General features: G+C 46.2%; 2 protein-coding genes, 1 long non-coding RNA gene and 1 other non-coding gene across 8 annotated transcripts; all 4 read right to left on the bottom strand.

The window, feature by feature from the left end:
* Positions 1-14,648: 14,648 nt before the first annotated feature.
* On the bottom strand, positions 14,649-30,300 carry LOC128352220 (uncharacterized). The gene is made up of 3 exons (XR_008320264.1): positions 30,256-30,300; positions 15,798-15,844; positions 14,649-14,945 (listed from the first exon to the last, which is right to left on the bottom strand). It is a non-coding gene; the product is annotated as an uncharacterized LOC128352220 (long non-coding RNA).
* Positions 30,301-51,729: 21,429 nt separating this feature from the next.
* Positions 51,730-188,836, bottom strand: UVRAG (UV radiation resistance associated). 5 transcript variants are annotated; one of them, XR_008319106.1, is made up of 16 exons: positions 188,523-188,835; positions 162,059-162,176; positions 152,330-152,364; positions 147,094-147,255; positions 144,529-144,603; positions 141,774-141,859; positions 109,528-109,633; positions 102,244-102,370; positions 101,244-101,328; positions 100,286-100,373; positions 99,292-99,352; positions 93,261-93,426; positions 75,762-75,840; positions 60,236-60,327; positions 56,654-56,798; positions 53,703-53,838 (listed from the first exon to the last, which is right to left on the bottom strand). XR_008319106.1 is itself a non-coding variant. In XM_053307435.1 (15 exons), the coding sequence occupies exons 1-15, from the start codon at positions 188,607-188,609 to the stop codon at positions 53,148-53,150; spliced, it is 2,058 nt and encodes a 685-aa protein (XP_053163410.1). In that variant the 5' UTR covers positions 188,610-188,830; the 3' UTR covers positions 51,730-53,147. The 5 variants fall into 5 exon arrangements, 3 of the variants coding, with proteins under 3 accessions (XP_053163410.1, XP_053163411.1, XP_053163412.1); XR_008319105.1 differs by lacking the exon at positions 56,654-56,798 and adding an exon at positions 59,636-60,079 and having other exon boundaries at positions 53,707-53,838; positions 188,523-188,836; XM_053307435.1 differs by lacking the exon at positions 56,654-56,798 and having other exon boundaries at positions 51,730-53,838; positions 188,523-188,830.
* Positions 188,837-201,947: 13,111 nt separating this feature from the next.
* DGAT2 (diacylglycerol O-acyltransferase 2) lies at positions 201,948-259,289 on the bottom strand. The gene is made up of 8 exons (XM_053307438.1): positions 258,990-259,289; positions 228,782-228,901; positions 223,630-223,737; positions 221,841-221,911; positions 208,163-208,367; positions 205,465-205,639; positions 204,670-204,872; positions 201,948-202,192 (listed from the first exon to the last, which is right to left on the bottom strand). Exons 1-8 carry the CDS (start codon positions 259,027-259,029, stop codon positions 202,038-202,040), a joined length of 1,077 nt encoding a protein of 358 aa, XP_053163413.1. The 5' UTR covers positions 259,030-259,289; the 3' UTR covers positions 201,948-202,037.
* On the bottom strand, positions 243,548-243,619 carry TRNAP-UGG (transfer RNA proline (anticodon UGG)). Its single transcript has one exon. It is a non-coding gene; the product is annotated as a tRNA-Pro (tRNA).
* Positions 259,290-288,358: the final 29,069 nt, after the last annotated feature.

Genomic DNA, 288,358 nt, shown 5'->3' with positions numbered 1-288,358 from the left:
GAGACAGGCGCCTAGAGCGCCTGTCTCATGGGGGTATCCCCCAATGTACCGTGTTTGTTGCGTGGTGCATTGTGGGATACCCGGAGTCTGGGACAATGAGCCTTGAACGATCCGAACTGCAGCATAGCAACGCAGATCATCGGGGGGGGGGGGGGGGATGGTAACTGAAGCACAGCCTTCCCCTGTTGCCTGGTCATGTGAATGTCCTCATAGAGTAGACACCAGCAACAGCCGGTGGAAGGGATGCTGTGCTGCAGTTGAATACAACCAGCTGCTCTCCTCTTGCTAAACGGAGGAGAATCGCCACTTTGAAAGGTGCCTCCTTAACCAGTTAGCATGGATTTGTACTGCTGTATGCAGATTATCCTAGTATATCGTGTGCAGTAGGTAATAGGCTCCTCCCTCTGGGCTACGGCTTTGCATCTGGCTCCACCTCCTCACCCAGTCACTATTTTGCCCCTACTGTGGTTGGTGGATCTTGGCATTCAAGTTAAAAACAAATTTGATCGCTGAAGTCTGCCCTCCCTGATATTCAACTAACCTTCTTGGGGAAACTATTGAAGAGATATATTCAGGTTAAAAGCGAGCGTTTAACTCTAGGCCACTTAATTTTACCCTTCACCAAAGCTGTTGTTGATTGTTCTGCCTCCTAAACCCATTCAAGCTAGTACCGCTTATTAATAGTAAGAACTGAAGCTTGACATCAAGAGTGAAAGGAAGCCAGTGCAGAAATATAACTCTACAAAAAGAAGGGAGAGATTATAACAGCCAGGGAAGAATGAATTTAACAGACCTTCTGAATCAACATTGGACATCTTACACACTGGACAGGGAAGCAAGAATGAAAAGTAGCCTTTGGTAAACAAGAAACGAGGCCGGATCATAGACTGCGTGGAAGCAGTTATGTTTTATGTCTAGCCATTTTCCGTCAGTCTTTGACATTCCCAAACACTGGAACGGTGCATGTGAAAAAGGAGTTGAAATTTTTAACATTCCTGGTGCTGCCATAACATTGCAGAGTTCAGGATTCTGAATGGAGCAACGAATGGAATCTCTCTCCCCTCACCACACACACACACGATACTTTCAAATATCAAACTATTTACGCGGATGAAAAATGGGCACCCAAATCTATTCTATCAACACTTCAAAGCACAAAGTCAACTCTAAATAACTGCCCTTGTTGGAGCGATAATCCTCTGTGGTTGTGTAACAACAGTGAGAGGACCCCAGCCTCACCATGCAAGCACCCTGCAGCCCTTTTCAGAGGCACTGGTGTTTTCTTCCCTCGCTCCTCCCCCTGACACACACACACACACACACACACACACTGACTGTAATGAAACAGTCTGTTAACCCCGAGTTGTTATTTTTAGGGGTGGGGGGAATTCAGGATTGTTATGCTTTGTGACCTAGAGTTAGCAAGACACAGGCCCGACGCTCCCACTGCAACCATAAAGCGTTGATTTTGGCGCGGGTTTCAGTTGACGGGGAAGCGATTCCTCACAAATATTATGATGGGGTTGTCATGTCGCAGCCCATGTGGAGAGATATATGGAGCAGCCCTCAAACTGCACTGCCAGGCCCGGCTCAGCAAGACGTCTCCCTCGTTCTCTCTCCGTGGCCCAAGACAATCGATTCTGCACATGCCGGAGGGCTCCCAGAAGTCCTTGCAAAGGGGCACCTGGGGACCTTTTGAGAGGCTGGATGCATGACTGTGTGTCAACCACAAACAGGGCTTCATCCCCAGGCATGGAACGACCCATTCATTCTTTAGCTAAATCGGGGAGTGGGGCGGTTAAAGGAATGCCACTGGATTCGGTCTGAAGCTGCTAGATCGCCGTCACTTTGGGCAGATTCCAGAGGGTTAGCAGCTGTGTTAGTCCAGCAACAACAAGGGGTCCTGCAGCATCTGACAGACTATTTTAAATTAGCAGATTCATTTCATGGATGTTGCGTATTAACATATTTACCTGAATAGAAGACAGCCCTGATTTAAGACACACACACACACCCCTAAAATACAGGTTATACTTTTATTTACCCAAAAGGAACAGCACCCTGAATTTAAGATGGCCTCTTGATTTCTCACTTTAAAGAACTTGGAAAAAAACTATTCTTAGAATCAGGTACATGCAGAAACTATCTTTTTTTTTTTTCTATGTAAACCACTCTGATGTAAACCATTCTTTACATTTTAGAGTTTTTTCTGTATTTTAAATTGTTTTAATTGTGTTAATGTTTAACTGTTGTGTTTGTAGATTGTGAACTGTCTAGGGACTAGCATATCGGGCAGCATTGCGTTAAAATAAAAATTTAAAAAGTCTAAATTGTTTTAGTTGTTTTTTGTTTTTTAACTGCAGTGAGACAGCAAGCAGCAATGAATGAACAGGAATGAAAACTAGTGGATTTGTGAGGACAGTGGCCCACAGAAAACTTTTTCTGTTAGCCAAATTATTTATTGCTAACCATCATTGGAAAATTTGTTGTAGGACAAAAAGGTTGTCTTGGAGGAAAAAAATAAACAAAAGATAATTTATCTGTAGATGGGCTGGGCCTTTTACAAGGACTATGCAGGGCCCAGACTGAGCACAACCTTCTAGGAGACACATATCTAATAATTTTATTATTTTATTATTGTATTAATTAATTTGTTTGTTTGTTTGTTTGTTTAAACTCTGTACCATCCAATCCAAATGGCTCTAGGTGTATTAAAAGTAAAGTGTGCCACTGAGTCGGTGTCGACTCCTGGCGACCACAGAGCCCTGTGTTACATGAATATAAAACAAACAGAATATCAATTACAACTGACCAATTAAAAAAATTAAAGAGTTAAAATAGTTTAAAGCTATATAAAGGTAAAGTGTGCCATCAAGTTGATTTCAACTCCTGGCACCCACAGAGCCTTGTGGTTTTCTTTGGTAGAATACAGGAGGGGTTGACCATGGCCTCCTCCCACACAGTATGAGATGACGCCTTTCAGTATCTTCCTATATCACTGCTGCCCGATATAGTACCAATGGAGATTCGAACCGGCAACCTTCTGCTTGTTAGTCAAGCATTTCCCCACTGCTCAAAGCTACAGTATATAAAAGCCATCAAAGGCCAGACCTAAAAAATGTTTTCAGGGCTCCTTTAAAGGCCACTAAAGATCTTAGATCTCACATTTCAAAGAAAGCATGTTCCACAGTTCAGCAGCAGCTACAGAAAAGGCCCCACAAACTGATAAAGAAGAACACCACAACTGCTTACCCATACGTCCTGCTAAGCCAGAGATCAACGATCAACAGGCGGTGGGATTATTTGCCCTGGTTTCCCCGGCCACTGCTCTCTACCAATCCAACTTTCCGGGTCACTTCTAGAGTTTTGTAGACCTCTGGCTGTTGCAAGGTGGACAACAAGCTGGACAAGGTCAGCTTGGAATGTTTGCAGCTCATTCAAGGGACTCAGATTTCAGAAACTGGATCCGTGGAGCAATTGTGAGGGGAACAAATCCTGTCTACCATGTTCCTCATTGAGTGCCGTGGCCTTTGGGAGCTCAAGCAGTCTGAGCTGCAATCCCTACCTAGCAACATCTCCAGGTAGGGCTGGGAGAAACTGCGGCCTGAAACCTTAGAGAGCTGCTGCCAGTCGGTTTAGACCAGGGATTCTCAATGTTGAGTCTCCAGATGTTATTGGACTTCAACTCCCATAATCCCTAGCCCCAGTGGCCTTTGGTTGGGGATTATGGGAGTTGAAGTCCAAAAACATCTGGGGACCCAACGTTGAGAATCCCTGGTTTAGACCATGCAGAGCGAGATGGAGCAATGATCTGACTAAGGCCACTCCCATGATTCCTATGAGGAGCAGCTGGAACCCGGGGTCAAGCCGAGCAGGAACCAAGCTGAAGTCCTTGAAAGTGAAGCAAATCTAAGCGCAGGCATGAAGCCTTCATATGCCCCCTAATGTTGGGGGGCAATATGCTAAATCATTGTAAACCGCTTAGAGAGCTCTGGCTATAGAGCGGTATATAAATGTAAGTGCTATTGCTAGTGCTATTATGTGCAAATGCGGCAATGTATGGATTGACTGCCTGGCTGAGGGTCATCAACCTGGGGCTTGAGAACTCCGTGCCTGGCAGGACGGCTGTCATTCAGCTGGCCGTCACATGGGGCAGTGGTGCACAAGTTATCCCAATTCCCATCCTTAACACAGGTTGGTCCCAACAATAGGAAACTTCTGCCTCTGGCCTGTTTGTTATACTTAAATCTCATACATCCTTTGTGAAGCCGAAAGGAGACTAAATGGGGTCCTCGGCAGTGTCCCGCCAATACGCAGCATCACATGGGCAGACCTTTCTCCAACATGAATAAACTTCCTCTACTGTTTCCACCACCTACACAGATTTTCTGGGAAGAGACCATCATTTCTTCACACCAGGAGACCAAACGCCTTGGAATTTCTTTGGGGGAAAGACACCATCCAGGTCTGGCCGCAACATGTGCCTTGCAGCCCCACAATATGTCATCTCTTCTTTCATCTCTGCTGCGGCCGGCCTCAACCATCATGTTTGCTCAGCAGCCTTCACAGATTAGAAGGGAAATTCTGTCGCACGCTCCTTCTGTTTACCTGCTAAGTGGCCATATCCTGCTTCAGTTTACTTACACAGAACTTATTCCCCATGCCAGAATATATTTATGTAGTGAGTCACATAAACTCAGTCATGTTTAAAAACACACACACACACACACACACCCTAAGCTGAGATCTTTGGTCTCCTCAGATCTGAGATCAGGAGATCAGGAGTCAAAGTGTAATGTTTGGCATTTATCCCAGCAGTCCTTACAACAGAGGTTCCCAAATTTGGGTCTCCAGATGGTGCTGGACTACAACTCCCAACATCCCCAGCCTCAGTGGGATAGGAACATAGGAGGCTGCCTTATCCTGAGTCAGACCATTGGTCTATCTAGCTCGGTATTGACTACACAGACTGGCAGCGGCTTCTCCAAGGTTGCAGGCAGGAGTCTCGCTCAGCCCTCTCTTGGAGATGCTGCCAGGGAGGGAACTTGGAACCTTCTGCTCTTCCCAGAGCGGCTCCATCCCCAAAGGGGAATATCTTACAGGGCTCACACATTAAGTCTCCCATTCAAATGCAACCAGGGCAGACCTTGCTTAGCTAAGGGGACAAGTCATGCTTGCGACCACCAGACCAGCTTCCTTGCTACTACAAGACCGGATGGGAGTTTGGCCATTGTGGCTGAGGATGATGGGAGTTATAGTCCATAGGGATGTGTGAACAGGTTCGACCCTGAACCAGTCTGACAGTCCAGGGTTGAACCGAACTCCCCTGGTTTGGTCCGGTCTGACCTCCCCACCCCCCCACCCCGACGGTTTGGGCGGCTTGCAATTTTTTTTAACCTTTTCTCCCCTCCAGGGGAGTTCCTTAGGGTGGCAGGGGTTGTGTGTGTCCAGGGAGGTTCCCCTACCCCCGCCGGCCTCCGAAATCATTGCCTCCAGCCGTTCTGGCCTATTTTTCGGCCCGTTTGGGCTTCCATAGTTTGGCATAACGGCAAAAATGGTGGCCGCCGAGCATGTGCAAATGGTCTCTGTGAGTCCCTGGGCCATACTGGGCCCCGCAGAGGCCATTTGTGCCTTCTGTGTGAAAGCCCGATTCACACATTTCAATCAATGCATGTATGGTCTGTGTACAGCACATGCATGTATAGAACTGTAGGCACATACAGTTATTTGCACATTACGTTCAACAGCAGTTCACGTCCTATGTGTATCCTGCATTTGAGAATGCCTTCTTCTGCATGAGCCCTTCCACTTGTTTGGGTCATCTGGGGAGGCCCCCATGCAACTTCTGGGGGACCCAGGGTTGGGAATCACTGTCCTTGAGCAGCAGTTTTTAACTTCTTTTCTAACTATGGGCCCTAACCCCACATCCCATGGATTGCCACCCAATGTGGTGTAGTGGTTAGAGGATTGGACCGGGACTGGGGAGACCTGAGTTCAACTCCCCTTTCAGCCATGAAATTCACTGGGTGACTGTGGGCCAGCCACTTCTCTCTTAGCCTAAACCACCTCACGGGATTGTTGTGAGGATAAATGTGACCATGTGCTCTGCTCTGGGCTCCTTGGAGGACGAGTGGGATAGAAATGTAAAAATTAAAGTTAAATAATATAAAATAATATTTTTTCATAGGGTGCCAGACAGTAAAAATTAGAGGTGGGGGTGGTGGAATAAGTACTCAGAACAGTTAATTCAACTCTGGTGTTTCTTGTCAACAGTAAAAATTAAAGTAAAATTAAACAAATTAAAAATTAATTAACAAATTAAAGTAATTTAAAGTAAAATTAAAACGCAAGAAACATAGACGTGTACTGCATTTGATTATGAATGATGTTTGTTGGGACTTATCTTTAACTATATATTTAATTGTCCATGGACCCCCTAAACCTGTTCCATGGAGCGCAGGTTAAGGACCCCTGCCTTAGAGTTCTCATCAGTCATTCGCTGCATTCAAAAATCTCTTTATGTTTATTGTATGTTAATTGTCTCTGTTTGTCAGCTACTTTGGAGGCCTGTTCTTGTGCAGAAAAGCCAGCTGCAAATAGTTCAGCTACACAAAATAATAAATAATCTTGTATGCTTGTAGGCTGTCCTAAGTTCCTCGGAGGAAATAACGAGGGATATGAATACAATCAATCATACGATTTTGTCGTCCTAACGAGAGCAGCAAAGGCCAAGCAGCAGCAAGCTGGAGATGCCGGGGTTGAATTCCACATATTGATTTGGACGATTCAGCCAGGGGTTTGGTAGTGGGCTTCCAGTCTGTTAATGAAATGGATTGCTCACGGTCATTGCCACACTCTGCAACTTCTCGTGTGCACGGTCAGCAGAAGGAACATCTGTTCTTTAGCATGAACTCCAGTCCTTCTTGGAGCAGGGTCCTGATCTCTCGCAGAGGCAGAGGGGTGAATTTCACACTGTGGGAGTGGAAGGGAGGGAAGGAAAGGCTAATCCCATGGAGAGATTTATCTGGATGGAGAAACAGTGTGGAACAGCCAACATCCAGCAGAGACAGACACTTTGAACTTTGATCAGGGGGCAGGGAGGGCACCTGCCGCTCCGATGCTCACTCCGATCCAAAACCTTTGACATCTTGCAAAGTGATGTTTGCATCCTTTGTGGAATTGCATGCAGATCTCCTTTGGGGAGCGGTTGAGAAGGTGTGCGCGCCCTGGAGTTTTAGGGGTATATATTTTGCAGTATCTAGGGAGTCCCCTAAGATGCTGCAAATCCAAGATATTGTGGTGACGTGAGGGGGAAGCCTTTCAGAAGACCCCAAACAAACTGTAGAGTTACGCAAGCAAAAGGGAAGGAAGGCTAGAGGCATCTGAAAAATCTGCTCCCCTTTTATTGGACTGAATGCTTTATCAGCTGTATATTTATATGCCAATATATTTGAGACAAAAGATCAAAGGGAAGCTCCTAGCAGTTCTGAAGGCCAAACCTGGTTCTCTTGCATGTGCAGGGGTGTAACTATGATAGGGCAAAGGGAGACAGTTGTCTGGGGGCCCACTGCCTTGGGGCCCCCCCGGGGGCAAGTCACATGACTGACTCCCCCAGCCGTGCACCCGCCCAGGCTTCTTCCGGTTGTAGCATCCTCCGAAATTGATGTGAGTGTTACGACCTGGAGCTATCAGAACAGCATGTCTTGCTCTAGTGCCATTAAATGACTTGCATCCTCCACAATTTACAAAACCTTTTCAAAAATCATTTAGGGTGATGTTCTATTGTGGCACATAGGTTATATTTATATAAATTTTACTATGCTTTTTGTTACCACTATTCAGCCTCATTTAAGATTTCTTTACTTCATGAGCTGAGCTTCAGTGAGGGGGGGCATTTTAAATTCTTGTCTCTGGGCCTACTCCAACCTTACTACGCCCCTGTGCATGTGCAAAAAGGCAGACATGAAAATATAACAAGTACCTACTCAGGGATTCACAGGCATGACTGCTTATCTTAAGCCCTAAAATTATCTGAAGCTTTGATTCGTAGATATCAAGGGTGGACAAACTGGACCCTCCAGAGTTGTAGTTCAACGCGGTTGGTTCCAGCCCACCAGGGCATTGGCGTTGTACACCCCTGACATAGAATGCCTATGTTCGGAGGGAAGAGTCCATTGGGACTTAAGCGCTAGGGTTGGAGGCTCTTTCATTTAAAAAGAAAAGAAAAGTGGAAACGGTGCGTATATGACAGATGTCTCTGAATTTTCTCTCACCATATTAATAAAGCTTTATTGGGAGGGGCTCACTTCAACAGCAGAGAAAAATCAACTCTTCTCCCCTTTCTTTATATACTCCCCCCACCCCACCCCCCAAATGTCAGCTCCTCCTCAAAATTTTCCTTTTGCAACTGGGCTCCTGAGAATTGGCTATGACAATGGCCCAGGGCCGTTCCCTCCGCTGATTAATTAGGCACTTAATGGGCAACTGCTTCAGACAATGTGCAGAAACGGCAAATACGCTGAACGGTCCTGAATCACAGCCATGAGAACAGGCCGAACAATAACAAGGGCAGATTGCTTTATTAAATTATGGCTGCTAAATCAACCCAGTTGGGCAGGGTGTTTTAACCTTTCCGATGCAAGGCCAATGCATTTGTCTCTCTTCTTTCCCAATCTCATGGAGATTAAACCAGTGGGAGAGGGAAAGAGAAGAAAGGAGCATTTCAGAGAGACACGGAAGATAGTGGCCAGGGCTGGAAGTTAGACATCCCTTGGACAAAAAGACGCTGAGAATGAGCGACAGGGGATGGATGTGGCCACTTGGTGACAATTTCTTGGCTACTGCCCAAGGCAGAAAGCCAAACTCGAAAGAACGCTGCGGAGATTGTCTTAAGAGAGCGGCTGTAACTCAGCATAGCTGCCTTGTGTATATAAATAGGACGCTGCCTTTGTCAGAGTCAGACTCTTGGTCCATCCAGTTTGCAATGGACAAAGGCCATTGTGGCCAGGGACGATGGGAGCTGTTGTCCAACAGCATCTGAAGAATATTCAGAAACTGCAGCTAGTGCAAAATGTGGCAGCTAGGGTTCTAGCTGGAGCTGCCCGCTGAAATCACATCACACCCATTTCTAGGTTCGTGGAAATGGTGGCTCTGATCGTTCGTTCGATTAGGCATCCCTGGCAGCATCTCCAAGAGAGGGCTGAGAGAGATTCCTGCCTGCAACCTTGGAGAAGCCTCTGCCAGTCTGTGTAGACAATACTGAGTGAGATGGACCGAGGGTCTGACTCAGTATATGGCAGCTTCCTATGTTCCTAGGGTTAGGGTTAAAACCTGTTAGGAACCCGCTAATTATTCCCCAAACCGCACCATTACCAGGTCTAGCCTGTTAACGGTTAGAACCCATTAGGGCTCGTTTCACTGTGGAAACCCATTTCTAGGGTTCTATCTGGAGCTTCCCACTGGGATCACATCACACCCCTTTGGAAATAGCTGCACTGGCTACCAGTTTGTTTCCGGGTCCAATTCAAGCTGCTGTTTTTGACCTTTAAAGCCCTTAACAGTTTGGGCTCAGAATACCTGAGGGACCGCCTACTCCCAAGGGTTTCTGCCCACTTGACAAGGTCATCTGAGGGGGCTCTGCTGACAATGAGGGAAGTTCGGCTGTCGTGCACTTGGGACAGGGCCTTCTCTGTTGCTGCCCCCAGACTTTGGAATGCTCTCCCAGTGGCCATTCGCTCCTCGGTTCTCCATCAGAGTTTACTAGAAAGTGTTTGAAATCTTGGCTTTTAACTCTGGTTTTTATATGATTTTCTCTACTGCTGCTTCTTTGCATTGTATATGGTTATTTTATGCTTGTATTTTAAATCTTTTTAGTCAGATCTATGTTTGTATATTTTAGATTATATTTTGTGTATTTTTTATAGTCTTGTTTTAATTTTTGTGTGAACTGCCTTGGGATTGTTTTAATGAAATGCGGTATATACATTTAACAAACAAAAAATAAATCTGGGGACCCAAGGTTGAGAGTGGTTCTCCAGAGTTTCAGACAGAGGCTTCTTCCCTCCACAGTTAGACCATTCCTTTGGCCCAGACCATGCTACTCACCTCTACCTGCTAACTGGGCAAAGAGGCACCTTTTAATGTGGTTATTCTCTTTATTTAACAGGCGGAGAGTAACTGGCCCTATCCGTCCCCAGCACAGCATCCCTCCAGTGACTGTTGCTGGTGTCTATCTGATGTTGCTTTTTAGATTGTGAGGCCTTTGGGGACAGGGAGCCATCTTATTTATTTGTTAGTTCTCTGTGTAAACCACCCTGAGCCATTTTTGGAAGGGCGGTATAGAAATTGAATACATACATACATACATACAAATGCATACATACCCCTCTCCGACAAATATCCCCTTGGACCTGAGATCTCACCACTTGGGAGTCTGACCTTACTGGGCTCTGACAGATACCCACTCAACAGTCCCTAGGCAGCTATAAAAAGTTGGAGAGTTCCCCTGGGAAGCTACAGAAGTGTTGGCTGCAGAAGGCTGGATATGCATAGTTTGGTGTGTGTTTTTACATTTTAGCGGGCATATATGCCAATAAATCTCTTACTACTTGGCAATAAAGATTTAAAAACCTGTCTTAGTCATTTGACGGGATGAATTAGTACACTTGACATCATATGAATACAATTTTTTTCCTCCGATTGTATCGATGAAATATGTTCCACATGCCTGGCTGTTTCCCTTTATTCCTCCCATGCGATGAAAACAATTATCCTGGGGTGGGGGGGAATAGTTACATTTTCATCCTCCCACTCCCTGCATGCAATGGCTGATTCAGAAAGCTACGAGCATCCCACTTCACTAAATATAATTTTCCAAGGTTGTCAACCAATTAAAGCATTTTAGGCTGAAAATCCTTCAGAATAAGCCCTATTGAGCTAAAGAGGATTTACTTGTAAGTAAATATGCTTATTGCAATATTAGTTGATTAATCATCTATTGCTTAATTGACAGCTCAATTTAAATATTACACCCACTTTGAAAGAGCTGCACTCTGTATACTTATTGTGCTGTCTATTATGTATACTGTATTATATTGCAGGTTGCATCGATTTCTTGTTAGTTGGTTAATGGCCAAAATAAACTATCTGTCCATCGGAAAGAACTGCACGGGATGCCAATTTGATTCCGAATCCAGTTCAAGATGCTGAGTATTACCTTTGAAGCTCTTAACTTTAATGGTTTGGGCCGTGGATACTTGAAGGACAACTTGCTCCCAAATATTTCTGCCCACCAAACAAGATAATCAGAGGGGACTCTGCTCTGTGTGCCAACATCGAGGGTGGATTGGTTGGCAGACACATGGACAGGGCCTTCTCAGTCATTGCCCCAAGGCTTTCGGAATCTCTTCCAGTGGAATCTGCTCTTCAGATTCCCTCCCTGCCTTAAAGTGGCAATAAAGTAAATAAAATAAAATCACCTGGCTGGTTTTATTTATTCATAAAAAGAAATAAATATATATCTATAATATATATAAATAAAAAAGAAATAAAATGAAAAATAAAATTAAATAAAGATAGATAGATAGATAGATAGATAGATAGATAGATAGATAGATAGATAGAGTGCTGTCAAGCTGATGTTGACTCAGCGATATATATATAAAATCCTAGGTTACATACTTGCTTGACTGGAAAGAGGGAGAGAGAGGTGTACTTTCCTAATGCAAGAATTGAATCTACATATCAATTACCCCCACCTCCCTTCACTGTAAAGGTAACATTAACCCTTTACTTTTTGGCTAGGAATAATCCAATTGCTATCACAATTCAGAGAGAGAGAGAGAGAGAGAGAGAGAGAGAGAGAGAGAGGCATGCATATCACAGCATCCAGAAGGGTGCTCACACTGATGCATGGACCATAATTCCTGTCCCCTCCTTGTCACTGCAGCCTCACTGGAAAAACAATTCCTGAGGGTCAAGGGACTCTCGGCAGCCATGTAAACTATGGCATGGGAGGTAATTCAAAGAAAATTCAAAGAGACCCAGTGTGGTGTAGAGATTAGAGTGCTGGGCTAGGACCAGGGATGCCCAAGTTCAAATCCCCATTCAGCCATGAAACTAGCTGGGTGACTCTGGGCCAATCACTTCTCTCTCAGCTTAGCCTACTTTAAAGGGTTGTTGTGAGAAGAAACTTAAGTATGTAGTACACTGCTCTGGGCTCCTTGGAGGAAGAGCGGGATATAAAATGTTTAAAAAACAGAGAGAGAGCAGAAACACAGGAGAAGTTTTGCTTAAACAGATGTGTGTTCTGTTGATCAACAAGGACTGGCAGACGGGCACCTAGTGTTTCTGCTGGGCTTGCAATCCAGAGGTTCCACAGTGCCTGTCAATCACAAGGGCTACTGTTGCACACGCCTGTTCCCTGTTGTGCTGCCAAAGCTTTCTATGTGGTAAAGTGCATACGGTCATAAGCCCATTCTCCGCCTAGAAGAGTCCTGGTTCAAGCCCTGGACATCATTCCTGCTTGAGGTCCCCAAGCAAAGTAGCAGTGGTCTGAAAAACCTTGAAATTATTATTATTTCTTGTTTACACAGTCAGGCAGGTGTTATTGACTGGTTTGTTTTATCCAGACATCGAGTCCTTCCCAAGGACCTGGGATGCCAGAATTTTATTATCAATATTGTTGTTATTATAGATATTGCTGCAAAATATAGGCTGTTCCCAGTAAAGTTGCTTTTTGTAATTGGCTGAGGGTGATTTCTGTGGCCCCGATGGTGTTGAGGTGCTCTTCAAGGTCTTTTGGGACTGCACCTAGGGCGCCAATTACTACTAGGATTATTTTGGTCTTCTTCTGCCACAGCCTTTCAATTTCAATTTGTAGATCTTTGTATTTTGTGATTTTTTTCTATTTCTTTTTCTTCTATTCTGCTATCCCCTGGTATTGCTTTGTCGATTATTTTCACTTGTTTTTCTTTCTTCTCGACTACAGTTATATCTGGTGTATTGTGTGGCAGATGTTTGTCTGTTTGTAGTCAGAAGTCCCATAATATTTTTACGTCTTCATTTTCTTCAACTTTTTCAATTTTATGGTCCCACCAATTTTTGGCTACAGATAGCTTGTATTTTTCGCAGATGTTCCAGTGTATCATCCCTGCTACCTTGTCATGCCTTTGTTTGTAGTCAGTCTGTGCGATCTTTTTACAACAGCTGATTAGGTGGTCCACAGTTTCATCTGCTTCTTTACAAAGGCGGCACTTGCTGTTTGTTGTGGATTTTTCGACTTTTGCTCTTATTGCATTTGTTCTTAGTGCCTGTTCTTGTGCAGCCAGTATTAAACCCTCTGTTTCTTTCTTCAAGTTGCCATTCTTAAGCCATTGCCAGGTCTTGGTGATGTCTGATTTTCCACTTATATTGTGCAAATATTGACCATGCAGGGGCTTCTTTTTCCATTTTTCTGCTCGGTTCTTGACTTGTTCTTTCTTGTAGGCCTGCTTTGTTTCATTGGTGTTGAATAGTTTCTCGTTCTTGACCATTTGAAGAGCATCTTCTTCACTGTCCTTGATATATTCTTCAAGGCCTCTTTTCTCCTCCTCTACTGTTTGATGGACTTGCAACATTCCTCTTCCACCTGAGCTGCGATGGAGGTATAGCCTATCGACATCACTGCGGGGGTGCAGAGCATGATTGATTGTCATTATTTTCCTGGTCTTACGATCTAGCGTCTCTAGCTGTGCCTGGGTCTAGTCTATTATTCCTGCAGTGTATCTGATAATAGGTATAGCCCAGGTGTTTATGGCTTGTATGGTGTTCCTGCCATTGAGTTTGGACTTGAGGATTTTTTCTAACTATCCTGCTGTATTCACTTCCAATTTTTCTTTGAACTTCAGTGTGTGCAATGTTATCAGCCTGGAGAATGCCCAAATATTTGTAAGTTTCTTTCTCTTCCAGGTTCTTGATCTTGCTTCCATTGGGAAGTTCTATTCTTTCTGTTTTTGTTATAAATAAATAAGAAATTGCACTTGATCAGGGAGGTAGAAGTTTTCAGAGCTGAGTTGCAGGTGGCCCCCAAAAGATTGCTGAGAGGCCAAAGGAAGGACCATAGCTCAGTGGAAAAGCATCTGCACTCATGCAGAAGGTCTCAGGTTCAATCCGTGGCAGCATCTCTAGGTCGGGCTGAGAGAGACTCCTGTCTGAAGTCCTGGAGAGCCGCTGCCAGTCAGTGTAGACAATACTGAGCTAGATGGACCAAGGCTCAGACTCTATAAGGCAGGCTTCATGTGTTCACAAGACTGTCTCAGTCTGGTTACAGAACTGGCCAACGCTTCATCACACAGAACCCACAATCTAAAACACCAGCCTTTGACTTTAAGTCAGTTAAAAACATCTCTCTCCCCCGCATCTAAAAAATGTGGAAATATGTAAACCTGAGAACATGCATACTTATGAAATTATACTCATCCATCATGCATAATTAGCTTCAGGAACTAGAATCTGCCCTTTCTGCCTGAAGAGCCCCTTTAGATGTCTTCCCCAATCCCAGTCTCTTGTGACACCCAGCTCTTGGGGACTTTAATTTGATAATGATTTTCGTTTCATTTTGCAAAAAAATAAGAGGATGTGGGAGATAAGGTAATAATATAATATTTAATTAGTTTTAAAAGATTTTAAACACGAGTTTTGTATTAATATAAATTGGTTTGAATTTTGGATGTGAACTGTCCTGAACCTTTCTGGGATGGGTGGTATAAAATGAAATAAATAAAGTAAAGTAAATTAAAACAAGACGACGTTTTTGAAGGGCCTAGATGCTGCAAGGGAGAAGCATAAAGACCACATATAAGGTAGTTTTCTGCAGCAGCTCATACAGTCTGCTTGGCAAAGGACAGCAGAGGGGTGACATCTAGACCAACTCCAGCTCCATGCAGGAATCCAGAGTTTCAGCATCTCTAACGGGGGGGAAAAAACATATGAAGAGCTTTAATGGATCAGGCCCAAGGCCAACTAGTCCAGCATCCTGTTTCCCACAGTGGCCCACTAGATGCCTCTGGGAAGCCCATAGGCCAGAGCTGAGGGCATGCCCTCTCTCTTGCTGTTGCTCTCTTGCAACTGGCATTGAGAGGTATGTTGCCCCTGAGGCAGGAGGTGATGTATAGCCGCCAGACTAGTAGCCATTGATAGACTTGTCCTCCATGAATGTATCTAAACCCCTTTTAACTCAGAATTGTCTACACCAGGTCTGCTCAACTTCGGCCCTCCTGCAGATGTTGGCCTACAACTCCCATAATCCCTGGCTATTGGCCACTGTGGCCGGGGATTATGGGAGTTGTAGTCCAAAAACAGCTTGGAGGCCGAAGTTGAGCAGCAGGCCTGCTCTACACTGACTGGCAGTCTCTCTCCAAGTCTCTTCCATCCCTACCTGGAGACGCCGGGGAATGAACCTGCAACCTTCTGTTCTTCCACTGAACCATGGCCCCATCCCCTATGGGGAATATCTTACAGTGAACAGAACAGCTCCGCTGGACTGGGACCATCTAGTCCAGCATCCTGTTTCCCACAGTGACCTCCAAGAAGCCCACAGGCAAGAGGTGACGGCATGCCCTCTATCCTGCTGTTGTTCCCCTGCAACTGGGATTCACTGGAGTCCTGCCAGTCCTGGGGGTGGTATTCAGAGCCAACCTCTCAGACGGCTGTCCATCCAATCTCTGCCTGAAGACCCCCAGCGAGGGAGAGCCCACCAACCCTCTAAGAAATGTGTTCCATTGTCAAATTGCTCATACTGTTAACATGTGTCTACTTACCTGTTGGTCTTTGGTCTGTTCCTCTTCTCTAATAGACGCAGATCACACTAAGGGAACAAGACCATATTTGAGTTGTAGAGCATCTGCTTTGCATGCAGAAGGTCCCCGGTTAAATCCACAGCATCTCCAGGAAGGGCAGGGAAACCCTTATCTGAAGGATAGGACCCTAAGAACAGACTCTTATGGGGGTGTTACAGCATCTGCTTTGCATGCAAAAGATCCCACATTCAATCCCTGACTGCATGTCCAGGTAGGGCTGGGAGAGATTCCCACCTGAAATCTTGGAGAGCTGCTGCCAGTCAGAGTATACAATGCCGAGCTTGATGGACCAAGGGTCTGACTCAGTGAGGCAGCTTCCTATGTCCTTGCTTCAAGATGCTTTATGCTTAAATAAGAGGGCCACTGTTTTTCATTTTGAGTTCTGGCTGGTAAGAGGTTGCAGTCCTATGCACTCTAAACACCCTGAGACTTACTTCTGAGTAAATATGGATAGGGTTGCACAACCCACCTGGTCACTGCCTAACCTAAAGAAAACTTCATAACCGCAACTATTCCTTCTGTAGTGTGTAGGGTATCCCATTGCCACCTAGTGGCCACGTTCAGGAAGTATCCCAGCTTTTGACACAGGAAAGCAGAATCAGGGCTATTATTGGGAAGATTAATTACAAGCGCAACAGCGTCTGGGCCTTCTGATGAAATATTCTGCAGGATATTGCCCCCAAGAGAGAAACTCTGTTTGCTGATTTATTTTAAACTTCACATTATGCAGCTACATTATCTAAGCTTCTTTGGAGATGCCACAGACTTCCACTCCCCCCCTTCGCCCCTTGACAGCATACAATAAACTTGTTCTTGGGGTCTGATCTCCCTTTTCCGAGGAAGCCTTTGGCAAGACCAAGAAAAATGTCAGGGACAATTAAACCATGTGGCATGCCGGTCCCTGCAGAAAAGCACTTTCGCCTCTCTTCGGAATGTGGGGATGGAAGGAGAACCTCCCAGCAAAAACGGAGTAACGAGACTCAAATGGTAGCAATTATTACAGGTCCTCAGGGGTCCCTGTATGTTTTACGATAATGGATCATTGTCGGCTTTACTTTTTTCAAATTTGGGAGGAGGAGGAGGGGAACGACGAAAGGCAGGGATTCATTATAGGAGAGCAACCTTTCTCAGTGGCTGATGACCTCTAACCTGGTGCAATGGAAGTCCCAAGGTCAGGAGCTTGGGAGAAGTAAGGTTGAGATGACATCATGTGACCTTAGGCGCGCTCGCTCTCTCTCGCTCTCTCGCTCTCTCTATATATATATATAGCCTTGCTCCTGTGCCTTTCAGTTGAGCAGGTGAAATTTATCTCTATCCCTGGAAATGCATCTCCTGGAGGAGAGCTGGTCTTCTGGTGGCGAGCATGACTTTTCTCCTTTGCTAAGCAGGATCTGCCCTGGTTTGCATTTGGATAGGTGACTGCATGTGTTAGAATTCTAAAGCAGGGCTTCTCAACGTTAGGTCCCCAGTTGTTATTGGACTTCAACTCTCATGGGGCTGGGGATTCTGGGAGTTGAAGTCCAATAGCACCTGGGGACCCAAGGTTGAGAATCCCTGTTCTAAAGCATTGCACTCAGCACTGCACTAACTTCTTCTGGCCACTAGAGGCATGATGAGATGTTAATAATAGGCCTGCCTTGGACAGTTAGAACTGTGGTTGTTGAAGGCTCTCTCTTAGTATGTCACATTTTAGTTTCTTAATAAATCTTTATTTGTTTTTGGAACTCTACCGAATGTTTTCACATAATATCTTGGGCTGAACCTCTTTACCACCGGAGCATACTTTGCTGTGTGTGGACCAATCTTGTGTTTCTTCTCACACCCCTCAACCAAATGAATGAATGAACAACTTTGTTAGCCGTCCCATTACAAATGGTTCTCCACACATGTGAGTGCTGTCTGCTGTAAGATATTCCCCTTAGGGAATGGGGCTGTAGCTCAGAGGAAAAGCACCTGCCTGCTTGCATACAGAAGGTCCAACGTTCACTTCCTGGAATCTCCAGGTTGGGCTGTGAGAGACTCCTACCTAAAATGTTGGAGAAGCTGCTGCCAGTCAGTGTAGACAAAACTGAGCTAGATGGAGCAAGGGGCCAACTCGGTATAAGGCAGCTTCCAATGTTTTGTTTTGAAATAATTACTCTATTAATATACCGCTGACTGCTAACGAGCATGTGGATAGGCACAAAGCCTCTACAAACTTCTATGGGGGAGGAGCATTTGCGAATATTGGGAGAGAGCACAAGGCATGCACAAAAATAATAGATTTGGAGTGGCTGGAGGGGGAGCCTGGATCTCTCGCCTGAACCAAGAAGAACCACCCCTGAAGAAGCAGAGCATACATTTAATTTGCAGCCACAGAATGTGTAGACGAAGGTTCCAAAAGGAGGTCCTTCTCCTCCTGCCAATCAATAGAGCACATCTTATTATCTGAGGGGACAGGGGTGAGAGAAAGAATTAGGAGAAGCGGGGAGGAGAGAAAGGAAAACCAGATCTGATGTGACATTTTTGTTATAACTTCCACTCATTATTATTTTCCATTTGTAACTAGGCCAGCTCAAGCCTGCAGGATCCATGCTGGTTCTCCTTCAGCAGGGCCAGTTGTTCTTCTATATGTTTAACAATTTTGTCTTTAAGTATGCTTTCCATCAATTTACCTGGCACAGTAGCTAAGCTAACTGGCCTGTAGTTTCCAGGAACCTCCCTGGATCCCTTTTTCAAAATTGGAGTTATGTTAGCTACTTTCCAGTCCTCTGGTACAGAGCCCGATTGTAGGGACAAGTTACATATTTTTGCTAGAAGGTCAGCAATTTCACATTTGAGTTGTTCCTTCAGAACTCTTGGGTGGATGCCATCTGGCCCTGGCGATTTGTGGATTTTTAGTTTCTCAAGACAGTTTAAAATATCCTCTCTCGTCACCTCAAATTGGCCCAGTTCTTCAACCTTCAAGCCTGAGAAGCTCAGTTTCTGAGTGGATATATGGTCGGCATCCTCCACCGTGAAGACAGATACCCTCTATGTGAGGGTGATTGTAGTCACCCATTATTACAGCTCTATCTCTCTGTGAGGCCATGATGTGTCTATACCTACAAAGATTAGAATCATCCAGACAATGGTTTTCCTCGTGACACTCTACGGATGCAAAAGCTGGACTCTGAAGACTTTTGAGAATAACATGGGCAGCCAGGAAAAAAGACAAATGGATCATAGAACAAATCCATCCAGAATTTTCACTCGAGGCACAAATGACCAGGCTCAAACTATCATCCTTTGGACACATTTTGTGAAGACCCAGCTCCCTTGAGAAGTCTATAATGCTGGGAAAAGTTGAAGGAAAGAGAAGAAGAGGACGACCAGCAGCAAGGTGGATGGACTCAATGACGACAGCAATGAATGCACCACTGGGAGACCTTCAAGGCCAAGTTCAAGACAGATCATCCTGGAGAGGATCTATCTATGTGGTCGCTAAGAGTCTACACCAACTTGACGGCACTGAATCAATCAATCAACCCATCAATCTGTGATGTCTCTCTGATTTGCTTCTCCATCTCCAGGTCACTCTCAGCATTTTGATCTCGAGGGTGACAACACGTCCCTAGTAACACACTTCCTTTCAGTCCTCGTATTGTCACCCATAATGATTGTGTGGAGGACTCTGGTCCTTCTAGTTTGTTGGCTTTTATACCACCTTCTTTAACATACAGTATTTAAGAAGCAAAGCAGACAAAGCAGTCCTAGTCAATTATGGTCCTATTGTTTGAATTATTTTAAAGGGCACCTGAGGTTTACTCAATTCACTCACAAGCAGCAGAAGCCAGTACAGATTCCTCCAGCCTCCCAGGAGCCAGATCAACCCCTTTGCTTCCTTCTTGGCCAGGAACTGGGCTGGATGAGACCATGAGTGCAGGGGGGTGCAGGGTCATCCTCCAAAAGACAGTATTTTCTGGAAAGAATGTGGCCCATTTTCTGAATAAGGCAGGTTTCAGAAGCAAGCTGCATGAATAAGCTAAATGCAAGCTTTGCCTCTTACTTTTAATGGTTGGATACGGGGGTGACTCAGTCTAGAACAACTAATTTGGGGGCGAACAAAGAACATTATTAGGGGAGCAAGGATTTTTCTAGACACTAAATACTTACAGAGGTAAAGTGTGCCGTCAAGTCGATTTCGACTCCAGGCGCCCACAGAGCCCCCTGTGGTTTTCTTTGGTAGAATACATTAGGGGTTTACCGTTGCCTCCTCCCACACAGTATGAGATGATGCCTTTCAGCACCTTCCTATATCGCTACTGTCCGACATAGTACCAGCAGGGATTGGAACCGGCAACCTTCTGCTTGTTAGTCAAGCATTTCCCTGCTGCGCCACTTAAGGTGGCTCCTTACAGAGGTATTGTAATTAATGTTGTTAGTTTATTCATGGCTGGGATACAAAGGGGGATTTTGCAGGCAGGAGTTAAACTGCCATGATAAAACACCCTTCACAAAATCCTCCCTGAGGTCCCCGCCATCCCCAGCACCAAAATAAGCATGGCTTTCATAAGTTGACAATCTCCCCGCAGAAGGGGCTGTGCTTGAATCTCTCAGTGCTGTGAGACCTGCAGGAGTGACAGATGTAATATGCCTGCCAAGAATGTGAAAAATCCCTTCTACTAAATCAGCAGAGGAAGCCTGTTAATCTCCCCCACCCCACCCCCAGTTGATTTTGAATCAGGACTTGTAAAATGTACAGACCCCAGTCCTACACAAAGTTAAGCACACTTTAGCCCTCTGGAGTTAATGGATGCCATGTCCCTTTCTCCCTGGAGCAGGACAAGGTCAGCATTCCCTGTAACGGGGATTCCCAGGTGCCGTTGACTACCATTCCCATCACCCCCCAGCCAGTGGCACACCTAGGTGATTCTGGTGCCCAGACCGTGAAGCCCCCTAATGCCACCGCTGTGAAGCCCCACTGCGCCAAACCTCCACTTTTCTGTAATTTTAGCCACCATGTGTGCAGCCGGCAGGTGGGTGGGAGCCGAGCCGAGCAGGCCTCCTGACCCCATGGCGGTGGGGATCTATTCAAACTGCGCGGGAGCGCTGGAGCACCTCACAGTTTTCAAGGGCTGCTGGGCCAGACGGACAGGCCCAGCAGCTGCTCCCCCACTGCCACTGCCATGGGGCAGAGAGGCCCGCTCGGCTCACCCCCCCACCCACCCCCTGGCCGTGCACATGGCTGCTAAAATTACAGGAAAGCGGCAGTTCAGCATGGAGGGCCAGTGGCAGGGTGGGCGCAGGAGGGGGGGAGGCAGTAGCCCTCCCCCCGGTCATTTGGAGCCCTACCTGGAACTTGGAAGCTACAGACTGGTGCTCCAAGGTCTGGGGGTAAGAGCGCCTCTGCCCATAGGTGCAATGGCCTTTGGCTGAGGATTAGGGGAGATGTAATCAGCAACAGAAGTTTTAATCAGAAGAAGAGGATGACCAGCAGCAAGGTGGATGGGTTCGATGACAACAGCCATGAATGCATCACTGAGAGACCTTCAAGGCCAAGTGGAAGACAGATCATCCTGGAGAGAAAGAATCTATGTGGTCGCTAACAGTCGACACCGACTTGACGGCACTTAATCCACCCATCAGTCAGTCAGCAAGATCCGGGGATCCCTGTTACAGGGAGCACCGGACAAGATGCACATTCTGGTTGACCAATGCAGGGCTGCTCTCAAACTTGGGTCCCCTGGTGTTGTTGGACTACAACTCTCATCATCCCCAGCCACAGTGGCCTTTGTGATTCCATCTGGAGACCCCTGGTTGGGAAACCCTGGTTTAGTGAATAATCTGGTCTGACTATCCCATTGCATTTCCCCCTGCATCGCAAAGGAGCATAGGAAGCTGCCTTCTACCAAGTCAGATCATCAGTCCATCTAGCTCAGTATTGTCTACATCTACACTAATATGGCAGTGGCTCTCCATGATGTAGGCATCCATCCAAATACAAACCAAGGTGGACCCTGTTTAGCAAAGGGGACAATTCATGTTGGTTTACCACCGGACCAACCTCCTTAAGTGGCGCAGCAGGGAAATGCTTGACTAACAAGCAGAAGGTTGACGGTTCAAATCCCCGCTGGTACTATATCGGGCAGCAGCGATATAGGAAGATGCTGAAAGGCATCATCTCACACTGCGTGGGAGGAGGCCATGGTCAACCCCTCCTGTATTCTGCCAAAGAAAACCACATGGCTCTGTGGGTGCCAGGAGTCGAAACTGACTTGACGGCACACTTTACCTTACCCCCAGACCAGCTTTCCACCTCTGTTCTTCTCCACTTGAATTTTACTTCCCTGATAGCCAGTGGCAGCGAACACCATCACATGGGGCTGAAATTGAGCTTGGCCCAAGATTTCCAGGAGAACCTCATTTCCTTGACTCTTCAACAACCAACCCAACTCTTTACTCTTTTGCCTTTAATCAATTTCCAGCGTCTGCGACCTTGTAACACCTCTGCCGTGGGAGATGTTTCTCGGTGCACACGGCATGTTCAGGAAATGGCTGTCGTCCTTCACTCCTGGCGCCCACCAGATTCCCAGCGTGGGCTCAGCAGATTGGTCCGCTGCTCCATTGAGCTGATGGCAGGCATTGAACGACTGCCAAGCGCTTATTGGGACTGGCGCTGTCCAGATGCCTCGGGCAGTTCACCGACGCGCCTGGCTGAAAGCCCACACAGTCTCTGTGGCAAAGTGAAATGTGGTGAGGGGCCATATGAAAGCTCCACAGATTCAAGATAAAATTCCACCCTCACCGGCCTTTTAAAGAAGATTTAGGATGGCACAATGGCATCGGGATGTTATTTGTGCAATGAGCACACACCTCTACAACACACCTCGGAGGTTTTACAGGCACGGCTTCCCCCCTGAATCCATTCCTGATTGGAGTGTGCCAGTCCACATTTTCGCTGTATTTACCTGACCTCCGTGTGGGCTATCAGGGACGAGGACAGATCGGGCTTTGTTTTTCCCCAAAGGAAGGCTGTGCATTCATTCATTCATTCATTTGATTTCTATACCGCCCTTCCAAAAATGGCTCAGGGCAGGGGCGTAGCTAGGGGAGAGGGGGCCTGTGTTCATCCCTCTCTCTGACGGCCCCTCAGAGTGAGGGAGACAATGGAGAAAATAGGGAGGGATGGAGCTGGAGGGCCCTCAGGAGCTGAGGGCCCGTGTGTTTTTTGAACCCTTTCGCTCAATTATAGCTATGCCTCTGGCTCAGGGCGGTTTACACAAAGAATTAACAAACAAATAAGATGGAACCCTGTCCCCAAAGGGCTCACAATCTAAAAAGAAACATGAGATACACACCAGCAACAGTCACTGGAAGTACTGCACTGGGGGTGGATCGGGCCATTTACTCTCCCCCTGCTAAATAAAGAGAATCACCCCGTTAAAAGGTGCCTCTTTGCCAAGTTAGCAGGGATTATTTATTATCTATTTATCTAATACATTTCTATACTGCCCAAAATGCAAGTTCTCTGCGGGCTTAGCCTGAAGTATGTCTGACTTAAAATAATCCTCTATTTCCAGCGGCTTTGGGAGGAAACCTCGATGTTTCTGCTAAGCTTGTCTTTGATGTGCGTTGGGGAGCAGCTGAGGGCTATGTGAATGCTCCACCTAATCCCCGGGACTAAACTGTCTCGAATCTGCTGCAAAGTAGATTCGCTCCACGGATACGCCACAGCATAAAGCCCTGTCTGTAAAACCTCCTGGTGGGTTTTCCTTGGCTGTGCAGGCACACTTGGTTTCCTAGAGCAGGGGTCAGCCACCGAGGCTCTCCAGCGGTTGCTCAACTATGACTCCCATCATTCCAAGCCCACTTTAGCCCACTGGAGTGAACGGATGCTGGATTGCTGCCACTGTCTCTTTCTACCTGAAATATACAGGTATGAAGATGGGAGGAGAGCGGCTCTTGTGGTAAAGTAAAGGGAAAGTGTGCCGTCGAGTCAGTGTCGACTCCTGGAGCCCACAGCGCCCTGTGGTTGTCTTTGGTAGAATACAGGAGGAGCTTACCATTGCCATCTCCCACGCAGTATGAGATGATGCTTTTCAGATGATCCGGTTGACATTGCATACTTGGACTTGTAAAACCCTTTCGACAAAATTCCTCATCAAAGACTCTTGAGCAAACAGCAGTCATGGCATAAGGGGACAAGTACATGTGTGGATTGCTAATTAGTTGAAGGACAGGAAATGGAGGGTAGGGAGAAATGGAGAGTTTTCACAATGGAGGGAAGTAAGAAGTGGGGTCCCCCAGGGTTCTGTACTCAGACTGGTGCTCTTTAATTTATTCATAAATGAGCTAGAAGTTCAGGGTAATAAGCAAAGTGGCCATATTTGCAGATGACACTAAACTATTTAGGGTAGTGAAATCCAAAGCATATTAAATAAAGAACGGTTGTTGGAGTAGATAGATAGATAGATAGATAGATAGATAGATAGATAGATAGATAGATAGATAGATAGATAGATAGGGATCTCTCCAAACTGGGTGAGTGGGCAACAAAATGGCAAATGCATTTCAATGTAAGCAAGTGTAAAGTGATGCATATTAAGGCAAAAAAACAACAACAACCCAACTTCACATATATGCTGATGGGATCTGAGCTGTCTGTCGGTGACTGACCAGGAGAGGGATCTTAGGGTTGTGGTGGACAGCTTGTTGAAAGTGTCGACTCAACATGTGGTAGCTGAAAAAGGCCAATTCAATGCTAGGGATCATTAGGAAGGGGGTTGAAAATAAAGCTGCTAGTATTATAATGCTGTTATAATATTATAATAAGACCCCTGCTAAATGAGCAATGAGACATCTTTTAAAGTGGTGATTCTCTTATATTTAGCAGGGGGAGAGCAACTGGCCCTATCCAGCCCCAGCACAGCATCCCTCCAGTGGCTGTTGCTGGTGTCTGCCTTATGTTTCTTTTCAGATTGTGAGCCCTTTGGGGAGAGGGGACCATCTTATTGATGTATTGTTTTTCTATGTAAACCACTTTCAGAGCTTTGGTTAAAGAGCAGAATATTATATTATATTATATTATATTATATTATATTATATTATATTATATTATATTATATTAGTCATAGTCATAATAGGAGTAAGAGCAGTAATAGTAATTCAGATCTATGGTGTAGCCACATTTAGAGTACTGTGTACAGTTCTGGTCACCGAATCTTAAGAAGGATATTGTAGAACTGGAAAAGATGCAGAAGAGGGCAACCAAAATGATCAGGGGCCTGGATCACCTCCCCTATGAGGCTAGGCTACAGCATCTGGGGCTCTTTACCTTGGAAAAGAGGTGACTATGGCAAGACATGATGGAGGTGTATAAAATGATGTATGGAGTAGAGAGAGTGGACAGAGAGAAACCTTTCACCCTCTCTCACAACTCTAGAACCAGGGGTCAGTCATTCCATGGAACTAAGGGCCAGGAAATTTGGCACCGACAAAAGGAAGTACTTCTTCATACCACACATAATTAATCTATGGAATTCTCTGCCATGGGATGTGGTGATGGCCACTAGCCTGGATGGTTTTAAAAGGGGCTTGGACAAATTCATGGAGGGCAGGTCTATCCAATGGCTACTGAACTGGTGGCAATAGGCCACCTCCAGCCTCAGAGTCAAGATGCCTCTGAATCCCAGTTGCAGGAGAGCAACAGCAGCAGGAGAGAGGGCATGCAGATACCTCTTGCCTGTGGGCTCCCCAGAGGCATCTGGTGGGCCACTGTGTGAAACAGGATGCTGGACTAGGTGGGCCTTGGGCCTGATCCAGCTGGGCTGTTCTTATGGGAGAAAATCCTCAGAACTGGGAAGCTGAGAGGGGTAGATTTTCTACCACTAAGCTACGGCTCCATCCTTACACCTACAGACCCAGTCAGCTCACTAAACCCGCTGCCATCCTGGAGCCATGAGGTTCCCGGTTGAATCCCTGATGCCACTTGGAGATTCTCTCTTTTCCTGTACTCAGGGATTCTCTCTGGCCCTTGCCAGCAACGATGGGGATGTTGGCCCAGAACCAGAAGGAACAGAACTAGATCCACATGAAATTCGCTCAAAATCTCTGCTTCTGCTTTAGACAATACAAAACAGGCTTTTGTTTGAATGTTATGGAGAAGAAGCCACAAACATTGCTCTGGCCTCAGACACGCACGCCCATGTGTTTTCGTGGCGTGGCCACAGTCTTCAGCCAGCAAAGATAATTGCTTTCCCATTAGGAATTCCCACTCCTTTCTCTGCCAGCCTGATTAATACCAGGAATGGATCAAGTCATAACCAGCATGTCACTACTATTTTTCCTATTCTCACAGCAAGGGAGCATGGACAGGTTCACAGATGGCTGCCAGACCTGCATGTCAAAGTGGCTTTGGTAGCAGGAATATGTTGGACAACCTGCACACATGCAAATAGCCACCCCTTGGGAACTTTGTGCCCAACTGCCAGATCTGATAAGGGCTGAACTGAAATGACTCAACCCATTTGTGGGTTAGTTTTTCACCAGCTGGGGGCGGGGCGAGCCCCATCTTTGTCCCTTCTAGCTTGGGGCTGCAGATGTTGTTGGACTACAACTCCCATCATTCCCAGCACCACAATGGCCAAGGAGCCCCTGATCTAGATTGTAAACTCCTCGGAGCTAGGACCTGTCCTCTCATTCTTTGCAAAGTCCCGAGCACACAGATGGCACTGTATAAAATGAACTAGGCTCAGATTTCCATAGCAATCTAGAGAAGTAGATCAGCTGTGGTGGTGCAACGGGGAAGCCACTTGCCTAGGGAGCAAGAGGCTGTGAGTTCAAATCCCCGTCGGTGTGCTTCCCAGACTGTGCCAAGTAAATATATATATTTGTAGTTGCCTATATTGGGCAGCAGCGATATAAGAAGGTGCTGGAGGCAGATGCTCACTTCAGTGACAATGGCAAAAGGCATCATCTCATATTGCATGGGAGGAAGGTAATGGTAAACCACTCCTGTATTCTACCAAGAAAACCACACGGCTCTGTGGTCACCAGGAGGCTTACCAGACAGGGCTATTACCCTGAATCTCCTTCAGAAGAGAGTGTGTGCATTCACACGCCAGCCAAATCTACCCCAAAGTTCTTCGAGATCCTTGGAAGCATTCCACACACAAATTGGGCTTTGTCTTCCAAATTCTAGCTTATCTTGATGTATTTCCGAGTTTTTTAAATGCTGGTTTTAAGCATTTTTTCCTGAAAACACTGGAGCAAATAGGGAGAGGCACTGACATAGAATCATTTGCATGATAAGAAGGATATTCTCTTTAGAAATGCAGATATAGCTCTTTAGTAATCTCTCCCCATCCCCCATTGGCTAGAAGGAAAACACAGAGGCATGCCAGGTGAACTTGCATCGAGAGCAGAGGGGAGGGGCTGCTTCCCTCAATACCACAAGTATACTTCAAAGTGGCTTTGCTCAACATTTACCCCACAGCATGAAGCCATGTACAAATAGGGCCAGTGTGGTGTAGTGGCTAGAGTGCTGGACTAGGACCGGGGAGACCCGAGTTCAAATCCCCAATCAGCCATGAGACTAGCTGGGTGACTCTGGGCCAGTCACTTCTCTCTCAGCCTAACCTACTTCACAGGGTTGTTGTGAAGAGAAACTTAAGTATGTAGTACACCGCTCTGGGCAACTTGGAGGAAGAGCTGAAAATAAAATGTAAATAAATAAATAAATAACTCCCAGAAGTCGACTGGACGGCACAATCTTCATAGGGAAGAAGGTTCCTGTGTGTTTGGGGTAGTGAGCTGGCTAGCAATTCTGTTGTAGGTTCTGAGGATGTTCCTGAACGGCTTGGCTAATGGTTGCTGTCATCCCTGACGGCATCCACCACTAGGAATCTTGCATGGGTTACATTTCCCCTGCCTTGTGGAAAGGGCTCTTGGGAAGATGTCAGATGACCTCAACCCTATGCAGGTATGTGCGAGTCAGGGAAAGAAACTGCAGACAGCTCCTAGCAGAAGGAGATGGAGAGAGGGGTCTGAGAGCCTGGAAAACACATGAGCTAGCAAGCCAGGGCATCTCAGAATGCTAGGCTTCTGTGCCCTAGAAATTAGCAATAGCAATAGCACTTACATTTATATACCGCTTTATAGCTGAAGCTCTCTAAGCGGTTTACAATGATTTAGCATATTGCCCCCAACATTCTGGGTACTCATTTTACCGACCTCGGAAGGATGGAAGGCTGAGTCAACCTTGAGCCCCTGGTAAGGATCGAACTTGTAACCTTCTGGTTACAGGGCAGCAGTTTTACCACTGGGCCACCAGGGGCTCATATCAAATTAATGTAAGTCGAGGCTGCCTTGAGGAATATTCTGCTATTTCCAGCTTTATCCAATGTCCAATCTGTGCATGCGTGGGCACACATTTTGAAAAGAAATGGTGCATCTGCGGTGACTCTTCTTCCAAAGGAAAAACCCTTGGAAAAGGGGTAGGCCACCTTGGATCTCCAGCGGCTGTTGAACTACAACTCCCATCATCCCCAGCCAACATAAATTGTGGCTGGAGATGATGGGAGTTGTAGCTGAACAATAGCTGGAGACCTACCCCGGCCTTGGAATCTAAACCCTTGGAATCTCTCACCAGGGCGCTTTCCAGGTTAGCCGCTCAACAGCAGCAAGAGGCTTCCGTTCAGGCAAATCGCTTTCAAAACGTAAACCGCAGGGGGAGCAGTCTTGTGAGAACTAACAGCCTGGAAAAACAGCAACGTCTCGCCGGATCTATGACATCACAGCACTATATTGCAGCGATTAAATTCAAAACAAGGCACTGGAAATCTGAAGGGCACCCTGCTATCCGCGTAGGGACTGCGGTGTCACACAGGAAGTGTGGAAGGACACTTAGCAGATGCATCCTGACCCCTGTTGCAGGGTCTAATCTGGAAAGCGCCCCATGCAGGGAAACAGAGGAAATAAGGGCCATAGCTCAGTGGGGGAGCATCTGCTTTGCATAGAGAAGGTCTCAGGTTCAGTCCCCGGAAGCATCTCCAGTTAGGGCTGAGAAAGACTCCTGCTTGAAACCTTGCAGAAACTGCTGCCAGTCAGTGTTCCAGGGATTCTCAACCTTGGGTCCCTAGATGTTGTGGGACTTCAGCTCCCATAATCCCTGACCAAAGGCCATTGGGGCTGGGGATTATAAGAACATAAGAACAGCCCTGCTAGATCAGGCCCAAGGAAGTCCATCTAGTCCAGCATCCTGTTTCGCACAGTGGCCCACCAGATGCCGCTGGAAGCCACAGACAGGAGTTGAGGGTGTGTCTCCTGTCATTACTCCCCTGCAACTGGTACTCAGAGGCATCCTGCCTATGAGGCTGGAGATGGCCCACAGCCCTCCGACTAGTAGCCATTGATAGACCTCTCCTCCATGAAGTCATCCAAACCCCTCTTAAAGCCATCACAGGTTGTTGGCTGTCACCACATCCTGTGGCAGAGAGTTCCACAAGTGGATCGCGCGTTGTGTGAAAAAGTACTTCTGTTTGTTGGTCCTAGACCTCCTGGCAATCAATTTCATGGAGTGACCCCTGGTTCTAGTGTTGTGTGAGAGGGAAAAGAATTTCTCTCTCTCCACTTTCTCCACACCATGCATGATTTTATAGACCTCTAGCACGTCTCCCCGCAGTCGTCTTTTTTCTAAACTAAAAAGCCCCAGGTGTTGTAGTCTTGCCTCATAATGGCATTAATCATAATGCCTCATAATCATTATGGGAGTTGAAGTCCAATAACATCTGCAGACCCAAGGTTGAGACACCCTGGTGTAGACAATACTGTGTTAGAAGGACCAACAGTCTGATGTGGTATCAGGCAGCCTCTGATATTCCTATAGAGGAATATCATAACAATATTCACTCTGGGGATACTCTGCATGTCTGCAACAAAGGCACTGGGACTGGGTATTTGTTTTCGCCTTAAGTGGTTGTTTGTTGCATTTCTTTTCCCTTGGTTCTCTCCCTGCCCTCGCCCTTTCCTTTTTAATGTAAGCTGTTTTGTGTTGCTGTACAGCAAAACAAAACAAAACAAAACAGGGCAGAAGTTTTAAAAACAAAGAGAATTAAAGAGCCTCAAGTGCAAGATGGACCTGACTATACATCTTGGTCATCCTGTCCCCTGCCCAAATATCACTCCACCAGACACCCTCCCCGGAATAGCTTTCAAAACACTGAGCTACCATCTCACAAAGCAGTCTATGCAAAGGACAAGAGTTAATGCATCCATTCAAACACTCCAACTCACAAAAGAAACATTAGCATCTGGAACGAAAAGACCATCAATTTAAGGAGCAGGAAAGCAGCCATTCGGGGTTTATTTTTAATCTCATCTTCCTGTTCTTTCCATGCACCATAATCCCCTATCCTTCTTCTAAAATAAGCCTAACAAGGCTTCATCAACGCATTAATACTTGCTGCTTCAGATGTTTGCCTCTGGTGATCTATTCCATATGTTTAATTGTGCTTTGCACCGACTTGTCCTGGCTATTAGCCGTTGGTTCCAGGCTGACATTTCTGCATCCTTTGGAGGATCATGACTCAGTTCCCTACAATAATAGGAGAACAAACAGGCCTAGAGTCTTCAGAGCAGGGGTGTAGCTAATGGAAAGGGGGTCCATGTTTGACCCTCTCCCTGGTGGCCCCTTGGAGTGAGGGAGGGAATGAAGAAAATAGGGAGGGGTGGAGCTGGGGCCCCCGGGCTCTTTGAACCCATCTGCTCAGTTATAGCTACACCCCTGCTTTGGCGTCAGGCAGTGGTGTAGTGGTTAGAGTGCCGGACTAGGACCGGGGAGACCCGAGTTCAAATCCCCATTCAGCCATGAAACTAGCTGGGGGACTCTGGGCCAGTAACTTCTCTCTCAGCCCAGCCTACTTCACAGGGTTGTTGTGAAAGAGAAACTCCAGTATGTAGTACACTGCTCTCGGCTCCTTGGAGGAAGAGCGGGATATGAAATGTAATTAATTAATTAATTAATTAATAATATAGAAATTAAATAAACATAAAAACATAAGAACAGCCCTGCAGTCCTAAGCAAACCTTGCCTAGCAAACCTTGCCTAACTTCCTAGGATTGCAGTCCTCCGGGTTGCAGCCACTTCCTGGCCAGCCAACCTGTTAGTCCAGCCTGGCTCTCACTGAGGACAAAGGATACCTTCTCTCCCTGCCGCCAGACTCTCTAGGACCCACCCACCGCGTGCTGAGTGGCTGATCCCTAGAGGTCACTGCCTGTCAGTCAAGACAGAGTTCACTTCTGGTTCATTCTTTAGGGGAGGGAGAGGCCGTTCACGTAATCCTGCCTCTGAGGCAGGAGGTGGCCTATAGCCCTCCGACTAGTAGCCTTTGATAAACTTCTCCTCCATGAAGTTATCCAAACCTCTCTTAAAGCCATCCAAACTAGTAGCCACCGCCACACCTTGTGGCAGAGAATTCCACAAGTTGATTACGCATTGTGTGAAAAACTACTTCACCTTTCTTGGTCCTAAATTTCTTGGCAATCAGTTTCATGTGAGAGGGAGAAGAAATTTCTCTACACCCACTTTCTCCACACCATGCATGATTTTATAGACCTCGCTCATATCTCCCCGCAGTTGTCCTGAGTAATCATCAAGAATGCAAGGTCCATGCTCTGCCTTCCTGGGCCATTTGCACGGGTGCAGTTTGTATGACTCAGGCATTTTGGCCCCAAGAGAGGAGTTGCCTCCCTTAGGGCACCAGGTTTTTGTGTCTGTCACAGTTTTGCTCAGGGTTAAGGCTACATTCCAAAATGAAGAGAGAACTGCCTAGTAACAAGGCTTTCGCCTTGATTAGCCAAGTACCATCTCTGAGTCTGACCTGCTAGGAACCAGCAGGGTCCCCTCCATGCCATCAAAAATCCTGCCCCCAAATCTTGCTGGTACCACCCCTCCACTCACAGCCTCAGCCCACTGAACCTCAAGGTCCAGCAACCCCCACAGGTGTGAAAGGTGCAGGCTCATCGTTAAGTGCTCTTGAAACTTCTGGATTTCTTGCTATAAGCACTGGAGCAAAGTGCTACCGACTTCCAAGTAAACATGCCTAGGATCGGGCTGCAGAGAGCAGACCAAAGAATACAGAACCAGCCCTGAAGATCTGGAGCCAGGAGAAGTTAAAGAATGACATCAATAAACACCATTTTCAGCCGATGGGTAAACCCAAAACATTTCAGCGGTTTCCTGGGAATAAAACACTGACATTACTTGTTAAAATTAAGCTTTTACCTGAGGACACAGTTTTTGAAGGATTTGCCTGTTGGGCTTTTGGGTTTCCCCCCCTCTAAGATTCATCAACAGGAAATCTAAGACCCCAAAGGAGGGTTAGCGGTAAAAAATTTATTGTGCAGCCTAACCCTGACCGTCAATTTGGATTACAGCGTTAAAATAAGATCATGTCTCGATATACCCCCGGGCTGCTTGTCAGGAACTCAGGATTGAGGTTAGCCAGACATAGGAGATGAGAAGGCCAATTTCCTCCGTGAAAAATACAACAATTGGTGCTAAGTGTTTCTGCCCTGCTAGCAACGGATGTGGGCCTCCCCCTTTCCCCTTGCCTCTTGCGAAGCTTCACACTTTCAGCAAAGATGCAAGTGCTAAGCGTGGAATCAGGGAGGAGAGCTGGTCTTGTGGTAGCAAGCATGAATTGTCCCCTTTGCTAAGCAGGGTCCATGCTGGTTGCATTTGAATGGGAGACTACATGTGTGAGCCCTGGAAGATCTTCCCCTTAGGGGGTGGGGCCACTCTGGGAAGAAGAGCACCTGCATATTTCCATGCAGAAGGTTCCAGGTTCCCTCCCTGGCATTTCCAGATAGGGCTGAGAGAAACAGTCTGTGTAGACAATACTGAGCTAGATGGACCAATGGTTTGACTGGGTAGGAGACCGCTGTTTATGTTCCTCTGTTCCTAAGCCTTTAAAAAATAAAACACAGGACCCTCGCTGGATCAGCTTCATCAATATTTTTAAACTCTCAAATTTGGTTCCAGTTCACATACTAACTTTAGAAAATTGTTCAGTAACTGGTTATTTTCACTCAAGGAACAAATTTTTCACTTTTCACTCGAGGCACAGAGGACCAGGTTCAAACTATCATACTTCGGACTTATTATGCAAAGAAGACCCAGCTCCCTTGAGAAGTCCATAATGCTGGGGAAAGTTGAAAGAGAAGGAAAAAGAAGAAGAGGACGACCAGCAGCAAGGTGGATGGACTCAATTATGACAGCAATGAATGCACCACTGAGAGACCTCAAAGGCCAAGTTGAAGACAGATCATCCAGGAGAGAATTGATCTGTGTGGTCACTTAGAGTCAACACCAACTTGATGGCACTTAATCAAAACCGGTTCCAACACTTTGAACTGGTTTTAAACTGGTCAAGATATGTTTCTTGCAGAATAACCACTCTTCTGCTTGCAATGGAACTCTTTAACAGGAGTGGTCAAGAAACTGCAACAGGGATGATAGGTATTGTAGTCCAGCAAAAGCTGAAGAACCTCAATTTGATCACCCTGTTCTATCAAATATATACAATGCCAAATAAATCATTAGTCAAATAATTAATTAAAGGAGGAAACTGGTGGGGCAGTGTTCGAATTCTTACCTGCCACTGGGGAGATCCAGGTTCAGTTCCTAGCCAATGAAGTTCATCTTTGGGGAAGGGTCCATAGGTCAGTGGCTGAGCATCTTTGCATGCTGGGCTTTGCATGCAAAAGGTCACAGTTTCAATCCCTGGGACAAGGCAACACTGGCTCTCTAGCTGTTACTCAGCTACAACTCCCGTCATCCCCAGCCAGAATAAACAGCAGCTGGGGATGGTAGGAGTCATAGTTCAACAACAGCTGGAAAGCCAAAGTTGCCTGCTTCTGCCCTGGCATCTCCACCTAGGGCTTGGAAAGACCCTTGTCTGAAACCCTAGTAGAGAGTTGCGTCCTGTCAGTGTAGACCAGGGATTCTCAACATTGGGTCCCCAGATGTTATTGGACTTCAGCTCCCATAATTCCCAGCCCCAGTGGCCTTTGGTTAGGGATTATGGGAGCTGAAGTCCGGTAACATCTGGGGACCCAAGGTTGAGAATCCCTGGTGTAGACCATACTGAGCTAGATGGTCTGATTCTGTGTAGGGCATCCAGCTTCCTATGCAACTGCAAGATAAATGTTATATCAAACTGCACCAAGGTAGCTGCACAAGGCAGAAGTTCGCCTATGGCTTGTATGGTTGATTGATTGATTAAGTGTCATCAAGTTGGTGTCAACTCTTAGCGACCACATAGATGGAATTGACCTTTTTCACAGCTGCCACACATTGAGCCGACACTTTCAACAAGCTGTCCACCATGACCCCAAGATCCTTCTCCTGGTTAGTCACTGACAGCTCACTTGACAAGGGCTATTAATTGAAGTGGTGGCAGAGGAAAGACACAGAGTTACTTCTTGTTAATTCAGAGCTTAGCTGCTGTATTGTACCATTACCCTATATGAACATACTTTATTTCCTATTTTCTAATGGTCTGGAATGTTGTCAGCAGTAAGAGAAGGGTTAAATTTTCCATTAAACTATATAGAAGCTCCAGTCAGGCTGACAGCGTCTTGAATTCCTCACCTAAAGGAAATCTTATTCCCAGTTTGTATGTGTATGTTGGAAAGCTGGATCTAGGCAGAGGAAGGGGAGCCAGACGACCACTGCCTTGGCAAGGGCACATGAGGTCCTGTTGACAGCATTATCAATTTAAAAACAAGCCAGAGTTGGTCCAGAACAGCTCTGAATTACTCCCTGCTCTTACTGGTGTGGTAGTTCAAGATCCTTTGCTCAACAGCATAGAGGTACCAGAGGATGCTGAAGCAGACAGGAGGATTTTGAAAAGGGACATTCCTACATTGGAAAATTTGGATCTGTTGCACTGGTTAAAGGTCTAGACAAACTACAGATTATAACAGCAGACAAAACCTTTCTCCTGGCTAAGTCAACCAATACCCCTATTTTATACGTAATTACTTGATACATTGAAGGGGACTGAAAATTAAAAATGCTAATACTGTTATTATCATGTCCCCTATACAAATCTATGGTGTGGCCACATTTGGAGTTCTGCTTTGGTCACCGTATCTTAAGGAGGACATTATAGAAGAGGAAAAGGTGCAGCTGACAGCAACCAAGATGATCAGGGGCCTGGAGCACCTTCCTTATGAGGCAAGGCTACAGAATCTGGGGCTCTTTAGTTTGGAAAAGAGGCAACCCCAGAGAGACATGGTAGAAGTGTATACAATTATGCATGGAGTGGAGAGAATGAACAGAGAGAAATTTTTCTCCATCTTTCACAACACTAGAACCAGGGGTCACCCCATGAAACTGAAGATTAGGAATTTTAGAACCAAGAAAAGGAAGTACAGTTTCACACAGCACATGATCTTAGCCAAAATAATTAAACTACCGAATTCTCTGCCATGGGACGTGGTGATGGCCTTCAGCTTGGATGACTTTAAAAGGGGCCTAGACCAGTTCATGGAGGAGAGGTCTATCAATGGCTACGAGTCTGATGACTATAGGCCACCTCCAGCCTCAGAGGCTAGATGCCTCGGAATACCAGTTGCAGGGGAGCAGCAGCAGGAGAGAGGGCATGCCCTCAGCTCTTGCCTGTGGGCAGGGGCGTAGCTACAGGTGAAACTCGGAAAATTAGAATATCGTGCAAAAGTCCATTAATTTCAGTAATGCAAATTAAAAGGCGAAACTGATATATGAGACAGACACATTACATGCAAAGCGAGATAAGTCAAGCCTTAATTTGTTATAATTGTGATGATCATGGCGTACAGCTCATGAAAACCCCAAATCCACAATCCTAGAAAATTAGAATATTACATGGAACCAAGAAGACAAGGATTGTAGAATAGAACAATATCGGACCTCTGAAAAGTATACAGTGTACTGTGCTTGATTGGCCAGCAAACTCGCCTGACCTGACCCCATAGAGAATCTATGGGGCATTGCCAAGAGAAGGATGAGAGACATGAGACCAAACAATGCAGAAGAGCTGAAGGCCGCTAATGAAGCATCCTGGTCTCCCATAACACCTCATCAGTGCCACAGGCTGATAGCATCCATGCCACGCCGCATTGAGGCAGTAATTGCTGCAAAAGGGGCCCAAACCAAGTACTGAATACATATGCACGCTTATACTTTTCAGAGGTCTGATATTGTTCTATTCTACAATCCTTGTCTTCTTGGTTCCATGTAATATTCTAATTTTCTGGGATTGTGGATTTGGGGTTTTCATGAGCTGTACGCCATGATCATCACAATTATAACAAATTAAGGCTTGACTTATCTCGCTTTGCATGTAATGCGTCTGTCTCATATATCAGTTTCACCTTTTAATTTGCATTACTGAAATTAATGGACTTTTGCACGATATTCTAATTTTCCGAGTTTCACCTGTATAATTGAGCAAAAGGGTTCAAAGAACACGGGCCCCCAGCTCCTGAGGGACCTCCAGATCCCTCCCTCCCTATTTTCTCCATTGTCTCCCTCAATCTGAGGGGCCTAGAGAGGGATGAACACGGGCCACCTCTTCCCTAGCTACGCCCCTGCCTGTGGGCTTTACAGAAGCACCTGGTGGGCCACTTTGTGAAACAGGATGCTGGACTAGATAGGCTTTGGGCCTGATCCAGCAGGGCTTTTGATACCTTTTGGATTGGCAGCCATGGGGGAACTATATGGGACAGTGTAAACAACCGGCTCAATATTTTGTTTTTTGTTCTGCTGTATCAGTCACAAATTCCCTAGGCCTCACAAATTGGGGGGTGGGTGGGGTGCATCCCCTAGTCTGTGCCTTCTCTTCTCAAGAGTTGCTTCCAAACTGAGCAACTTCAGGAATGTGGCCCCTCCTGCAAACTATGTGACTCACCTGGAACATATCTAGACAGCAGACGTTACCACATGTTTGCTATGAGGCTTTACTGCGAGTCCGAAGTTGCAAAAACAAAAACCCGACGCAAAAAGTGGATTTTTTTAAAACTCCGGATATAAATTGGGCGGCATTCTTAACACACGATGAAAAACCTGAATCGTGTGTGAAGTGCTGCCCAATAGCTCACAGGGACTTGGGGGTAAATTTGGCTGATATGTGAATGCACACCTCCATTCCGGAAGAGATGTGTGTTGGAGTTTCAGTGCATCGACTTTTTGCACTAATGACCTCTAGGAGCAGAGACAGTGAGTAAGGGTCTCCATATCTATCCCTACTCTATGACCCCTGAACTGACTCTTCAGCACTTTCTGTGCTGAGTCATGATCCTTCCTTTTCTCCTAGAGAGCATATGGAAACATCTCTCTCTCTCTCTCTCTCTCACACCTATTCACTATGTAGTTCGTTAGATTAAGGTTTGGTCTTTCCTATCCAAGTGTACTTAACCAAAAAATATTTAGTTCTACAAGAATCTCCATCTGTTTTCTCTAAACAGCTGCCACAACTAAACCATTCTCTGCTACCTACTCTGTAACTGGAGTGTGTGCTCTCTTCCCTAGTGCTCTGCTGTTTACCTACTGGGGGTAAAATTAACAACCCACAACAACATGAACTAAAAAGTAAAGTTGTGCCCTCGAGTCGGTGTCGACTCCTGGCAACCACAGAGCTAAAAACCGGGTGTGAAAAACTTCCTGCAGCTAATCCCCACTCCCGTCTCTCTAGGGACAACTGAAGAACTGCCTTGTTAAGAACCCCTAGCCAGCCAGAAATCCAACCCTAGGAAAAACTCGCCCTAACCAATTTAGCTTTTCCTTTCCCCCTTGTTTTCTTGCGCTTCAGATTTATATATTTGAAGATGTCTTCAGGAAATTGAATATATCATCTTCAAATTTATATATTTGCTTGCTTGCAATCTTCTTTAGGAAAGAAAGCAAAAATTTGCTGCCTCCTCTAGTCTGAGTCTTGTCTTCTCAAGAGCTGCTTTCAAACCATTGCTGGAAGTGGCTAGAGTGGCAAGGTAAAAGGGGGTAGGTGGCTGTGTTCATATGTAAATTGATTTGTGGAGACCTGCTTTGTTTCACAGACACACAGACCTTTCTCCATCCAAAAGAGACATGTAGCCCAGCTAGCCTTTTTTTCTTATTTAAGTAAAGTTTATCATTGTTATGAATTATAGTTCTGAGTGGTTTCTTCAGAACCCAGCTCTGCCAACAGACCTTCTGACCTCTCCGACGTTTTTATTTCCCCTGAATTCTTGCTTTCTGGAGTATCTGTATCATGCCGTCTTCTATCTTGTTTTTGGTAAGTCCCAATGGTCTAGACCAAGGGTGGGCCATCTTGCTCCTCCAACTAAGGCTGCCAACTGTCCCACACTGTGCGAGACATCCTGACCAGTCACCGACTCCAGCAGGAGGAAGGAGGGAGGGGAGGAGAGAGGGCCATTCAAACGTGTTTTTTAAAAAAGACAAGCCCTGCTCCCCTAGTTGGTCATGCCCCCAGCACCCCCCCCCCCTGGAAGAATCCCTGTCTTGATTTCTGCCAACGCAGTGCTGGCAACCCTACCTCCAACTGTTGTTGAACTACATGAACTACAACTCCCATCATGCCCAGCCAGGGAGATAGGAGTTGTAGTTCAGGGATAGCTGGCGGGTCAAGATTGCCCACTCCTCATCTAGAGAACCTGGTGCTAATCTTGCTTAGGTCAGATGAATACCTTTTTGTTCATTCAGGCTTTTTAAAATTTAAAACTGATCTGATTTTTTTTAACGTTTCTTTCCAAATTGTTTTGTATTATTTTGTAGTTTCTTCCCCACCTCCTCTTCTTGGTCTGTTATGATTTAATGTGTTATGTGTAGGGGTGTGCGTGGAACCGACCCATCGAAAAAAAGCCCCAGTCCACTCCCGGACCAGACCACGATTTTTTTTTGTTTTAAATTAAAGTATAATTTAAATACCTTTAGCCCCTTCGGGGGGCTTGCCAAGGCTGCACGGAGGAAGCGTGCGGGTTCCCTCTCCTCCCGCCAGCCTTCCTCATCACAGCTGTGGCCTGCCGCAGCCGGATATCTTAGTATTTTCGGCCCTTTTCGGCCTCCGTACGAGCGCACGGCCACCGCGCATACGCCAATGCCCTCTGCAAGGCATTTATATTAATTATATTTATTTATTAATTACATTTATATAATTATATTATACTTTAAATTATAAAAAAAATCGTGGATCGGTCCGGACCCAGCGGTCCGATTCTGGTCCGATGGAACCAGGGGGGTGATTCGGCTCGACCCCGAACCCATGAACCCCCGGACTGGACTGCCAGACTGGTCCGCACATCCCTGGTTGTGTGTTTTTATCTTGACTTAATTCCAGGAGGCTGCAGACCGACTGTCCCCCAGAGTGTGCCCCCCCCGGGCACCTGCACGGTGCTCTCCAGCCTCCCAGAGGACAATTTGTTGTGGGGTAGCTAACAAAGTTTATTAATAAATTAACAAACAAACAAACAAACAAATATCATTATTTATCATTGCTTCTCAACACTGCTCTACCACTTAACTATGTGCTTTGATCTGTGACTTGACTAGCGGGACTTAATTGGGATACCAATCCAGCAACACTGAACTTTTTCAGCCCCAATCCTGCAAAAACTAATCACAAGTCACAATTTATTTTGGCAAAAGGGGACATTGAGCTTCACGCCAGTGGTGAGGAGACACTGTGATCACTCCCATTGCATTTTGTCCTACAGTGCCTTGCTATTAGAGGAACATCTGCCATTGGTGTGTCTCTTACCTCCAGAAGGAGCTGTCAGGTAAGTTAAGACAACAGGCTGGTTCACATGACCATTAAAGACCAGGTTAGGAGCTGGGCTACCCCGATCTGTATGATCACCAGAACCCACAAAAATGCCTCCAGCCCAGGTTGCTCAAAGCAGGGTAACCCAGCTTTTCTACCCTTTTAACGGAGTGCAGAGAAGACAGCTCTCCTAACTTAATTTTGTGGTTGCAAGACAGAATCATGAGGCTCTTCCACCCACTTGAAAGGTGTCCTGCCACCCTTCCCTGCACAGGAACCATAGGGATCTGCAGCCAGAGCAGTCATTGGTATGAGGCACACTCCTCTGCAAAGCACACTCTATGATCCTGCAGCAGCAGCAGCTTTGGCAGGGCCGGGAACTCCTCCTGCTCCTTTGTGGCAACGAGGAAGCCCCAACTGCTGATGTCATGAGGCTTTTCCAGTCCAGTTTTCTGGCACCACAAAGCATGCTAGGAAGGCAAAGGCACCTTTGGAGGATTTGCCATAGAGGGGAGGAGCCTGAAGTTGCCAATTTCAACAATGGAGACCAGGGCAGGCAGCCTTCCTCATACGGTTCCTGGATTTGCGAGTTAGTGCAGAAGTTCTGCTTGTGTGCTACTGATGGGGTAAGGGTTGCCTGCCCTCCAACCCAACCCCAAATGGTCATGTAAAGAAGCCTGTTGGCTAGCCAGAGGTCCCTCAGTGACCTTGATAGCTAAATGAGGATTTGAACTCAGGTTTCCCCATCCCGAGGTCAATATTCGAGCCATTACAGCCCAGTTAGCTGTGTAGGAACCATTATAAAAGCCATGTTGAGGTTTGACACACACACACTCTCTCACTTACTCACTGTGCAAGGCACACTACACCTATCATCTACTTAAACTGGTTTATGTAATCTGTTGTGGTCTCAAGATCAGCAGTAGCTTCTTGAGGGGAGGGGGAAGAACATAGGGGGTGCCTGGATCACAGGGGGTGCTGGGAGATTAACAACACCTGCCTCCATGTGTGAACAACCCATTTCCACACTCCATAAAGCTCCACAAAGCCATGTGGCATCCAGCACCAGGATACTTCATATATGTTATTCCAGCTGTGCAGAGCCTCTGCAAGCGGACCTGAAAAGCAACACATAATATACTCCCCCTGCCCAAGAAGGAAACCTTGTACACTCTCAGACCAGTTTCCCAGGTAATGCAGGCTACAGAATGAGACATTCTCAACTGAGCTGGGCCATAGGGATATTTTTAAAAGTTAATGTGCTTTTTAAAGCCCTATTCCGACATAATGTTGCTACCTGCATTAAATTGCCTGTGCGCACATACTAGCTTTTGTGTGAATGACTGTACTTGCAGTGATTCTAAAAGCAAGTTTGCATGAGATGCAGGAGATAGAAAGCATCCTGTTGTACTGGCATATAACATGTGAATAACTGTATCTGCACGCACATCTGTACCTTTGTACACTGTACACAGGTGGTATGAATGTTAACCATGAGATGCAAATAGGGATTAAGAGAGATTCAATTATTAAAAAACGATACTGCCAATACCTCAATGATTTGATATATTGAATTAAGTTGAACTAAAATCTCATTACCAAAAGCTATCACTCTTCGTCTTCTATCTATATAATTCTCCTGGGTGTGCCTTGGAAAGTGTGTCCCAGCGCCCAGCTGATTGGCTGGGCAGCGGAGGCGCCTGATGGGCTGAGGCGCACCCAGGAGAATTGGTAGCCGGTGGGCCCGGCCACGGAGACCAGGCACCGGCGGGCCCCACCAGAGGGGAAGCGCCCGTTGAAGGCCCGGGTGGGAGGGAAATGGGCGGTGGGACTTCCCTGTTCTCCGCCTGGCAGGAGGAATGGTGGTGGCAGGGCCCTTTTTGGCCAGCCGCCACCCAGTAAGGAGGGCCTGCGGCAGCAGTGAGGTCTGGCAGAAAATGGCCACCCACCGCCATAAAATGCTCAGTGCGGGGGGAGGGGTGCAGAAGGTAGGGGGGCAGGAGAGGGGAGGGCAAGAGAAAGTGGGGCATTAGGGTGAGAGAGAGGGGTGGGAGGGGGAGCAAGAGAGAGTGTGGCAGGAGGGAGGGGGAGAGGGGCAAGAGAGTGGCGCAGGAGAAAGGGGGACAAGAGAGAGTGGGGCAGGGGGAGGGGAGCAAGAGAGTGGGGCAGGGGGTAGGGGGAGTGGGAGAGGAGGGAGGGAGAAACAGCCAGCCCCAAAGAGTGCACAGATACTCTGTGCGGGCTGGCTAGTTCCAAGAACTCCTACTTCCTTAGATGACTTCTCACTTCCTTGCTGCATTCTACACTGGAACTCTGCTTTTCAGTGTTGGCTTCTAAACTCCTCTGTATAGCAGCAGCAGAAACTCACAATTGCAACATTACAATGCTCACCTAGTGTAGACAACGAGCCGGATCTCACAATCAGTGAGACCTGGTTTGGTGAGCTGAGCGGGGAGATCGGGCTAAGCCCGCTCTCCCCGCAGATGATCTGGGCGGGAGCCCTGGGTGGTTGAAATGGCCGCCGACATGATTGCCGGCTCCGTGATGGAGCCAGTGGGGGCTGGGGAGCTCAGGGGCCGCGCGGTCCCCGGAAGCTCCGGTATGCCCTGTGCGAGCACACAGGGCATACTGGGGAGACCCCCAGAGTCGGGAGGCGGCTTTTTGACTCCCCTCCAGGGGCCTATTCATGAGTAACCACGGCGCGGAGCCGTGCCGTGGCTACTCACGATCTCCAAAACCAGGTTTGCGGAGCGCTTGCTCCGCAAACCTGGTTTTAGGGCAGGGGTATTTAGGTGGGTTTTCCCGCCTAGGAACCACCAGGTTCGCAGCTGAGCCCGGTGGTTCACGCGATGGGGCAAACTCGGCCTAGCCTCCGCTAGTCCGATTTCACCCCATCGTGTTGATGTGTTTAGAAAACCAAAGAAACTCCAGGTTTGCCCAGAATACCACATTCTAACTCAAAGTAACCCCAGCCCAGCTCAGGGACATCACGGCCTCTCATGATCAATGTCGTTATCTCTCTCCACTAAATTGTATCTAAGAAACTTGGTTCTCACAGGATTCTCGCTGTTCTTTGCTGACAGTTAAGAAAACAGGATGTAACCAAATAAGGAGTAATCACCAGATGAACAATGAATCATTCGCATGCATACTAGATACTTAGTCCACCATTTTATTGCCACGTATACTATGTCTAGGGTGTCAGCATCATTCAGATTGTCTGTATAAATGTAAGATGCACCTATAACCAATTTGTAGTCAATGCTGAGCCGTAGCCCATTGAATACCTTGCTAAACTGCAGTAGCAATAAACGCCTCAAAAGAGATTCCCACTGAGTCTGTTTGATTGGCTTAAGGCGGACCCAGGGACAAACCAAATTCACATCAGTGTGAATAGCCTCAACTGGTTGCTTGTAATACAGGATGGATTGTGTAGGCCAACCTTTGATTCTCCATGCCCAGTGACTGAAAAAGAGGGGGTGGGGGTGGGAGGAGGTGTTGCCAAATGCGGCTTGGGAGGCTACAGCCCGTACTGCAGAGGTAGACAAGCTTGGCTCTCCGACGGTTGTTGAACTACAACTCCCATTAATCCCCAGCCACAATCCCCTGCAGTAATGGATAAATGGTATATGTGTGTGTATGTGTACACCCAGAAACGTCAGGGTCAATAGAAGTTGAGTGAAGAAAGTGCATAAGAACTGGCCATCATACATACTCAGTAGATAAAATGGAGGACACCGATTTATCAGCAAGATTAATTGCACATAGTTGAGTCAATGTGTTGTATCCTCTAACCTTTTGCAGAGAGAGTGCTATTCTGTCAGTGGAAGCCCCTTCCGCTCCCAGGACTAAACATAAATATTCAAATCCTCAAAACCCTCCTTGATCCCTCTTAATGCAGTAGTATTCTGTTATTCTTGCTTATCTATGCTTTCCACATGATCCCCCCCCCACCAGGTTTTTCCCATATCTAGCTCCTCTGCACCACCCTGACATTTTACAAAATATTTTTCCATTAATTGGACAACCCTTCAATTGATCTGTTCTTCAAGACTTTCCATTCTGTCCCCTTAGTGATGCTGAATGCTAGAGTGCCGATATGTTTCCGGGTAAAATACAAAGTGTTAGTTGTAACCTATAAAGCCCTAAAAACAGCTTGGGCCCTGGGTATTTAAGAGAACGCCTTCTTCATCATGAACCCCGCTGCCCACTGAGATCATCTGGAGAGGTTTGTCTGCATTTGCCACTGGTTCATGTGGTGGCCACTCAGGGATGGGCCTTCTCTGCTGCTGCCCCGAGGCTTTGGAATGCGTGACCTAGTGAAATAAGAGCCTCCCCATCTCTGGCAGCTTTTTAAAAGTCTTTAAAGATGCATCTGTTCACCCAGGCTTTTAATGAATATTGTTTTAATGGTTTTAATGCTGCTCTAAAATATTGTTTTAAAATTTTTAATTGGTTGTAATGTTTTAAGCTTTTTGTTTTTGTTTTAACTAATGTGTTGGGGCGGTATAAAATGTGTTAAAATAAGTAAATAAGTAAGTAAATAAATAAATAAATCCCACACACAACTAAAGTCAGAAAAATATCCATCTTTATTTTAGAAATTCAAACAACTGTCTCCCGATTTTCAACAGGTATATCATGCCTTTGATGATGGATCTGAAAGCCGATGCATTATTACATGATGGGTGCAGACTAGCACTAACTTTTTATAAAAAATATACTTGGATACATGTCATTCTGAGGAGGAGCAACACTGCATGTTTAAGAAGGGACAGAGTATCTAACAAGCTAGAAAACCTAGGAAGAGTGGAGTCCTCCACAGAAACTCTGTGCAGAGGCGTAACTAGGGAAAACGGCGCCCAGGGCAAGCACTGAAATGGTGCCCCCCCTACCGCCCCCCCCCCAACATAGTACATTATACTTAGATTTTTCCTCACAAGCGCCCGCTGCCGCCGCCAAGCCAGGCCACTGACTGGCCGCCAGGCACCAGCAAAGCAACGGGGGGGGGGCGCAGGCGGCGCGGAAGGGACTGCTCGTGGGGGAGGGGGCGCCGACGCACTCCCTTGACTGCTGCAGCACTGCTGCACTGAGCAGGAAACATTTGTATTAACAAAAAATTAAAAAAAAATTTTTTTTTTAATTTTTTGTCATGGCGGCGCCCCCCACGTGACCAGAAAAGATGGCACCCGGGGCACGTGCCCCCCCCTGCCCCCCCTATAGTTACGCCTCTGACTCTGTGGGTGACAATAGAAGGCCTGAAAGGGAATGTGCTACTAGGGACGTGCTATCGCCCTCTGGATCAAAATGCTGACAGTAACTGAGAGTAGCGGAAGGAAATCAGGGAGGTGTCAAAGAGAGACAGAGCTGTAATAATGGATGACTTCAATTACAGACTGGGCAAATTCACAGTCAGGTAATGACAAAGAGGCCAAATTTTTAGATACACTGAATGACTGTGCCCTAGAACAGTTGGGCATGGAACGAACCAGATAGAGGGTGACCTTGGACTTAATTCTGAGTGGTGCCCAGGACCTGGTGCAAAATATCAGTGTCATGGAAACTTTAGTGAACAGTGAACATAGTGTGATCAAATTCAGCATATATGCGAGGAGAGTATCACTAAGGAAGTCTAACACAGACACTTGGGACTTCAGAAGAGGAAACTTCTTTAAAATGAGGAGTTTGGTGAAAAAAATCTGAAAGGGAAAATTAAGAGTCACTTCATTCCAGAATGCATGGCGTTCATCTTAAACCACAATAATAAAAGTCCAGTTAGAATGCATACCAAAAAGGAGGAAAGTCCAGAAGGATGCCAGCATGGCTAACAGGTAAAGTCAAGGAAACCATAAAAGAGAAGAAGAATTCCTTCAAAATTTGGAAGGCCTGTCCAAATGAAGAGAACAGAAATGAACACAAACTCTGGCAAAAGAAATGCAAGGTGACAATAAGGGAGGCGAAAAGAGAGTTTGAAGAACATTTAGCTAAAAGCAACAAGGGGAATAACAAAAACATATTTGAATACATCAGAAAGAGGAAACCTGCCAGGGAGGCAGTTGGTCTGTTAGATGATGAGGGAGTGAAAGAGATTAAGGAAGATATGGAGGTTGCAGAGAAGTTAAATGAGTTCTTTGCATCTTTATTCACTGCAGATGACACTGAGCATATACCTGTGCCTGAACCGAGCTTCTCTGGGACAGAGGCTAAAGAACTGAGTCAGATAGAGGTGACAAGAGATGATGTCCTAAACTGTCTGGAAAAATTAAAATTAACATTTTTGGGGGTGGATGCCAGGGCCAGATGGCATCCACCCGAGAGTAAAGCACTCAAATGTGAAATTGCTGACCTCCTTGCAAAAATATGTAACTTATCCCTACAATCAGGCTATGTACCAAAGGACTGGAAAGTAGCCAATGTAACATTGGTTTTCAAAAAGGGATCCAGGGAGGATCCAGGAAGTTGCAGGCTGGTTCGCTTAACATCTGTGCCAGGCAAATTGATGGAAGGCATTCTCAAAGATAAAACTGTTATACCTATAGAACAGGCCCAGTTGAAGGAGAACCAGCATGGCTTCTGCAAATGTAAATCTTTTCAATAACCTTTTGGAGTTCTTTGAGAGTGTCAACAGGCATGTGGATAAAGGTGAGCCAGTTGACATAGTATACTTGGACTTTCAAAAAGCTTTAAACAAAGTTCATCAAAGACTGGAGGAGAGCTGGTCTTGTGGTAGCAAGCATGACTTGTCCCCCTAGCTAAGCAGAGTCTGCCCTGGTTGCAACTGAATGGGAGACTTGATGTGTGAGCACTGTAAGAGATTCCTCTCAGGGGATGGAGGCACTCTGGGAAGAGAATCGAGGTTCCAAGTTCCCTCCCTGGCAGCATCTCCAAGATAGGGCTGAGAGAGATTCCTGCCTGCAACCTCGGAGAAGCCGCTGCCAGTCTGTGAAGACAATACTGAGCTAGATAGACCAATGGTCTGACTCAGTATATGGCAGTTTCCTATGTTCCTACTCCTGAGAAAACTTAGCAGTCATGGGATAAGGGGACAGGTTCATGTGTGGATTGGTAACTTGTTGAAAGACAGGAAACAGGGTAGGAATAAATGGCCAGTTCTCTAAATGGAAGGAAGAAGTGAGGTTCCCCCAGGGATCTGTACTGGGACCAGTGCTTTTAACTTATTCATAAAAGATCTAGAGATTGGGGTAAGCAGCAGGGTGGCCAAATTTGCAGAGGATACCAAAGTAGCAGTTAGAGTGTTGGCTTAAGTCTGGGAAGACCCGAGTTCAAATAAGCATTCAGCCATGAAGGTCATTGGGTGACTCTGGGCCAATCACTTATCTCTCAGCCTAGCTTACCTCACAGGGTTGTTGTGAGGATAAACATAATTATGTACACCACTCTGGGCTCCTTGGAGGAAGAGCAGGATATAAATGTTCTAAAAAAATTAGGGTAGTGAAATCCACAACAGACTATGAGGAGCTCCAAGAAGATCTCTCCAAAACTGGGTGGGTGAGTGACAAAATAGCAGATGCAGTTCAATGCTAGAAAGTGTAAGGTGATGCATATGGTGGTGGTGTAGCGGGAGCCCAATTCTACATATGCACCGATGGGGCCTGAGTTGCTGGTGACTGACCAGGAGAGAGATCTTAGGGTCATGGTGGACACCTCACTGAATGTGTCAAGTCAGCAGCAGCTGTGAAAAAGGCTTGGATTTCTATGCTTGGAAACATTAGGAAGGGGGTTGAAAATAAAACTACTACTATCATAATGATCTTATGCAAAACTATGATGCAGCCGCATTTAGAGTACTAAGTACAGTTCTGGTCAACATACTGGAGAAGGAGCAGAAGAGGGCTCAAGTTAATCAGGGGCCTGAAGCACCTTCCTTGGGAGGCAAGGCTACAACACCTGGGGCATTTATTTTAGAAAAAAGACAACTGAGGGGTGACGTGATAAAGATCTATAAAATTATGCATGGTGTGGAGAGAAGAGAATGTTCTTCTCCCCCTCCCATCACACTAGAACCATGGGTCAAATCCCATGAAACTGAAGGCCAAGACATTTAGGACCAACAAAAGGAACTAGCAATGCATAATTAACCTATGGAATTCTCTACCACGAGATGTGGTGACAGCCACCAACCTGGATGACTTTAAGGGCTTAGATCAATTCATGGAGGACAAGTCTATCAGGGACTACTAGTCTGAGGGCTATAGGCTAGAGATGTACACGAAACTATAGTAATGAACGTGCACGAAGTGCTTCAGCTCCTCCTCTTCTGAGGTGCTGAAACGCTTTGAGCTACCCCCACTGAATCATTTTGGAGGCAGAGAGCAGGTGCTTTAAAAGGAAGAAGGCAGGTTTTTCTTGCCCCTCCATGGCTACTTCACCACCCCTGCACAGCACTGTCTGAATTAAATGGCAACATGCTGACCACTCAGATGCTATTTCCATGCCAACGCTGGGAGGAGACCTACAGGCTGCTGCACACAGAGCATTTAATTCTGACAGTGCCACGCTGGGGTGGAGGGGGGGTAGGAGGAGGAGGCAAGACCTGCCCTTCCTCCTTTTAAAGTGCCTGCTTGCCTCTGCCGAAACGATTCAGTGGGGGCAGCTTGAAGTGTTTTGGCACCTCAAAAGAGGTGCCAGAACGCTTCCTGCACATCCCTACTACAGGCCATCTCCTGGTAAGAAGCAAGATGCCTCTCAATACCAGTTGCAGGGGAGTAACAGCAGGAGAGGGGATGTGCCTTCAGCTCTTGCCTGTGGGCTCCCCAGAGGCATCTGGTGGGCCACTGTGTGTAAGAAGATGCTGGACTAGATGGACCTTGGACCGGATGAGCAGGGCTGTTCTCAAATGAGAAATCAAGGGCTGTGTATGTACTTGTGAGCCACTCCTTCAGGCACTTTAATGTGTGACATTTTATATGAGCCACTCAAATTAATTTAATTAATTTAATTAAACAATCAATTGATCGATCAATTAATTTAATTAATTAATAAAATAATTAATTTGAGTGAGCCACTCCCTTCAGGCCCTTTAATGTGTGACATTTTATAATTTGGGAACCAATTTGAAAGCGCAAAATAGATATGCATTTATGGAGAATGCCTCACCTTTCGTAAGAAAATTCAAATGAGCAGTCATATTTTGCATACACAAAAAACCATCTTTATACACATGGGATATGTGTGTACATGGTACTGCGTGCACATACTGGACAGATTATTCCTAAATACAATATATAAAACAGGTTGCAGTCCCCGAGTGCGAAGAGCAAGACTGGTCTTTCTCACCTCTCCTGCACCTCCCAGTCAATGAAGCACCTGCTATCAGTGGCGCTCTTACCCCTGGACTTCGGGGCTGACGTCCAGGGCCTCCACACCCCCTTGGGGCCCCCAATCCTCTTTAGACTGTCCTAGGTGGTGTGGTTGCTGCTGGCCTGCACTGCGCCGGGTGACCGAGTGTGATTATGACCTCTGTCTGGTGCTTTAGAGACGGGGGAATGGAGAAAGAAAGATGCGGGATGGGAATATGTTAAGTTGCAAGATGAAATATTTCTGCTACTGCATATTTGCATAAGTATACCCCACATATCAAAGATACTGTGTATCTCATGGGGTGTGTGTGTCTAGGTGGATGATGCTTAACTTGCAGTGGGAGGGGGGCCTCCAGCGAATGGGGGGGGGGCACTCCAAAGGGCTTTAGGTCCAGGCTCCATAATTACCTAAGTGCATCATTACCTCTGCCTGCCATCATGGCTACTTCTATCCAGGTTTCCTTCCTACCTTGCTTCCACACAATCACATCTACAATTGAAAGTTGGAAGCAGCTCCCAACCGTTCCCAAACCTGGGTAGAATACCGTTTCTGATTGTGTGAATGACCTCAGTGTGATGGCCATAAGTAATGCCAATAACTATTTCCCCCTTTCTTTCAATTTAATTTGGATTTGTCAAACTCTCTCTTTTGGGAGAAGTCCAATACATACTAACACTGCTAATTAACTCCATGTTGAGCTGACTTCTCGGCGATTCAGACAGAGGTCGGCTCACTCAAGAGGACTGGTTTAACCTGGATAAGTTCAAGCCAGGATGGCATTACTAAACAAGCAGAAGAACAGGTGTGCAATTTGACTACACACAGGAATGTTCCAGCTGATAGTTGGGTTATTCGTGCAGTTAGAGATTACACTGTACAATCACCACTAAACATGTCTCTCAGCTTGTGAAGCCAAGAGCAAGCATCTTCCACGAAAGAACATTTGGCTTCATGGAAGGAATCAGATTTTGCCCTCATGCATGAAAGCTTTTGGCACTGTTATGTGAACAGCAGATTACAAAACGTTGTCACAGCTGCATTTTCTGCCTCACGACAGCAGAAGTGGAAAAAGTGAAGAGATGGGCAACATCCTTCGAGTGCACAGGAAACCATCATTGCCCTCTCACGAAGAAGCATGAACGGACCCCAAAGCCCTCTGCATTTGATTTACTTAGATATTTATGCTTTGCCAAAATGTTCTTTGCTGGCTGACATGATGGTGGGATTTCCAAACTGATCATTGTCCCATGGACATCTTCTAAGAATGGAACAGGTTAGAATAAGTTGGGTCTTTTTCTATCTAGAACAGTGGCTTTCCAACTGTTTCCTGTGAAGTCCAGGGGTTATTAGGCATTCCTCCAGGAGAAGATGAGTCATGACAGACCCACCACCTTGCAAGGCAGGCTACCTCCCACTGCTGGTCTTCCCTCACAAGTCAGAATAGTAAGACCTTCCATGGCAGGGTTAGGCAGAAAGTAGAGAGGGCTCGACTGGTAGGTCTGGGTGATTTGCAGTAGGTCAGCAAGAGTTTGAACTTCTGGTTGTATAACAACAGCCACAATCAAATGCTGTTGAAATGAAAAGGGGAAAAGAAAAAAAAAGCTCAATTTTGCACCTGGCTCATGCCCTGGATGTTGGTGTTTGAGTGGGGGAAAAAAAAGTTAATCCCACCAGCCTGAGGTCTGCTCATCCCTGTTCTACAGAATTAGATTATCGGTTCATCAGAGGGTGACAGGCCTAGCTGGAACACCAGGCAAACTGAGCATCTGGCTTAGAATGTATTCCAAATAGGGGTTCCTGAGCAGGCAAGCTGATATGGCATTGGTTCTTTGAAGATGGAAAGCCTGAAAACCACTGCTAGAAGATAAAGGGGCTGACATGTCAAGCAAGTTGCAGCAAGAGAACAGCCCAAGAGAACTTCCCGACTAATTGCACTGATGCAGAAGCAGCTTGACACCCTCCACTTCCCCTGTGCCACCCAAAAAATGTCCCCGAGGGCTGCACAACCCTCATGGACATATTTTTTGGTGGCATAGAGGGCTTCCTGGGGAAAGTAAGGGCTTCAAAATTTGCTGCACCAATGCAGTTAGTTGAGCAGTTCTGTTAGGATGCTCTCTCACTGCACCAGTGCACCACGAGAGCCAGCGTGGTGTAGTGGTTAGAGTGCTGGACTAGGACTGGGGAGACCCGAGTTCAAATCCCCATTCAGCCATGATACTAGCTGGGTGACTCTGGGCCAGTCACGCATCTCTCAGCCTAACTTACTTCACAGGGCTGTTGTTAGGAGAAACTCAAGTATGTAGTACACCGCTCTGGGCTCCTTGGAGGAAGAACGAGATATAAATGTAATAATAATAATAATAATAATAATAATAATAATAATCCTTGCTCTATATGTCAGCTACTCCAATTAGAAGTAACCATATAAATTATAGTCTCCAAACAGATCTACTGTAAGTCAGTTGGAATTACTACACATATATCCACAAGACCACCTTCACGTGTGAAACATCTACAGGAAGGCGATATAGATTTTCTTTTCATTTCACAATGTTGTAGTTAAAAGCACAATTAAACCATGCTGTTAGATGAGAAACAGAATATGATCTTGATGCTGGTTAGGTCTCGTAGGGTGACATGGGGAAAGCCACTCCCATGATATACTCTGTTGTAGAAACAGCCCACTTTCTTCATATTCAGATCAACTGTTTCCTCAACAGTTTTCCAAGCTTTATTATAACATTTGCCCAATAGGCTGAACCAAAGGCTCAAGAGAAGTTACCCGGGGAAAAGAAGTTATTTAGGCACCATGAAGTAAATTAAACTTTTATTCTGCTATACATATATATATATATTTATGAGCCCACAACTGAGCCCAGACTTCGGTATACAATGTAGAAAGCAAGAGCCAGACTCATCTGAACTCCAAAATGCATATTGTTGGGAATCTCAAGCAGACTGCAACATCTACTTGTATGTTAGTGCAGTTGGAAACACGTGCGCCAGTGGTAAACTACCTCATCTAGAGTCAAACTTGCCCCACTGATAAATTATAGGAGACACCTCCAGTTGAATGGTTTGGTTGATTGGTGTGATTTATTTTTTTTAAAAAGGATTAAGTACTATTAATTCATGTAACCCCAAATCTATTGCACTGTATAGATAAAGTCTGACTTGCACATCTGTAAACTGCTTCAGAGCTCAATGAAGGTCTGAAAATAATGATGTGCTTAAGGGTGATTTCCTTATCTGTTTTTATGGTCCCATGAAACACACTTGTAGTGCACATCGACCATCTACCAAACAGGCGCAAGATTTGACACACTCCAAAAACAGCAGCTTCCATTTGCAGGGCTGGTCTGGGAGCACACAACATGTGTCTGCTAGCTCAAGACAAAAATGTGTGGTGTACTCCTAAGCTGGAGAGGAGTCATCTGTTATACAATGATAAGACTGGGGTGACACTTAAGCACATTTTGTCTCTGATCCCCAAATTATTTACCTAAAAGCAATGGGTTCAATCCACTGGGAACATCTCCTGCACATAACCCATTTAAATGAGTAGGACTCATGCAAGTGCTCTTGCATAAGTCCCATTCATTCCTCTGAGCTATGCACAACTGCTCAGTGACTGCTGGCAACAAGAGCACGTGGGAAGAAAGGAAATCAAATAGTGTGAGAGAAAAAGTTTTTACATGCTTTTACCCATGTGTTATTGAGAGAGACAAGTCTCCTGAAGTTTCCTGCTCGTTTCCCAAACTAAGAAAACCATTTGTGCTTGCCGCTGAACTGGACTGCAAGACCTAGTTGAATGCAACAAGCTTTTGAAGTGTATGTACACACACACACTCGTTCGTTCATCTTCAGGTAAACATTTAACTCATCCTTCCCGCTCAATTGGTTGAAATATCTAAATAATAAAACTTAAAGCAGACAGCTACCACAGCCTGATCCAAGTGCCAAAGCAATCTGTAAATACTAGGAAACTAGGCTGGGAAATAGTGGGTGTTTACCTGGACTGTGGATATACCATGATTGTGTGTAATCAAAATTGACTTCCCAAAACTATAGCAACGGCTCTTCCCCCCGCCCCCAACCCACAATTCCACCCCATAAATGATCAGGGATTATGAGTGCAAGTTGTATCTTCATTGCAGATATATAGTTTCACCTTGGTAATGTGCCACCACCACCACCACCACACCTCCACCAGCCTGGTGCCCAAAGCTCACTTGTCCGAACCCTTTCGTGGCCTGCGGAAAGTGGGGGCGTCCTTGTTCAGTGCACAGATCCTTCGGGAGAATTCTTCAAATTCCCCAAGGACTTGTTCATCACATTCCACTGCTACAGCGTGTTCCACAGGGATGCAATTAAAGGCTTCGAGCTGGTCTCCTGTCCCAAATCCCGTGGCTTCCATCCCCATGATCTCTTCTGCCTGCTCAACTGTGCAAAGGAGATCAGCACCAAGTGGGGTGCGGAACACACACGGCTGCTCATTGGTTGTGGCACCAGGATGCTCGGCCGGCAAGATCGTGCCATTGGTTGCACGAGCAGGTCCCAGGTAAGATTCTTGCCGGTCTTGGACATTGTGTAGGCTCCTGGTTTCGCCATTTAAACTGTCACACAAATGCTCTCCCTTTTCGTTTTCTTTTGAGAAGTCAATGGAGGTATCTAGAGAAGAGGACAGAGACCCACCCTTTTTCTCAGGCTCTCCTACAATGGCAATGGGCTGTGTTAAAGCAGAGTTGTAACTTGGAGGCGGAGTCTTGTACTGCAGTCTCTCGTTCTCCGAGTTGGCCCGTTTTCGGAGTCCCTTGTCTGGAGAAGGATGGCTGCTGGAGAAGCTGACATCCAAACCCCCAAACGTGGAACTTTGTCTCTTTGGAACTGGAATAGCACTGGAAGTGTGATGACGATCGCTGTTTAGAAAAACGAGAGCGTAAGAAAAAAGAGCATTTGCAGAACTGCTTTACAACCTTCAGAATCAGTTATCAAATCTGACCAACCTAAGTTGTACAATCTAGGACTGGCATACAAGTCTTGGGACGGGCACACATAGAATAGCCAGGTTCCGGCCTACCAGATTTGCTATTAGTATTTATTATTTCTGAAATATATTTCAATAGCTATTCCTATAGTTCAGTATTTATTCTATAGGCCATGCATTTACCTCATTTGCTCTTTCAATGCCACTGTGAAGAAAAATATACAACAGCTACTTAGCCACAACCAACCAATGAGCTTTGCTATTCAGTGAGGATTTCAACCCAGGTTTCCCAGTCCTCTATCTACAGCACCACAGGGTTTAAGATTGCTCAAAGATCTTAATTTAAGATCTTACTTAACAGAAATATCAATGCTGGACATGTAGAATATGCTCTGCATTAACTGAGAACATCCAAGGACTTCATGTTTTGTGGGTGTGTTTAAAAGATTTCCACTCTGCTTTTTATTAAAAACTCCAGAGTGACTGACAATTAAATAAGTAAAACTCCAAAGTGCCATACAAAAATGCAAGATCGAAAATATGAAACAGAAGACAAAACATGAGAAACAAAATCAAACAATAGGCAATTTGTCAGTTAACCATAGAGAAAGTCAGCCGAAAAAAGATGCATCTTTGGGGTAGCCAGATTTATGATCATTTGCAGAGAAAGCAATGCCCTGCATGCTTTCCAGATGAATTTCTAATGAAGGGGGCAGACACAGGAGGTTGTCAGTGAGTTCTTATCAGCTGGGCAGATCCATTTGGAAGGAGGCAATCCTTCAGATACCTTGGCACCAAACCCTTTCGGGCTTTAAAAGTAAACACTGGCACGGAGCAATGTCCAGAAACTTATTGGTAACCAGCGCAAGTTACAGAGAGGACTGATGTAATGTGGCTCAGACATCTTGATTCCATCAAGACTCTGGTGGCTGCATTCTGGATCAAGTGAAGTTTCCAAAGGGTCTTCAAGAGCAGCCCTATGTACAGTGTGTTGCAATAATCCAGTCTAGATGCAGTGAGGGCATGAGTCACCATAGCCAGATCTGACAGACACAGAAATGGATGCTGCTGGCACATCAGCAGAAGCTGGGCAAAGGTCTCCCAGGTCACGGCAGACATCTGGATGTTCAGAAGTAATGCTGGGACCAACAGAACTCCAAAGCTGTTAACCTGCTCCAAATTTAACCCAGTCCACAACGTGTTGACTTGATCCATCACCAAGTCAACAGTTCTTCTATTTAAATACAACACAGACACACTTCAAGAATCTAGAGCTACAGAGGAAAATGCACACTGCTTACATAGCAATTTGTTAGAAATACATAGACAGCAAATGGCTTTCATTTAGACTTGGAAAAGAATATTTACCAGTGCTTGCTTGCTTATTTATTTATACGTCTTGTATACCGCCTCCTCCAAAGGCTCTAAATTATTAAAGGGCAAACGCCCTTGATGAAACAGGTGGGTCTTAAGAAGGGCCTTAAAAGCAGCCAGGGAGGGGGCTGAACAAACTGGGGGGGAGTTGTAAACTTTGAAAAAATGATCATTTTTACATTACAAATGATCATAGTTGTAAAAATAATGGAAGAGAATATTTTTGAGAATTATTCTTTCCAGTCTACTAAATGCATTGGTAGGCTTCTGGTCTGTTTCTGGGCCCAATTCAAACTGTTGATTGCTACTTTTAAGCCCACGAGCAGTTTACAACTGCAATACCTAAAAGAACTGCTGCTTGCCACATGAGCTTGCCCATTCATTCAGTTCAGCTGGAAAGGTACCTGGGATGTTCCACATCCCTACCAAGCCTTGGCCTTGGATGGAGATGGAAGAGCACTTTCTTGGCGGCAGTTTCAAGGTAGCTAGTACCTTGGCGGCAGTGCCTAGAGACACCCACCTGACCCCTTCCGTATTCCATCATGATCTGAAGATCTATATCTATATATCTCCCCTGTGCTGCTACCTTGTATTATATTTGCCAATTGTTTTTACAAATTGCTTTTAAATTGATGTCCCTCTCTTTCTGTGAACTGCCTTGGGAATTTATTGAGAAACATAGAAGAGTGAGATAAAATGCTCAGAATACATATAAACAGAGAGAGGGCAGGCAGGCCACTGTCTCTCCTCACTCCATAACTCTACCCCCTTTAGGGTTCTGTAGAACGCCGAGCTCTTCCTTTGTAAAGCACTGTCTGCAAGGCACTGTACAAAAGTTGGAAGTGACACAGTGCTTGTCCTCAGGCTTACTTGACAGACAGATATGATACAATAGGGAAGAAAGGAAAGAGTAAAGGGGTAGAAGAATCAATCGTGAAAACACAGGATGGATCGTTGCCAGGGTGAGGTCTCTTTCTCCTATGCAGAATGGCTTGTTGCTGATGGAGTACAAGAGAAGAGGGATCAGGTGTGCCAGCCAGCCAGCCAATGGAAAGGGTCTTGCTCTCTCCCCACCTCTCCCTCTTTATCAGAACTTTTTGAGTTCCAAGTATCTGAACGTTTGCTCATGTCTATATCTGAAGAAAGCACCCATCCATCCATTCATTACGCATTTTCATACCACCTTGACCAAGGCACCCAAAATGGGTTACAAAATCAAAAAACAAACAAACTACATGATATGTATAAAGCATTGTTTCAGGCCATTGATGGCCTTCCAGGAACGGAGGACAAAAGCTCCCTGGCCCAGGTGCCTCCTGTCTTGAGTATCATCTGCCTGTCTTAATGTTGTATCCAAAGCAAATCATTTGTACCTCTGCATTCACCATTTCTGATGGATTCCGGAGCTGTGTCTCAGGCTTTGTTCGGACAGATTATTTATTGCCTCCACCTCACCCCTGGGATCGCATCAAGAGAGGGATCAGGAGCAAGCTTTAGGCTCAGACATTCTCCTCAGTGCTGAAATGAGAAATTCTGCATTCATTTGAACACCGGATCTCACCTGATCTTGCAAGATGAAATTCTTTTAAAAAGGAAGATCCTGCATTCAGATCTATGCTGCATTTCCTGACTGACTGTGCCACACTATGACAGGAGCAAGAGAGGCCATCTTGCAAGTTCAAGCAAGGCCTGATCCCAATTTCTTCCAAGGTACAAATGGTGGAGTGGGGATGGGTAGAAAAGGAGACTGTCTAAACAGCCCCATCCTGACAGTTCCACTGTAAATACTTCAGTCCGGACAGTGTCTGATGGGTTCCAGTTAAGGTGATCATGTGTTGTCTGTTGCGTAAATCAAGGAATATACACATAGAACAGTCAACAACTCCATCCACAACGAGCACTTACATGAAGTTATAAAGCACACACGAGCAGCATCCACATTTAAGAATCTACCACTAATTGATTATACAAATCCACTGCATTGCTTTCAGCCCTGCTGTTTTTGCCATCTTGTTATGGGTGATTTTTTCTCTCCCTCATGGTCAAAAACTTCTCTTTAAAAAACCACTCTCCATTAGGAAAAGCACACAAGACCAAACAGATTGCCTTGTTATTTAATATGTTTGTAAAAGGCCTGCAAAAACTGAGGAAAAGACAGAGTACAATTCACAGTCTCAAATATGTATCTTTCCCTCCCTACAAAATGTTCCCTCTGAGGGACATTACTTGATCGCAGCTGGTTAAAATACTAAATTGTGATTGTCTGGCCACCAGCCAAAATGCACAACTATAGCCCAGTATGAGAACGCTTCAAGAAAAGGGTAGGGGGGAGAGAAAGACATATAAATGTATATTCGGTTCCCTCCTCTCTTTTTCCTTGCAAACATGACCTCATGGCAGCAAGAAATGAAGGTGTTTAAGTTGGTTTATAGCCATCTCAAATGCTTGAAGCTTCAAGCAAACTCTTTGGCCAATATCATGTCAACTGTGTTGAAAAAAGAGAGAGAGAGAAAGAAAAACAATTTCTCACCTCTTTAAAAATTATAGTTTAAGTAATGCAGGATAACGACAGGGTCACCAGGAGGTGCCAGGAGAACACCGATATGAAAGCAAGTGAAATGGTATGTTCTGGCAAGTTGAGAGATTGTGACATAAAATGGTTCTCCTTTAAAAAAGCGGGGGGATTCAAACTACCAGAGGTCTATAAGTAGAAAATGCCAAGGTTTGACATTTTGCCTTCTGATAAGAAATGTGTGAATGCTTTTTAATGAAACTCATTTGGAGCCTATTCGGAAGTTACAAAAAGCTGGTCACTGGGCTGGCACAGCAACGGATGTGATGGAAGGGGTGTGTTCTGCTCCTCTACCACACACGTAACATGGGGGTGGGGGCCCATGCAGAATCCTGTATGTGGGCAAATCAGTCCATCATAATAATCTTACTTTATTACAACCCCCCCCCCCCAAGAATCGTGTATTCCAGAGCTCTGAATCTGCGACTCATAGGGAGTGCCCTTGTTACATGTTGTGCTGTGTGGAGGTGGAGGGTGCATGTGCCCACAATCCATCACCCACACATGACAAGTGGCTCAGGTAAGCATGTGTTGGCAATGTGTAGTTTATTAGGCCCCACCAATTCCAGGTGAAGGCGTTTCAGCAGGGGCAACATGCTCTGTATTCTTGATTGGAAAGTAGTTCGGAATCACTAAAATTACACTGAATTATTTTGCAACCAAGAATAGAACACGTACTGGGTGACATCCTGCTTAGTGTACCACTTGCATAATGAGCAAAGCTGAGCTAGAACAAAAAGATCACATAGTTCTGCTAAAAAACCAGCGATTTGCAGAACTGTGCTATGCGCTGTAACATGCCGTAACCTCCTGGATGAAAGGGAAAGCAGAAGGTACTGTCTTCCTACTTCATTCCAGTGGAAGACACTGAATTAACACAAAAGCAGAGGGAGTGTCAAGTGGGAGAAATCTAGTTGAAGAGCAGCTACAAATGAGAAGACTCCTGGTAAGACTTCGTTCTCCCTAGTCTCATTCTGACAGATGTGGTGGGCCATCTGGCAATGCTTTGCCAGTCATGTGGATCAAGAGACTGCAGCCAGTCAATAGCATGGCCTACCTGCTGTATATATATGTCACCATAAATCTTTGTTTTAATAGCCGGGACTCTATGGATATCAATTTAACCATCTGCACACACACATTCCACGCACGCACATGCAAACCGGGCTCTTGCAGTCAGGCATGCTCGCACCCAACTGACCTGGTTGGAAATGGGGCCCCTAATCTGCCCCTTGAGGGAGGATCTATGAAAAGCCTCATTACCATTTATACTGTAAGGAAGTACCAAGAGGCACTGTTCAGAATCATCAGGCCTATCTGAGCCTTGGAGGTGAGAAAGAAATGAGGCATAGATATGCACTGGAGGGGGGGCGGGGAATGCGATAGTCCCAGAGATGTATGGCTAATATCTGCACATGTTATGAAATATTAGCCAGGCAAAGAATGTGTTTTGTCTTGATAATGAGAACATGCCACTCTCAGGAGGCACCCAGGGACAACCATCTACCACAGGTCAGAAACCAGCATTCCATAGACTGGAAAACCAAATTCTGTGCAATTACTGTGAGCAAATTAAGTTATGCAAATACTAAATTATACAAGCGTTTGATTTATTTTTTAGATGGTTAACACACTCCATCTAGCATCAGTGGCAGGGGAAATAACTTGAGACAGAACCATCCATACTGGCTGAGCTACTCTCAACTAGTTGCAAAAGAACGTGGTTGTGGAGGAAAGAAGCGATTGGGATTAGTAACTAAGAATTACGAGTAGAACGGCTTACGTTAAGACACCACTGCATCCAAGTCAGCATCATACCACCAATATGGTAGGCGGGAACAGCTTGTGGAGGGAACTGAAAAAAGTCCAACCATCTGAGAGCTGGAAGCCCCCATCGTCCAGACCCCTCTAGCTTCCACATTCTCAGCAAAACCATCTTCGCCTCTTCCCACACCCTCGAACGTCTCTCTGTAACAATGCTGGCTTGATACCTGCTGTCTTGAAAGGGAGACTAGGATTTGCAGGTGTTTCACTGATGAAGTTTGCAGCTGAATACGGTGAGTGAAAACTCATGATCTTCACACAAAGAACTGACAATTCCTTCGCTCGCAATTTCCAGACCCCTGCCCAATGCCTTTCATATCCTTTCAACAGCCAGAACAAATCCAGCCCTGAAGGAGATCACAAGTCTCCTTCAGATGCTATGGTGTTCAATGTGGGGGACATACTAGCAGAAAGAAAAAGAAAAAGGAACCACTTGAAGCAGTCTTAAAGGCACTGTGCCATATGAAGCAAGAATTCTCTCCAATGTTAAAGGTATATATTAACTACTGCTTTCCACCCATCCTACATTGCTGGCCATGCAGATTAAATCGGTACTTACCATCTGACCATGAGCCCATGCTCCAGGAAGTTTTTCAGGTTAGGAAGAGTCTGCCTTAGATCTGTAGTCCCCAGCCCATGTTGGTATCTAAGCTATGAAGACAGAATTGCAAAAGTTAACAGCAGCTTCTTCCAAGTACTTCCATGTGCCTCAAAATGGCCCAAGATGGCCAGGTGGCTTTTTAACTGTATAAAAGAACGAAAAAGATGATGGAGAGAGAGAAATGTGCTCTTTTAAGTCTCAAAAACTGAGTAATTAGAGATAATTACTCAGCAATAGTTATTATGTTGGCTACAAGCACATACACACACAAGTAAGTTGTCATCTCGTAGGGCTACTGTCATGGCTGGACAACTTGTGGCACACAGGCTACAAGAGTTCATGGCATGCCATGACTGGAGAAGGGCCCATAGGCCTGGCTATTGCACAGTCTCAAACTGATGCTTGCCTCTCCAGAGCCAAGTTGCTACCTGTATCCTGGCTTACTACTAAGAAAATTACTACCGGCAACGTAGATTAGAGGCAAAGCCACCCAAGGCACAGGGAGCTGCATATTTAATGCAAATGCACATTATTATTACTAAGAATATTTATACACCACCTTTCAAGAAATAAGTTCTCAAAAGAGTTTACATCGAAAAAACAAACAAAACCAATGGAAGTGGTTCCCTGTTCCAAAGGGACTCACAATCGAATATACATACAAGGGAGGCAGAAGCAAAGGGCACTGTGTTAAGTTGAACAGGGACGGTTGCTCTCTCCTTGTTAAAGACAAGAGAATCACCACTTTTAAAAGTGTCTCTTCTCTTTATCAGTTAAGCGTGCCATTTAGATTGGCACTCTCTCATAGTTTAGATTGGATTTGTACCATTCTTGTCAAAAGGTGAGCCAGCATTTCAGCAAAGGCATTGTTCAGGGTCAAGTTGTTACTCAATGAGATATAAAAATATAACAGGCCACACTAGACACAACTTGAATCACATCATTAACTCTGGCAGGTTGCTCTCCCCTGCCACACAAATACACGTGCGTAGGCAAGTCAGAAAACGTTTGGTCAGGGAAGGGGAATAGGTTTGTCCACCCCAGCCCTAAATGCCTTTTTGCACATGGCATCTCCACACACAATGATTCTGTGAAGATGTTTGTTCCTCTGAAGTCTAACTTATTGGACACTTTGCCCTTTGACGTACAGAGCACACTCACTAAACAGCAGTGGACAGAATGCAGTAAGAGGTTCTCCTGCACATATGAAAAAAGCTTCAAAGAACCATTGTTGTGCTCAGCAGTCTTTCATGTCACTCGGGCTTGCACAGGAGACCTGTGTGGTTCATCCATATCCTTCCTGGGTCAGATCTGCCTCTCTCCCACACTGCTGCCCTCAATGCTGCAGCAGACTAACACCTTCTGCAAGCCGCCAAAAAGGGGCCTTTGCAGTTAACATATTGTTACCCTCCTTGAGCTGTTGAGATGAATATAAATCAAGCTGTAATGTTAGATTATTAAAAGCAAATTTAATAAATAAAAGAAGTAAAACAATTATGGATCAGTTTTTAAAAAGCGACCCAATTAACTAGACAGCATTTTTTTGGGGAAAATTTTAAACACAAACACTTAAAATATTGCAGATGGCAAGCACTACCTTAAAAGAGGCAATCTCCCTTCTCTCTCCCACAGGATGGAATGCCCCTCAGAGGATGCCTTCTATAAAAACGTACACACAATACCACAAATAAAATGTTTTAGGAAGAGTTCATTAGTGCACGTGTTGCATTTCACTCTTCCAAGATGTTCTGCACTAGTATGATAGACCCTTTTCGAAGATGAAAGATAGCCAGGACAGCAACATGCATTTTGGCCAGCTAGGTGAACCAGCATCGATGAGCCAGGGTCAATGGAAAAATGGAAAGGAGAGCTCCAACATTGCAAGTGGAACAAAGCTGCAACGCACGTTCAAGCCAGTCACTTATTGGGCACACAACTCTGAAGTTAATGCTCTTAGGGAGTTTAGACTAAAGAAGATTTAGAATGATTTAAACAACTCTGTCTGCAGAGCAATTACCTCTCAACATGACTAATCAAAGGCTGCTGTTCGCTTACATTTTGCAGATACTGCTCAGTTCTCGCAAACCACTCCTGTCTCTACAGACCTGCAGAAATGTCTTAGAACACTTACAAGCTCAGTCTCAGACATAGTTGTGAACAGAACAGCTCTGGAATTGGGAAAATTCCACCTAAGAAATCGGGTTACAGAGATGACTAGAAAAGCTTTTCCACCACACACACACCTGATCTTGCCACATTCAGGCCTAGGAGTAGTGCATGAACAACAATGCAAAGGCAGTCACTGTAACATACTCCATACATGTGCCATCTTTGACAGCAGTTCAGAAGATTCATCCAGAGCAAAACATGACAGCTTACAGCCTGACAAGGGTGAGACACAACACATCGCACTGGTGCTGCAACCCTCATTTTCTACATGTCTTCAGGCACAATTCAAGGCCCTAGTTTTGAATGAGAGACTAAATTGTTAGGGCTTAGTACCCTTATGTCAGGTTCATCAAGACAGATGAGTATCTTCTGTTCTAGAGGTTCTTAAATTTGGGACCCCAGATGTTGGATTACAACTCCCATCATCCCCAGTATGATGGGAGTTGCCATCCCTTGCTAACTGGGCAAAGAGGCACCTTTTACCATGGTGATTCTCTTTATTTAGCAGGGGGAGAGAAACTGGCCCTATCCACTCCAGCACAGTACCTCCAGTGACTGTTGCTGGTGTCTATCTTGTGTTATTTTAAGAATGTGAGCCCTTTGGAGACGGAGCCATCTTATTTATTTATTATTTCTCTGTGTAAACTGCCCTGAGCCATTTTTGGAAGGGCGGTATAGAAATCAAATTAATAATAATAATAATAATAATAATAATAATAATAATAATAATAAAAAAAAATCCAACATCATCTGGGGACTCAAGTTTGAGAACCCCTGTTCTACTCTATAGCCTCATGAAGGCAGCAGGACACACACTACAGTAGCTGAAAGCTACTCAACTGTGCCCTCCCAAATTATTTTCTCTCTAGTGGGTTTTTATTTGCAAATCTGGTTTTAGTTGGGTCTAGTTTAACTGAATTTTATTAGTTTTATATTTTTTTGATGTCTTTATGAGCTGTCCTGAGCATTATTACACTGGAAAGGTTTAAAAATATTTTAAATAAATATATAAGCAAGCAAGCAAAGATCTGGGCTTCTCTTTGAAGCATTGTAGGACAATGTTGGTTCAAACCAAGGTGGGTGCATCTCTTGCAGCAACCTGTTTCTAGAACTGTCCAGCCAGATGTTTCTGGAAAGTTTGCAAGCAGTGAACAAGTCAAACAAACTTATTCCATTGTTTAGGGCCCCACAACTGGTATTCACAGGAATGCTGCTTCTGAAACTGGGGGTGCTATTATGATGAAAATCCCTTAACTGTCGTTTCTTCCATCGTTGGTCTGATCCCATTGTAAAGCCATCCAAACTGATGGCCATCGCCAAATGCTATGGCAGCAGGTTCCACAAACTGCGTTGCACGGTTGGTGGGAGAGGGGAGATCCTGGCTCAGCTAGGGTAGTGGTGGTGGTGGTAATGTGTTAAATTTTTAAGATACATCACTGGATTTTAAATCAGAGTTCTATATTACCACATTGTATATTTTACTGCAAACTTTCAGAATATGGTAGGCTAAATCTTGACAATAAACAACATGAAAGCAGATGTAGTAAATTGAAGTTGGATTTTAGCTTAGATTAGTAAATTCTAAAGAATCTGGCATATGTAATGTTATGCATCTTTTTTATAAACAGCTTAATTTACACACACACACACACACACACACACACGCCCCAGAAAAGCAGTTATAAGTCAGTATCTAATTTAGAACTGGATGTTGTCAGGAGATTAAAATATGAAAGCACTTATTTAAGGCTGTTTTCCAGATTTTCACATAAGGGGGTTAAGCAGCCTCTGCACCACAAGGAGCCAGGAAGCAAACACACAAAGATAAATAAATGGAGAGAGGAGATGGAAATGTATCTTTATTAAATTGCTATCTACACATGTTCTCCATCAGGAAAAGCTCTTTCAAATTTGGTTCAGACTAGAGGGCTACAGTGAAAGATTTGGCTGGCCCAGAGTCCCTCAGCTCCCCTGCCTGCATGTCCAGTCCCTTCTTGCAGCAAGACTTTACACAAAGGTTTACACTCCAGCTTCTCTTGCCCCTTTCCCACCTCCGTTCCTACTCTACTCCGCTTTCGCCTCAGGCTCACTCTTCAACCCACTGCATCCATCACCTCAGCTTTTTACTGTTTCATCTCTGACTCTGGGCACTCTTCACATTCCCTGTTCTTGACTCTCTGGTCTCTTCCTCTCTTTTCTGGCCCCCGAGTCCTATCTGACATTATCCCCCAGCTCAGCCTCTTCCATTGGTTTCTCATTTCCACCAAATCCTTTGTCTCTTCCTATCCCTACCCTATGATGTGTCCTCCAACTTTTCTACTTCCAGGCTGTGGATTCAGAGCCAGGCCCACACCGCACCCTATCCTTTTCCTTCAGTCATCCACATTCAGCTTCCCTAATCAAGGCATTCCTATCTTGACTTCCGCTCAGTCTCAAGGACACCTGAAACGTCACTTGTAGCAGGCAGGGGAAGGACCTCTCTCTTCCTACACAGCAGCTGCTGTCTTTCTGAACATTCCATTATTTATGAAATGCTTGTGAACGTGACATCACAGCATCTTAGCCAAAGGGCAGAGGTTGTGATACCCAGCAACTATTTTTAATGCTATTGTTTACACAATCGTACTGAAACAAAGAGTCAGCATCGGTTTACAATTAAAATAGTTTAAAACATTAAATCAATTAATTAAAATCATTTAACACATTTCTAATATTCTAATGCAGGAATATTCCTATATTCCTATACAAGGCAACTAAAGTTCTAGTTAGCGTTCCTGAAGACAAAATATGCTTGAATGAAAACCATAGAGATTTCCACTTATCCAAAGTGGGAGAGGCTCTTCTACTTGTCAATTGCCACTTGGCAACTGATTTCTGCCAATTTCCACCTCTGGGTGATGCCCCCTAGGCTGCTTTGCAAATTGTTCCAGGAGACCCCAGACCCCCCAGGAGAAGCTTTCAGGCAGGAACAAGGAGATGCAGCAGGAAGGAGAGGTGTGAGAAAGCTCTGCTGCATGGAGAAACCTCCACTTGCGCTTCTTTGGATACATGCCTGTGTTTTATTTTAATACATGCGGCAATGTTTCTGTAATTTTGGGAATGCCACAGCAGTATATGCTATAAGCTCATATACTTTTCAATAATAATAATAATAATAATAATAATAATGATGATGATGATGATGATGATGATAATCCTCCTAATTCATAATTCTGTAGATTCCAAAAGGGCCCCTCCCCTGAGTTTCTGCTTTGTCAGAGGTAGCCATGCTAGGAGGTTCCAAAGTTTCTTTGGGATCGGTATGAGCAGCTGTGGGACTTCTATAATTACAAATTTAATGTAAAAAGAACAAGGGAGGAGGAGGAGCATTACAAGGAAGGACGCGTTACACCAGCATATGAATGTGTCTACCTAAGGTACATCGTTTGATGCAAGGGAAAGGGTTGGTCAATTTCCAGCGCGCCCCCCCAGCCCCAAGGCTGGGCAAAGCCTGTCTCCTAAGCCACTACGCCCATTAGGGAGCGTAATCTGATATTGAACAAACTAAGAAAAATAATTTTGGTGGGCCTGGAAAATTGGCATTGGGCTTTATTATTATTATTATTTTTTAACAACTTCTGGAAACTTCTTAAGTGATGGTATTACAAAATGCTATTCAAATTATGCCTTAAATTTTTCTTTCTTTTTAAGAGGGAGGAATTACATATGGGAGTCACTAACAGTACATTTTTTTAAAGTTCATCCTAATAGTTTGTAGCATATAAATAACTGGACTTAAGGAAGGCAGGCATCAATTCCAAATATAGCCCGGTTGGGAGGATATGGAATAGGAAAGAGACTATCCTCTGCACAATTCTAACAACTACACACTATTTTCACTTAATCATTTTAATTTTGAGTTGTCAAGGGAGTTCAATAGCACCATCCAAAAGGAGCCTTCAAGTCAGATAAAAGCTTTCTTGGCTCCATGTTAAGAGATCATTTTAGCTTTCTTCTAGGTATCGCAGTGGAATCACTGACTCTGCTCAAGATTCAAATTTCTCATATTTAAGTGCAATGTCTCACCAAGGTGGAGCAGAATCTGAATTCAGCCAGGTTTTTTTCTTCAGTGGGGACAGTAAAAATGGTTAAGGTGGATTCAGCTCACCGCAGCTGCCTGTGAAGGTGCAGCTACGAATTCTTTTGTGTTGACATTCTGATGGGCAGACAAATGCTGGCCTCTCAGCAGAACAGCTCACGGCCACTTTGGGCATAGTGTTGACGCATGGCAACTTCTTCTTGTATAAATATTCTTGTATAAATATGGACTTCAAACTGTTCATCCAAAAGGCTGTAGCAGGATGAATGAAGCACAGGAGACTAGGCGTGCTGAGGTATTGTGGGCCTCCAAGAGAGCCGTACAGCCAAAATTTTGAACTGGAAAGTTGTTGGGCTGGGAAGCAAGAGGCAGAACTACAGAGACTTGCAGATTTCAGAATTGTCTTTAGACCTGCAACACCCTCCTAAAGGCCTCAGCCAGCAAAGCTGCAAGTTATCATCAAAAAGTCCTGGGAAAGCAGTGACACTTCTCACACTGGCCCTTTCCACAATTATGAAGTTCAAACAATATTACACAGGAAATGGTCCTCTAAGTCCAGTCTGGAAGGCTGCAAATATCCCACATGCTAGCCATGCACCTCCTTTATTTAAGGATATTGAAGAATGCATTGGTACCAAAATGTCATCACCAAACTCGGTTTGAAGCCAATCTCTTAAAGGAGGTATGGGGAAGAGAAGACTGCTAATCAACATTGGCAATACTATAGCAACATAATTATAGGTAGCAGGTTCGGTCCATTAGTAACAAATATTTGTAAGTAGCAGGCGTGTGCACAAACTGAAATGTGTAGTTCGGTTCAAATTTGGACGGCATCGCTGGTCTGTGAACTAGTTTGGTCAAACCGACCAGCCAGTCTGTTTGACTGAACCGGTTCGGCAGTTCAGGGGCTGTGCTTGTAAAGGGCAATCTGGTGAGGATTCCACTTTACAAGCAAAGGGGTGGGGAAATCCCTGAAAACTCTTCTAAAGGGCAATCAGCGGGGTCGGCACACACAGTGAGAGTGGAAGAAGAAGACCGCCGCCGAGCTGGCAGGTTGCTGGAGGGAGCGCCATATGCTTGGGCTGCACCAGGGGGCTGTGAGGGGTGGCGGCAGCTGCAGGGCTGGTAAGAACTTTCATCTACTTTTTTAAAGGTGTCCTCTTGCCACCTCCCTAGCTGCCCTTGGAAGCTAGGGAGGTGGCAGACTTTTCAAGGATTCCTCCATGCCTGTACATAGGTTACAAAGAAGAATTTGTTTTTAATTAGAGGGGCCACCATCACGAAGCAACATGGGCTCAGAATCTGAGGGGTGTGTTAGATCTTCCTGTGCTGGATGGGGTTACACTCCGCCAGAAAAAGCAGGTGTGCAGCTTGGGAGTACTCCTGGACCCAGGCCTCACCCTGGTATCTCAGGCCAGGAGTGCTTTCTATCAGCTCTGGCTGATTCGACAGCTGCTCCCATTCCTTGAAGAGGACGACCTCAAAACAGTGGTGCATCAGCTGGTAACCTCCCGGCTTGACTTTTGCAATGCGCTCTACGTGGGGCTGCCTTTGTATGTAGTCCGGAAACTTCAGTTAGTTCAGAATGTGGCAGCCAGATGGGTCTCTGGGGCAACCTGGAGGAGCCATTATTTTCCAGTTTTGAAACAGTTACACTGGCTGCCGATATGCTTCCGGGCAAAATACAAAGTGCTGGTTATTACCTTTAAAACCCCGAACAGCTTGGGTCCGAGATATCTTAGAGAGCGTCTTCTTCTACAGGATCTTCACCGCACGTTAAGGTCATCTGAGGAGGTCCGTCTCCAGTTACCACCGGTTCATTTGGTGGCAACTCAGAGGCGGGCCTTCTCTGTAGCTGCTTCCGGGCAGTGGAATGTGCTTGCAGCAGAAATTCTCAATCTTAATTCCTTACTGACCTTCAAGAGAGCCCTTAAAAACCCATCTGTTTGGCCTGGTCTTTCAAGGTTTTTTATTAGTTTTAATTGTTTTAATGCTAACCTGGTTTTCAGGGTTTTGTTCTGATAGTTTAATTGTTTTTAAGATGTTTTAATTGTTAATTGGGGTTCATATTTATATTTCTGTTTTAATTGTTATTGGTTTTAATGCTTTTTGTTTTAATTGTAAACCGCCCTGAACCATTTTGGAAGGGTGTTATAAACATCAAATGAATGAATGAATAACAAACAAGGCAGTCTGACAAAACAAAAACAAAAAAAACTCCTATTGAGGTCCTCTAGGATCCCTCCCATGTGCTGTGAATATGTTTTGAATCAGACTACAAATGCAGATATCGGGCAGCAGCGATATAGGAAGATGCTGAAAGGCATCATCTCATACTGCATGGGAGGAGGCAATGGTAAACCCCTCCTGTATTCTACCAAAGAAAACCACAGGGCTGTGTGGGAGACAGGAGTTGAAATTGACTCAACAGCACACTTTACCTTTACCTTAAAAATGCAAGCATTATTGAGGGAACACAAAGACATGATGAGCACAAAAGCCTTCTTCCCTCTGGAGAATACCCTAAAAATTCAAAAGCCACAATCCAATACTTTCAGAGAAGTATGTCACACTGATTTTATTTAGTATTATAATGAAAATATGGGAACTATTTAAATTTAAGTATGCTTAAATTTGGAGTAAATTCTGATTTTTGAGAGAGATGCAGGAGAAACTATTAAAAGGTACTTCATTCTCAACAACTATTTTATTTTACACAACATAAATTTTTTAAGTGGCAATTTAGGGGACAGTGCAGTCATTAAAGACCTCAGACCCAAACACACCAACCCACGTGACCAATGTTTAACTCTTTTTACAGTCAGACCACAGTCTTACATTATAATCTGAAACTTTCCTAAGGTTGTGTTTTTGTATTTATTTAAACTCTTCAGTACCATGAAGTGATGTTTATCAGATTTCAAGACATGGGTGTATTCCCTCTGTATGACCTCACTTGGAGGGAACTTACACATTAATCTAACAATTGCATCAAGGGATTTTTTTCCAAGGGTTAGAAGTTCACAAACCTAAGGAGAAACTCAGGAATTAAAAGGATGCTCAGTCCATATAAACAGAGTAAAGGGTTTTGATTTTTTAACAAAAACCAAAAACACCAAGAAAATTCCCAAACTCTTGCAGCCTGGAGTTCAAGTTTACCACTAAAACTCAAAATGTCAATAAAAATTCAAATGACAAAGAGTTGGTTCATATGCAAAACCAAAACCATTTTTTAGTGTTGTGTCTGAAGTGACCCAGTGAACAAGAGAATATCATCCATCCATCCATTCATTCATTTGAAACATTAAATATACCGCCCACTCCGAAGACTCCAGGTGGTGCACAAAAACCATTAAAAATTACATTCTAAATGAAAAACTAAACTAACAAAAAACAAATAAAGTAAACTACAGGGCAAAAGCCTGGCAAAAAAGAAAAGTCTTCAATAGAGATTTGAAGATCAGTAAAGAAGGGGCTAGACGAATCTGAACAGGAAGAGAATTCCAAAGAAGTGGGGCAGCAACCGAAAAAAGCCCTTTCGCAGGTCCTTAATTTATTTGGGAGTCTGCCAAAGTCTGCCATAAGCTGTATAAGCTCATCTAGAGTTCATTTATGGTAATTTTAATTTGTTTTTACTTAGGGGTTTTTTTAGGTTTTAGTTGTTGTTTGGTCAAATTGTAAACCTTCCTGAGATTCATTAATTCATTCATGGTGATTCTGTTGGATACCACACAGAAGCAAGCTGGTTTCGCTTGCCCATGAATGGTTTACCACTGCTGCTTCAATGCCATTTCACAAGATTATTCAGTGTTATTTCTTTTTCTAAATAGGCACTAAACAGGTCAAACATATTCAACTCCAGGGAAACATGTATTTGGCCACTGAGAATTCAGGCTCACTAAACAAGTGATAGCTGCAAAGCTGAGTATGTTGGATTCTCACATAATAGACTTCCATATGGATTGTTCCATAGAAGGGTCATAAGCTGCATCATGGTAGCACAAAACCAGCCATCAAAAACCACCATTAATTTTACTTTAGACATCTCTGCACTTGACTATTCCACAATCATGGCTATTAAAAATACAAAGCTACTATTTCTCTAAATGCCGTTTTGATTTTGAGGAGAAAACTAAATAGGTGGGGCATGTATTTTTTATTTTTGAGACAAAGTGATATTAAAAACCCCACCACACTCTAAATGGCCAATGTCCCATGCATCTTAGGGAGCACCTCCCCCTGAAGTAATCCATCCACTCTTCAATATCTCCTAGAAGGTGGGAAGCCTACTCCAGGTTTCTGTTTCCTGTGGCCCAGGTTTCGTGACACTCCCTCCCAAAAAAGCCAAAGCATACATTGCTCAACTTTCCAGAGGCAAGCTAAAATATTTTGACAGGTCCGCTGGTCAATATTTTAACTGGTGTTTTATTAGTTTTTATTGTACTTGAGTTCCATGGGTTTTAACATTTGCAGGCTGTTTTGATTCTACTTAATACTGTTTTTCTAGACTTCCTTGAAATTAAAATCAAAGAACTAGAAAAGCTTTCCTTGCAGCTAGAGAGCAGAGGCTAGTTGTGCAGAGAAGAAACCAACAGAGGCACCTTGGACAAAAATGTCTCATTAAAATTTGACTGTGTTCTTCCTGTTGCAGAGCAGGCAAAATACAATAATGTTGCCTGCTTCTTTTGGGTTTCTCCAGTGCCCGGAACCATGGTGCTGCTTGTTTCTTTGCCCATCTCTGCAAATGGTTTTGAGAAGTGCCTACTGTAGTCAGAGGGAAGCTGATGTGTAAACCTGACACAGCACCAGAGTGTGGATTGGAGTGCCAGGTTTCTCAGCTCTTCTGCTATTCTGTCTGCCTTTTTATAGCTGTTGCTTTGTGTGTGTGGGTGTTTATGGTTTTTATTGTTTGAACTGATCTTAACATTTTAATGTGATTTTTATGGAGTTTTGTTGTATTTTAATTTTTGTAAACCATCTTGGGATAGGTTTATGAAGGGTGGTATAGAAATTCAACTATAAACAAATGAACTGATGCAACTATTCCCAGATCCCTTTAAGTAAATGGGGACAAATTTAATACGTTCAGGCAATTGCATAGGAGAACAATTCTAGCCTCATTCACAGCACAATACAATGCTTGGTCAGAAGTAAGCCCCCATTCTGTTCAGTGGAATTTACTCCTAAATTAATTAGTCTGCATAGGATTGCATCCTCAATGTGTTATCAGTTTCCTGGCTTGGAAATTTACATCAAGAAAGTGTTAAGGTAGAAGTGGCACCCTCCAGTGTCACAAAGTGCTTGAATTCAAGTTTGAAGTACCTGACCTCATACAGCACAGCTATACAGGGATCACTCCTAAGAAGTGATGGGACTAATTACACAAGTATTTCTAGGTTTCTCCAAACAGATAGGAAGTGAATTGGCTACATCCTGTATCAAAAGGTAATTAAATTCCTTCTTAGACAGATAACTGGCTCTGCAGAAAAGGAGAATAGAGCAAAGTTTTGTATTCCTGAAGGAGTAGTTAGATGAGCAACCATTAACAGAGTGGGCTCCCCCCACCCACCCCACCAACAGCCTCATTTAAGTATTAGGAAAGTCATCCAGTTATGGTCTGTGCAAGAGATGAGCCTTCATGTAAGCCAAGGGTTCTCAAACACAGGTCCCCAGATGTTAACTGACTTGGCCATGGTGATTGGGGATGATGGGATCTGTAGTCCAACAACATCTGGGGACCCAAGTTTAAGAATCCTCGCATTAAGCAGTGGACACAAGGGCCTTCTGCTCAGTAACAATAGGTCAGGGTTTAGGTATAGGAATCTGCCATATACTGAGTCAGACCCTTGGTCCATCTAGCTCAGTATTGTCTACACAGACTGGCAGCGGCTTCTCCAGGGTTGCAGGCAGGAATCTCTCAGCCCTATCTTGGAGACGCCAGGGATGGAACTTAGAACCTTCTGTTCTTCCCAGAGTGGCTTCATCCCCTAAGAGGAATCTCTTCCAGTGCTCACACATCAAGTCTCCCATTCATATGCAACTGGGGCAGACCCTGCTTAGCTAAGGGGACATGTCATGCTTGTTCCCACAAGACCAGCTCTCCTCTCCATAAGAGCAGCATAAGAGGCCTTTTCATTCTAGATCCCAATCTATGCCCTTGACTTTTAATTAAATTATTTTTTCTGAGCTTGGTAAGATCAAAAAGGCAGGAAGAGGCAAACAAACCACTGCTTCCTAGCAGCCATACTAATTTCTTGAAGTCTGGAGAAATCTCATGTTCTACTTTTGCACTGAGTTGCTGAGATCTTCCTGGGTGCCCCACATCAAAATCACCAGTTAAAAACAGAGATAAACCAGCTGCTTGCCTTTTCCAGCAGCAATGTGGACTTGTAATCCCCCCCTCCCGACACTTAAAGTATAGATCTCATGTAATGTAATAGTAATAGAAAAGAATATATCCATTCAAAGTATGCTTTATAATCAAATTCAAAAAAGATGAGATAATTGTTTTGGATATATACATACTTCTATCCTGCCTTTACATCAGAGGCCCTTCAAGGCAGTTAACTCACCCTCCTCCTAGTCCTGTTATTTCAAAAAAAGAGCTACTTTGTACTGAGTTCTGTCCCCAAGCTTAGGAGTTCAATCCCTCTATTCCGAGGACAGATTTTTAAGGCTTCCCAAACAGCCACAGACAGAGCCATTTCACTCAGTAAGTACGAGAGGAAAGCAACTAACAGATCAGCATTGGTCTTTGACTGTTACATGCTAATCTAAAAGGTGGGTCACACCGGTGGTACCCCAACCATATTTTAAGACAGACTGTAGTGACCAGCCTCCCCTCCCTCTAAAGAGTTAACAGGAAGTGAACCCTTGTCTTTACTGACAGGCTGGTGAACTCCAGGGTTCACCCAATCAGTCCAACAGATGGGTGGGACTAGAGAGCTGTTGCTGGGATTTCTGGGAACAAGAAAGGAAGTCTGTGCGGACTAGCATGAGGCTGGATGCCTCATGGTGGAGCTGCAAGATAATCCCTCAGATGGAGAGATTGGCAGGAGGCTTGATTCTTATCAGTAGCTTAGTGAGTTCAAGGGAAAAGGAAGCCAAGGCTAGGGGCTTCAGAAATGTAGGACAGGAGAAAGTGTTTTAGTAAGAATTTGTGTTAGAATTTCTGTTTCTTTGGTGTGTGCTTTGCATTTTCCTAAATATCTGTTCTTTTCAACTGAGTAACTAAGATTTTTAAGTATTTAAAGTATTCTTGTAACCAATCAAGTATTTAAGTGTTTCTAAAAAGCTCAGACAAAACCAGTCTGTGGTAACTGAATAAAAGGTTTTTCTCTGTTCTTTTTACAAGCCTCAGAGGGTTGATTATTGACCCAGCAGGAAGAGGGGGATTTTCTCTGGTACAGAACACGTCTCAAAGATAGCTTGGCCAAATTAACAATTAATAATTAGCTCCACATGCAGGCAAAACACATGGGAGGGAAAGGTTTTTTTCTTTAGTTGTGCCTGTTAGCAAAAAGAGGGAGCAGATTTTTTGCATTTGCCCAGTACCCAGCTATAGAGGGACCTTGGACCAAAGCACTCAATCCAATGGTCCGGTTCTAGGTAAGTCTTAAGAGTGCTTGGTGGCACCAGGAACCTACCAGAACTTCTAGGTTTTCCCAGAACCTTTTCCTTAACTTTCAGGTCTTGAAAGTGACAGATTTTTAAAGCAGCCAGTCTGCGTGTCTCAGAACACAGGACAGGAATGACTCAGCAATAAAGTCTCCCCCTGTTGTAGAACTGGTTTAGACCGGTCAGTGAGATTATCCGGTAACCTGGACTGGGTCAGGAAAGGCATTTTCCACTACCCACAATTCACTACACAGACCCAACCTGGACAAACTGATATGTAGTGAAGGTTTAATATCAAAGATCAACTATGAAGATGATCTTTTCCCATTGATGTTAAAAATAAATAAATAAAAGATGGAGGACAATAGGAAGTGTCCTCTAGAATTCCAAGGCGTTTTTCATGCACTTGAGGAACCATAGCTTATGGCCCCTGATTTTTATCTCTGATTATATCAATTTCCAGTTCCATGACCCACTTTTGTACTACTCCTATGAGTCAGCCTGAAATGAGAAAACTCAGAACTCTCCAGTTCCAATAGCAACAGGAATCTCTGTGTGTGATTACTGATGACTTTAAAAAAGCGGGAGAAATTATTCTTGGGCCTTTAAAAACAGATGGAAGCCATTATCAGCTAGCTGAAATGAAGCACTGATACACCATTCCCTGTTCAAAACAACGCCCATAATGATCTGCAGAAAATTGTATAGACCTACTTATAATTCTACCTTATGTTCTCCAGGGAGTTAGACATGATTTTCATTTTTCTTACTTTGCAATTTCATACAGATTCCATCCTCCCTCTGGGGACATGTTTTGATTTTCCAATTATTTTGCTTACATTGGAAGATTTCATATACCAAGTCAGACCACTGGTCCATCTAGCTCAGTATTGCTTACATGGATTGGCAGCGGCTTCTTCAAGATTGCAGGCAGGAGTATCTCTCAGCCCTATATTGGAACCTTCTACATGCAACCGTGAAGATGCTCTTCCCAGAGCAGTCCCAACCCTTAAGGGGAATATCTTACAGTACTCACATGTCTCCCATTCAAATGTGAACCAGGGCAGACCCTGCTTAGCAAAGAGGATAATTCATGCTGGCAGGCTACCACAAGACCAACTCTCCTTCTTAGTATACCATAATCCTCTCTCTCAGGGAGATTACATGAGCAAGATACATATTGCAAATATCCAACATGAGAGGTAATCTGGAGAGTCATTCACATGGTCAAATTGAACATCTATCTATGGCTGATCCATGACTATCTTGACATTACTGCTCCTGGAAAACTCACAGACTGCTATCAGGGCCAGAGGGGACACTGATTGTGGAAGTTTGGATGGCATTAAGAGGGGTTTGGATAACTTCATGGAGGAAAGGTATATCAACAACTACATATTGGAGGACTATAGGCCACCTTCAACCTCAGAGGCAGGATGCCTCTGAATACCAGTTGCAGTGGAGTAGCAGCAGGAGAGAGGCCATGCCCTCCTGCCTGTAGACTTCCAGCAGCATCTGGTGGGCCACCGTGTGAAAGAGGATGCTGGACTAGATGGGCCTTGGGCCTGATCCAGCAAAGCTATTCTTATGCAGGATATAATATCCTTAGAGTTAACATACCTGTGCAATATTTTTGTTGAGAAGATAGACGCCATAATCAAACTGCAGTTTCTCTCCTCCTTTTGGATATAATGGAAATCTGAAAAGGAAGGGGGGGTCATATTAATTAATACATTCATCTAACATAGGGCTGCAGAACCTCAGGCCTCATGCAAATGTTGCACTACAGCTCCCACCACCCGTCACTATTAGCCACTGTGGCTGGGGATGATGGGAATTGTAGTCCAAGAGCAGCTGGAGGGCTGAAATCATGCAGACCTGATCCAACGCAACAAATTCAAAGAGTAATGCATTAACCCAATAGTTGCTTCCACTGTAATTTGTATGGCTTGTTTCTCCAATAACAATGTCCATACACACAATAACAAGGTCCAATAACAATTATTCCTCCAACAATGGTGTCTGCAAACACAAATCCAGAATGGAATAGAAGTGTTAGTTCAAGTCCAGCTCTGAACCAATAGCCACTACAAACATAAGGTGCACTCTCTTCTATGGCTAAGTATTACTTCAGAATTTACAGTTACAGTGGTTAATATCAGCCAGCTACCCCTTAACCAGGATCTGAAGCTGATTAGCAAACAGTGATTAAGAGGGAAATTGGCTAGTGTTAACCATTATTAATGTCAGCAACTGTGAGCCTTAAACCCATGGTTATGGATGGATAGGGCAGGAGGAAGAACAGAAGGAATTTCTTCTGAAGAGATAGGGAAAGGAAGAAAAGCAGAGGAGGGAAGTGGGGGTCCCAAGGCATGCACCTGCTTTTTTTGCCACGTCATATGTATTTTTATTAGCCTACTTTCCTAAAGGAAAGTAAGTTCATGAGATCAGCCTGGTTCGGGGAGAGAGGGAGAGAGTGTCTTTGTGTCCCCGCCCCCATCAACTTCGCAATGCCTGGACCAACATGAACCAAATTGGGAACAGCTGTAGAGACACCTCAATATCATAGTTTGTGATGATGTCATCCACCCTCATTCAAGATGGCAGACATGTAAACGTTTGAGATGCAAGTGGGCCAACGGTGGATTGTCTAATTTGAGCCAAATTTGCTACAGCTGTAGGGATACATAGGGACACCTCAATTGAGTAGTTTGTAATGGTCATCTACCCCAATTCAAGATGGCAGATGAGTAAATACTTGAGGCACAAGTTGATTGCCTAACTGCTTTGAACAAAATTTAGTACAGTTGTAGTGAGTGAAACATAGGGACACCTCAACAGCATAGTTTGTGTTGTCATCTACCCCAATTCAAGACGACAGTTGTATGAACTTTTAAGGCTGAAGTGGGCTGACTTGTGAGGACGGTAATTATCAATTAGGATTATAGTGAAAGAAAGGTAGGCAGGTTAGTTCTTACCAGAACAACTTTTCTCACTATTTTGAAATAGGTCTTCTCCGCTGCTGCCTCAAAGCTTTGGAAGGCGCTCCCTGCTGAAATAAGAGCCTCCCTATCTCTGACAACTTTTAAAAGTCTTTTAAGATGCACCTATTCACCCAGGCTTTTAATTAAATATTGTTTTAACAGTTTTAACATCATTTTAAAATGTTTTAAAATTTAAATTGTTGTAATGTTTTAACTTTTACTATATCACTTATTTTGTTTTAACTACTGTTTTAAGTTTTCTGTTGTCATTTATTTTAATAAATGTTTTAACTTTTTGTTTGTTTCCTTGTTGTAAACTGCCCAGAGACGTGAGTTTTCAGCAATATAGAAATATATTAAAATTAAAATTAAAAATTAATTAATAAGCAGCGGGACATGCAGCGGGACATGACTAGACTAGCAAGCCAGAGGTCGCCGGTTCAAATCCCCAATGGTACGTTTCTCAGACTATGGGAAATGCCTATATCGGGTAGCAACAATATAGGAAGAGGCTGAAAGGCATAATCTCATACTGCGTGGGAGATGGCAATGGTAAACCCCTCCTGTATTCTCCCAAAGGCAACCACAGGGCTCTGTGGTCGCCAGGAGTCGACATTGACTCGACGGCATACTTTACTTAAATATGGAACACACTCAGAATTCTCCTGATATGGTAGTATTAAAATCTAAACACAGAAATCTATATCTTCAATAAGACTGTAATGCAGATTACAAAAGTTCTGTGCTATTAAGCAATTCCTGTACAGCAACCAAGACAAACTATTATTTCTAACAAAAGCCATTAAAAGTCAAAGGTTTAAAAGACGTCATTACAGAGCACCAAATTGTTAGGGTCTCCATTTTACAATACTTCAAACTCTTTAATGGGTCACTTCAAGTAGAGAAATATAAAAATCACTCTAAGCACCATATATCTAAGCTCACCCTACTTAATAGATCCATAAATTCAAGCTGTCTGCAGTGCAGGAAAATAAAACCTACTTTTAAAATGAATGTCCATAAGCAAGATTCCACTGTTCACTGTTGTTACAAGCAAGATATAAATCATGAGGAATTCATTTCAATATCTACTGAGTTACTTTACCCAACTGTAGCAGGATTTGCATTATAAAAAGGATACAGTTACAATTAATAGCACAAAACTCATTCAGGCTGGACAATAAATATGCCCTTTAAAAACGCACACAGTATGATTTGTTACATGATAGTATTTCATTAGATTGTTGGGAAAGCAAGTGATATTTGCTACAATTAGAAAAGCTTTAAAGGAAGATACACAATATATAGAACTGAACAATGTTTTCCTAGTTTCCCTTGAAAGTATATTTACACACTGAGACAGAAATTTATACCAAGACCCTTTTGATAGACTGGTTATTTAATTTTAGTGATTGTTTCCCCAACTTTAATGAGGAAAAGGCCCTTAGTGACCTGTAGCAGAAGCAAAAATTTCTGAAAAAGTAGAATTTAGCCTTGAAGTTGTTCTTCATATATTTGGCTTTCCAAACAAGTTCCTGAAGCACTACCCTCCACTCAGTTAGCCACCCCATAATTTGCTCCTTGAAGAGCTTCTATCATTGGCAGATCTGTCAAACAGATGTGACTATGATAGCATGATCGGTTGACCATGCTCTTGCATCTCTCAAGAATATAAGAACAGCCCTGCTGTATCAGGCCCAAAGTCTATCTAGCCCAGCATCCTCTTTCAAACAGTGGTCCACCAGATTTATCTGGGAAGCCCACAGGCAAGAGATGAGGGCATGCCCTCTCTTGCTATTGCTCTCCTGCAACTGGTATTGAGAGGCATCATGTGAGCTATAGCTCTCAGACTAGTAGGCATTGATAGACCTGTCCTCCATGAATTTGTCTAAGCCCCTTTTAAAGCCATCCAAACTAGTGGCCATCACCACATTCCATGGCAAAGAATTCCATAGATTAATTATGTGCTGTGTGAAAAAATGCTTCCTCTTGTCGGTCCTAAATTTCCCAACCTTCAGTTTCATGGAATAAACCCTGGTTCTAGTGTTGTAAGAGAGGGAGAGAAATTTCTTACTGTCCACTCTCTCTACTCTATGCATAATTTTATACACCGCTATCATGTCTCCCTTTAGGTCTAATCTTGTAATTTGAGATCTTACTCTTAAATCATTCTACATTTGTCATTTCTCCATTACTCATCTCTCCCTTTCTATTTTCTTTAAAAAAAACAAAAACCCACAGTATTCTAAAACTGACCAGTTTATTCCATTACATAACCTGTCATATGACACAATTATAAAGTACTATTAGACGTGTGTGCGTGTGCGTGTACACACACACACACACACACACACACACACACGCAACAAGTTATAGCATTATCATAGTGAAACCACCCCACTACCACTCGCAGCCTCGCTGATGATAGGAAATCTGGCTTGCAAACAAATCAACACATTTTTCCAAGTGCATTCACATGGAGTGCACAAACTTTTGAAAATGCTGCACTGACTCAGCAAAGAACCGTTGGTCTAGCCACTAACTACACCCATTTTAAACTGACTTTTGCTTTTAAGATACAGTTTACAAGGATACACTAAAATATAAATTTGTTTTGTTGCTATTTGCAGGCATTTGCTTGAAGACAGATCAAATACTCTTGGCTAAGGGAGCATCTAATAAAACAGCACTCTGTTTTGAGGAAGATGTTTGCCTGAAATCTGTTTACCCCCCTGAAATACCGTCAGGCAAGAAGACTCCTGTAACCTAAGAGAATACTACCTGGCCCGATTTTGCATTCAGTTTGTTTGTTTGTTTATTTGACACATTAATACCCCACCCAAAACTTACATCTCCAGGTTGCTCACAATAAAATACAAATCACAACACAATAAAAAGGCTATAGCCACAATTTAAAAAGTAAAACAATGTTAAAAACTATCAAAACAGTATCTAATTAAAAGCCTGGGTAAACAAATGTGTCCTGACAGATTTCTTAAAAGTTGTCAGAGATGGGGAGGCTTTTATTTTGACAGGAAATGCATTCCAGAGCCTCGCGGCACCAATGGACAAGGCCCGACCCTGAGAAGCTGCCAGACGAGCTGGCGGCAACTGCAGACGAACCTCCCCTGATGGTCTCAATGGGCAGTGGGGTTCACAGCTGAGGCTGAATCCAGATAAGACGAAGGTACTTATTGTGCGGGGTCAGAACTCAGGAGATGATTTTGATCTGCCAGTTCTGGATGGGGTCACACTTCCTCGCAAGGAACAGGTACACAGGTACCTGGGAAACCAGGGAGAGGTATGGGACCAGAAGCACTCCCAGACTATGTACCTGTACCTTCTGAGGACATGTGACCCTGTCCAGAACAGGCAGATCAAAATAGTCTCCCGAGTTCTGACCCTGCACAATAAGTACCTCCATCTTACCTGGATTCAATCTCAGTTTGTTATCTCTCATCCAGTTCAGTTGGAGCTGGCAGTGAGCAGTGGCAAAGAGATGTCGCTATGGATCAGGATGTCCCAGTTCAGCCCCCACCCCCCACATACAAACAGGGTAGCTTTAGCAAGCCAATCTCTCTCAGCCTCTCTTCATCAGGTCTCTTCAACAGGTCGGCAATTTCACATTTGAGTTCTTTGGCATCCATCCAAGAGTCCTCAAAGAACTCAAATGTGAAATTGCTGACCACCTTGCTAAAATATATAACTTATCCCTGAAAATGGGCTCTGTACCAGAGGACTGGAGAGTAGCAAATGTAACACTGATTTTCAAAAAGGGGCCCAGGGGCGATCCGGGAAATTACAGGCTGCTTAGCCTAATGTCCGTTCCAGGCAAATTGATGGAAAGCATCCTCAAGGATAAAATTGTAAAGCACCTACAAGAACAGGCCCTGCTGGGAGTGAACCAGCATGGCTTCCTCAAAAGTAAATCTTGCCTCACCAACCTTTTGGAGTTCTTTGAGAGTGTCAACAAGTATGTGGATCAAGGTGATCCAGTTGACAGTCTACCTGGACTTCCAAAAAGCTTTCGACAAAGTTCCTCATCAAAGACTCCTAAGGAAACTTAGCAGTCATGGGATAAGGGGACAAGTATATGTGTGGATTGCTGACTGGTTGAAAGACAGGAAACAGAGGGTAGGTATAAATGGAGAGTTTTCACAATGGAGGGAAGTAAGAAGTGGGGTCCCCCAGGGATCTGTACTGGGACTGGTGCTTTTTAATTTATTCATAAATGATCTAGAAGCAGGGGTAAGCAGGAAGGTGGCCAAATTTGCAGATGATACCAAAGTCTTCCAGGTAGTGAAATCCAAAATGGATTGTGAGGAGCTCTAAAGGGTCTCTCCAAACTGGGTGAGTGGGCGACAAAATGGCAAATGTGGTTCAATGTTGGCAAGTGTAAGGTGATGCACACTGGGACAAAAACCCCAACTTCAAGTATACGCTGATGGGATCTGAGCTATCGGTGACTGACCAGGAGAAGGATCTTGGGGTCGTGGTGGACAGCTCGTTGAAAGTGTCGACTCAAAGTGCAGCTGCTGTGAAAAAGGTCAATTAGAAGCTAGGGATCATTAGGAAGGGGATAGAAAATAAAACGACTAATATGATAATGCCCTTATACAAAACTATGGTGCGGCCACACTTGGAGTACTGTGTAAAATTCTGGTCACCACATCTTAAAAAGGACATTGTAGAACTGGAGATGGTGCAGAAGTTGGCAACCAAGATGATCAGGGGCCTGGAGCACCTTCCTTATGAGGTAAGACTACAACGCCTGGGGCTTTTTAGTTTAGAAAAAAGACGACTGTGGGGAGACATGATAGAGGTCTATAAAATCATGCATGGTGTGGAGAAAGTGATAGAGAGAAATTCTTTTCCCTCTCACACAACACTAGAACCAGAGGTCACTCCATGAAATTGATGGCCAGGAGGTCTAGGACCAACAAGTGGAAGTACTTTTTCACACAACACGTGATCCATTTGTGGAACTCTCTGCCACAGGATGTGGTGACAGCCAACCACCTGGATGGCTTTAAGAGGGGTTTGGATAACTTCATGGAGGAGAGGTCTATTAATGGTTACCCGTCAGAGGGGCTGTGAGCCATCTCCAGCCTCAAAGGCAGGATGCCTCTGAGTACCAGTTACAGGGGAGTAACAGCAGGAGGGAGGGCATGCCCTCAACTCTTGCCTGTGGCTTCCAGTGGCATCTGGTGGGCCACTGTGCGAAACAGGATGCTGGACTAGATGGGCCTTGGGCCTGATCCAGCAGGGCTGTTCTTATGTTCACCCCTCAGCAATATAAGGATCATCATACTGACCTGGATAGCCATAAGATATAAGTAAACAACTCTGTACACACAACAGCACTTTGTAAATGCCAGGTATCAGCAGCAGTCTGAGAAGAACCAGATAGGGTAGAAAAGATCTCTCCTCCTTGACCCAGCATTCCAAAAACTAACTCTGCCTTATTGTGAGGGTACATAAACTCTATTGCTTCCTGTAGTGGGCTTCAAGATTTCTCTTAGCAGGAGATCTTGCAAACAGGTAATGGTCAACCACACTAGGAAGTGCAACAAATGGCCGGTCACATCTCTCTTCTCTCCCAAAAGGATTTATAAAAGTTTAAATGTGCTAAAGTCCAATCATTACTCTTTGGGGTCCTTCACCATCAGTGCTTCTTGCCCTTGGTAAGCACTGCTCAAACGCATCCCATAAAAACAGTAACAAAAAGACATTATGTTCATATCTGCAGTGTTTTAAAGTCCATCCTAAAGCTAGATTGATTTATACGATTAAGTTAAAGTAAAAGGTCATCAAAGCAAAATGAGCACACAGAGCCTCTTCTGTTGAGAACATTCCAAGGGGCGGAAACCCCATTATGGATCTCTGATCTTGCATAAATAGTTACACAGGCTTCTATGGGCACACATCCTATTCCATCTCCCCTGCCTTGTCCCACAAATATGCTACAATGCAGCACCAGATTGTTGCAATGATACAACGTGTCAGAAAACAGAATATAAACTGAAGCATCTGATGGCTGGAATGACATGTGAAGCGGAAGCACTGAGCCAATTTCCTAACAACTCGCTTCCCCTTAAAAGTGATGCTTTTTGTCTAAGTGGGTTCTCAGGCTCAAAATATTAAAAACAGAAGAGCTGAAAGCTTACTTCACCTGAAAAATATGTAGTGAAGTGAACACAACTAGACTGGCTCAGAGAAAGAGTGTGTGAAAAACAGCATTGTCCTGGCAAAGTTTGTTACTCTAATTCAGCAGCTCTGCCTTAAGAATATGAGATACTTCCCTTAAATGTGTGCCCTCACATTCAACTGTTAGCCAGAGAAAACCTGCAGTCATCTTTGAGAGCTGCCAGGACAACAGCTACAAAAAGGAACACCTTTTGGCACAGCCTGTCCCCATTAACTACTAAGTTCACTCCTCCCACCCTTCATTTTTTGCTGACCTTCAACAAGCACTCCCCAAATCACACCCTCATTTCATTTCACAGCCTCACAATGTTATTGAGCTAATCTCAACCTGTTCAGCATCATGGGACAGCTTCAATATTTGAAAAGGCTGTAATGAGTCTCCGCAGACCTCTTAGGTCAGTCAGATGTTAACCGTTAAAAGGATCTAGGTGCTATAACAAAAAAAAAAAACACCCCACAACTTCCCTTCAGGTACAAAAGTTTGCTCTTCCGGGTTTCTCAAGTCTAAACATCTTTATTGTCGGGTTCTGTGATTTATGAACTTCTCCTGTATTCAGAGAGATCAATCTCATATGTACCCACATGCTGGTGACTGGCTTTTTGTATGTGCATGTTGAGCCACCTGCCTTTAATCCAAACTATTCTTTAAGCTTAAGGAATTGATTGATTTTTAACTGCCCCCACCTGTTTCTAATCTGACATAAAACCATGTGGTTTAGATCCTGATTTTCCTCTAATCAGACCTTTTGCCTACATTTCTAACTGAATTGAAGAAACCCAAGCAAGGAGCTGCAAATCCTCCACCCCATCAGCAACAAAAAAAGTGGGGTGGGAGAATGGGGGAAAGCATGCAGCTGGATAAAGATGGCTGAAAATGTAATGTTTGCAGTCATGTCTTGAAACAAAAGTTTCTCACCAGCTCAGGCTCTGTGCATTCAAAGAAAGGATCAAATTCCAATCCACTGAGAGAGCTTCCAGGTGAAAATTGTTAGAATGAGCTTTTCTAAGATGCCGCCTCAAACTGAAGGATTTGGTATTGCTAGCAGTCTGCTGGAAAGAATAGTTTCATAGACAGATATTGGAAAGTATAGCTAGTTTCACAGACAGTAGTATTCATTGTTTTACAAATTTAAAAAAGGTGCAGGTTAAATAAGCTTTCTTCCCCGATGTCCATAATATCTGATCCTAGAGTGCTACACAAAGACCAGTACTTGGTTTATTGATTCTGGATAGACCTTCAAATTCTCACTCAGGGCTATTTCTACAGCCACACTCCCCGCACTTCCGAATATCTTCGGATACAAAAGGCGGGGGGGCGGGCAGGGGGACAGCCAAAGACAACAGCATTCATATCAGAACAATCCAATAATCCAAAACCACAGAACATGCCTAGCCCGTATTCAAGAATTTCGAGTCCTTCGTTACTATTCAGAGGTTTTGATTACCTCTGTAGGTCGCATATGTCAATTGGAGTCACACTATCTTGTGACTCCATGCAGGTCCCCTATTAGTCTGATGCAGGTCCCCTATTAGTCCATTTTATAGTCAGAAAACTAAGGCTCAGATACAGCAAATTGCACAAGGTCACAGAGTTAAGACCATGGCATAGCTGGGACAAATCCAAGTCTTACAGATCCAACTGCAACTCTCTATTTATTTATTTATTTATTTATAATATTTATACACTGCCTGCTGTGTGTATCTCTAGGTGGTATACACAAATTAACAAACAAATATGAAACAGAGTAAAAACAATTAAAACAATTTCACAGAATAAAAAAAGCTAGAACTATCTTATGAAATAATTTCAGCTAAAAGACTGAGGAAACAGGTGTGTCTTGAGGGTCTTCCTAAAAACAGAGATAGGGATGCTCTTATATTGACAGGAAGCATATTCCAAAGCCCCAGGGCTGCTACAGAGAAGGCCCTGTCCCAACTCGCCACCAAGCGAGCCAGTGGCAATCGTAACCATCCCTCCCCAGATGGTCTTAATAGGGGGCAGGGTAAATGACAAAAGAAGGCACTCTCTTAAGTACCCTGAACCCAAGCCATTGAGGGCTTTAAAAGAAATAACCAGCACTTTGTATTTCGCTCAGGAACATATCGGCAACCAGTGCAACACTTTCAAAATTGGTGTGATATGGTCCCTTTGGGTTGTCCCAGGGACCAGTCTGGCTGCCGCATTCTGTACCAATTGTAGTTTCTAGACTACGCAAAAAGGCAGCCCCATGTAGAGTGCATTACAAAAGTCAAGCATGGAGGTTTACCAGCATATGCACCACTGTTTTAAGGTCATTTACCTCCAGAAGTTGGTGTAGCTGATGTATCATCCAAAGCTGATAAAAAGCATTCCCGGGCCCTGCCTCTGAGAAACCAGAGAGAGTTTTGACCCAGGAGCACTCCCAAGTAACGCCCCATTAAACATGGGAAGTTGAGCAAGTTGTGAGCCATGACTGTTCCTCAATTCATTCTTATTTATTTGTTATACTGCCCCATACCAGTGTCTCATGATAGTTTATAAAATAAACTATAAAACCAGAACTAAAACCAAACATTACAACAGTTAATTTAAAAACATTAAAAAAAACAAAAAAACAGAAGCAACAATAAACACCAATTTACAGTTGAAAAAAATGCGTCTTGAGCATTCTTTTAAAACCTGTGCTGTTGCACAACCCTGCTCTAGCCTAATTGTTACTCCATGATCAACATGTCCAAACCACAACTCTGTCTACACGAAAATCCAACTAATTGCAGGGCTCCAGTTCCAAGATATCAGCATGCTGCATGGGGATATGGTCCACAACCAAGCCTCTGCTGATGGTAGGCATTCAAAAGTGAATCTCTTGGCTTACTAGGAGTATATCTTACTGAACACAGAGACATGAGCTCTATCAGACATTAGGGCAGTTCACATGATCATAATTAGGGTAGGAGAAGCCTCCTAACCTAATTCTGGAGCTGTGCATGCTCCTGTTTGCCTTGTGTGTGAGTTAAAACCAAGGTCAGAGGTATCATCCTTCCTCATGTGCTAAGCAGCAGCTGAATAGGAGGAATTTTCCTCCTACCTCATTTAGCAGATGGGTACAGCTGCAGGGTTGGAGGAAAGCCGCCAACCTTGGTTTTAATGCACACAGAATCAGCCAGTGAGAGCATGCACAGCTCCTGAATTAGGATAGGAGGCCTCTCCTATCCTAAATTATGATCATGTAAACAACCCTATTATGTTGTACCTGAGTTCAGATATCTGTACACCCATATATGTTTTCGTGTGAATAACTCTACATGTGTTCATTTTAAAAATGAACCTGAATACTGGCCCCCTGAAATGGAGGATGCTGATAGGAAGCATCCTGATGTGCCGGCATTCAATTTAACATTTGAATAACTGTACCTGTGCACAGATGTGTACCCATGTACACTATATACAGATTGTACGAGCATTAAGGATGAGCATGAACCAGTTCGGAGGCCCTTTTTACAGACCTGCCTGGTGCGCACATGTGTCACACTTACACACATGGCACTTCCAGTCTGATGTGCACCGGGGCGGCAAGGAGGTATGCTGCCACCCCACAGGACTGTTCTTAAGCACAGCGCCAGCAGGGGAAACACGGCTGGGGTTGGAGGGGGAACACCCTCCCTCTCCTTAAAGGTAACCCCCACCACTGAACTGGCCATGAACATCTAACAAGCGTTTAACATCATGTGCGAATGAGGCTATGTATGGTGTTGCTGTAAAAATTAAAACTGCAACTCATAAGATGTTATGAGATTCTTAAGTATGTACAGCATTAGGGAAGAATCCTGGAATAAAAGGAGCCAGCAATTAAAGAACACAGACTTGAATTATGCCAATTATAAAGTGGCCGAATTCTGGGGCCTCAGCCAATTGACCTAATTACCAATGAACCCTGGGAAAGCATTGGCTCATTTCAAGTCTACAAGAGACCGGATATAGCTGAAATACCTAATCCCTGAAGGTCAGGGAGGTTAAAACTACTTAAGTACCAAATGTGGACTCACTTGAAAATTGCTATAATTCCTGATTAGTACTACTGATACTGTGAGTGATTGCTTAGATTATGGAAGAATTTTACAAACTAGGGTTAAGTAGGCCACAGACTTTTTCTTTCTTTTTTCTTTTGGCTTGATATATTATATATGCCCTTGAGCAGCTGTGCTGAGGCATACTGTTTCACTCCCAAGTGATTTCATAACTACTGAAAGAATACTTCTATTACTATAAACAAGTTCAAGAAATTACTGTTTCATTAATTTTTAGAAGAAAAAAGTGAGTTTCCACAACACCTTCCTGCAGGGACTCAAGTAACCAGAACTTCTACAGAGAAAAAAACCCAGCATATCCCCTCCTCCCCAATTATGGAGTTTGGCAAGAAAAAGATGGGTAGCCTCGTGTCCACAAGCCTGTGTATATATGTGTGCGTGTGCTTGCAAACCCTGTACACATCACTACCACAGAGTACAAAGTCCACCCTTTCCCCAACACAGAAATAAAATTTTGTGCTGGGACATGTTAGAGTATGAAACTGACTGCAGAAGCTCCAGAGTAACCTTGTTAAAAGTTTGCTTCTGCACCCAGGCTAAGCAACGGAAAAGATTTAAAAGAGCAAGCTGAAATCCTTCACAGCTGACCAGGGATATCCCAGACTGAGAAGCACGGAGACTCGGGGTCCTTTGCAACAGATTGATAATGCTTTCTGACTCCCAATTGTTTAATAGCAGGAACAATAGCAAGTGCTTCCCCTCTTAGATTAGGCTGTTGAAGTGAAGAAAGCTGGGGCGGGGGTGGCTGGGGCGGGAACCAGAAGTGAACTTCTGTGTAGGACAAGCACCTAATTCTGAGCCTGAAAACAAATTCCTGGGCTGAACTGTGATCCTTAACCTTAGTGTACATCTGACCCCACCCTGAGCCACTATTTTGTATATGGCTCCAGTCAGTAGCCCAAGGTTCTAGATTGTTTTTTAAAAAGTAGATTCCCCCAAGCCTAACTCTGTCGACCTCTGATCTAAATGAAAAAAAGAATGCCTGCTTCCCTATTTCCCCTGCAACTACTAAACATGCTAAAAATTCTGAAAACAGAACACAGCAGTATCTCCACTATTCACACTTTATTTACCTACAACTTGCGCAATGTACCCCTGCTAACTGAGCAAAGTGGCCCCCTTTAAAGTGGTGATTCTGCAATAAAATTGGAGAATGGTTGCTGCTGGTTTCTCACTTGTTTCCTTTTAAACTGTGAGCCTTTTGGGGGCAGGGAACCATCTAGTGATGTGCACGGACCAGTTCGCAGGCCATTCTAAAGGCCTGTGAACCGGTTTGCTGGGTGCGGGGGGAGTTTGTGGTTTGCAGCCGGGGGTGTGGCTCTTTAAGGGCGGGGGAGGGCTCACTTACCCCTCCCACCACTTTCCCCCCGCCAGCGCTCTGTTTTTGAAAAGCATTTGAGGTGGCAGCGTACCTCCCTGCCGCCCCTTCCCCCATTTCTCGGCAAAAGGCTTCAGCATGTGTGACTGGGTGTGCATACATCAGGCATGCACGCCATGCACACGTGCAGTCGCACATTCTGAAGCCTTTTGCTGAGGAATGGGGGAAGGGGCGGCAGGGAGGTACGCTACCCCCCAAATGCTTTTAAAAATGGAGCGTCGGAGGGGTGAAAGCGGCGGGAGGGATAAGTGCACCCTCCCCCGCCCTTAAAGAGCCCTCCTGCCCGGCTGCGAACCCAAACGCCATGACTCCATGCACACCACTAGAACCATCTTATTTACTTTTCTATGTAAACTACTTTGAGAACTCTTTATATTTATATACTGAAAAGTAGTATATAAATATTTGTCATCACCGTAGTAATAGTTTAGGCCTTCCCCACCACAAGATTGCATCTGTGTATATGTAAATTCAATTTCACTGAACATCTGATTATTTTTTCTGAGCCGCCTGGGATAATAATTTACACCAAATGTAGAGATAGTCAAACCTTCAAGTTATGGTCCAAAAAACGATTCCCAGTGGACATCATTTAGCTTGGAAACCAGAACAGTTTGTTATTCTGGAGTCCAAATTGCTGCCTGCCTGTGCTTCTCCTTGCCATGCACACACTGGATGACTCTGCAAGGGTGGAGACAGCAGCAGTACCTTCCAGGGCTCTCCCAACTTGGCCCATGCCTGGCGCCCTCAAAGATGGGTCAGTGTCATCAACTCACATCAGCGCACCTGCCTCTGGACTGTATTGGTTGTGCCCAGCCTCCATCATTTCCAGCAGCAACGTTAACCTATTTGGGCATGTCAGAGCTCAGTGCAAGCATCATAAAAACACCCAACAGAGAGCAGTGCTTTTCCAGAGCGACCTCCACTGGATTCTGTTAAGTCACCCAGGAGACCTCTCCAAATATGTAAGGGAGGATTTAACACACTTAGGTCAGTTTGAAATATGTACAGCAATTGGAACAAGAACCTCTTCAAATAAAATCTAATTATAGTAACTCTGGGAAAATAAAACACAGAATGTGCAGCTAGATTGTTGAGCATTACCCACTATTCAGTCCAAATCCAGACTAGCCTGCTCTGAGGATCAGACTGTACCATCCCAACATCCCCTTCAGACCCTTGGACCCTGTTTCCCAAGGGGTTGAAATCAGCACAGCCTATACTGCACTCTATCTCTCTTGGAGGATGTGCTGGAATCCCCTGCCTCTGTCAAGTTGGCCTGCCCTACACTGAACCTTTAACCAGGTTGGTATTGACAGGTGGCTGCAGCTAACAGGAGCAGTTACTTCAGACTTGTCATCTTCCTCCGACTCCATGCCAATTCTATAGGTAAACACACACGATTCTGGATTTATTTTTGTACATTTATATACCGCACCATACAAAAAGGTCCCTGGGTGGTTCACAATATAAAACCAATTAAAACATTAATTCAACAAGGATAACCTTGTTGAAATCAGACAAGGACAGGAGTTTCCTTATGCAGAAAGACTGATCATTTAAATGTTGATTGAATCAATAATCTTATATATGTTGTACCAAAGTTATACCCTCATCACCCCGGCACACACATGCACACAAACACTCACATCCAGAGATATATGAATTCCTTGGGATTCTTGTCCACATCAATTATCAACTTTGTGCATATACACTGATTGTTTATGAAGTCAGTCCTAGACAGCCGAGGCTAGATTTTAGATGAAAACTATTTGTTCTACTAAGAACTAATCAGCCTACTTTCCTTTCACTGTCTCTACATCTGAACTAAATTTGGTGCAAATCAAGGTCCACAAGTTAGCCCACTTGTGCCCCAAATGTTCATGTGTCCGCCATCTTGGATCGGGGTGGATGGCATCCTCACAAACTATGCCATTGAGGTGTCCCTATGTGCCACTCACTGCAACTGTACTTAAATTTGGTTTAAATTGGTTAGATAGTCCACAAATTAGCTTGTTTGCATCTCAGTTGTTCACGTGGCCACCATCTTGAATTGAAGTGGATGACATCATCACACACCACACCCTTTGGGCACCCCTATGTGTCCCTACATCTGTAGCAAATTTGGTTCAAATCGGTTAAGACGGTTCACAAATTAGCCCACTTGCGCCTCAAACGTTTACACGTGCGCCAACTTGGATCAGGGTGGATGACATCATCACAAACTACGCCGTGGAGGTGTCCCTACAACTGTAATCGATTTGGTTCATATTGGTCCACACATTGAGAAGTTGATATGGGGGGACACACGGACACACACACAGAACGCCGGGTGATCTCATAAGCCTACTGGAAAGTAGGCTAAAAACTACCCCAATCAACTAGCAGGAGTTCTCTTAACTAGCAGTTACATTTTCTTAAATAAATTTTCTATATTTTATGGGACGCTGTTAAAAGGAAATATGACAGAAATATATATTTTTCAAGTACTTGATGAAAACTACGTTTTTTCTCCAGAGGCAAATACAGGCCAATGAACAGAGAGACTGAGAAATTTATGAAAGAAATTAGCCTTGTAATATTACATCAACATACATGCAATATAAAAGTGGAAGTCAGGCTTGCAGTTAATTTTATCATGTATTACCCATTAAGGGATCTTAAACTTCTGTATACAATCCAAGCAGCAATCAGTAGCACACAGTAATTTATACCATATTTCATCCCTAGTAGTTATGGAGATTTCCAAGTGACAGATCCCATTTGCAACTTCCTGCTAGCTTTATTACCCACCCAAAGTGTGGCTACTCTAGACTCAAACCTGAGAAAGACTGACTGCTGGTTCTCACAATCAGAACTTGGGTAGGAGAAGCATCCTACCTCAGTTTGGGAGCTGTGTGCGCTTCTATTTTCTGATTGTATGGGAGCTGAAGACAAGCTTGGAGGCAGGGAGCTTGATCATTTGCTAAGGCCCAGCTGAGGATGAGCATGCCCTATCCAGATTCTGTCCCCAACTTCGAAATGAGGTAGGAAGAAAAACTATTCTACCCAGCTAGGGCTTAGCAAACAATCAAGCTCCTAACCTCACACACAATCAGTAAATGGAAGTGTGCACAGCTTCCAAACTTGGGCAGGAGGCATCTCCAACCCAAGATCTCATGGTGAGAACTAGGGATGTGCAAAACAGTGTGAGCTCAAAACTAAAGGCCCTTAAAATAAAGGGCCTGTTTCAAGTGCCATTTTGGCGGGCTGTTTTTCCCTTGCTGATTGGTTTTCTGGCACTGGCTTCTGATTATCTTGCGATCTCCTTGCTTTTTGGTTGGCCTGTTACCATCCAAATCACGTGTTGTTATGGGCAACTGTGCCCCCACTGGCTGGGGCAGGGAGGGAAGAAAGAATCCTTTTGGAGGGAATTTCAAAATGTATTCAAAAGGAATGGGAGGCAGAGAGAGCGCCTTTATGCCTCTCTTGAAGAGGCATAAAGGAGGGAGGGAGGGAGGTTTGATGTTGTGGTTTTCTTTTCTCAGCAATGAGTATAAGATGCTTGCTGTGCTATTGCTGCTATAACTACCTGGTTTCATTATTTATTTATTTATTATTTAATTTGTATATCACCTGACTCCAAAGGCTCTAGGCAGTTCACAAAAATAAACACAAGAAAAACAAAATAAAAATGTAAAAAACAGCACTTACATTAGTTTTTGGATTTTATTATTTGTTTGAATAAAAAGGTCATTTGACATATGGCCAAAGGTGGCCAAGATACATTTGTTCACCCAGGCTTTCAATTAGACCCATATTTTACCATTGCTTTAAATTTTAAATTATTTTGATTTGTGCTACTGTACTGTAAACTGCCCAGAGACAAGTTTTGGGTGGCATATAAATATGCATACTAGTTAGCTAGCATTAATTGTCTCATTTGCTAAGCAGGGTCTAGCTAGCTAGCTAGCTAGTGAAAGAGTTATTAAATCTAATTGCATTTGTACTTTGGCATTCCTCCAAGGAATTTAGGCAGCTTACATGGGGTTATCTATTTTATCCTCACAAGCATCCTTGGGATTTGAATCCATGTCTGTCCAATACAAAGCCAATAGAATTGTTTTTCCAACTTAGGCAGCCTAGGGCAAGTAGCTCAGATTTGAGGATGCTTGTATATACCCTAAATATCTCAATCCCAATATGAAGATATTATAAGGAAATAGCTTCATTATATGTTCGAAGTAAACATAGTATGCGGAACTCTGCTCTATCAGATCTAGGTGCAAATATTTTTTGTTCCCAACAGCTCCCGAGAGAGAGAGAGCAAAGCAAGACCCTAATCACAACTTTGGAGGGAGTTTATGAAGTACATCTGATCACACGTGAAAAACATGTTTCTCTTTGACCAAGAATTGACAATTGTGCATGTATGGTGACACACACATTTATCGATATACAGATGTAGCTATAGATGAGATAGTTAAATGCACACATACTTACTCTCTTTCCTTCTCGGTCAGTTTGTCATTAATATTATCTTTGATTGCAGACCTGGAGCCCTTGTGAATTATAGGATACCTGAGTGGCACTTGCAGGAAGAAAGAAATCATGGAGACCAAATGAGCAGTGTATCCCAGCGCAACAGCAATGCTGCCATCGTCCTTTGCTGAAAAACGGGAACAAGGACACTGTTTACGACCATATCACCCAGTTTAAGTCTCAAAAGTGACTCACTGGCATGCTCCAAGTTGGCTTCTGTTTCTTAATGTTAAAGCTCTCCATCTTTCTATTCTGGGATGTAGCAATTAAGAATGCAGGAGAATTCCATTACCAGAACAACAGATGGAGGAATAAAAGTTCAGTCCTTTTCTATACCCTAACTCCTCCTTGATTCCATGCGAAAGACAACCTTGCTCATCCATTTTCTAAACCATTATTCTAGCACATTTCTCACCAAGTGGAACTCTTTCCCCACTTCAGCCTAGCGAGCCCTCACCAGAAGCCCATAGCCCTCCATCTCACCTGTCTCATGCATTTAAACTCCTCTTGCAGGAACTCTCTTCTCCAGCTTAAATTTGGGGGCCTCCTAAAGATCTTACTTCCCATTCCCTTTGGGGGAATGGGAACTCTCACCACGGTCAACTCGCCGCCGGTCAATTGGACACGGCCAACTCGCCGCAGGGACAACTTGCTGCAGGGAACAACGCAACTCCCCGCCGCAAGCCCGTCCTGTCACTTTGGCTTTCGATCCGGGGGGACAAGCGGGAGGGAGGCGAGAGGAAGCTAAATTTCCACCTACCACCCGCCAAAGCATGTCTTTCACGTTCTGCAGTGGAAGGAAGAATCTTTCTGCATCCCTACCTGTGGGGTTGTGCCTCATGAGAAGGAAAATGTCAGGTGCGAAACCTGCAGCAGAGCTTTAGAGCAGGCGAGTTACCATTTTCCTCCTCATCTTGCCCCTTTGCGGGTCTCTCCAAAGCAGCACCAGACCTTCCTGCTGAGTTCTCTTATTAAAGCAGACTACCTCAAGTGTATCCCAGGGATATTAACAGAACACTTGAGGGATCTGGTGTGTAGTTGCCACAGTGACTGAATGGGCATGCGGAGGGGGCGGGCGGGGAGGGAGATGTGTGGTCCACTGAGTGGAAGCTGCAGGGAGGGCTTTCTGGGCACCTCTTCTGCTTTGGACAGAGAGCCTCCTCCTGCTCACCTGCCCCTTGGTTCTGTCAGGAGAAGCTCCGTTTTGCAGGAGAGTTGCAGCTTTCTCAGTGAGGTTGGCAGGTTGCCTCCAGAGAAGGGCCATTTAACTCTAAACGGGTAGAGCCCACATCATTGCTCTCCTAGCCTGCCTCCCACACCCACCCCATCCCAGTGAGCCATGGAGCAAAACGGCAGCTGCTGTGGGGAGCGGGTTGTGGGGGTCTTACAATGCTGTGATTTGCCAAGTTAAAGCACAAGCACGCCCATGGCACAGCTGTCACTTCTCTCAACCACAACACAAACACCATTGAGAATCATGGTTGTTTTTAAGTAGACCTTGCCTCCTTCCAGCCCGCAGGCCAAGCTGTCAATTTTTATATTCATTTATTTTTGCAATTATAGTTCCAAAGTGTTTGCATGCATCTGGTGGCCATAGCTGTTTTCACATCTTTCCCACAATGTGCTGTGAAAGATGAGCTTTATTTTAGTAAAGGGTGTTGGGCAGGATTCTGAGCTACTTACTGCTGCAGCCTGCCTTGCTGAATTGCACTCCAATGTCTCTGGATTTCCTGCACAGACGGATACTTTGCATTTATACTTCATGCTTTGCTTTCTATTTTTCAGAAACTCCAGTGCTCTACCTACATCTGCACTTGCTGCCAAAGGGTAGTGTGCCCTTTGGAACAGGTTTTGGAAGTTCCTAGGCCATTTTCCAATGGGATGCGTTTTTATTAGAATGGCTCAGCATTTCCGGAGGTTTTATATAGAACACAGCCTCTTGTTGGACACTGTGGGGTTTCAGAATAACCAGACAGTTGTTAAAACATGCTTGCATTGGGGGAAACCCGCAAAGGGGCAAGATGAGGAGGAAAACAGCAGCTCGCCTGCTCTAAAGCTCTGCTGCAGGATTTGCACCAGACATTTCCCTTCTCATGAGGCACAACCCCACAGGTAGGGATGCAGAGAGATTCTTCCTTCCACTGCAGAACGTGAAAGACATGCTTTGGTGGGTGGGGTGGTAGGTGGAAATTTAGCTTCCTCTCCCCTCTCTCCCACTTGTCCCCTCCGGGTCGAAAGCCAAAGTGACAGGGAGAGGAGAGCTGGTCTGGTGGTAGCAAGCATGACTTGTCCCCATAGCTAAGCAGGGTCTGCCCTGGTTGCATAAGAATGGGAGACTTGATGTGTGAGCACTGCAAGATATTCCCCTCAGGGGATGAAGCCGCTCTAGGAAGGGCAGAAGGTTTCAAGTTCCCTCCCTGGCTTCTCCAAGATAGGGCTGAGAGAGATTCCTGCCTGCAATCTTGGAGAAGCCCCTGCCAGTATGAAGACAATACTGAGCTAGATAGACCAATGGTCTGACTCAGTATATGGCAGCTTCCTATGTTCTAGGACGGGTTTGCGGGGGTGGGGGTTGCATTGTTCCTTGTGGCGCGTTGTCCCTGCAGTGAGTTGGCCGCGTCCAATTGACCGGCGTCCAATTGACCGGCAGCAAGTTGTCATAGACAACTAAATATATCCCCTGCTAACTTGGCAAAGAGGCACCTTTTAACGTGGTGATTTTCTTTATTTAGCAGGGGGAGAGTAACTGGCCCTATCCACCCCCAGCACAGTACCTCCAGTGACTGTTGCTGGTGTATAACCTATGTTTCTTTTTAGATTGTGAGCCCTTTGGGGACAGGGATCCATCTTATTTATTTATTATTTCTCTGTGTAAACCGCACTGAGCCATTTTTGGAAGGGCGGTATAGAAATCGAATTAATCATCATCATAGACATCCCTCCGGCCACCACCTTGCCACTTTTGTTCAGGAACATGAGTTAATAATAATAATAATAATAATAATAATAATAATAATAATAATTATTATTATTATTATTATTATTATTATTATTATTATTATTATTATTATTATTTGATTTCTATACCGCCCTTCCAAAAATGGTTCAGGGCAGTTTACAAAGAGAAATAACAAATAAGATGGCTCCCTGTCCCCAAAGGGCTCACATTCTAAAAAGAAACATAAGACACACACCAGCAACAGTCACTGGAGGTACTGTGCTGGGGGTGGATGGGGCCAGTTACTCTCCCCCTGCTAAATAAAGAGAATCACCACGTTAAAAGGCGCCTCTTTGCCCAGATAGCAGGGGAGTTGTCTATCTTGCCTAAAATATTGTAAGATATATTAATCTTCCATGTTTCCTTCTATCTTTGAAAAGAACAAAAAGATAAATGTTTTGAAGAAAATAGAGATCCATATTTATCCATAGCTATTTGTTGGCTTTATTTATTTGTGGGATCAGTATTTATTTATTTAGTATTTCTCTATGTAATCCACTTTGGAAACTTTTGTTGAAAAGCGATAAATAATTGTTGTTGTTGAGAAACAATGTATGAAGCTGCCTTATAACAAATTAGACCCCTGATACTACCAATCTCCAAGGTTTCAAAAGATGCCAGAGATTGAACCAGGAACATTATGCACACAAAACATGTGCTCTACCACTGAGCTCTAAGCTCTCCCCAAATGAAAAGGCAGAATTGGTCACCGCACCGACTTCCATAAACTCATGCTAAGCTTTTGGCAAGAGAAGAAAAGACATTCAAAATAGAGAAAATCACTCCATTTATAAACTTGCAAAGAAAGCAGACTTTCAGCATTTTCTCCCATTCAGTTTTCAGCAATGCCATGAGGCAGCTTGCAGAATTCTATGCAACAACCTTGCTAAGAACATAGGAAGCTGCCATATACTGAGTCAGACCATTGGTCTATCTAGCTCAGTATTGTCTACCCAGACTGGCAGCAGCTTCTCCAAGGTTGCAGGCAGGAATCTCTCCCAGCCCTCTCTTGGAGATGCTGCCAGGGAGGGAACTTGGAACCTTCTGCTCTTCCCAGACCAGCTCCATCCCCTGAGGGGAATATCTTACAATGCTCACATGTGGTCTCCCATTCAAATGCAATTAGGGTAGACCCTGCTTAGCTACGGGGACAAGTCATGCTTGCTACCACAAGACCAGCTCTCCTCTGGTAGCACTGTATTAGCACTATCAATTAGTAATTGCCTAATGGTGGGATGTTAAATTTTTCAGACTCAGCTGGCACCAATTTTGCAGAGAGACAGGATTACAGAACAGATTATTAATCCATCGGGGATTGAATACATAAATCAATATGTACTACCTAGATAGATAGCTGCTTGCACAACAGCATCCCAGAATCTCTCCTGCAGAGCCAGTTCATACAAACATGCTGATGTGAGAAGAGCTACATCACATGAAAGATCTAGCAAACTCTTACTGCTTGAGCACAGACCCTACCAAAGTGGTAGGTCTCCCAGGCCCAAGTCAAACTGTCTCAGGGGCTTGATCTGGTCCAAGGGTCATCTGTTGTCCATTTGAAATGTGAGCTCTGTGCCCGGGAAAGTGGCGGGGTGGCGCAGAAGCAGGTAAGGACTTACTTACCTCATTTTTAAAGGACCCGATCCCTTCCCTAGCAAACCAGTTTGCCTGCATGCCGGAGCCGGTTCTGCGCTTCCCTAAGGAGGCACTGAACCAGTTCAGACCACATCCCTAACATGGACAGATCAGGAGACAATTTAAAAATGGGCTCTCTCCCATGTCTCAAGAGTTGACTCAATCTGCGGCAGATGTGAAAAAGGCCAATTCCATGCTAGGGATCATTAGGAACGGGATAGAAAATAAAATGGCTAATACTATAATGCCCTGATACAAAACTATGGTGCGGCCACACCTGGACTACTGTGTATAATTCTGGTCACCACATCTAAAAAAGGACATTGTAGAGCTGGGAAAAGTGCAGAAGAGGGCAAACAAGATGATCAGGGGCCTAGAGCACCTTCCATACGAGGCAAGGCTACAACACCTGGGGCGATTTAGTTTAGAAAAAAGACGACTGTGGGGAGACATGATCCATAAAATCATGCATGGTGTGGAGAACATGGAGAGAGAGAAATTCTTTTCCCTCTCAGATAACACTAGAACCAGGGTTCATCCCATGAAATTGATTGCCACAAAATTTATGACCAGCGTTTATGCGTTGTGTGAAGAAGTACCTTCATTTGGAGGTACTTTTTCACACAACGCATAATCAACTTGTGGAATTCTCTGCCACAAGATGTGGTGACAGACAACAACCTCGATGGCTTTAAGAAGGGTTTGGTTAACTTCATGGAGGAGAGGTCTATCAACAGTTACTAGTTGGAGGGCTATAGGCCACCTCCAACCTCAAAGGCAGGATGCCTCTGAGTACCAGTTGCAGGGGAGTAACAGCAGGAGAGAGGGCATGCCCTCAACTCCTGCCTGTAGGCTTCCAGCAGCATCTGGTGGGCCACTGTATGAAACAGGATGCTGGACTAGATGGGCCTTGGGCCTGATCCGGTAGGGCTATTCTTACGTTCTTAAGTTTCACACAGTGGCCTTCCAAATGCCACTGGAAGCCTACTGGCAGGAGTTGAGGGCATGCCCTCTCTCCTGCTGTTACTCCCCTGCAACTGGTACTCAGAGGCATCCTATTGTAAAGCTTTCTTTACAATAGCTGTTGGGTTTTCCCACCCTTCTTTTTCAAGCCATAACTAACAAAGGGATATTTTTTGCAAAGATGGATTAATTATTGCAATAAAGCATACAATGATTTCGAATTCATTTTTCTTAAAGGAAACTACATCATGAAACTGTTAAATAATATTGTTTGAAAGCTGTACCACAAGAAACATTTGCATTTCCCCCCCAACCAATTGTGGTCTCTGGGTTACTCTGTTAACTTGTTTGCACAGGGCAATTAGACACCAGAAGAGCAGGTAAATATCCAATTACCTTGGAAGTCTTCAGAATTGGGCAACTTGACTCCACAGATAAAATAATCCTTTTGATCATTCTGTGAATTTAATAGCAGAAAGCAAAGTTGGATCAGAGCCATTTTAGAATAAAAACAATGGTTGTAAACAGAATAAAGACTACCACATAATGAAACTAGACATATCTTCAAAGATGTGTCACGAATGTTTAGCAGGAAATCTAGTCATAAGAAATCAAAAGCCGCAGTTCACTGTTAACATGCCTTATTTGACAGCAGGCTGCTTCTCTGGATTCTGCCAGTTGCCTTCATTACTTCTACAGATGGCATTATAATCGTGCTTTGTGCCATAAATATGTTGGAAGGGTTAACACCTCTGCTTCTGAGGATCCAGAAGACCTAAGTAATTCTTGGCTCCTATTACTTCAGCACAATGAATGCTACAGCAGAAGCTGAGGGCACAGTCCTTAGGAGACACTGACTGATGGAGAGGTGCTGCAACAGAAAGCTGGACTAGATGGTCTGATCCACAGGCAATCTATTGGTCTATCTAGCCTAGTATTGTTTCCCTGATGGCAGTGACTCTCTAGAGTCTCCAGCAGAGATCTTTCCCACCAACTGCTACCTGATCCTTTGAACTGGAGATGTGAGGTTTGAACTTGGGACCTTCTGGATACAAAGCACGTACTCTCCCAATGAGCTATGGTCCTTCCTCACGATTCCAGAAGCTGGTAAAGGGTGTCGACTCCTGGTGACCACAGAGCCCTGTGGTTGTCTTTGGTAGAATACAGGAGGGGTTTACCATTGCCTCCTCCTTCCACACAGTGTGAGATGATGCCTTTCAGCATCTTCCTAAATTGCTGCTGCCCGAAATAGGTGTTTCCCGTAGTCTGGGAAACATACCAGCGGGGATTCAAACCGGCAACCTCTGGCTTGCTAGTCAAGTCATTTCCCACTGTGCCATTAGGCGGCTTCTCTCCAGAAGTTGGTATGGTTAATTAATCTGAAACTCACCAAATCAATAGGGTAAATATAAGAAAGCTCTGAAAGTAACTGTCTGCATCGGATAGTCAGCTGTGCATTGGTCTTCAAGAATTGCTCTCTAGGTAAGAAGATTAAAAAAAGAGTCAACCATTACCCATTGACAACTGCCTAAAGGAACTGATTCTGTCCATTCTTTACAGAAATCCTGCTCCCAACACAAAACTAAATTAGTTTAAATTATTTGCAATGGTGATAATACTGCTGGAATATAAAGCACTACACATGGCTACAAAGGAGAGCCTAACTTTAAGGAAAGTAGCCTACACCTTTCATAAGTGCATAGCAGCATAAAGAGAGAAAAAGTAATATTAAGAGTTCATGCAACACCCTCTGTCCCTGCCAGACCAAAGCTCCCTTGTACTCTGAGCCTGCTTTCTCACGCAAAGGAATTAGCTATAGTTGAAAGTTCTCCCAACTGAAGAGGCTTTGGGCTGATAGGAATTTCAGCAGTAGCACTCACTGGGACCAGAGAGTCATCAACAGATCACTAGGCCTGGTGAGATCTTCAGATGGAGGCTGGCAACCACTAGCTCTTTCTGCAGGTTGCCTCCATTAAAGGGGGCGCATAAAAGGACCTACAGAAACTGATCAGAGAGGGTCCACATAACAGTGACAACGAGCTTTTCTGCACATCTTTTCTTTCCCATGGGGATGGCCTGAAGAGAGCTCATCAAAAAGCATTACCAGGCAAAGAGGGTATGCTGACAGGCAAGTGGGCTTCTACCCCATCTGCCCTATCTCCTCCACTTCCTATTAATTAGTAATTCATTGATGTCCTTTGTACCTTAACTCACAACTGCTACTGCCAATTAGAACCCCCCCTTTAGTCTATATGTATACCTTGAAAGTTTACCCCCAAAAGTCAGCCCCTTTATCACTCTAACCATCATAGCATGGCTGAACAGCTAGAGGCAGAGATTCCTTTTACCTCTTAGCAGTGCATTCTTTCCTTAATTCTTGCAAGGGTTCTTTATCCATTCGGAGCTTCTGATATTCTTCTTCAAACACATTTCCTGCCAAAACATTTTAGGGAGAACATTTCTTATCTTTGTTCTTCAGCACAGACTACTGAAAACCATCACAACACTATTTTCAGAGACTGAAATTCTCTGCAGCACTAGGAAAACTGAAGTATCCCTGCAGAGATGCTAAAAGACTCAAGTGTAACTGCACTATATAGTCTTTCATGTGACCATCGGGGACAGATTCCTGGAGTTAAAAATTCCATCAGGAGAGAGGAGAGAGCAGTAGTAAAAAAAAATGTACCTTCTCCCACTCTGGCTGCAGGGAAAGACTATAGAGCAGTTACACTTGAGTCTTTTAGTGTCTCCACAGGGATACTTCAGTTTTTGCAGCACTGCAGATAATTTCATCCAAAGCATTTACTAAGGAGGCAGGACTATAGCTTTTAAACACTTTTAACAGAGCCAGATCCTTTGCAGTCATCTCTCTTCTCATAACCACCGGGGAGCGTTACAGATGGGGAAACCCATGAGACATCTGTGGCTTGAACAAATTATGACTGAGCAAGGATTTGAAGCTATTCTTTCAGGTTCACATCCAAACTCTCTAGCTGCGTACTACACAGGCTCTTCCTGACTGAGCGCTTCTTTTACCATCTCACCATTGTTGCAGGGGAAGTTGGCTTTTGGACTACTTCAAAGCTCTTAAGAAGAGAGCATCTTACAGGAATCCAAGTACAATAGTGCAACAATGAAGGGTACCGGGAGTTTTGAATTAGGAATTCTGCACCCCTATAGAAGCTTAGCCAAGCAGGGCACTGCTGCAGTCAGTACAGCAGGGTCTGGTCCAGTGTCTCACTCCAAGGAACTTGCTGTTCAGGCACAGACCAAGCTGCTCTCACAATATCCATCTCTGTTCAAGTGCCAGTTTACCTGATATGAGAAGACTGCTGCCATTCAACTCACCTTTGTCATATAGTGCGCTTTGTTCCTTTTGCAGTAAGGCCATCTCTCGGCCCAGGGCTTTCTTCTGCCTCTCCAGCTCATTCCGAAGCACCCAAATCTTCAACCGTAAACATTCACTCTCTTTTTTCTATCACAGAGTAGTAAAAGAACTTCTTAGGAAATGTACTGAAGATATTTCAGTAGCCTCAGAAGCATTAATGACAATTCATTAAAAGGTCATGGCACATTCATTACAAGTTCAAAGGCTATTTCACACAGCAATCACATAAAGCCAGAGTCAACCTGATTTGGGAACAGTGGAGACTCCTGCAGTGCATTAGCCAGCAAGACGGCTTGCAATGATCACATAACAGAACTATACAGGCAAGCTCTCAACACATGATGAATAGCCCAGTAGTCCCTCATACTGTGGGTCTCGGTGGGATGCACTAAATCTTAGGGGTCTCCAAAAAGGGCTCAGTGCATCAAATACTAAAGCTACTGCCCTGCCCACACCTGAGATTTGGGAACTCCTACTAGGGCACCAGTCATATTGTTTTAGAGTGACAAAGCAGTCCTGGAAAAAGTCTAAGATCTCCCACTTTAACTCTGCCTCTTGCAGATGCTGTAAAAAAAGGAAACATCTAGATTTTTATCCAGCAGAGCCGAGGCCCCACCCCCAAAACAATATTTTAAGCAAAAGGGATTCATGCATTGCATAAAGCTTTCAATATTATTTTCCCCCTGCTTACACGGAGGCAGGATGACTGAAATAGAAATATGTCAAGCAATTGACAAGTTTACCTAAGATGGATGCTGTCTTATCTTAGTACCGCAGCAAGAACTGCAATGAGGTCTTCAATGCAGTAACAAAACTGAGGCTTTTGCTTCCCTTTTTGTTTATTTGAGGGTTTCTTTAAAAAAAGGATCTCCATATTTTACCTGTTCCTATTCATCTCCATAGAGAAGACTTAGGTAAACAAAAGACATCCACACTGAAGAAAGAAAATCAGTGCTAAAAGAGGCAGGCCATGGCACAGTGATCCTCTTACTAAAGAGATAGCAGGACAGCTTCTGATGTGCCTTGTCCATTTTAAAAATGGCTTGACAGAGGGCCTCTATTTTCAATTTAATGTTAAACCACCCAGAGTCGGAAGTTTGGAGTATTGTACAAATAAAGATAAAAAATAAATAAATAAATAAATAAATAAATAAATAAATAATAAAATAAAATAAAATAAATCAAACAACAAGAACTGTGCTGCTGGATCAGGCCCAAGACCTATCTAGTCCAGCATCCTGTTTCACACAGTGGCCCACCAGATGCCTCTGAGAAGCCCATAGGCAAGAGGGGAGGGCATGCCATCTCTCTTACTGTTGCTCCCCGCAACTGGTATTCAGCGGCATCTTGCCTCTGAGCCTGAAGATGGCCTACAGCCACCAAACAAGTAGCCATCGATAGACATGTCCTCCATGAATTTGTCCAAGCCCCTTTTAAAGCCATCCAAGCTAGTGGCCATCACTAGGGGTGTGCCAAACCAATCTGAAGCAAAGCAGGCCAGCTTGACTGGTCCTTTCGTGTACTGCAGGCCTGCTCAGCTTAGGTCTCCCAGCTGTATTTGGACCACAACTCCCATAATCCCCAGCCACAGTGGCCAATAGCCAGGTATTATGAGAGTTGTAGGCCAACATCTGCAGGAGGGCCTATGTTGAGCAGCCCTGGTAGCGTTATATACCCGGCGAAAGGGGATCCAGTCCAGACGAAACACACTGACCAAGCAAATGCCATCACCACTGCTGGGGGGGCAGGGGAGCACTGCACAGGCCTGCCAGTAAGCGCCTTCTCTTTCAGTTTCAAAGGCGCCTCTCTCTCACCACTCCCCCACTGCCTCTTATTATCTTTGGAAGCAGAGAGGAATTCTCTCCAGATTCTCCTTTACAGGCACTCTAATTGGTTCGGTCAGATGGACCAGCCAGTCAGTTCAACACAACTGGTTCACCGACTGCAGTCCAATCTGAATTCAGACCGAACCGCACAAACTGGTTCCACATACACCCCTAGCCATCACCGCATAGAGTGGCGGAGAATTTGATAGATTAAGTATGCACTGTGTGAAAAAGTGCTTCCTTTTGTTGGTCCTAAATTTCCTGGCTTTCAGTTTCATGGGATGACCCCTGGTTCTAGTGTTGTAAAAAAGGGAGGAAAATCTCTCTGCCAAGTCTCTTTATTCCATGCATAATTTTATACACCTATCAAGTCTCTCCGTAGTTGCCTGTTTTGCAAACTAAAAAGCCCCAGATTCCATAGCCTTTTCTCATAAGAGAACACTGCCTTGATGAACCCCACCACCTATTAAGGTCATCTGGGGAAGTCCAGTTGCAGCTCAGTTGGTGGCAACCAAAACTGGGCCTTTTCAAAGTCTGCCCCAGGACTTTGGAGGGAAGGATGGTCTAGGCCTCTGATCACCTTGGTTGCCCTGTTCTGCACCCTTTCTAGTTCTACAATGTCCTTTTTAAGATATGGTCATAACAAGTCAGACAAGTTAAGTAAGACTCCCCCAGCCCAAGACTCAGAGTAATGTACTGAAGACAATCTGAGACATGAGGAAATTACCTTTTAAAAACAAGTTATTCTAGTAAGAACTAATCTGCCTACTTTCCTTTCATTGTCCCTACAATTGCATTAAATTTGGTCCAAATCAGTTAAGCAGTTCACAAGTTAACCCACTTGCACCTCAAATGCACATGTGTCCACCATCTTGAATCAGGGTGGATGACATCATTGCAAACTACACCGTTGAGGTGTCCCTGTGTGTCACTCACTACAACTGTACCACATTTGGTTCAAATCAGTTGAGACGGTCCACAAATTAGCTCACTTGTTTCACAAATGTTCACGCATCCACCATCTTTAATTGGGGTGGATGACATCATCATGAACTATGCCATTGAGGCATCACTGTGTGTCCCTACAGCTGTAGCAAGTTTGGTTTAAATCTAACAGGAGGTCCACCAAATAAGCCCACTTACACCTCAAAAGTTTACGCATCCGCCATCTTATTTATTATCTATCATATTTTTATGCTGCCTGGTATGTACATCTCTAGGTAGTGTACAAATACATGATACAAATTTTGAATCAGGGAGGATGACATCACAAACTAAACTCAGCGTGTCACTGAGGTGTCCCTGCAACTGTACCCAATTTCGTTCATATTGGTCCAGGCACTGCAAAGTTGATGCAGGGGGAGACACACCCGGACAGACACTCCTACTGAATGCCGGGTGATCTCATAAGCCTACTGGAAAGTAGGCTAAAAATTGATAGGAGGCGCTAGCTGCCTGCCAAGCTGTGCCTATATAATTTTCCAAATTAAGTCACTAGCTATATTGGTCCCCACTTTAAACAGTGCTGAGCCCTTTGACATTCGTTGGCGCCAGTAGGTTGCTTTGTTCCAAGTCTATAAAAACTGAAGCCTAAGTTGACAATTAAGATGTTTGTCTCTGTGCCCGAGAAGTCATTATATGCATTTTGCTCATCTTCAAAAGCTTGGAGTGTCAGCAAGCTCAGCTATTACACTCAGCCCAAACAATTACAAGGTTCACCACACTTTCCACTGGTAGCTCATTAATCCTAATCTGTAAGCATTTGTTTTTCCTGGCACAGATTTTTTGCTTGTCTGCCACAGAGCCAGCACTGATGCTTTGTAACTGCAGAGCATTAGGAGGCCTATTAATTTGTTTCCCCCCTCTCAGCAATTTAGGTTTAACCCAATACATCAAGATGTTGGACTTTCAAGATAAATATTTCAATTTAAGAATAAATAGGAGCTTGTGTTACAAGCAAGATAGTGTGCTAGCCCATACAGCTGTAATTACTTCATAAAGTCATCAAATGATTTCTCATATATGCGAAACACCTTATCACAGATCACTCACTACCAAGGAGGAAGAGAAACATCAAGGAAAGATCCTAGCATGTACTTTATCCCTCCAAAACTCCCTCTACAAATCAAGATCCATTTTTAAAAGTGTACTTAGTTGAAAACCTGATTTTTGAAATCTTTATTATACATAACCTATATCGCCTACTTCTTTCCTAGTTCCTATATTCCAAGTTTGAACAATGTTCCTGAATCTGTATTGTTACAAGCTTTGTGTTTGCCACCATTCAAGCCCCCCACCCCCACCCCACAAGTCCTGCTATGCTACCTCATCATGGCGGGGGGTGTTGTGTTCCTGGGAGGGATGAGTGAAGTATGCTGGGAGGTATACTCCCAGTAGAAGTGCCCAAAGTGCAGAGGTCATCCCAGCTGCCCAGCTAAAGCAAGCAGGCACCTATATTGGGCAGCAGCAATATAGGAAGGTGCTGGAGGCAGACGATCACTTTGTTTTTATTTATTTAACATATTTTTATACCGCCCAAAACTTACATCTCTGGGCAGTTAACAACAACATAAAAACAGAAAGTAAAACATTTAGCTAAAACAAAAAAATTAAAACATTACAGCAACTTAAAATTTTTAACACAATATTTTAAAACAGCATTAAAACCATTAAAACAATATTAGTTAAAAGCCTGGGTGAACAGATGTGTCTTTAAAGACTTTTTAAAAGCTGTCAGAGATGGGGAGGCTCTTATTTCACTAGGGAGCGCATTCCAAAGCATCAGGGCAGCAGCGGAGAAGGCCCGTCACTTTAGTGACAACGGCAAAGGGATAATTTCATACTACACTGGAAAAGGCAATGGTAAACCACTCCTGTATTTCACCAAGGAAAATTCATGGATAGACAAAATAGAACGTCGATGTAGTGCCAGATGATGGGCCCCTCAAGTTGATGGTACTCAACATGCTACCAAAGAAGAGCTGAGGATCTTTCAGAGTACCAATGGTGTTTATGACACGGTTAGATTAAAGCCTTTTGGACATTTGAGGATACCATGGACAGCCAAGAAAACAAACAAATGGATCATAGAACAAATCAACCCAGAATCTTCACTCGAGGCACAAATGATCAGGCTCAAACTATCATACTTTGGACACATTATGCGAGGACCCAGCTCTCTTGAGAAGTCCATAATGCTGGGAAAAGTTGAAGGAAAGAAGGAGAGGACGACCAGCTGCAAGGTGGATGGACTCAATTGCAACAGCAATGAATGCACCACTGAGATACCTTAAAGGCCAAGTTGAAGGCAGATCATCCTGGAGAGAATCTATCTATGTGTTTGCTAAGAGTCGACATCGACTTGACGGCACTTAATCAACCAACCATTCAAGCCAGGAATCTCAAACCCTATCATTGTCCCTCCATAGGAACAGACCAAGGGAAAACTCCAGAACAACAATTTTTAACCGGGCCTTTTTGAATCAAGCAAGTAATAAAGGGCCAGCAATTCACCAAGTCCTCTCATATAAGCCAAGGCTTCTCAAATTCCTGCCTAGTCCCTCCGCAATGTGACCTGGACTTGGCAGACAACAGCTTGGGCCCAGGACTCCTTTTATATATTATTTAATACATTAATAGGCTTTTCAACACTGATTAAAAAGTTTTACAAAGGTTTTGTATTGTACAGGTAGACCTCGTTATCCGCCAGGTGGGGGGTGGGGGGTGGGAGGTCCCGTTTCCGCCATTTTCTGCAGATAACGAATCTGCAGATTACAAGACCTTAAGTCAATGGCAATGGGAGGGGGGGCAGTTAGGTTTCTGGAGGGCAAAAAAAAAGTACAAGGGCAGAAATTGAAGAAATAATGTACCATGCCATGCTCTGCAGGTATCCCATATGTCCAGCAATGCCCCCCCAAAGCCCCAATTGTGCCAATTTCCCATGAAAAATCACTTTTTAAAGAGCCACAAAATGGCTCGGATCAGCAAAATGGTGGCCAGAAATGACCTCAGAGGTCAGTTCTGGTCACCTAGGAATCATGGATAGGCAAATTTTAACCCTTTTGTATCCGTGAATAAAGAGGCCGGGAGTACATGGCTCGACCACAGATACACGAGATCGTGGGTGCCGGAACCACAGATAATGAGGTCCACCTGTATTTTGCGCTTTTTTGTTATGTGTTGTGATATGTTTGTAGTGTTTTACATATTTTTATTGGATGTTTTTTAACATGTTGCGGGCCACCCAGAGAACAATGTGTACTAAACATAGTTTAGTATTATTAATATACCACCTATACTAGTAGTCTCAAGGTGGTTTACAATCAGATAACCACCACCAAAAAAATTAAAACTAAATATATAAAACATATATGAAATCCAATTTCAAACTATAAAACTCAACTAAAAGCTTGGTTGAACGGGTATGTTTTCAGTAATTTTCTAAAAGCCATCAAGGATGGAGCAGCTCCAACAAGAAGTCTGTGCTCTAACTTCAACAGAAACCAACATTATGGGTACTATCTAGTCACAATAAAGCACCCTTAATCAATTCTATAAAAATATACAACTATGTAAGAGCAGCCTCATGTAAAAAAAGGTATGTAGAAATACAGTATATAGTTACAAAACTTAAAATTACAATATGTTAAATAAGTTATATACCAGTAGAGCCATGCCCTTTGCTCAGCCAGTAGGTTACACATTGAAAGTAGGTTACACATAATATACCTCTTTGCAAAAACAAAACCAGTGAAGTCAACCTGCGGCCGGCCTGCCTTTAAATCCTCACATAGCTAGTTAGATTATTACAGATTTGTACAATTTATTCTCCCACTGTCATTCCAGGGGAAATTCTGTCTCCAAGCTCTTGCATAAACAAATCCTTGCAGCAGTTATCAGATAGGAAGCCATTTCACAAATGTCCACTTTCAATGTTTCAATGAAACAGTAATAGAAACCTAGGATCTAAATCCTATGTACTTTCCCCACCACACCAGCATTCTTGCTTTTCCTCCAATAAGTCTTTGCCTGGACATATATCTACCAGACAGACCCTCCTTCCATCATGAACCTTAATTGCTTAGCTCAAGGACACAGGCAAAAGGCTCTTCAGCTTTCACTTCCTCAACATGAACTGCACAGAAGCTCTATTCAAGTTCTTACCTCAGGACTTAGTCCTGTTTTCTGTCTTGAACACAAAGTGAACAAAACTCTGCCAAAGCTTCTGCTGCATGTGTTCCAACACCAAGCTACGCCCCCTTTCCTGGTCACTGCTGGTAAACCCCCCCCCCCAGTTTATGAGGGTCACTTCAAGCTTTGAAAGTCCTCAGTTGTGTGAACGCATCTTTTAAAGCAGCTTATACAACTTCTTGACATTTACTTATGAGAATCTAAGTAAGAGAAACTGAAGGAACTTACCAGCTCATTGCTTGTAGATCTAAGCCTCAGTTTCTCTTCAATCTCCCTTCCTATTTTCTGAACAGTTACCTGAGTCTGTTTAATTGCACATTGGGCCCGGTGGAGTCTGCAAACAAAAGAGAATAAGATAGCCCTCATAAATAGCTGTACAGCAAGCAGCTTTTATTGAGAGCTGATGTGCCTAGCAGGTGAAGAACCTATCAGAGTTTCCATACCAAATCCTGCTTCTCTCACAAACTCACTCACAAAGGATAAGATAGGAAGCATAAAACTGATCTCCCACCCTTACAGGTTTGCTGTAAGCATTACACGAAGATGCCTTGAAGTTGTCATTTGTTTAAAGCCACTTCTGCTAGTGGCCACTTTACCCTGTGGCAAAGCAACCATATTCTAATTCTGCATTGCATTTTAGTACACTCATTTTTTGGATAGCAATCTCATGTCAATGCTTGAAGTCCTTAAGATTTAATGTTTTTATTCCCACTGAATGTCTTCTTGCTAGAAAAAAGTTGCCAGACCAATTTTAAAGGCTAGGGGTACACATGAACTGAAATTTGTGGTTCAGTTTGCATTCAGACCAAATTCGAGCTGAACCACTGGTCCATGAACTGGTTTGGTCGAACCAATCGGCCAGGCCAGTCCATTTGACTGAACCAGTTCAACAGTTCAAGGCGCTATGCTTGTAAAAGGGAACCCAGTGAGGATCCCCCTTTACAAACAAAGAGGAATCCTGTGAGGATTTCCCTTTACAAGCATAGCTCCTCGATCTGAAACTGGTCCACCACAGACCGGGCTAGGTTCGGTTCAATCGCAGACCTGCAGGCAAACCACCAATCCGAACCACCTAACTGGCCAAGTTTGGGATCAAATGGTTTGTGCACATCCCTATTAAAGGCCTAAGTGAGAGTCCTTCTACCATCAGTGACCAGGATTGCATGCATAAGCACTAATGCATCTGCACAGGCACAATGACAATCCATTAAGACCAAAAGACCCTCACCACATCAGGCACATAAATTTATATCTGCATCAGTGCCACATGAGCATCAGCCTAGTGTAAGAATTAGGTTGTCCCAAAGCACATTGTCCATTAAACTAGTACCTTATTTTGCATGGCTTGTATACTCCACAAATAAAGTTAATAAGATAATGCAAAGAATTCTCACTCCATTTCAATTGGATCCAAATGCATTGAACAAAGTTGATAAAGAATTTTTAAAAAATAAATAAATAAAAGGTTTAATTTAAATTGGATTTTAATTATTTTTAATTCATTAAAAAAACCTAGGTCAAAGATATCATCATGAAGATTAACAACAACTTCTCATTATATTCTATGAATATGTTAAGAGCAGCATATGGGGATGCGAGATAAGAGACCTGATCAATCCTATTCTGCAGGTAGTGTGCATGCAGCACACACACAAAGAGTGAGAATCCTGCAAAAATCATTAAAATTGAGTCTGCGAAGCAATTTAAATCATTATTTAAATCAAATAGATTTAAATCAAATCAAGCCTGGTACTGAACCACAGAATCAAGCTATCAAGTGTTTGCAATACAATCAACACAAACAGATAAATCTGCTCAGTTCATACTACTGAGACAATTCCAAAACTCTATAGATCCCAGGGTAAAGATGGCTCTCTGCAGACAACTCAATCCAGTTATTTATTTTTATTTATTTATCAAGTTTGTACTCCGTCCAAAACTTTCGTCTCTGGGCAGTTAACAATAGCATAAAACAAGTTAAAAACATATACAAAAGCTTAAAACAATTTAATGATTTATAAATAAACCAGAGATAAAACCTAAAAAACTTAAAAAGCTTAGAAAGCTGGGGTGAATAGGTGGGTTTTCAAGTGCTTTTTAAAAATTGTCAGAGATGGGGAGGATCGTATCTCAGTAGGGAGCGGATTCCACAGTCTCGGGGCAGCAACCGAGAAGGCCCGTCCCCGTGTGGCCAACAGCTGAGTTGGCGGCAACTGGAGACGGACCTCTTCAGATGACCTCAATGGGTGGTGGGGCTCATAACGAAGAAGATGTTCTCTCAAATACCTAGGGCCTAAGCCGTTTAGGGCTTTAACTAGCACCTTGTATTTTGCCCGGAAACCTATTGGCAGCCAGTGTAGCTCTAACAGCAAAGGAGTAATGTGGTCTCTCCGAGATGACCGGGAGACCAACCGGGCTGCCGCATTCTGTACCAACTGAAGTTTCCCGACTATGTACAAAGGCAGCCCCACATAGAGTGCATTACAGAAGTCAAGTCTGGAGATTACCAACATATATGACACTGTTTTGAGGTCATTCATCTGAAAAAATGGACGCAGCTGGTGTATCAGCCAAAGCTGATAGAAAGCACCCCTGGCCACCGCCTCAACCTGAGATACCAGGGAGAGGTGTGGATCCAGAAGTACTTCCACCCAGATGGTGAACCTGTTCCTTTGGGGGAAGTGTGACCCCATCTAGAACAGGCAGATCAAAATTGTCTCTGGAGTTTTGACCTCGCACAATAAGTACCTCCATCTTGTCTGGATTCAGTCTCAGTTTATTCTCCCTCATCCATCCCATTACTGCTTCCAGGCAGGCATTTAGGGAGGTTATGCCACCTCCTGAAGAATTTGACATGGAGAAGTAGATCTGGGTGTCATCAGTATACCCTGCTCCAAATCCCCTGATGATCTCTCCCAGTGGTTTCATGTAGATGTTGAAGAGCACTGGAGAGAGTATGGAGCCCTGAGGGACACCATACTTAAGCTCAGATTTCGAAGAGCAACAATCTCCAATAAACACCATCTGGAATCTGTCTGAGAGGCAGGAGTGGAACAACTGTCGAACAGTGCCTCCCACCCCAAACACACTCAGACGTTCTAGGAGGATACTAGGGTTGATAGTATCGAAAGTATTCTTAGGATCCAAAATTAATTGCTTCAAAATCTCACTTCCGAAGTTCATTCTTACTCATGCTTAAATATCCTATATGCTTGAATCCAAAAGCCTGTTTGTCTTTGCATTTCCACAAGAAGTGGATCAACTGAAAGAATCCGCTCTATAACCAGTTTTGGAGGGGTGGGGGTGGGGGGCGCAAACACAGCAGTAACAGTCTATATTGTTTTGAGATGTATTTTTTGAGAAGTCATTCTCCATTTTACTGAGAAAAACAAAAAAATATTTTACGCACAGGAGAAAATAAAGTAATCCTTTTCTTACCATATATGACATTTAGAAAAGAACAAACTTCCTTTCCAAATAATTAAATTCTCCCTTTGGAAATCTTTTATATTTCAGGAAGATTCTCCAAGTGGAGAACACTTTATTACCTATCATATTTATATACCCCCCTGAAATATACATCTCTAGGTGGTGTACACAATCCAAATTACAATATAAAAACAAAAACAAAACACTTTCACAGGATAAAACCAATTAAACAGTTTAAAATTAATTTTAATTAAACGCCTGAGAAAACAGGTGTGTCAAGGGTCTTTTTAAAAGCAATCAGAGATAGGGAAGCTCTTGTTTTTTTACAGGGAGTGTGTTCCAAAGTCCTGGGACAGTAACAGAAAAGATCAGGCCCTGAGTCACCACCAGATGAGATGGCAGCAACCATAACAGACCTCCCCACAGGGGCCTATAGTTGCCCAACTGTGAGGGGTCCAAGGTAGGCCTTTTCAAGTATGATAGACTACTGAAGACAAGAAGGCATCCTACTCTCCCCTCAGAGAAGCATTTATGATGTTTACCAGACCCTCTCCAACACTCTGATTGTTAAATAAAATAAGCCAAGTTGAGAAAGGGTCAAGAGAGCAGGTGGTAGGATGCACAGCCCAAAACAGCTTGTCTGCATCCTCAGGAGTCACAAACTGAAAGGAATCCAGTCTGACAACATAAGAGGAGTTGCTGGATACTAGGGATGGGCACATAACTGGCACTCCCTTCCTGGAGTGCCAAACCAGTTCCGTCCACAGGCAGGCGGCGGCTGAGTTGCTTTAAATGATAGAGAAGGTGCTGCCTACCTATCAGCCCCCACCTCGCCGCTTTCCCTCTGCTGGTGCTCTCCAGAAAAGTGGGTGTACTGGGCTGCAGGATGGCTATGCTGGTGGGGCTGCAAGCAAGAACGCTGCAGCCCAATGCTCCCACTTTTCTGGAGCATGCTGGTGAGGGGCGGGGGGCAGACAGGTCGGTAGTGCCTTCCCTGTCATTTAAAACAGCACACACCCCTGCCCTCCCAGGTGTGCACAAACCAGTTCCATGCACATCCCTACTAGATACCTCCATAACAGACTCTGCCCTAATTGTGGAATCCAGTTTGGCCTGAATAAGATATTTTGTCCACAAAAGGAATCTTTAAAAGCATCACAGCAGGTAACAGTTCTAAATTTGGATTTAAGGGGGAGTGGGGCTCGTATTAGCCCTCTCACAATCTTAGGCAACTCTGCTGGACGTGAACTTGTGGATGCAATGCAGGCATAAAAGGACTGCTGCTTTGCTGTGCTTATTGCCAGAGCATAGATATTCAGATATGCCTATGTTGTAACCTATTGGATTCAGATAGAGTCTTTCTCCATTTGTGCTCTAGTCGTCTACTTAGCGGTTTCAGCACTCATAATTCTTCCAAATTCATGGTATTTTTCCAAATACCATGGGGCTAATTTTGAAGCAGGTCAGAGAGGAAGCTTAGGAGTGATTGTATCTACTGCTCTAGTGAGTTTGTTATTCCAGCTCTGCACCAGAGCATCGACAGAATCATCGGCAGACCCAACTCAAAACCCTTCCAAGGTTTCTTGGAATCCTATTGGAACCAATAACCTTCTCGAGTGGACAAACCTAATGGGTTCTTCATCCTCACAGGGATGGGTTGTGGTTGCAAGTCCTGCCTTAACCAGATGGTGATCTGTCCATGACAGTGGGGAAATAACAGTAGTCCCTACCCACAGAACACCATCCTGATCAGCACAAAAGATCAAATCAAGCATGTGACCAGCAACATGCATCAGTCCAAAGACCACTTGGGATAGGCCCATAGTCATCATGGTCACTATGAACTCCTGAGTCGGTCATGAAAACCCAGTCCCATAGTGAAGACTGAAGTCCCTCACCACCAACAGTTTGAATGGCTCCAATGCCGCCCCTGCAACCAGGTCCATCAGCTCAATTAGGGAATCCATTGAACGGGCTGATCTGTATACCAACAGTAGTCCCAATCTATCCTTGGTCTCTAGGCTTAGGTACAGACACTCGATATAGGCCAATTCGCCAACAAGAATCCTGGTAAGGGAGACAGTGTCCTTATAGACCACAGCCACACCACTTCCCTGCCCACATCCTCTCATCTGCTCCACCACAAAGTATCCTGCTGGGAGAAGCTGGAACCAGACTGGACCACTAGCTTTCTCTGACCAGGTCTCTAATAATCTCCAGTCTGGTTCCAGCTCCTTCATCCAAAATCAGATCATGGATGATCTCCAGTTTGTTTTGCTTTGTTTCCAGGCCACCTGGAAGGGGAAACAGTTATTAAGTTTCTGATTTCCCTTCCCTTTTAATGGCCTGCTGACCTACCAATGCCATGTCTTTGTCGATTCCCCATCACCACTGGAATGGCCACCAGAGAATCACCTCCCATCTCCGGACAACCTAAGACACAATAATAAGGCAAAAATATACCACTATCAGAAGGTTCTGCCCCAGCCCTCAGTCCCACTACCAAAGGCCAGCCCCCTTTAGCAGCCGCCTACTGGCTGGCTGCACCTTAGAAGAAAGGAGCTGCCAAAAAATGAAAACAGTCAGACACATTCTTGTGTGTAAGCAATCTTGTCAAGAAGAGGGTTTCATTATGCAAATGATTCATGACCATAATGAAATGCCTAACATCAAGCATTTGGTGGTTGGGATACCCAACATAGGCTGATCCTTAGGGGTTTAATTCAAGAAGGAAAAGAGAGATATGAGAATATTCTCATTGAAGGCATACAGTCATAGACTCAAGGGCTGTTCTAGTTAGGTCAACATGCTTCTCTCACGCACAGGCTGAATTCACACAACCCCTCTGAAGACAGTTTGGAAACTACAATCAGAATGAGAATACACCTGTGCCCAAGACCTTGGTAAGTTACATACACAGTTGTAAGTTAAGGTTGCTAGTACTTTCACAAGGACTCCATAACAATACCAGTCAGATGGACCGTAGTACTAAATGGAGATGGTTCAAAATGCTTCTTTATTGGCTTAAGCTCTCAGGATCATCAGCTCTCTGCTAGAAGGAGTAGCAAGGATTACTGAGCAATTTATCATGCCCCTGGTTTTTAACTGAAGGTAGGGTGTGTGTGTGAGAGGGGGAGAAAGAGAGAAAATGCTGTGAAAAGTGCTGTCTTCAAAACCAAAGCATTTGATGTAACACAGATCCTCTCTAATGAATAGATCTCCCCCAGTGGCGAGAGACACACATACACAGGCTCCAAATCTGGAATGTTTAATCCTGCTGCAGTAATTAAAACATAATTCCTTATGCTACAGAGAGGTTTCATGCCCCACGGTTAAAGCACAGAAGCTGGTGTAAGTTAGGAAAGGGTGATTTATGATTGCTATGTAGAAAGTGTAGAACATATATATCTGTTCTGCTTCCTGAACACATTTTGGCCCTTTCAGGAAATGGTTTTTTTGTTGTTTTTTTAATCAATCAAGCAGCAATTTTTGGACACAGAGTTACTTTTGTGACTGCCATATTTGAGGATGGGAAGGCACTTTCCTCTCAAGTCAGTCTGGCGACCCTGCAGGGTGCTTTTGGCTTTCCCATGCAACACAGCTCATTTGCTTGATCCATCGAGGCAGGTTGTTATTTATCATTTATAATAACACTTGAACTGTGCAAAATGCTTTAGAATTATCATTTCATTTATCCTCAACGACCTGGGAGGCAAGTCAGTATTGTTCCCATTTTACACAGGCAGAGCTGACAAAGAGACTGAGTTATACCCAAGGTAACTGGGAGTTTAGAGCTGAGCTGAAAAATGAACCCAAGTCTCCCAGGTTCAAAAGCTCTTTCCACAGGGTGACCCTGGTATTCTCATTAAGCTTCCACAGACAGCTGTGGCATGATGCCCTTTTCTCTCCTGTGCTTCGACGGTTGCGCCATATAAGATTCAGATGCTAATTGCTTTCTTGCATAGCTTTTTATAAGACTACAGCAGCTGGACTAGAATCTAGGCACTGCATGAATCTCTGATCCCTTCCAGATCAACTAGAGTGTGTCCATCACACTAAGCAACCCTGTTTTTGAAGGAGAATGAAAGTAATAGCTCAATGGTACAGCACATGCTCTACCATAGAGAAGACATACTGTATAGAGGAGAGCTGGTCTTGTGAGAGCAAGAATGACTTGTCCCCTTTGCTAAGCAGGGTATGCCCTGGTTGCACATGAATGGGAGACATGTGTGAGCACTGTAAGACATTTCCCTCAGGGGATGGGGTAGCTCTGGGAAGAGCATCTGAGATTCCAAGTTCCCTCCCCGGCAGCATCTTCAAGATAGGGCTGAGAGAGACTCCTGCCTGCAACCTTGGAGAATCCACTGCCAGTCTGTGTAGACAATACTGAGTTAGATGGACCAATGGTCTGACTCAATATATGGCAGCTTCCTATGTCCCTATGCTCTGCATGCAGAAGGGCCCTGGTCCAATCCCTGGCACTTCCAGTTAAAGGTATCAGGTGGCAAGTGACAGGAATTCTTGGTCTGGTGGTTTGCATGCAGAAGGTCCCAAGTTCCATCCCTAGTATCTCCAAGATGGAGCTGAGAGAGACTCCTGCCTGCATCCTTGGAGAAGCCACTGCCATTCTGGGTAGACAATACTGAGCTCGATGGACCAATGGTCTGACATGGAAGAAAGCAGCTTCCTATGTCCCTAGTAGACAACACTGGGCTAGATGGGCCAATGGTGTGACTCCATGTAAAGTACATATTCAGAGCCTAGAGCTGTAAAAGCATATGCTTCTCAAGCAATGTTATCTAGAATCAGAGGTATTTGAGTCTCTGGAAATATGCACTTGTGAGTGCTAGAAAGAATTCTGCCCTTAGATTTAAGGGTAAAAAGGCTACAAAGAAGGAGCTATGATCCACCACTGCCCATACTTATATCCTAACAAGACTAAATGTCACTGAAGATGAAACCTGTGTTTGGGTGCTATTGTTTAACTTTTGCTTTTAATTACCTGGCTAATCAAATGAATGAGAGGTAGGTTAGGCTGAGAGATAAGTGACTGGCCCAGAGCCACCCAGTGAGTTCCATGGCTGAATGGGGATCTGAACTCAAGACTAGATGACCACATGATAACTTCCAGGGAGGCAGCAGGGTGCACTTAAGGAGAAGACCTGACTAGCTTTGGGTCCCAGGTTCAGAAAAGAAGAGTGGGGAATGAGGCAAAAGAGAACGGCAGGGCAAACAACAAAAAGGAAGCAGAGAGTGGCAGACTTTGAACCTGAAAAGGTTCAGGCACAGAGAGGAAATTGGGGTCAGTCCAGAGACTGGAGGAAGAGAGTAGGACAAACATGGAGACAACATCAGGAGGACAAGGGATTGTGGGTCAGACTACAGGACCACAGGGCGACTGATGGGCCAAGCTACTCAAGCAGGGCCATGGAGCCAAGATAGGCCGAGCCCTTCTGGGCTTCTAGAGGGCCAGTGAGGCAGAGGTGGAGGCAAAAAGGAGTGAGGAACTGACAGAGATAGAGTACTGAAAACAGAGGATTGAGGGAAGCAATGGATGCTACAGGCAGAGCAGACCAACAAACATTGGAAGGACACAGCTGCCCAACTCCTGCAGGAAAGCTGGAAGGGGGAGAAGGAAGCAGCAAGTCAAACACTAAGACACCCGAAAAAACTCAGGTCCAAGATCCGCCAACTGTGACCTTACCTGGACAGAGATAGCTTGGCCACAGTTACTCATGCTCTGGCAACCTTTTGCTTAGATTACTACAATGCATTGTACCATGGGGCTGCCTTTGAAAATGGTCTGGAAACTACAGCTGGTACAATACGGGGCTGCAAGATTATTTGTTTATCAAATGAGTGCACCGCACCAAACCTTCCTCTCTGGGCAGTTTGCAGTTATTAACAACTCGGACTGGATGTTTTCATCAAATTACACCAGTGCTTTGCAAATGCACTAGCTCCTAGTCAATTTCCGGTCCCAATTCATAGTGCTGTTTTTGACCTTTTAAGCCCTAAATGGCTTGGGACCAGGTTACCTAAGAGAGCACCTTGCCCCATATATCCCAACTGGGACCTAAGATTTTCTTTGGAGGCCCTGCTCTGAGTGCCTCTCCCAAGCGAGGTGAGGCGGGTGACTACTAGGGAGAGGGCCTTTTTGGTGGTTGCACCCCTTCTATGAAACAGCTTCCCCCGTGAGGTTTGCTTGGCACCATCACTTTGTTCTTTTAGATGCCTGCTAAAGACCTTTTTGTTCACTCAAGCCTTTTAAATTTTGGTTTTTAACTTTTATTTTTATAACTGATTTTTAAAATTTTAAATTTTACAATGTATTTTTCTTGTATGATGTGTTGTGATTTCATGTTAGGTCTTTTTACTTGATGTTTTAATACTGTGTTGTGAGCTGCCCAGAGAACAATTTGTTATGAAGTGACTAACAATGTTTATTATTATGATGGATCATCACCATTCAGGCTGGTCCTGCTGGACTTCAAGGGAAGGGAGCAGGGCCAGTTTGAGAGAGAAGCCCGAACAGAAAATTTAGGCAGGAAACCAGGGTGCGGGGGTCTCCACATATGCACAGAGGCCAGATATTGCCACCGCAAGTGAGAACATAAGAACATAAAAACTGCCCTGATGGATCAGGCCCAAGGCCCATCTAGTCCAGCATCCTGTTTCACACAGTGGCCCACCAGATGCTGCTGGAAGCCACAGGCAGGAGTTGAGGGCATGCCTCTTACTCCCCTGCAACTGGTACTCAGAGGCATCCTGCCTTGGAGGCTGGAGATGGCCTATAGCCCTCTGACTAGTAGCCCTTGATAGGTCTCTCCTCCATGAAGTTATCGAAACCCCTCTTAAAGCCATCCAGGTTGTTGGCTGTCACCACATCTCGTGGCAGAGAATTCCACAAGTGGATTATACGTTGTGTGAAAAAGTACTTGCGTTTGTGGATCCTAGATTTCCCGGCCATCAATTTCATGGGATGACCCCTGGTTCTAGTGTTATGTGAGGGGGAGAAGAATTTATCTCTATCCACTTTCTCCACACCATGCATGATTGTATGGACATCTATCACGTCTCCCTGCAGTTGTCTTTTTTCTAAACTAAAAAGCCCAAGGTATTGTAGCCTTGCCTCATAAGAAAGGTGCTCTAGGCCCCTGATCATCTTGGTTGCCCTCTTCTGCACCTTTTCCAGTTCTACAATGTCCTTTTTTAGATGTGGTAACCAGAATTGTATGCAGTACTCCATGTGTGGTCGCACCATCGTTTTGTATAAGGGCATTATAATATTAGCCGTTTTAGTTTCAATCCCCTCCCTAATGATCCCTAGCTTGGAATTGGCCTTTTTCACAGCTGCCGCATATTGAGTCAACACTTTCAACGAGCTGTCCACCATGACCCCAAGATCCCTCTCCTGATCAGTCACCGACAGCTCAGATCCCATCAGTATATACTTGAAGTTGGGATTTTTCATCCCAACGTGCATCACTTTACACTTGCCAACACTAAGCCGCATTTGCTACTTTGTCGCCCACTCACCCAGCTTGGAGAGATACTTTTGGAGCTCCACACAATCCGTTTTGGATTTCACTACCCGAGTTTGGTATCATCTGCAAATCCGGCCACCTCTCTGCTTACCCCTGCTTCTAGATCATTTATAAATAAATTAAAAAGCACCGGCCCCAGTACAGATCCCTGGGGGATCCCACTTCTTTCTTTCCTCCATTGTGAAAACTCTCCATTTATACCTACCCTCTGTTTCCTGTCTTTCAACCAGTTAGCAATCCACACATGTACTTGTCCCTTTATCCCATGACCACTAAGTTTCCTCAGGAGTCTCTGATGACGAGCTTTGTCAAAAGCTTTTTGGAAGTCCAGGTATACTATGTCAACTGGATCACCTTGATCTACACACTTGTTGACACTCAAAGAACTCCAAAAGGTTGGTGAGGCAAGATTTACCTTTGCGGAAGCCATGCTGGTTCACTCCCAGCAGGGCCTGTTCTTCTAGGTGCTTTACAATTTTATCCTTGAGGATGCTTTCCATCAATTTGCCTGGAATGGACGTTAAGCTAACCGGCCTGTAATTTCCTGGATCGCCCCTGGATCCCTTTTTGAAAATCAGTGTTACATTTGCTACTTTCCTGTCCTCCGGTACAGAGCCCGATTTCAGGGATAAGTTATATATTTTAGCAAGTGTGTGTGTGGGGGGGGGGGGGGACACACACTGCAGGCTTGCCGGTAAGAACCTTCTATTTGATTTTTAAAGGCGCCACTCTTCCGCCACCCTTTACAAAACCTCTTTTTACTTCAGAAGCAAGGGGAAATCCTCACTGGATTCCCCTTTACAGCTGTTCAAACCAGCAAAGCAGTCCACAATCAAACCAAGTCCAGTTCGGTCCAGCACACCCCCAGACTGAGCAGTCCCGAGAGATCAGACTCGTTAATGGATTTCCCAAGGAATGCAAACAAACATGCTAGCAAACAGAGATAGGCAAAGGGCCTTTCAATTTATCAGTATCAGCAAAGCTAAGGAGATTTTAATACATAATGTTGCCCTTGGGCATCAGCATGACTCTGCAAAAACATGGGACCTGTTTCCAGGTGTAGTGCATTATAGCCTTTGTCTCAGAGCAAGCTCATGTGAGGGAAAGAAATGCTGAATCATCCCTGCTGAGCTTTCTGGCAAAGGTTACTCCTAAAACTCTTCTGTAATTCTGGTAGGTTGAAAAATGGCTGCCGCCAACACACACACACACACACACACACACACACACACACACCATTACAGAGCTTGTACCTCCCTGGGCTTGGGGTGGAATTTCCAGGGGAAACTCTTTATCTTGCTATTGAAAGAGTACAAAAAAATCCTGCACGTGCAAGCCTACACATGGTGAAAAAACTGGCAGTTGCTGAATGTATGAGGATGTGTTTGCACCAGAGTAAGACCCCCTTCCAGCCCTCCCTTTCTCCTGAGGAGTTAAAACCCCTACTTGAAGAGGCTTGTAAAAGAAGAGAACAAAAAGAAAAGCCGTTTTATTCAAATGCTACAGACTACTTCCATCTGAGGCTCTCTCAGCTTTCAGTTACAGGTAAAAATACTCAGTAGCTTACAAGATTACTTCAAAAAGCACCCTGAGTGATGTTGGTGCGGCACCCTTTGAAAATCGTGGTTACCCAATTGCAAGGAACAGGTATGTAGGAAAACACAAAAGCACCTTTAAAAGCTTACAGTCTTTTGCAACGCTCTGGCTGGATGGATGAAGGCTAGTGTTTCTTAGTTTAGTGACGTTACAGGTAAATATTAATAGAATAGTATCAGGGATATACAAAGCACACACCAAAGAAACAGAAAGTCTAACGCAAAATCTTACTAAACAAACTTTCCCTAAACTTCCTGAAGCCAAAGCCCTAGCTTCTTTTGTCTTGAACCCCAGTCAGCCTCTCCTAACAAAGAACTCCTCCTTCCTCCCAACAGCTCTCTAGGTCCCACCGACCTGGTGTGCTGATTGGCCGAGCCCTGGAGTTCACCAGCCTGTCAGTCAGAACAGGGTTCACTTCCATTCAACTGTTTAGGGGAGGGGTGGCTGATCACTAAACCAGGCTTCTCATAAACACGGCTTTTCTGATCTTTCCTTTTGCCAGCAGGTACACAAATCTTTCCTGGTTTTCAAAATACAGGTCCTCCATGCCAGCACTGCGTGTAGGGTTGAAGGTGGGGTTGTCAAAAATGGCCATTTCCCAAAACAGCTTCACATATTTAAATATATTTATTGCCTATAGGTTTTATTTTCTGCAGAGTGCCTCAGCATTACCTACATGTCATTCTTAAAGCACTGTCACTTGCAATGCTTTTGCTTTCAATAACGTTTTTAAAAGCCCCTACAGATCTGCAATTGCATTTCTAAAGTCAACCTTCCTCACATTTGGCTGTCAGTCATGGCAATATTATTCCCCACTTGCCGATAAATACTGAACTCAGCTAGCATTTCGAAGCCAAGATTTCCTGAAATGTACTTGTGTGCACGTTGTAGCTTGTTGGAGCTGGCAGTGCAGATTTACTCATTTCACTAGCAACTTCCCCAACAAGCTCAAGGTCTAGGAGCAAGAGATGTTAAGACCATCTCTTGCAATATAGGCTCCTAACTGGATGCTCCTGCACCACACGGAACTGCAGCAAGGGTGGTTGTACACAGTCCACTATCCTCCTGTAATCAAGAAGCTAACCTGAGCAAGACAGTCAAGAGTTGCTGCTTCCCTCTTTTTCATACCATAAGGAGCATCTTTGCAGACAATCAACAAGGTCCTTATATCTCAAGCATGCAGTGATAAGAATATAAGAACAGCCCTGCTGGAGCAGGCCCATCTAACCCGGCACCCTGTTTCACACAGTGGGCCACCAGATGTTGCTGGAAGCCTACAGGCAGGGGTTGAGGGCATGCCCTCTCTCCTGCTGTGACTCCCCTGCAACTGGTACTCACAGGGTTCCTGCCTTGGAGGCTGGAGGTGGCCTGTAGCCCTCTGACTAGTAGCCCTTGATCTCTCCTCCCTGAAGTTATCCAAACCCCTCTTAAAGCCATCCAGGTTGTTGGCTGCCACCACATCTCGTGGCAGAGAATTCCACCAGTGGATTATATGTTATGTGGAAAAGTACTTCTGTTTGTTGGTCCTAGATTTCCCGGCCATCAATTTCATGGGATGACCCATGGTTCTAGTGTTATGTGAGGGGGAGAAGAATTTCTCTCTATCCACTTTCTCTACACCATGCATGATTGTATGGACCTCTATCATGTCTCCCTGCAGTTGTCTTTTTTCTAAACTAAAAAGCCCCAAGTGCTGTAGCCTTGCCTCATAAGAAAGATGCTCTAGGCCCCTGATCACCTTAGTTGCCCTCTTCTGCACCTTTTCCAGTTCTACAATGTCCTTTTTTAGATGTGGTGACCAGAATTGTACGCAGCACTCCAGGTGTGGCCAAACTAAAGTTTTGTATGAACAGAATTAAAATTTATCTAAATTCCTCATAGGAAACAGCCATATACTGAGTCAGACCATTGGTCTATCTAGCTCAGTATTGTCTTCACAGACTGGCAGCCGCTTCTCCAAGGTTGCAGGCAAGAATCTCTCTCAGCCCTATCTTGGAGAAGCCAGGGAAGGAACTTGAAACCCCTATGGGGACAGGTCATGCTTGCTACCAGAAGACCAGCTCTCCTCTCAGTCAGCGAAGACAGCAAGAGAAATGCGAGGAGGTTAGAACAGTCTGGATTTCTCCAAGCAAATGACGGCAGCTGATTCAGCATTAACTCTACAAAAAAACTTAAGTATTTTCTACTGTAATGCCACACAAGGTTTCCTGTGCAAGGGCAAGGTGTGGGAATGAAAAGGATCCTACAGATTATCTGATTATGGCTATGTCTAAAAATCAGAAGAGTAGCCTGTTTCCAAGCTAAATACTACTCTACAACAGCAGACTTTGCCTACACAAATGAACACGTACCCAGACATATCCCACAGCTCTTCCCTGTGAGAGAACAGTAGTACAGAGCTACAATGACCTAGATTCACGCTGGCACAACATCATAAGCTTATTCAAAAGCCATTAAGGCTATAAGGAAAACAAGTTTTCAAAAAAGTATTTCTCTATATTATGGATATACCTAAGGTTTTGCATAACTGAGGCTGCTGTGCATTCTCTGCTGTGCACCAGAGTTGAATATTTGATGTAAAAAAAGCATTTGTGCCATTGTTCATGTCTTTCCTTGCTTTCTCACATGTATTTGTTTTTTTGAAGTCTTTGGTATTCAAATATTTTTAAGCCACTCCCCAAACCCTAAGTTCTGATTTGTTATATGTCAAAGATGGCTGAGCCATCTCCCACCACCACTTGCCTCAGAGTAGCTCGGACATTATCTGATCTCAATCTTCCCCCAAAAGTGGAGGGAGGCGAGGTAATTTGAGCCACTTTGAAATGCTGGAAATGCTCCCCAAAACACCCTCCCTGCAAGCCTTCAACCCTTCACACTCCCACTCCCTACTTTGGGAACACTACTAGTCACAAGAGCAACTGCACACTGGGAGATGGGAGTGGGGTGGGGACATTTTTAAAAACCACCTTTCTTATGGTTGTATGTTGCTTTGCTGTACATCACTGGCGGTGGGCGGGGGAGATAAACTGCTAGTGAAAGGGGAGGAGAAGAGTGAGAATATGGGATGTGACAGAACAAAAATCTCCGATTGGAGAAGAATTTTGGAAGCTTCAAGAGCTTGGCTCCTCTTTGAAGAGAGATTTTTTTTAGAGCCCGAACATGCAAAGTTCGCTGACATCTCTACAAAGTGTATTCCAGAAACTACTTCTCAGTTCCAAAACAGGATGAGCACTTGCTGTATAAGATGCAAAGGGGGGGGGGCAGTATGCCATCAAAGGCTCAAGAATTCCTGTGGCCGATGAAGCTTCAAGGCCCTTAGGTCATCATCTTGATTTCAGATTTGTACACATTTACCCAGCTTGTACTAAATACACTTGCATCCTGTCGTATCTGGCAAAATTCCAGTACAATCTGCCAATACATTTCCAACAGCAAGATTAAAAATAAAATGCCTCGTTCCAGATGCAGCTAAGCAGAGCAAAGGGAGCCTTGCTGATAGAACCCCACAGAGATCCTGCATATGAATGTTACAACTCAGTGCCCAGAACGATATTGAGCTATTTTATTGCCAATATCAGTTTTCCAGAAGATGTTTTTCAGTATGCTCAAGGCAGCCAATGTTTACTGGACTTATGTCTCAACATAGCAAGTCTTCAAGTCCCTGGATGATCAAACTTTTCACTATTACATATTATTCTGAGTGGAATTATAACCTGTTTGGGTGGCCTGCTGCATTCTCTTAAACTTTCAGTCTTGGATAATTCTGTTTGGTATACTCTTAAGTACAGGCTGAGAATCCCTTATCCAAACTGCTTGGGACCAGAAGTGTTCCGGATTTCGTACTTTTCTGGATTTTGAAATATTTGCATACTGTAATGAGATATCTTGGGCATGAGATCCAAGTCTAAGCACTAAAAGTTACTGTACACTATTTTTTTAGGTTGTATTTAAAGTATAAAACAAATAAGCATTGAATTTATGAAAACTACAGATAGCTGTAAATGTAATGAAAACTAATTGCGAGAAAAATTTCAACACAATAATGGTGCTGGTCACGTTAGACTCAAACATGGTATTTTAGGTGGAGATGAAATTCAGATCTCATGTGAAAATAATGTTTTTTTCAGTGCTGCAAGTGCACGCCGTGGTGGTTTCCGGATTTTGGAGCATTCCGGATTAGGGATACTCAGCCTGTATTACTTAACATAGTACTTTGGGTAACTCAATGAAGTCAAAACTTAAAGTCGAACTTTATTTCATTCCACACATAACTATGCTGCCTCTCCTCCAAAGAACCAAGGAGAAAATATTTTATATCTCAGAACTCCAAAAAGGTTGGTAAGGCAAAATGTTGCTTTGCAGGAACCATGCTGATTTTCCTCAGCCAGACTTCTATATGCTCCATAATTCTACCTTTAATTATGCTTTCCACAAATTTACTCAGTACAGACATTAAGCTAACAGGATTGTAATTTCCTAGTTCTGAGTGTACTAAAAAAAAATAGCATTAACTTTCAAGAGACAAGACACCACTAAGCCTCACCTGTTCCTGAAGATATATTATTTATTTGACATTGTCACAATACTTGTGTACATCACAAGAAACTAAATGACATAGAAGAGACTCTAGATTTTTATTTAGAACTTGTTTTAATGTTTGAGGGTCAACCTGGGTCATAGTATAGTATCCAAATATGTTTGTGTATATGCATGTGCCTGGAGGAAGGAAATTCAGTTCAGTTAATCCTGTCTGTCCACACATAGCTGAAGACCACCAGTGGAGGTATTAGGGAAAACTCTGCATTATGTACAATCTGTTTCCAACTTCACAGGCGCCCAGGGGAGAAAGGGGTTTTCTCATACACATCTATCTCCATCTTCAACACTTGCAGTATGTGTCCCTGTAATCAAGAAGGGTGGGCTGGCAATTGATGTTTGAACACACACTCTAATATGTGTGTGTATAATAACTGTTGCACTACTTGATCCAAATATTTTCAAATATGGGCTTGACTTGAGAGGAATGCAATAGTGTCTCTAAAAAGTAATCTGAGAAACAGATTGATGAATACTGAATATATACAGCATATTTTGGAGACTATTTTTCTCTACCCCTCAACCCTAGATGATTATCCTTTAAATAAGCAACCTTTCAAATCCATTCCAGATATTCCATGGCATAATTGCATCTGATTTTGTTCTACAATCAATTCTGCTTGTGTTAAAAGAGTAGGTCCTGCTATTAACCAAACATCAGGCAATCACAGTCTGATTCCTGCAGCTATTTCCGGACAAAAAATAATTTCACTGATAAACTGTGATGGCTTGGAAGCTAGCCCAACTGTGACCCAATTCAACTTAAAGATACTGATGTACAAAGTGTAATACTAATTGCATGGATTGTTATATTGCCCCGAGATGTCTTGTGTTTGTTTAAAAGGTTCAGCAAGTTTATGTCTACTGGCAAAATATCAAGATTTCCAAAACCAAGCTACCCCCCCAAAAACTTTAACAATTGTACAGGTATCTAATTGAGATGCATCAGTTCTTATAATGAACACTTTATGTTCCAAAAGGAGGAATTTTAAGACAGCTGCCCATTCACACACTTCCCACACTAAACAATTACAATGAACTGACATTTCATTAGCAGTTATCATGTTTTATTCTAAGACTGGGCTTTCAACTCTAGGCTGAGGCACACCAAGACAAAGTACTTTTGTTAATATCACAGTGAATTGGATACACATCTTTTCAACACAAGAAAAATATTACTTTTCACAGAATAAATTTTGCCATGTACTTCTGCACATATTTGGCATCACTAGCCATATTTTTTTGACATTATGAACTGGGCATGACATGACCAAGAAGCAGCCCATTTTGCTGCTTCAGGAATGATCAATGAGCATAACTCTACTGGATTAAACAGCAGTTTTCAGAATTTATGAACTTCCCAGGAATATCTGCAATCTTCACACACTCTTAAAGATTTCTGGTTCTGCTGCCTCTCTTAACTACAGTTTGCATGAAGTTGCTCTCCTGAAGATGTCTCCTTGACCTTTCACCCAGACTGACTGCAGAGGTCAACGCTAACTATGCATGCCCCTTATTCCTGGAGCCAGTTCTTCCTCACCATGTGATCAAATATAATGCTGAGACAGCAGCTAAGCACCTAGACTGGGAAGAGACATCTGAAAGCCAGGAAAATTGATTTCTCCAACCATTTTTAACTTGAGGGATTATTGCTGTCAGGCACAGTACCAAACAGTCAGTCCCAAAACTCCTTCAGTGCTTGGATCCAATAGTATATATGTCTGCCAATTTCAACATGGGCACACATACACTCTTGGTATTACCCTGAACTTACCAGGAAGGGATCTGTTGGCATTTCACAAGTTACTATGTGTCTATTCAACACACTACACTTTAGACCCCACAAAGGGTTAATTGAAACAAGCAGCAAAATAGGACAACTGTCTAAAGTGGCAGTTCATTGTTGGTTGCTTTTTTTTTTTTTTTAATGCTCCAACATGCTTAAAAACCCCTTGCAAGTTGAGAACTAGAGTAGCACACATAGGGTTTGTTAGTAGTTTTACTACTTGCAGGGAGCAGTCAAGAGTAGCAGTCCTCCAATCTGCAGGCCAACTTTCCCTGAAGTCCAAGTGTTAGGGCTCAGCGGTGTGTGTGTGTGTGTGTGTTTGATGCTAAGCTTGGCATGAGAGCCAGTGTGCTTAACTCTTCTATACTAAATAGCAGCATGGCACAGGAGGAGGGAGAGTGACAGCAATACAGATCAGGATCACTGAGTGGGGCAAAAGCTTAAAGGTATCCTCCCGCTAAGGTGCAGTCCCAAATTGGTCCCAGTCTGGATCTGCAGAACAGAAGAGTGTGTCAACTCTAATGGTCTACTCAGTGCACTGCCCTCAATGTAGGAGTTGTGAAGCATCTGGAAGGCACTGTCTCTTCTGGTGTGTATATATATGTGGGGGAAAGCAAAAAATGGAGTTATCGAAAAAATGGCTGTGAAACATGACAAAGCCACAGAATAGGGACAGCCATGTGGGTCTAGATCGGCTGTTAGGCAGAGCTGGGGAGGAGACAGCTGTCGTGGTGCTCATCAGCACCAATGATGTTGGGAAATGTAGTCAAGAGGTCCTGGAAGCCAAATTTAGGCTGATAGGTAGCATATTGAAGTCCAGGTCCCCAAACGTAGCCTTCTCAGAAATGCTACCTGTTCCACGCGAAGGTTTGGTGAGACAGGCAGAGCTGAGGGGTCTCAATGCATGGATACGATGTTGGTGCCGGGAGGAAGGATTTAGATATGTTAGGGACTGGGATACATTTTGGGGCAAGCAAGGCCTGTACAAAAGGGACGGGCTGCACTTGAACGAAGATGGAACCAGACTGCTGGCACTTAAATAAAAAATGCCTCAGAGCAGCTTTTAAAGTGATGCCTGGGGAATAGACAGGAGTTGGGCAGTATCCAGTTTGGCAAATGGCATCCCTTAAGTTGTGAGGATGTAAGAGACTCAAATAAAACAGAAGGGAACAGAGTAGAATGACATAAAGAGCAGACAGAAGGCTGTGCTAACTGATCAAAGAGCCAAAAGAAAGAAAGCATACACCAGGCAAAAGATTCAGCGAATAAGTGCTTATATGCCAAAGCCAGAAACCTCCAAGCAAAGATGGGCGAGCTGGAGTGCTTGGTTGCTAACGAAGAAATAGATATAGTGGGCATAACAGAAACATGGTGGAACAGTGAGAACCAATGGGACTCCGTTATCCCTGGATATAAACTCTATAGAAAGGACAGGGAGGGGTTCCTTGGAGGTGGAGTGGCACTGTATGTTAAAGAAGGGATAGAATCTAACAAGCTAGAAAACCTAGAAGGACCAGAGTCCTGCACAGAAACCCTGTAGGTGACAATACAAGGCCTGAAAGGAAAGGTGCTACTGGGGATGTGCTATTGCCCTCTGGATCAAAATGCTGAGAGTGACTGGGAGTTGCAGAAGGAAATCAAGAAGGCATCAAGGAGAGGCAGGGCAGTAATAATGGGTGACTTCAATTACCCACACATAGACTGGGTAAATTCACAGTCAGTTAATAACAATGAGGTCAAGTTTCTACAATGACTGTGCCCTAGAACAGTTGGTCTGTTGGAACCAACCAGAGAGAAGGCGACCTTGGACTTAATCCTGAGTGGCACCCAGGACCTGGTGCATGATGTCAGTTCCTTTAGGGAATCACCCAGGAAGTCTAACACAAACACTTTGAATTTCAGAAAAGGTAACTTCTCTAAAATGAGGAGTATGGTGAAAAGAAAGCTGAAAGGGAAAATCAGGAGAGTCACTTTGCTCCAGAATACATGGAGTTTACTCAAAACCACAATACTAGAAGCCCAGTTAGAACGTATACCAAAAAGGAGGAAAGGTATCACTATGTACAGGAGGATGCCAGCATGGCTAATAGGTAAAGTCAAGGAAGCCATACAAGGGAAGAAGACTTCCTTCCGAAATTGGAAGGCCTGCCCAAATGAGGAGAACAGAAAGGAACACAAACTCTTGCAAAAGAAATGCAAGGCAACAATAAGGGAGGCGAAAAGAGAGTTTGAGGAACATTTAACTAAAAGCATCAAGGAGAATAACAAAATCTTCTTTAAATACATCAGAAGCAGGAAACCTGCTAGGGAGGTGGTTGGACCATTCGACAATGAGGGAGTGAAAGGGATTATTAAGGAGGATATGGGGGTTGCAGAGAAGCTAAATTTGCATCTGTCTTCACAGCAGAAGATACTGAGCATATACCTGTCCCTGAACCAGGCTTTTCAGGGACGGAGACTAAAGTTAGACAGAAGTGACAAGAGATTATGTTCTAAACTGTCTGGAAAAACTGAAAACTAACAAATCGCGAGGGCCAGGCAGCATCCATCCAAGAGTCCTTAAACAACTCAAACGTGGAATTGCCAACCACCTTGCTAAAATATATAACTTATCCCTTCAATCAGGCTCTGTACTGGAGGACTGGAAAGTAGCCAAGGTAACACCGATTTTCAAGAAGGCATCCAGGGGTGAATTGATGGAAAGCCTCCTCAAGGATAGAATTGTTAAGTACATAGAAGAACAGGCCCTGCTGAGGGAGAATCAGAATGGCTTCTGCAAAGGTAAATCTTGTCTCACAAACCTTTTGGAGTTCTTTGTGAGTGTCAACAGGTGTGTGAATAAAGGTGATCCAGTTGACATAGTATACCGGGACTTCCAAAAAGCTTTCGACAAAGTTCCTCATCGAAGACTCTTGAGAAAATTTAGCATTCATAAGATAAGGGGACAAGTACATGTGTGGGGATTACTAACTGGTTGAAGGACAGGAAACAGAGGGCAGGAATAAATGGATAGTTCTATAAACGGAGGAAAGTAAGAAGTGGAGTCCCCCAGGAATCTGTACTGGGCCCAGTGCTTTTTAATCCTCTCTAATAAAAGCCTTGGTGTCCGTCCGTGGACACCAAGGCGTGTGTCCGTGCCTCCCTGGGCTGTTCTGGGCATGCGCGGAGCGCATGCCCAGAACAGACCGAGGGAGACACAACCACCAGCACCAGGCGGCCATGTTGGGCGGCCAGAAGCGGCCGCTGCGAAAAAGCCAGAGAAGCGGCGGAGCCATGGGGAGTTGACAAAGACACCGCGGAGTTGACAAAGGCGGCCACGGGGAGGGCAGAAGTGGCTGCGGCAGCCGCAGAGAGGAAAAACAGCGGCGAGAGCCGGCGAGGACAGGCGGCCCTATGGGCGGCTGGGGCGGCACACAGACCGGTTGCGGGGAGCAGAGAAACAGCGGCGGCGGCCCCGAAGCGGCAAAAACACAAGCTCAAAAAAAGAGGGCCAGGAGGGCTACTGGGAGCCTGGGAGGCGCAGGAAAAAAATGTCCAGACTAAGCGAGAAGGCTGTTGGGAATCTGGTGGGCAAGCTCGATTGCTAGGCAGGACACTGGAGCCAGGGAACCGTGGGGAAAGAGGTGGCCCGGCGGTGCCTGCGTGTGTCTTCGCAACGCAAAGAGAATCCTCCCCCTGTCCTCTTCCCTTCCGCTCCTACCTGTTGCACGAGCCCTCCAGATGCTCCACCAGCCCCAGCGGATCCCACTCTTGCCTCGGCCCCCAGGAGCCGCCGCAGCCCGGAGCGAAGCTCCGCCCCGGCCCGAGCCAAAGACCCCCTCACTGATCCTGTGCAGCTAGGCAGGCAGATTTCTCAACTCGGTCTGACTCATATCACCCAGGGAAGCATTCCTCTGTCCCAGTTGCTCACGGCAGAAAAGAAGGAGTGAGGGAGGGAGACAGGACAATAGAGAGATGAAAAGAAAGAAAGAAGAAAGGACAGAAAAGAGAGAGAAGGGAAAGAAAAGAACAAAAGAAACAAGGAGGGAGAAAGGGCAAATAGGAAAGAGAGAAGTAAAGAAAGAAGGAAGAAGAAGAAGAAGGAGTGAGGGAGAAGGACAAAAAAATGACAGAAGGGAGGGAGGAGCCGCCAGTCCCAAACAGCACGCCCGTTAAAGAAAGAAAAGAGGAAAAGAGAAAGAAAACAAAAAGAAAGAAGTGAGAAAAGGTGGGAGAAAGGAAGGAAAAGAGAGAGAGGGAGAGAGAGGAAAGGAAGGAAAGGAAAAAGAGGAAGAGGGAGAGAAAAAGAAGGAAAGAAAGAGAGAAAGAAAAAAAGAGAAAAGGAGGGCAAGAGAAAAGGAGAAGGAATAAAGGACAACAACAACAACAACAAAAAGGTCCTAGCGCCCGTTATTTAAACAGGCTTAAAAATACTAGTTTATTTATAAATGATGTAGAAGGAGGGGTAAGCAGTGAGGTGGCCAAATTTGCAGATAACACCAAACTATTCAGGGTAGTGAAATCCAAAATGGATTGTGAGGAGATCCAAAAGGATCTCTCCAAATGGGGGGAGTGGGCGACAAAATGGCAAATGTGGTTCAATGTAAGGAAGTTTAAAGTGATGCACATTGGGCCAAAAAACCCCAACCTCACGTATACGCTAATGGGATCTGAGCGGTTGATGACTGACCAGGAGAGGGATCTTAGGGTCATGGCGGACAGCTCGTTGAAAGTGTTGACTCAATGTGCGGTAACTGAAAAAGGCCAATTCCATACTAGGGATCATTAGGAAGGGGGTTGGAAATAAAACTGCTAATATTACAATGCCCTTATACAAAAACTATGTATAAAACTATGTGGTGCAGCCACACAGAGTACTGTGTGCAATTCTAGTCACCACATCTAAACAAGGACATTATAGAACTGGGAAAGGTGTAGAAGAGTGCAACCAAGATGATCAGGGACCTACCTAGAGCACCTTCTTTATGAGGCAAGACTACAAGATCTGGGGCTTTTTAGTTTAGAAAAAGATGACTATGGGGAGATATGATGGAGGTCTATAAAATCATACATGGTGTGGAGGAAGTGGACAGAGAAATTTTTCTTCCTCTCACATAACACTAGAACCAGGGGTCATCACATGAAATTGATTGCCAGGAAATTTGGGACCAACAGAAGTACTTTTTCACACAATGCATAATCAACTTGTGGAATTCTCTGCCACAAGAAGTGGTGACAGCCAAAAACCTGGATGGCTTTAAGAGGGGTCTTTATAACCATGGAGGAGAAGTCTGTCAACAGCTACTAGTTGGAGAGCTATAGGCCAACTCCAGCCTCAGAGGCAAGATACCTCTGAATACCAGTTGCAGGGGAGTAACAGCAGGAGAGAAGGCATGCCTTCAACTCCTGCCTGTAGGCTTCCAGAGGCATCTGGTGGGCCACTGTGTGAAACAGGATGCTGGACTAGATGGGCCTTGGGCCTGATCCAGTAGGGCTGTTCTTATGATCACAAAAGAGGCACCTTCAAGGCATCAGAGCCTGTAAGTGACATAAATTTTCAGAAAGCTGAAGATCTATGTAGCCATGAAATCTTTTAAATGGACGCTCAGGATACCGAAATCTGTGCAATATCCTGCAGAGCATTCTGAATCTATAGTAATACAGAAAATGAACATTCCTGTCCAGCACCATCAAATAAAGTTTCCATAGTTAAGGAGAAAGCACCAGAGTATGTGGCAATTCATGACCCATTACCCCCTTGATTCAATATTTGCAGAATATTTTAGGTATTTTCTTAGCAGAACTCTTCAGCCTCAACACAACAAGGCTCTCAACTAGTTACTCAGGAAATCTGTTATTTACTAATACTTGTTAAAAATTTTCAGTTCCTTGTCTTTTTGATATGTACTGTGACGAATTGTCGAACATTTGCAATCTATCTTTCTGGATGGCTCAATGCTGCTCACCCCATTCCTCTTTCATTCTCTCTGTTTTCTTCATGCACAGCATTTGTTTCATTCTTGGTCACAGGCCATGAATGCACAGACTAATACAGCAGTCACACATTCTATAGCTATTTCTCACAAGAGAAATAAATGCAAGGAAGGTCAGATTTGCCAAAACAACCTTAGTTTACGCTGGGTTTATTTAAACAAAGCCATGGCCAGTGGGGATTTAGAAAACAGAACAAGAGCTTTTTGGCAATGTGAGAGATATGGGATACCCAAATTGCAAACACCCAGTACCATTATTAAAAGGACTTCTATTAAACAGATTTTAAAATAAAAATATGAAACCTGAACAAACAAATCTTTATGCTTGCCTAGAGACTAGATCCTAAAAAGATTCTGCTATACTAGTCATGGAAAAAAAGCCTCTCATCCCCAAACCCTACACAAGTACAATTAATCTGACATTTTGTTTTTTAGAATTTCCTTTCCCACCAGCATATATGAGAGAGACTTTCTGGTTTATATTCAAACTCATCACCCAGATTTCTTAAACTATGTGACAAATTGCTAACACCGTGATCAGGCACTAGCCAAGAAGAGGAATGAGGAAGATGGATATTAAGCAATGAGGAAAACGGAGATTAGGAGTCCTTGAAAGTTTTTCCAAACTTGCCACCAGCTCCCTGTGTGACATTCACGTGCTTTCATAGCACAGGATGTGGAAAGTAAAGAGGTCAAACACAAGATGGTCCAAGCACTTTTGAGACACTTGGATGAACTGTGTTCCCAAAGTCAGCCAGTGTTAAAGATGAAGTCCAAGATTTCCTGGTTGCAGAATACCTATTCCTTGAAGTGAGCAAGAACATGTCAAACAAGACAAGTGAGGTCGAACCAGCATGGAATAGAGAGCTTTAATTATTTTCTCATGATCTGGACACTAACCTCCTGCTAATGCACACCAAGTCTGCATTTGCTTTTTTAGCTACCGCTGGCTCATGCTCACCTTCTGGTCCCCTAGACTCTTTCTACATATATATTGCTGCCAGGACAGGTCTCCTCAATCCTATAATTGTGTATTTAGGACTTTAACATTTATCTCTGTGGAACTTCATCTTATTGGTTTTGGCCCAATGTTTGACCCTGGTAAGATAGGTTTGAGCCTTGATTCTGTCAAGTGTTAGCTACTACACCCAACCCTGGTCAGCTTCATGTCATCTGTAAATCTGATAAGAGCTCTCTCTCTACTCCCTCACTCATGTCATTTACACCAACAATGATGAACAGCACAAGGCCCAGAACGTAGCCCTGTGGCACCCCATTCAATATCTCCCTTCAAGTTGGCATGGAGCCATTAATGAGCACCTGCTGGATATGGTTGTTCAACCAGCTGTGAACCCACTGGACAATAGTATTACCTAGCCTGCATTTTACTATCTTGTCAACAAGGATATCATGGGAGACTGTCAAATGTCTTGCTGAAATCAAGATATACTCTGTGCATGACATTCTCATGATTTACTAAACTAATAACTGTCTAAACATCTCTTCTTCTGCCTTCAGAAGCACACTTGCCTAAGTAACTCCTGAGAAGATAGAGGAAAGGAAGTCAACAGTGGCCCCTTCAGGAGATGATGGGATGAGTTGAAGTGCATGTTATGGCAGGGGAGAGAAGCGAGTTAAACACAGAGCGCTCTGCTTTTCATGGTAAGCCCATGTTTATTATAATATGCAGCTCCTCCTTTCAAAAACAACCAGAAGCTTGAGAATCAACTACATAAAGTTATCCATCCCCATCAATCAAGTTGCAGCCATATTTTTAAGTCCAGTTATTATGCAATACAAATGACAAATTCCACAGCATCAAGGTTGTATGCATCGAAGAAACAGATAGAATTAAAAGATATGCTCCCAAACCTCATTCCGGTTTTGGTTCATTTTAAAATGTTAATATTTGTTGCGTTAGATATTACCTGCAAATATTGTTCTCATTAAAGCTCTAAAGAAGTCTAAGCCATCTTCCTGAAGCTTTTAATCACACCAGATAAGCACACAACTCATATAGTTTCTTCTGTGGCTTGAGGCTAAAATTCAAAACTCACTTGCCAGCTGTTAAAATTCTTGATCTAATCCCATACAGAATGTCCAGGGGTGGTCACCGTTCACAAGCTCAGAGGAAAACTGCATTGTCAGGAGTTATTAGTGAGAGAAAGAAACAAAAAACAGCTTGAAGTGCACACTTTTGCACACACAATGCTGGTCAGTACAATACAGCCAAGATCATTTTTTTGAGATTGCGGAATTTCACACTAGATCTGGTATCTGCCCAAGAACCCAGAATACTCAGTTTCAGAAGTTATTTTTTTAAAACTAGAACAAGTTTCAAACGTCCATAGTTTTGGAGAAATATTTCAATGGCCCTTCTCTGCTCCCTTGAGGACAGGCATTATATAACCTTCTTTCAACTGAAAAGGGGTATTACCACTCACAGCTTAAGATATTGGGTTGAATTCATGCCCTCAGACATGTTGGCAGGGCCCACCCCATCTTTCTCTTTAAAGCCCTTGCTTCCCTTCAGCCTAACTACAGCATATCTCAGTGAAAGAACATTTGTTTTGCATGCAAAAGGTCCCGGATTCAGTTTCTGGCATCTCCAGGTAGGCCTGGGCAATACCAATCTGAAACCCATCTACTGAGCTAGATGGACCAAGAGTCTGACTCTGTATAAGGCAGCTTCCTATGTAACTCCAAGCCCCAACCCACTCAGGGCTTGCACTGTTGCGCTGCTCTGATGGCAACAAGAGGGCAACTCCTCAGTCCCTGCCAGTTTTGAGAGATTTGGTGGGAGGCAAGGGGTCTTTTCACCTTCCCAATATTCTTCTTCAAAGATAGGAGTGGTTGGTAGGGAACCGTTTGTGTCCTGCCCTCCCTGTGTTTGGGCTGCCAACACATCTACCCACCCACTTCTTGTACTATATCATATGATGCTGTTCTGTTTTAAAAGGCTAAAGGTTAGCACATGCAAGGCTGTTTGGTACAGGCTGAGTATCCTTTATCCAAACTGCTTGGGACCAGAAGTGTTCCGGATTTCAGACTTTTCCGGATTTTGGAATATTTGCATACTGTAATGAGATATCTTGGGCATGGGATCCAAGTCTAAACACGAAAGGTTACTGTACACTGTATTTTATTTTTTTAGGTTTTATTTAAAGTCTCTAGTGCCAAAGCGAGCGAGTGAGCTGAGGCGTTTTGTTTTTTGTTTTGTTATGAGGCGCTCAGCTGCAACGAGTTGATGCTGCGGGCGCATGCCGTGGTTTCCGGATTTTGGAGCATTCCAGATTTCAGATGTCCAGATTAGGGATATTCAACCTGTATTGGTCACAGTCAGTGTTCCCTCTAAGGCGTGCACACTCACTCACATATTTTTTGATGTCCACTCAGTTAATTTTAGATCCTGCTCAGGTTTAATCAGGAAGGTCCCAATCTGAACGCATGTGCACACATACTGCTGCCCAGAACAAAACTCATTTTGCACTCATGAAAAGAGAGAGAGAGAGAGAACACACACTGGTCACAGTGTTCAGCAACCAGAGAACTCCAAGATTTCGTTAAAAATAATTGTTAGCCCTTCTGGTTGAAAAAATAAGCCTAGAAATATGTGTAATGCATGCACAGCAAGATCTCTGAAGGCAAGGGGGATGGCTAAACAAGACTGTCACCAGTCAGGGAGAGAAGCCCTGCAAAGGGGTCTGCTCCTCCCAATGACTAGCAAAAGCAGAATCAGTGATGCACACATTTGCTTAATTTTGCAGCACTGTTTAACACATACATATAATCCCAGAATAAAACCTTCCTGGGCCAGAATTCTAATTTTATTTTAAGCATGGAAAGATAGACAAAAGAAAACATGTCTTTACATAACTCTCAACAAAATATCTTTATTGGGCAAAAAGAAATTAAAGATGGTATACAAAAAATAAAATAAAAGACGTTTTGGTGTAACTCACCATCATCAGTTAAACAGACATGCACAGATAAAAACCTCCTCTGTTCCTAAGCTGTTAAATCTTGCCTTTACACAATACAATTAATTTATGGAAGTCATTGTATCAAGAAGTAGCAAGCACTACCAGCTTAGATGGCTTTAAAAGAGGATTTGAAAATGTGGAGGATACAGGTATCAGTGGTGATTAGTCATGGTAGTTACCATGATCACCAGCAGTGTACCTTTGAATACCAGATGAGGGAAGGCTACTACATTCATGCCTTTATGGGCTTCCCAGAGGCTTCTGGCTGAACACTGCTGGAAACAGGATGCTGGATCTATGGTCTAATCCAGAAGGGTTCTTTGACGTCACTTTCACTATCATATTTCCCTTGCACTAACTCTACTTATAAGCAGTTTAAGAAGTTGGCTTCCATCTCAAACAATGATCTAAGAACTCTACGTGCTTCCGAGTACAATTACGTACACTCCAGTGTTGGAGAATTTAACTTCCCACAACATACTGGGGAATTTAACTTCAAACAGAACCAAAGGATATTTAAGTAACTGCAGAACACAAGTTTATGAATAAGACAGCTAAAATCTGCTTAGCTCTAAGGGGGGGGGGGGATAGTTAGTTTTTTTCTTGCAAGGCAAGAGTGACACCTTCTGGTAGAGCTGCTGCATAGACATGTTGAGTTTTCTAGTTCAAACATCAGCAGGCAAGCGTCTTCAAGAACATTTTAGGGAGATTTTTGTTTATTTTAAAAGGCTGAAAAGAGTTTAACTGAATTTTATTCAGTTGTTTAGGCATTCAAGAAACAAAGTTTCCAAGACCCCCAGGTATTTTCCACAGCCGGGCTGAACACACACACACAAGTACAAAGAGCTAAACGAGCCATCACAGGCTATCCCAACATCAAGCTCTAGTGAGCCAGTTGACATTCGCACACCAGAACTGCAGTGCAGAATTTGGCACCTACATTTTCATATGAAGAACCACTGGGCACTCCTGAGCCATGTAAGATCATATAACATCGACAGAACTTAAGCCCTACATAGATCAGACTGCCCTCTCCTGTGATGCCTCAGGTGCCTTCTATCAGCCAACAACCACCTTGGCAGTGGCTTACCAGGGATTATGAAACTCTTCCCATCTGAATTTCCCCTGGATTTAGAGGATGATGACTATTTATATACCACTTTTAGACAAAGAGAAATAAAAACAAGAGAAATAAAATTGCCCTAAGAGAAATAAAAATAAATAAGGATAGCTCCCTGACCCCAGTGGGCTCATAATCTAAAAAGAAACAGCAACAGCCACTGTAGGGATAGGGTTAGGTCTATCCAATCCCAGCACAGCATCCCTCCAGCGGCTGTTGCTGGTATCTTATGTTTCTATTTAGATTGTGAGCCCTTTGGGAACAGGGAGCCATCTTTATTTATATGCTCTCCCCCAGCTGCTCTCCCCCTGCTCAATAAAGAGAATCACCACTTTTAAAAGGTGACTCAGTTAGCAGGGGAGGTTCTAAATTATTATTAATATTTATACCGCACTTTCCAACAAAGAAAGTTCTCAAAGTGTTCCAAGCAGAAATAATCCAATCTAGTTTCCAGAACAGTGTCAATGCACTGGCAATTCCCATTCCCCCACCCCAAAGTCACATTTTCAGATTTTTATGCAAATATGTTTTGCTGCAATTTTCTCTCTCTTACAGGTCAGGATTAGGGTTCACAATACAAAATGGAATGCTGACAAAGCAGAATGTGTGTGTGCCAGTTCCAAAGTTAGTTAAAATTCTCCAAATTAAGCTAAAAGACAAGCAGAACACAATATACCAAACTATAAATTTATTTATTTACACATTCTTTGTTTAGCATATTTGTATACCACCCACTACCAAAGTCTCTAGGTGGTTTACAACATTAACAATTTTTTAAAAACTCAAAAGTTCAAATAAAAATAGCTAAAACGCACTAAATAGCTAAAAGCTTGGCTGAAGAAATGTGTCTTGAGTTGTTTCAACAGGGATGGAGCAGCTCTAATCTCAGCAAGAAGCACATTCCACAGCTCCAGGGCAACTACAGAGAAGGCTAATCTCTGAGTCGTTACCAGCTGGCAGCACCCTCAGACAAACCTCCCCTGAAGATCTCAATAGGCAGAGGGGCTAATAACGAAGAAGGCATTCTCTTAAATACCCTGGGCCCAAGCTGTTAAGGGCTTGATAGGTAATAACCAGCACTTTGTATTTTGCCCAGAAACCTATTGGTAGCCAGTGTAGTTCTTTTAAACCAGGAGTAATATGGTCTCTTCGGGAAGACCCAGAGATCAATCTGGCAGCAGCATTCTGCACCTTACCGACTAAAGAAATTGAACAAAGGAAATTCACTTATCCCTGTTGCCTTACCTGTTCCATCCACAAGAGTACAACCAAAAGGTAACTTTGGCAACTGGCCTCCATATCTCTCCCGCTCTCAAGCTCAAAGCTCCAACTTTGAGGCACAGTATAACAGCTCCCCACCAAGCAGTGAATTTTACAAATACCATGGATTTGTGAGGGCTGCTGTGCATCTAGTGGCTACAGAGTCAGACAATAATCCTCACAGAAGCATAACTAAATGTCAAGTAAGTGTGAATCAAATCAAAAGCAATTCTTTGAGATGCAAATTGTTATTCTCTTTGATTTTTCAAGAAACGTTTTTACTCATCCAATGTCTCAGAATATTTATCTCCTATCCAAATTTACCTACCTAAATTACAGAGCAGATCTGCACAGATTATGAAGGGGGTAAAATATCTGGCTAGATGGATCAATGGTCTGATCCAGCAAGGCTCTTCTTTCTGAAAATTGTCAAAATCCACTGATCACTCTCAAATATGTGGATGCACCTAAACCAGCTCTTTGGATTCTAGATCTCTTTTTTCCCCTCTCCACAGAGAACACAGCTGATCTGTAGAATTTACAGACACTAGTAATAGTGATGACCAACAATATATCTAGCGAGAGTGAGCACGCAAAGAGAGCGAGCAAGTGCACAAACACAAATTACAACTTTTTTCCTGGTTTTTCCAGAAGTTAACATCAATACTTCTAGAAGTAGTACTGAAGGAAGTGGCTGTCAGGAGTGGAGTATTCTAGTAGCAATCTGTTGAATTATCTACAGTTGGCCACTATTAGAAAGAAGACAACCATAATCTCTAAGTAGTACAACCAGTCTTATATGCTACAAGGCCTGCCAGTCAACATGATGATCTTACTTCATCTCCTGCCAGGATGGAGGAAAAGGGGGGAAACAAAGCCTTCACCAGTTTGTTTCATCTGCAGGTCTTAACACAGTACACAAAACTCCCCAGAAGTTTTATTATGCAGGCAACAAGTATACCATAGTCTTTACAAATCCTCAAAGTTAGACTTTCAAGATGTCGTATTGGGAGATACCTCTAAGGATTCCACCCAGCAAATGACATCCACAGAAAACACCTCAAAAAAAACCACATGTTCATATTCAACATAACGATAGGGATACTTTTCATACTATTAACTGCACCAAAAGTTTCTCATTTTGAGAATTACATAAGCAAGGAATTATATAATCAAAAGCATTACCTAAGCAAAGAGAAGACGTCATATGAGTTGCGAACACAGTTCTGATCCACCTGGAGGAGGCTATTCTTCTGGGTTCCTGAGTGGCCCTTAAAAGGCAAAGTAACTAGTTAAACATTTTTCATAACACTGAAATCAGGTCCTATTTCTCCATTAAAAAAACTTTTTCACTTTTTATTTATTATTCATTCACTAGTGTTTTTAAGCCCGTTATAATAACGGGCTCTAGGGGGTGTGTGCTAGTTTGCTCCTCTTCCCTTCTCCTTCCAGTTGCTACTTCCTTCCTCCCAGTTGCTAGGACGGAGTCCCGTTGCCCGAGACCCTCAACAACAGCCGCAGGAGCAGCAGCCAGATAGGCGGCTGCAAGTTGGTTTTGGGATGGAGGGGCTTTTCTTCGGCCGGGCTGCGCACCCGGCGGCAGCCGCTTCTCGTCGGCCATCCCACCCGCCCGGTGGCGGGGCCTCTCCTCGGCCAGCCGCACGCCCGACGGCGGCCGCTTCTCCTCGGCCGGCCGCGCGCCCGATGGCGGCTGCTTCTCCTCGGCCCGCCCGCGCGCCCGGCGGCAGCCGCTTCTCCTCGGCCGGCCGGCCCGCCCGGCGGCGGCCACTTCTCCTCGGCCGGCCCGCCCGCCCACCTGGCGGCAGCCGCTTCTCCTCGGCTGGCTCGCTTCTCCTCGGCCTTGCCAACATGGCCGCCCGTGTCTGGGCGGCCGTATCTTTTTTGGCGGTTCTGAGCATGCGTTCCGCGCATGCTCAGAACCGCCGAAAAAGACACGGGCAGCACGGCCGCACACTCAGGGTCTTTATTATAGAGGATTCATTCAGAAAAGGCTCTGAGAGGCCATTTTACACAGAGAAATAATAAATAAATAAGATGGATCCCTGTCCCCAAAGGGCTCACAATCTAAAAAGAAACCAGCAGCTGTCACTGGAGGTACTATGCTGGGGGTGGACAGGGCCAGTTACTCTCCCCCTGCTAAATAAAGAGAATTTTTGTCTATAAATGGAGTATCAAGGCAGCCAGAATTTATCCACTTAAGACTGCCCACTTCTGTATGTTCACTCCAGATGCTAAAGAACAACATCTGCAAAACTGGGGCACCAACAGGCAAGCAAGAGGAAGTGTGTGTGTGTGTGTGTGTGTGTGTGTGTGTGTGTGTGTGTGTGTGTGTGAGAGCGAGAGAGAGAGAGAGATTATTTACAAGTATACATAAGAACTCTACCCAAGAAAAGCATGAAGTGAGTTTTCCTTTTAAATCTGCCACCTTAGCTGGTCATTAAATACAACGGTTTGTTGGCCACCACCCGCCCCACAACTTCCCTGCCAGTGAGGTCTCTGTTTGGAACATAACAGAGTAGGGCAGGGCATGTCCCTGCATTTATAGCAGTCACACCAGCCTGAAGAGAGTTTAAAACCCAATAGCCCTTTTTTTTGAAAAATTGCTCCTGTGAAGCTAAGCCAGGAGATTATACCTATGTGAGACTGGATAAAGACTACAATACCTGAAAGACGCATACATTCAAAGCTGAATTAAATTAAAAAATTAAACATGCTTTACATTTTCTTATGTAGTTAATGCTTCTCTTATATTTAGCAGGGAGAGAGCAAACTGACCTCATCCAACCCCAGGACAGAATCCCTCCAGGGGCTGCTGCTAGTATCTGCCTTATGTTTCTTTTTAGATTGTGAGCCCTTTAGGGACAGGAAGCCATCTTATTTATGTATTTATTTTCCTATGTAAACCACTTTGAGAACTTTGGTTGAAGTACAGTATAAAAAGATTTGTAGTAGTAGTAATGTGTCTGTTGTGTTTATAGTTCACCCCTGTTTGTAATGCTCATGCCAAACAACCAACCATACCTCCTCCTCTTATTTATCGTCACACTATCCCAATCCCAATCTACACAGCAGGAACAGAGGCTGAAGAGGGCACAACTTGCCTATAGATTCCAGCTGTAGTTCAACATCCCTCCTGCTGCACTTTCCACTCACAGACCTGCCACTCACTCGCCATTGAAAATTCCTCCCTGGCATGCCCAGAAGGATAAGGCAGCCAGGAGATGGGGAAGGGCAGTGTGCAAGGTGAGGTGGGACTAGCCTCAACCCATGACGATACCACCAGCTTCAGGGGACCAGGCCAGGCCAGTAGGTGTGGAGGGCGGCATGGAGCCAGAGAGCAGCAGTGGCAGGCAGGTGAAGCATAAGGCAGGATGCCCACACTCACTGCCCAATGGTGCAGTAGTTACTGCCTGAGGCAGTCACCTCACCTCATGGGCGAGCCCAACCCCTATCCCAAACCTAATGAACAAGTGTGCTGACAGAATGGTCCTTCATTATGTGTTGCCTGGGGGCCCCCACACCTCGAGCCCCCCCCCCCCCCGAGGCAAGTCACATGTGAAGTGTGTGTGTATCAGCAAGGGGCCCATTTTGATATTTTGTCTCTGGGCCCGCTCCAGCCTTGTTACGCCCCTGGCCAGAAGCTTCATACAGTAGTACTGCAATGCTGTCTATTTCTATTATAAAGATGGCTCATATAGCCGAACCAAGTATTCAGCTTTGACCAAATCATCACTCAGGTTTACTGCAAAGGTAAGTACACTGTACAGGTAAGGAACTGTAAGTCACTTTATACTCTGAAATGTGTTAAATAGGATCACCATACATTATCTGCATCAAACCACCACAGATTTATATCTTAATAGTCTCTGCAGTGACTTCCCTAAGGGATTCCAGAATGGTATACACAAAATATTCTTACCTTTTGTTCATATGAGGCTCCATAATAGCCATCGTTCAGCCCAAAAATGATTTCATTCGGGCTCCGAGCATGTATCTGTCAATTAGAAAACAGTGTCACTGATTTATTTTTCACTCTACTGTCTTAGTTACTCTAACACTTACAATGAAGTAATCAATTTTCTGATACTCCTCGGCAGTTGCAGGTTCATCACCATCCTTATGGCAGAGAAAGGGGGATAAGCAAAGATTTGGTTCAAAGCATAGGCACTTCCAGAACCAATTGCACAAAATGAAAAGCTCTGTACTAGAGGACTGGAAAGGAGCCAATTATTATTATTATTATTATTTCTTGTTTACACAGTCAGACAGGTGTTATTGACTGGTTTGTTTTATCCAGACATCGAGTCCTTCCCAAGGACCTGGGATGGCTGAATTTTATTGTCAATTGTTATTATTATTTACATTTACATTTTATATCCCGCTCTTCCTGCAAAGAGCCCAGAGTGGTGTACTACATACTGAAGTTTCTCCTCACAACAACATTGTTAGGTTAGGCTGAGAGAGAAGTGACTGGCCCAGAGTCACCCAGCTAGTATCATGGCTGAATGGGGATTTGAACTCGGGTCTCCCCGGTCCTAGTCCAGCACTCTAACCAGTACACCACACTGGCTCACGCCCCCAATGCAACACCGATTTTCAAAAAGAGATCCGGGGGGATGTGGGAAATTACAGGCCAGAGAAGTCTGTGCCAGGCAAATTGATAGAAAGCATTCTCAAGGATAAAATTGTTAAGCATATAGAAGAACAGGCCCTGCTGAAGGTGAATCAACATGGCTTAGGCAAAGGTAAATCTTGCCTCACCAACCTTTTAGTGTACTTTGAGAGTACCAATAGGTATATGGATAAATGTGATCCAGTTGACAAAGTATACTTGGACTTTCAAAATGCTTTCTACAAAGTTCCCCACCAAAGGCTCTTGAGAAAACTTAGCAGTCGTGGGATAAGGGGACAGGTTCATGTGTGGATTGGTAACTGGTTGAAGTTAACTGGTAATTGCTAACTGGTTGAAGGAAACAGAGGGTAGGTATAAGTGGACAGTTCTCTAAATGGAGGGAATAAGAAGTAGGGTCCCCTAGGGATCTAAACTGGGACCAGTGCTCTTTAACTTGTTCATAAATGATCTAGAAGTTGGGGTAAGCAGTGAGGTGGCCAAAATTTCAGATCACACCAAACAATTTAGGGTAGTGAAATCCAACAGATTGTGAGGAGTTCCAAAAGCTTCTCCAAACTGGGTGAGTGGGGGACACAATGGCAAATGTGGTTCAATGTAAGTAAGTGTAAAGTGATGCATATTGGAGCCTAAAAACCCATCTTCACCACTTCACATATAGGCTGACAGGGTCTGAGCTGTCGACCAGGAGAGGGATCTTGGGGTTTTTTGCCCAAGATGATGGTGGACAGCTCATTTAAAGTGTTGACTCAATGTGTGGCCACTGTGAAAAGGGCCAATTCCATGCTTGGAATCATTAAGAATGGGACTGAAAATAAAACTAATACTAAAATGCCCTTATACAAAATTATGGTGTAGCCACATTTGGAGTACTGTGTACAGTTCTGATCACCATACCTCAGATAGGACATTAAAGAACTGGATAAAGTGCACAAGAGGACAACCAAGATGATTGGGACCTAAAGCACCTTTCCTTACGAGGCAAGGCTACAACACCTAGGGTTTTTTAGTTTAGGGGGGGAAAGAGACTGAGGAGAAACATGATAGAGGTCTATAAAATCATTCATGGTGTGTCTCTCTCCTTCTTTTTATCTCCTTCTTTTTCTCCTTCTCACCTACCACTAGAACCAGGAGGTCATCACATGAAAAGATTGCCAAGAAATTTAGGACCAACAAATGGAAGTATTTTTTCACACAATGTGTAATCAACTTGTGGAATTCTCTGCCACAAGATGTGGTGACAGCCAACAGCCTGGATGGCATCAAGAAGGGTTTAGATAAATTCATGGAGAAGAGGTCTATCAATGGCTACTAGTCTGAGAGCTATAGGCCACCTAGAGCTTCAGAGGCAAGATGCCTCTAAATCCCAGCTGCAAGGAAGTAACAGCAGGAGAGAGGGCATGCCCTCAGCTCTTGCCTGTAGGCCTCCCAGAGGCATCTGGTGGGCCACTGTGAAACAGGAGGCTGGACTAGATAGGCCTTGGGCCTGATCCAGCAGGACTGTTCTTATGTTCTAACTGAAGAAATGGACTTTGGTCCACAAAATGCTTATGCTCACCATAAATGGGTAAAACTTTTAGAGGGGTCATAAGACTTGGCTGGTTTCGCTGTAACAAAGTTCTCCTTCAAATTTGTCAGAATTGACTATTGGTTAGTAGACAGGTGGTCAAATTCGATTCCAAAATTTAGGAACAATTCCCCCCACCTCATAATAGTTCTGCCAGCATTTGCTAATCACACCTCACAAAATCCATCCTTGGAGTTCCACTGAGCTAATCCAAACAAAACAAGCGATTTGCTGAAGGTATTCTCTACTATCTAATCCAAAGTTGAAGCAGCATACTTTTATTTTACCTGCTGGCCCAAATATTTGAGTCCATCTAGATTGACTTTCCACTCAATCAGTAGCTGATGGGCATCATTCTTGCCACCCCATATCCTCACCACAAAACAGGACACGGATGTATCGAGACGATCGGGGATTAGACCAAAGTCAAGACTTCGCCATGTTGGATTCTGTTGATATGAAACAAGACACACAGCTACTGCACACTGAAAATGTTCAGAAGTATTTCATCGTTAATGCACGGAGCTGACATTATCTTAGCTAAACCAGGCTACTGATCCATCCAGTCCAATTTAGGACACTAAATCGGCCAAGTTGTAGCAATCAATTAGTGCAAACCGCACTCAAGGTCAAGTTACTAGCTCATATCATCCCCACCACCATCAGCACCATAGAAATCCAGTCCCGTTTCTTTTCTCTTGCATGTACAGCTCTTGAGGCAGCTTACTTCAGGGGAGGGATACTTGTTGTGAGCCCTTTAGGGACAGGGGACCATCTTGTTTATGTATTTATATAAATAATAGTAGTAGTAGTAGTAGTAATAGTTATTGTATACCTGCTACTGGCAGTAAGGAGACAGTAAATGGCAGCAGAGCGTGGCAGCAACAACTGAAGATGGGGAAGAACTTTTTTTACACTCTCACTACACCTGCCGAACTGTCACAGCTGGAGAAGGAGAGAAGCCAGGATTTGCAGAGACACAGCTAGGCTAGTTTCCGCCATGCTCAGTCAGGCAGGAACTAGTTAATTTTGAAGCTAGCTTTCGGCACAGTTCTATGAGTGTTATGAGAGTAATGCATAAATTTGTGTGAGAGAGAATTGGCTAGAAGAGAAATACTCCAACAAGATGAAGTTAAGAGAAAAACAGGAGTAAATAGCAACATTAACCATTAGGAAAAAAACAGTGGGACAGGGGCTTCCTAATATGCCCTGAGAGCCATAGCAACCCAAAACATGGGAGCCTATGCCCAATAACCAAGAGAAAAACTATCCTATTTGAGTACCCCTGCTAACTTGGCAAAGAGGCACCTTCCAACGTGGTGATTCTCTTTATTTAGCAGGGGGAGAGTAACTGGCCCTATCCACCCCCAGCACAGTACCTCCAGTGTCTGTTGCTGGTGTCTATCTTATGTTTCTTTTTAGATTGTGAGGCCTTTGGGGACAGGGATCCATCTTATTTATTAATTATTTCTCTGTGTAAACCACCCTGAGCCATTTTTGGAAGGGTGGTATAGAAATCAAATAAATATATTAATAAAAATAATAATCAGCCAACTACAAAAAACAATTTTACTGGGAATAGCCTACATTTTGCAAGGATATCTATAATAATAACAACAATATTGAAAATAAAATTCAGCCATTCCAGGTCCTTGGGAAGGACTCGATGTCTGGATAAAGCAAACTAGTCAATAACACCTGTCTGACTGTGTAAACAAACAATAAAAATAAAATAATAATACACTGAGTGGGTTGGATAATCTACGATCACTGGGGAAAAGAACCCTTCATGGTAAGTCCAATGTTCCTTTCCCCCCAGCAAATAGCAGGTCATCCTATAGATATATAGGATGGGTTAGGCAACTAGAGCGGTTGGGTAGGCGACTAGAGCGCAAGTGGAGGAGAACTCGGTTCGAATCTGACAGGATTCAGCATGTGACCCTTTTGAAGACTTATGTGGTGGCGGTGCGTGCAGCGAAAAAGATTTTGGTCTGTGTGCATTGCAGCTGCAGGTTCACGCTCAGCAGAGCTATCCCGGGTTGTGAGGAGTTTAGTCTCTGCTCCTTCTACTTCAAATCAGTCCCCAGGGTTGTTCTGTTGTGATGCTTTTAATGGGTTCTTTACAAAGAAGATCGCCTGTACTCGGGCTGACTTGGACTCCACTATTTCTGCAAGGTCTATGGAGGAGGTGTTCAGCGATTCCTCTTGCAGTATTAGATTGGATCAGTTTCAATTTGTGACTCCTGAGGATGTGGACAAGCTGCTTGGGGCGGTGTGGCCCACCACCTGTTCTCTGGATACTTGCCCGACTTGGCTGCTTCTATCTAGTAGGGAGAGTGTTGGAGGTGGCCTAGTTAATATCATAAATGCATCGCTAGGGAGGGTAGGGTACCTCCTTGTCTGAAGGAGACAATGGGTAGACCACTCTTAAAGAAGCCTTCCCTGGACCCCTTAGCGATGGATAGTTACAGGCCAATCTCCCTTGGTTGGGCAAGGTGATTGAGAGGGTGGTGGCTAACCAACTCTAGGCAATCTTGGAGAACACTCATTATCTAGACCCATTTCAAACTGGTTTTAGAGCTGGCTATGGGGTTGAGACAGCATTGGTCAGCCTGATGGATGACCTTTACCGTGGAATAGACAGAGAGAGTGTGACTCTGCTGGTTCTTCTGGATCTCTCGGCAGCGTTCAATACCATCGACCATGGTATCCTTCTGGATCACCTGGGGAAGTTGGGGATAGGGGCCGCTGCTCTGCAGTGGTTCCGCTCCTATCTCTCGGGTAGATTCCAAATGGTGGAGCTTGGTTGCTCCTCAAAATGGGAGCTGTTATATGGAGTCCCCCAGGGCTCCATTCTGTCACCAATGCTTTTCAATATCTACATGAAATCGCTGAGTGAGGTCATCAGGAGTTTTGGTGCTGGGTGTTATCAGTATGTTGATGACACTCAAATCTACTTCTTTTCATCTTCGGGAAATGGCACTCATTCTCTAAATGCCTGCCTACAGGCAGTAATGGGCTGGATGATGAATAACAGATGGAAGCTGAATCCAAGCAAGACGGAGGTGCTCATTGCGGGGGCTCAGGATCTGAGGGGTGAGTTAGATCTTCCTGTTCTGGATGGGGTTACACTTCCCTAGAAGGACCAAGTGTGCAGCTTGGGAGTACTCCTGGACCCAGGCCTCACTCTGATATCTCAGGTGGAGGCCATGGCCAGGAGTGCTTTCTATCAGCTCTGATACGACAGCTGCGCCCATTCCTTGAAGAGGATGACCTCAAAACTGTGGTGCATCAGCAGGTAACCTCCTGGCTTGACTTCTGCAATGTGCTTTACATGGGGCTACCTTTGTACGTAGTCTGGAAACTTCAGTTAGTTCAGAATGCAGCAGCCAGATTGGTCTCTGGGGCAACCTGGAGAGATCATATTATGTCTGTTTTTAAACAGTTACACTGGCTGACAATATGTTTCTGGGCAAAATACAAAGTGCTGGTCATTACCTTTAAAGCCCTGAACGGCTTAGGTCCGAGATCTTAGAGAGCGCCTTCTTCGGCATGATCCCCACCGCACATTAAGGTCATCTGAGGAGGTTCGTCTCCAGTTACCACCGGTTTGTCTGGTGGTGACTCAGGAGGCGGGCCTTCTCTGTAGCTGCTCCTGGGCTGTGGAATGCACTCCCGGCAGAAATCCACAATCTGAATTCCTTATTGGCCTTCAAGAGAGCCCTTAAAACCTATTATCTGTTTGGCCTGGCCTTCCAGGATCTTTAAATAGTTGTAAAAGGTTTTAATGTTGTAAACTAGTTTTCAGGTTTTTTAAGTTGTTGTGATTGTTTAATTGCTGTTTTATGAAGTTTTAATTGTTAATCGTTTTATACTGTTTTATAATTTTTGTTTTAATTGTTAACTGATTTTAATGGTATTGTTTTAATTGTAAACTGCCCTGAGCCATTTTGGAAGGGCGGTATAAAAACTGAATGAATGAATGAATAATATATGGGACATGTCCAAGCTGAGCCCTGATGGGAGGGACCAGATGTAATTAGAGCACCTGCTGAAGAACTGCATGCCCAAAGGCAGCCTGGGCTGAGTAGAATGAGGCAATCTTATAATGCCAGATGAAGAGAGTGGCTGAAGACCAGGTCTCCCCTCCTTCTAGGGGTGACCAGGTACAAATCTCCATGGGAAGTTCTAGCCATGAAGGCTTCTGAGGTGGAGGCACTACAGGTAGAGTGAAAAAGGGCTAGCCTGTGAATAGGAGTGGAGCTCTTTCCTCTTGAGGAAAGGTGCTGACTCAAGGAACTGGGGATAGATGCCTTCCAGCGCCAGAAGCTAGCTTAAAAATTAACTAGTTCCTGTCTGACGAGCATGGCAAAAGCACAACTCATCTATCTATAGGGTGACCTACGATTCACTGAGGGGAAAAGCTCCACCAATGGAGTTACTGTATTTGCTGATAGGAAGAAGACATATTAATATCAAGGAGGAACATTTATTGCAGGCCCACTGCAGATGGTGGATTGCTGCGTGTGCACTTGCGATGGGAGTCAACCATGGGCACTGCTCCTCTGGGTGTACAACCCTTCTTAGATTGTCTGGTTTCATGCCCAAACTCATGAGTGGACCAAGTTAGATGGAAGATGTATAACTCAACTGGTTTGAGTTGATGAACCCAGTAAGAACTGGCAACTAGATGATACCAAAGCTCTTAAGATGGAGGGCCTCTAAGTTCATAGAGAAGTTTATAATACTTCATGATCATGGCTATTGCTCATTCTGCACTGCTGCATTTTAATATTCTGTCCTTTCTGAACATTTTTAGAGGCAGCTTTTATATTAATAGGTGATCTTTGAGTTTTTAATACTTTTTTAAACACCTAATGAATTAAAATAGAAGCTGGAAAAGAATTCCCAATTTAACTGCACCCCTAAATACTCCAAACCCTGTCCCTCATTCAATAAAACAAATCCATCCCAGAGAGCTGAGATGGCACTCCTGCCACAGCAAGTGGTAAGAAGGGAAATTTGATCTCCCTCTCCCTCCCCAACACATTCATTACAAACATAAAACACCCAAAACATGAAAGGCTCCAGTAGCACTATGTAAGCTTCCCTCCCAACCCCGCCCCCACCCTCCAAAAATGGACAGACTTGAAAAATAAGATATTATTTCCAAAGCTTTTGGAAGCAACTTGGCTTCTTTTCTGAGTCAATGGGTGCCGGGGGCTGGGAAAACGACTCACCCACCTCTAGCAAACAGTGTTTAAAATCCTGTTTGACATGAGGCAACATCAGGGGAAGTGAAGACTCTCTCAAAATACTTTCATTTCTCTTTAAAAGCTGCTGCTATGCTTCGGCCTATTCCAGCATTCACACTCAGAGTTCGCCAACTTACACATGAAGTCAAATGGAAACACTGAAATACTCTACCAAGAGTTTCAAAACAATGTTCCAGTCAAATATTTGAACAATCTGAGGGAAAGATTAAGAGGAAAAACTTTAAGACTCACAGTGAAGTCAGCTTACCAGAGAATTCTTTATTATTTCACTCTTATAAAATTCTAGAAAAAGAAAAGAAAATTAAGGCACATTAGCGGTCAGGCTACATAGATCTGATGTGCAGTGCTGGTACTTATAAACAGAGACATTCATGCCATGAAAAAATAGTCCTGGATTTGTGCAAAGTATCAGTTTTCTGGTTTGGACATCAAAGGTTATGTCCATTCTCCAAAAACGCAGACACAAACTGACTTAGGCCTCACCCTCACCTGACCTATCTCACAGCCTTGACTTTTTTATTTTTAAGTACATCTTTTCCTTCTGTAAAATTGACTCACTGTTTTAACATAGATGGATGAACAAGACAATAAGTGCCTCACTTGAAACTTTAAGAATAGGATATTCCTAAATAAAACAATTCATTTTTCTGCCATTAAAGAAACAACAGGTTGCTTACCTGTAACTTTGGTTCTTCTAGTGGTCATCTGTGTGCTTACACGATTGGGCTTTGCGCCTGCGCAGAGACCTCGGAGTTTCTCCAAGCTGAAAATCTTCTCTCTGTAATGGGCGGTAGCCCACTCCCTTCAGTGTAGTACACGTGTCCCAGCAGCCCTCCTCAGTCAATGAGTCAAGCAACCGAAAAGACTAAGGGGGGAGGGTGAGTGGGCATATAAGGGTACAGATTACCACTAGAAGAACCAAAGTTAAAGGTAAGCAACCTGATGTTCTTCGACGTGGTCTCTGTGCTCAACACAATTGAGTGCACAGCAAATTGCACTCTGTGCAAATCTTAACTGGAGGTGGGATGTCATGCGAAGAGCGATTGTAAAACAGCAATGCCAAAGGCGGCATCTTGGTGGGAATGGATGTCCAAGGCGTAATGCTGCATAAAGGAGTGAGGTGACGCCCATGTAGCAGCTTGGTAGATGACATCTAAAGGGATGGCCCTGTCAAACGCAGCAGAGACTGCCATGGCTCTGGTGGAGTGGGCCTTCAGAGATGAAGGTAGTTGTTTATTAGTTAGTTGATAGCATAGTGGGATAGTTTGGGTAACCCAACAAGAGATAGTTTTTGCAGAGGCCTGACAGCCATGGCTGGGTCCCGAGTGGGAGAAGAATAACACTGGAAAGGAATTTTTTAATTTTTATTTTCATATTTATATACCACCCCAAATGCCAGTCTCTGGGTTTGGAAGTCTCTGGAATGCCAGCCAGTTGTCCTATGTATGTAGTACACCAGAGCCCCTCGGACATCAAGCGAATGTAGACAGCGTTGAGAAACATCTGAAGGATTCAAGAAGAAAAAAGGTAGAGTGAGAAGTTGTGAACCGTCAAAAGAGGCAACAACATTGGGCAGAAAGGAGATGTCAGTATAGAGGACTACATTGTCTTTGTGGAAAATCAGGTAAAGGGGAATCTACATGGAGGACTCCGAGTTCGCTGACTCTGCGTGCATAAGTAATGGCAACCAAAAAGGCCACCTTGCAGGAGAGGAGATCATCGGAAGAGAAAGCCATGGGTTCAAACAGGGGCTCCATAAAGCAGGTAAGTATGAGGGAGAGATCCCATGAGGGAGCTACTATCAGGCCATCTAGGTAGAGGTGGGAGAGGCCCTTCAAGAAGCACTTAATGGTAGGGTCCCGGGACCAAGGCGGAGAAGTGGGAGGAGAGTGGGCAACGATGGCAGCTAGGTGGACCTTCGGGGATGACATCTTTAAGGCTGCCTCCTTCAGGAAGAAGAGGTTGGTACAGACATGTTGAGCCGAGTAAGTATCTGGAGACTCCATGGCTGCCAGGAATTGTAGAAAACGTGTCAATTTATGTTGATAGGATTTTATCATTGCAGGTTTGCGTGAAGCTGCTAGGACAAGCTGGAGCTCCTGTGGAAAGGCGGCTTGATCCACCACACTGTGAGGCGGAGGCAGAGGACATCTGGTTGTAGCAGTTGGCAGGACTGCTGCGAGAGTAGGTGAGGGAGTGGGGGGGAGGTGGTAATATCTGTTGGAGGAGAGGTTCAAGAGGCGAGGGAACCATGGCTTCCTGGGCCGCCACCACAGGGCGATGAGGATGCACTCCAGCTGGTCTTGTAGGATCTTCAGCAGGATCCTGCATATCAAAGGAATGGGAGAAAACAGGTATGCTGAGAGTCCTGTCCATGAGATAGTGAAGGCATCCCCTAGGGACTGATGGCCAAAGCCCACTCCGGAGCAGTAAAGGTGGCACTGGGCGTTCAGTAGAGAAGCAAAGAGATCTATCTCTGGGTGGAACCAATGGCGAAAGATAGTCTCAAGAGTCTGGAGGTGTAGTTGCCACTCTTGCAAGGTGACTCCTGCTCTGCAGAGGATGTCTGCTGAGGGTTGGCAATGCTACAAATATGAGTTACCCTGGGTATGACTGAGTGGTGAATGCACCAATGCCAGAGATCTATGGCCAGGTGAAGAAGGGAAGTCGAGGCCGTACCACCCTGTCTGTTGAGCTACAACTTCGCGGTTGTATTGTCTGTTTGAATGGTGATGGTAGAAGGAGCGAGAAGCGGAAGGAACCTGTGGTGGGTATCCGCTTCAATGAGACCAAATAAAAGGTCTGGATCTGCCTCACTTTGTTGAGAAAGTTGGACTCCAAGAGACGAGGCCATGCAGGAGATGTAGTCCGTATTTTGTTTAAAGTCCTCCGAAGGGGATGCTGGCTTTTGGTCAGAAAGGAGTGCTGGGGCGGGGGTTGAGCCCAGGGATGTCAAGTTGGAATTAGGAGGAGAGGCATTGGGGTCCTCGTACTCCTCTTCAGGGTCAGAGGCTTCTGCCGTAGGTTGCTGATCCTGGGTCAAGTCCTCTGTAATGTGTCCCATACGTTGTAAAGGTTGGGCCTGTTTTGGTAGAGCAATTCTCGGGGGTGGTAAAGGAGGCTCCAGGGTGTTGGCTAGTAGAAGGAAATCTGGCGGAAGGCAGTTGTGGTCTGTTCCTGCAGTGGCATTTAGGAGCCATGGCAGATGGACGAGGAGGAGAGAGAACGATCTCTACAGCAGTTGCATAGTCCCACTGGTCCAGCTGGGATTGGCCTCAGGAGTAGCCCCTAGGGGGTGGCTGCCAGTCATTATCATAGAGGTCCCATTGTCTCTGGCAGTATGAGGGCTCTGGCTGGTAAGAACGATAGGTAGGTTTCTTGTGTCAGTCAGTGTAATATCGGTCAGTGTACAAGGGTTGTCCGCAGCTGGTTGAGTAGAAAGTAGAGGGTCCTGCATGGGCCAGAGGCCAGCTAGGCTGTGGGTAGAGGGCCTCAAACTCAGCTTCAAAGCCAGGTTCATAACGGTCGTGTGGTTGGTCATCTTCAATGTCTAATGGGTCCTCGGGACCCATAGGTGGTTTCTTCTGGTTTGAAGAGTCCATAATTAGGATCCTCAGGTTCAACGTCCCTGTTCAGCATCTAAGCCTTCCTCGGTATCAAGGCAGTCCGGAGCTTCCTCAGATCCAAAAACCTGGTCGTTATCAAAAGTAGGATTCGATTGAGGCAATAAGGGTTCAGACTGCAAAGCAACCTTCTGTTTATTTTTAGGCCTGGGATTGGGTTCTTAGACAAAAAGCCGTATTTTGGCAGCCTGAGGCTCCTGATGAGGTGGTTTCTTCTTTTTTCTTCAATAAAGAAGTGGAGTTGGTCAAGCTCCAAGCACCCAGGAGCAGTAGAACCCATAGTTGAGGTGGCAGAGGCCATCAGGACCAAGGCGGCCATTTTAGGAGCCATAGGCTCTGTAAGCTGCTGGGAAGCAGGAGCGGCTGGGTCCCCAATGGAGGCAGTAGAAGAGAGGGGCTGCAAGCCCAAGTCCAGTTTGGAGGAATCTGTTGTTGTTTGCATCCCCAGGGTATTAGGAGAGATTTCTGCTGCGTGAGAAGACTTGAGTGCTTGCTCCCAAAGCCAGGAGCGAAGGTACAAGGAGTGGTTTTTCCTAGCTTGTTTGGTGAATTTTGCGCAGTGAGAACAAGCGTCGATCTTATGGGCCTCGCTAAGGCAAAACAAACAACAGCTGTGTGCGACAGTGGAGGGGATTTTAGCCCTGCAATGGACACAAAACTTAAAAGTGACCTTGCTGGCCATAAGCGGGGGGAGGCCAAGAATAAGGAGCCCCAAAGGGCGCGGGGGGGTGGTACACAAAACAAATGAAAATGCAAAAAGGAAAGTTAGATAAACTGAATGGAAGGGAGAAGGAGTAAAAATACGAAGGGAAATAGATGGGTTATTTATTTATTTATTACACTAGTTTGGAGCAACTCACAGAGTTGTCGATCTGTCAGTGGACAAAGAACGACTGAGGACTACTGCCGGGACACATGCGTACTACACCAGAGGCGGTGGGGCTACCACGCATTTTAGAGAGAAGATTTTCAGCTTGGAGAAACTGATGAGGTCTCTGCACAGACGCAAAGCCCAATCGTGTTGAGCACAGAGACCACATCAAAGAAGCCAGTCTTTCACACCGTAAGTTCCGAAATGTTCAGTACACTCAGTCAGTACTAAAATTTTTAAAATGTTTTAGCTCCACACACCTACCTAGTCAGCAGAGTGATGCAACAGGGGCATTGGAAAGCATATAAGAACTGTCACATTAGTGGCACACACACAAAAACACCCCTCTACGGAGTCTAGCAGACAAATCTGCAGGATCAAAATATTTGAAAAGAGGAGAGCATCAGCTATACATGAAACTTTAGCCATCTATGAAATAGCTTTGGGGGGAAATCACTTTCAAAAGCAGGAAGATGGCAAAGCAAACATTAAAATATTAGCTACATACACACAATGAGCAGTGAGAAACAGCATTAAGTTTATCTTTAATCTACTGAATTGAAAGTCACTGCAGAATAATTGCTTGGCCTCCAGCAAATAGGTTTCTGAATCATATCTTTATCTTTTTAAATAATGTATCTTTTTAAATTGTTTTTGGTGTGTTTATGGTTTTTAATGTTGATTTTAAGGTTTAAATGTAACTTTTATGGAATTTTATTGCATTTTACCTTTTATAAACTGCCTTGAGATACATTATGAAAGACAGCATAAAAACTCAATAAATATTCCTCTGGCTTCTAGGAATTAAAACCAAGTCTGCAGACTGATCAAGTCATTCATGGCCATGGTGAGATTTGAGCCCATAGCTCTTACAAGGTCTGATTCCCGACACCACACTTTCCCATGACGACATGAGAAAAAGCTAAACATTCTGCAAAAATGTTGAGTTTAAAATCAAACACGCAAATTGAGAACCTCTATGCACTTGGCTTCATGATTTAATCCCATTTGTACGGAACACAAGATTTACAGTATCTTGGTGTAGAAATTTTGAATTTTTCAGAGCACCATATGAGCAAGGCACACTTTTATTAAGAGAAAAAGTTTCCACTCCATTTATACCATGAAAAGTTACTACAGTATTTCAAGAGACAGGAAACTGATCACTGGGATGAAAGTATGAAGTATTGGTGAGTTTTCACTCTCCACGTCACTTATGAAGACTTTGAAAAATACTTGAAAGGATTATTCAGGGAGGGCCTGCTACAATGTGGTCAAAGGGCAAGGGAAGCAATTGGCATGATCACCTTCCAGTAAGAATATGATATATTACAGTACTGATAGCTGTAAGCTCTTATCTTTCAATTATTTAGTTTGAGAGCTGATGCAAGAGTGGTCAATGTGGAGCCCTTGATCTTGCACATATTGAGTAGAAGAGGCCACAAGCACAAACCCCGAGGTCATAGTCTATGCTCTTAACTGTTGATCAAAAGCTTAGTTACCATGGAGATAAGCACCTTAGAAAAATATTAAAGGCGGACTGTGTACAGTCTGGAAACAGGTCAGAGGTAAAGGGGAAGCATGGCACCAATTTCTAGCATTTTCTATAGCTGGGAGAGTCAGTCATCTACTCGCCAATAAATAGAGGTAAATAGATCAGATTTTAAAAGAAAACAGCATAAATGGGCAGAGATACCCTGTGCTTAGCAGATTAATTCTTTTGCAGCTATTACTATGGCTACTGGAGCGTACTGTAAGAGTAACTGTGGTCATAAGAGTACACTGGGATTGACACAGTAGTGACCACCACCACAAGTCCCATCATTGGATCAAAATCTAGTGAATCTCTGCTTTTTTACATAAAGCATTTTAAAACACCCTTACAGTGCCAGAGAAATTTCTAACTCTTCAATGACATATTTCACATAAAGACCAGCTGCTTGCTATTACCTTCCCTGTCCATGCAGCCCTGTATTTTCACATTCTACCTCACACTCCCCCCCCCGCCCCTAAATTCTGCAAAGAACAAATTGTAGATATGTTTAAAAATACAAATTAAGGAGTGTTACACAAATGGACAAACTGGCACAAGAGTGTTTTAAAGGCACTCTTGCAGTGTGAGGGACAGGTTCTTTTGAGAGAGAGATACCACACCCGCTTCTCTCAGCACTTTTATAGTACCTTGGCAAACACCACATAAGCAGCCTAATGTGGTATGTCCAATGGGATTCAGTATCAGGGGAGAGTGAAATTCTCCCTCCTCTTCTGCATGAAATTGGCTCTGCAAGATCAACGTTCACATCCCAGCTCTGCTGAGGTCCCAGGGTGACCCACAGGCCACTCTCTCAGGCCAGAGCTGGATGTTGCAGGAAATGCATGGTTGCTGCCAGAATCAGCAAATCTGCATCTCCCTTTCCTCTTCTCTCTCATTACTTCTGATAGCATAAAATGCATATGACATGACATCTTCCCTCCATATTTTCCTCACCTCACTGGTTGCCATTTATGAGCAAATGCTCACAGCATGATCATGTCACATTAAGTAGTATCACTAGATAGCACATAAGGCAGCTGCTGTTTTATCAGCAGACACTCATCTTCCACAATGTCTAGCTCCAGTGATGGTCTGCAAGAAAATTTTTGATTTGTTATTTGTTCTAATTTTAAAAATCTTTTTTTGTGTGTTCATTCATTAAAATAATAGTTTTGCAATGAATTTTACCTGTTTTCATTAGTCCCACTTGTTTTATTTTCCCACTGAATTCAATGGGAGACCCAGTTACAATTCTGCTTCCTGTAACTTGGATGGGGTCACGCTCCCCCGGAAGGAACAGGTGCAAAGTCTGGGGGTACTTCTGAATCCGAACCTCTCCCTGGTGCCTCAGGTTGAGGCGGTGGCCAGAGGTGCTTTTTATCAGCTTCAGCTGATACTCCAGCTGTGTCCGTTTCTTGAGATGAACGACCTCAAAACAGTGGTACATATGCTGGTAAACTCTAGGCTGGATTACTAGCCCTATCCACCCACAGCACAGCATCCCTCCAGTGACTGTTGCTGGTTTCTATCTTCTGTTGCTTTTTAGAGTGTGAGCCCTTTGGGGTCAGGGAACCATCTTATTTATTTGTTATTTCTCTGTGTAAACCACCCTGAGCCATTTTTGGAAGGGCAGTATAGAAATTGAATGAATGAATGAATGATTACTGCAATGCACTCTATGTGGGGCTGCTTTTGTACATAGTCCGGAAACTGCAGTTGGTTCAGAACGCAGCAGCCAGGTTGGTCTCTGGGTCATCTAGGAGAGACCATATTACTCCTGTCTTGAAAGAGCTACACTGGCTGCCAATACGTTTCCGGGCAAAATACAAGGTGCTGGGTCATTACCGATAAAGCCCTAAACAGCTTAGGCCCTGGGTATTTAAGAGACCGTCTTCTTTGCCATGAGCTCCAATGCCTGCTAAGATCATCTGGAGAGGTTCATCTGCAGCTGCCGCCAACTCGTATGGCAGCTACTCAGGAACAGGCCTTCTCCATTGCAGCCCCTGGACTTTGGAATGCGCTCCCTGTTGAAATAAGAGCCTCCCCATCTCTGGCAACCTTTTAAAAGGCACTGACGACACATTTATTCACCAAGGATTTTAATTTAATTTATAGTTTTAAATAATTTTAATACTGGGTTTTAAACATTTTTAATCTTTTAAATGATTGTAACTGTAAACTCCCCAGAGACGCAAGTTTTGGGCGGTATAGAAAGAAACATTGGTAGACTTACTGTGAACTGTTCTTTTTTGAGGTATGGGGAGGGTATCCTCATTTGACAGGCTGTCAAGTCTCCACATGCTTCGAGACAGGGCCAATCAGATTTCATATCTGTCCATAATATACTGCACCAGCCACACCCAGCCTAGTTCCGGTCCTGTCTCACTTTCTCGACAGTCCGTGAGCTGCCCAGTCTCTTCTAGATTCTTACCTTCTCAGGCTTGTTATTGACCTTTTGTTTCTCTGTGTGCGAAGGTGGGAAAGGAGTCGTGTTTCTTAATTTTTCCCGGTTTTTTGCTTTTTAAAAGACAACCCTCCTCTTTAGCTCTTTCATTTTGTCCTCCCCTTTTTTCATTGGCTTCCTCCTTCCTGTCTTTTTTCTTCATGGAGATCTCGCATTATGGCAACATGCTGATGGGTGTCCTTTCCGAAGGTCCCCTCTCAGAGGTTATGCCGGTTCCTGCTCAAGGGGCCGCAGCTTCCCTCCGTGAGGGAAGGTGTTAGCTCTGAAATGGCCCCATGCCTGGAGCTTGATCTGCTGCGAAAGGCGGAAAAGAAAACTAAGCACTTAAAGGACCCTGTGGGTCCCAAGAAGAAGTGAAAACGCAAGCTGGCCTCCAGCGGGGCTCCGCTCAGTGAGAGGCTTCAGCTGCAGGCAGTACGGGCGCAGCAGCCAATGGCGGATGCTTCTGAGCTTCCCGCTCAAACTCCGGCGGCCATTTTAGGGTCTCCTCTGCCCGCAACTCTTGAAAAGGGCGTGACTGCGAGACTGCTGCTCACAGCTTCTGATATAATACAGGGGGTGCAGTTGCACACAACCATTATTGGCCCCAGTAATGAAGCCTTGTCTGCCAGTGAGTTGCAGTGGTTGGGGGACTTTGTTAAGAAGCAGTGTTTGTCGTTGGTGTCCCCTATACTAGTGCAACTTGATTCTTCTGGCCATACCGCTGCCGTTGCGACTTCACCTGCTGGCTATGAGGGACCTTCTTCCTGGGGTGTGTGTCTGTGTGTGATACCTGAAGCCCTACCTAGGCATACCAGGTGACCTGCCTTTTCCTCTTCACCTGCGCAGATGAGCTATTCCCCAAGGTGAGCGGGCTAACTTTTCTCTTCTCCCTAAAAAGAGACTCCGTAAGCGGAGGAGAGTTGAACTAGCTTGCTCGGATGAGGGCGCTCAGGCCCCTAAACGTTCCCTGGCAACTCCTTTGCAAGCGGTTCTCTCAACTGTGGTGGCTGCTGCAGGGCTGCCTCATCGTCATGCTGGTGCTTCTTCTGACACTGAATCAACTGAGTCGGGGTAGGAGGAGGGTGAACTATCGGATGAACAAACTCCTTCAGAGAAGCCCAAGCCCAGCACGACCTGTTTATTTTCCTTATCAGAGTTTGAGATTTTGTTGGCTAAAGCGAAGAGAATTATTAAGGATGTTTCCCCGGGGGCTCCTGCCACATCAGGTTTGGATCAAGAGGTGTTTCCATCTACTTCAGTTTCAGTTGTGCTTTGGCTCAAAGGAGCAAACTTTGAGGGTAAAAGACAGATTTGGGTTGTCTCTGTAAGAAATAGGGGGAAAGCAACACATATCCCTAGTTGCAGCCTAAGCCTCAGTATCCCATCTATGTAAGAATAGCAATCTCTCTCAAATGATTTTTGCAAGGAAAAATCTTTGTATAGCACATGTTAGGACAAGCAGAATTATTGGGGAGGGAGAATGACAGAAGGCTTTTGCCTACCTTTACATATTTTCGTATTATCACACAAATGAAGGGTGAAGTAGGTGTCAAGAAGGCGATAACCATTCCTATTAATGATGTTCCGTGCTGCAATGTTCCGCAGATGACGAAGACGCCGCTGCAAAGGGAAGAACATATTAGTTTCTCAAGGAAAGCATCAAGACAAGGCTTGTTCATATATGCAGAGGCTCAAGAGACGCCTCATTTGATTGTCATTCCTATGTTGCTGTTAAACTGGAAATAGCATGGGTTAGTTTTATTTTACAAAGCATCTTCTTGACAGATGCTCTTCATAGATGGTATTTGGCAGAACCTGAAATTTTCTTATTGGTTAAGCTTGGACCATGGGCTCAATCTGATAATATGTAAACAGCCTGGTGTTTATAGTGTTCAGGCAAGTTCCACATTAGAACCCCTCTAAGAACATGACATTTCTAGAAATATCCTTGGTTAGTAAATTGGCTGGACCTCATGCAGAGAATGCAGGATTTTTATGATCATTATTCTTCAACGCATATACTTGTTCACTCAGACGAACTAACCCTTACAAAGCTAAAAGACTGCGTGCCATGCTGTTTATAGTTATACAGTATATGGCCTTTCACAAATGCACATTTCAAGGCACTGTGTGGGGGGGCGGGGATATTAAAAAGGCCAAAAAAAAATTCAGCATACAAGATTCTATCACACAATAATAAAAGCACAATTAAACAGAATCAAGCATATTAAGCAGCAGTGAAAAACATAGCACAACCTCCTAAGCGCTGAAAGCAACGAATGAACATTCCCAGAATCCGAAACACTTTTTCTGGAGACAGCATCCTAGAAGGCCCCATTCTATATAGATGCCTATGGAACCTCTTTTAAGCATTGCAGAGCAGGGCTATGCACATAGCATGGTAAAGAGAGTCAAGTGCCCCATTTGATGAGACAAACCACTTATTGTTTACTGAGCACATGACCATGCCCATACTACAGGCTTGGAATGCCAGAGATTAGGCCTTACCGTCCTGTTCGGAATCTAAGCTCCAGCTACAAGAGGCAGTCTACTTCCAATCTCCACCCCACCACACCTCCTGGCATTCACCTGCATCTGACCAAGGTCATGGCCAATACGTACATTCAGGAAGCTGGCTTTAGCTTACCAAACACTTGCATTGACAATAAAATAAATCTGCATTTAACCTTCCCAAATGCTATATACAAGCAATTTAAAAGGCAAGGGGAGCAGACAAAGGGGGGGGGTGGAGTCCAAGGCAAGCTTTACACACATGGCTAAAGAATCCCAAGACAACATGCACCTTCCATATGTACAAAGTCATTAGTGGCCCAGAACCACGCAGCAAGTTTCCTAGCTGTAACATCTGGCCTACAGAATCCTAAGCATGGGAAACATGTTCAGAAGTATTGTATTTTAGAGGGCTACTTAATAAAATCCCTGCATACTTGTGATTCAAGATTGCTGCCCATATTGAAAAACTCCAGCAGGCTCCAGAACTTTACAGTGTGCTCAGAACCATCTAATGAAAAATGATGGGAACAAGAGATTAACTGCCTTCTCATTCTTGTTTAAGTTGGTTGGCAGAGAAATCTTCCTATATCAGAACATCTATAAACTGTTTATATGAGCTTCTAAATTGCCAGGAGAACCTGCCAACCTTTTTGGCAAAGCAAGTCCGCTGTATCCGAGATTGGTACTACTCTAATAGTAAATCCACAGGATATGACAATCTGAGTAACATGGCAACCAACAAGAATGCATAAGAGCATTTAAGCAGTACTGTGCAAATGCCATGATGGCCAAGCTTTAAATATTGTGTGTTTAAAGGTTAGGTGCTCCTGAACCTTTAAGAATGGTTGTGAAAAGCAGTGTTCCCTCTAACTGGGATTCCCAGATGTCACTGACTACAACTCCCATAATACCCAAGCAAAAGCCACTGCAGCTGGGGATTCTGGGAGTTGTAGTCAACAACATCGAGGAATCCCTGTTAGAGGAAATACTGGTGAAGAGAGAGAGAGTTGCCTTTCAGCTTGCCTGTCAACGGCTGGAGGGGTATTATATGAAGCAGCACAGCTTTTCAAACCCCTCCAGAACGGCTCCATTTAAACAACTGAGATGTAAGAATGCTATAGAGTCCTAATGTTGCAAGGATGGCTCTTCCTGCCTAACTAAAATTGTCATTAATCATTGCAACACAAGGAAGACAATTGACTCAGCCCCAAAATGTGAATCACATCCACAAAACAAACACTCCACAAGGAGTAGCCCAACATTGCTCCCCTTTTACAAGTGGTGAATACAGAGTGACAGATGTGCACAGCTGCACATCAACCAACTAGCATTGCCTGCACATTGGACTGGAACATTGTGCCAATTATTAGGGCAGTACTTTGAGCCAGTGGACTGGACTTGGAGCACACTTGCCAAATAGTTTCGTCACCACTGCCGCATCTTATAAATAAGCAATACAACTGGAGTAAACTGAGGAACAGAAAAGCTGATCTGGCCCTTTTCTTCTGGTCCAAGGATAGCACTGCTTGAGTGTTGCACAATAACAGTAAGTCATTGATCCCTGTATCATTAGTGCTTCACCACAGTCACTTCTTTGCTTTCAGAGACACTGATACATTCCAAAGAGGCAAGCATAGGCCTACACACACTGCTGCACCTCTGTTGCCTTTATAGCCCCAAATGTCTTAGGCCCGGGTTACCTGAAAGAACACCTTTCCCTGCAAGATCTCCAGTGCTCATTAGAAGCGGTCTGTTTTCAGGTGCCACCAGTTCATCTGGTGGCAACCTGAGATTGGGCCTTCTCTGTAGAAGTGGAACACACAACCTGTGAGTATAAGAGGCTTACTGTCTTTGGAGGCCTTCAAGACAGCCCTAAAGACTCATCTTTTCAGCTTGGTTTTTAATAATATTTAATTGGTTTTAAATGGGTTTTTAAAAATGATTTTATATTCATATTTTAACTGCTTTTATTTAATGTTTGAGCTGTTTTATGCAAACCAATCTGGGCTGTTCTGGGATGGGCAGTATACAAATGAAATTAAATAAATAAATGCTGTCCCACACAGGGAAGGAGTGGCTCCAACCTCTACATGGCTATGGTGCCCTGCTCCATCTTCCTACCACATGGCTGAGTACACAACAACAAATGATGAATTTTTTTGAGATCACATTTCTTAACTCTATGGTGACTTTTGCCTAAAAGTGTCCAACCCATGCCCTTGTCTGCCCATTATGTTCTTCCCCCAACCCACTTCCAAGGCCTCTCCTTCAAGGCCTTAATCAAATTGTTTCCTGAATTAACCTGCCACACATTCTACTTTCTGGTGCTGAATAAATCCTCAATAGTAACATCAGTAGTTTGTGCAGACTCCAAATACTAATGGAATGCATTGGCCCATGAAGTCCAAATTCAGAAGTCCTGCAATTCTATGAAGAGGGTTCCAGAAACAACATATTATATGTGTTTATATACAAAAACTTCTGTATATAAGAAACTTCTCCCAATACTCCTTTCCTTTGGGGCCTGTGCTAAAGGATCAAATCCTTCCAATATATTATTCACATTACACTAGGGTCAACATTTGGTAAGATTGGACAGCCTAAAATCAAGATGCTGCTTGCAATTCAGCACTAGTAAACACAATGTTTGGCACCTGCAAAATGCAGACATGCACTGAGAGGCATGGAGACAAATTACTGAAAAGAGATTCTGGAGAGCACCTGAGCCTGCATTAATTCAGGCTGCAATACACAATAAAACTACTATTTTTGAGCTGTCAGAGTAACCACTTAACAAGTTTTCCCTAAAACTGACAAGTAGCATAGTGCTAAAGGGCTGAATCTGAAGCCTGAGTGGAGCAACACATACTGAAACTGGGCAGGGAAGACATTGTGGTATCAAGCAGAGCAGGAAAGACACAGAAATGAATCCAGGCATTAACTTGCAAGACAGAAAACCATGGTGAAGAAGATAGGCATATTCAATTAGCAAAGGAACTTGCTGATTTAAGACCAGACTTAAGGCCATCTCATTTTGATTCAAGTTCCACAATGCTGATAAACTGGAAACCAAGGATAACACCTTAACAGCCATACCACATGATCTGTAATGATGTTGGGCAATGTTAGAAGTTGTGCTCGCTTATAACTTGTCCTCCATGCAACCACACTTTTCCTTAGTCTTTGAGACCCAAATCAGGATGGGGAAGATGGAGCATCTGGCATTAACAAAGATTCCCCATGCTGTCATGGCCCTGTACTGCCTTATGATGCATCCCACACAGCCTCTGTTAAAGTCCAAATTGCCCAGTTTGGGCAGTCTGAGGCCCATTCTGGGCCTGCCCTCCATGGCAGTGGCCATTTTGAAGGCCACCACTACACATGACCAATGGGTCTCTCAGTGACCAGGACCCATGCCATGCAGGGGTCCATTGGGCATGCATGGCAGTGGCCTCCAAAATGGCCACGATCATAGAGAGCAGGCCCAGAATGGGCCAAAGACCACCTAAACCGGGCAATCTGAATATTAATGGAGGCTGGCGGAGGAGTGGGAACCTCAGGACACACACACCGTGGCCTCGGAGAAGCCCCCCAGAGTAGCAGCAGCGAGTTATTTTTCTTTATATTAAAAAAAAATCACGACCCCCCTAAACCAAACCAGGGAGGGTTTGGGGTGCACAGAATTGAACATGCCCAGTCTGGTTCAAGTCCAGTCCGGACTCAAACCAAACTGGGCAACCCGGTTTTGTGCACGCCCCTACTACCTATGGCTAATAGCTACAGACAGACGTATCCCAGATGATATTTTTCCTCCATCAACAATCTGTAGACAAGTTTCCAAAAGATAACATGGGTTGGAAAAAACCATATTGCTTAGCATTCCCTGTATTGTCAGAAACCATACGCAAGTCAGGCACAATATTGGACTCTTTCATGTTAACATCCCTAATCTAATCCTAGCTATGTGGGCAATCTTACTGCAGACTGATAGTTTGTTACCACTTCTAGATGTGGGCAGAACTGAGGGAGAAGTGAAGCAGATCAGCAAGGGTTCTGCAAAATCTGGGGAACCTTTGCTCTATTGATAAGAATAAGCATTAATATAGCATTTGAGATTTCAGAGCATCTTCACATACCTTCTTATAATCCTTAGAGCAACCTTATAAGGTACATCATAATTATTCCCATAATGGTGAAGCTGAAAGAGAGAATGGCTTGCCTCAGGCCAGGCTATCAAGGGAGTTTATGACAAAGGCATTATTTGAGCCAGGGACAGTTAACAATCCAGAGACCAATAAAAGAAATATTGGTCTTACCTGGGAAGAGTTATTTTCCCCTGTAACTGGAGTTCATCGGCATGGGATTAGTCACTGAGCATGCTCGAGACAGGCCGGAAATAATCAAACGGTAGTTCCTCTCGCCAGAGGGCACCATCCCCAGTTCCAGGGATGAAGCGAAGAGTGGTGAAGCAAGTTGAGGCCTTGCTAGAAAATACCAAACTCAAAAAGAAAGTATCAAAAAACAACTCTCGAACGAATGCGGAAAAGGCAGGAAAGGGCAAGGAAAAGAGACAGAGAGGGTATGGAAATAGAACTATAATCCTGGAAATTGCCTCCTCCCAAAAATGGTCTAGCCCTTCCAACTATATACAAAGGACGAATAGCCAGGATACCCTGAGAAAAAACATCCGGGAGGGCCTAGTGAGCACTAGTTACAGGGGAAAGAACCCTTCACAGGTAAGACCAATGTTCCTTTCCCGCCCTGTACTGGAGCTCATCAGTATGGGACATAGGCAAGAAGTATCCCGAAGACCTGGGTGGAAGCGGATGTTTTAGACCACCTGTTGTAGAACCCTACGGCCAAATGCCGCCTAAGAAGCAGCAAACAAAGGAATCTTGTAGTGACGGATAAAGAGAGTGGCCGAGCTCCACGTTGCTGCCCTGCAAATATCAGCCAGTGGTGCTTGGGTAGAAAATGCTGCAGATGCCTCAGCGCTACAGGTGGAATGGGCCGTAATACCTGCAGGGGGGGCAGGTTCTGAGACTCATACGCGAGTCTAATGCATGCCCTAATCCAGGCCGCCAAAGAGGTTTTTGACGCCTTCTGGCCTAGATTATGAGATTGAAGAGACACAAAAAGAGCATCTGATCACCTGGTATCCTTGGTGCGTCAGATGTAGAAATGCAAGGCACAGCGGTCATCTAACTTGTGCCCAGGTGGCCCGATAGATGTGTTGAGTCGCCAGGCAGCGAGAGGCTAGGATGCTGTCCAAAACCTGGTGTAAATACCCTTCACTGCCTAGTTTGCAGCACTCAATCTCCAGGCACAAAGCTGGAGCCGCCCGGGGTCCGGATGAAATATGGGGCCTTGTGACAGAAGGTTTGGGCGAAGTGGAAGATGCCATGCTGGGGAGACTGACATGTTGACCAGGTCCACGAACCACGCCCGCCTCGGCCAGTGGGGAGGTGATGAGTATAATCTCCACTCTCTCTAGACACAGTGTCCCGACTACCTTTGGAAGAATAGGTGTCAGGGGGGTGAGTAAAGAAACCCTTGAAGCCATGGCGACACGAGAGCGTCCGTTGCTTCCGCTTGCTGGGATAGAAACCTTGAGAAAAACCTTGGCACTTGGGCATTGAGAGGAGATGCGAAAAGGTCTACTAGAGGACTGCCCAGGTACTTACAGATCTGACGAAAAACCTGAGGAACTAGCTTCCATTCCGAGGGATCGACCGACCAACGACTTAGCCAATCCGCCTGCCAGTTATCCACTCCGCTTAGGTGTTCTGTGGTGAAGGATAGGAGATGCCTTTCAGCCCAGGCAAGAAGGAGGTCAGATTCCTTCATCAGGCCCTTGGAGTAGGTGCCCCCTAGCGACTGATGTGGGCTTTGGTGGTGGTATTATCTGTTCTGAGGAGGACATGCTTGCCCTAGATCAAATTCTGACAACATAGAAGTACTGGTCTGGCTTCCCTGAGCTCGTCGGTTAATGTTCCAGTTCTCTTCTGATGTGGACCAGAGACCTTGTGCTGGGTGATCCTCACACACTGCTCCCCAGTCCGTGAGGCTGGCATCAGTTGTGATGCCAGTTCACAGAACCTCTGTGGTTCTGTGAACAGGCAGACCCTTTTCCAGCACCAGGGAGAGCCACCAAAGGAAGGAATTCTTGACTCTGCTTGAGAGGGGTACTGAGATATAAGTCACAGCCATAATGGCTTCCTGGAATGGAAGAAAAAGCCATTGAAGGGGCTGTGGATGCCACCTGGCCCAGGGAGTACATTCCATGGCGGCGATCATTAGTCCCAGCATCAGGTCCGCTGACGTGGCCCAAAGTAGCGGGGAGATGGCCGATGTTATCTTGGTCTGCCTTTCTGTAGGAAATGTCACCTTCGCTGGAATGGTGTGAAACACCATCCCCAAGTGTTGAAGCGACTACAAGGGGAGTAGATGACTCTTGTCCAGATTCAAGTAGTGGCTAGAGTGCTGGACTAGGACTGGGGAGACCCCAAGTTAAAATCCCCATTCAGCCATGAAACTAGCTGGGTGACTCTGGGCCAGTCACTTCTCTCTCAGCCTAACCTACTTCACAGGGTTGTTGTGATGAGAAACCTAAGTATGTAGTATACCGCTCTGGGCTCCTTGGAGGAAGAGCAAGATATAATTCTCCACCAGAACCGGATCTAAGGAGGGACCAAAAAGGACAGTAACCGAGCAAAGGGAGGCTGTTAATGTGATTTTAGATTTAGAATCAACCAGTCATCCCTTGAGCCACAGTGATCTTTGCAAAACCATCCCAGAGGCCAAGGCTAGAGGCCTGTTGGACACAGTCAAGACTGGAATCTGCCATGAAGGCCACAGACTTAGCCATTTTGTTAATTCCCTGTCTTAATTTAGAATTTCCTGGGGGCACTAAGGGTGCCAATTGCTTAGCCCATAAAATGGAAGCCCTGGCAAAAATGGAGTTAGCTATGGCTGCCCTAGTCACTGTGAAGAAGGCCTCATGGGCCTTTTTAAAGCAACAAATCACACTTTTTGTCCTCTGTAGACCTTAGCTGTTCTTGACTCTCAATATTTAAGGAGTCCCAGACACCATCTGAACAATGGGTGGATCCACCCTGGGTGTAGCCAACAAAGAGGTAACCTCAGGTGATAAGGTAGTGTTTCATAGGATAGGAGCCAATGGGCCTGCAGGATGCTGGGTTTCACCATCCTGCCAGCATCACCTGTTTAAACGAGCATGGAAAAGGCACAGAAATCAAGGGACTCAAAGAAGAAGGAAATGCATTCTGATCTAATTCTGAAGGAGGTGCCACATCCACTGGAGATACATCCTTAATTGCCCACTTAGCTCTGGATAAGAGGACTTCAAAATTAGAAGATGTAAAAAGGCGCGCAGAAATGGGTGCCATGGGGGTGGTTTCTTCCTCTGAGAGCTCACCCACTTCTCTATCCGAGTCCTTATGCAATGGCATGTGTGTCTCAGGGTCTGATTCAGAAGCAGGCCGAATGAGGGGAATGGGAGGGGTGGGGTTAGGTAAGGGCTGAGCAGGTAGGCTAGGAGCAGACCGACTAAGTGGCAACACTGGGCCCACCAGGACAGCTGGCTGAGATGGAACCCTGGGTTCTCGAGTGTATTTGGGAGGCCTCTGCTCAGTGTCTGCGGCAGATGATGACATTGGAAGCCACCTCTTGTGCCTAAGCCTAGGTGGCTTGGGGGCAAACTGCCAATGCTCCATTAAAGGAATCGCCTCCCTCCTTGAACTAGAATCTGGGGAAGACGAAGACAAGCGCCTGCTAGGCTGCAAAGGGCGATTGGGGCAGCCAGACGCCTCAGGGGGAGGGCGGGAAGGTTGCAAGGGAGCTGGAGGAGCCTGCAATCGAGGTTAAGCGATAAGAGGCAGGCACTCCCTGGAAAAGAAATCCTTGAGCCATATAGCCACAGTGAGTGGGAAGAGAGGGGGAGTCAGCCCCATGAAAGGGGGAGAGACATTACCTGAAGGCCCACCAGCCTGAGCGGTCTGCGTAGCAACCATCCTGGGTGGCATCCCCTTGTTCCTCCTAGTCCACAGGCTCCTTAGGTGCTCTGCTCTTTGTCGGGCGGTTGGGGTGGTATGTGGGGGGACCGCACGGACCAGACAGTTCCCCCTTGACAAAAACCACTGGAGAAGTGCTAACAGATGCCAATGAGTCACCCAACGGGTGTTGGTCATCCTTCCCCTTCTTAGCTCTCTGCTCCTTAATGCGTGGCTTGAACCGTTTACAGACAGCTTGTATGAGCAAACGCTCACTGAGGTGCACAGATTCCGAAAGTTTTTTAAGTTCTTGAACTTGCCTCCATTCCCCTCCTTAGAGTGTCTACTCCTCTTGGCTGCCTTGCAAGGCGAAGCGAGAAGGATTGGCACAGGTGCCTCCACCAGGGTGGGCATGGATACAGCCATAACGAGAGCTGCTGACATGGACAGTACAGGCTGCATAGGCTCCCTAATCTGATCGGGGGCAATAGATCCCTCTGAGAGAACACCTCCTAGGAGCTCCTTGGTGTGGGCAATCTCCATAATGGAGGCAACACGCCTGGTTTAGCCCAAAAAGAAACAAACAATAAAAACGAAAGTAACACAGCAATCAGCTGTATTTTATAAAGAAAAAACTATTTTGGACGTTTTAAAAATAATAGGAATGGCCTAAGGCAGCTTCCTTCCTGCCCTTGCACACTTAAAGGCAGGAAAAACGTTCTGAAGAAAAAAGCCAAGTTCCAGCAGAGCAAAAAACTTTCAGCGTGCAAGCCTCGAGCAGACAGGACCAGAACTGGGGATGGTACCCTCTGGCAAGAGGAACTACCGTTTGATTATTTCCGGCGTGTCTCGAGCATGCTCAGTGACTAGTCTTATATTGATGAGCTCCAGTATATGCGAAAAACTAAAGCATCAAAGCAATCCATACCTCAATTAACCACGGCTATAAATTCCTCTTTTGCCAGTAAGTGTAAATAAGATCAATGGAACTTGCTCATAGTGAAACAAGTTAAGCTTTTAGCAAGCCTCATTTGGTCCCTACACTCTTTAATGGTCTAAAGCAACTTACAGAAATAAGTAAGTAAACTGGCCAAGTGGTCAGTTCACACTCAAATCTGGTTTCCTGTTTTCAACACAAAAGAACAAGGATGTGCACATTCATATTAGCAAGAGAGTTTTTAACTGAAGCAGTGGTAGGGTTTTTTAAAAGTGGTGTAAAAGCATACTTTTTTTGCAACATGAAGTCTTTCAAAAGCCTTGTGTCTGACACATACAGAAGGAGAAGTTTCATTACCTATTCTAAACCCCTTGGATTTCCAATGTAATCCTTGCATCATACCACTGACCCCCTGAACAACAACTACTACTACAAATATGTATATACCGGCTTTTCAACAAAAGTTTCCAAAGTGGCTTACCTAGAGAAATGAGAAATAATAAATAAGCAATGTAATAAATACAGGAAAAAATGGGCAATATATTTGCCTGCAATGCACATGCCTGCCTCCAGATGACTGACACCAGACAAACTCCGACTCCAAAGTACATAATTATTTTTGAATGAGAGCTTTTTCATTGCAAGAAACAAGAAGTGGAATATGATGTCTAAAACATTACTGCATTTCAACTACAGCAAGAACCACTGGATTGCACGTGAGTACCACTAATTTATCAGGTGTCAAATTCTTGTCATTCATCAGGTAATAACAATGGGAACTTAGGTCACAAAATGTATTACACATGGAACAAACAAGATACCTCAGGTATTGGAAGAACTTCCAATATTTACTTGTCCATTAACCATACTGCTTTTCACTTATCAAAACTTCACTTTTCATATAACAGTTTAAAAATTGTTAGAGCAGGAAATATTTGCACTGCTTTACCTACTCTCCGAGTAAGCATATCACAGTACTGTGCACGGTGTGTTAGCACAGTGAATACACCATCATAAGAACTCACGCTGAGGCACAGCAAGTTTTTGGATTGAGTTTCCATAATTTATATTTTCTATCATAGAGAATAAGATACAGAATCACTAGTTGCTCCTAATCTACAGCAAGTTTCTTTCCCTCCACTTATTTATATTCCGCTCGCTGCTTTTTCCCATGTATGTTCTCCTCACCACTTCTTTTACAGACATCATGGTGAAATGCATGGGGTTTCCAGATTGCTTCCTATTCAGTCTCTGGCTGAACTCAGACATGCTTATCTTCAGCAAGGCTGCTGCATAAGGGGAGCAACAGCAGGAGAGAGAGTGTGCCCTCACGTCTGTGGGCTTCTCAGAGGCATCTATCTGGTGGGCCACTATGGGAAGCAGGATGCTGGATTAGATAGGCCTTGGGCCTGATCCAGCAGCCAGGCTATTCTTATGTGCCAACACATCATCCCCTGGAACTAAGGGTTATTAAATTGTTATTAAATTATCTGTGGAAGCTGACTGAGCAAGCACCATAGAGGGCGGGGAAACGGTTCAACAATGTTACTTATCAGTCCATGAGGGATATTAGGATGAAATATCATTGGGACAAAAAAACCCAACTTCAAGTATACGTTGATGGGATCTGAGCTGTTAGTGACTGACCAGAAAAGAGATCTTGGGGTCGTGGTGGACCAGCTTGTTGAAAGTGTCAACTCAATGTGTGGCAGCTTTGAAAAAAGACCAATTTCATGCTAGGGATCATTAGGGAGGGGACGGAAAATAAAACTGCTAATATTATAACTGATTGATTCAAGTCAAGTCAGTGTCGACTCTTAGCGACCACATCAATAGATTCTCTCCAGGATGATCTGTCTTCAACTTGGCCTTTAAAGCCTCTCAGTAGTGCAATCATTGCTGTTGTAATCGAGTCCATCCACCTTATTATAATGCCCTTATACAAAACCATGGTGCAGCCACACCTGGAGTATTGCATACAATTCTGGTCACCACATCTAAAGAAAGGACATTGCAGAACTGGAAAAGGTGCAGAAGAGGGCAACCAAGATGACCCAGGGCCTAGAGCACCTTCCTTATGAGGCAAGGTTACAACACCTGGGACTATTTAGCTTAGAAAAAAGATGACCAGGGAGATATGATAAGAGGTATATAACATCATGCATGGTGTGGAGTGTTGGAAGTGAAGGACTATGCGCTGTCTCTTGTCTCAATGACACAGGAGGACAGACTAGTGAGTCAGAGGGCTAGAGGGTCAAGACATTGGTCATCCCTTCTCTACTGCTCTGACACTATCCCTTTGATATGTAGATTGCTGATCTCATGGACTTACTTACTTCCTTCCAGCCACTTCCTTCCTCTTCCCTTACAACATGCAAGCTCCTCTCCCCTGCACCATGTGTGCAGAGATGCAGAATCCATCTGCATCCAGCTAGATAGATAGATCAGAGACAGAGTCTATCTCCTCACTTTCCTATCTAGAATGGAGTTCTCTAATAAACACCACTTATATTGATTTGAAACTATGAACTGGCTCCAAGTTATTTTACTCTCATCATACTCGAATGCCTAACCAAATTCCGCTGTGTTGTGCCTCTGTGCACTCTGCTATAATGAAAAAGGGTTTCTCTTACCAGAGAGAATTCCCAACATGGAGAAAGTGGATAGAGAGAGAAATTCTTCTCCCTCTCACATAACACTAGAACCAGGGGTCATCCCATGAAATTTAGGACCAGCAAACAGAGGTACTTTTTCTCACAACACATAATCAACTTGTGGAATTCTCTGCCACAAGATGTGGTGACAGACAACAACCTGGATGGCTTTAAGAGGGGCTTGGATAACTTCATGGAGGAGAGGTCTATCAATGGCTACTAGTCAGAGGGCTATAGGCCACCTCCAGTCTCAAAGGAAGGATGCCTCTGTTTACATCTGGAATGACTTGACTAGCAAGCCAGATGTTGCGAGTTCGAATCACCAATGGTATGTTTCCCAGACTATAGAAAACACCTATATTGGGCAGCAGAGATATAGGAAGATGCTGAAAGGCATAATCTCATATTGCGCGGGAGATGGCAATGGTAAATCCCTCCTGTATTCTACCAAAGACAGCCACAGGGCTCTGTGGTCGCCAGGAGTTGACACCGACCCGATGGCACAACTTTACCTTTTACATCTGGACTAAATTTGGTGCAAATCAAGGTTTACAGGTTAGATCTCTTGCACCTCAAATGTTCATGCGTCTGCCATCTTGGATCAGGGTGGATGTCACCATTACAAACTGCACCATTGAGGTGTCCCTGTGTGTCACTACAGCTGCAGCAAATTTGGTTCAAATCAGTTAAGTTCACAAGTTAGCCCACTTGCACGTCCACCAACTTGAATCGGTGTGGAATACATCATCACAAACTATGCCATTGAGGTGTTCCTGTGTGTCACGCACTGCAACTATACCTAATTCGGTTTAAATTGGTTAGACAGTCCACAAATTAGCCTGCTTGTGCCTCAGATGTTCACATGGCTGCCATCTTGAATGGGAGTGGATGACATCACACTACGCCATTTGGGCGTCCCTATGTGTCCCTACAGCTGTAGCAAATTTGGTTCAGATCGGTTAGGCAGTTCACAAGTTAGCCCACTTGCACCTCCTCAAAGGTTTACGTGTCCACCATCTTAGATCGTGGTGTATGACATCCCAAACTACGCTGTTGAGATGTACCTACAACTGTACCCAATTTGAGTGATGTCATCAACCTAGTGCAGGTTACTGATGTTTCTTCCTCCAACTTTAAAACCATGCTCACCTTCTTCCAGTCCAGCTTCTCTCAGTATATGTTCAGCATATAAACTGAATAAAGAGGGAGAAAGTATACAGCCTTGTCTTACTCCTTTGCCCATATGGAACCAGTCTGTTTCACCATGTTCTGTCTGGACTGTGGCTTCCTGCCCTGTGTATAGGTTTCTCATGAGAACAATTAGATGTTCTGGGATGCCCATTTTCCTAAGGATATTCCACAACTTGACATGGTCAACACAATCAAAGGCTATTCTGTAGTCATAAGAACAGCCCTGCTGGATCAGGCCCAAGGCCCATCTAGTCCAGCATCCTGTTTCGCACAGTGGCCCACCAGATGCCGCTGGAAGCCACAGACAGGAGTTGAGGGCGTGCCCTCTCTCCTGCCATTACTCCCCTGCAACTGGTACTCAGAGGCATCCTGCCTTTGAGGCTGGAGCTTTCTGGTATTCTTTGGCTTTCTCAATTATCCAGTGTGCATCAGCAATGATGTCTCTTGTTCCCCTGTCTTTTCTGAAACCAGCTTGAACATCAGGCATTTCCTTTTCCACATAGGGCTCTAATCTGCATTGGATGATCCTGAGCATTATTTTGCTAGCATGTGAAAGTAAGGATATTGTGCAATGGTTTGTGCAATCTGTTAAGTCTCCTTTCTTGTAGACTGGCCTCTTCCAATCTGTTGGCCACTGTGTCGTTCTCCAAATTTGCTGGCATAGTTTGGTTAGAGCCTTGACTGTTACTTCTTCGGTTACCTGCCATATTTCTGTAGTTATTACATCAATTCTTGTAGCCTTCCAACTTGGTAATGACCAGATTGCTGATCTAACTTCATCTTCCCATACTAGAGGTTCTTGCAAGTAGGGAATATCTTCTACAGCAGGGGTGCGGAACCTTGGCCCTCCAGCTGTTGTTGAACTACAACTCCCATCATCTCCAGTGGCTGGGGATGGTGGGAGTTGTAGTTCAACAACAGCTGGAGGGCCAAGGTTCGCCACCCCAGTTCTACAGTATCTTGAATGTTGATGTCCCTGCTGTACAGATATTCAGTATTCTCCTTCCATCTCTGTTTTATCTTCTCTGAATCAGTTACTATCTGTCCTTTGGCATCCCTTAATATACCAATTTGAGGTTGGAACCTCCCTCTGAGTTCAGAGATCTTTTGGAAAACTTGCCTTGTTTTTTCATGTCTGTTTCCATCCTCAAGGTCATTACAGATGTCATTGTAGTACTGCTCCTAACAGGTTTCTGAAATTCCCTATAAGTTCCTTCCTAAGCCCTTTTATCTTTCTTGACTTTGGCTTCTCTCTTCTTCTTGGCAATTTCCACTGCCTGTTCTGACATCCATTTTGCTTTCTTCTGTTTCTTGGTCTTTGGCAGTCTCTTTTCACATTCGTCCTTAACAGCTTCTTTGATTTCATTCCACAGTTCCTCTGGTTCCCTATCAATGAGGTTCAGAACTTCAAAGTGGTTCCTGATGTTCTCCTTGAAAATTGTGGGTACATTATCAAGATCATATTGTGGAAACTGCATAGCTTTGTTTTTCTGCTTTAGCTTGATTTGGAACATGCACATGAGCAGTTTGTGATCTGTTCCACAGTTGGCCCCGGCCATGTCTTTACTGTTATAACTGAGCTCTTCCACCTCCTTGCACCAATAATGCAATCAATTTGATTTCTATGTGCTCCATCTGGTGATGTCCATGTGTATAGGCGCCGCTTTGGTTGTTTGAAGAATGTGTTAGCAATGAAGAGATCACTGGCTTGGCAGAAACTAATAAGTCATTCTCCTGCTTAGTTTCTGTTTCCTAGGCCATATAGGCCAACTGTTTTCCTCCTTACCTTTTCCAACTTTGGCATTCCAGTCTCCAACCACCAGCATCACATATTACTTGCATGTTCTGTCAATTTCATAAAACTCATCAACTACTTCTTCTGCATCAGTTGTTGGGACACAGACTTGAAGAACTGTCATGTTAAATGGTTGTTCACGAAATCTAATTGATATTAGACGGTCACTGACCTCATTGTACCCAAGTACTGTCATTGCTATATCCTTCCTGACTATGAAAACACCACATTTCCTTCTTTGTTTCTTGTGTCCTGAGTAGTAAACGTATGATTTCCTGACTGAAAGTGTCCCATTCCAGTCTATTTTAATTCACTGATGCCCAAGATGTCAATCTGTAGTTGATTCATTTCATCTTTCACTGTGTCGAGCTTTCCCATATTCATGCTTCTTACGTTCCACGTTCCCATTGTAATTCGGTCTTTGCAGCTTTGGATTTTCTTTTCTCACATGGCAACATCAGACATCCAAAAGGCTTTAGTCTAACCGAGTCATAAACACCATCAGTACTCTGAGAGATGCTCAGCTCTTCCTCAGTAGCATGTGGTGTACCATCCGACCTGAGGGGCCCATCATCCAGCACTACATCGACAATCATTCCATTTTGTCTATCCATGTGGTTTGCTTGGTAAAATACAGGAGTGGTTTACCATTGCCTTCTCCTGTGCAGTATGAAATGATGCCTTTGTCATTGTCACTGAAGTGATCGTCCGCCTCCAGCACCTTCTTATATCGCTGCTGCCCAATATAGGTGCTTGCTTGCTTTAGCTGGACAGCTTGGATGACCTTCACGCTCTGGGTGATCCTACTGGGAGTATACCTCCCGGCGTACTTCACTCATCCCTCCCAGGAACACACCCCGCCACGATGAGGCAGCATAGCAGGACTTGGGGGGGTCTTGCTTGCCTTAGCACCTGGAAATTTGAGCACAGTGCCTGAGCCAAGCAATGGACATGACTAAGAGGGAGAAAACAAGACAGGGGTGGGTTGCTTCTTGGTTGCACTGGGCCAGACAGATACCACCAGGAGGAGAAGGGAGCAACCTGCTCCCACCTTGCTTGGTCCTTCCTCCTCACTTAGGCAAGTGGTGAGCTGATGCAACTAAGATGAGTTAACAAGTAAGGTGGAGAAGCTGCATCCTGGAGCAGAGGATATTGCTGGGTGTGAGCAGTACATTCATTCATTCACACACATGGTGCAGAAGGCAGTCTTGCTCCTATAATTTAGAGTTGACTTTCAGAGTCAATGAAAATTTGTTGAGACATGTTTTACACTAGCATGGAGTATCTCTATACAAGAAAAGAATCATGTGAAAAGTAGCCTCAATACGTGTCCAGTATAGAACAGATGTGCTACTCTGCATCATCATCACATTCTCATCTGATTGTGATCATCATGCAGCAGGGATAACAGTGAGGAGACCATCTTTCCAAAAGTTAGGTAATAGTATTTCGTTCCTGGTGCTACGCAAAGAACAAAAGTATCTGCACAGCACTTGGAAAATGAACAAAAGAATATTATTTTAGCACAAAGAAGTGCAATATAATCTTTAAGTCAATTGCATCAATCCATGAAACATTAGAAATAATTTCTCAGTACGGAGGACTGTTCAAAGTGAAAGGAAATACTAGATTTGCAGATTGTCAACTAAGTTCTCACTAAAGGCCTGTTTTCAAGACCTCTCTCAAGCCTGTGTCAGCCACAGTTTTTGTGCTCACTTCAATTCACGTCAGTTTCTGGTGAAGACAGCATGCACACACAACAATTCAGATCACCCAACTGTTTTGGTGCTAAGGCACCAAGTGGCATGACCCACTTGGGGCACCAAGAATACGACTGTGCTCTTGCACAGTTCTAGTTGATATCAAAGGATGTAGAGAAGAAATCTTCAGTGGACTGTGCTCCATGGGTAAAATAAATCCACGTCTCCCTTATGTCTCCCTCACTGCCATCCAAAATCTGCCACCTGACAAGGTTGCCTCACAGCAGTTACCTTCAATCAGTTTTTGGTAAACTTCTGCATTCTCACCCAAAGGGACACTTACAGTAGCACACACTGTTCCCTCTAAGTCGTGCGCACGTGCATGTGCTCACAAGTTTTCTGATGTCCGCTCAGTTAATTTTAGATCCTGCTCAGGTTGAATTAGGAAGGCCCCACTCTGAATGCATGTGCATACACAGTGCCTTGATACTGCTACCCAGAACAAAAATCATTCTGCACAGAGGTTTAAAAAAAAGGGACCACTGACACACTAAAAGCCAGTCCAGCTAGCTAAATCCTGGGCAAACTGTCTACCTGTTAGCAACCTCCTCACCAGGAGCTGTCGTCAGCATGAGCCAATTTAACATCATAGTTGCTACAGGTTGTGGGGTCATGAGCATAAAAACCCTACAGAGAGAGCTATATCTTGCTCAATCCACAATAAAATGGCAAACATCTGATAATTTCAAACAGAACTAGAAGAAAGCAGCCATGAAAAGAGCTTTCCTTATCTATAAGTAACAACACATGACATCTCTGTTGACCAAGTCTCAGAAACAGTAAACTAACTTATAAGAGATCAAGTGACTGTAGCGTGACAGGCTCCCAACATTAAGTCTGCATTTTTGCTCAAATCCCTCCAAGTGGAATGCACTGAAGCTGTAGCTCTGATTCATTCCAATAAACAGCCTCCTCATAACCAACTAGAAATGAACTTTTACCGCAAATCAGGTTCAGTAACCCAAAGGGACACTTCATCACTCCCTGAAGTAGAGAAATTGCTGTTGATTGGCATTAATTTTAAAAACAGATAAAAACAGGTATAAAGGTTCATTTAAATCAGCTCACTAATCTGCACTAATTCTGCTGTGCATTTGAAGTGCTGAGATTACATACACAGCAAAGGTCCCTCCTCTTAATCACACAAGCCAACTACTCTCATACTAGCATCTGAGGGGCATTTGGGTTTTGAACTGATTATGGATATCACAGCTCAGTCTTTCTCCCTCGCTTCTTGTGTGTCCAGTGGTCTGCATTCTTACTCTTACCATGACATTCTGTTTTACCTGAAGAATGTGTTCTCAGAAACCCACTTTATTTCTCCTCCAACATTCAGTGCTGTGTTCATTATGTTGCAAGAGCCAAGCAGGATTAGCTGTCAGACACTGGAGAGCCATCTTTGTATCCCCTCCAACCAAGTGACATCACACTCTTGCCCCCAAAGACCCAGTGACCAGACACTGCAGAAACAATTGCATGGCTACCCTGAGAAAGTCTGGTTGAAATCTCCCTGCCCCAAACACTTCAGTTTGTCACCATTGCTAGGATATGCTGATTTAAGATGCTACTGTGTGCAACAGGAATGTGTCTCTTAACTGATAAGTATACCTCAGGGGCACTGTTCCCTCTAAGAGGGATTCTCAGATGTTGACTACAACTCCCAGAATCCCCAGCTGCAGTGGTTTTGCTTGGGGATTATGAGAGTTGTAGTCAATAACATCTGGGGATCCCTGTTAAGAGGGAACACTGCTCAGGGGTTCCCAAACCTGGGTCCCCAGATGTTGTTGGATTGCAATTCCTATCACCCCAGACACAATGACTGAGGGCCCAAGTAGGGAAGTGTACAAACCTGTTTGGAGGCCCTTTTACGGTCCTCTGAACAGGTTCGAACACTGGGAGGTTTGAAGGCTGAGGGGGGGGTCAGACTTTAAGGGCAGGGGAGGGTGCTCTTACCCCTCCCCCGCTTTCCCCCCTCTGGCACTTGGTTTTTGTAAGGTACTTCGGGGTGGCAGTGTACCTCCCTCCTGCTCCGTCCTCTCTTCGACCAGAAGTACCTGGAGCATGATACTTCCAGCCGAAGAGGGGACGGGGTGGCAGTGAGGTACACCGCTGCCCCAAAGGACTTTACAAAAACCGAGCATCAGCAGGGGGAAAGCAGAGGGACGGGTAATTGCACCCTCCCCCACCCTGAAAGTCCAATACCCCCCCGCCCAGTTCCGTGAACGTCCCTAGGCTGCAAATGATGGGAGTTGTAGTCCAAAAACATATGAGGACCCAAGTTTGAGAACTTTGGAATATGCGATACCAAATATGAATAAAAAGCAGAAACAAAGTTCTGATTTCACCTGACTTGCCAAATTTAAATCCAGAGACAGCACTTACACCTGTAAATGTTCCTCTGTGCTCTCAGCACTCATACTTCCCCTTCACCTGCTGTGGAACAATACAGAACTCCCACTTTCTAAGCTGAGAAGAAGGAGCATAAAGGGATGAGTGGTGGGGCAGACCAGGAGACCCAGTGGCTGCATCTTTCCCTGAAGTATCAGAGCTTCCCAACATATATATAATGTTATACATACATACATACATACATACATACACACACACACACACACACACACACACACACACACATATACACACACACACACACACACACACACACACACACACACACACCCCAGACCCATCTTTTCAGCCTGGCTTTTAATATTTAATTGGTTTTAAATTGTTTTAAACATGAGTTTTATGTCAATTTTAACTGGAGGTTTTAAAAAATATGCTTATGTTAAAATTGTTATTTGTATGTTAACTGCCCCGAGCCATTCTAGGATTGGTGGTATATAAATGAAATGAACAAACAAATAACTTATGCATACTATCCAGGTTACAATTTGGCAACTCTAGGTGCAAATCAGATCTTGTATATGAAGGCATAGCTTGAACATCAAACGGTAGGTATTCGAATGAACTCCCATGGGATTGTGACTCGTGGTATCAAGCACTAGCAATCACAAGCATTATCATCTCGCAGAGCTTATTTCAAAGGGCAGAATTAAGAAAATCATCTTTAATCTGCCAGCTAAACACATCAAAAGACTATGCTGAGAAATAGAGTTGGCACCGATCATTGAACCCTCTCAGCGTGAAAATCGCATCAAAAGAAAAGCTGAAACAAGCTGAAGTCTGTGAAGCTATAAACATATTAAGCTATATTTAGATAACAGCCCATCGACAGAATTGCAGTTTTGCTTATCGCTTGTATCCTTTTCCAAAGAAGCTTCACAAGACTGCAAGAGTCAAGCCAACAATACCCTTTCATACAGTGAACCAGTCAAGTAAACAAGGGATGGGGTGGGAGGGAGGGAATGTTAGAACACAAAAAAGAAAGCAATACCACAAGCCCCTGCCCCTCCTCCCCAGACTGATTAATTTAACTTTGACTTTTTTGTCTAACACACTACGTTCAACTTAAGAAGGCAAGATAAGGATAGTGGCAGAATATAGTATGCACTGTCCAAACAAAAAGGAGTTAGTATTACCATAACAAGTCACCTAAAAGAGTAAAAGAACTTCATTAGGAACTCATTCATTTCCCATCTCACTTGAGCACACAATTTGATGTTATTACAGAAGACAAAGAGGAACAGTACTTTCAGAGGTCCCTCTACCAGGCCTCTCACATATAACTAAGAGAAGTATCCCGTGATTAAAGATCAACTTCTCTTTCACTCTAATATCCACTCCACAATAATTCCAACATCTACGCATAGTGATGTTCTCTACTACAGGTTTCCATTAAAAAGAATAGAACGAACTGGCAGCGCTCCTGTTCCTAGTGATTATACAACAACCTGAAACAGAAAGGTACATGGAACTAGAAAGGCTAAGCAAATATCTAGTGAGAAAATTAGAATTTTGAAGCTCATTCTCCAGTATACAAGAAAAAAGGTTGAAGTAAACTACAGGATCAATAAACATACCAAGATCAACCTATGGTTTTATATCCTGGTTTGGCCTGTAAATGTGGCTTGGAATTATTTTATTTATTTATTTTGTATTTATTAATCAGATTTGTACACTGCCCCAAACTTTCATCTCTGAAAATTAACCACAGTTCTCCAAGTTCATGGACCATGGGCTGGTTCAGACATAACGTGGAACCACAGTTAAAACTGGGTCATCCACAATGTCTCCGAGGCTTCTCATGTCATCTGATTTAGGTTACAATAAATTGAAAACGGCCGTGACAGCCAAACCAAGAGATCTCCATCTATTATAACCCATTCACTTGAAAGGAACTATGATCTGTAACTCACTTCAAACCTTGAATACTGATTGCAGTTTATTTCAAGTAAATAGGTTAGCATAAATAAAGATCAATCAGTTTGAATATCCTAACCAATCTTGGTTTATTGTAAACGAAATTGGAAGCAGATGCTCGTGTGGGAGCAGTGTGCACTCATGAGCCTCTGAAACATCCCATGGAACTAGACTTACCCATGGTTCCACAGTACATCTGAACCATCCCAATACTTCAAGGCATCATTAAAACTTCTCCTCCAGTGTTCCCTCTAAGGTGTGCACATATTTATTTATTTATTTATTTATCTATCATATTTTTATACCTCCTGATATGTATATCTCTAGGCAGTGTTCAAAATTTAAAATATTCAAAAGTCACAAATTAAAATACATGACAATAAAATAAAATAGTTATTAAAACAAGCTTTAAAAAATATCAAAATTAATTCTAATTAAAAGCCTGAGGGAACATGAGGGTCTTGAGGTTCTTCCTGAAAACAAACAGAGAAGGAGATGCTCTTATTTCAGGAGGAAGCTTACTCCAAAGCCCTGGGGCAGCCACAAAGAAAGCCGGGTCCTGGGTCGCCACCAAACGAGCCGGTGGCAACTGTAACCAGAACTCTCCAGGAGATCCTAACAGGCAGCAGGGATTATGACAAAGGAAGCACTCTCTCAAATAGCCTGGACCCAAGCAGTTAAGGGGGCTTTATAGGTAATAACCAGCACTTTGCATTTCACCTGGAAACATATTGGCAGCCAGTGCAGTTCTTTTAGAACCGGTGTTATTCGGTCCCTTCGTGTTGTCCCAGAGACCAATCCAACTGGCCAATCCAACTGAAACCAGGGAGAGCTTTGGGTCCAGGAGCACTCCAAAGCCACGTACCTGATCTTTCAGGGGGAGTGTAACCCCATCCAGAACAGGCAGCTCTAAACCATCTCTCAGGTCCTGTACCCCCACAGTCAGTACCTCTATCTTATTTGGATTCAACTTCAGTTTGTTATCCCTCATCCAGCCCATTACTGCCTCCAGGCAGGCATTTAGGGAAGATATGCCATTTCCTGATGAGGTCGACATGGAGAAGTAAATCTGGGTGTCATCAGCGTATTGATAACACCCAGCACCAAGCCTCCTGATGATATCTCCCAGTGGTTTCATGTAGATGTTGAAAAGCATTGGAGACAGTATGGAGCCTTGTGGGACTCCACACCTCAGTTCCTTAGTGGAACAACAGTCTCCAAGCGACACCATCTGGAATCTACCAGAGAGGCAGGAGCGGAACCACTGTAAAACAGTGCCACCCAATCCCACCTCCCTCAGGCAGTCCAAGATACCATGGTCAATGGTATCGAAAGCCACAGAGAGATCCAAAAGATCAGCAGAATCACACTCCCTCTGTCGATAGCCAGTTGGAGATAATCCATCAGGCTAACCAAGGCAGTCTCAACCCCACAACCCACACGAAAGCCAGTTTGAAATGGATCTAGATAATCTGCATCATCTAAAACTGCTTGGAGCTGAGAGGCCACCACCCGCTCAACCACCCTGCCCTACCACGGAAGATTAGAAACAGGTCTGTAATTAGCTAACTCTGAGGGATCCAGCATAGCTTTCTTCAAAAGTGGTCTAATAATAATCTCCTTAAGACAAGGAGGCATCCTGCCCTCCCTCAGAGAAGCATTTATAATATTAAACAGACCCTCTCTGATAATATGATTATCAGATGAGATAAACCAAGTTGGGCAAGGGTCAAGAGAACAGGTTGTAGGATGCACAGTCCGAAGCAGTTTGTCCATTTCCTCAGGAGTCACAAACGGAAAATGATCCAATCTAATCTCATAAGAGGGGTTGCTGGATACCTCCACAGTAGACTCTGCAGTAACTGTGGAATCCAGATCGGCCCAAATGCGAGAGATTTTATCCGCAAAAAAGTTGTTTAAAATGTCACAGTGAGTAACCGATGGTTCCAAGTTTAAATTCAAGGGGGAGGGGTACATACTAGCCCCCTCACAACTCTAGACTACTCAGCTGGATGTGAGTTTACAGAAGCAATGTGAACAGAAAAGAACTGCTTCTTTGCCACCCGTACTGCCAGAGCATACAGTTGGTATAGGAAAGAATCACCCCCTTTGATAGACCTTAAATTCTGGTTCCCTTACATCCTGAAATGACAACACAAAGAAAATTCCCTTCACCAGCTGTACTTATCCAATGCAACCTATAACATCCAACTGAAAAACATCACAATTACAGTCCAGAAAAAGTGTCAGAAATAAAAAACAAGAATTACTGAGATTGAAAAAGGATCACCCCCCCAATGTCAATATTTTGTTGAACCACCTTTTGCTTTAATAACAGCCTTGAGTATGTTGGGATACTTCTCTATCAACCTTGCACATCTAGACGGAGCAATATTTGCCCACTCCTCCATACAGAACTGGAGGTGGGTCATGGCTGTAAGTTCTACCTTAACCAGACAGTGATCCATCCATGACAGGAGTCCCCACACACGGAACACCTCCCTGATTGGAGCTAAAGACCAAATCAAGCGTGTGACCAGCATCATGTGTCAGACCAGAGACCAACTGGGATAGGCCCACAGTCGTCATGGTCACTATGAACTCTTGAGCCGATCCCGACAACCCAGTCCCAAAATGGACATTAAAGTCCCCCAACAACAATAACCTGGGCAACTCCAATAACAATTCAGCAACCAGATCCGTCAGCTCAGTTAGCGACTCCACTGGGCAGCGAGGTGATCAGTACACCAGCAGAAGTCCCAGTCCTGGTCCCTAGACGTAGGTACACACATTCAGTATAGGCCAAATCCCTGACAGGGATCCTGGCAAGGTCGATGGTATTCTTATAACCACAGTCACCCCACTTCCCCGACCACATCCTCTCACCTGCTCCACCATGGAGTAACCCTCTGGAAGAAGCGGGGACCAAACTGGAACACTAGCCTCTCCCGACCAGGTCTCCATAATACATACCAGACTAGCTCCTTCATCCATAATCAAGTCATGGACTACCTCAGATTTATTTTGAACTGACCTGGCATTACAGAGTAACAAGGTGAGGTTCTGTGGGTGGGTAGGTGGCACTGCTCTCCAAAATCAGAGAGGTGGTAGTCCTGCTGGAAGGGGAAACACCAATTAAATTTCTGCATTCCCATCCCCTATAATGGCCCGTTGGCCTACCAACGCCATATCTTTGTCGATTCCCCACCACCACGGGTATAGCTGCCCCAGGGTCATCTCACCTCCCCATCTCTTTTCAGTCCAAAACACATACCTGTACTAGGCCTAACTAAATATCAGGCAACAATGAAGTGAGCAGGAGTCTTCCTTCCAGGACTCACACATTTTTGATGTCCACTCAGTTAATTTAGATCCTGCTCAGGTTGAATCAGGAAGGCCCCATTCTGAATGCACATGCGCACACACTACCTTGATACTGAACAAAATTCAGAACAAAATTCATTCCACACACAGATGAAAAAAATTAGAGAACACACTGTTCTCATCTTCTCCTTTTGCACGTGAAAAAAGCGGGAGAAGTGAGCAAGCTCGCAGAGGCTCATTCACATTGCAGAAAACCATGGTTTCTCATTACATCTGAACACTCCACCATCTTCTTCTCATCTCAAATATGGGGCAATCAATCAAGCTGTCAGAAAACATAGAGGGATCTGGCCATTCCATAGTGCTTTTACTAGTAATGTAACCCAGGGGGCTTTTGTGAGGGTGCGGACTATTAAACAAAAGAACAGTGCAGTCTTGCAGATGCCACCCCCACTGTTCTGCTTACACTCACCTCATCTTCACACAGCACTAAATGAGGAAAAACACTCTCTGCAAAACAGCGGCTATCAGACCCACAATATGTTCTCTTTTTCTGGCCTGAATACCAACAGTGAAAAAATACATGCCAAGGCATCCATGTAGCTCCCACTCTTCTGGTCTTAAATGGATCGGAAGCCATAAGACAAGCATAGTCACCACATAGTACTTCCACGGCCACCACAACAGTACCTGGTGGATAATACAAGGGCAGCCACCACTGCATGATGCTTCCAAGAAGACAGCTCTACGACTCTGTCAGAGACACAGGCAAGTGCAAACTCTCAGTCCCCTTCAGAGCTCACAAGGAGACAACTGCTACTCAGCCAAAGGGTGAATTGTTTAGCTGGACCTAGTACTGCTGGATCAGGCCCAAGAAAGCCCATCTACTCCAGCATCCTGTTTCACACAGTGGCCCACCAGATGCCTCTGGGGAGCCCACAGGTAAGAGGTGAGGGCATAGCCTCTCTCCTGAGGTTGCTCCCCTGCAACTGACATTCAGAGGCATTGTACCTCTGAGGCTGGAGCTTGTTCTAGACAACCAAGACAAGGGGCTTCCGGCACAGGCTTACTAAATGAGGCAAGTGGCCGTGTCCGACCCCAGCGCAGCATCCCCTCCAGGGGCTGCTGCTGGTGTCTCCCTTGGGCTTCTTTCTTTCCAGCCTGTGAGCTCTTTGGGGACAGGGATCCATCCCAGCGCCCCCTCTAACATTCCAGATGTTGCCGACCACAACTCCCATAATCCCCTACCAAAGGCCACTGCAGCTGGGGAGGCTGGAAGTCGTAGTCAGCAACGCCTGGAAATCCCTGATAGAGGGGACACGGATCCAACCCTATTTGTTTATCTATCGTTATCGCTTCCCCATGAAAACCGCTGGGAGAACTTCTGCGGGAGAACGGGATACACAGAAGCAGCCGCCGCGCGCGTCCCTCCCGCAGCCCTGGCCTGGCCACCCACCTGCTGGGAAGGGAGCTCCACGTGCAGGGCGCGGGAGGCGGCGCCCGGCGGGGCCAGGGCCGTGGCGGCGGCGGCGCCTTGGCTCATGCTGGCGGGGCACGGCGGGGAGGGGAGCGAGGGGGGCCCGGGCGGCGGCGCCTGCGCATTGAGCCCACTTCCTCAGCTTCCCCGCAACCGGCGGGCTCGGAATGGGTGAGACGGGAGACTCCTGTCGGTGCGGACGAGCGGGGTGGTCCGCGGCTCTTTCCCCTTCCGTCTATTGCGCCGCGAGAGGCTGCCGCTGCCGCGCGCCCGCGCGCGCTCCCTCACGGAGTCGTCTTACGAGCCGCGCGGCTGAAGGAAGCGAACAAGAAGAGTGAGCGGCAGAGAATGATACGCTGCCAGCGGATTGGCTCCGGCGGCCCAAGGGCGGGGCTCCAGCTTGCGAGGCGGCGTTTTCATTGGTACGTGAGCACGTCGGTCCCGTCTAACGTCCGACGTCTGTGGTTGGGTGTTTTTTGTGTGTTTGTTTGTTTTAAACGACGCCTCTGTCAAACGCGGCTGACAGCGAACTCTTACCTCACACCTCATTGGTTGGAGTGCTTCCCGAAGGGCAGGACCGAAGGCTCATGGAGCCGTTAACAATTGGACGGGAGCGTTTAGTTGACGGATAATTAAACCAACAGTGTTTGGGGGGGGGGTGAAGAATCACGTGGGAGATGTTTTTGTCACGTGACGACACGGGTTCGGCGGGAGGTACGAGAGAGGTAGTGACCATGGTAACAGATGGGGATAGTCCTTGCCTAGGACCCTAAAGATGCTACCACCCACAATGCATCGCGTTTGTTCTCTTCTAGGAGGATGGGAGACAGCTCCGTTTATATTGGAATTGCGTCGTTGTATAAATAAATACATAACTTTACTTAACTATTCTTGTTCACCCCCCAAACCCCCCCCCCCACACAAGACAAAAGTATGATACTTAAAGAGAAAACATAATCTAAAAATATATATATTCTACACCTACGTTTGGAAAAAAATAAATATAAACATGAATGAAGGATCAGGAAAAAAGTACTTTTTTCAATCAAATGTCCATTTATTGAAAACCTAACTCAGCTCATACATTGATTGATTGATTGAATGAATGAATTTATATACTGCCTAGTACAAAAAATCTCATATACATTTATTTTAAAATGCAGTGGTGATTGTCAGCAGAGATAATGGGGATGTCTCCTAAATCTCAGAGAATGTTTAGAGGTATTACTGTCATTATTATTATTATTACATTTATATCCCGGCTCTTCCTCCAAGGAACCCAGAGCGGTGAACTACATACTTAAGTTTCTCCTCACAACAACCCTGTGAAGTAGGCTAGGCTGAGAGAGAAGTGACTGGCCCAGAGTCACCCAGCTAGTTTCATGGCTGAATGGGGATTTGAACTCGGGTCTCCCCAGTACTAGTCCAGCATTCTAACCACTACACCACGCTGGCCTCTTAAGCTGCTTGCCATTAATTAGGTGGTGTTGAGATTTTGTCCACCCTGTGTGGAGTAGTTTGTTTTAAAAACCTGTTTAAAGATTCACATTTCGCTGTCAGGACAAGGAGGTGAGTCTCCCCTTGGCTGAGGAGATTTTGACATCAGCAATGGCGCAGCGGGGAAATGACTTGCCTACCAAGCCAGAGGCTGCCAGTTCAAATCCCCGATTATATGGCAAACACCTTTATCCGGCAGCAGCAACATAGGAAGATGCTGAAAGGCATCATCTCATACCGTGTAGGAGATGGCAATGGTGAACCTCTCTTGTATGCTACCAAAGACAACTACAGGGCTCTGTGGGCACCAGCAGTCGAAACTGACTTGATGGCACACTTTACCTTTACTGCTCAGCTTAGGCCAGATTGAGCCTCAATCAATCCTGACTAGGACTCGTTTTACACCTATTTCCTAAAATAATTGGGAAAGGGTTTGGGAAAGGAAATTCAGCAGATCTGCCACTTGTAGATTCCTGCATGATAGCATGTTTGTTTGCTGGCAATGAGGATTACATAGGAGTGGAGACAGCGGAGTGAAAAGCACCAGGTTTGTTGCAGAGCTGGTTTTATAACTCAAAAAAAATCTCCCCTCTTATATGGCAATGGCATGCCAATATAGGGGGGAAATACTTTAATGTGATCTCCCCCCCCCTCTCTTTTTTTAAAGGGAGTGACTGTGTGGAGTAGGAGGGGGGGGGCAAACTTTGGCTGGTCAGTGTGTCCCTTGCTCTCTTTGTCTTTATCCCTGCAAACAGCAGAGAAGGGCTTTTGTCAGGGCTGGTGAAATCTCCACCCCTGCCGCCACTCCCCCAGGGAAGGAGAGGCCTGTAGCCAGTGGGGGGCCTTGGGGGGAAGCCTCCCTCTTCCCCATTTTCTCCTGCTCTGGCAAACCCCCAGCCCCACCCCAGCAACAAACAGGATCTAGGATCCAGATGTTTTATAGAAACAAAGATATCCAAGGAACAATTGCACTTGAAAATGAGGTTGGGACTCTGGGAGCAAATGGCAGGTGCCAAGCATCCTGGCTGTGTCTGAGCATTCTGCCTGGCGCTAAATAAAAATTTATCTTACAAATAGTGGCCCCAGCCACCCATCCTTCTGTGGGGGACCACCCTAAACATTTAGACTAGCTACGGCCTAAACGATGGCAGCAAACCAAAGAACTCAATAAACAGCTTTTACAGTGTGGCTACCTGTCTCACGTTATTGTCCTCCGCATTAAATGAGGCTCTGCCCACTCCCTTAAACAAGACTTAATCCAAGACCATCAGTGAAGAATGGGTTCCATTTGTGGTAGAGTTGCCATGCCCTCAGAATTTCGGGCTTAGCCCGCTCTCCCCGCTCACTCTTACAAACCGGGTCTCACTGATTGTGAGACTTGGCTCGTTGTGTTTTTAGATTAGGCTGAACCTTCCAGTCTGCTTTCCAGGCTAACTTTTCCCTTCTGGCCCAGACTATGTGGCAAGAAAAACTGGGGTGGTGGGAGGGAGGTCAACACCAGGCCAGCTGAAATCTGCAGGATGCTGCGCACATGGTCTCTCACCCAACCGCACCGGCTCACTCCTGGCCAGGAAGGAAGCAAAGGGGTTAGCCTGGCTCCTGGGAAGCTGGAGGAGTCTCCTCCCTACCTGGCGACACTGACTTCTGCTGCTTGTTCTGGAATAGAGGAATGTGTGAATTAGACTTCTTTAAATAATGGAAACCTTTCAAAATAGGTAAGAGTAGGCAGCCTTCGGCACTCCGACTACAGCTCCGATCATCCCTATCCACAATTTTCTGTAAATTGTTTTCATTCATTTAATATAATTAATTAATTGAAAACCAGTGCTCGTTGTTAAGAAGTGAGGTGGCCAAGTGATGCTTCCCCAGCCCTTCCTGACACCTTGTGATGTCACAAAGAGACATGGCAGTGGAACAGAGCCAGGGAGGAAGGAGATGCTTGACATGGGAAGGAGAGACAGGAGGCGGCCCACTGGGAGGGGGAGGAAGAACTGAAAAACAGGGCCACAAGAAAGGAAAAGTGAGACGTGGCCACTCACTGGGGCATACAGAAGGGGAAGGAGGGTTCATGCTCACCTGGCCCTTGGCGTTCTAGATCCCTGAAGTATTGCAATGGCAAGGCTTCAACTAGGGTGAGGATAGCTCCCTGACTCTCTAAGAACATGCACTGTATCCTACTATGGATGGAGTAGATGTAATCCCAGCTGGCAGAGAGGCCAAGAATATTCTGTCCTCCTGGGCAAAGCCACAATGCAGGGCTCATTCTAGAAACACGGGGGAAAGGAGAACACCCAGAATCTGACTTTGCATGGAGCAAACTTTTAGCTGTCCTAGGAAATCAGGGAACAACAGGAAACACAACAGGGAACACCCCCAATTAGAACAAGTCTCTTCTATTGAGCAGGGAGAGAGAAACTCTCCCTATTCAACCCAGCACTGCATCCCTCCAGTGGCTGTTTTTGGTGACTCCTTTGTGTTTCCTTTGGCAACAAGGAACCACATTATCTCTCACCCCAGTGCTGCGAACTGGCTAGGTTCTCTCTCCATCAACACCCTCCCCCCCCTCGCATCTGGATTATCTCTAGAGTGAGTGAGGGGTGGGGTAGGTAGCAGGTCTCTGGATCTAGCTGGGGAGTCTATAGACAGGGGAAGCATATCCAGAATAAAAGGCTTTTCAACTAGATTGCAAGCTTGTGGTGAAAGGGAAGAGCCAGAATGACTGTGGGTTTAGTGATCACAGACAGAGGCGTAGCTGGGAAAAATGGCTCCCAGGGCAAGCTCTGCCCCTGAAATTATGCCCTCCCCCACCCCCACCCCGCCCCCACATACCTGCGCCCTGGCCAGAGTGAGCGCGGGGGTGGCGGGCGGCGGCGGATCGCACGGCAGTGGTGGGCGGCGGCGGATCGTCATCGTGTGCCCTTGGGAATGGATCATGGCTTGTGGCGGTGAGCGCGGTGGTGGTGGGCGGCGGCAGATCGCGCAGCAATGGCGGGCGGCAGTGGGAGTGAGTGCGGCAGTGGCGGATCGCCGAGTACAGCAAAGCGACGCCGAGGCCTGCCGTCTGGCCCGGCGTCGCTTCCCAACTGCGAGGTGCGCCTGCGATCCGCCGCCTCCCGCCACCGCCGCGCTCACCGCCACAAGCCATGATCCATTCCCAGGGGCACACGATGACGATCTGCTGCCGCCCGCCGCCGCCGTGCGATCCAGGGGGGGATCGTGGCACTTTTTGGCGCCCCCCCACGTGACCCACCAAAGTGGCACCCAGGGCACATGCCCTGCCTGCCCCCCCTATCATTACACCCCTGATCGCAGAAGTACATGTGAGTGGGGCCAGTCAGGGCTTGGGGGTTGGCAGGAGGGCCCTTTGGTGGCTGAGGCCTCAGGTTCAAAGTGGGGCTCAGATTTAGACCCATGGAGTTGACCTTTGGGCATTAGATAAGTTTCACAACTTGTTTTTATGTGCCTCCCTCTTGGACCAAAATGTGACACACACTTTTCGCTTTTCCCCTTTTTTCCTCCGTGCCTTATTTTGTTTCCATGTGTCACCATTTTTTATTTTGATTCTGGCGAGGGTCCTCAAAAGCTGGAAGTGGCCTGGGCCCCTTTGGGCCTCTGAGGCAGCCTGCAAGTGAGGCTGAACTTCCACAAAGCCTGGTCAGAACTGGCTGCTTTTCTAAGTGGCCGTGTGAACTGAAAGAGCAGCAACTGAAGCCCGCAGGGGACACCAAGTATAGGAGGAGGAGGAGGAGGAGGTGGGCACTCCAAGTCCAGCTGTAATTCCACAGTCATCTAACAATCTGTTATTAAACAGAGTACACAAGTTTCTTTCATGTCTCACCTGTACTTGTGTTACCTTCATATTTGGAATATTTGATTGTGTTTATTGAGCTGAAACATTCCTCAGCCCTTGCTGTGCAGCAAAGGATGCTCTGGGGGGAAATGCATGAAACATCCGCCAAGCTCCACTGTTGGGCACTCTTTCCAGTTCCACTTAAAAATCTGCACCCTCCCTTTGGACCGTTATGCCTAGAAATTCTCTCCAACCCTCCCAGCAGGCAACCCCAGAGACCCCATCCAAGATCCAAACCAAGCATGCATAAGAACAGCCCTGCTGGATTGGGCCCATCTAGTCCAGCATCCTGTTTCACACAGTGGCCCACCAGATGCCTCTGGGAAGCCCACAGGCAAGAGGTCTGTGCATGCCCTCTCTCCTGCTGTTGCTTCCCTACAACTGGGATTCAGAAGCATCGTGCCCCTGAGGCTGGAGGTATGTGAAAGATCCAGATTAATGTATACATGTTGGAGTACAGAGGGATTTCCAGGCTTATTACTGACATTTATATCCTGCCCTTTCCCAAATGAGGTCAGGGCGCCATATATGGTTCTTCCTCCCAGCTTTTTTGCTTGCAACAGCCCTGTTAGGTAGGTTAGACTGAGAGTGGCTAGCCCACGGCTGAACAAGGGAGGATTTGAACTCTGGTCAAGAGAGGAGAGTTTGCTTCCCTGTTCAGCCTCGCAGCTTGTGGATGACCACCTGGGTGCTTTCCAGATTACACCCTGCAACAGAGTCACACTGTATCTCGGAAGTGTGCTTCCACACTTCCTGTGTTAGTCCCTACACTGACAGCAGGGTGCCGTTCACATTTCCAATGCCTTGTTTTGAATTTAATCACTGTGATATAGTGCTATGACATCACGTACCTGGCTTTAAAAGATTGCTGCTTTTTCAGGTTGTTAGTTTCCCCGAGACTGCTCCTCCTGCTGTTTATGTTTCAGGTGTGATTTGCCTGAACAGAAGCATTTTGCTGCTGTTGAGCAGCTAGTCTGGAAAGTGTCCTGGTACAAGTCATGATCTCTCTACTTGTCCTTCCTCAAAGGGTCTTTCTGAAGAGGAATGTGATTATATGCAGTATATTGCTGTATTACTGACCCGCCACCTGAGGGCAGCACCTGCTTGCTGTTTTTATATATTTAGGGAGATGTTTCTAGAGCTCTGTTCTAGACTGGTGCCATTTAGATGTCTAGCTGTTTCCTAACCATTAGTTGGTGTGCTGTGCTGACTTGCTGAGAGTCAGCTCCAAAGGTAGGGAATTTAAACCTGCCGCTTTTGGAACTGACTCACTCCATAATGCACCAGGAAGGATGTGTCCCTGCCTGTGCATAAGGAAGCAAGCTGGCTCCAAAAGCAGCGCATTTAAACTCCCCGTTTATGCAGCAGCCTTGCCCCACAATGCACTGGGAAGTGCTTCTGATGCTCACTTGCAATAAATAATTACATGGCGGCTTTTCCCCTGCAAAACAAAAGTTGTGTCAGAAGCCAGTGTGTCCTTCCCTCCTTTTTAAATCTCAGGATGAAAAGGGCTGGAAAACACTGGATCTTCAGCCACTGTGGCTGGGGATGATGGGAGTTGTAGTCTTGTGACATCTGCGGGGAGCGAAGTCTGGGAACCCCTGCTCTAGATTAGGACTTATCACAATTCCATTTATAATGGGCAGGTATGCAGAATACAACCAGGTGGCCCAGCTCAGACTCAATACAGGATGTGGCCATGTACATCTCCTCTTCGTCTCTCAAAGCACTATCCCACAGCCTCATTCCCGTGATGGGGATGGCTTGTCCAGTGGCGCTCTGACCCCTGGACTTTGGGGCCGAAATCCAGGGCCTCCACACTCTCTGGGGGTCCCCAAATCCTCTTTAGTCTGTCCTGTGTGGGGTGGTCACCACTGGCCAGCACTGCACCAGGCAGCCGAGTGTGGTTGTGACCTGTGCCGGGGGTGCTTTAGAGACAGAGCGGGGGAGTGGGGAACGAAATATGTGCGATGGGAATATGTTAAGTTGCAAGTTGAAACGTTCCTGCTCATGCATATTTGCATACATCGACCTTTTTATTATTCTTACATTCTTGGGAGTTCAGTTGCAGTGTGTGCCCTCAAGAACTCACATGTTGAAAATACTGAGGTTTGTCATGGTGGGTGGTGGTGGCAGGGGTGCTGCTTAACTTGCAGAAGGGGGGGCTCCAGCAAGAGCCCCCCCCCCAAGGCCTTTAGGTCTAGGCTCCAAAATTACCTAGGTGGACCTTTGGGTTTATCTGAACCCCCCCCCCCGCTGCGCACACACACCTTTGTGTATTCTGTATACAGACACACTTGCAGCTCCTACTTCCTCAAAGGCAGGCCTTGTTGTTTTTAAAAAAGTCTTAAACAAGGACCCACAAATACAGGCTTAGCTCACTAGTCAGCCATTATGTTTGCTCGCCCTCGCATCCCGTCTCTTCCCTCAGGTTCTTTCTTGGCACACAGGCAGAGGGCTTAGGAGAGAAGTGGGTCTTCTGCCATTTGCACTGGGAGGTGGGAGGGAGCCCTCTCCACTTGCTCAGAAGGGATCAGTGGTCCCTCTAATTTTTTCCCCTCACCTGTGTGCAGAATGCGTTTTGTTCTGGGTGGCAGAATCAAGGCAGTGTGTGCTGCGCATCTGCATTCAGAGTGGGACCTTCCCGATTCAACCTGAGCGGGATCTCAAACCTGTGAGCACACGCACGCCTTAGAGGGAATCGTGGAAGGGATGCCTGCTGTTTCTTACCTGCTCAAAAATGGCAGCGGGAATGAGACCTCTGGGGGTGGAGATCGGTGTGGTGTTGGGTGTCCTGCTTGCCCAAGGGTTGGGCGCACTCACCACTGATTGGCTGGCAAGTAGATATGTAGATATTTGTTGAGTATGTATTTGTGCAGCGGCACCTGTACCACTCCTGCATCGTGTTCTACAAAAAGAGCTTCTGCTGCAAGACACGAGCCGGTGAAATCAGCCAGTCTTCCCAGGCAAATGGGTGCACAACAGCAATGGTGCAAATCTGTGGCCCGGGGGGGGGGGAATGGAAAGCAAAAGCTCCCATAATGAAGGAAAGCATGGGCAGGGAGAGAGAAAGGATGCAACTTAATTGTGGGGAGGTGCAGGTGGTGTCAGGAAGCACAGAGAAGCCATAGTGACCGGTGGCAAGATTGGGTGCAGAATGAAGCAGCCATTCCTACATTCCCCGCAGCAGGAAAGAATCCCCATGGCTGCTGCTCCATACTCCGCGAGTGATAACATGGAGGGCGTGGGGGGACCAATGTGCCATTCCTCACCTGTGCCTCGCCGTCAGAGCCATCAGTTGGCTGCAAGACGGGCCTGGCCCAGGCAGCATAGCTGAACCAGCAAAAGTGCAGGTTGGCCCGAGAGCTTAGATGGCCAGAAGGAGCACCACCCTTCCGGGCCTAAGACAGCCCTCCTCTGGAGGAGACCCATCAGAAGGGAGTCTCTGGGCAGCCAAGCGTGTGCTCCTTCTTTCTCGAGCTTGGTCCACTCCCACGGTTGCCTTTGCTTGAAGGAGCCTGGGGGAAGCAGAAGGGGACAAGGCCCCATCGGTGGTGGGGGGGGTGCCAGGTTGTCCCAGGCCTACTCTGCAGGGGTGGTTGACTCTGACTGCCCTGGCTGGTTCCATTGGGTTGTCATTAGGGGCCAGGTTCTGGGCTGGGGTGGACTTCTCCTCTGCCTCCAACTCACTCTGCTAGGGTGAACCCTGATAATACCACTTGTTCCAACCCAGGGGAGTGATAATTGGGCAGGAAGACAGAATCTAATGGTTCTGCTCACAACTCCTGCATCCCGAGGTGATGCATGTGGCCTGGGAAGGCCGCACGAGGAAGCAATAAGATATTCATAGCGTGCCACTCCCTCACACAACCTTCTGCTTGTTATGTTGATGCTGTTAATTAAACATCTGTGTGTTTGTGAGCCGCCTTGAGGACAGTTTTCAAAGAGGAAAGGTGGGCTCTAATGTTTCCAAAAAACCAACAAATATCATTTATGGCAGGAATGACACAGTCACTGAAACACACGCACGCACACTTTCTTTTTGCTTACATTTATTTCTATAAATTTGTACCAAAAAAAATTTCTGATGTACAGTGTTCCATGAAGTGCCAGAAGGCAGCACTTCTTTTTTCCTTTCACGTCGTCATCATCATGATCAGAGGGATACAAGAAGCCAGGGACAGAAGGCCTGACTTTCTGCATGACCCCAAAGGCACATTCGATCGTATCGACAATGAAAATAATTGAAGGCGGCAGGTTAAACATGCGGTAGTGCAAAACATTTAAATATAGATATAGATATACAGATATATAATGCGCACACACTGGGCTCTGAATATATTTCTCTATAAAGCTTCAGTCAACATTCATGTAAACTTTTAAAAACAGTCAATACATTGTGCAGTAGAGCTATTTTACACATTCACTGAATTGAATCACCACCATACGTGTTTTAAAAGGGAGAACTCATCCCCAGTGTTATAGGTAGGCTTGGCCTCCCACAAATGGTTCATTCAAAAGGACTCCTACGAGATTTAAATACAGTCTCTCTCTCTCTCTCTCTCTCTCTCTCTCTCTCTCTCTCTCTCATCAGTGGCCAACACTGTCCCTGAAGGAAGTGCCTATACTTTTAACAGCAGCACAGACATGGAGAAGTCCAATACCTTAATATTTTTAAAATGTCAATAAGGAACAGAGCTTTGCAAAAAGAAAAAAGCAAGAGAGTCAGTTCTCTGCCCAAAGGAACTTACCATCTAAGTATTAACCATGGAGGAAGCAGAAGGGAGGGAGGAATGTGAAGAAATGGAATTGTACTTATTTAGGCTTAGGGCGCGTTCTCACAATCAGGACAATGCAGGTTGAAGCAGGGATCTGGGACCTTCAAGCTGCACGCACTCCTGCAGTGAACATCATGAGAACCCAGAGATTTAGGGGAAATCCAGATCTGCTGCTGTGGCAAACTGAGATTTAGCCCAGATCGGTAATCTAGGATCTGTTCTGATTGATCTGGGCTCTGTCAGGCTTTCCGCAACAGTGGATCCGGATTCCTGGTAAAACTCCGGATTCTCACAGCACACACCCACTCACCACGTGAGCAAGTGTGGCGCAGGATCCCAGATCCCTGCTTCAACTCACAACGTCCTGATTGTGGAAATGCAGCCTTAGTTTTAGCTGGGGACAAAGACTAGGGGGGTTGTGCAAAGGCTTAACAGAAAAAGTGAGGAGGGAATGGAAGGAAGAGAGAGGAAGCACCACCAAGGTGCCGTGGGTGGAAATTCCAAGCTAAAGAGGAGCAAGGAAGAATGGCCAGAGAGCCATTCAAGACAGCAGGAGACGCTTGGATGCCTGGGATCTGCAGAAGCAGCAATATTTATGGGAGAGGAAGCAAAGCGAGGACAGAAAACGGGATGGGCAGGCTTGAAAGGTAAGGACAAAGATGGGTGAAAAGTCTCCTTTCATGGTGTTCCAATAAACCTCATGAAGTTCTCCCTGATGAGCATCTGTTAAAGAGCTGCTCACTAGAAAAGCGGCTGGCAATCACCACCCCCTGGGTATACACACACACACACGCACACCCCCCAGAATAAAAGGGTGGCTTCTCACAGTCACATCAAGTTGCCCCTGATGATTACTGGATTTTGCTTTTAAAATATTGCTGACTTAATATTGAGCTTCCAAATAAGGTCCATTAGAGAAGGTTTTTGGTTCCCAACCCCATTTGCAGAACAAGGTACCAATAAATAATAATAATAATGATAATAATAATGAGAAATTCAGAATTTGCATTGTTTGTGCTTTGAGAAGGGGCTTCCCCCAGTGAGAAATTCCCTTGTGCTGCGTAACTATGTCTGAAAAGCAGATCTTGTACAGCAGTATCAGCTACTCTACCAGAGTCTGTAAAACCAGTGTGACTAACAGAGTGTGGACTGCAGAATAAAAAGTACACGTTCTGGCTTTTAAACCAGGAATCGGAGAAGGTTGCCCATGCATATTCAAATGTTGGCTTGCAGACTCTCCTTTTGGTTCTTGTAGAGTGACTTCCAGAGCCCAGAACAAGCCTGTGGCATGGCTTCTAACCACCTGGGTGGGGTACAAAATGACAGCTCCCCACAATTTTGTTCCTACATACTATTTGCCTCTTTCTACTACCTCCCTTTTGCATTGGGAAACCATTACAAAAGGGGGGGAAAGAGTATGCAATTACTACAAAGTCACTTGAATTCATTTCACTCTTACCATGGACGGGGCAAGCCTGAATAGGTTTACTCAGAAGTAAGTGCTACTGCACTCAGTGGGACTGGCTCCCTAGTAAGATAGTTTAGGCCTCCTGCAGCCTGAATTAGGCTGGGTGGGTTCCCACATACCATCAGTCCTCTCTGCTAAGCCCCAACCACAATATAAAGTTCCATACGGAAGGCTAGACCAGCCGCACAAGCAACCCAAGTGGCCGTCTAAAGAAGGGACAAACTGGGGTTTGTGAATGATGCAGCACCCCATCCGAAAAGTGCATTCTAGCCCTGGGCACCCAAGTCTCTTGCCTTTCAAGGTGCCACCACTTGGGGGTAGCATAAGGCCGCAGGCCAGTTCCAAGTTATTTACGGGCTTCCCCCAGCCCTGCCTTTTAATTGTCACTCTCAGTAAATTCCTAGCAGAAGCTAGGAAGGGCTGCCATGAAGTGGCTGAGCTCATGCTTTGCAGGCAGAGGTTCAATCCCTTGGGACCATCTGACAGCAAAACACGAGCCCTATCCAAGCCCAGCACAACATCCCTCCAGTGGTGGCTGTTGGTGTTTACCTTATGTTTCTTTTTTAGGCTGTAAGCCCTTTGGGGACAGGGAACCATCTTATTTATGTATTTTGTCTATGTAAACCGCTTTGGAAACTGTGTTGAAAAGCGGTATATAAGTAGTAGTAGTAATAGTAGTAATACTTCTCACAAGCCCCTCCAGGGGAGACGACCATGGGTACCAGGACTGGAAATGACCCCTGCCTGAGGCCATGGGGAGCGGCTGCCAGCCAGAGGAGACTGTACTGGGACCATTGGACCAATGGTTACTCAACGCTGCACCATTGCTTGGAAGTACAGATACCAGTAGCCCCTACACTGGGGGAGAGAGGGAGGCAACTTAGCTCAGTGGTGGAGCGCAGGAAAGAGCTGAGGTTCACTCTCCAGGTGAAGGAGGTCTTGGGGCTGGGAAAGGGCTCTGCCAGAGGCCTCCCGTTGCATATGAAAGGGAGCACTGTAAGATATTCCTCTCAGGGGATGGAGCCGCTCTGGGAAGAGCATCTAGGTTCCCAGTTCCCTCCCTGGCAGCATCTCCAAGATAGGGCTGCGAGAGATTCCTGCCTGAAACCCTGGAGAAGCTGCTGCTAGTCTGGGTAGACAATACTGAGCTAGGCAGGGGCGTAATGATAGGGGGGGCAGGCAGGGCACATGCCCTGGGCGCCACGATCTGCCACCTGGGGCGCCACCGGCACAGGTATGTGGGGGCGGGGGGCACCATTTCAGGGCCAGAGCTTGCCCTGGGCGCCGTTTCCCCCCGATATGCCACTGGAGCTAGGTGGACCAGTGGTCTGACTCAGTATATGGCAGCTTCATGTGTTCTTATGCTCCCGAGTCCCTGGGGAGTCACTGCCACGTTGAGCAAACCATACAGAGCTAAGCAGAGACGGACCAATGATTTGATTCAAGAGAAGGCATCTTTGTGCCTTGGAGCCACTCCACTTCCAGACTTGGGAGCATCATGGTCTGCTCAAGAACAGCCAAACGGGGCAGGAGAGAAGAGATTCCAAAGGCAAACAGCCTCTTTCTCCGGTTGATGGGGAACAGACAGGGCCATCACTGGAGCCGGACAGATCCGTCACCAAAAGGACCGTTACTAGAGAAGCCTAACCTTGGAATATTTAGACAACTTATCTTTGTTTATCCTTTTAAAGCTCTCTCTCACACTCACATACACAAACACTCTCTCACTCTCTCTCTCTCTCTCTCTCTCTCTCTCTCCCTCTCTCTCTCTCGCTTCCCAATTCACAGACTAGGACACAAACACAACTCGGTCTCCAGCAGAAAAGTGTCTTTGATGCAGACTGGCGAGCAAGTCAACGCCAAACCACGCACAAGACCAGAGCACCGTCCGCTTCTCGCTGTCAATTGACTTCCAAGTCCTCCATCTCCGGCAGGCCAAATTTAGTCTTGTACTTGTCAAAGAGTTTAATCAGAGAGCTCACGTAGAGGCTGTGATAAAAGTCTACTTCCTTCTGGCTCGGACTATCAATTTTCGGAATGGTGATCGGTTCCCCGACTGAAATGCAAAACGAGAATAAAAATGAGATTTATTTTTTTTTAAAAAAAATCCGGTGGGTTGGGACAGCGGGGAGTGGAAGGTCGATTGGGATTAATGGGAGATCTGAGTGTTTTGCATCTAACAAGAGCAACCACCACCATTTCTGCCCCACCCTAACCGAGGCTGCTGAAATGGAGAAAGTTTGGTGGGGGGAGAAAACCAGGAGTGGATTTTTCCCTTTTATGGAAGGACTGAACTTAGTGCTGGCAATGAAAGCGACATTCTGTTGCTGCACATGCGCTCACAGGTGCCCTGCTCCTTAATTCTAAGCATACGTCTGCCCCGCTCCCCGGCTACTATTATGCACCTACCTCTAACGAGTGGCCTCTGGTTTCATCAAAGCCATCCAGGCTAGTGGCTATAGCCATACCCCAGAGCAACAGGTTCCATAAATTATGTGTGCACTGCTTGAAGAAGTGCGTCCCCTGTCTGTCCCATTCCTAAGGCCAATGAATTTCAGGGGGTGACTCCAAGTCCAAGTGCATAATTATAAGTAGTGCAAAGCTGCACAATGCAACAAGATCGCACAGCTGCTGCACAAAGTCGTGGGAGGGGGGAGAGAGCCAGTCTCGCAGCAGCAAGCATGAATGGTCTCCTTTGCTAAGCAGGATCTGCCCTGGTTTGCCTTTGGATGGGTGAAGGACTACATGCAGACTACAGGACTACATGAAGTGACTACATGCGGGATCTTTCTGCTGTAAGATAGTCCTTCCCCTTAGGGGGCCATAGCTCTGTGGTCCAGCCTCTGCATGCTGGAAGTTCCAGGTTCCCTCCCTGACATGTCCAAGCAGAGCCAGGAAAGACTCCTGCCTGGAACTTTGGAGAGCTGCTGCCTGCCTGTGTGTGCAGGCCGTGCGGAGCTAGACGGACCAAGGGTCCAACTCAGCATAAAGCAGCTTCCCATGTTCCGACATTGCACTCTTATGCAAAGGTTCCCTGCAAAACATACAAGGCCTGCCCAAGAATCTATAAGTTTAGGCTTAGCTCACTAGCCAGCCATTATCTGGGAGGGCCACCAGTCCCTTCTCTTCCCTCGGATCCTTTCTGGCATGCAGGCAAAGGAGAAGAGAAGAGAGGATCTTCTGTCCTTTGCCCCGGGAGATGGAGGCAAGAAACAGGGAGAGCTCTCTCCTGCTGCTCAGAGCAGATTCCTGCTGTTTCTCTGGATGCCAGAGCTTGTGCACCTTGTTGCACCAGCACAAATACTGCATGTTCGCACTCGTGCAGTGCTGATCTAGAAGGCAAGTGCCTGACTCCGTGCAACGCAGTCTGGGGGTGCTTCTGGACACAAAACTCTCCCTGGCGTCCCAGGGTGAGGCAGTGGCCAGAGGTGCCTTTAATCAGCTTCGGCTGATACGCCAGCTGTGTCTGTTTCTTGAGATAAATGACCTCAGAACAGCAGTACATCTGCTGGTCACCTCCAGACTTGACTACTACAATGCGCTCTATGTGGGGCTGCCTTTGTATGTTGTCCAGAAGCTGCAGTTGGTCCAGAATGTGGCAGACAGGTTGGTCTCTGGCTGGGTCATCTCAGAGAGACCATATCACTCCCATCTTAAAAGATCTACACTGGCTGCTGATAAGTTTCTGGGCAAAGTACAAGGTTTTGGTTATAACCTATAAAGCCCTAAGCAGCTTGGGCCCTGGGTATTTAAGAGAACATCTTCTTCACTACGAACCACACAGCCCACTGAGATCATCGGGAGAGGTCCGTCTGCAGTTGCCACCGGCTCGTCTGGTGGCTACTCAGGGACGGGCCTTCTCCGCTGCTGCCCCGAGGCTTTGGAAAGCGCTCCCTAGTGAAATAAGAGCCTCCCCATCTCTTACAACCTTTAAAAGAGCAGTCAAGATGCATTTGTTCACCTAGGCTTGTAATTAGATATTGTTTTAATTGTGTTTTAATTGTTTTAACTTTTTAAATTTTAATTGTTGAAATGTCCAATCTTTTTATTGGTTATTTTTATTGTTTTGTAAACCGCCCAGAGAACTTGTGTTTTGGGCGGTATAAAAATATGTTAGATAGATAGAAAGATAAACAACAGCAGCATATTTTATAAACTTCTCAAACTTAGCATATTTGACACATTTAGCATATACAAGGAAGGAAGGTAGGTTTCTCCGTCCTTACCCCATGCACTTGGGTAAACATTTACCATGTCCTCCTCACCTAGTTGCCTTTTTCAAGCTAAGAAGAGTAACTTCTAGTTTCAGTTCAAGCCTACCTGCAATTACCCAAATAGAAGGCAATCCTGAATTTAAGACGACCCCCTTAAAAAAAGGAACACCACTCTGAATTTAAGACAACCCCCCAATTTCTAACATCAAATGACTTGGGGGAAACCTTGTCTTGGATTCAGGTAAATGGAATAGCTCCAAACCCTGTCCCAACGTCAAGAAAGGGCCCCCAGGGATTCCCATTTTCCCGTGAGCATTACCGACAGTGGTGATGGGGTTGGAATATGGCAGCAATCCCCAGCTGTTGCACGAGAAGAGGCCTCGTCCGTGGAAGACACAAGGAGCAAAGCCGATGTACTTCTGGAACTTCTCCTGCACCCATCTTCCCCACGAACCCTCCTCGAAGATCGCCTGCTTGTAGGCCTCGTTCTCGCCAAACGAGTACACAGGAACTAGATCCGCACTGGAAGAGAAACACAGTCTAGATGATTTCCCCCTGGCGGGTGCTGGCAGTGAGATTCCAGGCAACAGAATAACTGATTGCAATCATTCTGATCCAAGGTTGCAGCCTGAAACATTGGACAGCATTAGTCCTGAATATGAATTACACTTCCAGACTGATTCTTAATCGGGACATACCATTGCATGCATTTTCTGATAACGCAGCTGTGATCTCCAGGGCCCGTGAGGAATATTACATTTATTTCATGCAATGGAAGACAAGAGACCTGGGGAGGAGAGCTGGTCTTGTGGTAGTGAGCATCAATTGTCCCCTTTGCTAAGCAAGGTCTGTCTTGGTTTGCATTTGGATGGGAGGCTGCACTCTGTAGTCTGGAAGAGAATCCCTTTGGGGGATGGAGCCATAACGCAATGTGAGAGCATCAGGTTCCCTCCCTGGCAGCTCTCCAAGTAAGACTGTGAGAGACTCCTGCCTGGAACCTTGGAAAAGCAGCTGCCCGTCAGAGTAGGCAGTAATGAGCCAGGTGGACCATGGTCTGACTCAGTCTAAGGCAGCTTTCCACGTTCCTATGACAAGGGTCTTTTTCTCCCCTTACCCATGTCGTAAGGCCTGCTTGACAAAGCCCTTCCGGTTCTTCAGGGTCACAGAATGTCTGCCTGGTGTGCTGTTCAGGGACTCGGCAGCGCCGCCCACCACAATCACGACAGCATTGCCACTGCCATTTTTGGAAAGGATGTAGTCTATGCTGTCACGGTTGACAGGGCAGATCCCTAAGCGGAGAGAGAGAGCTTTTTTTAAAAAAGGTGAACGTTGCAAATGTTTCACTCCCATTTCCAAAAATAAAATAAAATAAAAATTATTCCTACAGGTGAAACTCGGAAAATTAGAATATCGTGCAAAAGTCCATTAATTTCAGTAATGCAAATTAAAAGGTGAAACTGATATATGAGACAGACGCATTACATGCAAAGCGAGATAAGTCAAGCCTTAATTTGTTATAATTGTGATGATCATGGCGTACAGCTCGTGAAAACCCCAAATCCACAATCTCAGAAAATTAGAATATTACATGGAACCAAGAAGACAAGGATTGTAGAATAGAACAATATTGGACCTCTGAAAAGTATAAGCATGCATATGTATTCAGTACTTGGTTTGGGCCCCTTTTGCAGCAATTACTGCCTCAATGCGGCGTGGCATGGATGCTATCAGCCTGTGGCACTGATGAGGTGTTATGGGAGACCAGGATGCTTCATTAGCGGCCTTCAGCTCTTCTGCATTGTTTGGTCTCATGTCTCTCATCCTTCTCTTGGCAATGCCCCATAGATTCTCTATGGGGTCAGGTCAGGCGAGTTTGCTGGCCAATCAAGCACAGTACACTGTATACTTTTCAGAGGTCCAATATTGTTCTATTCTACAATCCTTGTCTTCTTGGTTCCATGTAATATTCTAATTTTCTGGGATTGTGGATTTGGGGTTTTCATGAGCTGTACGCCATGATCATCACAATTATAACAAATTAAGGCTTGACTTATCTCGCTTTGCATGTAATGCGTCTGTCTCATATATCAGTTTCACCTTTTAATTTGCATTACTAAAATTAATGGACTTTTGCACGATATTCTAATTTTCCGAGTTTCACCTGTATTCCATAGGACAGTGGTTCCCAACTGGTGGTACTCCAGATGTTGCTAAACTACTACTCCCATCATCCCCCGCTCCAGTTTATTGTGGCTGGGGTGACGGAAGTTGTAGTTCAGCAACACCAGTTGGGTACACCTGCCATAGGGTATCCCTAAGAAAAGAGGGCAAAATTGCAACAGGAAACCCCATTTGGAGGGCTGCATCTATTCTTCCGTTCTGGAGCCCTGCAACTACAGAACTGATGCTGGATTCTACATCCTGGGATTCACAGCTTTCTAAACAGAGTCTGTGTACCTTTGATTCTAAAAAGAAACCAAAGAGAGAAGCTGCACTCAGTTCTGTCCAAAGTTATGGGATTATTTCTCAAACCAGCTAATCACCAGCCTGGTTTTTACTAGCCAGGGGGCAGGGAGAAGACCTGCAGGTGCCGCTTCTCCTGTCATGGTGCGCTGGGGATTGTTACAGCCGCTCAGCTGCTTTCTCCTTGTGGCAGGCCACCTTCTGAACTCTGCAGGCTAATCTTTTGGTGAGGGGAGCAGGTGGAACATACAAATGGGTGGGAGGATCCCAGAGCCAACGGGATCCCAGAGCCTCTCTCAGGTTACCAACCTTTCTAGTTCTCCCACAGGCAACTAGGATTTGCAGCCATCCATATCAGAAATCACTTTCTGCCTTTGCCCACACAAGCAGCCGAGCCCAGAGTCCATAAGGCTTCTGAGCCTTCTCATCACCCCTATCCCTGCTGCTCTCCCTGAAGGTGGAGAGAGTGAATGACAGGCAGAGGCGGCAGTCCTTAATCTTGGCCAGGGTCCTCCCAGGCGCCCATCTGGGGGCTGCAGAAAGCTTCAGGCCAAAGTAACGACAGAACTTCACCAGGCAGCCTGCAAAGCACGGAGCTAAGCCTGGAATTATCCTTCCTGACCAGCCTTGCCCTGGTACGGAACGGACTAATTCTACCTTGATTGTTTGGGGGTAGGGATGAAGGAGGGCTGGCGACACAGAGAAAGCTGCAAGTGCAACCATGCAATCACCGCTGTTCTATCTCTAGGGAGGCAGACATCGCCAGAAATTATCATGAGCATTTTGTCCCCCAAGATGGTACCGATGGTCAACCTCGATGAGTCTGGCTCAGGGCCTACAAGCGCCACTGTGGTTCATTGGCCAGCCACTGTGACTCCCTGCCGAGGAGGGTTGTCCAAGTCGGCAAAATCGGGTTAGGATCTTGGAAATCCTGGCCCCCACCACAAGGAGGCAGCAGAAGATGGGCGACCATTGTCCCTGGTAGTGCAGTGTGTGTGTGTGTGTGTGTGTGTGCCACGCAGCAGCCCCTGTGCCAGACTGACAATTAAAGAGCCCCCCTCCTCCTGCTCCTCCTCCTCCTCCTCCACCACCACCACCACCACCACACCAGCGGCAATTTCCTCTGCTGCCTCCTCATGTTGGAGGCGGGATTTCCAACACCCTCGCCCAACTTCACCAGTAGGCAGTAAGTCCCATTGGCTGACGCTGTGCTTGCGCAATGAACAGAGTTCTGCTACTAGACCACACAAGCCAGACTCACAGATTTGGGCCATCGGCACCCTCGTGCACAACCCTCCTGCCAAGGAAAGCTGCATCGGGTTGGATTGCCTTTTGGCTTGTTTTCTTACCCCCAGACATTAAGTAGTCCCTCAAAAGGGGCACTCTGAAGTTCCCAACGAGGGTCGCAAGATACACCCGGATCCCAGGATACATCTGGCTGACGCCCGTGGCCTCAGTGCCGAAATTGCAGAAGGCGCCCATGGACATGATGCCGTGCGGGTGGCAGGCAAGAATGTAATTTCTGTTGGTCAACAAATTGTGGGTTTTAACCAGCTGAGGAAGAAGCGGGGAGGAAAGCAAATGCAGAAGTTAGTTCAACTAAAATGAAAAGGTTCTCATTTCAAAGAAGGTAGTAATCTTAGTCACACATTATATTCAACGCTCTGTAAACCTGTGCAATTATTCACATGTTATGTTCAATGCACATACAGCAGTCCACTTCTTATCTATATCTTGCATTTGAGGAGACCTGTACCCAGGTTCACTTTTAAAATGAACACATGTACAGACATTCACAGGAAAACATGTACGTTCTCTGCAGGCACCTGAACGCACTTGCAACAGAATGTGTGAACAGGGCCATTGACATGCAAACACAGCAATGTTAATTACATTATTCACCTTTCACTACAGCATAGACTGAAGGAGGGTTCCAAAATTAATAAAAGAATACCAATAAAAGTAGAATAAAATGGCATCAACACAGCATGGGGTGAAAGCAAACACGAACAGACCATTCCAAAAATGGACGACACAATGGTTTCAACAGTTTCACGTCTTTTAATCGGCTAGATCTCTAGATACAAATCTCTCTCTTTTTATTATTTCTGTCATGCCTCATAAGCAAAGCCCTCTTGCAGGGATTCTCAGCCTTGGGACCCCAGATGCCGTTGGACTACAAATCCCATCATCATCTGCTAAAATGTCCAAAGGCTGATTGGGGATGATAGGAGTTGTAGTCCAACAACATTTGGGGACCCAAGGTCGAGAATTCCTGCACTACCCAATTAGCCCAAAGGTCCTTTTAGTCCAGAATCCAGTATCCCACAGTGACCCCACCAGATGCCTCTGGGTAACCCACAAGTGGGGTACAAAGCCAGCTGCCCTCTGCTACAGTTTCTCTCCAGTAAACGATATTCAGGGGTACACTGCCTCTAAATATGGAGGTTCAGCAGTCATCATGGCTAATAGCCACCTATATGAATTTGTTGAACCCCTTCTAAGCTAGTGGCCACCACCAAATATCACAGCAGCAAATTCCATAAGTTTATTATGCCTACTTATCATATTTACCCGAATCGAGGACGACTCTGAATTAAAGATGGCCCCCTTAAAAGTAGAGGTCAAATGCAGGTTATGCCTCCATTTACTTGAAAGGGACAAGATTCTAAATTTCAGACGACCTCCTGATTTCGAATATCTTGAGGAAAACCTAGTCTTGGACTCAGATAAATCGTGTTTCCCCGAAAATAAGACAGTGTCTTATATTAATTTTAGCCCCACAAAATGCACTAGGGCATATTAGCGGTACATCAGAAATTACTGCTAGGTCTTACTTTCAGGGAAACAGGGTACAGTATTCATAATTATGCAACAGAGACCCTGCTGGAGTCAGCTCCCCCACCCCCGTCCTTTCTTCTCTGAATAGTTTCCACACACTCAATTAGGTCTTCATTCCTAACCAGAAGGCCCTGCATTGATAGGAAGTGTAAGCTAAGTTTAATCAGGAAAACATTCCCATGAAGATCACATAAGTGATAGTTACAGAGATTCTTTTCATGTAACTGAGAGGTTGGACTTGACTGAATAATCTCCCAGGAATTCACTGCAAGATGTGGCGATTTGCTTCGGTATTTAGTTTCAAGGTTAAGTTCAGAGATTATGCTTATGTGGTTATTTGCTACAATAATAAAGAATGGAGCCTCCATGTTCTGGAATAGTGTACCTGATAACCAGGTACTGCCTGCCCAAAAAAGAGAGATGGCTCTCCATCTTGTTTTGCTTGGCAGCTATCCCAGAGTTACCTGTCTGTAGGACTGCAAGGTCTCTAGGTTCAATTTGAAGCTTCCTTCTCCAAGTATTGGAAAGAGCAAAATTCCAGGGGAGGGGAGGCAGAAGCACAGAAGCCGGGCGTTTCTGTTTCAAATGTCTTGCCATTCACTCGGCCCGCCCCCATGTCCATCAGGTTCCATCTCGAGTCGCCAGTCATTGCCAGGTGGTTTTCTTAACCTACCAAAGGACCATCTTCTGCCCCTAGACTCCACCCCTTTCCTGCCAGGCACCGCCCTTAACTCCAAGGCTCCACCCCCTGACTCTCACAGTCCAACCCTCAGGAGACCTGGCATCTCTCTGTCTAGATGGAGAACTGAACTCAATGGGACCTGGCAACAGTATTCTTAGGATCACCTTCTGGTGCTAAGACCTTCAGATCTATGGTGATTTTGTTTCCCCACATTGCTTGCTAACTTATAACTTGTATAACGGGCACCTCGGCACCATAATCCCTTCCACTCTCTCCATAGAGGGCACAACAATCCCTGTCACATGCATTAATTATTATGTGTGTACATGGGAAGGAAATGCAGAAGACTGATTATCAGGGGTGAAGAAATGTTGGCTCAGTTTATCAGCCAGACACAATATTTTACTCATCAAGCTATGTTGGTACTTTGCTCATCAGGACTTTTTTTCACTCGTCGCGGACTAGTAGACGAGTGGATTTCTGCAGCCCTGCTGATTATTCTTCTGGCCGCTGTGGGACTAATAAAACCGAGTGCTGGAGAGAGTTGGAAGTGGAAGGAGAGAGCCGTGATGCCCTGTGGTGGGCACACTCATTTCTTTCACCCCACTTTTGTCTCAGACCCAATAGGTTTTCCAGGTTTGGTAGTCGTTCAAAAAGCCTGCAACACCTATTTCACCTGAGACTACAGGCGGAGGGGATAGATGAGTGTGTATAACATAGGAAACAACAGCTCTGTCAAACCCCCGTCAATGATCTGAAACATTCCTGACCCAGGTGCTAGGGGCCAAGACTGTCCTGGCGTGGAGAACCAAGCTCTCCTCTGCCACCAATTAATACTTTGTGGGAATCGGACACTCTGTGCAAACATGATCCACTCACATGATCTCCCTACAACCACTTCAAGGGAACCACTTCACATGAACCAGCCGCCACTATGGGGTGAGGTCTGGGAAGGCAGTCCTGTGAGGAACAGCTGAAGGATCTCGGCATGCTGAACCAGGGGGAAAGCTTGTCTTTGCTGCCCCAGGCCACGCCACGCCATCACTGCACTGGCATGAGCTGGTGCCATCATCACGGTTAGCAGCAGCAGGCAACCAGATGGCTGGCAGGGACCACAAAGGCTGGCGGGTCCCATGCCCAGCAGCTCAGCTCGGCGACTTAGGAACATAGGAAGCTGCCCTATACTGAGTCAGACCGTTGGTCCATCTAGCTCAGTATTGTCTGCACAGACTGGCAGAGGCTTCTCCAGGGCTGCAGGCAGGCATCTCTCCCAGCCCTATCTGGAGATGCTGCCAGGGAGGGAACTGGGAAGCAAGCAAGCATGCAGGTGCTCTAGAGCAGGGGTTCTCAATGTTGGGTCTCCAGATATTATTGGACTTCAACTCCCATAATCCTCTGCCCCAGTGGCCTTTGGTTGGGAATTATGGGAGTTGAAGTCCAATAACATCAGAGGGCCCAACATTGAGAATCCTCGCTCTAGACAGAGAATGCACTATAATGAATGCCAGAGATTGTCCACAGAGAACCCTGGTTCTATCCAAATGGCCATGGAATGCATTGGATTTCTGAATGGCCAATCGCAAATTCCATGCAGTCCTGTGGCGCTTTGGAAGACGGAAGTTGCCTTCTACTGATGGATCATTGGTCCATCTAGCCCAGTATTGTCTGCACGGACTCAGCCCTATGTGAAGATGCCAGGGAGGGGACTTGCAACCTTCTGCATGCAAGCCTGGTGTCTCCAGGCGACCCAAGAGATAATCCACAGGGGGGTAGGGCAGCAGGGGAGCCCCCAGAAGCCCCACGTAGCCCCACCCGTGGCACAGGGACAGCTGCTCCTTCCTTGCTCTGTTATAGCTACATCTGGGATTGGATGCTGGCCAGTGCCTGGTGGCTGACCTTCTAGGAGTGCGGTATGAACCACATTGAGTTCTTTGAGGGAAAGAAGTAGGACATAAATAGAATATATGCATGGAGGAGGAAATATTCTATGCATGGATTGTGCATGAAATAAAAAAAATCCAAAAATAAAATAAAATAAAATAAAATAAAATAAAATAAAATAAAATAAAATAAAAAGGCGGATGAACCACAACCACTCCATCATAAGCTCTGTTTAACCAGTGCCCACGTTTGGCTTTTCCCAGGGGAAAAAACGCAGGCATGGAGAGAGCGAAGCTTTGCCTTCACTAGCAACTGTTTTGCATTGGAAGCCAAGTGCTGTTCATTTGCGGAGAAAGGGCAGGGGAGAAGGCGGTGTCTAGACAATTCCTCCGACTGGGAACAGGAACTTGATCTGCACAATGCAGCTCCGCTTACTTGCAAGCAAGAGTTCAAAAGCCCTGTGTTATTTCATCTCCTGGCTCCCAGGGTTGGGTCCCAGCTCTGTAAGAAAGCAGGGCTAGCTGAACAGGATTCTTCACTAGCTGCGGTTGTGTAATAAGTCCAGGGGGTGGGAATCCCTGCTTCATTGTGTTGGATTGATGCAATCGTCAAAACAAGGCCTCCTAAAGACCACTTCACTCATGGCAGTGTAAGTGTAGACTGAAGATCTGTTTTTAATGTGTGAATGTAATAAGCAGGTGTTCCATGCAGATACATGTCACCACGGAGTCAGGATCAGTGCCACACCTAGCCAAGCTTATGTAAGAGTAAAGTGTGTCATCAAGTCCATTTCAACTCCTGGCACCCACAGAGCCCTGTGGCTTTCTTTTGGTAGAATACAGGAGGGGTTTCCCATGGCCTCCTCCCAGGCAGTATGAGATGATGCCTTTCAGCATCTTCCTGAATCGCTGCTGCCCAATATAGTACCAGCGGGGATTCGAACCGGCAACCTTCTGCTTGCTAGTCAAGGATTTCCCCGCTGTGTAACTTAAGGTGTCCAAGCTTATGTATTTACCAAGAAATTCAGCTGTGTTGCTTTGCACTGTAGGAAATGACCTCAGGGTCGAGGTTGCACGAGGACGTTTATCCTTGCATGACAGGGGTCCCCAAACTTGGGTCCCCAGATGTTGTTGGACTACAGCTCCCATCATCCCCGGCCACAGTGCAGCTGGGGATGGTGGGAGCTGTAGTCCAACAACATCTGGCAACCCATGATGGGGAGCTCCTGTTGCAGAAAATGCAACAAAACTAGATTCCTCCTGCAGTTTAGTGAAGCTACAGTACGGATTGTACGTCTTCCATGCAAAGTGAATCAGGTGCAGATATTCCCAGCCTGGACTTGCAGCATCTGCCATCGAGACAGGCAACTGGGTCCAGCTATTAATACCAGCTAGCTCCTGCATTTAGCTCATGGCACTTGCTTTGGTCGAGCAGTAGAGATTCTTCCCCAGCTCCCCCAGACAGCAGTTCTGTCCATCTGTTACGTGTGGATTCCAGGCCCAAATATCCAAGTTCAAAAAGGGAGAATTAAGACAACCCCTTTTGTCATCCTATGAAGAGAGCTGGACTTATGGTAGCAAGCAGGACTTGTCCCCTTAGCTAAGCAGAGTCCGCCCTGGTTGCATATGAAAGGGAGACTTGATGTGTGAGCACTGGAAGATATTCCCCTCAGGGGATGGAGCCACTCTGAAAAGAGCCTCTAGGTTCCAGGTTCCCTCCCTGGCATCTCCAACATAGGGTGGAGAGAGATTCCTGTCTACAACCTTGGAGAAGTCACTGCCAGTCTATGTAGACAATACTGAGCGAGATGGACCTATGGTCTGACTCAGTGAAGCTATTCTCACGATCACTGGAAAGCAGGCTAAGGGAGCTTAGCCCACTTTCCAGGGATCATGGGAACCACCGGGCTCGCAGGAGGTTAACCTCAACTTTTTGAGGTCCTCTCTGTTAACCTCATCTTTTTGCTTGTGTGTTGCCATGGCCTGCGACAACACACAGGTAGACCCCCAACTAGGAGGCTGCAAGCAGCCTCCTGGGCTCAGGGGTCTCTCCAGAATGCAGGGTTGCGGGGGGCCCAATCCAGGGCTGCATGACCCCCAATCTGCGCCACCCCTGCCATCAGTAAGATGTTCCCCTCAGGGGATGAAGCCACTCTGGGAAGAGCAGAAGGTTCCAAGTTCCCTCCCTGGCAGCATCTGCAAGATAGGGCTGAGACAGAGATACCTGCCTGCAACCTGGGAGAAGCCGCTGCCAGTCTGTGAAGACAATACTGAGCTAGACAGACCAAGGGTCTGGCTCGGTAGAAGGCAGCTTCCTTTGTTCCTATGACTTCTGGGCGAAGGTGCAAGGCATTCACACACCCTGGGTCTCATATACCCATCTGCAAGCGAGCCCAGCATGATTAAGCTGTCCTGGCCATAACCAACCCCAGCCCAGCATCCCTCCAGTGGCTGTTGCTGGTGTCTGCCTTAGGTTTCTTTTTAGATTGTGAGGCCTTTGGGGACCGGGAGCCATCTTATGTATATATTTCTTTTTCTATGTAAACTGCTTTGTGAGCTTTAGATGAAGAGCAGTATATAGATGTTGGCAGTGGTAGTAATTGCTGTAACAAAGATTCCCAGATGTTGTTGACTCCAACTCCCAGCTGACCCCATCAAAGGCTGTCACAGATGAGAATGATGGGAGTTGTAGTCAACAGCATCTGGGAATCCCTGTCCGAGAGAGCACCGATGGAGAATTCACAAACACATCGCCAGCAAGAGACACAAAAGACATAAGAACAGCCCTGCTGGGACAGACCCAAGGCCCATCTAGTCCAGTATCCTGGACGGCGAGGTTATTCTCACAGTGGGAGGAAAACTGGATGGGGAACACACCATGGGTGGAAAATGGCGGCTGGCCCGCCAAAGCAGCCCTCCCCTAAAATGAGGTTAGCAGAGCGAGTGCTCTGCTATCTCCACTTTCTTGATCAGGAGGCACCACGGCACCACTCCGCGCCACGGCAACTCATGAGGAGACCCCCAACCGGGAGGCCACAACAAGCCTCCCGGCATCGGGGGTCTCCCCAGAATGTCCTGCACTCTTACACAGGGCATTCTGGGACATCTGGGGGTCAAGCAGGCCCCGATCCCCGCTGCCCCTACCGGCTCTGTGACGGAGCCGGTAATCGTTTGGAGGCCGACCCGGCTGCCCAGGGAGGGCAGGATGCTCGCGTGTGGGGAGAGTGGGTCAAGCCCACTCTGCCCCCAAACCCCAGTCGGGCTCTCCCAGCATCTAGTCCAGCATCCGGCTTCACACAGTGGACCACCAGATCACCTACCCGGTAGCTTGTCCCTTGCTGCTCTGGGGACAAGCTTCTGGGAAGCCTTCTAGAGCAGGGGTTCTCAACCTTGGGTCCGAAGATGTAATTGGACTTCAACTCCCATAATCCCCAACCAAAGACCACTGGGGCTGGGGATTATGGGAGTTGAAGTCCAATAACATCTGGGGACCCAATGTTGAGAATCCCTGTTCTAGAGCACCATTTGTTGGAATGAGCAGAAGCTGCAGAAAAGCAGACTGCAACCAGCAAGGTCCCACCATTCAAGCTTTCCAGGATCCAACAAGAACATAGAATATTGGCCTGGGAGAGGGGCAACCCACGAAGGCCAGAGAACCTGTAGGCAGTCCTTTGCAGTGCAGGCAGATATGTTCAGCCGACTGGCCCAGAAAGCAAGGTTTTCTGCAAGCTGAGCCCGGCCAGAGCTGGCCCAGCTGTTTCATGGAAGGATTCTCCTGGCTGCAACAGAGATCTTTAGATTCAGATAGCCTCAGATTATGCCGTTGTCATCAAAGCAGCAAGTCCTCGCCGGGACTAATTCTGCACGTTTGGTAATTGGATTCTAGGACAGGAGATAACAGGTGCCAACCTGTACTAAAATATGCTAGTGCAGAACAAAAATATGTACTGGTATATGGAGCAAGCAGATGGGGCTCAGATAAAGAGGATGCCCTTTGATATGGGTCAATGGCTAGTCACAATTCTTCTTTGAGCCCCAGCAAAAAAACTCCTCGACACAACATTACATGCTGCAAAGCAGATCTGGGGTCTCCAGGTCAATGGAGAGGAGAGCTGGTCTTGTGGTCACAAGCATGACTTGTCCCCTTAGCTAAGCAGGGTCTGCCCTGGTTGCATATGAAAGGGAGACTTGAAGTGTAAGCACTGTAAGATATTCCCCTCAGGGGATGAAGCCGCTCTGGGAAGAGCATCTAGGTTTCAAGTTCCCTCCCTGGCTTCTCCAAGATAGGGCTGAGAGAGATTCCTGCCTGCAACCTTGGAGAAGCCGCTGCCAGTCTGTGAAGACAATACTAAGCTAGACAGACCAATGGCCTGACTCAGTATATGGCAGCTTCCTGTGTTCCTATGTTCCTATGTTGGGGGGCTCTCGGGGGTGGGACAAGCGTAATGGACTGGGGGACGCAAGTGTTAAGCACCTCTCAGTAATGTGGCATTTGCTGGCTTGCATGTGGAAGGTTCCAAGTTCCCTCCCTGGCATCTCCAGATAGGGCTGAGAGAGATTCCTGCCTGCAACCTTGGAGAAGCTGCTGCCAGTCTGGGTAGACAATATTGAGCTAGATGGACCAAGGGTCTGACTCAGTATATGGCAGCTTCGTATGTTCTTATGTGTTTGCTTTGCAAGGCTTTGGAAGGATAGAAGCTGCATAAGAGCCCGTTGTGGAGGGCAAGGCCCCGCTGGCCAACTGCCAGAGCTCCCAGTTCAAGCTTCCCAGTGCTCACCAGGGGCACAGAACATTGGGCTGAGAAAGTGGCACCCCATCAAGATCAGCTGATATGCAGGTGGACCTTTGTGATTTTATTAGTTTAAAAGTATTCAGGTTTCGAGCTCAAGACTGCAGAGCCTTTGGAGAGCCAGGACTGCAGCACAGACTACAATGAGAGGTATAAAGCCCAGACCCAACAAGAGTGACTGCTACACTCAAGACAAAAGGTAAAGTTGTGCCATGGAGTCGGTGTAGACTCCTGGCAACCACAGAGCCCTGGGGTTGTCTTTGGTAGAATACAGGAGAGGTTTACATAGGAACATAGGAAGCTGCCATATACCGAGTCAGACTCTTGGTCTATCTAGTAGCTCAGTATTGTCTACACAGCACTGGCAGCGGCTTCTCCAAGGTTGCAGGCAGGAATCTCTCTCAGCCCTATCTTGGAGATGCTGTCAGGGAGGGAACTTGGAATCTTCTGCTCCATCCCCTGAGAGGAATATCTGACAGTACTCACACTTCTAGCCTCCCATTCATATGCAACCAGGGCAGACCCTGCTTAGCTAAGGAGACAAGTCATGCTTGCTACCATAAGATCTGCTCTCCTCTCCCTTACCATTGCCTCCTCCCGTGCAGTAGGAGATGATGCCTTTCAGCATCTTCCTATATTGCTGCTGCCCAATATAGGTGTTTCCCATAGTCCGGGAAACATACCAGCGGGGATTCGAACCAGCAACCTCTTGCTCCCTAGGCAAGTTACTTCCCTGCTGTGCCATTTGGTGGCAAGCCCCTGGAAAATCATTCCAACAAGGTGTGCATTAGCAGGTGGGAGGAGGCTTCACCTGCTGATTCTCCCCTGCAAACATCGGTGGGTTTTCCCTGAAGCTGGACTCAGTGGGCTCTACACACAATCGGTGTGTAGAACCTTACTGGGCTCTGCAGGGAGCTATCCCTGGCCGGATCAGCCGCCCAGAAGACTACCAGCTCCATCATGGATTGAGTGCATGGGGCATCCTGGGGGTTGAGAACCCCGAAGCCAGGATGCTTGTGTTAGCCTCTCGGTCGGGTGTCTCCTCATGAGTCGCTGCGGCATGAAGACGCACCGTGGCGCCGCACAACCAAAAAATCCAGGTGAACGGAGGACTCACTCCGTTAACCTGGTTTAAGGGGAGGGGGAATTAAGCAGGCTAGCCGCCGTGGAACCATGGTCCACAGGAACGGGGCTGGGTTCCCTTAGCTTGATTTCTGTGGATAGTGGGAACAGCTTCTGCGGCTGGCCGTTTAAGCAAACAGTTCGACCCACAGAAAACCCTGTCCCTATTGCCAGTTACAGCTCCGCCAACACAAACAAAGAACGACCTTGAACATTTGACAGATCCAAATTCTCAACAGGGAATTCTGGGCACCACCACCTTAGTACCGTCCCACAGCCACACAAGGGCAGGGGGGATTTAAAAAAAAATAAATCTGCTGAGTGTTGTAGGTTTACCAGTTCTATTTTTCTTTTACAGCCCTGTTCTCAGGTACAGTTATTCACACTCTATGCAAGTCCAGCATTTCCCACCTGTATCCTGCATTCCAAGAATCCTGAACTCGGGTTCAGTTTTAAAATGAATGCAGGTAAAGACATTTGCACAAGCACAGGGATCCATAGACATCTGAATGCAGCTACACCATCAAAAACAGGTTAGGGCAAGCCTCCTGCCCAGTTTCAAGAGCTGTGTGAGCTCCCAATTTCTTAAATTGTGTGTGTGTGAGAGCAAACACCTAAGCGCGCGCGTGTGTGTGTGTGTGTGTGCACGCACTGATCTGTGAAAAAGGAGCTGGAAAGGGCAATGCCATCCTACCTAGCTTTCATACCCAGCATTTCAACAAGGGAGGAGGAAAAGCTGTCCTACCCAGCTCCTCTCAATCACCTCTTCCTCCCTACACAACCAAACTCTTTCCCAGGGGCGTAGCTAGCCCGCCGGCGGCCCGTGTGCGGCCGCGGCAGGCGCCCCGATAGCCACGCCCCCGCATCTGACGTCAGACGTGGGGGGCGTGGTCTGGCTCCCGAACGGAGCCTTGAGGCTCCGTTCGGGAGAAGCAGCTTAACTGCTGAAGGGGCCATGCGGCCTTTGCAGGGAAGAGCTGCTCCTGGCTGGTGCTGTGAACGCAGCGCCGGCTTTTGTTTAGCTCTCGAAGGGGCCGCACGGCCCCCGCTCGGGAGCTAAACTCCCGCCCCCGCGTCTGACGTCAGATGCGGGGGGCGTGTCAGGGCCGCTAATGGCGGCTCCTGATTTGGCACGGCTCGGGTTCTTTGAACCCGTTCGCCCAATTATAGCTACGCCCCTGCTCCTTCCACAATCACTCTCCCCCACTCCTCCTCCCTAGTTGCTTCCTCACACAGAATCGAAAGATCAACCGTGCACACAGCTCCTGAAGCTGGGTAGGATGCTTGTCCTCCCCATTTTTTGCTCGTGTGAACAGCTTAGTGTCTGAATAGGGCTTCTATTATTTTGTAATATGGGAGACATTCATATGAACCAGGATTTAGCCTCCTTTATCATCACTACCTGAAAAGCACCGAAGGAGGGTGTAAAATGTTCATTTCCTTTACCACTGAGTAACAAAGTCTGCCCACCCAAAGCATACGATGGAGCACATCCTTTGACTACAAAATGCCCCCAATTTAACAAAGATACGGGGAATTAAAAGTTGATTAAAACTAGTATATTATCCCATCTTTCCACCTAGATTGAGTTTGATTAGGAACACTAACCACTACAAAGAAAGAAGCACAACACAGAAGCAAGCCTGATTCAGACATTATGCTGTATGAGTGTAGAGATGTCTGTACACTCGTACATGTGTTTGTGAGAATGACTGTGCCTGTGTTCATTTAAAAAGTGAACCTGGATACAAGCCCTTCAAATGCATGGTACAGATAGGAAGGGTACTTCTGTACCTGCATTCAAAAACATGCGAATGGGTGTACCTGTGAATGGGTGTATCTGTTTGAGTGTTGAATGTAACGTGCAAATGGGCCTCCAGTTTAAGACAAGTGAAAAACAGCAACAGAACAAAAGAAAATCCACCTGTCTGAAAAGAGATCAAGGTGCCCAAGTACATACAAAGGTCTTTGCCCAGCACCTGGATGTTGCCAAATTCAGCATGGATAGGGCCACACAGCCAAGTTATTTTGACAGTCACTCATGAGCCTCTTGCAAATGCTCCAACAATATTGGCCATCAATAGCTTTGCAGAGGCTTCTGCACAATATCTGAAAGCTGCCATTGTTCACGGCACAGGCTCAGTTTTATTCCTGCCACAGTCTATGGCCAATACCAGTTAACCAGGTTTTTGTAGCCCTTCAGGCTGCACTCCGGAAAAGCCAGAATTAGCCCCAAGAATTCCAGCTGTTAGGCCTGTCTAAATGGAGCAGTAGGGAAGCTCAGACAGCCCGAGTCTTTTGTCCCAGGATGCTGCTCCAATGGAGAACCCAGGCCAAAGAGAGCCAGAGCTTTAGACCAGAGTCTCAAACTGTGGCCCGCCTGTGTGCCCACCTCTCCCGTCAACCTCAGCCAAGTGAGCCCTTCGGCAAGGATGAGGGCAGGCCAGCAAGTGCTAGAGAGCTGGAACTTGAGACCCCTGCTTGATCCAACAAGACGGGGATGGGGCTGCTTGGCACGCAAAAAGGCCCAGGTTCAATCCCTGGCAGCATCTCCAGGTAGGGCTGTAAAAAGATCCCCCCCCTCCGAAACCCTGGAGAAGCTTCGGCCAGCCAGTGACTTGGTCAAGGCTGTCTGTGTCTCTGTGTCATCCAACATCTGCAGGAGAGCTGAAGTTGTAGGAGCTGTTCTGACGATCAGTGGAAAGCGGGCGAAGGGTGCTTAGCCCGCTTTCCACCGATCGTGAGACTCACCGGGCTCGCAGCCGAGCCCAGTTGAGTCAAAGCGGGTCACCCGCTTTTGTAGCCCTCCCCTAAGCCCGGGTTAGCGGAGCGAGCGCTCCGCTAACCCGGACTTCCCGATCATGAGTAGCCGTGGCGCGGCTCCACACCATGGCTACTCACGAGTAGACCCCCAGAGGGGAGGTGAAAAGCCACACACAGGGCATACTGGAGCTTCTGGGAGTCACGCAGCCCCCCAAACTCCCCAGCGCCTGATTTCTAACGTGGTATAGCCAATCTTGAGTTACACGGACCAATGGTCTGACTCTGTATAAGGCAACAGGGTCTTAAGTACCCACATAAGATGGGATATCATTGGCCCTTTCTATCACCCAACCCCTGCTAAGCCATCAGGGACACCTCCCCTCTGGCCAATGGCTGAACACAGCAGAGTTCCAGTCTGTTATTTATCCTCCTGGAATAAATACTTGGAAGTATGCTGCATGCAGTGAGGACCAGGAAAACCATCTCCACACTGGTAAGAATGGCCAGGGTTTCAGGACAGATGTTCCATGGAATTTTCATCTTCCCTTGCCCACCAGGAGTTGAAGGCTGACACTTCGGAAATTAATAAGGGTGCTTTCCTCCAGGGTATTTAAGGGAGTGCCTTCTTCTTCATGAACCCTGCCAACCGGGAGGTCCGGTTGAGGTGGTGACCCAAAGCCAGGCCTTCTCTAGGGTTGTCCCTGTTTTCTGGAGCACCCCCAAAGGAAATCAGAATCTGTCCATCTCTGGCCATTTTTAAATGACTTCTGAAAAACACACCTGCTTTATCAGGCTTTTTGTTTATAATGTTTTAAAGGCCATTGTAGTTGGGGATGATGGGAGTTGTAGTCCAACAACATCTAGGGACCAGAGGCCGAGAAGCCCAAGATGCCCAGTTTCAACTCTGCCCTTATTTGGTTTTCTAACAGACACAAGTAACAATACTCACTCGTATTGGAAAGTAGTCCCGGTAATAACGCCACACAGCCCAGTTTCTGACCCACTGAGATCTCCTTCCACCTTTGGAAGAACAAAGAGATAGATCCTCATTAGTAAAACAGAAGGGAGAATCTAGAGGCTGAAAAGGAAGAGCGACTCATCCCAATCCTGATATGAACTGGGTATTTATCAGTAATTTCCTTATCAAACTCCCAGCCACTTGGTTTCTCTGGAGAATCCCCCATGTTTCAGGACAGAAGTTCCATGGAATTCCAATCTTCCCTTGCCGGCCAGGAGATGAATACAGACACTTTGGAAATTAATATAAGTACTTTACTCCACAGAAGTGAAATAAGTCTCTCTCTCAAATGGTTTCTTTTTTAAAAAAAAGGCTAGGAGCTTGATTCTGTGGTGGTTGGCAAAAAACTGAAGGGCCAGAGAGAGACAGCCAAAGAGTGGATACAAGAGGGCGCAGGGCTACCACCAAAAACCTCTCTCTTTCATCTCTTGAATGTTCCAGAAAGGTCTCTGCGCAGGTGCAAATCCCATGTGTGCAATGCACAAAGAAGCCACCAGTGCCTCTTGGAGTTTGTTTATTTGACTGATATACCGCCCTTCCAAAAATGGCTCAGGGAGATTTACATCAAAATAAAAACAATGGAAATCAAAACTAAATGCGAGAATAGAACTGCCAGCGGGGTGGGGGGTAAGGAGAAGTTGACCCTTCCCACCTTGTACAACTTCCCCATCAAATATCCCTCCCCTATGAAGGTACCGTTTGTCTCTAACAGTTAATTGCTGCCCTGGACTAACTGCATATACAAAGTACAACAACAACTACTACTACTACACCGCTTTTTAACAACAGTTTCCAAAGCAGTTTACATACAAAAAATAATAAAAGATGATTTCCCGTCTCCCCAAAGGGCTCACAATCTACTACTATGAATATTTATACACCACTCTTCAACCAAAGTTCTCAAAGCAGTCTACGTAGAAAAATAAGTAATACATATATAAGATGGATTCCTGTCCCCAAAGGGCTCATAATCTAAAATGAAACATAAGGTTGACCCCAGCAACAGCCACTGGAGGGATGCTGTGCTGGGGCTGGATAGGGCCAGTTGCTCTCCACATGCTAAATAAAGGGAATCACCACTTTAAAAAGATGCCTTTTTGCTCAGTTAGCAGGGGTTATCTAAAAAGAAACAGAAGGCAGGCAGCACCAACAGCCACTGGAAGAATAGGGCCAGTTGGTCCCGTCCACCCCGCTAAATGGCAGGTTACCCCTGCCAACTGGGCAAAGAGGCACCTTTTAACATGGTGATTCTCTTTATTTAGTAGAGGGAGGGTAACCGGCCCTATCCACCCCCAGCACAGTACCTCTAGTGACTGTTGCTGGTGTCTATCTTGTGTTTCTTTTTAGAGTGTGAGCCCTTTGGGGACAGGGTTCCATCTTATTTGTTTGTTATTTCTTTGTGTAAACCGCCCTGAGCCATTTTTGGAAGGGCGGTCTAGAAATCGAAATCAAATGAATAAATGAATGAAATGTAAGAGAATCACCACTTAGAGAGGTGCCTCTTCTCAGTTCAGTTAGCGGGGAGTTACAAGTCTACATCTGCGCCAGAGGTTCTCAGCCTTGGGTCTCCAGATGTTATTGGACTACAACTCCCATCACCCCATGCCACAAGGAGCCAGTGTGGCAGGGATGGGTGGGAGCTATAGTCATCTGAGGACCCACAGCTGGGGACCACCATCCTCATCCCCCCGTCAGCCTGCTCCCATTTCACACGACTTACCTTTTTTGGGAGTGTTCCAGTCAAACACCAGCCACGCCAAATACGCAGCGGCAATCACCCAACAGTCTGTACAGAGAAGGTACATGATGATAAAAGGGCAACAAATACCTGAGGAGGAAGGAGGGAGAGGCCGAGGCAGAATTAGCTCATTTTGCTAAGCAGGGATTTGCATTGGCATACAAACGTGGCGCGGGTGCACTTGCCTTTTGAACCTTTCTGAATGGGGAGGACTCTCCCTCCCCCCTGAGCTAAATCCGATTTGGTTGTTTAAGGCTTCAGTGACATCATGTCAGGCCTAAGCTTCCGGCACAGCTCTGGCCAAAGAGTTATGCCCAAGCCACCTTACGTACTCCAGACAGAGAGTTATCTGCCAGAGGCGTCCTGGGTTAGACAGCCTCCAAAGAGTTTCCTTCCTTTTGCACTTTCCACAGGTCGCACAAATGGCTAGGGGGCAACCCTTTTCTAAGGTGAGGGAACATAGGGAGGTGCCCTATACCATGGGTCCATCGAGCTGACTGCTGTCTACCCAGACTGGCAGCAGCGTCTCCAAGGCTGCAGGCAGGAGTCTCTCTCAGCCCTCTCTTGGAGATGCTGCTGCCAGGGAGGGAACCTGGAACCTTCTGCAGGCAAGCAGGCCGGTGCTCTTCCCAGAGCGGCCCCCATATCAGTGCTCACACCTGCAGCCTCCCATTCAAATACAACCAGGGCAGACCCTGCTTAGCAAAGACCATTCATGCTTGCCACCACTAGAAATTACAGAATTTACCTGAATCCAAGACTAGATTTTTTCCAAGTGCTTCGATGTTAGAAAATTCAGGGTCCTGATCCTTTCAGGTAACTGCAGGTATAATGTCTATTTCTTAAGGGGGGAATCGTGGATTCAGAGTAAATACGGTGATTTTGATGGGGGTTAGAAGAGTGGGGCCCGGGGCGGTCGCCCAGCTTGCTGTGCCCCAAGGACAGCCCCGCGAGAAGAGGCAGTAGCTTCAGGTCATGCAAGGTTGGGGCATCAGCAAGGTAGCCAGAGGTCACCCCCCACCGGCAACAGAGCAGCTCTTTGGGGCCAGCCTGACCCTTGCAAAGGGGGCCTCTCTTCACACTCCTCACAAAGCTTGTGAGAAGTATGGGGGGGGGGAGTGGCAGCTGTACACTCATACATACGTTTGTGTGAAGGACTGTACCTGTGTACAGCCACTGTACCTGTGGTCATTTTAGGAGTGAACCCAGATACAGGCTCTTCAAATGCATGGTACAGTGGACTTCTGTACCTGTTTTCAGCATTAACCATGTTCTGTGCCTCTGTACACTTGTACGAGTGTTGAACCCAATGTTTGAATGGAACTTATTGATTCGAGGATCTCAGGGGAACATGCATGGGATAACTCCCATGTATCCTCACAACCACCTGGTGAGAGTTTAGCCAGAGCAGAACCGTATTGCACACATACACTACTGAAGTTCTACATACTAGATAATGAGAGGAACGGTCACGGAGCTTGTCTTTGATTAATTTTAAAATTTTACTGATTATTTATTCGTGGATATTTATCCATATTTACATATCTCTTTTTCCCAGTTGTATCTTTTATCTTATGAGATGTTTTGTTTACATTATGTTATGCTGACCTGGGGTCACAAATAAAGAACCTTGTACCCATACTAGATAATGAGAGGAAAGGTCACTTGGGTGTACTCTTAACACAACAAGTATGGGCCCATAACAAAATGTTGCAGTATATACCTGGTGAGCATGTGCTACCTAAGCAAGTTTTAGGCAGTGTGAATGTTTTAGAAACTGACACCCCTGCGAAGCAGAAGGGTCTGAATTGGTCTTGAGGGAGTATTCTTCAAGCTGAGGAATTCTCCACTCTTTTTGTTCATGCCCATTCACACCACTGAGTTCCATTAGCTCCACCCACCTAGTTGTCTGTTAAGCGCCCTCTGAATCCAAACATTCTGCTCCATTGCATTACTGGGGCGGGGGGGGGGGGTTGCCCCTCGATCTTTTTTTTTCCACAAAAAGGAAAGAAACCTTTGTGAATCTGACATATCTGTGGGTTACCTTGAGTCTGCCAGTACCTCCCTCTCTCCTGAAGTAGGGATGTGAGCAAAACTGGGTTTGCCCGGTTCGATTAGAGTAGAACCAGATTCAAGCCAAACCGGGTCTGGTCCGGTTTTGTGCACATTGAGCTGGGCCCCGTTCTGGCTTGAGGCTGAACCGGTTCAGGCCTGGCTCAAGGGGGGGCTAAACCTGAGAGGGCGAGATTTAAAGTTTTTTAAAAAACTTACTGCCTCTGGTGGCCTCGGGGCATTGCTGCTGCAGGGGTATCTAGTTGTTCCCCCCTGCCCCCGCCAGCCTCCCCCGGTCTTAAAAGGGCCGTTTCAGCGCACTGAAGCCCTTTGTGCGCTGCTGGTGGCCATTTTGGAGACCGTCGCACATGCTCACTGGCCATTTACATGGCAGCCTCCAAAGTGGCCACCAGCAGCACAGAAAGGGCTGAAACGGACCTTTTTAAGACCAGGGGAGGCTGGCAGAGGGAGGGGGAAACATTGGAGACCCCTCTCCCCCGCAACCACGGCAGCAACCCCCGAGGCCCCCGGAGGTGGTAAGTTTTTAAAAAAATTCTCCCCTCATAGAACCCCCAAACCAGCTCTGAGCCAGTCCGGGTGTGTGTGGGGGGGGGCAGGCAGCTTGACCTTGAGCCGAGCCAGGCCCAGTCGGGCAAGCGCTAGAGCCGGCTCAAGGTCGAGCCAATCCGCACTTCCCGATCCTGAAGGTGCTCTGGATACGCATCCATAAGGATCGTAACCCTCCCAGCTCTTTTGAAAATATTTAGATGTGCCATCAAAATGGCACCGCCATCCTTCTCGCCCAGGGTGCCAAAGCAGGAGTTGGCCATCTAGATCCAAGAGCCACAAGGGAGGGCACAGCTAGGAACCCCCCCACCCACCCCCGCTTACTGCACCATGGGCTAGAACCTGCCTAACCCGGCTCCCTGGTGCCCTCCAGTTCCATTGCTACTGTTTTTGTCCACCTTGTGCCGTGGCCATTTCATCAGATCAGCCTCTGAAAACCATCACTTGCAGTTGCTAGGCAACTTCTCAGGGATGCAGGCTGCAGCAGCAGCAGCAGCAGCATTTACCTGGCAGAGGGTGGTGAAGGAAGATGATCAAGTCCACGGAGGCAGCTTATCAGCAGGGGGCCTGGTGCTCAGCAGTGCTTAGGAAGATGCTGAGCTACCAAAGCATGGGAAGGCCCCCCAGTCATTTATTCAGCAATCCAAATGCAGCTTTCTTCATCTAGACCAGGGGTGGGCAAACCGGGCACTCCAGCTGTTGTCAAATCACAACCCCCATCATCCCCAGGCACAGTTTAACAGGCTGCAGTTTGAGAACCCTGTTCTACAGGCAAAGCAGGGCGCTCTGCCACGGAGGGACAGCCACAGCCCTGCATCATGATGAGCCAGCGTGGTGTAGTGGCTAGAGTGCCGGACTAGGACCAGGGAGCCCTGAGTTCAAATCCCCATTCAGCCATGAAACTTGCTGGGTGACTCTGAGCCAGTCACTTCTCTCTCTGCCTAACCAACTTCACAGGGTTGTTGTGAGGAGAAACTCAAGTATGGAGTACACCGCTCTGGGCTCCTTGGAGGAAGAGCGGGATATAAAATGGGGGGGGGAGACTCATGGGAAGAAGTCCTTTTTGAACTTGATTGAACATACCTTTTGAACCAGCTTTGAACCTACTGTCAGCCAGCTGCACTGGCCAACTTGATGTTCTAATGTTAGAGCGCTCTGCCCAGGTTTGCAGAGGGTTTGAGCAATATCCTACTATTTATTCAGCACCATCTGTTTACAAGGCCAAAAGCAGAAGAGAGGCCCATGCCTCCCCCTGATCTGCACCCCAGGACACTCTATTCTACACAGCCAGGGAGAACAGAGGCATGAGGAGGATGAAAGAGGACGACCAAGCGCGTACTTGCACTTGCTTAGCCTTTGGGGCAAATGTAGTGGGGGGAAGGGGGGAAGCAAGCTCTTGGCAGGTGCCTAGTAACATAAGCCCCTTCACATGTTATGGTCAACACTCATACAAGTTTACAGTGTCCAAGGGTCCATTGATTCACACACTATGCTGAATGCAATCAGAGAAGTACACTTCCTATCTACTAGAACTAGACTAGAAGGGTGAGCACTGTAAGATATTCCCCTCAGGGGATGGAGCCACTCTGGGAAGAGCCTCTATGTTCCAGGTTCCCTCCCTGGCAGCATCTCCAAGATAGGGCTGAGAGAGATTCCTGCCTGCAACCTTGGAGAAGCTGCTGCCAGTCTGTGTAGACAATATTGAGCTAGATAGACCAATGGTCTGACTCAGTATATGGCAGCTTCCTATGTTCCTATCTGTACCACGCATTTGAAGGGCTGTACCCAGGTTCACTTCCAAAATGAATGCAGGTACAGTCATTCACACAAACATATGTATGAGTGTAGAGAACACTTGTCTGAATGGGGCTATAGTTAGAAAACTGGTGGATTCCAGTGTTCTCAAACCTGGTCCCTAGATGATGTTGTACTATGGGATTTGTAGTCTAACATTATCTGGGGACCCAGCTTTGAGAACCCCTGCTGTAATGTGTGAAGTAGCACATTATGCTAAAATACAGATCTCTTTAGACAGTGCTGGCATTTTTCTAGTGCTTTCAGGTGTCCTGGGCATTTCACGTTCTCTTCTCACAGTCCTTACAACCACCTAGTAATGTACGGAGCTGGCCACTGGGAAATATCCGTGTTTCCTATGGCCCTTCAGAAGGAACAAGAGGGCATTCCCCATCATTCATTGTAGTAAATTCCCTAGAGGATCTGCTTTGCATGGAGAAGGTTCCAAATTCCCTCCCTGGCAGCATCTCCAAGATAGGGCTGAGGGAAGATTCCTGCCTGCAACCTTGGAGAAGCTGCTGCCAGTCTGGGTAGACAATACTGAACTAGATGGACCAATGGACTGACTCACTATATGGCAGCTTCCCATGTTCCTGTTTTTGTTTGAGCAACTGTGCATATGTTCCTTTTAAGTGTGAGCCTGGATATAGGCCCTTTCAAATGTGGGGTACAGATAGGTGTGCTTCTACCATACGTGGGTGAAGCATAACTCTGCACTTACCCATGATGAGGAAAGTGAGGACCCATTGCAGCACCGAGATGGCCTGCAACTGCTTCTCTACTTTGGACTTGGACAGCCAGGAGAGATCCTGAAGAGCAGAGAGGATGCTGGACCCTGTACCTGGAGACCAAAGAGAGGAGAAAGATTAGACCAGTTAGCTCTTTTGCAAGTCAGCTTTACCCAAAAGCAATAAGATATGTAGCATGCCACAACTACTGTAGGAACATAGGAAGCTGCCATATACTGAGTCAGACCCTTGGTCTATGTAGCTCAGTATTGCCTTCACAAACTGGCAGCAGCTTCTGCAAGGTTCCAGGCAGGAATCTCTCTCAGCCCTCTCTTGGAGATGCTGCCAGGGAGGGCACCTGGAACTTTTTGATGCTCTTCCCAGAGTGGCTCCATCCCCTGAGGGGAATCTCTTCCAGTGCTCACACTTCTAGTCTCCCATTCATATGCAACCAGGGCAGACCCTGCTTAGCTAAGGGGACCAGTCATGCTTGCTACCACCAGACCAGCTCTCCATCTCAGCACCGCCCTCCCTCCAGCTGATTTCCAAGTGTAGGCATTCACATCCAACACATGCTTAACCAGCCAGCCATATGGGGAGGAGAGCTGGTCTGGTGGTGGCGAGCATGAATAGCACCCTTTGCTAAGCAGGGTCCATCCTGGTTTGCATTTGGGTGGGCAACTACATGTGAGCCCCGTAAGGTATTCCTCTGAGAGGATGGACTATTCCTCAGTGGAAGAAGCTTGCATTTAGGTGGTCTCCAGACTCACTCCTTGGCAGCATCTCCAGGTAGGGCTGGGAGAGACTCCTGCCTGGAGCCTTGGAGAGCTGCTGCCAATCAGCAGACACAATACTGAGCTAGACAGACCAATGGTATAGCCTTGGCATGAGGCAGCTCCCTATGAATTGTGTTTTTCATTGTCTGGCCAAGATGCATGGGGGCCCACTGCCGCTCCTCAGCCCAGACAATACCCCAATATGCAATAAGCCTATAAGTGGGTCAGGCATGGTAGCACTTCATGTGACACCTGAAGCATCTGACAAGACTTCAGAGCCCTATTGGATCTCTCTTTTTAAAAAAAATAATTATGTAAACTATTGTCTGTTACAGATGCCTTTGAAAAGAGGATTAAACCAATTCATGGATAGCTCTCTTATCTGGAGAGAATTTATCTATGTAGTCACTAAGAGTCGACCCCGACTTGACGGCACTTAATCAATCAATCTGCGGTCATTCACACAATCATTTGAATCTAGGTTTAATGTGGGTTACCAACATCGGTGTGATTGGGTGGACTTATCAGTCTACCATGACCACCATGTCCATGGGAACCCTACAAGGAAGATACAAAGACAACAGATCTCTCTCACTGCTGCCCACCCACCCCACAAAGCAACTGGTATTCAGAGATATACTGCCTCTGATCATGGAGGTTCAATTTTGCTATCAGAACACCCATGGACAGGCCTGTTCATGTCACACAGTGGTTTGAATCTAGGTTTAATGAATCTAGGTTTAATCCCCTGCTAACTGGGCAAAGAGGCACCTTTTAACATGGTGATTCTCTTTATTTAGCAGGGGGAGAGTAACTGGCCCTATTCACCCCCAGCACAGTACCTCCAGTGACTGTTGCTGGTGTCTATCTTGTGTTTCTTTTTAAAATGTGAGCGCTTTGGGGACAGGGATCCATCTTATTTGTTTGTTATTTCTCTTTGTAAACCGCCCTGAGCTATTTTTGGAAGGGCGGTATAGAAATCGAATTGTATTATTATTATTAATGTGTGTTACTGATATTAGCATGATTTTGTGAACCCACACCAAGCTGGTTTACAGCCCAAGATGCATCAAAGATGCTTGCCTTGGCGCGGGTTCACACAATCGCCCTGAGCCATTTTTGGAAGGGAGGTATAGAAATCAAATAAATAAATAAATAAATAAATAAATAGTAATCCACACTAAACCTAGATTCAAATGATTGTGTGAACTAGGCCATAAAGCTATCCTCCTCCATGAATTTGTTTGATCCTTTTCCAAAGCCATCTCTAAAAGACAATTGTTTACATAACTTTTTTTAAAAAGAGAAAACCAATAGTTACAAGTTCAATAATTAAAATCCAGGCATTACATTACAGGCACTTGCAATCCATAGTTTATTTCAACATCTAGACATTTCCAAGCATCCAAATGCAATATCATTCTTATACTCCAGGAATAAGGGTTTATTCAACACTCATATTTCTCATCACTTTTACTCTCTGTACTGCACAAAACAAATGGACTTTAAACAAACAGATGAGTTCTTTGCATCTGTCTTCAGGGGAAAAAAGCTTTCAACAAAGTTCTGCATCAAAGACTCCTGAGGAAACTTAGCAGTCATGGGATAAGGGGACCAGTACATGTGTGGATTGCTAACTGGTTGAAAGACAGGAAACAGAGGGTAGGTATAAATGGAGAGTTTTCACAATGGAGGGTAGTAAGAAGTGGGGTCCCCCAGGGATCTGTACTGGGACCAGTGCTTTTTAATTTATTCATAAATCATCAAGAAGTTGGGGTAAGCAGTGAGGTGAGCAAATCTGCAGATGATACCAAACTCTTTAGGTTAGTGAAATCCAAAACCGATTGTGAGGCGCTCCAAAAGGATCTCTACAAACTGGGTAAGTAGGCAACAAAGCGGCAAATGTAGTTCAATATTCAAGTGTAAAGTGAAGCACATTGGGACAAAAAGCCCAACTTCAAGTATACACGGATGGGATCTAATCTGTCGGTGACTGACCAGGAGAGGGATCTTGGGGTTGTGGTGGACAGCTCGTTAAAAATGTCAACTCAATGTGCAGCAGCTGTGAAAAAGGCCTATTCCATGCTAGGGATCATTAGAAAGAGTATTGAACATAAAACTGCTAATATTACAATGTCTTTATACAAAACTATAGTGCGGCCATACTTGGAGTACTGCGTACAATTCTGGTCACCACATCTAAAGGAGGACATTGTAGAACTAGAAAAGGTGCAGAAGAGGGCAACCAAGATGATCAGGGGCCTAGAGCACCTTTCTTATGAGGCAAGGCTACAACACCTGGGGCTATTAAGTTTAGAAAAAAGACGACTGCGGGGAGACATGACTGAGGTCTATAAAATCATGCATGGTGTGGAGAAAATGGAGAGAGAGAAATTCTTCTCCTTCTCACATCACACTAGAACCAGGGGTCATCCTATGAAATTTAGGACCAAAAAAAAGACGTACTTTTTCACACAACGCATAATCAACTTGTGGAATTATCTGCCACAAGATGTGGTAACAGCCAACAATCTGGATGGCTTTAAGAGGGGTTTGGATGACTTCATGGAGGAGAGTGGAGAGGTCTATCATCGACTACTAGTCAGAGGAGGGCTGTGGGCCACCTCCAGCCTCAAAGGCAGGATGCCTCTGAGTACCAGTTGCAGGGGAGTCACAGCAGGAGAGAATGCCCTCAACTCCTGCCTTTGGCTTCCAGCGGCATCTGGTGGGCCACTGTGTGAAACAAGATGCTGGACTAGATGGGCCATGGGCCTGATCCAGCAGGGCTGTTCTTGTGTTCTTAACTAATAATTCCCTAGCACTGGGGTTCTCAAAATCTGGGTCCCCAGATGCTATCAGACTACAACTCCCATCATCCCCATTGGGATATGTCAATAGTCATTGTGGCAGGGGATGATGGAAGTTGTAGTCCAACAGCATCAAGAGACCCAAGTTTGAGAATCCTCTAGCAGAGACAACTCTATTAATAGGTGATTTAAAACACACACACACCCCAAAAAACTGGCATGGACCTGGCCTCCATATGGTCTCGTGCCCTTTTAAAAGGAGTTTTACACATCCTCATTTCAACCTTACCCCAACTTTGTGAGGTTAGGGGTTGAGAGCATTTTGCAAGCATCTTAGACTCCAGCAAGTTTCAGAGTGTAGCAAAGACCTCAGTCTGGCTCCTCCCCATCCCAGTGCAATGTTAGTTCCTGCACCATGCCCCCCAGCTCCACAGGAGAATAAATCAGACAAGTAGTCAACCAGAAACATGCCTGCTACAGACAGGAACACTTTGGCTTTATACGATGAAGTGAACAGCAGGGCATGATCCGCTCCAGAGAAGTGGGGAGTGCAGAGTTGTCTGCAAATTAATGATTTGCAAGTGACCCGAGGGGTATGGCTATCTGGCCCTGGAATTCCTTGTCCATGAGGGCAGGGGATGTCAGCTGGGGATCAAGGCAAGCCAATTATCTTTCAAACAGCCCCAACCTCCTCCCGTTGCAGAGGCAAAACACAGAATACCGAGATCAATTTGCAGGAGCATTGCCAAGTCCACTTTCCTTGCCCTGGGTTAACAGAGGGGAGTTTTGGCAAAAACACTCTGTTTATGAGCAGATTTTTCCCTCCTCTATGTAGATGGAGCGAAGGTTACACATTGACAGATCCCAAAGAGAGAGGACATTCCAAGTGCCTCCTCAGGCAGAGCTCAGCTTCACAAATCTGCGTCGGCGCACATTCACAAGGGCTGCTTTTGCAGGGAGACCCATGTTTGAGTCCCACCACCCAAGGGATGTAGAAGAGTCATCTGTGAAAAGTCTCCCATGTTTCTTCTTTGGATGCATCCTCAAGTTCTCTGGATGTGAAGGAGGAGCCCTTAAATGCCTCTGAACTGACTCTGGAGAAATTTCAGTCCCAACCCTGATTCTCTGGGACTCTCAGCCTGACCGACCTCACAGTCTTTTTGTGCCAGTAATTAAAAAAAAACACCACAACTACATATGCTCCGTGGAGGAAAGACCGGATAGAAATACAAGAACAAATCTATTGTGGGCTGGCATGGCAAATGGCAGATGTGGTAGCCTTGGGTCAAACAAATCTAGTCACACCACAGTGACCACTATCAGTTGTCCGGGGGCCTGGGAACACCCAAGCATGCTGGAGGCAGAAAGATGCCCCCTCTTCTATCTGGCACTGGGGACCATGGGTCGAATTTAGATGGTTTCTCCATTTCCCCTAAGCAGTAGGTATATTTTGCAGCTGGTGTGGGAGGCACAGAGGATGCACCATTCACTTTTGATTAAACAGATCTGGACGTTCTGTCGCCCATCATGGCCATGGACATGACAGCATTGTGCATTGGCAGGGACAAGCCGAGCAGGCACTCCCGGCAGGATGGGCCAGATCAAGGTGAACGTATTGTTCGATCCAGCCCTTGGGATTAGGGCTATTCATGCAGGCTCATCCACAGAATTGAGAACTGAGTGGGAGAAGCGTCCTACAGTTTGGGGAGCCATACCCACCCCTGTTTTGTGATCATGTGTAAGGGAAGAAGATGTTGGCAGTGGTGGTCAGCTAGCCTCCCACTGTAGGAGGGCTCTGTCCTACCCAGTAGCTGGATGAGGCAGGAGGAAAAGCCCTCTGACCATCACTCCCAGTGCCTCTTACCTTGTTCTTCCTTCACGCATGATCACAACACAGGAGTACGCACAGCTCCCAGAAGTGGGTCGGACGCTTCTCCAACCCAGTTTTCAATCATGTTGCATGCATGGTATGCATACAACCCCTGCTAACTAGGCCAAGAGGCGCCTTTTAACGTGGTGATTCTCTTTATTTAGCAGGGGGAGAGTAACTGGCCCTCTCCACCCCCAGCACTGTACCTCCAGTGACTGTTGCTGGTGTCATATCTTATGCTTCTTTTAGATTGTGAGCCCTTTGGGGACAGGGATCCATCTTATTTATTTATTATTTATCTGTGTAAACCGCCCTGAGCCATTTTTGGAAGGGCGGTATAGAAATCGAATAAATTATCATCAATAATAATAATAATAATATCTCTGTGTGTATGCACACACACATGAATGACTACACATACATTTATTTATCTATCATATTTCTATACTGCCTGATATGTACATCTCTAGGCAGTGTACAAAATTTAAAATCAGATATTAAAATAAATAAAAACAGAATATTTATTAAAACAAGTTTTTAAAATTATTAAAAATTGATTCTAATTAAAAGGCTGCGAAAACAGGAGAGTTCTTCCTGAAAACAGAGAAGGAGATGCTCTTATTTCAGTAGGGAGCATATTCCAAAGCCCTGGGGCAGCCACAGAGAAAGCCCGGTCCTGGGTCAAACAAGTTGGTGGCCACCATAACCAGACCTCTCCAGAAGATGCTAATAGGTGGCAGGGTTCATGACAAAGGAGGCGCTCTCTTAAATAACCTGGTCCCAAGCCATTAAGGGCTTTATAGGTAAGAACCAGCACTTTGTATTTCACCCAGAAACATACGGGCAGCCAGTGCAGTTCTTCCAAAACTGGTGTTATGTGGTCCCTTCATGTTGTCCCAGAGACCAATCTGGCTGCCGCATTCTGGCATATTTTAAAGGCCAACCGGACTGGACCTCAAAAATGTAGGGTAGAAATTTCAATGTAGTGCTGTACATGTGCAGTATATAAACAACTGCATATGCATACAGATCAACAATTGCGTGCACACAGACTGTGCATGCCTTGGAAGAAACATGTGGACAGAGCTAATAAGATGCAAGGACGTGTTAGCATTAGATCACTCTAACGTTTCCTAGAATCCTACATTAGGGGCTAGTGTTTTGAGGAGCCCAGCTTCCCTGGGTGTGTGCATTTAACGTACTCAAGATTCATAGGTGACATGAGCCCAGGAAGGTTTTATACTTGCCTGTATGGCAGAGAACCCCCAGATAAGCTGGGCAATCCACCATATGTTTCTGTAACATTTTCTTGTGGAGAAGCGCTTGCACAACCCTCCCACTTATTTCACCTCCACCCACGATTTTCCTGCACTTCTGCCAGTGGGATGAAGCAAACACCAGCTGCCCAGTGTAAGTCGGGTCATTTGGGCTCTCAGCCAAGATGCAGGAGCGTCGACATTATTTTCGCACTACTGTACCATCTATTCAGTTCACTGATGTACTCCTGCATAACAGAAGCCTCCAGGCAAGGGTTCTCAAACTCAGAGCCCAACGGCATCTGGGAATGCCAAGTGTGAGAACCCATGCTGCAGTGCACGTAGAGGAAAGGATGTGAACTCAAACCTGTTTGGCAAATGGCACGTTCCAGTTCTGAACCTGATTTCAGAAATTCTTCCAGCATAAACAAGGAAGCAAGTGGAACGGAAGGTGGAGCAGAACCAGCCACTGAACTCATTCCTGGTTAAAGTCTTTGCTCAGATGTAACATTCACAGGGGAATATAGGAAGCTGCCACATACGGAGTCAGACCATTGGTCCATTGCAGTTCAGTATTGTCTACACAGACTGGCAGCGGCTTCTCCAAGGTTGCAGGCAGGAGTCTCTCTCAGCCTTATCTTGGAGGTGCAGCCAGGGAGGGAACTTGGAACCTAGATGTTCTTCCCATAGGGGCTCCATCCCCTGAGGGGAATATCTTACAGCGCTCACACCTCTAGTCTCCCTTTTGTATGCAACCAGCCTGCTTAGTTAAGGGGACAAGTTAGGCTTGCTACCACAAGACCAGCTCTTTTCCCAGGGCTTGTAGCAATTTTGGGTAGAACTACCCAGCCGCCCCCCCACTTGCAGGATTTGCTACAGCCTCACAGGTCTGCTTGTTGCCTGTGGCAGCAACAGCACGCCTGAACAGAGAATTCAGCACCCCTCTAACCCCATTTAGGGTGGTGAGAATGAGCCCATCCATGACTGTCAATGCTCAAGCAACAGGCACCTGCGAACTTGCCACTTAAACCAGCTCCAAAGGGTGAACCTCTCCCGGTGGAGATGTGGCAGATCCGACACTATGGCTCAGGCTATTCCTACAGGTCTTCCAGCACTCACTCACTGCAGCAAGGAGCAAGAGCAAGAGCGCAACCCTGCAGGTTTTAAGGTGACTTCTAGTGTTGAAGCCTCCCTCGCTGTAGAAACAGGAGCTGGACGAGCCAATGCATCCTCCATGCTTGGGTTGCTCCTGCAATCCGCTCCGCTGACAATATGCCACGAAAGCAATTTGCAAGCATGGCTTTCAGCATGTTCATCAAGGGCACAGTGTGGCACTGAGGACATAGAGGAGAACTGGTCTTGAGGTAGCAAGCATGACCAGTCCTGTAGCTAAGCAGGGTCCACCCTGGTTGCAAATGAAGGGGAGACTAGCAATATGAGCCCTGGAAAAGACTCCCCTCAGGGGATGGAGCCGCTCTGGGAAGAGCATCTAGGCTCCCAGTTCCCTCCCTGGCAGCATCTCCCAAGATAGGGCTGCGAGAGATTCCTGCCTGCAACCTTAGAGACGCTGCTGCCAGTCTGTGCAGAAAATACTGAGCTAGATAGACCGATGGTCTGACTCAGTATATGGCAGCTTCCAACGTTAACCAGATGCAGAAGCGCCCAGGGCTCCTGCAGGTGCCTACAGTCGAGGGCATTGCAGCAGGTGTTGCAGCAGGTGAAGCTCCCCCCACCCCTGCTCAAGTTTTCTGCTGTCCAGCCAAGGAGGAGATCCAGGAGGCGCCTCTCCTCTTTTGCACCTGTGAAACTCCTGGCTGGCTCTGCAGTGGGCAAGCACCTTGCTCATGGCATGCTTAGTGGAGAGGCATCTTAAGCATCTCCTCCATGATGCTGCCCATGCCCTGTTATTCTCTGAGATCGAGGGAGGCCCTTCTTTGGGTGCCCTCACCTGCTGAGCTTAGGCAGGGAGGAACAGAGGAATGGGCCTTCTGTTGCGGGGAGCCAACGGTGGTGGAGCACCCTCCCCAAGGCGACCAGCCTGGTGCTGCTGGAAATTTCAGGCCCCAAATGTTGGATGCCCTCACTTTTTAAATCAGGGTTTGTGCCACTTGCTCACTGCTGCCTTAAGTGTTCCAGGGCTGTTCTAGTGCTGTCTTTATTCACTGCTCACTTGCAATTCCAATGTTTCATGTCTTGAAGGGATGGCCTGGTTCAAACATAACAGGAGGCCATGCTTTGCTGCTAGCAGAACGAGCCCCAGAGAACTGTGGGCTTGCATACTGCTCCTACCACCACCACATATACTAAAGGTAAAGTGTGCTGTCAAGTCGGTGTCGAATCCTGGCAACCACAGAGCCCTGTGGTTTTCTTTTGGCAGAATACAGGAGGGATTGACCATTGCCTCCTCCTGTGCAGCATGAGATGATACCTTTCAGAACCTTCTGCTATCGCTGCTGCCCAATATAGTACCTGCTGGGATTTGAACCAGCAACCTTCTGCTTGTTAGTCAAGCATTTCCCCAGTTAGATACTGCTTTTCAACAAAATGTTTGCAAAGCAGTTTACACAGAAAGAGAAAAACAGGAGGAAGATGGCTCCCTGTCCCCAAAGAGCTCACAGTCTAAAAAGAAACACAAGGTAGACACCAGCAACAGCCAGTGGAGGGACGCTGTGCTAGGGGTGGGCAGGGCCAGTTGCTCTCCCCCTGCTTAACAGAAAGAGAACCATCACTTGAAAGGTGCCTCTTTGCCCAGTTAGCGTGCTTCCCTGCTCCTCCTCCACATGCCAGAAGGAGAGTGAAAGCTTTTGCTTTCATCTCAAGAATAAACTGCAACTCCATGCTATGGATGAACTCAGAACTAAAGTTTGGACTGGTTCAGATGTCGCATGGAAACATGGCTAAAGCCTGATCCCATGCAATGTCCCCAAGTCTCGGGAGAGCATGCTCCCCCTCCTCTGCCCACACAAGCATCTACTTCTGAACTGAGTTAGAGCAAAACCAAGACTGGTCCTGACGTCCAAACTGACCGCTCTAGGTCTATTCTAACCTACTGACTTGAAGAAAACTGCAAACTGTAACCAAGCTTCCATGTGAGCTGCAAATTGTGCTTATTTCGAGTCAGCAAGTTAGAATGAACTAAGAACGATCAATTTGGATGTCACCACCCAATGAGCATCGTGGAGAGCCGGAAGGGGTTGGGTGGGGAGAGAGGGCTTGACCCACTCTCCCCGCACATGAGCATCCAGCCCTGCCTGGGTGGCTGGATTACTGGATTCATCACCAAGCCAGTTGGGGCGGCAGGGTTTGGGGCCGCTTGGCCCCCAGAAGTCCCAGAATGCCCTACGCAAGTGTGTGGGGCATTCTGGGTAGTCCCCCCACTCCTGGGTCACCATGGCATGGAGCCACACCATGGCGACTCAAGATCACAAAAACGGAGATGGTGGAGCGCTTGCTCCGCTAATCTCGTGGGGGGGGATTTTAGAGGGCTGGCCGCTGGGAGCCACACAGCTTCTGTGGTGGCACACGATCTGCCAAAACAGGGCTGGGCTCTCTTAGCCTGCTTTGGGCTGGTCGTGGGAATTGCCTCTTGGTTTCATTCTACCCAAAATGAAGGACCACTGTGCAGGACCAGTCTTCAACTTTGGGAAGGACCATTGGAAGGACCAATGGAAGGACCATTGTGGAAGGACCAGTCTTCAACTATTGTGCAGGACCAGTCTTCAACTTTGGTTCTGTGTCTGAATTGGCCCTTTGTTAAACTCACACCCATCCTGGTTTGACAGGAAGCATCGAAACATAGGAAGCTGCCGCCTTCCCAGTAAGACCATTAGTCCATCTAGCTCAGTGCTGTCTCCAGTGAAGGACAGCAGTTCCTCAGATTTTTAAATATGGGCCCTTTCCAGTCCTATCTGGAGAGGCCAGGGACTATCAGAGCTACAGCCCATTCTCAGATAACCACGGCTTGGCATCCTGGCATGATCCAATTCTAACAAACTGCTGTTTGAGTTCATAATAATATGGAACTGTGGCTTGTTCTTAAAGTTGCTCTTGCTACAGCACCTTCCTTATGAGGCAAGGCTACAACACCTGGGGCTATTTAGTTTAGAAAAAAGACTACGGGGAGACATGATAGAGGTCTATAAAATCATGCATGGAGTGGAGGAAGTGCATAGAGAGAAAAACTTCTCCCTCGTCTCACATAACACTAGAACCAGGGGTCATCCCATGAAATTGATTGCCGGAAAATCTAGGACCAAGAAAAGGGAAGTACTTTTTCACACAACGCATAATCAAGTTGTGGAATTCTCTGCCACAAGATGTGGTGACAGCCAACAACCTGGATGGCTTTAAGAGGGGTTTGGATAACTTCATGGAGGAGAGATCTATCAATGGCTACTAGTCAGAGGACTATAGGCCACCTCCAGCCTCCACGGGAGGAAGCCTCCGAGTACCAGTTGCAGGGGAGTAACGGCATGCCTTCAATTCCTGCCTGTGGCTTCCAGCAGCATCTGGTGGGCCACTGTGTGAAACAGGATGCTGGACTCGATGGGCTTCCTTGGGCCTGATCCAGCACAGCTGTTCTTATGTTGTTACATAGGAGGAAGAGGAAGAAGAGGGGAAAGGAGCCCATGGCACTCAGAGGCTGATTCTCAGCTTGGGAAATGCATGCTTTCCTGAATCAGGCCCATGTGTAATAAGGTAGGGCAGCAATCATAAGACGACCCACACTGCAACCAGAGGTGCACCTAGGTAGTGTTGGAGCCCCTCTCCCCTGCAAATGAAGCACCATCATGCTCCATGGGCAATCACAGTCTGGGACAGACAGGAGAGGATTGGGGTGGGCGGGCTGTGGAGGTCCTGGACTTTGGCACTGAAGTCCAGGGGTAAGAGCACTTCCGATTGCAACACTTTTGTCAAGGACAGGCTACCCACACACACTGCAGTCAATGCTGCACTTACGATTCAGCCAGTTTCTTCTCAAACTGAAACATTGGGCAATCTCAAGTCAAATTACAAGCCCCACATTCATAACCAAATCTGAGCTCAGGCAAGAGTGGTTCTAAAGGTCCTGGAGTACGTCAGAGAAGGCTTCAAGCCTCCTGGCGAGCATCACATTTCACAGCTGCAAACCCTACACATTCACCTTGGCAAGTTTTGGCATTGTGCAATCCATGCTTGCAGGTTTAAGTCTGGTTCCCACCTTTCAGATCTCTTAATCCCTGTGCCAGCTTTTTCTGGACACAGAGGACAAAAAGCTATTAGTGGTCTCAGGGCAGCCACAAGGAAATCTATTCTCCACTTTCCAGGCTTCTCAGGTTTCAAGCAGGAGGCAAATGCCAAACCACAACCTCAGCAAAGTAGGCACACTCCGGGAGAGGTCAAAGGGTGGCTGGACCTCAGAAGACAGAATTACCCAACAGCCAGCCACCATAATGTTTGCCAGGCCAAGTCTGAAGCAAGGAGAGAAGAGATTTCCAGGTAGAATTGCCATGCCACCCCGGTTTCACCTGGATTTTAGGTGAAAATCGCATCTCACCCAGATTGCTGAGCTCATCCAGATTTGCCTTGATTTCAGCTTTCTTTCTTTCTCAAAAGTAAAGCTCCAACCCTTGTAGAAGAGGAGTTATGGAGCAAAACGTGCAGTCACTATTCTGCTCAAAGATTTTCAAGCCGATTTACATAATATGCAAATTAGGCACCCAGATTTGGAAAGTCAGAATATGGCAACCCTATTTCCAGCTTGCTCAGTCCATGCAACTGGAGCAGGAAGATTAACTACACCAGTTTACTAACGAGACTTTTGGTCTTGGACAAGTTGCATGACTCACTCCAACTAGCGCAGTGCCACCATCAGTGGGCCCCTGACTAACTGTTTCCTGGGCCTGGGTGACGTTTTGGCCAAAGCTGAAAACTCTACACAGTCCCTTGGGACCATGTGAAGATGACCATCCCTACTGGGAGGGATCCCTTAAGAGAAACTGATCCCTCTTGAGCCCCAGCACCATCTTGGAAGACACACACAGAGTGCTGAGAAGTGTAGCCCTTCCCAGCGCTTTCTGCCTAGTGCTCTTAAGAGAAGGCTCCGTCTCTTAAAGGGACCTCCCAGCACTGAGAAAAGGGCAGTATTGTGTAGATGTCAGCACAGTGGGAAATTACTCTCACACGCAAGGGTTTGGTTTTTTTTAGAGTTTTTTTGCACCAAAGTGGTCCCTGCTTGAAAAATAATGAAGATCATTGACCTAGTGCTTTTTTAATCTCACAAGCCACAGAATTCAAAGTTCCCTTAACACTTGGGGGACAAGTCATCTCTGAAAGGCTAGAGCAGCAGCGGGCAAGCTTGGTCCCCGCCAGCTGTTGAACTCCCATCATCCCCAGCTCTAATAAGTTATGACTGGAGATGATGGGAGTTGTAGTCCAAAAACAGCTGGAGTTTGCCCACTCTGGAGTAGAGAATACAAATACAACAAATATTTATAAACCACTTTTTAACAAAAGTTCCCAAAGTGGTTTACATAGATAAAAATAAATAAAATGTCTCCCTGTCCCCAAAGGGCTCACAATCTTAAAAAAAAAAAGAAAGAAAGAAACATAAGATAGACACCAGCAACAGCCACTGGAGGGATGCTGTGCTGGGGATGGAGAGGGCCAGTTGCTCTCCCGCTGCTCAATCAAGAGAATCACCACTTTTAAAAGGTGCCTCTTTTGTTCAGCTAGCAGGGGTCAAGCTTAGAGATACAAGCTTGGTTCAGCTATCACACCAAATGGGTTTCGGCCATCTCCGTGAAGACCAGTTCCTGTAAACCTCTGGTTCCTGGAGCACATGCAGTCCCAGCAGACACATCATCTGAACCCACCAGGTTCCCAGCCCAAGTTCCCAACTTCCACCTGACGTTTGTAACCTAGAATGGAGTTGAGCAGAGAACGCCAGGCGGAAGTCAGGAACTCCAGCCAGGAACCACATTTTGACAGGATTGGATGACAAGCCCATTGGGAGAGAGCATGGCCAGAGAACCAGAGGTCCCCAAGATCCTGACTTCCTGGTGATCATCTGAACCCATCCCATGTTTAAGGAAGCTTAAAAACCATTGATTCAGTGTCCAAACTAACAAGTCACTGTTTGCTATCATCCAGCCATCTAGAACTAGGAAACCACAGTTTATGCTAACAATGGTTTGGTGTGATGTCTGAACTAGCCAGCTATAGTTAGGACCGTTTCTCTACCTCCAAAAGCCACTGGGCTTTTGAGAACAGGCTGAAGCATAGATGGACCAGTTTCTCTCTTGTACTAGAATGTGGAGTCATCCTTCATTTACACTGAATAGCAACAGATTCAAGACAGACAAAAGGAATTCACACAAGAATAGATACCATGTATGGCAGGGTTCCCAAACTTGGGCCCCTGCGTGTTGTTGGGACTACAGTTCCCATAAGCCCCTGCCACAATGGTCAAAGGCTATTGTTAGACTACAACTCCCTTCATCCCCATGCCAGAATAACCTTTGACCAGTGTGGCAGGGACTTATGGGAGTTGTAGTGCAACACCCGAGGACCCGAGACAGCTTTAAAAGGAGGATTAGACAGATTCAGGGAGAAATGTCCATTAGTCATGATGGCTATGTGGTGCCTCCATGTTCAGAGGGAGAATACTGCCTCTAGGAGGCAAGCAGTGGAGAAGGGCCATTGCTTTGGGCTGCTGTCAGAGTCGGGCCAAGAAGAGAGAGATACATCTTAAATGTATGGAACATAGGAAGCTGCCATATACTGAGTCAGATCATTGGTCCATCTAGCTCAGTATTGTCTACACAGACTGGCAGCAGCTTCTCCAAGGTTTCAGGCAAGAATCTCTCTCAGCCCTATCTTGGAGATGCTGCCAGGGAGGGAACTTGAAACCTTTTGTTCTTCCCAGAGTGGTTCCATCCCCTGAGGGGAATCTCTTCCAGTGCTCACACTTCTAGTCTCCCTTTCATAGGCAACCAGGGTGGACCCTGCTTAGCTAAGGGGACAAGTCATGTTTGCTACCATAAGACCAGCTCTCCTCTCCAAATTAACAGGGCTCATCCGGGATTTGAACCCGGGACCTCTCGGACCCAAACCGAAAATCATACCCCTAGACCAAGAAGCCAGCATGGGTTCTCAACCTTGTAGACCAACAACATCTGAGGACCCATCATTCCCAGCATCCAAAGCCTGAAGGACATTGTCACTGGGGATGATGGGAGTTGTAGTCCAACAACACCTGAGGACCCAAGGTTGAGAACTCCTACATAAGCCTCGACAAGGAAGGTCTAGCCAGGTCAGGCTGGAAGGCCATCCCAGGGCATTGTGGGCCATCTGTAGCAACACTCCCTCTCTTGTCCATAAAGATAAACAGAGAAGATAGGGAATTAATAAAGCCTGTCACAGGTACAAGTATTTACACTCCAGAATAAGAATGTTTACAGGCCGTAAATGGTGCAAGACCTCAAGTGGCAGAGATGTGTTTGTGTACAGAACTTGGCTCCAGTGTAGTACTTGTGAGGTCACTGGAAGACAAAGGGTTGTTCTCATCTCATTCTTGAGTTGGGGCGGGCAGATATTCAACAGGGTGAACTGGGGACAGAAGCCACGACTCTTAACTTTTTGCAGGGGCAGTGGTGGAGGGAAATGCCCGCATTCAGCCCATTCACTGCACGAGTGGCCAAATCTTAACAGGAATCCCAGGCTGTGGGAGGCTCACCAAGTGCACCTCTGGAAATACGACTCTGACCTGGAGCTGGGCAATTCCTGTATTTTGTTTGCAAGGAACTCAATTATTCATGTCACATTAATATTTAGAGCCCACTCTTCTTTCCTGAATGAACTGCACCACAGGGCTTCCTCACAGTGCCATGTGGGTGCTCTTGCAACACGCGGGCCACTGCATATCCTTGCACCGCACGCATTATCTGCCTGGGCAACTCCTGACAGGCTGGAGGTGTTGGCTTGGAAACGGCAGCTTTTAAGAGCAAATGCTGGCTTAATGAAAGGCAGCAAATACGTAGGCCCGCAACACACAGCCTGTCAGTGATCACAACAAGTGGCTGCCAAGGCAATGGCATTTTGTTGACTGCCATTAAAAAAAAACAACCCACAGCTTAGATGCATGCTTGTGATAGCAAGCATGAATTCTCCCCTTTGCTAAGCAGGGTCCACCCTGGTTTGCATTTGAATGGGAGACTAGAAGTGTGAGCACGGTAAGACATTTCCTTTAGGAAATGCGGGGCCGCTCTGGGAAAGAGCACCTGCCTGCTTGCATACAGAAGGTTCCAAGTTCCCTCCCTGGCAGCATTTCCAGATAGGGCTGAGAGAGACTCCCACCTGCAACCATGGAAAAAGTGCTGCCAGTCTGTGGAGACAATACTGAGCTAGGTGGACCAACAGTCTGACTCAGTAGGAGGCAGCTGCCTATGGCTCTCAAGCTTGGGCCCAAAGCTCATTGTGGCTGGGGACGCAACATTAAGCACCCCTGTATTTAAGATAAATTCACACCCACTTTGAATCCTTCTGCCATATTTATTTATTTTCACATTTATATCTTGCTTTCCCTCCAGTGAGCCCAGAGCTGTCTACAGGGTTGTTTATCCTAACACCCACCCCGTGAGGTAAGCTGAGAGATAAGCGGCTTGTCCAGAGTCACTTAACACACCGAGTTTCAAAGCTGAGCAGGGATCTGAACTCTGGTCCCCCTGGTTCACTCTAGCCACTACAGCGTGCCGTTTCGGCAGAGACAATATATCTGTGTCTGGCCTGTACCACTTCAGATAGTAGGATTTAGGCCTGATCCACACACCCCAGAGCCTGGTCCACATACACAGCGGAAAGACTCCCCGAAAGTAGAACGTTAGCGCAGCAAGGAGCAGACTGGGCTAACACATTTGTCCCTGATGTGCCAAGGGATATTTTTTTTGCTTGAAAGGGGTGTTTTTGCATGGGGGGAGCATTCCAAAGTAACACCCGTCCCACTTGCAACCAGAGGTCCTGTGGTAGAAAGCATGACTTGCCCCTTAGCTAAGCAGGGTCCAGCCTGGTTGCATTTGAATGGGTGACTACATCTGTGAGTGCTGTAAGATATTCCCCTTAGTGGATGGGGCTGCTTTGGGAAGAGCACCTGCATGCTTGCATGCAAAAGGTTCCAAGTTCCCTCCCTGGCAGCATCTCCAAGATAGGGCTGGGAAAGACTCCTGCCTGCAACCTTGGAGAAGCCGCTGCCAGTCTGTGAAGACAATACTGAGCTAGATGGACCAAGGGTCTGACTCAGTATAGGGCAGCTTTCTAGGTCTACATTGGTTGAATGATTTGCTGACATAAGTGGGTGGGGGAGAGAGATTGGAAAAACCACAAAATTAGTCACTAACTGGGCTTCTGAGCAAAAGAGGAATAGCCAATTAGGGGTGCACAAAATTAAACTAATCAATGTACTAACAATCTGTGATCTGTATGGATAGGGGTTCCGGTGAGGGTAAAGATTAAGAGCCAGCGTGGTATAGTAGTTAGAGTGCTAGACTAGGACCGGGGAGACCCGAGTTCAAATCCCCATTCAGCCATGAAACTAGCTGGGTGACTCTGGGCCAGTCACTTCTCTCTCAGCCTAACCTACTTCACAGGGTTGTTGTGAAAAGAGAAACTCAAGTATGTAGTACACCGCTCTGGGCTCCTTGGAGGAAGAGCGGGATATAAATGTTATAATAATAATAATAATAATAATAATAATAATAATAATAATAATAATGGGCCCAAAAGCTTAAAGACAAATGTGGGAACTGTTCCCAGTTCTTTGGAGGAGGCCTGTGCACTCTTCTGAAGACTGATCACCTTCAGCCAGCTGGAAAAAGCATTTGTGCCATCTCTGGTGTCTTCCGAGAGTGTGGTAAGCACAATAAACTGTTCCCATCCTATTGTTAACTGAATAGATTGTGTCTGACCAATTTTCCTGTGGTCAGAACCCCATCTATGTTTTGCTGGGATGCTGCTGTGGTAGGGACCATGCTTGGGAAAGAATCAGTAATCTTTTAAAGCTTAAAATGCCTTACAAATTCATGCTGCCACTGCAGGATTCTACCCTGCAGGGCCTGCTCTAGAGAAGAACAGAAGGAGGTGGTAGAATCCTGAGGTGGAAAGGGCTGAACCGCTGCAGGCTGCTGGTGGGAGGGATCATTTCAGAATGCTCACCCTGACAAAGACAAGAAGTCGTTCCGGTAAGAACTAATCTGCCTGCTTTCTATTCCCCATCCCTACAACTGGACTAAGTTTAGTCCTCATCGGTTAGGCAGTTCACCAGACAGCCCACTTGAACCTCAAACATTCACACATCTGCCATTTTGAATGGGGGTGTGTGGAGGGATGACATCATTACAAACTGCGCCCTTGAGTTGTCCCTACAGCTGTAGCAAATTGGTTCAAATCAGTTAGGCGGTTCATACGTTAGCCCAGTTACACCCCACATGTTCAGGCTTCCACCATCTTGAATTGGGGTAGATAACATCACCACAAACTACGCCACTGAGGTGTCCCTATAACTTCCAGAGTTGCTTCAAATCGGTTAGGCGGTTTACAGGTTAGCCCTCTTGTACCTCAAACATTTACGTGTCTGCTATCTGGAACTGGGCACAAGCTACGCTGTTGGTGTCTGTACAACTGGACCCAATCTGGTTTATATTGGTCCATGCATTGTAAAGTTGATAGACGGGACAGACAGACAGTGTGTGTGTCCCCTAGTCCTACTTTCCTTGAGGCAACTAGGTGAAAAAGCTCCCTGCACATAATGAATGCTAGACTCTTCTCCCAGTTTGGTCCACACCAGGAGCACTGCATCACTTAAGCAAGCACACCTGTCCAGGTACACCACCTGGGCAGCAAGGCCTGCCCTATAGGTACATTCACCACAATCACAGATTCCCCTCCCTGAAGAAGTCAGAAAGCTACAAGTGCTACAACAGTCACAGGTTCAAGGTTTCTCAAGCAACTTTGGTTTGCACCATGAGCAAAGTATCAAAAGACTACAGGGGTTTCAAAGATTGCTAGAGGAATTTCCCCAGCCTGTAAACTCACCAGAGCAAATGAGGCAACAGAAGGATTAGGAAAGCTTTGCTTTGGATGTGTCCTCCCCCATCACACCAACATGCCAAACCCAGCTCCATGAGTTTCCTCAGGGTATTTTGCAGTAATGCCTGGTTAAACATTTAGCCCACATTGAGTCCAACTATTGTTCAAAATCTTTTCTGTTAACCTTTTTAGAATTTTATGATTTTAAAATTGTTTTGTTTTTATTGAGTTTTATTTTGTTTCAAATTCTGTATACCACCTTTCAATTAGGTGGTTTATAACATAAATAAATATACTTGCAAAGTGGGCAGGGTTGAGAGATTTTGGGGGCTGGTCCAATGAACTTCATCCCCAAATTGGGATTTGAACCTACATCTCTCCGTGTTTCTGGCCTGATACACCACCATGCTGGGCTGGTTCTCACAAGCTACATCAGGGTAGGAAATGCATCCAGTCAGGCTACAAGCCCCATGCATGTGCCCGGGTGCGAGGGCTTCGCTGCAACTGGCCCTCAGTCCAACTGTCCGCTGCCACCAAAATAAGATCTTTAGCTTGTGTGACTGGTTCCACTCCCAGTCACTGAAACCTCCACCTTTCAAACACAATGATGCTATTCACACATGCGTGCAAAACCAGGCTAAGGGAGCCCAGCCTGGTTTTGCATGCCTATGTGAACTGCTGGAATGGGACAGCAAACCCACCTAAGTAGCCTCCCTTCTAAATGAGACTAAAGGAGCAAGCACTTCCTTAAACCCAATTTTTGTGTGGCTGGCACACTCGGGGTGGGGAGAATCCTAATAATGCACCATGCACTCATGCGGTGCATTAGGAACATAGGAAGCTGCCATATACTGAGTCAGACCATTGGTCTATCTAGCTCAGTATTGTCTTCACAGACTGGCAGCGGCTTCTCCAAGGTTGCAGGAAGGAGTCTCTCCCGGCCCTATCTTGGAGATGCTGCCAGGGAGGGAACTTGGAACCTTCTGCTCTTCCCAGAGCGGATCCATCCCCTGTGGGGAATATCTTACAGTGTTCACACTTCTAGTCTCCCATTCATATGCAACCAGAGCAGACCCTGCTTAGCTAAGGGGACAAGTCATGCTTGCTACCAAAAGACCAGCTCTGCGGGGTGTGTCAACTCGCAGTGTAGCTTCCCTGCACCCCGGCCAACACAGTCAATGGCTGGAGCCAGTTGCTTGATTGGGTGGACGATTCGCCCACCCATGCAAGGACAACTGCTCATCTGCAGGGAGGGTGAGTGTAACCCACTCTCCCCACAGACCGCCCCAGAGCTCTTCTCACTGATCGCGAGAAGAGCTCCCATATCAGAACTGAGTAGTGTGGTAAATAAAATGGACAGGTAGGCGTGAGGTGGGACTAACACAATAGACAGAGACATCGGTAAGATAGTATAAAACCAAGAACAGGTTTACTAGAATAAAAGGTTGCAGAAATTAAAAAGAAAAAAGAAAAAAGTACAGGAACAGAAGTTGAGAAGTTCAGTGGGCAGGAGTACCAAGTTCAAAATAAAGAACAAGCTTGCTAGCCTTCTCTTTCAAGCAGGGGCGGAGCCACTATTGAGCAGACAGGTTCAAAGAACCTGGGCCACCACCCCTCAGGGGCCACACCTCGCACCCCATACACCCGCCTCCTCTGATGTCAGATGCAGGGGGCATGGCTACAGCTCCCGACATCAGACAACACGGATTCAGGGGGTGGGGTGGGGCTGAGGGGGGCCGCAGCAGCAGGCTGAGCCTGGGCTGCTGCTGCTGGCCTCCCTCCATGCCTGCTTCTAAGGCCTAGCAGGTTCTAGTAGGACCAGCACACTCAGTGCTACCTTCCCTAGCCATTTCAACCTGACCCGACCCTACTGGTGATATAGCCTTCCAGCTCACACAACACTCAGCAGCACTGACTGACTGTCTCACTCACTCACACCCCTCTTCTCCCACTTGCAGCCCTCTCCTCTGGGCTGCTCAACCCTCCCTTTTATTCAACTCCAAAGGGACACATCGACCAATCAGGGAGTTCCTTCCCTCAGGCAGCCAGAACCTTCCGTGCCTGCCTGTAGACAACCAATCACAACACTTTGTGACTTTCCCTCCAAAACCCTGCAGTGGCAACGTTTACCTCAGACTTGGCTGTTAGAGGCTGCTGCCTTTTAACCTCTGGGGAGCCTGGAGGGGACACGGAACTGAAGAAAAACAAAAACCCTACCACATAATGGGAAGGAGTCGTTCCTTCACACTCTGGGGCAATAGTTGTGTGTGTCAGCAAACACACATAAAGGAGAGCTGATCTTATGGTAGCAAGCATGACTTGTCTCCTTAGCTAAGCAGGGTCCACCCTGGTTGCATATGAATGGGAGACTTGATGTGTGAGCACTGGAAGAGATTCCCCTTAGCGGGATGGAGCCGCTCTGGGAAGAGCAGAAGGTTCCAAGTTCCCTCCCTGGCAGCATCTCCAAGATAGGGCTGAGAGAGATTCCTGCCTGCAACCTTGGAGAAGCTGCTGCCAGTCTGTGTGGACAACACTGAGCAAGATGGACCAAGGGTCTGACTCAGTAGATGGCAGCTTCCTATGTAGGTTCTTCCCGAGGCACTCATCTAAGTGCAATGTGATTTCCCCCGCTTTAGAACTCACATTTATTCATATTCAAAAATATGAATATGGAGATTTAATCAGTAACAGTTCTACAGTCCATCAGCTAAGATTGCTTTAATCAGACAGCTGCCCTGAAGGTTAAGCCTTGACCCACTCTGAACATGTGCAGCCAGCTCTGTAAACAAGTGTGCAACCAGCTCTGCGAACTTAAAATGGGAGCAAATGCAGACACCAGAGTCCAAAGCACACACCCCCCCACACCCCCAGAGAAAGCAACCTGCAATTTATTTTTTTTAACACTCTGCCCAGAGGTGAAAGGAAGTCTTACGCATTAAATCACCCTGCCCTGGATAAAGACCTATTTTTAAAGCTTAATCTCCAAGATGTTCCAGTTAAGGGGGAATGATATCAATCACTTTCTTGCCCATTCCTTCCTTTGACGCCAGGTGACTGGGGTCATCATCAACCACTCAGCCAGGTTTGTGGCTGGTTTCTTCCAAGATCTGCCCTGTGCGGTGGAGTGAGCTGTGAACAGGAAGCCGCTGGCCCCATACATCTCTAGCGGGTAACAAAGCAGTGCTTGTTTCCAGCACCTTGAGAAGTGCCAGCATTTTGCCAAGAAAAGCTTCACAGGTTAAGTCATTTCAATGCACCCCATTAGGCAGCATGCAGAGCCTTGAGCCTGCTTTAAAGCTGCAGAATTTAAAATCACTAGCATGCGCATAAGAACATAAGAACAGCCCTGCTGGATCAGGCCAAGGCCTACCTAGTCCAGCATCCTGTTTCACACAGTGGTCGCCCAGATGCCTCTGGGAAGCCCAAGGGCAAGAGGTGAGGGCATGCCCTCTCTCCTGCCATTACTCCCCTGCAACTGGTTCTCAGAGGCATCCTGCCTTTTGAGACTGGAGGTGGCCCACAGCCCTCCAACTAGTAGCCATTGATGGACCCCTCCTCCATGAAGTTATCCAAACCCCTCTTAAAGCCATCCAGGTTGCTGGCTGTCACTACGTCCTGTGGCAGAGAGTTCCACAAGTGGATCACGCATTGTGTGAAAAAGTACTTCCGCTTGTTGGTCCTAGACCTCCTGGCAATCAATTTCATGGAGTGACCCCTGGTTCTAGTCTTGTGTGAGAGGGAAAAGAATCTCTCTCTCTACTTTCTCCACGTCATGCATGATTTTATAGACCTCTATCATGTCTCCCCGCAGTCGTCTTTTTTCTAAGCTAAAAAGCCCCAGGTGTTGTAATCTTGCCTCATAAGAAAGGTGCTCTAGGCCCCTGATCATCTTGGTTGCCCTCTTCTGCACCTTTTCCAGTTCAACAATGTCCTTTTTAAGATGTGGTGACCAGAACTGTATGCAGTACTCCAAGTGTGGTCGCACCATAGTTTTGTATAAGGGCATTATAATATTAGCCGTTTTATTTTCAATCCCCTTCCTAATGATCCCTAGCATGGAATTTGCCTTTTTCACAGCTGCCGCACATTGAGTCGACATTTTCAACAAGCTGTCCACCACGACCCCAAGATCCCTCTCCTGGTCAGTCACCGACAGCTCGGATCCCATCAGCATATATATCTTACACCCATTTCAAAAGAGCTGGAAAATTGATGGTTTTTATGGATGTAAAACTCGGTTGCCTGTGGGCAAGTAAGAGGTACCAGTAGATACAGGGCGACTTGCAGATACGTCTGTGTTCAAGGAATCTGAGCAAAAGCCTAAGTGGGCCAAAAGCTCCCAAACTGCTATGTTAGTCAATGGGAAGGAATGTTTATGGGCTCAGAAGGCAGTTAACAGGCTGGCAGAACTCTGGTGAGATGAGCTTGAAATAAAGCAGCAATTTCTCAACTTGAAGAATACTCCCTCAAAATAGTTACAATCCTTCGCGCTTCTGGAGGAGGAAAGGTATGCAACACCCTTTTGTTTTTCACAGCTTTGTGTCTGAGGGGGGCAAAGGGTTTTGAAGAGCAGCTTGAAGGGGGTTCGGAAAGCCTCCCCATAGAAAATCAGAAACCAAGTTTGCAGATGAAGACAGACCCAAATTACAGTCGGGACGCCTGTCTATGTTGCCACTTCTCAGGGTTCTGGTTTTTTCACCATGCTCAGTCAACATATGCACACCAGAGATATACTGCAGCCTTCTGCTGCAGGTCCATGTGTGTGTATCTATCTATCAACATACAATACAACACTGTACATCCCACCTTTGTGCTCAAGGTAGCAAGCCACCAATTGAAAAAGAAAACAGTTAAGCAACTATAACATCATTTAGGTCCATTCACACATTACATTCAACACTCATGCAATGAGTGTACACTGTACACAGGTACAGTCATTCCCACGTTATGCTGAATGCAGGTACAGAAGTCAACTTCCTATCTGCACCATGCATTGAAGGGTCTGTATCAAGGCTTGTTTTTAAAACAAACACAGGTACTGTCATGCATGCAAACACATGTACAAGTATACAGACACCTGTACACTCATACGGCACGATGTCCGAATCGGATTTTTGTCACACAAATATAAGCCTTTACAGCAGATAACCAGCACCTTGAATTGAGCCCAGAGAGACTTACCACAAGCCAGTGTACCCTGAGGTTTTGCACGGTCCAAAAGACCGGTCTGGGTCAGCAGTCTAGCTTCCGCATTCTACAGTACCTGAAGTTCCAGGTGCTTTGAGGGCAGCGCCCTGCAGAGTGTGTTCCAACAGCCCAATCACTATGGCCAGATCCATCTTCTCAAATGTCCCAGCTTACAAAGCAACACAAGCAAAGTCTCTGCACCAAGGAGATTACAGTCTAAATCCCCGCTAATTGAGCAAAAGTAAAGTGTGCCGTCGAGTTGGTGTCGACTCCTGGTGCCCAGAGAGCCCTGTGGTTGCCTTTGGTAGAATACAGGAGGAGCTTACCATTGCCATCTCCCATGCAGTATGAGATGATGCTTTTCAGCATCTTCCTAAATCACTGCTGCCCGATATAAGTGTACCAGCGCGGATTCGAACCAGCAACCTCTGGCTTGCTAGTCAAGTCATTTCCCCACTGCAGAGCAAAGAGACACCTTTTAAAGCGGTGATTCTCTTATATATAGCGCTCGGGGGGGGGGGAGCAACTGGCCCTATCCAGCCCAGCATCCCTCCAGTGGCTGCTGCTGGTATCTGCCTTATGTTTCTTTTCAGAGTGTGAGCCCTTTGGGGAAAGGGAGCCATCTTTATTTATTTATTTATTTATTTATACCTATGTAAACTGCTTTGAGAACTTTGGCGGAAGAGCGGTAGCTAGACATCTGTCGTAGTAAATGCCCATGACGGGAATGCCGAGAGAGGCAGCAAGGAACAGATGGGAGACGCTGCAGTTATGGACTCCAACTGTGACAGGATCAAGTTAATGACTCTACAGGAAACGTGGCGGCTGAAGACGGGTTTACTTGCGCCCTGCAACAATACTTCAGAAATAGAGCCCCCCCCAGGCAGGAAATGCTTCCCTCCCGTCACAGTGGTCTAAGAAGTGCAGAGAACTTACGCAGAGCAAGAGAGCTCTCAAAGCTCCTTGGTCAACTTGCTTCTGGAACAGGCAATCTGACTGTGCTTCCACAATTGAGGAAGGGGATTTTTTTCCTTCCATACTGGAGGAAGATGCTGGGTGAAGAGGGGCTCTTGAAGCTAAACAGGCTTGGGGAGAAGCAGCTCCAAGACCTAGAAAGCAAGATGCCTGCAGGGGCACGTGTACCCTTCAGTTCAGGAATGTGGAGCCAGCCTCTAAGCAAGGGATGTGGTGATGGCCACGACTAGTTTGGGTGGCTTTAAAAGCTTGGATGGCTTAGTCAGATTCATGGAGGACAGGGCCATCAATGGCTGCTAGTCTTACGGCTATAGGCCACCTCCAGCCTCAGAGGCAAAATGCCTCTGAATACCAGCTGCAGGGGAGCAACAGCAAGAGAGAAGGCCTACCTCTTGCCTGTGGGCTTTTCAGAGGCATCTGGTGGGCCACTGGGGGAAACAGGATGCTGGACGGGAGAGGCCTTGGGCCTGATCCAGCAGGGCTGTTCTTAGGTTCTAAAACTGGGATTCCCAGATGTTGGGCTCCAATGCTCACCATCACATGCTGCACTGGACTTTGTAGCCTAGTCCAACAACATCTGGGGACCCAAGTTTGAAAAGCCCCATATTACAGTAACAAGAAAAGTGACTTTCAGGGCTACGCCACGTTCTGGGTTCAAAGGATCAGATTTAAGCATTTAAACCAGATTTAAGGTTTATAATGGGTGCCATTTGCATGGCCTGCAACACCATGCTGACCATGCAAGTGGTGTCTACACAGATACCATGTGCGTGTTGGCACTACATGGGAGTACTTGGGCCGAGCGCCACTCCAGCAGAAAGCTGCATGGGGCCACGGAGAGCAGGTAAGGACCCGCTCTCATCTTTCTTAAAGCTGCCGCTCCCCTCCCCATGGTGCCCAACCAGTTTGGACCTTGTCCAACACCAAACCGGTGCTCAAACTGCTGTTTGGGCACACCCCTAACTGCAGCAAGCTTCCATGCTACTTCCTAGTGTGATCTTGCCCTCTGTACATGCCAAGCAGTGACCTCGCATGAATTTTACAGCACCACCTGCTGGCCAGATCTTGCATTCCAAGAAGAACCCACCCTTCTTCTCAGTCACCAGTATGAAAAACAATGGGTTTCTCTCAGAATGCTACAACTGGCCAGCAAGTGGCGCTGTTGAGGGGATCACACAAGGTCCCTGCTCAACATGTATAACGAGGGTTTATAAAATTGCATTAGGAAGGAGCATGGAAGCTTGCTGCAGCATGTGTTGAGTGAGTAAGATTGCACTTGGAACTTGCATACATCCTGCAGTTTATTGCTGTCTGGAAAGTCCCTCAAAAGCACAAAGCTCTGCACAAGGCAGCCTTCACTGAGCCATCAGTGCTGACAGCTGTCGCAAGACCTAGCCTCTGATGGGAGGGTAGCCCGTTTAAGCCTGCAAGCCTACTGACCTTTCCAGGGGAGCAAGCCCCACTCAGTGAAGAGGGACTTTCTGCCAAGTAGGCATGCACTGGATCAGGCTTTCAGTTATACATGTTGAGTGACATAGACATCAGCTGGAGAGGGATGGCAGATCTTGCCCCAACAAGGAGGAGGGGGGAGGGATCTGGGAAGGGCTCATGAGGGAAACAGCGTCCCAGACTAGACAGGATTTTGGTCTGATCCAGCAAAGATCTTGTGTATCACCCTTTGGCACAAGAACCTAAGATTATGGGAGTTGTAGTGCAGCAATGTCTGGGGGCCAGAGGCCAAGAACCCCGGCTTTAAAAGTTGCTGTGTGATCAAACTAGCCTAGCAGAAGGCATCATCTGAAGGAACCATTTGGGACACACTGCTTCTTGCAGATAACACAGGCCACACAGCGGGAAATGACTTGACTAGCAAGCCAAGAGGTTGCTGGTTTGAATCCCCACTGGTAAGTTTCCCAGACTATGGGAAACACCTGTATCTGGCAGCAGTGATATCAGAAGATGCTGAAAGGCATCATCTCATACTGCACAGGAGATTGCCATGGTCACCCCCTCCTGTATTCTACCAAAGAGAACCACAGGGCTCTGTGGGCACCAGGAGTCGACACTAACTCGAGAGCACACTTTACCTTACAGAGAGATATTGACGTACCAGAGTTAGGAAGCAAGTTAAGAATGCAAGAGAAGTCCTGCTCAATGAGACCAGGAGTCTACCTAATCCAGCATCCTGCCTCTCACTGTGGCCAATCAGTTTCTCCCTAGAAGCTCCCAAACACGAAAGCAACAGCCGTTCCCATTTGTTCCCTAGCACCGCTGGGTATTCAGAGATGCACACACTGAGGCAAGGCAAGTTCTATTTAGCTACTGGGTGACTCGCTGTTGATATTCTCCAGGAAGCCATCTAATCCTCCTTTAAAGACAGCTGCACCAGTAGCCTCTACACTCTAGCTTGCGTCGGGGAATTACATACGTTAATTTTGCACTGTGCAGAGAACTTTTTGATCTATTCCATTTGGGGGAATCAATTACCCATTTGTTTCATCAGTGTCCCCAAGTTTCCTGGGAGCAAAGAAGTATCTTTCCTCCAACTGCGCTGCCAAAGTTACTAGTTTTCATGGTTAAGGACGAGGAACCACATGTTTAGGCTTAGTTCAATGGCTGGCCCTTATTTGCCGGCCACCAATCCCCTCTCTCTCCTCAGATCCTTTTCTGGGCACAGAGGCGAAACCAAACAATAGGAGAGAGGCGGGTCTTCTGTCATTTGTACTGGGACATGGAGATGGGAAGAAAGAGGGGGAGCCCTCTCCTCCTGCTCAGAAGGGATCCCAGCTGTTTCTTACCTTCTCAAAAATGTCAGGGGAATTGAGACCTCTGGGGAGGAGATCTGTGTGCTGCTGAGTGTCCTGTCCCCAGAGGACAAGGGACACTCTCCACTGGCAAGCAAATCTGTAGGTGCCTGGTTAAGGTAGCCTGTGATTGAAGCATATTGCACCATTCTTACACAGGGAAGCAGGGTGGATTTGATTTAAATCAAACTGATTTAAATCACGATTTAAATCACTAGCAGGGTGGATAAAAATCAAAAAAATCTGATTTAAATCAAAAAAATCTGATTTAAATCAAAAAAATCAGATTTTTTTGATTTAAATCGGATTTTTTTTATTTTTATCCACCCTGCTAGTGATTTAAATCGTGATTTAAATCAGTTTGATTTAAATCAAATCCACCCTGCAGGGAAACAATATCACAGAGCATGCAATGGATTTGGGGACAAAGTTATGTATAAAGCAGCTTTGACAGGAGCAGCTTTACAGGTCTGTTCCATAGATCACACATAGGGGTACCATTCTTAATGAATGTATTATCGGCAGCTACTTACACCAATCAGTGTTCTTTTACAGATCTTATTGCCAGAGAAGCCTCATGCTTGTGCTGTAATGTTCAGGCATTACATTCATGATTCAAACCTTTAGTAGCTCTAAAGTAAAAGGTAAAGTGTGCCGTCGAGTCGGTGTCGACTCCTGGTGACCACAGAGCCAGGTGGTTGTCTTTAGTAGAATACAGGAGGGATTAACCATTGCCTCCTCCCGTGCAGGATGAGATTATGCCTTTCAGCACCTTCCTACATCGCTGCTGCCCAATACAGTACCAGCGGGGATTCGAACCAGCAACCTCCTGCTTGTTAGTCAAGCATTTCCCCGCTGCACCACTTAAGGTGACTTAGTAGCCCTACAGGGCCATTAAAGCTTAAGAGTTATGTTGGACTGGATCAAAGTTCCACCTTATTTCAGCACCCTGTATCCAGTAGCAGCCAACTAGATAAGGAAGGAAACACCAGCTCCTGGGAAGGATGCTACTCTGGGCTGGATAGAGACAAGAGAACTGCTGCTTTCAAAGATGCCTCTTTGCCCAGTTAGCAAGAGCCAAGGGCCACTGGGGCTGTGGATGATGGGAGCTGTAGTCCAACAACATCTGAGGACCCAAGGTTGAGAACCCCTGCCTTGAAACACCAGGGGGCATTTAATACAAGAGGCCCATACCTCAGGCAGGGGTTCTTAGACAGAAGGGACCAATACCCTGCCATATGGCAGCAGAGGGCAAGCCAGCCATCCTTCAAGACGACTACAAGAAGGGTCAGTCCTGGTTCAGGGACTCCATAATACCCAGGGAGCAAAAGACAAGCCACACGCAGCAAGCAGCAGCATGGCAGAGGGAGAGCAAAACATGGAAAATCGGTGCTCTCTAGCAGATGCAACCCTACCGCTTCAACTAGAATTATCTCAATGCATGTTTCAGTTAATCATATCTTTTTAAAAGAGCCTGATATCTATGGTCCCCTTTCAAACACACACTTTTATTGCAAGTCGCCCTGAATTATTCTTTCCCTCACCTCCGACCAAAATGCAAAATTATGGAAGGAGGAGGAGGAGGAGGAGGAGAGCTGGTCTTCTAGTAACAAGCTTGAATGGTCCCATTTGCTAAGCAGGGTTTTCTTGCTTACATTTGAATGGGAGGCTACATGAGTGAACCTTGCAAGAGATCCCCCTTGGGGATGGGGCTGCTCTGGGAAGAGCACCTGCCAGGGGCATAACTATAATAGGGCCAGGGGAGACAGTTGTCTGGGGGCCCACTGCCTTGGGGGGGGGCAGAGGCCCGGGTTTCCTTCAGTTTTTATTAATCCTCCAAAATTGATGTGAGTGTTAAGAGCTGGAGCTACCAGAACAGCAGGTCTTGCTCTAGGACCATTAAATGACTTGCATCCTCCACAATTTACAAAACCTTTTAAAAAATCATTTAGGATGATGTTCTGTTGTGGCACATAGGTTATATACACACACACACACACACACACTATGCTTTTTGTTACCACTGTTCAGCCTCATTTAAGATTTCTTTACTTCATGAGCTGAGCTTCAGTGGGGGGGGCCCATTTTAAAACCTTGTCTCTGGGCCCACTCCAACCTTGCTACGCCCCTGGCACCTGCCTGCTTCTAGGCAGAAGGTTCCAAGTTCCCTCTCTGGCATCTCCAAGGTAGGGCTGAGAGAGACTCCTGCCCGTAACTTTCGAAGAGCCGCTGTCAGTCTGTGTCGAGTAATACCAAGGGTCTGACACGGACATAAGGAGATGAAACAGAGATGCAGTTTTGTTGTTGGGGGGGGGGGGCTGATCGCACCCGTGCGTGGCAAGAGCAACATGCTCCGCAGCCTCGCCCCCTACCACGGATCCTTCCCCAACCCTTGCGCCCCCGCCCCCGCTTCCCTTGGATAAGATCGCGGGGGTGGTGGGTGGCATCCCGGGCAGGCAGCCCTACCTCGCAGGACGCCGGAGTAGGCAGCGATGATGGTCTTCATGGCTTCAGCGTGGCAGCTTCAGGGGCCTCCAGCCCCACTCCATAACGGGGGCGAGGGGCAGAGGAGGAAAGGAGGGCAGCAGCCCGCGCGGCCAGCCACAGGTTCGCTCCCCAGCAGCAGCCCCAGACGATCTAACGGCGGCGGCAGCGGCGGCTCTCCAGCGCCCACAGCGGCAGCAGCTCCAGAAGCGCCCGCAGCGCATCCATTTATAGCACCTGGCCGGGCAGGGGAGGCGCGGGGGGGGGGGCGGCGGAGGCCGGCGGGGCGGAGCCTCGGCCGGATTGTGATGTATGGCTCGCGGTGGCCGCGCGGGGAGGGGAGGGGGGAGGGGGGGAGCCTGGCCGGCCAGCGGGAGGCGGCCCCCTGGAGCAGCGTGGGGGGGGGTGGCGTGCCCGGCTGGGGCTCAAAAGAACAAGAACAGCTGAGATGTGGCAAGAAAGCCCGAATTCTCACCGGGAAGGGGGGAAGTCGCTCCCCACCCGCCCATCATCATCATCATCACTCACCCCCTCCCGCCGGCCTGCGATAAAAACTGGAAGAGTCCACAGCAGAAGGAGGGGGAGGAGACGCTCACCCTGCGGGACGGGGTGGAATGTGGCTGCTGCGCGCGGCGGCGGGGAGGGGGCGGTGGCTGGAACTTGGGGTCGCACAGTACAGTTCCGGGTAAAGTAAAGGTGTGCCGTCAAGTCTCCTGGCCCCCACAGAGCCCTGTGGTTTTCTTCTGGTAGAATACTGGAGGGGTTTCCCATGGCCTCCTCCCGCGCAGCGTGAGATGATGCCTTTCAGCACCCTCCTATATCGCTGCTGCCCAATATGGTACCAGCGGGGATTCGAACCTGCAACCTTCTGCTTGTTAGTCAAGCCTTTCCCCGCTGCGCCATGAGCCCTAGTCCCACACCATCACCACCACCACACCACCACCATTACAAAGCTAGCTGCCTCCTAGAGTCAGAGCATTGGTCCATCTAGCTCAGTGCTGTCTGGAGATGGTGCCAGGAATTGAACTCGGTACCAAAGAAAACCATCCGGCTCTGTGGGTTCCCAGAGTCGAAATCGACTCAACACCACACGTTACATTTAGCAAGGTTGGAGTGGGCCCTGGGACCAAAAGTAAAAATGAGTCCCCCTGTCCTCACCACCTTCTTCAGAGAGAGCAAGTTAGGAGACAGAGGAGGGGCTGCTGGCAATCTTCTCCATGTCTTCAAAGCTTGCAGGGGTCAGTTGGGAGAAAGGAGGCCCGTCCTCTCCAGAGATGTTGGGCCATGAGGCAGCATTTGGCACCTGGCCTCAGGCACTGCAGTACCTGAGGCCATCCTTGCAGGTATTTCGGTTTATACCCTGCAATTGGATTGTGGGGTGAGAGGCTGAGCGGTCAAGTCTGGATCGCAACTCCAAAGCGATCCTGCAAACTGTCCAAGATACCCACACCAACAGCCTACGCTTAACCCTCTCTACTTGAAAGTCTCATTGATTTTGATGGGGCATCCTTCCAAATAAGGATATTTAGGATTACAGCCTCTTAGACCCCATGTTCAGGGGTACCACACAATACATGTGCCTATAGAAAGTGGGTGTAGAATAGAGGCTAGGATGGGGGCTCCCATCCTACATGTTGTGGGACTACAACTCCCACCATCCCCAGCCTTGCTGGATCAGGCCCAAGGCCCATCTAGTCCAGCATCCTGTTTCACACAGTGGCCCACCAGTTGCTGCTAGGAAGCCCACAGGCAGGAGTTGACGGCATGCCCTCTCTCCTGCTGTTGCTCCCCTGTAACTGGGATTCAGAGGCATATTTTCTCTCAGCCTGGAGGTGGCCTATAGCCATCAGACTAGTAGCCATTGATAGATGTATTCTCCATGAATTTGTGTAAGCCCCCTCTTAAAGCCATCCAGTCTAGTGGCCATCACCACATCCATTGGCAGAGAGTTTGCTAGATGAATTATGTGCTGTGTGAAATCCTAAGTTTCCTGGGCATCCGTTTAATGGGATGAGCCCTGGTTGTAGTGTGGTGAGAGAGGGAGAAGAACTATTTGATCGCTCCACACCAGGCATAATTTTATAGATATCTCTCCTTAGTCGTCTTGTTTTCTAAACCAAAAGGCCCCCAATGCTGAATGTTCTATACCCCTATTCATCTTGGTTGCCGCCTTCTGCACCTTTCCCAGTTCTGCAATGTCCTTTTTGAGATACGGAGACCAGAACTGCACACAGTCCTCCAGGTGTGGCCGCACCATAGATTTGTATAAGGGCATTATAATATTAGCAGTTTTATTGTCAATCCGCTTCCTAATGATCCTAGCATGGATTTGCCTTTTTCACACCTGCCGCACACAGAGTCAACACTTTCAACATAAATCTTGCTTCTGCTATGAATGCACCGGAGGCCTTAGACAAGCCTGTTTCCAGTCCCATCTCAACAACATGGGGACAATACTACTTACCTTAGTACAGAGCTGATGTAAGGATTTCAAGAAGATAATTAATGCACAGTGTTCGAACACTTCAAAGCACTATAGAGGCACTACATTGTTATTGCACTCTGCAACGGGCACCCTACCTCTAGTCTCCATTGACCCAGAGATGGCCAATCCCATGCTACTTTCGGAATTTGGAATCTGCTTGTAGAGGCTTTGGTGAAACACATTTAGGTACATAGGCAGCTGCCATCATATACTGAGTCAGACCCTTGGTCTATCTAGCTCAGTATTGTCTTCACAGACTGGTGGTGACTTCTCCAAGTAGCAGGCAAGGATCTCTCTCAGCCTTCTCTTGGAGATGCTGCCAGGGAGGGAACTTGGAATCTCGATGGTCTTCCCAGAGTGGCTCCATCCCCTGAGAGGAATATCTTACAGTGCTCATACTTCTAGTCTCCCATTCATATGCAACCAGGGCAGACCCTGCTTAGCTAAGGGGACCAGACATGCTTGCTACCACAAGACCAGCTCTCCTCCTCGATCCAAGGGCATGCAGACGGGTTGCAGGTCAAAGTACAAAGGAACATAGAAAGCTGCCTTATACTGAGCCAGACCCTTGGTCCATCTAGCTCAGTATTGTCTACACAGACTGGCAGCAGCTTCTGCAAGATTGCAGGCAGGAGTCTCTCTCAGCCCTATCAGGAGATGCTGCCAGGGAGGGAACTTGGAACCTTCTTCATGCAAGTATGCATGTGCTCTTCCCAGAGTGGCCCCATCCCCTTAGGGAAATGTCTTACAATGCTCATACATGTAGTCTCCTATTCAAATGCAAACCAGGGCAGACCCTGCTTAGCCAAGGGGACAATTCATGCTTGCTCCCACAAAACCAGCTCCTATCCCAGTTACCACACACACACACACACACACTGCTGGCAGTTTATAGCATCTGTACATTTCCATGTCAGCATCTGGGTCACACCAAGTTCACCACCAATCAGGCAATAGTTGCAATGTCACTCAGATCCTTGTGTGGGGGCTACATGGGTGCAAGGAGCTGGAAAGCAGCCTAAGTTAGGGAGGGAGGGAGAGGAGTGACAAAGGGTTGGGCAGGGCTCTGATTCTGTGCAAGCCCCCAAAGGAAGGTGACACTGCCAGTGGCATAGTGTTGCAGGGAGGGGGAGGGACACAGTGCTGGGACTTTTGCCCCTCCAGGATCTCGGCAGGGATGCAAAGCCCTTGGCTTTCTACATGGAAATAATGTGCTACTCTTGCTATTGCAACACTTTATTACCATTATTCATGTCTTAGAAACATAGAAAGGTGCCTTATACTGAGTCAGGCCCTCGGTCCATCTAGCTCAGTATTGTCTACACACTGACTGGCAGCAGCTCTCCAGGGTTTCAGGCAGGGGTCTTTCCTAGCTCTACCTGGAGATGCTGCCAGGGATTGATCCTGGGACCACCAGCATGCACGTCTTATGGAATAGTGTCAGGACATCCAAAAAAGAATGACAGGGAATGCCCACTGAAAGGCACTGGTTCCTTCCAAATGGCCATAGGAACACATTGAATTTCCAAATTGCCACACCATTCGGAAATTCATTGCATTCCTATGGCCATTTGGAAGGAACCAGCGCCTTTCAGTGGGCATTCCCTGTCAGTCATTCTAGTACATTCCCTGGTGTCTACCTGATCCTTGACTTCTTGTAACAGAACCCCCCAAATTATTGCATCTGTCTACATGAGGGGTGTAGCCACTGGGATAGGTGTGGCCATTGGAGTGGGTGGGAGTCAAAGACAGCACCTGCACTTCTGAATTTGCTACTACAGTGGTCCCTCGACTTACGAACTACTCGACATAAGTATTTTTCGAGTTACAAACGGCAGTTTTAGATCCGGTTTTAGATGCGGTTTTTTCGACTTACAAATTTTTAGATGGGGTTTCCTCGACTTACGAATTTTACATGCGGTTTCCTTGAATTGCCTGCCTGTTTACTGCCTGTTTATTCTTGAAAAGAAATGTTCCTGTGCAGTTTGCAAGCCTTACTGGGGGTCTGGGTCTTTTTTCTAGGCTCCGGAACGCATTAATCCGTTCCCAATGCATTCCTATGGGAAACCGCTTTTCGACTTACGAACTTTTCGACTTACAAATGTGCATTCGGAACGGATTAATTTCGTAAGTAGAGGGACCACTGTATATCACTGGACTCTACAAGACAAAACAAAGATGCAAAGCCCGGAAGGCACATACCATTTACCGGCATTTATTTATTTGCATTAACACCAAAAATAGGCACAGCACTTAACAGAGTCACAAAGATAAAGATAGGCCCCTGCTCTCAAGGACCTTGCAATCTAAAATCCAGCATGGGAGACAAAGGAGGAAGAGGAGAAGCTGGCAAGAAGAAGCATACATGTACCATTATACATAACTCTGTTTAGATTCTGTAGGGGATGAATTCTAAGGCATTGAATCAAAAGTCCCAATCACATGTTAAATTCAACACAAAACCTGCCAGGCTGATCACTGAAATAGTCGCCGGGCATGTGCAGAGTGCAGCTGAGTGGTGGGGGCACGGCAGCCTCCCCGCGGGATGCTGGATCAGCCACCACTGGTTCCTTAAGAATGCTAGGCACCCATTGGCATAGCGTCCATGGGACAAGGGGAGGGAGTCAAATGTCCCTGGGCCCGGAGGGTAAAGGGGCCCACAAGCAGAGGCCTTCTGGGGGGCCTCACAGTGACCTGGGGGGCTGCCCCACCACGGCTGCTGCGCTGCCAGTGCCCGCTGTCCTGCCAACATTTCTTATCTTCACTGTCGGGGAGTGGGGGGGGGGGCTGAGTGGAGCAGGCCACCCCTCTGGCACTGCAACTGTTGGGCCTCTCCTGTGCATCTTTGCAGTCTGAGTACGGATGTAGCACGATGTCAGAGGCAGGGGGCGTGGCTTGAGGCACTGGGGTGTGATTGGAGCCCTCTTTCCGGGGCTCTTTGTCCCCTGGCCCCAGGGAAGATCGCTAAGCCCCTGTAGGCACCGGTGGCAGGTAAGTTTGAGATGTCAAAAAGGCGTCTCCCACCACCTTCAATGCCCTCCCTGGAGCTGGCCTCACGAGCTCCGACTGCAGCACATGTACAATCAGTGTACGTTGTACCTCATACAGTTATTCACGCGTTCTGTCCGATACTCATATATCACTGCACTTTCTGCCGGTCCCCTGCATTTGCCCGACCTGGACTCATGGGGATGGGGCTGCAGTTCAGTAGCACAGCATCTGCTTTCCAGACAGAAGGTCCCAGTTTCCACCTGGCGTCGGCAGGTTGGGATGGGGAAGACTCCAACCTGAAACCTGCCAGTCACTGAGGTGATTCACACAATCAGAAACTGGGTAGGACAGTTGTTTGGGAGCTGTGTGTGCTCCCAGTTTTCAGCTGTGTGGGAGCAAACATCTAGGTCGGAGTAGGGAAAAGGAACTGTGTGCAAGAGAGGAGCTGGGGAGGGCAGCCTTCCACCTTGGTTGAATGCTGGGTATGGAAGCTGGGTAGGATGCTACTGTCCTACCCAGCTCCTGTTTCCAACACAATCAACTGTCCCTGCTCCTAGATAGTTGTTTCCTCCCACAGAACTGAAAACTGGGAGCCCCAAACCTGGGTAGCTTGTCCTACCCTGGTTTGGGAGCTGTGTGTGCTGCCAATTTTCAGTTCTGTGGGAGCAAACAACTATCTAGGAGGAAGGAGAAGTGATTGTGTGTCCTACCCAGTTTTCAATTGTGTGTATGCAGGCAATACCGAGCTAGATGGACCAAAGGTCTGACTCGGTATAAGGCAGCTTCCTGTGTTCCAAGTCCACACTTAACCCAGCTATCCAAATGTGCGTGCACCACTCACAACTGACAGCATTTGGTTTTCAGCCTATAAAAGTCAAGAGTGAATCAATTCTACGAAAGGACTTTGCCCTTAAAAATGTTTATGGGGACCCAGCTGGGATCTGTTGCAAGAGACCCATCACCATTCCCACCACCACCCCAGAAGTCACCCTATATCAACAGATTCTACACGCGAGACACACTCCTGGAACTGCTTGTGTTGCCACCGGCTGCTTCTCTCGTTCATGGCCCAGAGGGAGCAGTGGCTTTGCAGACCGCCTGGGCTGGCGTCTTGGGCCTTGCCTACTGTGACGATGCTTTGGAACTAAAGGAACTTGAGAGGTGATGATGGGGAGGAGAGGTGCTGAAGGAGAAGTAGGTTAGGGGTCAACGGCTTCAAGCACAACATTTTCCACACCTTGGATGCCTCCCCCCAGGAGTGATTCTCATAACAGCATGCATGCATCATGGCAATGGATCTTGACCTGCTCATGGGCCATCCCGTGATCGCCAGCTGTCCCAGGCCACATCATCCCTTGCACGTAGTCCTGTGGCTCCCGGAAGAGAAACTGCTCCTGGGAGACGTGACATGGCCGCCCGGCCATGCTTCTTCAGCCGTCGGCCCCAGAGACCTCCCGCCGCCAAGCAAAATTGCTAAACCCAGCAGCGGAAAGAGAAAGCAAACACAGGCGGGTTTTTATCCTGAATTACTGCCAGGGCTCAGCCTGTGATTTCACAAAAGGGTCAGCAAAGAGTCGCCAGACAGTGACAACTCTTGCCCCCCTGGGACTGTTTCTTTTCGCTGGACTTTTACCTGTGTGCTGGATGTTGCCCTGGCTCATTTCTCAGGCGGTTTGTAACCTACCCAATGCCCAAAGTGAGGGTCTGTCAAAATCCAGACTGCTGCTCTGTTGTAAAGCATACAAAGAGAAAGTTACAACAGACTGTCTGGCCATTGTAACTTATGACCCCGTGTAGCCGTTAAGTCTTAAAGGCAAGGATGCTTCTAGGCTGGGGGAAATGTGTCTCTGGGGCAGTGTTTCCCAAGGCTCTGATAGCTCAGGCCCACTAAATTGGAGGCACACTGACAGCAGAAAAGGTTTATCTTTGAAGTGTTTAAGAGTAAAGAATTGCCCACTCTCAGAGGACCCCCCATGTGCATAAGTTACTGTCAGGGGCGTAGCAAGGTTGGAGTGGGCCCAGAGACAAGCTTTTAAAATGCCCCCCACCCCCTCACTGAAGCTCAGCTCATGAAGTAAAGAAATCTTAAATGAGGCTGAACAGTGGTAACAAAAAGCATAGTAAAATTTATAAAACCTATGTGCCACAATAGAACATCATCCCAAATTATTTTTAAAAAGGTTTTGTAACTTATGGACAATGCAAGTCATTTAATAGTATAGAGAAAGACATGCTGTTCTGGTAGCTCCAGGTCTTCACACTCACATCCATTTCAGAGGATGAATACAACTGAAGGAATCCCGGGCGGGTGTGCGGCTGGGGGAGTCAGTCATGTGACTTGCCTCTGGGGGCCCCCCAAGGCAGTGGGCCCCCAGACAACTGTCTCCCCTTGCCCTATTATAGTTACGCCCCTGGTTACTGTTCTGGGCATGCTTCCTGGTTGGGAAGAACAGTGATTCAGGCAGAGACACACATGCAATTCTCCAGTGGCTCTGCCCTGCGAATGACCCAAGCTTTCAACTGCACAAACAAAACAGAATCGTCTGCTCAGAGGTAGTGAGGAGGAGGAGGAGGAGGAGGAGGAGGAGAGGAGGAGGAGGAGATGACGACAAACCCAGAGCAGTGACTCATGCAGAGATGCAACCTCCTCGCAATTAATAAACGAAAACAAGCAATATTATAATGCTCTTATACAAAACTTTGGTGTGGCCACACCTGGAGTACTGCGTACAATTCTGGTCACCACATCTAAAAAAGGACATTGTAGAACTGGAAAAGGTGCAGAAGAGGGGAACCAAGATGGTCAGGGACCTAGAGCACCTTTCTTATGAGGCAAGGCTACAACATCTGGGGCTTTTTAGTTTAGAAAAAAAGACGACTGCGGGGAGACATGAGAGAGGTCTATACAATCATGCATGGTGTGGAGAAAGTGGATAGAAATTCTTCTCCCTCTCACATAACACTAGAACCAGGGGTCACTCCATGAAATTGATAGCCAGGAAATTTAGGACTAGCAAATGGAAGCAATTTTTCACACAGCACATAATCAACTTGTGGAATTCTCTGCCACGAGATGTGGTGACAGCCAACAACCTGGATGGCTTTAAGAGATAACTTCATGGAGGAGAGGTCTATCAAGGGCTACTAGTCGGAGGGCTATAGGCCACCTCCAGCCTCAGAGGCAGGTTGCCTCTGAGTAGCAGTTGCAGGGGAGTAACAGCAGGAGAGAAGGCATGCCCTCAACTCCTGCCTGTGTCTTCCAGCTGCATCTGGGCCACTGTACAAAACAGGATACTGGACTAGATGGGCGTTCTTGGGCCTGATCCAGCAGGGCTGTTCTTAGGTTCTTAGGTTCTTAATTACGTTTACTACAAACCGATCAGGGTGGGTAGAGAGTGCTGTCGTTGCTAGGTGCCACCAGGAGGCTGAGCAGACCACAGTGCGTTAAGAGATCCCTAGTCCTGCATTTCTTAACAGGCTTGGCCATATATGCTCAAACTCTGCAGCTTCTAAGAGGTTGATCACGGTGTCCCACACAAAGACTAAGGAAGTGCCAACCCTTCCAACCACGTACTGCTGCTGCACAGGCACCGCTGCTGTGGTCTGCGCTAATGTAGCACATGTGCCCACATGCAGACAATTTTCGCTGATCTCCCCTGCCCCCAGAAGTGCTCCCTGAAACCCAGAAGAATGCCCCTGAGGGTCTCCCATCCCTCCGGGACCTACTTCCGGGTGGCAGGGAGCACTCCCAGGGGGCAACGGAGCCTGGTGAAAATCGCCCCTCCTGCACAGACTGCAGAGCTGAGCCAGCCTGCAGCGCAAGGGCATGAGCGCTTCGTGGGAGTCCTGGTGCTTCCTTACTCTGCACATGAGCCAATGGCCTTTTCCTCAGGCGAAGTTTTCCCTTGGGAACTTTTTTAAGAATGGAAGAATGGAAGAAGAGCTCTGTTCATCCAGGCCAAAGGTGCATCTCATCCTGTTTCCCACAGTGGCCAACCACATACCTCTAGGAAGCCCTCCCTGCTGCTGTTGCCCCCTCCATTCAGACAGGTATACTGTTTCTGAGCAGGGAGGTTCCACAGGGCCATCATGACTGCTACGCCCCTTTGTGACGCCTTCTCCACCAATCTCCCCATTTATCTCATGACTACACGGAAATACTAGACAGGAAGCAACAAGCAAAAGAGAGAGCCCGTGTGCCACAGACACAGAAATAATGGACCATGACATGCAAGGGGGGCTCGAGGGAGGAGGGACAAGTTCCCCCCAGTTGCCTCCCTTTCTGTTTCAGAAATCTAAGTGGATAAATGTGTTTTTATTGTATTGTATTGTTTTTTAATCCTGTGTTGTGAGCCGCCCAGAGAACAATTTGTTATGGGGTGGCTAACAAATACAGTTGTATTATTATTATTTCTTGTTTACACAGTCAGACAGGTGTTATTGACTGGTTTGTTTTATCCAGACACCGAGTCCTTCCCAAGGACCTGGGATGGCTGAATTTTATTGTCAATGGTTATAGATATCGTCGCAGAATATAGGCTGTTCCCAGTAAAGCTGCTTTTTGTAATGGGCTGATGGTGATTTCTGTGGCCCCGATGGTGTTGAGGTGCTCTTCAAGTTGTTTTGGAATTGCACCCAGGGCGCCAATTACCACTGGGGTTATTTTGGTCTTCTTCTGCCACAGTCTTTCCATTTCAACTGGTAGATCTTTGTATTTTGTTATTTTTTCTATTTCTTTTTCTTCTATTCTGCTATCCCCTGGTATTGCTATGTCGATGATGATGATGATGATGATGATGATGATGATGATGATAATTATGATGATATTGATAAATACTATTATATAATTAATAATAATAATAATAATAATAATAATAATAATTATTATTATTATTATTATTATTAATGCACTTAAATTTAGAAGTTCATCCATGCACTTTGCCCCTCCTGTGTCCCTCCAATTTGTTTTCTAGTGCTGTCACTGGTGACATGAGCGAAAACCTGCAAAAGCCACGCATCAGATTTTCAGCACACAAAGTCTAATTGTCCCGGATCCTCGTGACCATTCTGCCTTGATTATCATTAAATAATGAACCCATCAATTAATATTTATATGTAGATACTGCCTAAGTCCCCCCAGGCAGTCTACAGCCATAGTAAACATCACCAAGGGTGTTCAGCTGCTGCTTAAAATACTTAACATCTTGAAGAAAAAGTTTTGAAAGGGGAAGAGTGGCTAGGAAGGTGATTGCGTAGAATCAACGGTGGTTCCAGGAGGAACAGGTTGCTGGGGAGAATGCACAGAGAGACTCTGTTTGGGTCACACAGCTGGGTGCAGCATGCTTTCCTGCGACTCACAGAATCCTAGAGGTGGAGTGAGTTATGGGAGGCCATCTTGTCCAGCCTTTCATCATCTTCCTACATTGCTGCTGCCCGATATAGGTGTTTCCCATAGTCTGGGGAACAGACCAGCGGGGATTCGAACCGGGAACCTCTTGCTTGCTAATCAAGTCATTTCCCCACCGTGTCAGTAGCTACTTCCCTGCAAATGGTATTGAGAAGCATCTTGCCTCTGAGGCTGGAGGTGGCCAATAGCCTAGTAGCCACGGATAGACCTCTCCTCCATGAATTTCTCTCTTAAAGCCATCCAGGCTGATGGCTGTCACCACACCTTGTGGCAGAGAATTCTATAGGTTGATTGTGCATTGTGTGAAATAGTACTTCCTTTGTCGGTCCTAAATTTCTTGGCAGTCAGTTTCATGGGATGACCCTTGGTTCCACTGTTATGTGAGTTGGAGAAAAATGTCTCTTTGTCGACTTTCTCTACACCATGCATGATTTCCCCCCACACAGTACAGTATATCCTCACAACAGCCCTGTGAAGTAGGTTAGGCTAAAAGTTAGTGACTGGCCCAAGGTCACTCAGTGATCTTCGTGACTGAGTGGGGATTATGAATCAGGTTCTCTTCAGTCCAGTCTAGTCCAGACTCAGAGACTCCTACGCAGTCCTACTCAGAGACTCTATCCATTATACCACACAGTCTCTCTAAATCAGATCTTCGCACCCACAAAGCCAAGTGCTTATGGTTCAACTTTTGAATACATAGGAACATCGGAAGCTGCCATATATTGAGTCAGACCCTTGGTCCATCTCACTCAGTATTGTCTACACAGACTGGCAGCGGCTTCTCCAGGCCTGCAGGCAGAGTTTCTCTCAGCCTTATCTTGGAGATGCTGCCATGGAGGGCACTTGGAACCTCGATGCTCTTCCCAGAGCGGCCCCATCCCCTGAGGGGAATATCTCACAGTGCTCATACACCTAGTCTCCCATTCAAGTGCAACCAGGGCAGACCCTGCTTAGCTAAGGGGACAAGTCATGCTTGCGACCACAAGACCAGCTCTCTTCCCTTTAACTTTTAAATAACTGCATTTGAGGCCCTTCCACAACTTTGATGCACTCCCTCCACATCCAGTTTATCCCTGCCACACGGGTTGATAGATGTGCACATCCGAACATCTTTATTCATGCCATGTATGAGCAAATACAGACACATTTCTTTGCTGTCATCCCACAGAAGCATTATAATTTTATGAATAACTGGGGCATGGGGCACCCCCCCAAGTCTGGCACCCCAAGCGGCCACCAGGGTCTCCTGCCCCTAAACGCAGCCCTTCTTACAGCTTCTTGCTTAAGAATTGTATCTGAATTCCCGGAGCAGAGAGAGCTCATCATTTTTAGCTGGGGGCGGCAAGGGAGACAAGGGGGAAATGCTGTAGGGGGGAAAATGTATCTGTGTGGAAAGGCAGAATTGCCATTTCCAGCTGTTCCCCAGAGGTGCTCTTTGCTAATGGAAACAAAAGTTCTGACAACGTCCTGGGAGGGCTCAGCTGAACAGAAAGGGGGTAAAGGGAGGGGTGATGCAAGCTCAGAGCAAGGTCAGCCTTTGGACATTTCTCTCTTCTTCCCATGTTATCGCAGGCATCAGGCTGGCTAAAAATAGAGCCCCTCAAACTGCCCTCTGGGTCAGAAGTCCAGGCCAGTTTAAGCCCCCACCCCCACCTCCCGAGCATCTGGGCGTTGCTGACTACCACCAGTAGCACAGCAGTCAAGGCAGGCCTGCAGACAGGGGCATTGCCAGGGACTAGGGTTGCCATGTCCCCCAGAATTTAGGGTAGCGCCCCCCACCCCGGATTTTGGCTCCTCCACCCGGCTGCTAAATTCCACCCGGATTTACACGGATTTCAAATGCGCTGCCCTGGTTGCCCAGATTTTACTCTGGATCCAATCACATGGGAGGGCAGGGAAGGAGGGGAAAGTATACAAATCTGTCAAATAAATAAACAAATAAATGCTAATTAGTTGTCACATAATTTGCATAATATGCAGATGAGGCCACCGAAATTTAGGAAGCTTGAATATAGACTGGAATATGGAATATGGACCAGGGACTGGAAAAAAAATCCTGGGCCCACAGCCCCACTTTTGATCATTCAACTCAGTCATATCACCCACCCACCCCAGAATAATTATGGGGACCCACGCGGTGGAGGGCAAAAGGTAGCGTAGTGGTTAGAGTGTTGGACTAGGACCAGGAAGACCCAAGTTTGGATTCTCATTCAGCCATGAAACTCACTGGGTGACTCTGGGCGAGTCACAACTCTCAGCCTAACCTACCTCACAGGGTTGTTGTGGGGATAAAAATAGCCATGTACATTGATCTGAGCTCCTCGAAGGAAGAGCAGGATATAAATGTAAAAAATAAAATAAAATAGAAATAAACCTCTGCAGAGGACCCACAAGTCCAGATGGCCCCTTGCAAGGAGGTTATCTTTACTTACACTCCCAATTGTGGGGGTGAAGACCTTAAAAATATCAACCCAAGCTGGCTTGGAGAGCAAACCTTTTAGCATAAGATCAGCAGAGCTTCCTTGGGCCCTAAGATGAAGCAAGGTGAAGCAGGTGGCACGTGGGGAGCTGTGGGCCAGTCCTCGGTCGCCCCCCACACACACACCTGGCCCCCATGGATGGCCTGGATAGGAAGGAAGGCAGAATGGCACCACACTGCTCTTCTTCTTTCTTTCCTAAAAAAGGAAGGGAGGGGGAAAGAATTCCAAGAAAGGAGGGACTGGGAGCATGCTTTGAATAGACAGAAAGAGAAAGGGAGATGCAACCCCTACTAACTTGGCAAAGAGGCACCTTTTAACGTAGTGATTCTCTTTATTTAGCAGGGGGAGAGTAACTGGCCCGATCCCCCCCCAGCACAGGACCTCTTGTGACTGTTGCTGGTGTCTTATCTTATGTTTCTTTTTAGTTTCTTTTTTGTTTGTCAGCGAAAAACTCCCCACCCACCCCCACTTCTTTTCCCCTTTTTTTCTATTTTGTTACAGGTTGAGTATCCTTTATCTGGACTGCTTGGGACCAGAAGTGTTCCGGATTTCAGACTTTTCCGGATTTTGGAATATTTGCATAATGAGATATCTTGGGCATGGGATCCAAGTCTAAACACGGAAGGGTACTGTATTTTATTTTATTTATTTTCTCTCTCTCTCTTTTCCACCCTGATTCCTTGCCTCTACCTGCCTCCATTATAGCTCTTTTATTTGCATGGCAAGACCCCCCCACCCCAAGTACTTCACATATGAGTGCTGAGGGGGTCTCGGCCACTCTGGGCCTCCTGCGACACCACTGCTGAGCCCATGTTCTCTAGCGTCCTTTTTTCCCTGGCCAGAGGGAAGCCTCCGGAGCACGTGGATGCTGCTGATCAGCTGTTCACTGGCATCCAGGAGCAGCAAAGGCCACACAGGCCTATTGTGGAGAAGGCGGGGAAGTGCATCTCCCCTTCTGCTTTCCCCAGCTACCTCTCGCCAGCCACCAATAACAGAGAGACTGGCATATCCGCAACCCCCACTCGCCTAAGTAAGTTTTGACTGCATATTTAAAAGCAGCAAAATTGGGAATCTGCGAACGAGTGAGTGGTGTCCGGATTTTGGAGCATTCCGGATTTTGGGTGTCCGGATAAAGGATACTCAACCTGTACTGTAAAATGGCCTTTATTCGTTTTAAATAGTTTTCCGTTGTTTTGTTTTTAACTGTTTTCATTGTGTAATGATCTTAATTGTTTTTTCATTTATTATATACTGTATTCTATGTTAACTGCCTAGGACCATTTGGGAGGGGCAATATAAAAACACTGCCGGGGATACGGTGCCATGTTGCAATGCTGTGTTAACGCTGCTGTGCAATCGTGCCGTTGCGCTAAAGATACTATTTGTGCAAATGCAGTCACTCGGTTGATGGCCATTATTGCCCAGGCCCTCAACTGCACAACTGCATTGGTGCAATTCTTGTATTTTGTGCAACAGCGCTCTTTCACAACAGCTTGAATGAGAGCCAGCATGGTATAGTGGTTAGAGTGCTGGACTAGGACTGGGGAGACCCGAGTTCAAATCCCTATTCAGCCTTGATACTTGCTAGGTGACTCTGGGCCAGTCACTTCTCTCTCAGACTAACCTACTTCACAGGGTTGTTGTGAGGAGAAACTTACTTACTTGTGTGGGCTCCTTGGAGGAAGAGCGGGATATAAATGTAAAATAATTGATGATGATGATGATGATGATGCATTGGGCCCATAACCTTGTGCAGTATGTCGGTTGTGATAAATGAATGAATAAATCAATACATACATAAATCTCCAGCCCAAACATCTTTCTTCATGTTGAGGGTGTTGTTACAGAAGAGTCTTTCTCAGGTGTGGAAGGGTATGTTTCCTTCATCTGCCTTCCACTCCTGTGATCTGGAAGTCTTACTTGTAGGGAAGGAAATGAGGGACCAGTCATCGGCAGGTGCTCCTTGCTTCCCAGCCAGACCACCCACCCACCCACTGGGCCATCACTCCCTCCCACAATCCACCATCTGGCCCCTGCTTATCTCTTAGGAGAATGAAAGCCTCTTACACACAGTTTCTTCTACCCACTATGTTGCAATGGTCAGTGGTGACATGGTGCTCCGGCAGGCTTGCAACAGCGTTAATGCTCCTTAGCCAAGGCTGTCTGCCTTTTCAGCCCCGCCCCACCCGCCTGCTCCCCATGAACTTTGCAGCAGTGCCTGGGAGCAGGACTAATTTCTCCAGTTCTGTAATTCCACTGTTGTGTGGCTCACAACTACAGTGAAAGAAGCTGCTACTGATAGAAACAACCTTGCCAGGGTGGCCCTTTCATGAGGCAAGTTGAGGCCATTGCCTCAGGTGGCAGGTTTTTGGGGTGCCAGCAGGGTGGCAGGATACCCCTTGCCATTGCCATCAGAGCAACTCCTTGGGACCGCTCTGGCCCTTGCAAATGTTGCAAGGAGTGCTTCTCCTCACACTTCTTGCTAAGTGTGCAAGGAGTACAACGAGAGAAAAGGATGCTGCTTGCAACCTTCCCTCCTCCTCACTCTGTTCGATTTTTAAAACTTGCAAGGGTTGATTTTGCAAAGGGGCTGATTCCCACTAGAGCAGGCAGTACTGTGCAGCTTGCCTCAGGTGCTGCAATACCTTGGGTTGCCTCTGGACCTCACTATGTACTTCCATGCTCTTTGGAGCTGGTAACCAGCAGGTGAGAGCTACTGCCTTCCTGACCTGTGTGTGGGCTTCCTAGAGGCATCTGATTGGCCACTATGAGAAGCAGAATGCTGGGCTAGGCAGCTCTTTAGTTTGATCCAGCTTGGGTTTGGTTTAGTTTGATCATTTAGTTTGATCCCTCTAATCTAGGTAATTCTTTTTTTAAACAAGTTGTTCTTGTAAGAACTAATCTGCCTACTTACCTTTCACTATCCCTGCAACTAGACTAAATTTGGTACAAATCAGTTCCCACTTGCACCTTAAACATTCACATATCCACAGTCTTGAATTGGGGTGGATGACATCATCACAAACCATGCCATTGAGGTGTCCCTGTATATCACTCACTACAACTGCATTAAATTTGGTTCAAATCAGTTGGACAATCCGCAAGTTAGCCCTCAAACATTCATGCATCCACCATTTTGGATTGGGGTGGATGACATCATCACAAACTATTATCATTATTATTATTATTACTACTACTACTACTACTACATTTATATCCCGCTCTTCCTCCAAGGAGCCCAGAGCGTTGTACTACATACTTGAGTTGCTCCTCACAACAACCCTGTGAAGCAGGTTAGGCTGAGAGAGAAGTGACTGGCCCAGAGTCACCCAGCTAGTTTCATGGCTGAATGGGGATTTGAACTCGGGTCTCCCCGGTCCTAGTCCAGCACTCTAACCACTACACCACGCTGGCTCTATGCCATTGTGATGTCCCTATGTGTCCCTACACCTGTCGAAAATTTGGTACAAATCGGTTAAGCAGTTCACAAATTAGCCCACGTGCGCCTCAAACATTTAAGTGTCCGCCATCTTGAAATGAAGTGGATGACATCATCACAAACTATGCCATTGAGGTGTCCTATGTTCCCCTATAGCTGTACCCACTTGGTTCAAATCAGATAGGTAATTCACAAGTTAGCCCCCCACTGGCACCACTGGCATCCACCATCTCGAATCAGGGTGGATGACATCATCACAAACTATGCCATTGAGGTGTCCCTATGTGTCCCTAGAACTGTAGCCAATTTGGTTCATACTGGTCCAGGCATTCCAAAGTTGATTGGTTGAGATACACACATGGACACAAGGAATGCTGGATGATCTCATAAGCCTACTTGCAAGCATGCTAAAAAACCATACCTTAACTGATATCTTGAAAAAGAGAGACAGAGAAAAACATTGTGAAGCCAGATCTGGAAAGAGGAGTAGCCCATTGACCAGTGCCCAATCCAGACATGCTGTACGAGTGTACAGATGTCTGTACACTTGTATATGTGTTTGTGTGAACGAATGTACCTGCATTCGTTTTAAAAGTGAACCTGGATACAGGCCCTTCAAATGCAGGGTACAGATAGGAAGTGAACTGCTGTACTGGTGTTTAATATTACATGTGAATGACTGTACCTGTGTACAGATCTGCACCTGTGCACGGATCTGTACACTCATTGTACCAGTGTTGAACACAACATATGAACGGGCCTAATCTCTGGTGCATATGCTGCATGAACAGCTCACAATGATGCATTAGAATCCATACCCTTGAATATCTGCCTGCTCTATAATATCTTTTAGAGAGACTTTCTTGCATGCCTGACCCACCTTCCGAAATTCAATTGGTGGGAATGTGTGAGGAAGCCTTCTCTGTGGTAGCCTCTCTCTTTGGAACTCTGATCTTTGAGTGACACCTTCCCTGGGTTGTTGTTTTTTTAAATAATTTGAAGATCTTACTATTTCAGTCTGTCTTTCCCCTCCCACCTTCGAGGGTTGTTTGTTTGTTTGTTTGTTTGTTTGTTTGTTTGTTTGTTTGTTTGTTTGTTTTGGTGTGATTTCTTCCCTCATAGGAATATATGAAGCTGCCATATACAGGTGAAACTCAGAAAATTAGAATATCGTGCAAAAGTCCATTAATTTCAGTAATGCAAATTAAAAGGTGAAACTGATATATGAGACAGACGCATTACATGCAAAGCGAGATAAGTCAAGCATTAATCCTCTCTAATAAAACGCTTGGTGTCCATCCGTGGACGGACACCAAGCGTACGTTTGTGCCTCGACTGTTCTGAGCATGCACGGAGCGCATGCTCAGAACAGTCCAAGAGAGACACGACCGCCAGCACCCGGCGGCCATGTTGGGCGGCCAAAAACGGCCGCCCCGAAGAAGCCGGGAATGCAGGGAAGGGGGAGACTGGCCAAGGCGGCGGCGAAGCTGCCGCCTCGGCCAGAGGACGTGGCGCGGCCAAGGCGGCGGCAGAGCCATGGCCGCAGCTTCGCCGCGCCGCCGAAGCCGGGCGGGGGGAAGAGGCGGCGGGGGAAACCAGCCGAGGTGGTGGCGGAGCCGCCGCCGAGGCCTGGCGCCACCGCCGCAGCCAGGCGGCTGCGAGTCCTTGGGGCCTATTGCGTCCTTTGCGTCCATAGCAGCAGTTTGGGCATTGGCTTAGCACAGAGAGGAGCTCTGTTCGGGAGCTCCTCTCTTCTTCGCAATAAATGATTTTAGATCGCCCGACTGTCGCGGGCTGCTTCGGGTAAGGAAGTCTCGGCCAGCTGGGAGGGCGTGGGGGGGGGAAGGCCAGAGGAAGTGGGGCGGGGGGGGGAAAACTCTCCCCTACTAGCGCCCGTTATCACAACGGGCCTGAAAACACTAGTTTGTTATAATTGTGATGATCATGGCGTACAGCTCATGAAAACCCCAAATCCACAATCTCAGAAAATTAGAATATTACATGGAACCAAGAAGACAAGGATTGTAGAATAGAACAATATCGGACCTCTGAAAAGTATACAGTGTACTGTGCTTGATTGGCCAGCAAACTCGCCTGACCTGACCCCACAGAGAATCTATGGGGTATTGCCAAGAGAAGGATGAGAGACATGAGACCAAACAATGCAGAATTGCTGAAGGCCACTAATGAAGCATCCTGGTCTTCCATAATACCTCATCAGTGCCACAGGCTGATAGTATCCATGCCACGCCGCATTGAGGTAGTAATTGCTGCAAAAGGGGCCCAAACCAAGTACTGAATACATATGCATGCTTATACTTTTCAGAGGTCCGATATTGTTCTTTTCTTCAATCCTTGTCTTCTTGGTTCCATGTAATATTCTAATTTTCTGAGATTGTGGATTTGGGGTTTTCATGAGCTGTACGCCATGATCATCACAATTATAACAAATTAAGGCTTGACTTATCTCGCTTTGCATGTAATTTGTCTGTCTCATATATCAGTTTCACCTTTTAATTTGCATTACTGAAATTAATGGACTTTTGCACGATATTCTAATTTTCCGAGTTTCACCTGTACTGAGTCAGACTATTGGTCTATCTAGCTCAGTATTGTCTTCACAGACTGGCAGTGGCTTCTCCAAGGCTGCAGGGAGGAGTCTTACTCAGCCCTACCTTGGAGATGCTGCCAGGGAGGGAACATGAAACCTTCTGCTCTTCCCAGAGCAGCTCCATCCCCTGAGGGGAAGATCTGTCAGTGCTCACACATCGTCTCCCATCCATATGCAACCAGGGCAGACCCTGCTTAGCTAAGGGGACCAGTCATGCTTGCTACCACAAGACCAGCTCTCCTCTCCCTCCCTGTTTTTTTATGGTGCTTAATGCTATTTTAAATTGGTTGTCACCCAGATTACATCTGAGTGGTCCTAGTTAAAACCCAGTGGTGCTCTTACATCCCCTGGGGCCCTCCAATTTTCTTTGGTCTGTCCTGGGTGATGTGGTCACCACTGGCCTACACTGAACTGGGTAGCCAAGTGTGATTATGACCTGTGCCGGGGTACTTTAGAGGCAGAGTGGGGAGTGGGGAAAGAAATATGTGGGATGAGAATAGGGGAATGATAGTTAATTTTTTCCTGGGTGGGGGCTCCAGCAAACGCGGGGTGGGTGGGCTCCAAAGGCCTTTAGGTCCAGTGCACCTCTGTTAAAACTAGGGATGTGCGAAACGTTTCGGGTACAGAACGATCTGTACCCAAATCTACCTGTTTTGGGTGATTTGTACCCAAAACAAATTGCCCCTCTGCAAGCCCAGCAAGATTCGGCTCCAAAACAATTCCCCCAAATTTCGGAGCCGAATGTTTTGTTGTTTCGGACCTCCATTTTGTGGTGATCTCCATGTAGTCTCCATTTTGTGTTTTGACATCGTTTTGAATTTCCCGCCCTTCCAGGCTTCAGATCCGTGAACAAAAGCATGGGCTGCTCTGCTGACAATTCCCTCCTGGTTCCAGATTGGCTTTTTTGGCTCTTGCCACTGCTGACTGACTCCACATTGGCCAGGGGAAGGGTCGAAGAAGGGGCAAGGGTCGGAGGGAGTTCAAGGAGGGATTTTCAAAGAGATTTAAAGAGGCAGCAGCCACCATTCTCCCTTTCTGCCTTGCGGGAGAAGAGAGCGAGCGAGATTTGTTTTGCTTTGCTTTGCTGCCTGTTGTTCTGCCTTGCCAGCCTGCCTTGCCACCCAGTGCCTGTGCTTGCCCCTGCGGCGTGCCTGCCTGGAGTGGATTCTCTGCTGCATTGCTTTTTTGTTCCTGCTGCTGAGTCAGGAATAGAGAAGGAAAGAGAATTCTATCTTTTTTCACCCCCTTCCTGCTGCTGAGAGAATCACTGCCTGCCTGTGCCTGCTGTCTGTGCCAGCCCCCAGCCCAAGAGCCCCTGTGGCCACCTGGCAATCCCCCCTCGCCCCCCACCAGATTTTCCAGGCTTTTGCCCCAGCCCCACCCCCAACCTGAAGACTGAAGAAGAAGAAGAAGAAGACTGAAGAATAAAGAGTAGACTCAGAGACCAGACCACAGAAGTGGAGAACTGGATCCAACGCACGTGAAGCCCTAGACTGAGTTTAACACACACACACCACACACACACATTTCTGGAACTGTGTATTCTTGGGTTGTTGTTTTTTTTTCCCCTCCTGTTTGGAGGGAGGTTTTGGGTTGCAATTGAATTTTAAAAGTTGTGTGTTGTTTAGTTTAGAAGAAGTTTAAATAGGGGTTCTGTCTGCGGGAGGGATCCCCATTAGCTAGTACAAGTAGATGGTTGGAAGGATAGCATAGCCTTGTGGTTTTAAAACACAATTCTGTCTTTTTTCCCATTCCAATTTTTTTTCCTTTTTTTAAAAAAACAGAAGCCTGTCCTCCAGCCCTCTGTGCCCATAATATAGATCAGTATTAATAGTCTCTGCCCAGCAGCCTACAGGCTCTGAGTGGGCACACACTCCAGCCTCCTCACTGCTCATTGAGTTTACCATCCACCCTCAACTGCAGGGGGCACAACTCCGCTGCGGTCAGCCCAGCCCCGGTTCTTGGCCCTTCTCCCAACTGGGTGTCCCCTGCCCTGAGAGACTCACCCAACTTCTGCTCCTTGCCCCCCCCCCCCAATTCTTTTTAAAAAGTGTTGGGTTTTGGTCAGGGATGTAAAAAGAAGCCGCAAAAGAGATGGCTGGGGGGGGCGGAAGAGTGCCAGGTAGGGGGAGGGGTTTTCTTGCTGGTCGTGGGGGGGGGGGTGGCGACAGGGGTCTATTCCCCGAGTCACCCCCACCCCTGCTTTGGTGCACAGGCTGGACTTCTCTCGCAGCAGTTAGGGGCCCCTGCCGGGGAAGAAGTTCTTCCCATGGCAGATGTGGAGGTGGTGCAGGTAGAGCTGGCTGCCAGCCCAGCCAGATCCACCTTGCTGCCCTCCCCACTGGTCCCTTTGAGGGGTGGGGGCCTGCCGCCTGAAGGTTGCATCTGAGGAGGCCCAGGAGGAAGCCCCTGTGTTTCCTGTCCCTGGGAATCCCAAGGCCAGCTCTGAGGGCAGTGGTAGTGGTGTGCCCCAGAAGGAACCAGCAGAAGGTGCCACCACCCAAGTGACCCCGTGTCGCAGGTGAGTCCAGCAGTGTGGTGTGGGGTCACTTTGAGCTTTGTCCTGGTGATCCCAGCCATGCTGGGTACACCCACTGCAAGGCACTTATTAGCAGGGGCAGAGACTCTAAGCACTTCAGCACGTTGAGTCTGTTGTTGCACCTGCGGCGGTGGCACCCGGGGGTCCAAAGCTCTGCTGGCAGTGGTGCTGGGCCAAGTGCCTCCTCTAGCAGCAAGCCATCAGTGGCTCCTGCTGCTAGGCAGGGAAAGCTGACTTTGCGGTGGGTGCCGCCTCTGGAGAAGCAGTCTGATTGCCCAAAACCATCTCTTATTGCCCGGGCCATTGGGGAGCTGATGGCTTTGGATGACCAGCCTTTTTATATCGTAGAGAATGTCGGCTTCCGCCATCTGCTCCAGCTGCTCTCCCCAGAGTACAAAATCCCCTCGCACACCACCTTCAGTAGGAGGGTGGTGCCCTGCCTGTCCCGTGCATGCAGGGAGGCTGTGTTGGCCTGTGTGCCGTGCAGCTGGGCTCAGCACTAGTGTACACTTCACTGCAGATCTCTGGACGAGCCGCAGCGGGCTGCACACGACCTTCATGTCCCTGGCAGCCCACTGGTGGGACATGAGGATGAAGGGACATCCGGCTCTGCTGGCGCTGTATCCATCTCCTCCTGTGCAGGCAAGCCTTCTTGGGCGGCGTTGCATGTGGAGGCGATAGACACAGACCATAGGGCGGATGAGTTGTCAGCGATCATGGACCGACAGGTGGGGACTTGGTTCGCTGGGGAGCCCAACCTCTGCCGAGGCTTCATGGTCACCGACAACGCAGCCAACATTAGTAAGGTGGCTAGGCAGGTTCCATTTGTGCACATCACTTGCGAGGCGAAGTCCATGTGCCGGCAGAGGTTATGTTTAGTAACCACCCCAGAACCTGCTGCTTCCGTGGCCGCTCTTGTGGACCAGTGCCCCATGATTGCTGGCCACTTCCACCGGAGTGAAAAGTCAAGGTGCCTGCTCAAGGCGAGGCAGATTGAGCTGGGCCTGCCTGAACACCTGATCCCTCAGGATGTTCCTACCTGGTGGAACTCCACCTTTCTCTTGCTCCAGTGCCTTTGGGAGCAAGAGGGAGCCATCCACAGCCTGGCAAGGCGTAGTGGCTGGGATGTGTGCGACCTGTCTACTGCAGACTGGAAGCTGATTTCTGAGCTGGTCTTAGTACTCGAGCCGTTCTATGCTGCCACAAACAGCTTGTGGACTGAGGCCACTACGCTGAGCCAGGCTTTGCGACGGAAGAGATCTCCAGGCCAATCTGACCACTGGGGACACAGGTCAGCTGAAGACTGGGGTAGTGGAACGGCTCACGGCACCCTTGGGTGCATCTGCATGGCATGTCCTGGCATGCATCTTCGACCCAAGGATGAAGGGCAGAGCTGTCACCCCTGATCAGCTGCCAGGGTGGTGGAGGGACCTCCTGGTCAAGCACATCAGGCATACAGAGGAGGAGAGGCGAGGTGCAGACGACGACCAGGAGGAGGCGGCTGGTGTGCAGCCTAGCAGTGCACATTCCACCCCCAGCAGCACTGCCACCACCACCACTTCTACCCAGTGCAGCAACGCGGTTTCTCTGGCAGTGGCACCAACGGAGCGGCCAGTGCCACCTCCGCTTTCCACCACCCGGTGGTTCACAGAGGTGCCTTGCCAGGAAGACAGGAGGAGCCTACCGCTCCCTGCAGCCGTGCTGAGCAGTCTGTTCTGCTCTTGTTGCCAGAACCTAAGGGGTATACTCATGAGTCAAATGGGCCGTAACCCAGCTTAAGCCGGGAGTCAGAGCTGTGCCAGTTTGGGGCAACGTGTCGCCATGTCTGGCTGGACTTGACAGCCATTGCTGGCTGGTTCCTCTCATGCCCGCCAACCAGTGTCTCAAGCAAGAGGTTGTTCTCCATGGCCGGGAAGTGCTGACCCCTCTATGCTCATGGCTGGATGCTGAGTTGGTCGAGCAGCTGGTCTTCTTGAAGGCCAACCTCCCCCTGCTGGACTACCCTGAGCTGGCCGTGGAGGGCAAGTGACTCACGCCACCTCCCTATGCAGCACCTCCCACGCCACGGCAGCTCATCCTGCCCAAGATGTGTCACAGTCTCTTCCCCTTACTGCTGCTGACACATCCAGTCATGGACACATGCCCTGCTGCACTGCCAGCCCGAGAATGGTGAGATGGTGGACTGCTGCTGTGCTGGCACTCAGGGCTAGGACACGTGAATCAGGGAGGGGCTCTTCCAGATGTTGCTGAGAGAGACTACAACTCCTATTCCCCGCTGTTGCAATGGCTGGCCACCATCGAGACTAGGGACTATGGGCATTGTAGTCCCTCTCAGCAGCATGCATCTGTGGATCCCTCCCTCTGGCAGGAGCCCCCGCCGGCCCAGTCCTGAAGGCAGAAGCAGCACACCATCCATCACAGAGGCAGGCTGTGGCGTGTGCAGGCACAGGAAGGAACGTTTCTGGGATGCTATGTCTCACACATGCTTATGTTGAACTACACACACACATGAGGGGGGCACACTGTCCCAGAGGGTTTGCTTTGTTTCCCTTTAATGTTGAGTATTATTTGATTTGTCTCAACCACGCATGACACCACGAGGCCCATGATGCAGCTGGGTGGCACATCCTGTCCTGGTGCCACTATGGCCCACCACCACCACCCATCCACAAAGGCTGTGGTCGGGGGCAGCAGGAGGGGAGGTTTCGGGAGATGTATGCTGATATGAAAGAGTTGCTTTCATTGACTATTTTGAATTGAGGCCGAAATGAAAATGAGGGATGTCAGTGTGATAATATGATGCTGATGATGTGATGATGAGTTGTTCGTGCATTTCTGTTTTGTAATGTGATTTTCACTTTTCTCTTTAATATTTGTTGTCTGAGACTTTGAAGGACTGTGACTGAAGCAGTAGCACATACATACATGCACCCACCTACGCCCACCCCATCTGTGGCCAAGGATGAGCTTGCTGCTGGTGCCCTCACAGGTCTGTCGTGCAGACTTAGAGAGCACATAGCATTCTGAGTGCATGGCCAAAATTTTAACCCTAAACCCACTAACCCTTTCGCAGAGCATGCACACACAGGTATACTATGTTTTCCCCCTCCATAATCTCAAGTCTAGCAATTCAAAAGCCTTGGTTTGGTTTGTTGTTGTGCCTGTGAATTTGGGGGATCTCACACAGGGGCACAGGACAGGTTCTCTCTCTCTGTGTGGACTTCTTTGCAATGAAGATTGGGTCATATTGTGACTTCTAGCATCATCACCATTTTTATTCAGACTAGATTGCTTGCATCTACAATCGGTTGTGCTAGTGCCACAGGCTCCAATCCGTTGCAGAAATGCCAAAAAAATTTCTGAAGTTTGTGCATCTTTTAAGTTTCTCCCCTATAGGGAATAATGGGGATTTCAGCAGCCCCATAAGTCCACTTGGGGGGGCACTGGGGTGGCCCAGAGTGAGTGGTGGTGTAGTTCACATAGGGTGCCAACCACCCCCAAACCCGCAAGCCCATAGGGTACTGAGTTTTGTTGTTTCTGAGGTGTTCTGATTGCAGATTCTCTGGTAGCAAATGAGAGTGGATTCATTGTTCGTCATTGAAAATGTTTGCCTAGGAGAACTGGTCTTGTGAAAGCAAGCATGAATTGTCCACTTTGCTAAGCAGGGCGGGGGTGCATTTGAATGGGAGACTAGAAGTGTGAGCACTGTAAGATATTTCCCTTAAGGGATGGAGCCGCTCTGGGAAGAGCAGAAGGTCCCAAGTTCCCTCCCTGGCAGCATCTCCAAGATAGGGCTGAGAGAGACTCCTGCCTGCAACCTTGGCGAAGCTGCTGCCTGTCTGTGTAGACAATACCTAGCTAGATGGACCAAGGGTCTGACTCAGTATACGGCAGCTTCCTATGTCTTTCTCAACAGCCAGCCAGCCAAACACATGACACAGAGTCACCTTTGCTCCAGTGCCTGTGGCTGTACACAATCCCCTTTATGATTTCTGTAGTAGCACATTCACCATTTCCCCCCTCATGGGAGATCAATATCTGCAGTTAATCAACAGCCGAGGGCTCAGTTCTAATTGTGGAGATGTGAGTGTGGACAGGTAGAGAACCTAACATCTCACCCTTCTCAGGCTCAGAGCATAGTCAGAGCAGTCTTATTTCTAAGTCTCATGGTGGAAGGGAAGAAGGATGGACAAAAAAACAAAAAGGGGAAAAAACCCAAATGCACACAGTTTGCAGGTCTACAAGTTTTGGATTGTGGCCCGACAATCAGATATCTGTTTCCTTTTTAAAAACAACAACAACACCTACTGCAGATTAGGAAGGTTTTTTTGTATAATAAATGGTGGTGCTTATTTTAAGTCTACTACAAAACCATTAATTAAATGCATTAAGTGACATACTAACAGAGACACTCTAAGCCCCGGACCTTGGGGACCCAGTCCGGTCCTCGAAGGTCCGTGGGGCGGCCTCCAAATGGCCGGGGCTGGGGGACTCTGGCGGCCACTCTACGCCTGCCCTGCCAAACCTCCATGTTTTTTAAATTATTATAATTACCATGGCCAAGGGGTGGCTGCCAGTGGGGTGGGGGGGAGCCAAGCAGTCCTTCTCCCTTCTCCTCTCTCTCCACCTCCCCTGGCAGCAAAGACGGAGGCCAGAGCGATGCTGGGTCCATCCATTCAGGCCAGAATCTTTTGCCAACTGCCCCAGACCAAACCGAACCGGGGGGGGGCGGGGTTCGAGGGGGTGCTGGACCAAACTGCCTTGGTCAGGTTCAAGTCCGATTTGGCCTCGAACTGAACTGGGGCGGCTGGTTCCATGCACATCCCTACCAACTTCCCACCCTGGCAGCAACTCCAAGACAGGGCTGAGAGGGACTCCTGCCTGTAAATTTGGAGAAGCTGCTGCCAGTCAGTGTAGACAATGCTGAGCTAGATGGACCAGTGGTCTGACTCAGTATATGGCAGCTTCCTATGTCCCTGTGTCCAGAGTACTGCAGTGAAGAGCACTCAGAGTCGTGGAGGAGGGGATGACTAACTCCGACCTCTGCCTTCCCCAGCAGTGCCTTGTGCAACATGAAAATGAACCCAGGAGGGCTGCGGAAACCTCAGGTGCCATCCTACACTCAGCACCTGAACCCAGCTGTTTAATGAAAGAGAAGGGAAAGCCCTCCTACCTACCCAGCCTGAGGCTCCCACCTGACTACTCCCCCTTCCTCCTCCTTAGGGTCCTACTTGCACACAATTAAAAATCAGGGGTGCGCACCGCTCCCAAAGTGGGTAGGATTGTGGGCCTACCTAGTTTATAGTCATGTGAACTAGCCTAGTGAAGATCATTGAACTGACAGTGTTGTGATCAGAGCCGTCCCAAGGCTCTGGGGCGCCCTCCTGGCCACAGCGGGCAGGAGGCTGGGCGGGCGATGAGGAGTGTGCATGTGCCCTCCTCGCCTCCACTTTGCAGGCAGGCGGGTAATGTGGAACACACACGCACCCCGCTTGCCCACCCTGCTTGCCACCGCCACCTCCACCCACCACCATTTTCACCACGAGGCAGGTGGGTGTCAGTGGTTGCCAGAAAGTGGTGGATAGCAGCAGTGAAGAGGAGGGCAGGCACACGCTCCCTGTCACCTGCCCACCCTCTTGCCTGCTGTGGCCAGGAGGGTGCCCAGGTGGGCAACAGGGGTGGGTGGGGGATGCTAGCAGGGGTCACCGCCCTTGCTAGCTTTGTACCCTAAGAGGGAGCTTAGCCAGCTTTGACGGGTGGGCTGGCCCGGGCTGTGAGATGGCCCTTCCCTTCCCTTTTCTGGCTGATCCTTTTAGGGTAGTATTGCTTTATCCCCTCTTTGCCTCTCCCTGCACATCCTGTTTCAAAATCTGGGCATATCAGTCGCCTTTGGTGCCTCTCCAGAGTTTGCTCAGTTGAACCCACACCGTAAAGCAGATCCAACTTTGTACAGCTCTTGAGAAAATATCTGGCATCCTTCGTAAGCGTGCCAGATGGAGCAGTAGACCGGGGGACTTCAGTGCAAGCATCTCAGAATATCTTGCGACATTCTTGAGACAAATATGGAAACCCAGAATGTCCACAGAAGTGGGCCGAATGAATGTGAGGCCGAATTCCTGCAGATGGCTGGGCAAAGCCTGGTCTTGTTTCACAAACAGCAGCTGAGAGGGCAAAGGTTATTTCTTTTTTCCTTTCTGATTTTTTAAAAAATGAATCCAGTTTTTCTTTTAAAAAGCCAGGTATTTTTAGATGGCCTCTCTAGCACACCGAACCTGAACCACGGATCCTGAGTGGAGGAAGCAGCTATAGAATTCGGCACATGAAGAAGACTAGCCTAGGCATAAGTTGGCAGTTTGGTGAGGATGGAGCAAAAGATGACCCCTGCTAACTGGGCAAAGAGGCACCTTTTACCGTGGCGATTCTCTTTATTTAGCAGGGGGAGAGTAACTGGCCCTATCCACCCCCAGCACTGTACTTCCAGTGACTGTTGCTGGTGTGTGTCTTATGTTTCTTTTTAGAATGTGAGCCCTTTGGGGACAGGGAGCCATCTTATTTGTTTGTTATCTCTCTTTGTAAACCGCCCTGAGCCATTTTTGGAAATTGAAATAATAATAATAACAACAACAACAACAGCAGCAGCAGCAGAGCTGCACTGGTCACGAGGTGGCTGGCAGCCTCTGCACACCGGTGGCCTCCAAGCACGACCCCTCCGGCCCCCTCAGTGGTGGCTATGCCATTGCCCTGGGTTGTGTGCTGTTGGATTCCTTCTGCCAGTTCCCTTTGCTCTCGCCAGCCTATTCAGGGTCGGTCTCTCTCTCTTTCTCTCTCTCTCTCTCTCTCTCTCTCTCTCTCTCTCTCTCTCTCTCTCATATTTTTATTAATATATAAAGAGAAAAGAATACGGGGGAGGGGGAGAATACACAAATACAGTAAATAACTTCTCATATATGTTTTGTACATCAAACCAGGAAACAACACTCTGTCATATCAACATCTCCTCCTAACCACACGTATTCTGATTAGAGCTTTCAACCAGCAATCCCAACTATTCAAACAGAACATCCAACTGAATAACTAAATATCCAAATTAAGCGGTACCAAAATTAAAAGGGACTCGCTCAAGGATTCATTAGCAGAGGAAATCCAACTCTCGGAGGAGGTATCCGACTCTGTGACAGATTATAACAAATAAAAGGTTCCCAAGTAAAGCCAAATTTATCTCATCTTCTGATTTATTTGTTATATATGAAGTAATCCTAGCCATGGAAGCGTATTCCCAAAATTTAAGGTGTCACTCTTCTAGCGTCGATAACAGTTGAGTTTTCCAGCAAGAAGCATGAAGAAATCTAGCCGCATCCTTCCTCTAGTCTCAAGGTGATGGGAAGAATCTTTGGCTTAA

This window comes from Hemicordylus capensis, chromosome 3, assembly GCF_027244095.1.
Source record: "Hemicordylus capensis ecotype Gifberg chromosome 3, rHemCap1.1.pri, whole genome shotgun sequence".
In the NCBI taxonomy this organism is placed as follows: domain Eukaryota; kingdom Metazoa; phylum Chordata; class Lepidosauria; order Squamata; family Cordylidae; genus Hemicordylus; species Hemicordylus capensis.
Note: the sequence above shows the minus strand (reverse complement) of the source record. Positions and strands in the feature narration are given on the sequence as shown.

Excerpts from the sequence above, each read along its gene's own strand:
- UVRAG (XM_053307435.1), bottom strand. The coding sequence starts at position 188,609 with ATGAGCCAAGGCGCCGCCGCCGCCACGGCCCTGGCCCCGCCGGGCGCC. Across the intron at positions 102,371-109,527 it reads GATCTACAAGCAATGAGCTG|AAAAAAGAGAGTGAATGTTT; the intron begins GTAAGTTCCTTC and ends ACTCTGTGATAG. Across the intron at positions 53,839-60,235 it reads CATGGGCTCATGGTCAGATG|CGATCGTCATCACACTTCCA; the intron begins GTAAGTACCGAT and ends TTTTCTAAACAG.
- DGAT2 (XM_053307438.1), bottom strand. The coding sequence starts at position 259,029 with ATGAAGACCATCATCGCTGCCTACTCCGGCGTCCTGCGAG. Across the intron at positions 204,873-205,464 it reads AAGCAGGCCTTACGACATGG|TGCGGATCTAGTTCCTGTGT; the intron begins GTAAGGGGAGAA and ends TTTCTCTTCCAG. Across the intron at positions 202,193-204,669 it reads CAACCCCATCACCACTGTCG|TCGGGGAACCGATCACCATT; the intron begins GTAATGCTCACG and ends TTTGCATTTCAG.